Below are 243,793 nucleotides of genomic sequence, written 5' to 3' on the forward strand. Positions count from 1 at the left end.
AAGTTGGGATTACAAATCGGAAACTCGGGCAAGATCCGTGTAGATAGAGTCAGTCGAATTGACGGCAAAGCAATATTGCTGCGCACAAGGTGAATGGTATGCAGAATCATTTGTCAATTTATACTTTTATGTAGTGTTTGTGTTGTGAAACATGTTATCATGAGTAGTGGCATTTCCGTTTCCATTCAGTTTATTCATGTTTGATAGAAGTCTTTGCAAGCTTGTAGTAGCCTACTGTAAGATTTAAAAATTGCCAAAAGGTTTTCTATGGGAGGTGGTGTGTCTGGTGCTGTGGTAGCTTATGTAGGTCTTCAGTACATGCTTTTGACTTTCCGAGGCTAGCCAAAGAAACATGAGTTTCCTGCAGGCATTCATGTTTTCCTGAGCACATGCACTGGAACGCATTTAGATGGGAAGTTGGAAAAACACAGAATTATTGACTTTCAACTTGCAGTGGAAGGTAGCATCAGGTTGGACTGTCACTTTATCAAAGAGTATTTCCTCCACCACCATCCCTCCTGCTCCTGACCCTCTCATTATGTATGCATTAAAAGGGGATTAGTCTCTCATTGTTGCATGGATTATTTGAGGCTTCCCTCAAAAAGAAGAGTCTACTTTGCCAGCATTTGCTTTAAACGGTCAAGGACAACAAAATAAGACATCACAATTCTGCCTAAAACTGTTTGACTGACAAGTGAAGTGCAGAAACAAACTTTGTTGAACTACAAAAAAGTAACTGCTTTTGATACACGTCTGTTAATGACATCTGTAATTGAGCTGTGTCCTCTTCTTTCATCGCCGCTTGGAATCGGATGAAACAGATGAAACAGGTCGGAACGGTAAGTTTGGATTTTTTTTTTCTAACCCAAATGTGTTTCCAGCCCTTTCAACTTGTAGCTGAAAGTGCAATGCCAGCATGTGTTTTGAACTTGTCACAGTGAATCGCTGCAGCTCAGAGAGGAGGAGGTGGAGGGGGGCTGAAGTCAGCCCTGAATACCTGCCCACCATCAGCGCATGGTGAGCATCTGTGAGCTGTTAAGACCACTTCATCTTAACCACATCCACAGGAGCTGGGCTGGTGGTGTTAAGATGTAAAGAAGGGAAAAATATGTCTATTTGTGTTTTTAAAAGAATGTGAATATCCAGTGTAAAAAGAGAAATTACATGATTGTGTTTTTTCTCAGAATTTGTGAAGAAAAAAAAGACATGAGAGGCTCAGGGGATGATATATTATGGTATGTGTGGCATGCTGGGACTAATTGCTTGTTTCCACTCACAAAATTTAGCGTTTTACGATGGACCGTTTAAGCCTGTGAGATAGTCATTTTCTATCCCTAAATCACCTTAAAAGCCATCAGCGGAGGACTTCATGATGAAAATGTTATAATGTTCAAACAGATACTTTTACAGTTCAAATAGGCAGCTGCCTCTGTTTGGTCAAAATGTTTTGGCTGCCCTTTGACCTGCAGAGGTTTAAGAGAGAGGTGTCAAAAACCAAAGATCAACATGTTTACTGGATCTAAAGCAAACTGACTGAAACTTCAAGAAATCTTAATTCATCTTAATTACAAACTCCCATTTAATGTCATGTTGTTAATCTTCTACACCTTACAAACATGTTTGGATTGAAAGGATTTGTTTGAAGTTCTGCGTCTTTATTTATCGTCAATCTGGATGCTGTTTTATACATATTTTGGTCCTGAATTAGATTTGGTTTGCTCCAAGACATTTCAAAAATTATTGCAATTTGGGGGCTTTTTGTGCCTTTTTGGGACAGCACAACTGAAGGAAACATGGGAGGGAGAGGGGGGAAGATGTGCAGCAAAAGGCTGTGGGTTTGAATGAAACCGGCAACACTGTTAAAGACTGCCCAAATTCAGGGCAAATTTTACCTACCTACCTTATTGTGCTGTACAAATTTGATGTTTTTTCTCAAACTTTTCAAAATTTTCATGTCCAGTGAAATCGCATTCATGTACATTGATGGATGATTTATTTATTTTTTCATTTTCATCTTTGCTGAATATATTTCTATTGTGCTTCCATTTCAACATTATTTCAATCTTATTTCAAGCTTAATGTTTATGGGTTGTCCATCCATCCATCCATGCGATTGCGATATCTTTTAAGTTTGGCCCAAAACTTTGGAGTCTTGGAAACTTGGACTTATTGAGGAACAGATTAGATTTTGGTGGTCAAAGGTCAAGGTCACTGTGACCTCATGTATCTCATTCTTGTGAGTGCAGTATCTCAAGAGGAGGGAATTTCTTCAAACTTCCACAAACCTTCATTTGGCCTTAACAATGAACTGCCTAGATTTTGGTGGTAGAAGGTGAAAAGTCAAGGTCACTGTGATCTCACAAAACATGTATGTGTATAAATGTATAAATGAAGAAATTGTGAGCTAAATATGACAAAATTTCACACTAACTGATGAAATGCTGACATGTTACATCTAAAAGGTCAACTTCACAGTGACATTTTAATGACACTCGTGCAGATCGTGTAGATCTTCTGTGTGCTGGAGGCAGAGATGTGTGTGAAGCATCCATGTTTACACTGACATGGATGTAAACTATGAGTGCGACTTGACTTTTTTGCAGATGCATTCAACTGAGAGGAGTGTGTTTCTCCCATTTTTCAGCTTTATTATTTCAGGTTTTGTAAATGCTCATTAAAACAGGTTGATGGAAACACACTTTCTGTCTTAGACCATAAAAACCTAAGTGCAGTACTAAGATACTGACCAGGCACAATAATTATTTTTCTTTTCATAATTAAACAAACAGTGTGTTAATTAGCAAGCTTTAGAGGTGCTGCGAGGTAGACTTTGTCACAGATTTATTCCACTTGGCCTTAGCTTGTCACACAGAGCAAACTACAGTCTTTGATTCGGTGACACTAATGGAGTGGAAAATGTTGGATTCAGCTTTGTGAGGTGATCCCTGCGATACAGACAGACAGAGAGACTGTCTTTTAACTGAACCACAGCACTGCAGTCTGGAAATTTCAAAAACAGATTTGGCATCCTCTGTTTGACCATATGACAGGGATGATATATTGTGGTATTATGGAGTATATTTTCACATGGATTTTGACCTCTGTGTAAACTCTTTTCCCTTCATCTGCCTGTTTACTGAACAATCAGTTTCTGTTGTTTGTCTACTTTTGGTTTTGTTTGTCTAACATTTCTGTTTCTTTTTCCATTATTTCTGTAATTCTAATTTAGATTTCCTTAATTTAGCATTTAATTAATTAAGTACACAGAGTGGACATATTTATCATATTATCTTCAAGCATTTTATTATTTAATGAATTAATGATTGAATCTTTATAAACAAACACAAAAAAACCAAATTCAAGCAAACAAGCCTTATGGCGAAGTGCAATGACCCAAAAAACAAAAAGACAAAACAAGGCTTATACATTAATCCCAATAAACAAATACTCAAGCCACTTAAACTTAAATAGCACATGTTTGAAAAGGAGTAAAAAGAAGTACACACTTATTTATTCCTCCCCTTATAGTATATACATTCACATTGTATGTTTGCAACTTCCTAAATTTTATATAAAACCGGCAACAATTTTATACGCTTCTTGAATGTTTCGATCTTTTTTTGTTGGTATCTGTGCTTTCTTTGTTTATTGTTCATTAATACAAACTGAATTTTCCATGCTGATTATAAACTGAACTGAAAAAAACAAAGGAAGTGACATTTGCTGATTCCTTAAACTAACACACTCTTGCTGTATTGTGTATTTGTATAAGGTATTTTTACAGGTTATCACTTGCTGTAATGCACACCATTCTTATCGGAGTTAACAGTGTGTAAGATGATGATGTATGTTTTGTCAACCCTCTGCTATTTGACAGCTTTCGAGGCTTAACCCATTACTGAGGTAACGACAGACGTGTTTTTGACAAGCGGGATCAGGCGCTGGCTTCAGATGCATCAGCCTTCATCTTTTCACTCCAGACTCAGCACTCACTTTAAGAGGACAATACGAGAGATAAGTATTTAGTTGTTGAATTCAAGCCTGTGGTATTTCACCTGGCACTGCAGACCTTAAGCCCATTGACAGTGAAGGCAGCCGCCCTGCGCTGCAATTAATATGTGATTCCACTGCTCACAAAGAGCTTGTCAAAGTGCCCCACCTCTCTCCTCTCAGGCCTTTCACAATACAAATCCCCCCGCCATTCTCCGGGCTGAAACTTAAAGGCCTCCGCTGCACATTCAAAAGACATTTTCCCTCCTCTCTGTCGGAGCAGATGTGTATGTAACTTTTTCACCCTGGACAGGAATCCTGTGATGACTTGTTGTCGCTCACAAACAGATTGACCTGTCATATTTGTCAAACTGGGGTTTTGTTATAGCATTAGGCAGCGAGCACGTTCACAGGAGTCAGTGACGCTCAGGGATTGGTTCACGTCTGCTCCTCTGTAACTCGTCCAAGTGTGAGCTGTTACATTTAGCTTTGATTGTCACGAGACGCTATCTCTGTTAGTATCTGTGTTATCGTTGACTTTTCATTTTCATTTAAGGGAATGTGGGGAAATAGGTAGCAGGGAAAGTACATTTATTCACTTGTGCTTTACTTGAGTATTTTTCATTTTATGCCACTTTGTACTTCTACATTGTGGAAGCCAGTGTTGTAATTTTTACTCCATGTCATATATTTGATAACTGTACTCGTTACTTTTGCAGATTTAGATAATTATTACAACATATAAGTCGACTCATAAAAGATGATGTATGTTATTATTATTATTATGGATTAAGTCAGTGGTTCCAGAGAGTATTTAACCCTTTGAACCCTGAGCAACTTGGTATCATTTCCTTCAAAAACATGAGGGAAAAGCCAATGACCAACTTGGTAATACATGATTCACAAATTGCAAGAAATTAGTGGATGTAAATTATCGTTATTATTCTAAACTTGGGGAAAATGTCAGGGGAAAAACAAACAAAAAAAACAGGCGAAAAATATACTTATAATGATTAGAACTGCAATTAAAATTATGTTGCAAAAATAATTTTTCTTGTAATTTTTACTAATTTTCTAGCTAATTTGAGGGTAGTTTCTTCTTTTATTGTTAGTTGCCTTCTTCCCATGTTTTTTAAAGAAATCAAGCCAACTCACTAAGGTTTCAAAGGGTTAATACATTTGAAAGAAATTAAGTAGAAAGAAGGTACAGTGTTTGACATTAATTTTAACTACCCACAGCAGTCAAGCAATGGCTTGTGCTGGAAAATGGCAACAACAGTTGGACAAACCACATGCAGTACTGTGGCACCTGGTAATAATCACGATTTGTTATAAATACTCAAGTAAAGTACAAATACGTCAAAACTGTCATGTGTAACCACCGCTAATTGCAGGGGATGTAACAGAGTAAATCATATCGGACAGATCGCTCACATTTTCCTGATATTAGCTGCCACACTTACTCAGGATCCTTTTCTCAGTGAGTGATATATATATATAATTTTAATGGCATGGCACTAACGATGTGATTTTCATTTGTCCAGATCTTTGTCTGCGTCCTGCGATGCCAGAAGGTTAAACATTGTCCACCAGACATGCGCAGACAAGTTTTGACCGCTCTATAACTATATATCCAGAGAGCCACGACATCAGAAAACCTTCAAAAGCAGAACCGTCTGCTCCGTCTTATGGAAAAGTTATTTATGACGGTGTCATTTGTAATACATTCAAAGCCTGTATTACCCTGCTATTCATCTCCTGACAGGTTTCCGCTGAACTCAGTGTTACTGGTTTGAAAAGAAAAAGGCTCACACATGAGCTGAATCCCATCTTTGAGAGGTGTGCTGACATAAGTCGGTTCGATTCTATTTTTATTTCTGACTCAAATAACACAAGTTACAGGAAGGAACATCTCCGAAAATCCATCTGAAAAGCCAAACATGCCTGAAATTGTCACAGTGATGCATTTTCCAGAGGCTGAGCCGTACAGCTGGGATAAGTTTGTTCAGGCAAATTGCTGTGCGAGTCCATCAGTGAAATGTAGACAGGGCTGGCTCCAAGCCAGAGCATAGCAGGCCCACTGCAGTCATCAAGAGGAATTCACTTTTACAGTCAGAGCAGTGAGGGGGGAATAATTATGCGACCAGTAGAAACCTGTTGGTGACAGAAAGCGAAGTGTGTGAACACACAGTGAGCTACTGGCAGTTTAACACATAGAGTTTTATTCATTAATGTCTAAAAATGTGTCAGCTCAACAGATTTTTTAACATTTGTCTTAGTCCTCGGGATGCTGACACTCGAGGAAGAAATGGGAACTGTTCCAGTGTCTCTCTGAGGGGTTTCTTACTAGAGATGGATTTTGACCCAAACTGGCTAAACTCTGTTGATTTAAATGAAGTTTGGTGGGTGTGGTGATAGCAATTTTTAGGCTGTTTTTGGTTAAACAAAAATTATCTTACTCTTCAACAAAAACTCTTTGATGGGATCCTTTTAAGTTTTAAGACACTTAGAATAGCAATCTGATCCTGTTCCTGGCAAAAACAAGTTCTTAGCATTTTGGTACATTTGACATTTGTCAAGTGTCAGTTTACTGAGAATTGACATTGTTTTCTTTTAAACCACATTTTACCCAAGCAGCTATAGAATTAGTGAGACTTTACAGTTAATTGATTTTAAAGAGCAGATTATGTGACAATAAGTGAATTTAAAATAACAAACTGCAGCATTTTCTAATGCTACGAGATACACAAAGTGCTCCAAAGAGAGCTCCAAAAGGTAAAATTTTCTGTTTGGTGAAAATCAAAATGATTCAATACGTTTTGACAACAAAACCCCCAAAAAAGAGGAGCCATGCTCAGCTTAAACCAAAGGACAGATAGTTTTCAGTTTGAAGTGATTTAAAAAAGATTTAAAGCAGGTTTGCAGCAGAATTTCACAACTCGTGAGAATCAAAAGTCCATTTTATTAAGTGTTAACTACATTTATAACAATGTCAGACTGGTTTTGACTTGTTGTGTCCAGATGTCAAGTTTCAGCTTAATAGAATTGTGTTCCTTCCAACACAAATAGATAAAAATTATTTGGCATCATGCAGCAAAAGTTACATTCAAGTGAATTTAATCATGCAAAACGAAAATATGATTCCAGTTTCTGGAACATGAGCTGAGCAGGGTGGACTTGTTGCCATATTTTTTATTCTTTGGAGTTCATATCAGGAAAGAAGAAAGTGTCAGATTATTCCTGCTGCTTATCAGATGCTTTTGGTAGAAGACAAACACTCATTTTATGTTATTTTGATTGTGTGGATGTGTGTAATATACACAATCATGCTAACACAAGCTGCAGAGTAGGGAAGTGCTCACCAGATGCTCAATACAGCTCTAAGTGAGCGTGAATATGATGTTTTTAGTTTTCATATTTCCTCCTTTCAGCTGCGTTGAAAGGTTTTCACTTGACTGCAACAACGTGTACTACCGAAGCCCCTCATTTCAGAAACACAGTCAAAACTCTGCAAATGTTTTCATGAAGCTGCTGTCTGTTATCATCAGATCTTCACATGCATGATTAAAAAAAGCTACAAATGTGGTGAAACTTGCAATTACATGACATATATTTTCAATCCTGTCAGTGGATTTGGCCTTAAATAGCATTTATAATGTTATCTCATTTTAATGAAACCTTTAAGCCAAAACGACTGGAGAGGCGACCTCGCTGACAGCTATGATTTTGCATTTCTTCATGTTAGTTCTAAAATATTCAGAGTTAACAGCAACATGATGTGACTTAACGGGGAACAGGTGGACCTCCTTAAGCTGTAAGAAAATAGCAAAAGCATAACAAGGCCCCTGTGGTTTCCTAAGTGTGCCCTCATTTACCATATATACCCGCATATATCAGGGTTATAATCATTAACAACCAGTTCAGCGGGAGTTCAGTGTGCACCGTGAAGCCTGTGGAAGCCTGTTCTGAATGGGATATTTTGGTTTCCCCTGAAACCACACGAGAGAGACTGACCAAATGTTATGGTTTACTTGTTTCACAGAGCTCAATGGGAACTATTTCCTTTCACTGCAGAGAGAAATCAAACGGGATTGAGTTGCAAATAATGGCTTATTTCTCAGCGGCTCCTCTTGTGGGTAAAGCCCCGGTGCTGAAAATTTCCCCACTCGATTGCAAAACGATTTAACATGCATGACACATATTTGAGTTTTAACAAAAATCTGATGGTGCTCCTGCAGGCGCCATTGTCCTGCTTTGCCCCAAAATAACGATTAAGGCTTCTATCAAGTATCAGTGGGGGATCTTAAGTGGCTCCTCGGTGTCGTGTTGTCTTCTGCGCACCGCACCTCAGTGCAGAAATGTGATCACGCCACGCCAAGGGAGGGAAAAAAAGCATTAATTGAGTACTTTTGGAAGGTAACCATTAGACTTTTTAAAACATACAGTTACCTTTCCATGAGGCGCTTCTCTGATATCCCTCTTTTGTGCTCTTGAGACCTCAAAGGGCCACAAACTCGGGAATTTTACAGCCGGCCAATCCCAAAGAATGACACCACTTTTTAAAAGAAATTACACCTAAACACACTCTTAAAAAGTTGAGTGCACTCAACTTCAGACAGCCTAAGGAGTTGAGCCCCCCCCCCACCCCACCCCACCCCTCCTACTGTGCAACAATTACCCCTTTTAGGACTGGCTAATCCTGAAATATGGGCCTGTGACTAATGGCGGAATTTAGCAAGAAATCAGCTCCAGTTTCAGCGAGCTTTATTGACTCTAATGCATGATGCAGATACCTTCAGCTATGATGAATGAGCGTGGGGATACTGTCAGCTTCACCCCCCACCTCCTTCTCCTCCTCCTCGTCTTTCACTGTTGCTTTTGTGCAGGTGATAATGAAAAGTGTCAGAGAAGCATGTAACAGGCCCTTTTCACTCGCACTTGCCAAAAAGAATAAGCTGCCATGTCAACAATGATGTTGAATGAGTGCACTTGAGCTGTTTTATTTCTTGTTGTTTTATCGGGCGAGGTGCCTCGGAGAATTTTTCCTCATTTTATATCTCTGTCTTTAATAAACTGCAATATTGTATCTTATTCTTGAGCATGTGCCAGCCTGCTCTGATGTTTTGCTACAGGGGGGATTGCACACAAAGCCACAAGAGCGGGCATTAGTGTACTTTACTGCACAAACAAGGCATCAATCAGGCTCTAAATGTGGATTGCAACCATGTTGTGGATATTTGAAACGCTTTTATTTGACAGTGACAGTTATTGTGCTGATGAATTAGTGCAGATTGCTCAATAAATCAACCAACTTTCTGTACTCATGGAGTTTTACTTTGAAGCACCGATGTCAATATTTGCATGGTTGCACCTGCAGAGTGATAATTACAGACATAAAACTAAATCTTCAGGGAGTTTGTAAATCCTGAATTGAAATGTCATCAAGCACCTTCAGATTTGATTTCAGTGAACCACAAAAGCAAAATAAACAATACAAAGTAGCAAGTAATTTAGCGTGCATTTGTATTGACATCCAGAAACACACACACTTCATGTATAAATGTGGTTAGAAAATGTTGGCATTGTACATTTCTGCAAACCACATTACATTTATACATTTCACATGTAACATATCATCATTTCTGAAGTCTTGTAGTTCAGACTATATATATGAGCTCAGTTTTTCATCAGGAGGAGCAGGGGATGGTGGTTTGCGTGAGACGTGTGCAAAACTGCTGCCAAACAGCAGACCCGTTGGAGGACAGTGACATTTCCAGCCGTGTTTGTAGCAACTAAACTGGGTATTTTAAGCCAAAACAAGATGTTCTCCTATCCCCAGCCAAATGGGATTTGTGCCTAAACATAACCACAAGTTAACCACAGGCATAAAGGCATACAATTTACAAATTTTACATATGAAATGTACAATGACAACATTTATTCTGGTGATTTGGAAGTTTCTCAAACACCATGGGCTGCAACTTGTGTACATTGTCAGTGATGAATCCAGGCTCATGGGGCCTTTCAGGGCTTTGATCTTCAGACAGCCTCACCTGGGCAACCCAGCCTGTGGAGATCAGTCCCCAACTTGTGCACAAGTATTGCGCTACACCATGGATCAACCCTCTTGATCCACAGCCACATTGATGCTTCTTCATCTGAATAAGTGGTGCTGTTCTTTAGCACCAAATTCTGGGCCCAATAAACAGTCTCTGTGAGCCCCCATGCTCTTCCTCTCTTGATCCATGTCCCTCCTTTTGATTTGTTTTTTAATGAAGTAAATTTGCTTTCTTTCCCCCTCTGTTTTCTTTCTTTTATTTATCAGAACCCTGGTTTCTCTTTATGGAGGAAAAGATTTAGGCAAACTAAACCATTTTGCATCTCTAAGGGGTGAGAGGGGTCTCAGAGAGCTTTCACTTTTTTTGTATGATGTCTAGTCTTTCAGCAGATTTATTCAGTCAATGCCAGTTGAGTTATAGCACTTATTACTTAAAAAAAAACATTCAAACGAAAACAAACTTTTCATTTCAGGTTTTTCAAGGCCCCTCAGAACCCAGAACAGTCTTTTTCAAAATAAACATTTATGTTTTCTTTGTGCAACACATGCACATGATTAGGTTTAGACAATATATCCTTTTGATAGTTTTGATACCGAAAAATACAGAAAGCTTTTCTGTATTAAGCTTTTCACTGAAAATGCTGTATTATTGAGGATGATAGAGTTTCTGTAAATGTTGTAGAAGTATATTGTTTTTGTCTACGTGAAAAAAAATCCCATTGAATAAATGTTAAGAAAAAAAAATCTAATTAACTGCAAAGCAGTGTTTCAATGCTGCGATCACTGAGCTCTAATCTTTCAGGAAATGTTACTCAATGATTAGCAGCCGCTGCCACAGCAGCAGAGAGCCCATCACACACACATATTCCTGAAAAGCTTGAATACATATTTACATAACACACAAGCGGCGTTTGACCGCAACAGCCACCTCTGCCATTTGTTTGATGCCAAATAGGAATTTATGATGAAAGAAACGGTACCCTTTATACAAAAAAAGCTGTTGTATAAATACAAGTAAAACCTGCGCTCCGGGGATTTTATTTTATGAATAAACAAGTGTATATATAATTTAAACAAAACAGACGAAGAAAAAGTACAGGGAATATTGATGCAACAATAAGCCAGGAAACTCCTGCCAAGAATATTAAGTAATTGACTGCAGATAGACTTTATCTATCATACAATTTACTTTTGATGCAGGATTTATTAAACCAGACTCCAGTCAAATTTTGCTCAATTTCTGTAGCCCTGCCAAACACTCTGAGTTGTCTACTGAATATTTTTTTGTACTTCATGCAGAGAGGAAAGAGATTACATCTTGGCAGTTGCAAAACTGACTGATGGGACATATAACAACACCCAGAGACAACGCCGATAGGTCACGCTCATGAACCCAGGGCAAATATGATCAGGTGTAATTTGTAATAGTGATGCAAATCAAGTTAAAGTGACACATGCTAAAAGGCTGACCCTGTTTTTTGATAAGCAGAAATCTCCCTCTCCTACTGCCTATCTTCATGTTTTCACGTGTTAATCTTCCATAAACTTAGGTCTAAAATCTGATTGTGCATGACGGGTGTGTATGTGCCAGAATGTGCGCTGTATCCTGAATTAACCCCCTCTGATTCGGGTCCGTCAGCAGCCTCCTCTGCTCAGAAACAGTTTAGGAATCAGCAGTGCCGTTTAATGACACTGGATCCCCCTTTATTGGTAATGTTAAGTACCAATATGAAGTCAGGAGCCCGGTAATGACCCCCTGGGGAAGGAGGCACTTTGGCTGAATGGAGAAGATCATAAACTCCCGAGTATTAAAGTGCTCTAGCAGCTGCAGAGCTCTCCTGACAAATGCTCCTCATGATGGACTGTTGTGTTTTAAAATTACAGTTTTAAAAAAGTTATTTTTCTTTGTAATAACATGCATAAAACTTTACATCAATTTACATTTTTGGAAAGCCTTGATTTTTGTGATCGTGTCAGCATTAATATAAAATAAGGAGATTTCCCAACTTGTCTAATAAGGCAGCTTGGTCAGTTGCCCTTTGCTTCAAACTATGATGCTAAAGTTTTAAGTTTTTGACATTTAGTTTCTGTGGTAATTTCCACTTGTTACACTCTACAGTGTATTTCCATATAACCTCTGTCTTAGCAGGAGACATCGTTATTCCACCAAAACTACTTCAGATTTAGGCAAAACTACTTTGTTTACCTTCATGGTTTGGGTTAAAATAATATTTGCATTACAATAAATTCATGAGTATGTCATGTGACATTACTATGTTATGTTATGTAATGTTGACTTTTGGATTCACACGGGACACAAACACCCATCTGGTGGGTGAAAGATTGGTGTGTTTGACCGGCCTACACAGACATCACCTCTCCTATCAGCCTGTTCTCATTCTGAACTCGTGAAATACCGTAACTTAATCAGACACAAACACCAAAAGCCACCTTTTGCTGGATTAGGATACACTGCACTACTACTTAACAGCACTACTACTACTACACACTTCTGGCTACACAAAACCAAAGTGACAACATTTGCATTGTCACACTTGAGGCTTCAAAACCACAGCCCAGAACCCGATTGGTGACGTCACGGTGATTATGTACATTATTTTACACAGTCTATAGCTGGACTTTCTTCTGCAAAGGAACCTGATTGGAGAAGTTGCGCCACCTACGGCTTATCACGTTGAACCAACTTTAAATATCGGCATAACAGTAGTGGGTGGAAAAGTGCTTAATTTTGCATTTTGTTGTGACACTTTTCTGAAAATTAAAAATATATGTATGACTTTTCTAAAATTCCTTTTAATTTTTCAGTTTCAAACCTTGATGTATTAGTTGAACGCATCTCATTCACAAATTGCTCACAACTCTCCCACAAATGTTATATTTTCTCAACATGGCCTGTGTCCCTCCTTGTGTTTTCCCACAGTTTTGTTGGTCATTTATTTTGCAGGCAGACCTTGCAGGCAGTCTATCAGCGCTGGTGTTGATAGACAGCCAGTGGAGCGTAGCCAAACAACATGGACGCAGGTGTTGGTGGTGTACATCTGAGATCTGAGGAGCCATCTTGCTGAGGTCGTGATCAAAGCGAAGACCCTTACCAGGAGGGGAATTTTCCCATCTGCAAATCAACCAGCCAGTTTATCGTTCATGCTAAAATTGATAGGATGATGGCATTTGGATAGTTTTGCAAGTCAGATAAAGATCTCTATCGTCCATCAAAATGTTAACACTGTTCTCCTCACATAAGCGTGGAAAATAAAGCATTGTATCCCACCCAAAAAATGGCTGAATCTCAGTTATCTCCTCTATCAGAGCTGAGCCTTTTGTTTGGGGTCGTTATCGGCGCTGGTCACAGTCGACCATTCTTCTTGTCACCTCAGTCATATCTGCCCTGGTGGTGGTTTTTAACTATTGTTTATCATATGTAATCCAAATACCTGCATGCCCGTAGTGGAGAGTACAGTAGCACAAAGAGGACTTAAGTTCTGATTTCTGTCGCTGGTTCAGCAGGTTCACAGAGAAAAAGACGATCTGTGGATGAAACTTTTTCTGGCATGAAACACCAAACAAAGATGTCATCTTTAAACAACGATTGGAGAAATAAAAGATAGTGAAAGGCAAGATTTGTCCACTTTGTTTCTCGAAACATTTTGCATGTTTTATGGCAATATACAACTAATCTGTGATATCAGATAAACTGGGAATCTACACCTATATATATATATATATATATATTTATCTGTATTGTCAGTGTAAAAATATCTCATCTTCCTTTGTGCCATAGAGCACTATTTAAAACACATCAGTGAGCCACACTTTTGGGTGTTGGATTGGTGTTCCTTCATTTCCATGAGGACACACACTGCAGTTTATTTTGACTAAGTCCCTCATACACCATCCTGCTGCCACAAATAGTGGCTGCGCTTCATTTCTATGGCGTACACCCGGAGTGTGCCAAGTTGGCAAAATCTGCACTCCATTTGATGGGTATCATAGCTGACAGAAACGCTGAATCCGCAGTTTAATTTGAGTGTCACCATGACCACATGTCCAATACAAAAACAAACAAATAAAAGGAGATTGATAAAATATTGAATTGTTGAATGTTGTTCAAGCATAAATAGAATCATATTGTGAACATGACTGGCCATGCAGGGAATTATTGGTGAAACTAGTAAAGCTACCGCAGCTTTTGTCCTTGAGACAAACATTGTTATTTGTTTTGTCAGCTGACAATTATGTAGTTGCTGCTGCTGGCTGACAGATTACACTTTATTAAAAAAGCTCTCTGGCCCTCCCTGATATGTGTTGAGTGGTGCAGCAGCGCAATGAAATGGAGTGCAGCCACAACAACCCGGTCTAACTCCCTGCTCATCAAACACCAACGCATGGTTGGTGGCCTCCAGCATCAGATACCAAAGTAAGCAACATATTCTTATTTTAAACCCAACCACATGCTTTTGTTGCTTAAACCAAAGAAAGTAAATTAATGGTCTTTGGGTGAGAGCCACAGATTAGCAATTGGGGACATATTGAGAAATATGTTAGATTTTTTTGTAACTTTTCATTTGGATTATGGTTTAGTGATCTACAATTTAAAAGATGCCAATGTGTAGTTTAAAACCAAGCAAAATTGGCTGAAACATCAGTGTTATATTTTGGAAGGATGTGGAAGTGTGGTGTAGTTAAGAAGCCTCAGATATCATTCATTCATTTTCACAGTTTTCTAGCTCATGATTACCAGCCAGCAACTTCAAATCTCTTATTTTTTTGTGCTTTCATCATACAATATGCATTATAATAAAAACATAGGAAACTGAAATATCATCGTCTTCCTCGCAGCATGAAAACTTTTGTAAAGAGTCTGGATTCGAACAAAGCAGGAGGATCTCCTGGACATGATATCAAATTCACTTCATGGAGATGAAGATGATGATGAATATTAAGTTTATTATGATTTATTTATTTATTTATTTGCAGAAGCTACAAAAATGGTCTAAAAGTCCAATATGTTGCATAGACTGCAGCCTTATGAAATGGGTTTATGACTACGATGCCACCACAGAGGCCAGTTTGTTTCAGCCTACCACCCAGATTTTCCTAGAAAAAAAACTTTCACTTTTTGTCCAATTTATCCACGGTTTTTACTCTTTGTTTGACCTACAAATCACTAAATCATTACTCCCTGTGCTGGCCCAAGTCAGAACAGCAGCTGAGTTTAAAAAAGAAGACTTTGAAGGATAAAATACAAAGGAGTCTGTTAAATATGATTTATAGTCTGCACAAACAGCACTTCCAATCACGGGTGTGAATGAGAGAAAGGTGGCTCACATTTTGAACACACATGTTCGGAGAGGATGTGTAGGAGAAGTCGGCAGGCTCGGCCCCTCGCTGCCTGCTGTGTGACTGATAGTTTGGTATTTCTACATGTGAAGGACGTGCGTTTTACTGATGTGCCGAGCCTGTTTCGCTCTACCCTGGTGGTGGGAGACTGAGCCATGTGTAGATATGATCACGCCTCGTGCTCCATATGGCCACCCAAATGGATTTAATGTTTTTAGACGTGTACTTTTTGCATATGTCCTATTGAAATACTGTAAAAAAAAAAAAACATTTTCTGAGAAGGTTTTCTTCAGTCATTTTATTTTTGTGTGGTGGTTTTTGTGCCCACCATATATCACTGACATATAGGTAAGACCTACACTATGAACTAGACAAATTCAGACATTTATTATGGTACAGCTTTGGTACTGCATTCTTATTCACAAATGAACCAACAGAGAATGCTCAGAAATTCTCACAAACATTTTTTTCTACAGTATAAAGCACATTTTTCCATGTCTTTCTTTTTGGCCGAACTGGTTTTGATCTCTTGTTTGCAGACTTTTCAATCTCAGAAACGCCAGATAATCGTCTCCTCTGCATACTTGTCTTTTTCCCTTTGATACAAGCTTGCAAGTAGCAACACAAAGCTGTATCTTTCATAAATGAATATAAAAGGACTGATTGTTGACTGAAAGTTTGTGCAAATGAGTTTGACACAGATGCTCCAGACATTTATAATTATGTAAGTAATTTTGATCAACTGTGAATGGGTGTTTTCTTTTTTTTTTTTACACAGCACAGATAATCAGTTAAAGTTGTGGGTGTTTTTTAATGGGATCCTTGCTAACTGTTTTGAAAAAGGGTGAGAAAAATGAGTGAAACCAATGAAAAAATGTCAACATTTTTACAAAAAAAAGATGCTGATCGTGTTTTAGCTGTTTTAGCCATTGAGAAAAAAAACTGTAATACTTCCTCATTTAAGTAAGATTTTAAAATGGATGACTTTTACAAGTACTTGAGCACTCCCAAATCATGATGTTGGTACTTTTGCTTAAGTAAAGATTTTGAGTACTTCTTCCACCTGACAAAAACGGCACAAACTGAGACTTTCATATAACAAACTGCTATCAGCAGCTGTTCAGATAAATGGTGCTTTGTTTTTACAGAAGGGCCTCACTGTACTTTTTTGAACAATCCTTAATTTGCATGCAGAGGTGTGATTAGTGTGTGTGTGTTTGTGTGTGTGTGTGTGTGTGTGTGTGTGTGTGTGTGTGTGTGTGTGTGTGTGTGTGTGTGCGCGTGTGTGTGTGTGTGTTAGGATAACTGACTGAGGGCAAAGGTCTGGCAAAGGGTCACTTAGAAGAAGCCTGAGGGCAATTTCCATTGTTTACTTGCTTTTGCTTTTGCATAAAGCATCACTGCAGGACAAAATAAGCACTGCTATTTTCCCTGACTGGCAACTATTTGCATAAATGCTTTTATCACCTTTCACTGTTGTCACTGAAAGGTGATGACACATAAACGATTACAACTTCTTCTTTTTGTTTTTTGTTACTGGAAATGATGAAGTGAACCGGTGTTTTCCGAGGACCGTTTCTGTGTTTGAAGTAAAACTTCAGATAGCTTATCAGGAAAGGACTTTTCATTCATAGAAGTCACTTATTAGAATATTACTTCAGTAAAAGTCTTTAAAAATCTGATATTTACTGCACTTAAAGTATTCAGGCAGAATTTTAAAAACTATGAGGTTTATTTCCTCTGAACATGTGCACCACCTTAAAAACAGCTTGATGAAAACCTTAGATCTTCACAAATCAAAGGATTTAAGAACAAAATCCATTTTTTCCATCCCTTCCTTATCATAGTTTGTCTCTCTGTCCCCTCCCTCCATATGAGAAGGATGCCAATGATGTTATCAGAGTCCTAATTGTCTTCTCCAGAGAAGAGAGAAAACATCTGAGTACAATAAAGCTCCTGATTGCTCCAGGACGTCCCCTCACAGCGTGGTCACCCGCTGGTGTTAAACTCTGTCGTGTTTCACTGGTGTGAAAGGTTGAGCAGGAGGAACGTGAGGCTCTCACACCTGAGTGTATAAAGAGTTATTCCTCTGGTTTAAATGCTGGTGGTTCATCCTCTAGTGTGTGCATATGTGTCTATCTTGGGGCCTCATTGAGTTACATGACCTGGTGATGAGGGGAGGAGAGGAGGGAAAACACCTGCCTCACCCCTCTGTCCAACAAAGAGGTTATGTTCCAGTGAGAAGCCACCATAAACCTGGACACGGGCACGCAAGCCCTAATCGACCTGATCCCGAGGTGTCCAGTCTTCTCTGAAGTTGCTGCCAAAAACCTCCTCCTCCCCTCCAGACCCCCCTCCATATTCCCGCTCCCCCACTGAGCTCAGGCTTGCTGGTGTCCCAGCCCATCATCTTCAAGGTCCAAAAAAGTATTAAGTGCACAAAGAGACACACGTTCCTGTGTTTGTGCTCGTGGATGTACGCAGCAGTGGTGAAACAAAGTATTTAGATCCTTTAGTTAAGTAAAAGTGCTGATACAACACTGTAAAAGTACTCTGTTAGCCCTGTATTCAAAACCAAAGTAGAAGTACTCATTGTGCAATAAAATGTTCTGTTTACATGGTGGTATTTAGCACTTTTGCTTTTGCTTTTATGATACCCCTTTCCTTTGACTTGGTTGGTTTTTAGTGCTCCCCTTGTTGTTGCAATGGAGCCACGTGCCTCAGTTTGATGCCTCTGCCTTGTGATCGTTTGTGTGGATTCTGTCTGTGTATTTGTTTGCATGCTGTGTGTCTTTTTCTTTTCTTTTTTTTTTGTGGCAGACCAGTTTCAGCTTTGGGGATTAATGTCTACAGCTTTGTGTTGATGCATTCTCCAGCTCATCAAAGAGGGTTTTTACAAAGTTGATGTGGCTGAAGAAAGATCTTTTTCTCAACACATAAAGGGACATGTCATCCTGCAGTTCACATCTAGGGATACATTGTTTTCACTGCACAGGAGGGAGATGAAAAATCTGAAAAGTAACTTAGGTTTTTTGATGTATGTTGTGGAGGAAAAAAGTCTGATATTTGAGAGTTAGTGAAGTAGAAGTAATGTAGGATAAATGGAAACACTCAAGATAAGTGCAGGTTCCTAAAATTGTCATGAGTTTTAGAGCAGGTGGACACAAATGCAGGAGGTGGCAGACAACTGATAAGGTTCAAACAGACTGAAGTGAAAACCAGGACTTAAATACAAACTAAAAAACGAGGCTGATGCAGGACAGGTGTGTATCTGGCTGTGAGACACAGATGAGCAGGAGAGGACTAATGAGGCTGATGCAGGACAGGTGTGCAGAGGATAAATGAGAGAAAGGCAGCACAGGAACACAGGAGGGGAAAAACACAGTAAACTGAAATCCCAAAACCCAAGAAAACACAATCGTCTTACAATCCAACCAAGTGAAAACAAAGACAGACTAACTAATGGAAGCATCTAATCATGTCACCATGTTCCAGTGGAAACCCCAAACTCAAGTGTAAACCTGAAAATGTGTATATTATGGGACTTTTAAGTAAAAAGTTGTAGCATTAAAATGCATCTAAAGTACCAAAAGTTAAAGTTCTCATTTGTCCAGTTATAGACTCGTATTTATTATATTATTCTATTGTGTTTCTTTATGTAAAGCCAAGTGGCTTAATTCATAAAAAGATATCATAATTTAATAGTGATTTTGTATTTTGTACTGAATCTACAAAAGCTGTAAAACAAATGTAATGTAAGTAATTCACTCTGCAATGCAGTGGAGTAGCCTAAAATAGAAATGGAAGTAAAAATGCCTCAAAACTGTACTCTAAAGTATTCGAATAAACGCACTTAGTTACAGTCCACCACTGATAATATAAGATTTCCGTGGATGTCTCTTCTTACCAGAGATATCTTTGAAAGTAAAATGACGTGATGGGCGGCCGCAGCACCAGCAGGCGTCTCTGCTGGTGGAAAAAAAAAAAAGGTTTGTAGCTTCTCGGATGGAAAGAAGAGCAACAGTCTCAGGGGAGCGATCCGTCTTGTACTGGAGCTCTTGTGAAGTGCTTTTTAGTATCAGGTGCATCATCTTGAGAACACATCTGACATTCCTGGCTGAATTAGTCTGAAATTCCCACATAAAAAAAAGAAAACGCAGCAGAGCCAGGTGGCTGAGCGTCATGTGTGCATGCTGTGTAGAACTAAAACGTTTTGCATGTCTCTGTAGGAGGAATGTTTGGGTAATTTTAAAACGAGGTCATTTTTTAACTCTCTGCCACAGATACTTTTAACTGGAGCTGTCAGCAGAGGGGCAATTCTTCACCGAGCCGCTCGCTGTCACACAAAACTGATTCTTCATCTTCATAAGCAACATGAGAACCTTTTTTTCTGTATAAGTTTTTGAGACAGAGCAGCATTGAAGATAAGGTCACTTTTAACAGTTTAAAGTTAGTTACCAGGTGAAATCCTGCCTGTACAATTAATTACACTGGATTTTGACCAGTTTGGCTTTGTTCAGATCGTTCTAAGTAACAAAATATAAGACCAAAGTGTATGGAAATAAATTAAGCATTATAACCAGATATAGTTAACACCCACATTTGATGCATCTCCCTAGTTATCTAATAAAACTGCTATTAAATTTCACCAACACACAGAAATGTACTCATTAATTATTCTAATATCGACTTGAGAGAAGCTTCAACTGACACTTTCTGCATCTTTTCTTCCTGAAATAAATAAACTAGATAAACTAAGTATTTTGATTCATTTTGAAAGCCTGAGCTTAAAGAGTTTTCAGTTCTGTTTTTCTACAATGTGTTTGCATATTTGTACAGAAGTTTTGCATGAATTTTCATTTAATGACAGTTTCTTTACAGGTATCGTGTGTGTAGAAATTGATAATGCCCACATAACATGAAACTCAATGTCATTAGATATTTACAATATCTGAATCCATTTTTTTCCAACCAAAATTTAACATCTCTCCAAAGTAAGCATCCAACATCTTCCTGATGTCATATTGACAACTATTGACGACTGTTGGCATTTTGTATTTATTGACAGAGCTTTAGAAAAAATGAGTAGGCAACCAAACATTTTGACTGATAATGACTCCCCTGTCCTGATTCTGGCTGGCTCAAACAAAACAAAATGTCAATTTACAAATACATTTTTTTAAAAAAAAGAAGATATATTTACAGGAAATTTACTCATTAGGAGGTAATTACTAAAATATTAATGTTATGATGTGTATAAATAAGGCTGCAAAACATATGATATTAACAATGTTTTCTCTGGCTAAAGATGACAGTCATAGTGGGTAAGAAATTACAAAGTCATGATATGCAGCAAAACTTTGCTAAAATCTGTTGAACTCTATTTTACATTCTCTAATCTCATACACTAAATGATTCATCAAAAGACATCAATGAAGACTTGGAGCAAACTCATTCAAAGTATGACAATGATAAACATTCTGGAATAAAATAATTTTATCATCAAACTGAAGGTGAATAAAATGTTAACATTTTAGATTTTGGATTAAAGGTTATATTAGAGACCATGCTCCTGTCCCCAGAGGATGTTTCCACTTTTCCCAATAAAGTAAAACACTGCTATCTCTCTGTTAGCTGCCTGTCTGGTTTTTGTTTTCCACCTCCAGGATGGTGATTGTCCACATGTTGTTGTTCTCGGAGGTATTTCAACATGACTTATGGCTCGATCCTGAGATGGGACGCCTCCGTTGGGCCGTGCACCCTCTGCTATACCCCCCCTCTCCAGCCCTTCCTCTGTCCATATGGTTTGACTTGGTTACAGCGTGAGTGTGGTAAGATACTTGTTAAAATGTGGTATGTGACGGCTGCTGCTGCACTTGCTGAGACTCTTCTTGAGCCGTCTGATGTTTTGTTCTTTACTTCGGGGGGATACGATACCCTCCGCGTGCAGGGTTTCGCTACAATAAGGTCGTAACATTTTGAAAAATGAGCATCAAGCCAGAAAATTATCTAATGTGAAGACAAATTATGTGGAATTTCCATTCCGCAATATATATTAAGTTACAATACAAGGGATTGAGCACAGCGTTGTCACCTGTTAGCCAACAAGTGATTACACAAGAAAGAGAAAAACTTTAAGGTGAAGCAAATACAAAATTGTAAATTATAAATTACATTCCCTCAGAGAGAAAGTTATTGGAATGAGTGCTCTCCAAAATATCCAAGTGAGGTGCTTAACACAACAAATACACAATAATTTGAGTCAAAACTCCATGACATGTAATAACAAAAAGTAAAAAAATATGGAATTATTAATTTCTTATTATTGTTCACAAAAATGTGCTGGCAAGAAATGCAGGACTGTCAGCAGCCAGTTTGATGTTTTCAAGTTTTTGATCTTGTTAGTTTTTGATGTTTTATTTTGAATTTCTTTGGTTAAGGTCAAGAATGAGTTCCCATCATTTATAATATGTTACCATAATTATGCAGACGACACACACATATATGTGAAAATATCACAGGGAGACTAGGGTCCAATACAAGCTCTGCTGAAGTGCATTGAACAAATCACAAATTTGATTTGCCATAGTTTTCTGCAAATGAACAAAGACAAAAAAAAGGTAATTGTTTTTGGAGCCAAGGAGGAACGATTAAAAGTCCGCGCTAAGCCTCAGTTGGTTATGTTTAAAATGCCCAGAGATCTTAATGTAATCACTGACTGAGACCTGAATTTCAAAAGCCACTTTAAGACAATTGGAGTCAGCCTGCTATCGTTTTAAGAACTTTTTAATGGTAAAAGGACAGGAGAATTTAATTTTAGCAACTAAATGCAAATATATTGCGTTTTGCTTCACACTTACACACTGATGCACCTCTTTAAAATGTTAAATTTTCCGTAAATTTGTGCATTTTATACGTTCTATTTTTAGCTTACTTTTATTAAAATTATATCAATGGGTTTTAATTTCCATCTTACATTTTTGCATTCTGCGCACTCTACTTTTATCCTTATTTTTATCTTACTTTTATGAGTATTATCAAGTAGATTTTATCCATGTGAAGATGCATTCTATATATTTTATTCTGATCTTATCTTATTTTATGTCTTTTATATCTTTTTATGTGAATCACATGGTGCATGTAATTTATTTGTCATAAATCATATTGGGCTGCATTTCTTGTAGGAAAGGTGCTGTAAATTAAAGTTTATTATTATTATTATATAAAATTGTCATGGAGTTGAATATTTATGCTGTTGTTTTGCAGTTTCTCTCTCATGACTAACTAGTTCTTGTGGTGAATCATCTAATGAGTTTCCTGTTGGAGACCATTAGATATCAGGAGGACATGAGGGACTTTTATAGAGTTAAGAGCACTTCCCAGACAGAGACGTGTACGCATTTGAACTCCATCCACGAATGAGTCAATCTGATTTGACATTTGGTTTGAGAGAAGCATCTGAGTTTCTCATTTCTGCAGGACCTTGGCATGATGCAGCCTGCTGGTCTGCAGGGACTAATTGTTTTTCTGTCCTCCTTCTTCTCACTTTTAACATCATCTGGAGCATAAACAGCCTGAGGAAACCCGACTGGTTCTGCTCGCCACGATCACTTCAGACGGGCTGACACCCAGATCGAATCGCATCGTTCCATAAAAAATGTAATTTATGATCCATTACCAATGTTTTCTTTTTTCTCTCCTCTCTCTCTCTTTTGACTTCACATCGGCTCATAATATCCTGACAAAGTCATTCTTTTGATGCCGGCGTTTCTCATGACTCCTGTAAAGTGGCTCCGCGGCGAGGAAGGGAAAGAAAGCGTGAAGACGGAAACTGAAGAACTCATCAAGCTCATTCATCTTCTCGGATGTGAAGTCCGGGAAAGATTTCACACTCACTCATCTTTCTCAGCACACTCTATGAATCATATCAGATAACAGGTTGCATTCTGGAGCCACTGAGGACGATAATTACAATTCCTCTTATTTTAACTCTTTAAGGTTTGTTTAGGCCTCATTATGAGATCCAGCACCAGTTCCCCTCCTCTTGGCCGCCTTTGGCCGCCTATCAAACAGGTAGTTCAGGAGATTTATGTCTCTTAGTCGCCCCTCGCTGTTCTGCAAATGGGACTGGAGAGGAAAAAGAGTGAAAGCTGATACTTCACTCAAGACATTATCTTTGCAGAAAACTGGACCAAACATGCCAACATGTCGGGATGCCCGAAGAAGTCAGACAGGCGAGTGTCCCAAACTGCTTCTGCTGTACAGTAAGAGGCTCCAGGCAGCAGAAATGCGTTCACGACGACCGACAGGAGATGGATGACGTTGGGATATGCTGGAAATGAGACAGTGTGTGTTGATTTAACTGGTAATAAAGTAACATTTTTTTAATCATTTCCACGCAGACAAGAAATTTGTTGTGTTTTTGCCTGTTGCACTTTTCAGAAAACAATTGTCAATCAAACTGTGTCGGCAGGAGGGAGGTGGAGTACTGTGCTGTGCTCAAGTGTCTGTAATGTCATTTGGTTTTATAGATTATTTGCTTTTATAGAAAGCACTTTTTGTTGCATTTTGAATAAGCGTTGCTTCAGAAAAGAGTTCCTTATTATTTATTTTCTATTGCCTTTTTTGATTGATGTTTCCAGCTCAACACTTCTGTGTCATTTAAATGGATTTATTGTTATTAATCCAATCTTTATCTTTTGTCATTATGAATAAAATAATAAATGAATGAATGAATAAATTATTTTATTTTTATATCTGATAATTACAAACAAACTTCTGCTCTCTGTTTAATTATTTCATCTGTCCAGATAATATTATCTATTCATCAGTTTAATTTTTTTTTTATTGATTTTGAAGAGTGGAATAGAAAACAAACACACCAACATCAAATACACAAGAGAAAAAACAACAACAGCAAAAGGAGAAAAAACGGGGGGGAAAAGGAAAAGACACACGATCATTGGTTATTGACCAATGATTAGAAGTCCAAATACTTTGGAAAGATAACATGGCCACATTATATTTTTCCCCAAATTGACACTTTTACGAGAGCATCTGAATGCTCCATTAAACAACAGCAGCAGCTCAGTGGGATATCGAGTGCTGCAAAAATGTTTTGTTTCCTCGAAATCTTGGCAGGGAAATATTAAGTTTACTGCGCTCTTAGAGTGGAACAGGTGCTGTTGACTCCCTAAAATGTTATGTTTACAGGCAAAGTCAACATATGTGGCAGAAATAAACATTTAAGTTTCATATCTAAAGAGAAAAGAATCCTGAAATACAAGAAACAACACTGAGAACAGGAGGAATAATCTCCTCCTATTAGCCTGAATAAAAATAAATAAATAAGTTGCAGTGTGTGTTCAATAGAGACAGGCTTTGTTGATTTGTTGGCATGTTTGAAATGCATATTTCAAAAGTTTAAAGTGACGATTTGGGATGCAATGTTGCAAGTTGTAAACACATTTATGACGTAGTTTTAGGAGATACATGCTGTGCATTAAATTCTGCTTGGGTGAAAGCACTGGCGGGGGTGGGGGGGCCCTTTGCCTGTGTCTAATGGACCATTCAGTAATCCATGCATTGGTAAAAGTACAAAATGTAACTATTTTATCTGCATTTTCATCTTAATTTTCAATAATCATCAAAATTAATTTGTTGGTCATATTTTGTATTATTAATCTGAATCTGCAGTGTTATTTCAGCTATCAGATACATGTATTAATATACAAATACAATATTTGCCTGTACCATGTGGTGCAATAGAAGTATAAAATGGAAATACTAAAGTACATCACTTGAGTAAATCTACTTAGTTACTTTCCACCCCTATCCGTTGGGTATTGCAGGGAAATTTCACTGAATTAAGGAGCCAAGATGTTCTGCAGGATACAAGATAGAGTGGTCTAAATGCAACACAGGTGGTTCGGGGTCTTTCTCCACGTTTGTGTGCTGTGGTCCTCTACCCCGTTATCTCCTGGGGCTCGTAGTAGCAGTCCATCTCTTTCATGGAGAAGCAAATCAATCCGCTGCTGTCATTTTGAGGATTCCACAGCAGAAGGGCTCGGCGGTGTGAAACGACACCTTGAGCTGAGGGGGGAAAAACACTGTAACTCGCCCTCTGATGTGTTTCACCTCCCTCTCGGCAGTTGTTCGGACATTTCAACACACACACACATACACACAGGCCCTGCTGTCCCCCCTCCCATGACCACATCATGACCTCATTCCAGTCACCTGCTGCTGAGACCGTGGCTAACCTGCCCTCCTAACCGGAAAATCAGCCGCCTTTTTTACAAACGCTCACAGGTCAACGTGCTACTTGGACGGATACATACCTTAACTCTTCTGACATGTTTGTGCACCAAAACAGCGGGTGGAAATTGTTTTTCTTTTCCTTTTTTTTCCCACTTTGTTGCATGCAAATTGTCGCTGAGGCTGTTAAAAAGAGAGAGAGAGAGAGCTGTTGGTTTTCTTGGAGCTTGAGATTGAATGAAAACCAGCTTGCAAAGTTACATCCTGTACGAGGAACAAAGAGCGATACCGAACGAGCCCCGTGGGATTCCCTGGCCACTCTTAAACATTTGGAACATTTATGCTGCTTTAAATTTCCTTTTTTTCTAACATCTTCCCCTTGATATTTGGTCCGTGGAATGACTTTTGTTTGCCAGAACAATTCAGCTCTCTGTTGTGAATACCTTTTAAGTACATATGGGGATTTTGTGGTTTGCAGTATTATGTTTCGAGATGCAATTTATTACAGACTCAAAGAGGACGCATGAAATAGGTCACTTAAGCGTCAGGATGACTTGTGCTCACACTGTTTTTTAAAAGGAGTGCAGCGTAAATGTTATGTTTCCATGTGCTGAGAAGTTACGGCCTCAGTGTGATGATGAAAACTTAAAATCCCAGCGCTCCTTTGAGCCACAAACACCGCAGCATGAAGGGGAGTTTGTCAGAGCAGTGTTTCAAAATTATCTTTGTGTAACCATAAGAGGAAACAGGCTAAATCTCCGAGTGCTCGCTGGCTATTTTAACTGCTAATAGCAGCGTCAGGCAGCTCGGGCCATAGTGGCAATTCCCATGAAATCTCCCGATATTTCTTTCATTTGTTCTCCGTCCACAATTAGTCGTGGTCAGGCTGATCAAAGGCAGCGGTCGGGCGGTTGCATGTGAACCAGCGTCCACTTGCAATGACATCCACAAACCAGAATGAAATATGAAATATCAAGTTTCCACGGATGTATGGACTTGTAAAAGAGAATCTGAGGAATAGGAGGGTTTTCACACTGGGTAATGTGAAACATTTGGTGCGGATTGTAGGCCTCGGTAGAGGGAAGACGAGAGCCAAAATCTGTCTGGCAGTAAAAAACCAGAAGCAGGCAGGAGTTAAAACAACTGCAGTCGCTGAGGCCTGTTGATTTAGACGTCATTATGTTGCTTCATGCACAACATAATCTGCCCGCTGTAGACGAACACACTCAAATACAAAATGCATTAATGAGCTCCTTGTGTAACATATCAGGAATGAGAAAAATATATGATTGCAGTTTTTTTTGTCTGAAAACCAACAAATATTTTGTCTTTCACTCATAGAATATTTTTCTTGTGCATATTTGCAGATTATTTCTCCTGTGTCCAATGTGTATTTTGGAAATTATGACCTTAATCCTGAGACTACAAACTTTCTCTGTCGTGTTACAAGGTGCATTAAAGAGTGGAAACAACAGTTTTTCCTCATGTTTTTGAAGTGTTTACATGTTTAAGTCTCTGCCCCAATATACGCCCAACACATACAAAGAACAAACAACAAAACACCTTTCTGGCATTTTGTCTGACTAATAAGCTCATTGTGTCATATTTGAATAATTATTACAGGATTTTTTGTTACTTATCGTTGTCACAAATCTCAAAACCAACAATTCATTAGTCTTTTACTCATCTTTTTTAAAATCCAGATGTACAGATTATTTTTTCCACTTTCCAGTATGATTGTTATTTCCTGAGCCTGTCATGTTTCAAGGTACAGAAAAAAAGTTAAATCACAAGTCTTTTTGTAATGTTTTTGCAATGTTTCAACGCACCTTTCTTGTCACAAATCTCAAAACTGACAATTATTTAGTCTTTTCCTCATATGATCCTTTTTTGTGTGCAAATCGAAAAAAGTGAAAAAATTAATCTAGCTTTCTCTGTCTTGTGTCATTAAGAACTGAAGTACAGTGAACATAAACTGGAACAGTTAGAGTTATCTAACCCCACTTTTTTATCAAAAAGGAAAAAGTGAATGTTGAATAAGAGGCTTTAAAAGTGTCCGTCAAATAAAGACACAAAAACACATCATAAAACAAGCATCACAAATCATCTGGTATGTCAGGTTATGAATATATCACCTGTTGTTTAGAAAACCCCACCAAAGTGGTGAAATGTTTGCAGTTATCCGTCTTTAACTCATTATTGAATTGTTGTTAAGGTTATGATGATCATGATCATGAGAATATCTCATAAAGCCATTGTTTTGATCATTTCAAAGAGGTGCTGTAGACTGCGCTTGTTCAAATATTCTAATATCTACAATATTTCAGCATCAGATGTTGGTTTAGGGGCAGCTGTGTCTGAAATTTTCAATAACTTTCCAAAATCAACAATCTTTCATTCACTCCCACAGCAGTTATGAACACTTTTGAATTTAAAGGTGAACTGTAGGTTACTGTTTTCTACGACATCTATTGCACGTCTGTCTGTCACTTAAGAGGGATCCCTCAGTCGCTCTTGCTGAGGTTTCTACCATTTTTTCCCTGTTATAGGGTTTTTTTGGGGAGTTTTTCCTTAGTCGATGTAAGGATCTAAGAGCAGAGGGATATCGTTTGCTGTAAAGATCTCTGAGGCAAATTGTGATTTGTGCTAACGGGCTTTAAAAATAAAAATGACTTGACGTGAAATTACTTAATTAAACGGCACATCTTACGAACAAGTGCTGATTGAGCATAACCAGATTTATCTTTAACTATTAAGTTGTTGTTACCCTGCCAAAAAAAGTGACAAAACTTAAATAAACATACATAAGATCTGCTTTTTGGATAATTACAGGTGGTCTTTGCTGATGAACACTTTAATATGTGTCACTATGAGAGGAGGACGATGTCCCGCTGACTGCTGGACATGATGGATCTGCATGCCCACAGAACAAAGCCTTCCTTGGACAAATAGTGTATCTGAACCAAATGGGCCACTTCATCATTCCACAGCAATTGGTGGTAAATGTGGTGTCGGGTTACCGTGAGTCAACCCTCCTCATCTCACCATAAATACTGCACGAAAGCAGACAGGTTGTGTGAATGCAGAAGAAGTAAAATAATTGAACAAAGCAGTAACAGACTTTGTTCCAATCAGTGTTGACTGAGACAGGTGTTGGTTATTGACCTTTAGGGGCTGAATCTTTTGGAAAGCTGTGTAAGCAAACAAATAGCCGTCCGTTAAAGAGAGTGAGTGGGTGGGTGAGGAGGGGGTCTCTGTGTAACAGAAGCTGAAGAAAGAGAATCTGTTTAGCAGGCGTCCTCCTGCTCCCGAAGTGTTGGGGCGAGAAGTGTCTTTGCGACGGACGACCTTAAAGTTTTTAATTGCTTCCTATGTTTTTTCCATCTGCAGGGGGGAACTCTCTCTTTCTTTTACATCTGTCAAAAGGTTCACGGTCACAGAGTGATGAGGTTTTTTCTGCACCTGTCAATCACACAAAGTGGTGGAGTTTGTTTTCGAGATATGTTGTTCTTAAATGACAGACTAGACAAACTTATGATGAACTTGCATATTATGATGCATCGCTGTAGACTGAGCTACCTAACAGTATATAAAGAATTAAACAGTCGCTCAGTCTCAAAATGTAGGACTTTCACCTGTGAGTTTGCTGTCTTTTTCCCATGTGAAACAAAACGTCACAGGACTAATTTTATTAACAACATAGTGTCACATCCCCATAATCGAAAAGTGACAGAAAAATTGCTTCCACAATTTTCTTTTCGCAATTTTCTCTCTACAAGATAAAGGAAAACGGGTCTTGTTTCTGTGGAAAACACCAAGCTCCATTCTTAATTTTCTTGTAAGTGCATCAATATGTGTTTTGAAGGTGAATTTGCCATCAATCCAGATGTCTAAGTATTTATATTGTGGGAGTCTTTCAATAATCGTACCATTTAAAGTGCAGTTTTGGAAAGGTTGATGTTTTTGGGTACTGGAGAACAGCATACATTTGTTTTATTTGCATTTCAAGTCTGAGATTTAACAGTGAAGCTTGCAAAGCAGTGAAGGAAAGCTGCAGTTTTCTGCTGCTCATATTATAGTGAGCTCAGCAGTATAATATAGTGTCATCTGCATAACGATGGACATTACAGTGTGCATAGTATTTTTTTCCCGCTAAACTTCACCACGTGCTTTTGTTGTCTACACCTAAGAAGTAAATTACAAAAAAAGCTTTATACCTCTGACACAAGTTAAAGTAAATTTCCTTAAAAATCAGAAGTTTATTTCGAAAAGGCACAATGCATGAAAGAGCATAAATTAACGTACTTTCAACGCTGTGGATTTTGTGATAAAATAGGAAGAAGCTCATTTATCTCCCTATGTAACAACTCGCCCCTGCATATTAAAGGATGCAAAAACAAAGACTTTCAAAAAACCTTTAAAACAAAAATGAAGGAGGAGTTGTGGAAAGGGCTGATGAGGAAGGTAATTTGAATCATGGGTGTGGGGTTAAGAGGTGGCTGAGTAAGTTTATAATGTAATTTGTTAGTTTGCTATAACTTGTGTATATGTTTTAGTTTTTAGTCTAAATGCTGTCCTCTGGGATTTTTATGTTTTTTATGTTATGATATTCCTTTGGGTCATGCTTTTAAAAATTTTAATAAAAATCAAATCATCTGACTGTCCATGAATGTCCCAAACCAACGCTGTCTAGAGCGTCACAGTTTAACATCTAGAGCTGTCCATATTCGACGAGTTGGGAGTGACAATGTGTTGTAACAAACCTCACTTGGTAAGAATAGAAAAAGATCTTGTTTTGGCTTAAAATACCCAGTCTTGGGGGCACAATCCCAAAAGGAAAAGCAGTGATGTCTCAATTAAAAAAGAACTGCTTTTCAGGGCATTTACTCCAATGGAAATACACAGACAGGCTGCAACACGTTTGGCAGCTAAAAAGCCAATTGATACAAAGCAATGATCTGATAAAACACAACCAGTTTTGTCGTTTGTTGGTACAGTAAAGTTAGCTCACATACCACGTCACTTTGACAACATTGGTATCATTATCTTGAAACATGAAAAATGGAAAAATGAATGAAAACGATAACAGACACCACATCCATCTCCTTTTCAATCAAAATCCCTTAAAGGGCATTTCAGCATTATTAACAGCATGTTCAGAGAAACAGTTTGCAAACCATGTGGTGCCTGTTAGAAATAAAGGATATACAGCACATTGAATCCCCTCTTGCGTAATGGTTATATGAAGCCCTAAAAACACCACCATGGTAACATTTTACAGCCTTGTGAAGCTTATAAAAATCGATCCAGTTGACTGTTAAGAGCCTATATCTTTAGTGGTAATGCTGTTTTAACAACCATCTTTATAAATAACGAACCTCTTTGGAACCACTCAGGGATTCTTTACATGCTACGACTCTGGATAAAAAGATTTGTGCAAATCTCATGTTTTATCCTCCAATGTAAAAGACTTTGCCAATTTGCAGGACTAGTTTCTGCAAAATGACATCAATGGTCATAAAAGGTGTCTTCATATTGAGTTAATCAGTTTCTATGGTTTCACCACTTAGGAAGTCATTAAATGCTATTGGCTTATAAAAATGTAATATTGTATTTTTGAGGCAATTTGCCGATCTTTACCAATCTAAACATTTACTGGGCATTTGGTAATTCAGAGAGCAGCTTTTTTAGATCAAAAAGAGCTTGAGGTTTTCATTAAAGTGGATCTGGGGAGCAAAGTTTCATAGCTGCCTTTAGAGACTCAACTCCATCTCCAGAATCATTACTCAGTCTACAGGAACACATTCACTGTGAGAGTTTAGAGTTTTGACAATTAAAATTGTAAAAAACCAAGAGAGAATCAGACATTTAAAACCTGGGACGGAGGGAGTCAAGTGTTTTTATGCAGTTATGACTTTTGTCAGATCCTGATGGGAAATGTGCTCACTGCCTGTTTTGGAGTTTGACGTTTCTTCTTGGGTTACTATAAAGACATCTGACATGGATGAACACATCCAGCTTAGTTTTTTTCACCAGTCTGTAATAATAAAAATGCAACACTATATGTTATATCATGTGTTACATAGAACTGATGTAAAATCTCCTCATACTTTATACTTCAAAACTAACAGGTTAACTCTGTCAACTGACTGAAACCTCTGTCTTCAGTTGTGGATGTTTCCATCCATCATGTTACTAAATCTGCGGAACCCGCATATTTTTTTAAAAAACTGCCTGTTCCCGCTTGATTTGGGTTGGGATCCCAATCCTTATGCAATCCTATTGTACGGACTCTGTTACCAAAGTGTATGCACCAAAATGCACTCAGTCCAAAAACAAATATTTTACGATGCCCAGGTATGTGAGTGAATGTAGCCTGTTCTCACTCCGAACTCATCAAATATGTCTGCTCTGTCAGTGCTTTTGGTGCATGAGTGTTACACCAAAGGCCACCGACCACGTCTAACCAGAACACAGCTGGAAGGCATCAGATGATGCGCTCGGACCTCGGTTGTTGGGTGCATCCACATGCAAAGTGCATGGGCGGCATCACAGACATAACAAGAAACACTGACAGACAGTGTCAGTTAATAACGGCGGTAACCACCTAATATAAGGAGCATGAATGCACTTATAGGGAGGGCGGGAGGGGAGGAGGATAGATCCCACAGACTGCTGTGCAGGAGTGCAGAGTTTGCTTCCCATGTGGATGTGAGGTTTTTTCATGTGCCTCTTTTTCCTTATTTAAACAATCCATGACTTTGTTGCTTAATCCCAACCATCATGATTGGTTGCCGTCTGATGTTTTGTAAGGACTGTGCTGCGTCATCCCACCATGACGTCATCTGACCATGTGCATTTGTTGACATCACGGTAGCAGCATCCCTGAGTGTAAACAGCTGAGGCATAAGGATACTTAAAATCTAGACGCAAAAGGTCTCTGACAGAGCAGCACCATGTGAGGAGTCGGGGTGAGACTGTATCGGTGAAGGTAGTGCATCGAGGTCTGTAATCCAGCCTTGGACAGTGTGCACAGTGTGATCATCACAAGATAGCACTGCCTCTGTCCAAAAAAATTTGCATGCCGTCACATCAACATCCCATTCTCTATTGTTGATAGTGAGCTAACTAGCCTGGTACACATGCAAATTAACAAAGTTCAATCAGTTCCTTCAACTTTTGCTTGTATTTTTGGTTTTGATTTAAAAAAAAAGACATTACTCTCCAAACTCTTCAAAAGCTATGGGTCATACTTTAACCCCATATACATCTCTGTGATGGGAGGATGGATTTCTTTACTACTTCCACCATGACTGACTGATGCACTGTAACTTTACACTGAACGATTATTAAGAGGTTCTTGTTGATTCCCGTCCAAACAGAGAAATGGTTTTATTCGGAGATTCAGTTCACTTGTTTTCAGTTTTAACAACACCATTAACTGTGCTCTTTCAGGTCCATCTCTGCCTGGGAAAACCATGTGAAAACATGAAGTCAGGATTCAAAGAGGCACATTTCCAATGGTGACTTCATCCGTTTCATGAGTTCAAGTATCAGATGAAACAATAGTGTCAGCTGATGCCTCACTGAGCGGCCGGGTCATTGTGATTTACTGTATTCTCACAGGGTCAGTAGATAGTGATAATTAAAAACATTCATTTTAAAATAATGACCTGTACATAATCCCTTATGTAAAATAGTCAGGGGGACATTTTTATTATTTTAAGTAGATTTTTCCTGATTATTTTTACACACTTTAGTAATATTTCAATACAGTTCTTAGACTTGTAACAGAATATTTTTACAGTGTAATATTAGTACTTTGCTTGAGTGAAGGATCCGAATACGTCCTCCGCCACTGCCAAACTTATATAAAAATAAAATGTAATAAAAAAAGAGGACTTTTGCAGGTTACGTCTTGAAGCTGCTGCATGTGAAACACATTTTGCTGCTCTCAGACTCGGAGCTGCTTGGTGTTTCCAGCTGGTCGCTGCTGCTGCCGCGGGACACTTATCGACCCTGACACCACTTTTGAAAAGAGTACGCACACACACACTCCCCCAGTTATTGCTTATTTCCTCACATCATTTAACGCCTCTGTTGCACCTGGGGTTACCAGACAAGGCCTTCTCAGTTACACTTGACCAGGTTGGGTCACTCCTCTCCACCGAATGCTCTCAAACCGCAGAGCGGTTTTATTTCCTCCTGCCCAGGATTAAGTTATATGAGGACTGTCAGCGTCTCTTTGATTCAGCTCTGGAAGTCAACACGAATGATTTCAGCATGTGTTGAAGCGTCCAATCATTTAGTGCAAGCAAAGTGGATTGCCACTTAGTGATGCTTGAATCAGCATTTCTGAGTCTGAACTTTGGTTCAGTTAAAGGGCTGTCAAAAGCTGGATTTATATTTCTGCTTTAGGGGTCAAAATGTAGAAATGAAGCCTGTTTAGCAACAGCTGGCATACTTTTCCTCATAAATGTAAGTACACAGTAAGAGGACCGCATATGTTTTCTCCTACAAGATTCAGATATTGGTGAAAATTTGTTTAGTAAAAACAAAATCAAGGAATTTAGGAAATCTTAGAGACATACAAGTTTTACCCCTGTGTTCTCATGCTAATTGTTCACATATTCTCTCATGTGCTTAATGTCATTCTTGAGTATTTTTGCATCTTATTATATTAAAATTTAAAAAAAAAACTAAATTCTTGGGTCTTGCCCCTTTGACCAGGACAATAATGCTATTGTGGATACGATATAAAGTGCATGGTATAAAGTAGTGATTTATAAAATTGGTAATGCTCATTCAGTTTTATTCAATTATATTAAATAAATACTTTTTTAATTTTTATTTTATCATTAGGTTTTATATATAATAATTTTCAAAGCTCTTAATGTTTTTCAGAGCTTTATGTTGTTCACAAATTAATAAATCCAATGTGTCTTTCATCTGTTTCACAATTGTTTGCATGGTGTTTTCTTTTATTACCAATTTTTATAATTTTTTTAAGCTCCAAAACATTTATCTAAGATTAAATTAAAGCTTACTGTGTGTTTCTCTTTTGTTAATTTTCCTACATCTGGTGTTTTGTGTTTTTTTTTATTCAAAATGCTCTATGTTTAAAGTGTTTATAGGTGCAAATAAAGCATTTTTTGGAAACTGAATTCTTTTCTAGCTCTCTAGATAAAAGGTGCTTTGGAAAAAAACTATGCCATTAAGCATCCTGCTCTCATGCAACCAGCCCCACACTCAGCATCTAATATGACACATGCTTGTTTGAAATACCAACACACAGTTTGTCAATTTTTCCACCATAACAAGAAATGCTTGTCTCATGGAAACAAGTCTGAAAGTAGCCAAATTCATGGAAAGTCCCCACACATGTCCGGCTGGTCGGCCTGCACACATCCACCATCGCTGTCTGTTTTCCCCCAAAACACGAAGGATGTCGGCAGCAAAACAAAAAGTGCATGAAGGCGACAAGTGACTTTGCTCTCGCGAGAGGAATCCAGATCACTTCATCTCAATAAAGTCAGAGCTGAAGTGCTCCCCTGGGAGCAGCACGCTGACGTTTTAACCAATCACAGCGAAACTTCACTCCCTGCACAGTCAACCAGGACAGAAAAGAGGTCTGTTGGGGTCAGAAACATGAGACGCACTTGGCTTTTGTCTTCTGAGCGTTGAGTAATACAAGCCGCTGGGAGAGTACAGAAGTATTTGCGTGTGAAGTATTAAAATTAATATGCGTTTCCTGCTTCCATTAGCACTCCATATTTACCAGAGACGAGTGTGTGACCTTTTTTTCTTTCTTCTTTGATTCTGTCTTTGCCTCCTGTGGTGCTGTTATCTTCCTATTCTGACTCATCTGTCAAACCATCAGATCGCTACGTGCCAATGCGTCAACAGAAGTGCCTCTAGTTTTTCTGCTCAAATTTTAAGTTAAAATACCAACTCGTTAATCTGGATTTTCTTTATTATTCATTTTTACATTAAAATTGAAAGTGACATTCTGCTGTAGCTTAATGTCTTTAATAACCGTTTCAAACAATCAACAAAGCTGTGCATGCACTCGCCACTTTGTTTTGAATTACAAACAATAAAATGCTACTGCTTGTTTCTTTATTTCTTGACTGAGAAACAGTGAGTGACAAGTCAGCCTGTCCGCCTGTTTCTTTAGAGGTGAACCAAAAAACACAGCTTGGGCCCTCGGTCTCAGATACAGGTGCAAATTGCACCCGTGTCTGTATGACACCAGGCTTTCAAACAACCGCTGTTAACCCATCTGTGTCATCATTCAACATTCAGATCAACAGACGTAAGAACAAGTGGGTAATGGGAGGAAGAGTCGAACAACAAGCACAGGACCCCCTTTACACCCTGAATTGAAAAGCATTTTGGGTGATTGGATTGCAATCAGATAGTGCTTGACGACATGAAAGTACATATGTAAATGCACCCAAAATGCACTTAGGCTGAGTTGTGATCCAATCAGCCAAACAACCTCCAGAGGTCTTCAATGATGCATTATGCAACATATTCTCACCCGCAACTCGTCAAATACAGACTCTTGGTCAGTGGCCCTACATTTCAAACCATTACGCTCTAGGTACACCTTCAGTGTCAGTTTTGGACACTTGGATGGATGTTAGTTTACACTTTTTGTGTCTTTCTGGAAATGTACAGTTTCTGCTGGTTAAAGGCCACCAGGAAGTGCACCAGGCTTTAAGGTCAATTTTTGTTGTTGCCAAACAGTAACCAGACTTACAAGAGGAAAGAGATGTCTGTAAATCAGTGGATACAATATTTTGAGCATTGAAACCCCCTTGAAATGACTTGATTCACTATCAGGATTTGATCTATTTGGTCTGAAAACATTTCATCTGGAAGTCTGGAGGACATGCACGATTTAAAGATTTCATCCCCATTCAAGTTAACTGAGCGCTAAATCAGGAGTTAGCCACTCAGTCAAGCTCGCTCTAATTCTTGCGTGCTTGCTCTGCGGGCTACACAGAGTGGAAATACTGAAAATTATCCCCAGATCATCCACTGCATTTTAAATGCGGCCGTGGAACCATTCTGGCTTCATGCACTGAGCAACTTTCATAGCAATGAAAGGGGCCCCTTGTTCAACGCTGTATGCAGTTCTCTTAATACATCCATGGATTAAATGTATATAGTCTCTTTTCAGAATAAAGTCAGAACAGGTAAATAAAACTTCATTTTCTGGTTTACTTCCTCAGGTTTAGTCAACAAAGGTATATGGTTAGAAAAAAAACAACCTTGTTTGGTTTAAAGTAATTGTGTTACATCTCATTAAGCACAAGTGTAAATGTAACTGTATTTTCAAGTCACATACAACAAAACAAGAACTCAACCCACAGTTTGAGAATATTGTTGTTGCTGAAACGTAGCATGATCTGAGAAGGTAAGAATCACTTTTGCAATCTCTGACCTCGTGTTTACAGCCTATTGCAACTAGTGATTATGAGAACTTGTGTACTGATTACACACAGAAAGTACTTGTAGGTTTAACAAACCTGCTCTTAAAGAGAAGATCACTGAGTCACATCTAAAGCATCTAGCCAACGTGTTGACTGACTTTTCCACTTTGCTGACATTGCTTGGAAAGCTGGCGCTTCCAGAGAAACAGATCAGACAATGATTTGAATAACTGGTCATGATAACACAACATCTGCTTATTGTTTGAACTGTTGCACCTGTAGTTTAATCCAGCAGTTTCCAAACTGCAAGAGAAGTCAGAGCATTTCGGTTTCTTGTGAAATTCTGCAGTTTTTTTTCTATCTAAAGCCCCTTAAAATTATGCAAATTAAGCCATCTGAGAAAGAAAAATAACTTCTTTTTTTTTTAACCTTTTTACTGATTTTTATACATATTTTTCTTCAATTTATTGGTGTGATTGTTATACTTTTTCATTTTCTTTTTCATGTGCATTCGTCTCAAATTTTTTTTACTGTTTTTTGTCTTATCAGCTTGTCAGTCATCTGTAAAGAACGTTTAAGTGAATTAACCTGTATAAAAGTTGCTTCAACAATCATTTTTAAGAGGCCAAAAGCATAAAAACTGTGGAACTGCTGTTATGGTTTTTATAGGCCCTGATTTTTATGTTTCTTTAACCTGTACTGTTATTGTTGGGTTCCCATTTGGTCCCTAAAGCTGTTTTTAAATTCCTTTATTCAACATTAGTTCAGGCTTGAAATGAAACCTGTTTTCCACCCGGCAGAATGTAACTTACTTAAATTTTTTTGTGAAGAGCATTAAAGATTCATAGAGCAGTGAGAGATCTCTTTATGTAGACGAGATGTTGGAAGCAAAAAGCATATTTATCTGTCAGGGCTGGCAGAGAGTCAGACTGACCCCTCAGGTTTCCACTGAGCTTCTGAGATCAGGCCAAACTCTCGTCCAGCTCCCTTTGAGCTCTGTGATTTACTGACAGAAAAGATTAATCTTTACACCGATTTCTTCACTTGGATCCTCGTCGGGCCGCCATGGCAAAAGGTGAGATGACTTCCTCTGCCATTTTTTTACTTGAAAAATTATGCGCCTTTTCTTTTTTTTATCTTTTACAATCTGGATCTTATTTTTTGTCGTTTTGGACATTTTCCTTATCAGTTATGATGGCCAAAATATATCCGTTACATTTTGCAGAGAGACTTCTTGGCTCAGATTTGACCTTCTGTACTTACTGTAGTTTTAAAGTGCAATGGAAAATCATAACTGACATTTCTGGTCACACCTCCGAACAAGTGGTTTAGATCATATAGTCAAACTGTGGGTTTATTTTTGCTGGTGTTTGTTGCCCTCATGAAGCCACCTTACATAACCGTATCTCCGCAGCTAACTGGTTATCTTGGTTTTTGTGTTATCAAAACAGATCTGAAACTAAAATGCATGACCCAGTTAATTACAAAACACAGCTTTCATTAAGCCCCAGAGGTTGACTGAAACAATCAAATAGTGGTTTGAATTATTTCCAAGCATTTTTTAAAAATACCTTATACTATCTGCTGCTATTGTTTTAAAGGAGTTTCTTTTTGCTCTGTTTTTGGTCTCTACCAACTCCTGAGGGATACATTTGTTTCTTTAACTTCCAAATACTCCATGTCTCCTGTAGCTAGCTGCAGTTGTTTGGTGCAGAGCAGGTAGTGTACAGTGGCTTTTAATTGTTTTTTTGTTGTTTTCTTTTTTTACTGGAAACAAAACTATGACAGCTGTGATATAGTGACCCAAACAAGTAAAGCTGTAGCTGTACAGCTAAATCAGCTAAAACTCACTGTAGACCAAATCACCAATCACACGTTTATTTATCATAACATCCCATTATATACCCCCATCATCACGTACATTAAACAAAACAGCGGGACTGTTCACACATATCTGAACCCACTATCTAAAACTGACAAAAACAAACAAACAATAATTTTACTCTGCAGAACACTGGAGTTGCTGCTCTACTGCTGCCTCTACTGGTTAGTGTGCAAGGTAAAATGGAGAAAAAAATACAGTATGCACTAACTCGTTTTTTTTCAGAATGTAAATATGATTTGCTGCAGCCTTGTCCACGGCAGCATATTGCTTAGCTTCTGTGCCAAGATTTGGTTTATCACGAATGCAAGCAAGTGACACAGCACAAAAATAGGAAAGTTGAACAAACGTGTTTAACTATATATCTTGCAATTCTACATATTTCTGTTGTCTACCTGGAAGTGATGTTATTGTTTGTGCAATGACACAGTGATTTTGTCTAAAAACCTCATTAAAGTGACGGGGAGGTAGGTACTTGTTGCATTAAACATTTTTTTTCCCATGGGGAGTCAGGGGATCAAGTCCTGCTAAGGGTCCTAGAAACATTGTGTTGCACATTTATTAATTTCTCAAACAGTAGTGTCTGATGAGTGATCTATTTTCTTCATTTAACATTAGCCAGCTGAAGCTACTGAAGTTCACTGTCTCTCTCTTATCGTGTTTATCTGTGATAGTAACACATGGCAATAAGATGTTCACTTGTTTGAAGTCTTTTTTTTCTCTCCCTCTCCGTGTCTTTAACTTAGATTACAGCTTCTGGAGCTGGAAGCCGGCAGCACATCTGTAAGCCAGCGGAAATACCAAAATCTTGCATGCCTCTTTGATTGTTACATTCAAGATATCATGTGCGCTACCAGCTCTGCTGCTGCAAACCATTAGGCTCAGTAACTGGTGGCTTGTAAAATACGTTTGGAAATCCTGGAGACAAGGCAAAGGGGATGAGATGGGGATTCCACATGGTTATCCAAGGAGATGATAAACAAAGGGAGAAGGTGATACAGTCGAAGTGATATATTGGGCACATGTGGGATCTTGGAATAAAAACAGAGGATGGAGGGGAAAAAGGAGTTGGGCGGGGGGGGCTTTTCTGATTTATTCAAAGCTTCAGGGCTTGTGTATCCGTGAACAAGATTAGTTCAGTAGATCACATCACCCTACATCCTTTATAGACTTTCATCCTGCCTCACCTCTGCCCCGACTCTTCCAGGACTGAAAGTAACTAAGTACAGTTACTCAATCGTGGTTTTAAGCACAGGTTTTTTCAGAGTTTTTCATTTTCAGCTACTTTACATTTCTACGTCACGACAATTCAGAGGTAAATATTGTGCCTTTTGCTCCCCTTTCAAAGTTATAGTTACTTTTTAAATTCAAATTTGACATTAAACACACATGATAAGCTAAAAGAATACACTGCTTTGTTAAAGTTAGGCAATTCCCAACATTTTTGGCTTGTGACAGCAGTGTCTAGTTTGGGCTCCTTGTCACATTACCGGTATCTATGGTCTAGTTTCCGTCCAACATTGGAGCAAATTTAAACCAAATCCCCACAAAACTGGCAAAAGACAAAGCAAATGTATGCACACATCCACCCACTACTGTTCTGTGAGTGTTAGGATTTGGTGCATTGTGAACAACTGGTGGTGCCAATTTTCCCGTCAGGTGCCACAAAACCTTCCAGGTTGTTCTCATGTACTGTTTGCACACCTTTGAAATGAATACATCCAGAAATCGCATATAACATGTGTAATAATGAGTCAAAAGTTAGTATGTAACCCAGATAATTGTAAAGGCTGTGATCACTGACCAACATGCTGATGGGAGCAAAGAAAGAAGTAGTATAAAGAGCCAAAGGTCACATAAAAAAGCAGGTTGTGGTGAAGGAAGGGTCAAACAATCGCAGGACTTTCCCCGGGAGGCAAAGAGAAAAAGCTGATAAGATCAGATGAACAGACAGTCATTTAGTGTCCAGTCAGATCTCTTGTCACATTTCAGATATTGAAGAGTTGTTTGCACTTTCACTATTTCCTCACATGGTTTCATGTAAAGAACAGGTCAAGTTATTTAATAATTCACAAAGTAATGATAATAATACTTTTGTTGCCTAGCTTTTTTTCTTCTGTCCTCTCCAATTAAACATCTCATGACCCCTCACATTTGTGATGCTTTGAAGGTGTCAAATCCTTAGATTAGAAGCAACTAAACTAGCTAACTGTAAATAAAGTTATTAAAACTAGCTCCACCTCGACCTGCTACAACGGTAAAATACTGCTTACACACAGATGCATAGATATGTATAATAATGTACATTAATACACCAATCAAGGGCCATTGTTCTACAGAACAAGTACATTTACTTGAAAAATATATTTTGCCGATGAAACTTTTGTACATTTACTTTGGTGATTTGTATACAGGACTTTTCCTTGAATTTTATTATTTATATTGCTGCCTTAGTACTTTTACGAACATAAAGGATCTTATATACTTCTTCCACCCTTTTATGTGATATATAATAATATACAAGCCAAAGGCCTTTTTTTCTGCAGAACAGGTAATTTTACTTTTGATACCAAGATTTTAAACACTATTGTTTTTGCATTATTGCGTTGATGTTTTTTACTTGGGGAGCTTGAGTACTTCTTCCACCACTCCTCACATTTATCCAAACAGCCAATGAGAGGCGTTGAGGGGTCGAGGCGGCTCGTTAAACCTCGAGTTGCACAGATGCAGAGGTCATCGCCGGCCGTCACTCTCTCCGAGCACAAAAGGAAAACCTCCAGCAGAGATTAATGCACTGCTTTATATGTTCCAATCTAGATTCCAGATCCCGTTTTCTCTTTTACGGCATTCCTGTTCCTATTGTAACCTGCCTGCACGGAAATAGCTGCGTCATACTTGCCGAGGCTGATGATTTGAAGTAGCCCTCTAGGAGCAGCTGGCCTCTGCCAAGAGGAGCAGATCTGCGCAGGTCATCAGCGAGCCCACATCAAGGAGCTGAAGCACTTCAAATCCTCTGTGTTAACTTTTATGGCAAGTGTTTATGCAAGGTCATGCACATTGACTTACACCTTTCTTTTATGTAGGGTTGAAGGGACACATGTGTCAGATGGAAATGTATCTTGTTTGGTCACGTCCGGGCCTGTTTTCCCTGCTGCTTCGCTCTTGGCACGATTCATTTTGAGTAGTTTAACAATCACTGTTTTATTTTTTATTATTTTTAGGATGGTTTTGCAGCTTTTATTCAGTGGTCAGTGAATGCAGGGCTGTTTTAATGCTGCAGCCAGACTTCTTTGGGCTGAAAATATTAGCTCTGTTGTTATCCCACAGACTTCAGATGTGGCACTGAGTCCTAGAAATTACGTTTGTAAGTTACAAAACTGCTTTCTAAAATACAGTGTGACAATGTTATTGCTGCTTGGATCATGTTGAAAAACAACAGTTCCTCTGAGTAACAAAACATTAAATTGTACCACAGAGGCTGTGTAAAGAGGTGGTTGGGGAGGATGGAGTGCGTACAAAGTGCAGGACTTTGGCACCAAAACTTCAGGTTAAAGTCCAGACTCCTTTCTAAAGTTTAGGCAACAGAAGCACTTTGGTTAAAGAAGTATTTCACTGATATAAAGTCAGTCTTCACATAAAACAGCCTGTTTTCATTCTATAATCGTCAAATAGCGCTGATCTGTCAGTGTTTTTGGGTGTCAGATAAGAACCCAGCCAGACAGAACTGGGCACAGTGTTATTTCACACTGGCAGATGGCTGGACGGCACCTGCCGCATCCACCTGATGCACGGACAGGCAGCATCACTTGAGAAAGTGGCAAGATGGATCCTGTGGCATGCACATGAAACGCGTAAGGAGGGCGTCACGTTATAATGCTGCTGGTAATGACAACATATAAGAAGTGCAAGGATGCTTATGATGTGAGTGTGAGGGGAGGTGGATGGGTCCCACAAACCCAGACTTTGATGCAAGAGTCCTGCTTCACATTTTTTTTTTCAACACCTTACCATGTGCCTCCTTAGCCTAAACCTAAGCATCTGACTGTTGTTACCCAAACATAACCACATGCCACGCCATCCCACCATATGCATTTGTTGACATCATGGTAACAGCATCACAGCTGCAGCATCCTGGAGCATAAACAACAGACGCAGATAGCAACTCTAATACCTAATAAAAAAGAAAAGCAGAAGTCCACTGGTGAGTTGGGATGAGAATGTAATGTATAAAACTTAGCTGTCTATTCAGTAGAATAGACCTGAAAAAGACAGAGAAAAAGGATGCTTTTGCTCAAGAGGTAGAAAACCTTCAGCTGCCACAATGCACTTTTTATTGTTCTTCATTCTTTTTATTGTATTTTTTTAAATGGTATTATTTTTGCACATTTCTTCTTAGTGTTTTCTTTAGAAGGAAGTAAAGCCCTGACTGTCTGCAGTCATCATGTGGTCAGTTTCCCAGCAGGCTGCTGCAGCTTGTGAGTGATTCACTGACCTGCCAGGACTGAGTGCGTCTGGTCAGCCGTGTTTACACAGCAGCTGGTGGACACAGCTTGAAGTTGAAGCTGTAGAGTAACAGATCAGCGGGAAGGTTTCTAACACACACACACACACACACACACACACACACACACACACACACACACACACACACACAAATGGGCTCAGAGGGTGAGCGATACACAACACCAGTGAAGCAGAGGATGGTAGGTAAAAGAAAACTGCCAGGCCAAAGGGGTTACACAGGGACAAAGTTACTTAAATCTCACAGTTTCAGACATTTTTTAATCTTTTTTTATGTCCAATTTACATTTTTAGTTTTAGTCAGTTTCAACTGCCATTTATGTCATTTTGCTTGAATTCTATTTCATTCTGATTTCAATCATCAAAAAATTAACATTCGGCATAAATGTATTTGGGCTCTCTTTGAGATATGACGATATCATAACCAGTGATGCACGATAATGATTATTTCAACCGATACCAATAAACTGATCATTTCCAGCTTCCCATGGCCGATATGACACTGATAACCGATTATTTGGTTTGTTTTTCATTACCTGGGGTATGAAAGGCTGAGATGTGGTAAGAACAGATGAATTTAATTTCCATAAAAAATTAATTTCCATTTCCATAAAAAAAAGTCAGACAAAAAGCTGGAAATTTTTCAATATTAATAATTTTCAATAGCAAAATCATTTTCATTTTTATATTTTTTCCCCCTCTTATCTTCTTATGTAAACTTGAATTTTACAAAAATAATGCTGAAAATAATATTCACTTTGAGGTCTAGTGTAACTATCGAGTGGAACATTCCCCAAAATGTCATGAAGCAGCACAGCTACAGAAGAGTCCCTAAGTCACGGCTTTGTTGCGATCTCTGCAGATTTACATGTTGTTCTGCTTGTTGTTGGAAGGAATCAAACATCAGATATCAGTTTATTCTTTCAGCAGAACCGAGCTGGAAACTCACTACACCTGAACTCAAACCGCATCCAGCGTGTCCTCTCTTCATGTCCCAGCGGAGAATGAAAGCAGAGTTGACACCGGCGGAGCATGAGAGTGGAGCAGATATGCGGAGACACATGCGGAGACACATGCAGCGAATGAGACCGAGCAGACATACAGGGACATCGGCTGAGACACCAGCTCAGACATTGGTGGAGACAACGGCAGAGAATGAGAGCGGAGCGGACATTCGGAGACAAGGGCGGAAAATGAGAGTGACATCACGTCCAAGCCAAGCAGCAACCTCTGGAGCCAAAAAATTGCAGTTCTCCTAAAGTCCACTTCAGGTTGGCTCCAAACACCTCCATGTTAAAATGTCCAACTTTACAGCAGAAATAAACGTGGCTAATTTCAACATTCATGATAACTGTGCGGGTAATTAATTAGAGTAACCATAATTAAAGGCTTTTATATAATATGATCACTTCTAGCTCCAAAACACCAGAATGATTACTGAAATGCCCAGCTCAAGGCTTCAAAATGAGAGTCCAAAAACCAGTGTGTGCTGGGATGCTAGCTACGTTCATTATTTCTACAGTCTATTATAGGAGCTCATATCTTCCTTCACATCTCTGATACTACTGTATAAAGTATCACACAGCAGAGGTTTGATAATCCCTACAGTTTAGACAGACTTTTAGGAAGTCTTTCTGCACGTTCATGTTTGTGTCGGCCGGTGAGCTTTTGAGACGAGAGGAGGCCTTTTCTCTCTCTCTCATGTCGTCTCCTGGTGGATTACCACGCTCAGCCAAGGCAGACTTAACAAACCAGTAAAGTGCTTGAGGAGGTTTAGGGATGTCGGCGCTCAGCGGACGACCTCAGGTTTCAAATGTGGAACAATATCCCGTGGGACAGTTGTCTCTGCAGGTCAACAAACGAGAGGTAAGAAAGCTGAATTTTTCCTGCTTATAAATCTAGTTTTTGCCTGAAAATTATCAAACTTTACTGAGAAATTAACCTCTTTTGTCCAAAATTTGAAACGTCATAAATGATATAACAAAAACACTTTTGGAACTACATTTCGTTGTTTGAAAATTGCCCCAATCAAAAGTGTGTTAAAAAAGTGTTAGTGTTAAAAAATATTTTATATTAGTATTATTTTCTACTTTCATTGAGTTTATTTTTTTAAACTAACATCAGTCCTAATCATAAATATCAAATTTCCATTAATTTTCAGAATTATAACCCTTTGAATGACAGGTTTTTATTATTTTATATGAGCTGCAAATTCTAAGATTAAACAAAAACCACACAACCTTGCCAAAATGTATGCCAAATGCCTGAACACACGCCAAATTTATCAAAAAATAAAGAATGAAAAGCACGTAAAATGCACCAAACTACGGGTTAATCTCAACCGAAAGAGCAAAGAAGAAGAAAGCACATCATTTGACAGGTGAAGTCTGTGCTACAGAAACAGATCGACCGAACCGAGTGTCAAAGTAAGATGGAGGAGAAAGAACGTTACCTCTCTAAGAGCCGTGAATGTAGAGAGAGATGAAGGAAGATGGATGATTGGATTGAGACAGAAAAGACTGAAGGATGAGCAGGACTGACAGATGTGATACAGAGAGAGAAGAAGGGAGAGAGACTGAGGTCTGGTTACCATTAAACCATACTGGTCAAATGTGTGGACCCATGCTGGGCACCTCAGGGAGTCACACTGGAAAGTATGTGAGCCTAAAGGAGGAGGAGGAGGAGGAGGAGAGAGTATCTGAGGGCTGTGGTTTTCATATCACAGCTGCAGGGACACACGGAGTTAGATTTAAATTAGTCTGATGTCCAACTTCACTACATTTACCCAATTATTCACCTTGCAAACAGTAAAATACTCAAAACCAGTGAAACTCTGAATTAGACATCAGTATGCTGTAAAATTCAGGAAAACAAGCTTTTAGAATTCATTCATTTCATCCTTCCCCTGTTTCTCATCATCATTCTCCTTTCTCTCAATGTCAAATTAGATTTTTTACCACCTCACAACATCTTGCGAATACCTACAAAAAAATCCTGAAATTACACAGCTTTGGAGGCCCAAAATATGTCGGAGCAAAAACAAATTAACTTCACAAGACTGTAAACGTAAAACTGTAACTTAACAAAATGAAATTCTGAATTGAGGCAACACATGAAGGTGCAGAATTAAACCTCTGCTCCTCTTGTTAAACTTTACTGTTTTCAACTGCAGTAAACTTTCTGCGAAAAACATTTTTAATCCCAAGTCATCACACATCGCTGCTTTGTCAGTGGACATCCACATCCGTATATTGAGTTCTAGGTATCTTCAGCCCATTCTCACTCTGAATTTGTCAAATAGCGCCTCCCTGCAGAGGGTGGCTTTTATTATACAAGCATAACACAAACAGCCCCCCGCTACATCCAACCAGAACGCGGCTGGACGGTGTCAAATGAGAACACACCGGCAGAACGGTTGGTGTTGTTATCTGATGGTGCTGACAGTAATCAAACTGACGCCGTCCCATGGTTTATGATACCTCCATATAAGGTGGCTTTTGACGTCGCTATCTTGTGCCGAAATCACTGTCTTCACAATGACAAAGCGGCGGTTTTTGACAACTTCAGAGTGAGAACAAGCTGCATTCACACTGCTAAAAAAACGTTTCCACATGCAGCTCAAACCACCTCTGAATGTGGTCTGAGCAATCACGTCTCAAGAAGACTCAGGGCACATACCTGTGCTACGAACTGTCCACCTGTGATCCAATCACCCAGAACAAACGTTATACCGCAGTCCAGACAACTTGAAAGTCGAGCTGTAAAAGTACAATGAAACGCCCCTCAAAGTCGGAGTTCCTACTTGGCAAATCCACGTACCCCAACTTTAGCAGTCTGATTTCACACAACAATGGCAGCATCCATGGAGGTAGTCACAGTATACTGAAGTACTAAAATACATTAGCCAGGCTATAAGCACATAGGCTAGTAAATGACATGTTTTGATACGTTTCCAAGTATAAAAATGCCGTAAAATAAAATGTATAACGGCGTCTGTTACCTTATCCATAGTTTTTCCTCTGTTTCACTCATACGTACAAGGAGGCGGGCCATGTCCATCGATTTGCCACAGAAACACCAGTTCGTCACTATCTGTCATGTTTTTTCTTTACGTTTGGTGTTGTGCACCTGAAACACTTGGAAGTCAGAAGTTGGAAATTTCAACTAGGAAATTCCAACCTCCGACTTTGAGTGAACGCAGACAACTAGCTGCTAAAGTTGTTTGAAGTATTCGCTGTGTCCCCTCTTCTGTGTGGTGCTTTCTTAACACTTACATACTGTAAATTAGAAGCGCTGTCACATTAAATCTTTTCAAAGGTGCAAATTACAAATTATTATGATTGCAGAAGTCTCAGAAGTTGCCAAGCATTGTGAAAAAGTTCCAAAGTAATCAATCACGTGTGAGCACCTGAGTGAATCTGTATGAATCTGTGAATCTGTATAGATATATAGATAGATATATATTCACTCTCTGGACTTTCCATGGAGGTAAAGGTTAACACGGTGAGTGTTTGGGAGCTCCAGCTGGGTGGGTCATCAAGCTGAAAGAGAGCCGGGCCCCACGAGACCCAGAGAGGGTGGCGTACAGATGGGGAGGTCCTCGTCTTTACAAGGACTCAAGTCCTCCAGAGACCACCCTCAAGTCATCTCACTAACACACTTTACAGGGAGGTGAAGCTCATCGTCTGCCTTATTTAACTGTTACATCCCTGTGGGAACGAGGGGAGGGGGAAACGAGGAGCGGCACGGGGAAGACAGAGGCTGAAAGCGAGTGTGGACGAATCTTTATTTCTGTATACTTAAGCACGATGTCATCAGACCGCACACTCTCTCATAGTTATGTGAATAGAGATTTTGTACAGCATTGAGAAAACAACATCCTGCAGAGACAAGAGATGACAACCACTATTTGTAATCCAATAAAAAAACAGACTGTTATTTTCAGACCGCTGTAAAACTGTCATCTGCTCAGAATACAAATGGAAAATATATCTGATAGAAAAAGGCCAACATATTTCCAACTCATCACATGGTGCCGCTCTGTCAGTGACCTTCTGCATCTACTTATGACATTTTAGGTATCCTTATGCGTCAGCTGTTGACGCTTCAGGAATCTGTTACTCTGATGTCAACAAATGCACATAATCCTTGTCTTTATCTTTATGAATTTTTACTTCCAGCATGCTAAAACACATAAACAAAAGCAAGTTACCTAACTCTAGCCATCTGTGGCAGCATGTGCGTTTGTTGAAGTCCCAGCTTTAGATGCCATGTGCTTTGTTGCCTAAACATAACAACCTGCAGCATCATCCCACCATGTGCATTTGTTGGCATCACAGTAGCGGCATCCCGGAACAGATGCAGAGAGATACCTAGAGTGTGATATGTAGACACAGAAGTCCTATGCAAGGCAAATATATGAGTAGACTTGGGAAGAGGGCATGTTGGCCGTCGGCTTCTGTCTTGCGAGTCTGCAATTTGTTCATGTGCAACTTTTTGGCCGAGGAAAAAGGTCACGCCTGCACACTTACGTTCACTGAAGACGTCTTCAATGAAAGTTGTTTTTTGATAGCCTTCGTGATGTGGGTATAACTATCTTTTTTCAACTTTTTGGCTGAAACACAGGCAACGTGAGGCAATGCAGCAGTCGGCTATTATCACTATTAGTTCTTTGATGACTGTTTGGTGTGTCTGGGCCTTAAGCCAGCTGGCTCATTTTCATCTGAGATGTTTTGAAACCAGTGAAGTGAGGTGATGGTTTAAAATTAAAAACATGAATCTCACAGTTTTAGGGATCTAGCCTGTGACACTTTGGGATGTCACAACCAGAGCTACATGGGTGAGTGTTTTACACATTGCAGAGGAGGACTGTGCGAGCCCTCTGAAACTGAAGCACATTTAAGGGGTCGTCTGAACTCCAAAACCTCCCTTTCATCTGAGAGTTTTACACAGCCTGTGACATTTTCTCAACAAGGAACAATAAACTGAAGCGCTAAACGTTATTAGGTCGTTACTGGACGAACTTTGTGGATCTTGATGAAAGCGGTGAAGACCAGGATGAAGAGCGAACGGGAGCCACTGGCGTCACCAATACCTCTGGAGAGAGTCTCTCCCTTTTTTTTGTTACAAGCTTTCCCAGTGAAGCGTGACGGGACTAGAAACCGTCGTCTTTAAACATATGGGGCCTTTCAGGAGTTTTGCTTTTCTCATCATCAGCTGGGTCAATTTGTAGGAAGTGACTGGCTTTGTCGTTCTCCCCGGCCCTGTATTATTCTTTTTCCCCCAAAACAATACCACAACATATCCTGATGTAATGTAAAAAATGGCTCAAATTGGGCTGTTAAACTCCAAACTCTAACCTCAGCTCTGTCGCCGAAGGTAAAACTCGAGGCGGATACTTAGCAGTAATGTTGAAAGAATGTGGATAGGCCCACTTTAAATGGAGCCATCAGCATGGCACGGCAAGACGGGGAAAAGGAAAAAGGGCTTTTATGATTTCCTTTGAAAAATTGATTCCAATTTATAAGGGGTCCTGCAAGGGTGTCGTATACAGTTCCCCCCTCTTAATACTAAATCTTTCAGGCAGAAGCTTTTAAAACTTCAAATGCAGCTAGATCTGCTTACACATGTCATGCTATAGCCTATATACTGTAGCCCCCTTTCCTGTTCAGGCCGTGCAGCTAGAAACGTGTGTTTCATGGACGTGAGTTTTTTTCCAGCGAGAAAGCAGAAGAGCAGCTCACAGTAAACCACCGCACATGCTGTCTGGCTTTCCCATCAATCTTTGTGGACAGTCCCGGCACACGGCTCAGGTGGCTCAACACAGCATCACTACAGTCACTCTAAAGACTATGTGTGTGATATTCAGAGCATTAATGTAGCAGTAAACCACTAATTTGCTGTGCAAGGATACAGCGGAGTAATGACATCCTGAGCAGAGAATGAAGTTATGCTTCCTCTGTTTGTTTTGTAATCGAAGCTTCTTTGTGGTTGGTTTTGGTAAGCCATGTGTTTGCTCTCTCTTTCACAATGGTGGTGCATGGAGAAAAAGCTTTTTGGGCCAAAAGGGATTCTTTTTTTGCTGTAATGGCCACTGAGAAATTTTTTTACAAGGCTGAGTGGCTTTCCTTGGGTCCTGATGGCAACCTCTGGGGCTCAAAAATGAAGCCAACATGAAAAAGCCAAAAGCTGCAGTTCCTCAAATTGTGCACTTGAGGTTGGCTCCAAACCCATAGGCATGTTAAAATATCCAGTTTTACAGTAGTTTACAGTCTGATTTCTATAGCTAATTTCAACATCCATGACAACTGTACAGAGGATGAATTTAAAATTCACCGATTTCCATTTTATTAAGACTTTAAGTTTTGCACCATTAAGCGTGGGGCCACTTTCAGTGACAGACTGTCCGCGAGGCGTCCCACCTCTCGCTCCTCAACAGTGCCAACCTCTCCTCCAAATATAGTAACTTATGTCTCAAAAAAACAAGATGTGATGGCCAAAATGCCAAACTGTAGGCTTCAAAAGTCCACAGAGCAATGGGTGGCTACGTCAAATATTTATACAGTCTATGGTTAAGAACTGTATTCAGACAACTCATACGCTCTGAATTTTGCATAATGGTTCCCCTTTGAGACAGACGTGGAAAAACTACGCAAAGTCAAAGTAGCAACACCACAGTGTAGAAAAACTCTACTTACAAGTTAAAATCCTGCATTCTACACATAATAATCCTTGCCTCTGAAAACACATGGCTGAGACAACGCAGCATGTGCTACTGTGGACTAATATTAATACCATTACAGCTCGTTCCTAATCCAGATAAATCTGTATGGTTCCACGTTGTGCGTCTTTACTGCACTGATGGGGATTTTGCTGATGGCAGTCAAGATCCGATTATGCCGTTTTTCATATCAAGTGTTCGTATATGAACCCTGCAGCTGTTGTGAGTGTGCAGCATGAGGCAGGACACGGCTCAGCTCACCTGCGCTTCAGCAGGGGAAAGTGGCCAATAAGGTAATGCTTATAGAGGAGTGGAAATCAGAGCTCCTCAGCCTCTCAGCGTCAGACTGGTCCAATGGAGCCATGTTGCTTAATTATATTAAACATTTCCAGTCTCATGTGGCATGGAAACACGGACAGTTTTAATAAATGCGACAGGTGCATCTGGACAAAGATAAGAAATCAGTTCAGGCTGAAACAATAACTTAAGGATCTCGAGTAATTCGAGCAGCAAAAATCTTTCCAATTCTCTGCCTCAAAGCCTTGTTTCATTATGGACCTGATAAGTGCACACACAGTAACCACTTCTGCAACAGGAGCTGACTCTGTCATGGACGCATTAATATAAAATGATTATTTATATAATATCAATATCAGTGGCCTACCGCAGTACTGCAAAATGTTGGTGATGAGTGCTGTATTTAAGTATCTAAATTTCTATATTTTGAAAAAGGAGAGTGAGAGAGAGCATTCAAAAACAATACAAATAGGCTCAAGTAGTAAACACAAGTAGAGAGAGAAAAAAAGTAATATCAGGACAAACTGCACTGCTGACAGAGCTAGTTAAAAGTATAGCTTGAAGGAACACCTAACCCACAAAATGACCATCTGTGTATCAATAAGTCACAGCATGTTACACTGAACTTGTAAAGAAAACTTTTCTTGCATGCTTCCACAGTGAAAATAGAATTTTAAAAAAGGCATGAATCATAGTAAACAAGTTTACCTCAAAACGTCCATTTACAACCTGCCACATAAATCAAGAAGTATAATCCAAGTCTCATTTATCCAGTTGTATGCTTCGTGTTTCCCAAACACATGCGTTGTCACTAAAACCTTATAGGTACAGTCACACATGGGCAAAATTAACACCCTCAAATATTTCTTTTTCGGTGGTGAAGCATATTTGCATCTTCGCATTGCATGGAGCTCACTTTGAAAAACAATGAAAACAATGAATCCAGGAGGATGTAAGTGGCACCTCAGCAGTCTAATAACTGAATGTAAAACAGCAAAAGTTAAAATGATCACAAAAGGCTAGAGGTGTCATTTTTATTCCAGACCTTTCTAAACCAATCTAAAAGACGATGAGTTATTCAGCGTATCAACACACGGTCACCTAATAGCATATTTTAAGCATACATATTTTAGCTTGGGGGCCTACGGGGCGTTTTATACGTCTTTTACTCGAGAAATAAAAGCACTGAGAGCGTCTGTTCACATGCGGACCTCAGCTGTCGACACTTTGCTCTCAGGCCCAAAGGAAGTGGATATTTTTTCTGCCTCTTGGTTTTGTTCTTTACATATTACTTATGATGGAGGACAAGCAGAGCAGAGATCTGTTCCACCACAGCAGCAGGTTTCTGCTACCTGAGAGGTTTAGGACTTTGGGAAGTTGTTCCACATGCAAACCACAAGAGTCATTAGTATCACAGATATATACTGTTACATCATCCCTTGAATCCGAGCAATAATCACCCCGTAGGAAATGTGGTTTGGAGGGTTTTTTCTTTTTCAGGCCGAGCAGGGGCGTAAATCTTGCCTTCCATTATTGTAGCGTGTGCAGGTTTTCCTCTAAAAGGCGAGCAGCTGAGTTGCACATGTTAAAAGACCTCCTGCCGTCCTCCAAAGACCGTCATGATAAATTTCCTACAGGTGGAGCAGTTTACTCAAACGTACACTATGTGGTATTTTAGAGAGCCAACAAAAACTGGTAATGTTCGACTCTGGTGTATTTGTGGTAAAATAATGCTTCTTTTTTATTTTATTTTGCCTTGTTTGCTTGTTTCTTTCGTCTCAGTACGCCCGTCGCTCATTCTCACAGGAGTAATTATATGCACTCAAATAGGAAAAAAGTTTCGAAAATGACTCTGCGTCTAAGTTGTCACAAGGTGAGAATATTTTAAGCCTCATTTGTTCTTAATAATGAGTTCTGCAGTGTAAATCCTATCGGAGGCCACATCAAACCTCTTGTTAAACGCCGCGCTGGACAGGAAACTGAAGATCCTGTTTCAGTGTTAATATTCTGCACTGTGGAGACTGTTTAATGCAGCAGTGAGATGATGTGTCAGAGACATGTCAGAAAGAGGCAGCAGAGGCTTTGCTGGATGTTTAGTTCGAATGAAATGTAGGGCTGTCAAATGATTAATTTCTTAAAATCACGATTATCATTGAATTTCAAGAGTTAATCATAATTAACCCTTTGAAAGTGAGCAAATGCGCTTGCTGTCTTTCAAAAATATGGGGAAAAGGCCAAGAGCAAGAAAGAAAGGACTCAATAATTTGCAAGAGCTACGAAAAAGAAAGAAAACTACCTGAAAATTAGTTTAAAAAATAAAAAAATACTTAAAGATTATAATAACTCTTAAACATAATGTTAAATATGACATTTTGACAATTATAAATGTTTATTTTCTTCTTATATTTATTTTTTTATATTTTTTTTTCTTACCTTCCTAAAATATATGTCATCATGATGGCGTAATCGCCAAAGACTTCACATTTCTCATGTTTATGTCATGTATATCAATAATAAATAAAGGCAGGCCTTTCTATCAAGCAAATCCGTAACGGCCGCCAATTGTAAAAGTTGCGCACTCTGAAAGTAACAGTAACATTTTTCCACATTTTGCTCTAAAACATAAATAAAAAGAGGTGTGACTTTTTCAAAGTCACCCTTTGATCACATTTAAAGCAACATTTGCAAACTTTGAATTTAAATTCAAATGCTCAATATTAAATCTAAATGTTAAATATTATATCTAAACATTAAATGTTAAGTCTGTGTGTTAAAAGTTGAATCTAAATGTTAAATCTAAACGTGATGTTTTTGTTAGTTTGGTTTTAGTCTTGTCCGTCACTAATTGTGCTTTATTGTATATTGAAATTTATTGGAACTTGATTTTATCATTTATTCACTTAATCTATTTTAAGTGTGTGTGAAGGGCTTTGTGACTGTGTGTTTTAGAAACTGCTATATAAATAAATCTTTACTTACTTACAAATATCTCCTGATTGAAAAAGGATTACATTGTTCCACACTGAGAAATATGCAGTGCATGTGCAAAATGTGCAGCAGTTTCAGTAAAGTGCCTAAAAAAGCAATAATACTAATAACTTTTTGTTTTGTTGGAAACTGAGGAACACGAGGTAAACAAAAGATAAACTGATGAATCAATCATCGTACTCTGGCTTGCTCCATGAAACTAACTAAAAAAAATCCCTCACCCTCATCCGAAACTCTATAATGATGTATTGTGTTTGCGTACAGTGAGGCCGTACTGTGGCTAACATGTGACACATATGATTTGTGCTGTACAGTACGACAGTGCAGAATAACCCCGTGATCCCTCACTGAAACTAAAGGCACAGACAACTCTGCATCGCCCTGATCAAAGGCAGGTCGGCTGTCTTTCCCAAAGATAGACTTACAGGTGATGTATTGGATGAGTCGAGTGCCCAAAATCTACTTCAGAGGTGGTATCCTCCCTGTGTCACGCAGGTTCCCCATAAAACACTTTCATGTAGCTGCGTTTAAAAAAGAAAGAGAGAAAGAAAAGTCCTGTAAAAATGTAAAGGTGGAGTCAAATAGGGGAGGGTTTTGGATTTCATTTTTGACCTCAAGCCTGACTCGTTCAGTTTTTCCTGCTGGGACTAACTTTAGGACAGGTATCACTGACAAGAATTTCTTACATACACGATGCAATAATTCACTTCCACACACAGTAACACGCAGTATCTTCAGCCTGGATGTATCACATTGCAATTTTTTTTGATTATTTAAACAGCATTTTTAACAGTTGGATGTAAGTGGAGGAGCAGGTGTACAGAGCAACAAGTCCTGCTTAAAGCTAACTAATGAAGAGAAATCAAAGTCCGCACATTACACTGATGACGAGCAGGAAGCTCAAAGCGTCACCTCGGTGGAAATTATATCAAATATTTGTGGAAGCATAATCTAGTGTGCAGACTTTCTTCTCTTATCCAGCACCTCGTTTTTTTTGTCATGCATGCTTTTGTGACTAATCACTCATCTTCTCTCTAAACCATGAATCTCATGACTACAATGTGAGAAGTTTTGTGGTTTCAGACACAAACTCTAAATGACTTTTTTGCCTCTTTTAGCTCGTTGTTTTGGTTTTGCAGCTACTTGAATATTTGGTTAACTCTCACTACTCTCATTGTTATTTCCAGTGTTGCTAGCCAGCCTGGTCTCAATATTCAATTTGGGCAGTGTGGGTAGTAAAGGAGGTGGCTCAAAATAAGACCTGACTTTTACCTAAGGGACCAGTTTTCAAGGCCAAAAAACATCAGTTGCAGCGTTTGTGCCACTTAAAGCCTGGTGTTATTTTGTTTTGCGGCACAATGCTGCCTGTCCAGCCTCATTTGTACCATCCAGTTTTTATTCTATTTTATTTTTTCTGACATCTGCGATCTTCCTTTCTATTTTCTCTATTTTTTTCTAGATTATTTTTTTGTACTTTGGCTTTAATACAGTAGAGCTGAAGAATAACAGGAAAGGGGGCGAGAGAATGGGGATGACACGCAGCTAATGGCTGCAGGCTGGAATCGAACCCGGGCCACTGCAAAGGACTCTGTCCATATGGGGTGCACGCTCTACCAATCTTTTCTTAACCACAACCAAAAGTTTTGTTGCCTAAACTACTGACCCCTTCTTTCTGTTGCATTTGTCTTGTTTATCTTTTGCTGAGCATAACCAAGCCATGTTGTTGCTTAAACCAAACTGCTAACCCCTTCTGCATCAATGTGCAGCGCAAAATCTTGCCCCTGGCGTCATTTTAGTGTCACAGGGCTTCTGCTCAGGTGACCAAATATAACGAGTAGGAATGAGATAATTTTTTGCAAGCTACATTGTCTGAGAAATTTAGCTTTAGCCTATTTTAGCTGTTCAGTGTGCATATTAAGGATGCTTTTACAGGGTTCTCATTTTTAACCGGCAGTATTTTTAACTAACTTAGTGAGCAACCATCAGCTTAAAGAGAGCTGCTCATTTCCATTTTGGTCAACAAAACTGACCCTTTAAAAACTGGTACTTTTACTTACTTCATCCACCACTACAGAAAGGTCATGTTTAGTTATTAGATCACAGATCATAAAAAAAATATATTCAGGTGTCAGATAAGCAAAAGCAAAAAAGCAACATGACTAATAGATTCATCAGATAAAAAACCTTCCAGCAACACAAAAAGACGCCTGTCTGAACATTTGTGTGACATAAAAATCCAACCAGCGACAGCGTAAACAGCCTCTTCAAACTGTGGGGGTGAGATAAGAAATGGAAACCAGTTTCTTCACACTGTATTGTACAGGAAACAAAATGTGTTGATGTGAAAACAGAGAGAATAGCACAGGTCGTGTTGACTAAACAGGGCCAAAGTGTCACAGTGGCAACAGGTTTTGTCAGACCAACTCCAAGGTTAAAGCCTCACCCTGAAACCCTCAGGGGTCAGCAGTTCTCCACTGACATGCAATGTTAGTTAGGTAAAATTCACAGGAGAAATCTGCTGAAACTGGGTTTAATCTAAGTGAACAGTATTATTACATATAAAGACAGAAAAACCCATATGAAGGGGAGAGAGAATCCTGGATTACATTCAATAACTACGTATTTAAATGCCCGGAGCCTGTGTTTTTTTCATTTGTTTGTTCCTAGAAATGCAACTACGTGATCCTGCTCTCTCACACAGGTGTTTTTACTTACTGTGGCTGAGCAAACTTTTCAGGCTAAAATTGGTACGAGCTGCTGGAAGCTGGAGGTTCAAGTCACCAAACTCGATGCAACAATAGGAGCAATAAAAAGTGCAAGTTTTCACGCCTCAACAGGTGCAACAGATGAGCCAAGGACGTGAAAGTCAAGCACGGATTGTGTGTGCACCTTCCAATCAGGCTCAATAAGTAGAAACACCTGTGTGAGAGCACCGAGAGTGTGTGGTGTTTAGGCAGAAATTTGAGGCACTTACACTCAATATATGCTGCCTTCACATGCTACTTTGAAATATCGTATTTACCTGAGTTGCAGAGTTGTGACGTTTGCGTGACGTTTCAGGGCAGCAGAAATGGCAGAAAGCATGGAAACAGTGTCAACGACAGTAAAAAGTTATATATTTCGTTATTTTGTTCCTAATAGCTATCATTTACTTTTAGTAGTTGTGCATTTTATTAAATGTATCTATAAACTGTAGTAAGCAAGCAAACGTTTTATTATAAAACATTCCGGGCGAGCATACTAACATTGATAATAATGTTATTTTTTAACACAAGTTGTAGTCATAAATGCATAAACATGGTGAGCAAAAGTCAGTTTGGCCTGTGGTAAGAAACTTTTTTATAATTCATTGATTAAATATACATTTTTGATCATATGTAAGTTGTAATGTGGTATTAATGGTAACTGCTGTCCACGTATAGTGACCTAAATTTAATGTAAAAACATAATAAAAAACATATAAGAACATCACATATTAAATATATTTTAAAAAATACATTAAAATATAAATATACTGGAAACAGCTATCAACTTCTGGTTTAATGCTCTTACCATCAAAATGCAACCCATCTTTTTATTTTCGTTTGTGTTGTTTTTAGTTGATTACAACAATCAAAAGACTGTTGACAAAAAGCAACATACATCGTTTGTCTGAATCCGGACATGAACCTTGGTTACCAGCATCAGAGCCCCAAACCCTTATTTTATGCCACACTGCATAAACAGTACACTTAATCCAGTGACTCTGAACACTGGATGTAAAATATCACTCCGTATATCTCGCTCACTGAAGATGCACACTACAGTGTTAATGGTAGCTCTATAACCTGCTGGTGTCATCCCTCCATTCACACATGAGCACCATCAGCTCTTCCAGATGGACCAGTAAAAGTGTCGCACTCTGCCCATGCAGACACAGGAAGTTCCAGTCTGGAGTTTGACTGCTGGTTTGAGGACAGATTATTAAATCCATCTTTCACTGTGGAAACACATACTGTCCTGCAGAGACAGCTGGCTGCATGACACGATGAGACAAGGTGAAGTCAGCAGAACTGAGAGGATGCTACAAATAAACCGTCTGACATCCTTTAACAGGAAACAGAGTCATGACGAAAGTTTGGTGATGATGAAGACGCTGATATATAGCCTACTGCACAATAAAACTATCACTTTACTGTCACATCAGTGGAAACTCAGCAGCAGCACAGCGCATAAATACATAAATGTGTAAAATATGTGGATTGAAACATGTCTTTTTGCACAGTGGTGGAGTACTAGCATAAAGTAGCATAACATAGATAAAAGGATATTTTGTCAACTTCACCCCACTTTGTATCAAATTTGTGGTTAACTTCCCTCAATGTAACCAGAATCTCCAACTGATGACACAAATTGGTACAAAACACATCATCTAGCAGTGTTTCGCTGGCTCTTAGGGCTGTTGCTCAAACTACAGACTGTTCTTCCAACACATTCTCATCCCAAGTCGTCACATTTGGCCACTTTGTCAGTGGATTAATGCATTTAAATATTACACTCATGGTATCCTCCAGCGTCTGCTGTGGATGGATGCCACAACCAACACTGGCATGCCGACACAAGCAATAGTTAGGTTTCAGAAAAAACATCATGGTTTGGCTCTACGTTCATACAGGAAGCAAACACTGGACTCCCAGGTGAAAGTATGGGGTTTGTTGGACCAATCAAAATGCCTTGTGTCAAGAACTGATGGGATTCTGTCAGCAGAGACATCGTCAGAGGACTTTTATTTTGAAACAGGAGCAAGAAAGTTTGAGTAAAACAGATATATTTGTATTCCCTCATCTCTGTGACAGCTAAAGACATTGAAACTGTAATAAAAGATGTCATGGGGTCAGTATAATTACCAAAATATGTGCCATGGCTGATAAGCAACCGAGACGCACCTGACCAGCGCTGCTCACACAGGCAGTGTGTTCCAGGTGTTACATTGTTACCGGTAGCATTTCGTATTGTACAGCCCTGACAGGTGCCACCTGGTTGACCAGTGGCATATCATAACACCATGAAAGGTTCCTTCTAGCTACATTACAAACAAAAGGTGACTTTTGAAAAAGGGGCAATATTTGACGACTTCTGAATAAAAACAGATTGCACTTTATTGCTTCCCATGCTGCCACCACGGACACAAAAAGTATAAAAGCAGACCCGCTTCTCTCACAGTTTCCCAAACTCGAACTAAAATCCAGTCAAACGGTAAAACTCGGCAGTCCCAATCAAATATAAATCAAGATTATGTTACTGCGCTGCCTATTTCTCACCTAAAATGTTTTCAGAAACATATTTCAGTGCCGTGTTTAGCTGTAATAGCATTTGTGAACAGGACGTGGGCGCCATACTGCTTCATACTCAGCGAAAACAGAGGCAGAAAAAACGAAAATCAAATGGAAAATGAAGCAGCTCTGATCAAAAATAAACTGAGGTTCTGTTACTGCGTTGCATATTTCTCCTCTAAAATGTTTTTATAAACATGTTTTAGCGTACTGCTTAACTGTACTAAGACATAGTTCGTTACCAGCGAGCCACTATTGTTTCAAATGTACCAGTTTGCATTACATCACCCACCAGTGGGAGCGTTCATTGGTCAGGTGCAGTGCATTGAATTCTGGTACTTGTAGGTTTTCAATATGTTAAAAAAAAATCCTAATACCTATTAGTGTTTGTGCAGTTTTGTACAAAGATTTTGCATCTTTTCTATAATTGCAGTAAAAATAAAACCTTACACTAGATAATTCAAAATAATGAGTAATGGATGTATGAAAATATCTGTTATCTTTTATTTTTACAAAGCAGTAAACGACAACAAAATAGATGCTTCACTCTAAACATGGACGTTTTGTTTGCCTGAGGGGAGGCCATATACTATACATTTGAATATACTCATGTAGGCCTATGCAAATCAGAGCTTTTAAGTGTTAACCTAGCAATCGTGGTGTTTACTCTAGTTAGCGTCAGCCAGGTGCAGTGGTCATTTATCACTGTAGAATTACTGCGTCCCCACCTGCACCAACCTCTACATGCAGTGGTGTTAGTGCTGCAACAGCCACAACTGATCTTTTTTTTCCACTCGCACTGTAGCTACAAAGTGCCATGAATAAACTCAAAGACCTACTGCAAAAACAACAACCCTGACAGAAATAACATTTGTAATGAGTGTGCACAGTCGATGTGTGACAGTACACTGCAGAGGATCATGATATTTTCTTTGGGTGACAATGCAACACAAAATGTTTTTCCATAGCATTTACATGAATGTTTAGACTGGCAAATTCCCTGCAGGAGCTAAGCAGGTGGAGAAGATGCCAATGTTTGTTTAAGTGGCAAAATAAAGACATTTTTCTTGACTAAAAATTGGATAAATCAAGAACATCTCAAAAGGAGCGGTCATCAAATGTTATAATCTGTTGATCCAAATAGACACCAAATTGAATAAACTGTGACTGTTTTTGTCTTATTTTTCTTGCAAAGTTCACCTTCTCAAACTCAGGCTGCTCAGATATTTACAATTATTTGCATTAACTTGCAAATGTGGCTATCATCTGGATTCGAAGTGGCTGAATTTGCCTTTCTCCTTGATCCTTGCGTCAATGTTTCAAAATGACTCCAGAGAAGACGAGACGCACCTTCAAGTATCTTCAACTTGCAAATTAAGGTAGACTCCTCTCTGCTAGTCTCTGCAGAATGACACAAAGCACAATACAGCACACAGAGGTGATAAAACCTCTGCTGTTGTCGGTACATTTCCTCAGGGCATGCTGAGGGGGGCTAATTGTTTTATGGGCCTGAGCTTTGCTGTTTACTTAGCACCACAAACACACTGTTCACTTGTCTTCTTTAGTGCTCCAAATGTCATTTTGTGTTGCAAAAACATCTTTGGTCCCCCATCTGTGAGCAGAAGTGTGAGGTGATGCTGGAGGCTACTGCAACAACAAAAACAACAGCACAGGTGCCAGTGGTAGAAATAAACGGGACGCTGTACAATGGACAGATTGTGTCAGCGTTGGCCTGTAGCAACTGTTTGTGTAAACGCAGCAGATTGGAGGTTTAGATATGAAACATCTGACGGTAAAGCTGCTTTGTCGACGGGAATAATTTCAGTTTTAAAACTTATCTTGCCTTATTAACCTGCAATTAATATTATTTCCACATCAGTCCGATGTACAAACAGTGGTGGTCTGTCTTAATGGCAAGGGTGACAAAAAATATACTTTTTGAAACCACGATCTGCATGTGAGGACACCAGCATGCAGAACATTAACTTTCATGTATAGTAGCCATTTTAAAAGGCATCCAAGAGGACACTGCATGATGTTTTCTCCACTTGAAGGGCACCCCAAAGAGCTTTAGACTGTGTTTTCACCAATAAAAGGGCATCCTAGAGGCATTGCATCATGTTTCTCAATTTTAAATGCATCACATCATGTTTTCTCCAGTTTAAGCACACCCCAGAGGGCACTGTAGCACATTTTTTCCATTGAAAGGGAAGTCTAGAGGGCCCTGCGTTATGTATTCTGCATTTTTAGGGCATGCCATCATGTCATCACAAACTAGAGGCCACTGCTTCGTGTTTTCTTCATTTTAAGGGCATTTCATTACATTTTCTCCACTAGAGGGGCACCCTAGGGGGCACTGCATTGCATTTTCTCCATTTTACTATAATTATTTTATCCGCGATATCTCACCAGTGTGTGGAATAAACTCAACAGATTTCAGGGAGTCCAAACATCAGTTAAATACTTCATGACCTTGCTGTTATCTCCGTAATTCCATTGTTAGTCAACATTATATAACAATCTATAATATAACAAACCAAGAAATACTCAAACAACTAGTCATCTACTTTTGTGTGACTATGTTTTCAGAATATTCCCAGACTCCTTCAGCCATGAACCACCAGCCTTATCGCCCCTATCGGCCCCCAGCCCTGTCAGCCCTGACAACATGGTAATTAAGTGGGAGCTACATGTCAAAAAGCTGCAGTGCTACACATTTCTTATTGGATTACAAGGTGCTGGGAGAGAATGCATGAACCGGCTGGAGCTCCTGTCCCCGCTGCTGCTGGTAGAGACAAATGAATAGAGATCCTACCCTTTCCTTCACGCCCGCTGATCGCCAATGCAAAATACAGCATGTGCCATTTATTTCTAGAGTCAAAATAAACCCACCGTGTGATTTTTTTGCAGTGGGTGTGTGTGTTTGTGGTGCTTAATAGATTCTTAATGTGCAGAGGATTGTAGCGTATCAGATGGGCTGGGAGTTAGTGGCGTGACAATGGCAACAGTGGAACGGATGGCTTGCTTCAACACCTGGAGAAGGGTTCATAGGTGTGTGTGTGAGTGTGTGTGTGGGTGTGTGTATGCGTGTGTGTGTGTGTGTGTCAAGGGTTGAGATGAATCGGTGGTGATAAAGCAATAAACCAACCACACAGTCACTGTTAGGGCAGCCAAATGTTATATGGGCAGAAGAATGGAGCTGTTGTATTGTATCAGGGGAAGTCCTTACTCACTTGTTGCACCACTTTTCGAGACTTATGTGTCAACAGATCAATACATATGAATTACAACTGAACTATTCTCAAAGCTGATGAGTTTCTGCATTCACTGATTAACAGTACTAAGGCTACGTATAGACAAGAAGAGCCCTGCTAAAAACTGAAAAGTCTTTTTGGTTCGTTTTAATCCGTGTTCATATAATAACATTGTGAGAAAGGTCCTCGGGTACACCGATCCGCAAAAACAACCAACATCAACCAAAAATGGTGTAGTATGCATGTCAGGCCAGTAGTTGGCGGTGTTACTTTGTAATGACACACCCTAAAAGCACACAACACACATGCGGGAGGTGTGGCCGTGAGGTTACCACTTTTACAGGATCTGCACATTGCCAGATTACAACTGATGGGGTTTTCAAAAGATTACACTCTGAGCAGGCCCCCACAATGCCGTTGTCAGGCCAAACTGCAACAAAAACGGTTCATGCAAGAAGTGTTGCCGTGGAAACAGCCTATAAAAGACAACAGACATGCTGGCAGCTCTACGACGCTGTACTTAAAGCACCCCTTTGCCTGGAACTACTAATACTAATGTCTGCATGCAATCATGCTAATGTTTGACGAGTATAATTTTTAATTCGTTTAGCCCTTTACCATGCTAACATTTGTGAATAATCCATAAAAAAACTGCCACAGACCAAACGTAGCCTACACAAATATTTGTGGACAAAGATGTCCACATACTTTTGGTCATATAATGCACATCAAGAGCATGAAATATACATGTTATTTGGGTGACTGCTGTAGTTCAGACTTTTTTTTTAGATTTTTTTTTACTTTTAAAGTATTTTTATGGATTGCAGTCAGAGATGACAGCAAACTGAGATAATTTATTGTACAGTGTAATTTGTTTATATGATATATATAATATTAAGCCCCTTTTCTGCTGCACAAAAACCCACTAACACTTGCTAATATCTGGCTTTCTAATGTAATTTGAATGCTATCAATCAACATCCACACCACATTTAACGACTCTGCAGTATTCACATGATTTAATCGTCTCTGACTCCAATCAGCTTCAATGGGAACACAACACCTGGCTGTACGTGTTAATTTTAGCTCGTTTACCAGAGAGATATAATTACAGACCATCAAAAATTACCACCTATCACCAGGCAAACAGCGCACAAACATTGTTCCAAATTTAGTTTGCACCAAGTTGGAAAGAGAGACTGAAAACGTAAAAGCAATTAAAAGGAAATAACCGCCATAACATTTTCACTGGCCTCCATGCTGTTTTAAACTGTTGACCAATCTGTTTTCAGGCCTGTCTGTGACGTCAAACATGAAACACCGAAAACAAAACACACACAGTAAGGCACTACTACAGAGCTGTGTACACAGCTCTGGTCTACTGGGAAAGGATTATTGCCTATTTTTAGCAGTTTTTTCTGTGCTTAAAAAAATACATACACATGCTAATTGTGGTGGAAAAGGGTATTACATTTCAACTATTATTATTTATTTAATAAAGGTTAAATTTGGCTAAACACCAGTGCTGCAGCAGCAAAAAGGGAAATATTTGGGAAAGAGAGTGAAAAAATAAAAAAGTTAGCAGCAGCAGTTATTGTATATGTACAGCATATACAATATACACAACAGCATTCCCCAGAATAATGTATAATATTATTATTGCCTGAGTTCATATAGAAATATAATATGGTATGATGTGATAAAAAAAAGTATAACATAATATTATATAGTCTGAGATATGTGATATAAGATTATATAAGAATAGTATAAATAAATACAACAGCGTTGGATATACAGTACAGAATTACTGTGGATGCAGCCATATATTATAATTAGTCCGTACTCATTGCCCTCTTGTTGTTTCTCTGAGCCTTGAAACAAGAGACACGAAAGACAAAATTCTCAGCCCGTGTGTGTGTGTGTGTGTGTGTGTGTGTGTGTGTGTGTTTTTCTTTCCCAACCTCACAGCATGAAGGACAGTCATTGACTGAAGTCTCTAAATGGCAAATGACACCTGTGTACCCCAAACAAAATGCTACTGTGTGAACTACAACTGTTGATAAGAGATTTGCAGAGGAGGGGGGGCGGAGCGTGAGTAAACAACCCAGTTCACTCTGCTGACATGTTAAATCTCACACTTGGGGAATTAGACCTGGATAAGGACTTCAGCAGATACTTATCAGTGGCGGTTAGTGCAGACAAACAATGTCACCTTCTGCTCAGCAGCCAACTGCTGTCTCACACACACACACACACACACACACACACACAGTCTTCATTGTGCTCTTTGTCATATCTCAAGATTTGATACTTCAGGGCTATAAATGTTAAATACAGGCCAGGAGAGAGGAATTATCATTTCCATCTCACCAATAATAAGGTGTGTGCCTCATTTATAATCCCTTCAAATTTACTTTCCACTTTAAATACTTTGAAGGAAGGAAAAATGATTCAGTCTAAGCTGTCTGACACTTCTGTGTGTGTTTTGATTTTCAAATCTTCCTAAGTGATATATGATGTTTACACCCAAGACGTTATGATTTACAGCTGCAATTTAGATATCTTTTGCATCATTTTATAAACATTCCCCAAAATTCAGCATGACATAGACCTTTTTTAAAACCTGGGTCAGCATCACTTTTCTTGTGCTGTGTTCAGACGCCTTTCATGAACATTTAAACCTCTGAAAAATTATATGATTATTATTATTGCCAAAAAAAAAATCAATGGTGACAAGAAAATTACCTGAAGATGAGTTAAAAATTTAGGGTTCATTATTAGATATCATCAAGAAAACTAGAGACAAATGTCCAGAAAACTATATTTTTAATATTTTTACAGATTTTTTATTTATTTATTTATTTATTTTACATTTTTAGCACTTTAAGGTCTTTTTTTTCCCAGATGATTTTCTAGATAATTTTTGGGCCATTTTTGTTCAGTTGCTCCGTGTTTGAAAGAAATCAAGCCATTTTGCTCATGTTTCAAAGGGTTAATATATGAGTGAGATGTGTTTTTAAAGGAAACCTTAACATTTTGGTAAATACACTTTCTTGCTAAGACTATCGCTGCTTCTAAACAAGCCTAAAATTCCTGTTCACAGACCCCATATGACAGACTGGCTGTTTGTGGTGGTACTCACTGTCGGGTGATCCAGGGAGCGTCAGGTGTTGATTGATTAGCAGGATTTCAGGAGAGTTTGTGACTGATGAGTCAAAATGAAATCAAAAAACCCTAGATAAACTTTCCTGCAAAAAAAGACCTTTATGAAAAAAATAAGATATTTCAAAAACAATAAACTAAGATTGAACTAAGCAGACTCTGGTTAAAAACTGTATCCTGTTGGTGTCTTCTCTGCTCCACTAATTAAGCACACCTGCCTTTAATGAGAGGATGCCAGGTCAGGTGGTGCATTCAAATGACTCAAAAAAATGAGAAATAAGGGCTTACTATATTGCTCTAACAAGAAGATTCCTGAAACACTGGACTATTCTTTTAAAAATACAATTTTTAATACACTTTTCTCTATATTTGCAGGGAAATTGATATAAACCAGTTCAGTTGAAAAGTTAAAGATTGCTTATATTTAATGGAAATATGTATTTTCTTTTTTTTTAGTCTGATGTCAAAACAAACACAACTGTACTGTCTGTGTCTCTCGCACACACTGTAAAACAGCCTAAATGTCACCAGCAGCTTCCTAAGATGATGTTAGCTCTCCCCGGTGACACAAAATGTCATCATCTGCCCAAATCCAATTACAGCAGCAACAACAGGACTCTCTTTGAACCGATCACACATCCACAATCTCCTCCTGACATGAGATTTCTCAGTGGGCTCAACAGCAGAGGGAAAAAAATAGAAAAGTGACGAGAAAATAGAGCGTTAAAGTGGTTTGGCTTCAGACTCACGCCGATGAAATGTGAACATTTCTGCCGGAGAGAAGAGATTAGTGACTTTTTCTTTAACCTCTCGTCTTGTTCATTATTGCACGGATCAGTGTTCTGCAGCTCATGTGAAACCCGTGTTTGAAGATGTCTGTCAGCATGGACACACATACACACACACACACACACTGAGAGTCCGTAACTGGAAAGGAATGAGTGCAGAAATGCATCTTGAACGGATGAGATGATGTTGCTCGCAGATTTATGGACTGATCTCATGTTTCAAACCCTCTGCAGAACACAGTTAGTCCACGTCCACACTTCATTTATGAGTTTTGTTTGGGTGATTTGTGTTTATGCAAATATAAAAATCATAAAAACAATAATCCTTCAGTGACTCTCTCAGAGAGACTGAGTTCACAGCTTTACATTTTTTTGTTGTGGATATTTGCAGTCAGATTTAAATAAACACTTTTGTGTTCCAATGTCTAGTTACTATCAAGAAATTTTAACTAAATTATAATAATATAAAATAATAATCTGAAATAAAATTAAAGTCTGTACAGTTTGTTTAATACAACTTTAGTGCTCTTATTTTTGTTTTTGTTAATTTTAGTGCTCTAGTTTATCTATTATCTTTTTTTTTTACAAAAAATTCCACTTTATTTCATATGATAATTCAGATTTTGACATATAGTTACAGTTATATAAAAAAAATGGTATTTGTAACTGCATATAACTATTCAGCAACAAACATTTGTAACCTATTTTTTAAGTACATATATTCATTGATTGTTGTAAAGTTACTCAGAATTTCCCGATGACCAGCAGGAGTAATGTGTGTGTTGTTGTAGTGTTGAAGTTGGTAATAACTGGCACTTTTCCAACAACACACACGTAATCTGAATATATGCACTTGTTTTGAGGATTTTGCTACTCAGAAAAATGTGTTTTAATTCAAGATTTCAAAATAAGATGTAAAAAAGTTGATTTTACAAAATGTACAGACAATTTAATCTCTCTCCCTCTGTTTGTATTTGTATGTGTGACATAAATATATATATATATATATATATATATATATATATATATATATATATATATATATATATATATATTTTTTTTTTTTCATAAATCGCACTTTATCTCTCGTTTGTGTGTGAACAGTCATGAATGTAAAAACCATCGTGATGTATTAGTGGCTGCAGACTAACTTCTGACCTAAACAAAAACCTGTCCACAGTTAAACATGTCATAACTCGAGCATAAAATGAAATACAAGACTTTTTATAGAAAAAAGTTCAGCCTTTTAAAGTTTATTGACATGAGGAAAACATTGGGATAATGTTTAAATACTCTACACAATAACGTTATTAAAACATGCAAATGGAAAATATAATATACTGTACATAAATATTACATCAGGAAAAACAAATCGGTTCTAGCTGGTCTAGTTTCTAACGCAGTGCCTGTGTGTTTAAGATTTAGTTTGACCCCAAAACCACAACTTGGGATGCCCTCTAACTGAGACAAACCTGACGCCTATAGTGCAAGAATAGTGGAAATTAATGGAATGCTCGACTCATGGCGGGTGTGGGTCTCTTCAGTATGGCCTCCACAGAGAAGGACAAAGACTCACCGGACGCCATCTTGGTCCCCACAGGCTTGGACAGAAAGTCTTTGGCGTACCTGTCTGTGATTTTGACAGCCTGAATGTCTTTGGCAGAGCCCTCTCTGAACTTCCGGGCAGCCTCCTCTAGGAGCTCTTTGCAGTACGGAGCCCCGAGCTCCAGCCCGGCCCCGCCGCTGGATTTCTCACTCAGCGAGTGCTGGATGAGGGAGTGAAAGGAGTTGAGTTTCATGGAAAGCTTAGCGCTGTCTTTGCTCAGCTTGTTCAGGACTTGGCTGGAGTTTTGGGAATGAGAGTTGTTGGGGAACGATTGTCCGAAGCTCCTCTTGGGCGGAGAGAAGGCTGAGCATTCCCTCTGCCCCCCTTGGGCAACACCGGGAGGTTTGGGATCAGCCCGCTGAGGGTCTGATGAGTCCTGCAGGGCAGCTGCTCGGGATCCTTCCAGTTTGGCAGCGAGAGCAGCCTCCTGCTCTGGCGGCTGGCTCTCGGCAGGCATCGCTTTGGGCTCCCACACGGCCCCTGGCTTCCTGTTCTGCACCGCCGTGGCGTTGAACAGACACTGCTGGTAGAGCAAGGCGTCCCCCAAGTTGGCTGCACTGCGGGGCCACATCATGAAGCCGCCTCGTGATGGCTGCAGCGGGTAGTGGCGGTAGGTGGTGGCCACGCTGACGTTGGAGGAGATGAGCTCGACGTTGGCGGAGCCGGCGGGATACTGCATGGACAGATCCAGGCAGTTAGGGCCCAGGAAGTTGCACAGCTCTTTAGGCTGCGGCTCGGCCTGCGCCGCAGGCGAGTAGGCCGTCTTGTAGTTGTACTCTGCGGCGTGGTGGGCCATGCTGTTGGGGAAGATGAGCGAGGCCGCCTGGCTGTTCTCCAGCAGCTCTCGTTCTTTGTACTCCCGCTCCAGCATGATTGTTTCCAGCTCCTTGTCGGCGAAGGCCCGTCTCTTTCTCATGCGATCGCTCAGTGGCGGAGGGAGAGACGGGTTGGCCGCCAGGAAGGGATCAGACTGCACCGGACGGTATCCTGTCATCAAAAGAAGCCTGTTTAATTCAAGGTTTATGACTCCATGTGTTTTAAATTGAAGCTGATGTCAAGCATGCGGCAGAAATGTTCACACTCACAAACATACAAACTGCAACACAGAAGACTTTCAGTCTGGTTTGAACGAAACTTAAATCATGCTTAGTAATTAAATCACATTTGCATGTTGTGACGTGCAGAGGATGTTAATTAGTGAATTTATTGCATGTCAGATGTGTTTTTTGGGTCACTGCTTAGAGATGTTAACAAGTCCTCATTACTGTTTTGTTGTTGTTAGTGAAAAAAAGACAGAAATCCAAGAAAAGCTACAGGAGAAACAGAGTTAAACAAGGACAGAGCAGTCAGAGAAACAAGGAAAAGATCAGAAATATCTAATGCCAAGAAAGAAATAAAACATGTTTCTATTTGTCAGATTTGCTGCCTTGTTACCTTCGAGGATGCTTTTGGCGAGCATGGTGGACGGTCGAATGTGTCGCTGATATATCGTCCTCCTCTCTGCTGGAATTTGTTTCCCAGATATTCCTTTCTTATCCTGAGAAACAGAGAAAATAAAAAAAAAATGACTTAAGACGTGCTGTCAGAATGTTTTTCTTGATCCCTTAAAAATGCCTGATTTGTCACAGCGGAAGTCACATGTGTTCGGATAATGTAATCCAACTTCTTAATAATAAAACACTTCAAATGCGGGTCATAAATCTGTTTTTCTTACATTACAAAAACCGTTGTTATGGAAGTAAAAGTAGGATCATCGTGTTTAAAAACTGAACATGACACGCAGGCCCACTACGTTAAAGATAAACATTATGTTAAATACATAACTTTGCTATTGTAAAAGACACATTAATGAAAGAAACGACAGTAAATGTTCAACAGTTTTACAACAAATCCTAATTGCACTACCTCACATTGCAATTATGGATTGCCTAATAAAAGTTATGCATTCAGCCTTCACACACACACACACACACACACACACACACACACAAACTCCCATCTGGTATCATCTTTAAAATACCACAGCTGACGTGGTTCATTATTTCACCGCAGACATTCTCAAATATTTGAATGTCACCGCAGTCATAACACTCACACACACACACACACACACACACACACACACACACACTAGGTCTTTGCGGAAATCATAAAGGGAGATTTGTGTTTGTATAAAGATGGAAGTGTTTAACTGTTCGGGAGGGACAATGTGAGAACATTTATTTTACATTCTCTGATTAAAGTGTGTAAATAAGCTTTTATTTATGTTAAATTATAATTGCTTATTTGCTGGGACAACATGGAGAGCCCCTCAGGGATCCTGAGACACCACTTTGAGAAACACTGATTGACACTGATGCTCATTCAGTCAAACTACAACATGTTGTGGCACACATTAAATAACTTCATGAACTGCCAAATCCTGAATATTAATCCGCCGTTCAAACTTAAATCAAAACTAAACCTGCAGCTAAAACTGGAAGTTTAAGTTGCGATGGAAAAACAAAACTGTATTTGTTTAAGCTGCTAATGTTTGACTCACACTAAAGACAGTGATTCGAACAAAGAGAAATTACATTGTGCCGGTTGTTTACGTTTGAAGCCGTGCAACATGTCCCGTAGAGAAATTCAGCTTCTCACTGGTGTTTTTTGTTTGACAATTCATGTTCACTCAACTCAAAAATATCTTGGGTTTGTTTGAGAGTGCTGCTTTATGTCTTTACAAATATTGTTTATAACTAAATACACCAGTTTTAGAAACCAGATTAGTATTACAAGCATCGAAAAACTTTACTTTTTCATGCCTCTTACAGTCAGAAACCGTACTTGTCGCACTGCAGCTCAAATCAATAAAAAGAGAAAATAAAGACAACTTAAACTGGAACATGAAGACTGACGGCTTAGTTATGAAGATCGTTGTATTCTCTTTGAAACTTAAAGTTTTCAGTAATTTAAAGGTCAAAGGTCATTGTTCAGCAGAGTAATCAGAGCAAAGGACTCACCGAGTGCTGCTGAAAAATGTCAAAATTATGAGCTGGCCAAATATAAATAGTAATAAGTGAATTCTGGGAAAATCAGAGGGTGGATGGCATGCAATCTTTAACTTTTAATAGCAATTTATTGGTCCTACATTTAATGGTGATTAAGTGTATTTAACTCCTAACTGATTTACTGTAGTATTTGAGCTATGTTTGCATGTTTAACCTGGATTTTCCCCTCTAGCAGCAGAGGAGGAGTCGGGTATTTTGATGCAGTGTGTATGGACAGCAGCGACTGAGCCACCGGATTCACAAAGTAAATAAAGCAGTGGTGAAAAAAATGCTCCTGACTTTAAGTTCAACATCTCCTGGAAATCCTTAGAGAGGTCTCTGGGAATAAACTTAGGGGGCTTCTTATAATGCACTCATTAAAAAAATGGTTTTACTGTTGATCGTACCAGTTGTTATCGCATGAAATCAGTATTGGTGATTGTCCACGTGAAATAAAATTAAGTAACTTTTATTATGGGAGTCTAATTTATTAACTAGCTGTCGCTGAATAAACGCACTCGAACACATCACAACTTTTAAATTATGTTTTCAGTCTCTAAAGTTTCTGAGCAGCATTTAACAGAATCCATGCACACACGCGCACACACACACACACACACACACACACACACACACACACACACACACACACACACACACCGGGCCTACCTCCGTGGCTTGCTGTCTCCTCAGGGCCACCTGCGCCGCCATCACGCGCTGCCTCTCCACCACCAGCAGGCAGTTGGCGCACTGGCAGTCCCTCCAGCGGCAGAAGCGCTTGTGTCCCTTCAGGCAGGACACCACGCCGTGATTTCGGCAGCGTGCGCACTTCGGGGTCCGGCTCAGCTTCCTCTGGTCCCCCGGACACATGCCGCCGCTGGGGCCCGGCTTGTCGTCGCTTTTGCCGCCGTCTCCGTCATCCTCGGAGGCGGCGTGGCCGAGCGGAGCTGAGCCGGGGCGGCTGGAGGGCTCCGGCAGGTCGTCGCTCTCCGTCTCCAGAGTCTCCACGTCGATCTCAAACTCGCAACCGGCGCTGTCCGACATGTCTGCCCGAGTCCTCCGCCGGCTGTCTGTGTACACCCAGTTTATGTCTGGAGACAAAAATAAATATAGGCAATTATTATTTTAATGCAAGTTTATAATAGCCTGATCATCTCCTGTGGAAAATCAAAGTACCCACTTATAACCGATTTAATAGGCTATTATTCCAAAAACCCCAAATTACCAAGTTTTAATTATTTTAATAATGGTATAAACAATTTCTAAGCTTTGGGCAGCACTTTTCAATAATAATTAAATAATAAAAAATAAAAAATTAAAATTATTATTATTATAATTATTTATTACTTCTGAGCATAACAACATTTCTCAAAATCAATGCACAAACAAAATTAAAAGAGATTTTATGAAGGGACTAATTTTCATTTATTAATCTGCAAAAACATATTGGTAAAATAATCCTTAAAGTCCAGACAGTGCAAGGCATAAAGACGTCAACAAATCAACAATATCGATAGGGACCTATAGCAATATGATTGCTGCAATTATTTTAGATTATGTTGAAGAGAGCCTGTAAAATCAAAAGATCTTTTACATAAGGGACTCGTTTTCATTTATAAACCTGCAAAAACATATTGGGAAAATAATCCCTAAAATCCAGACGGTGCACAGCAGAAAAACATTAACAAATCAACAGTCAAGTCTGTGATTGTCGATTATTTTAAAGACAGGCTGTAAAAGTAGAGAGACGTGTATTTAATTTTGTAGCCTACAAATGTAGAAAAAGCAAAGGGAGAAAATAAATGAAGGCTAAACAAATCTATTATTGGAAGCTTAAAATAAATCACATCATTATAATGATTTGATAGACCGCTTTCGTTTTGGCTTTCCATGCGCCCAACAGAGTGGTATACAGTCAGCTTAAGCTTTTAGCATTTAATTTGTTATTTCGTGCAGGGATTTGGTCAAAACGTGTGTATTTCGATGTAACTTAACATAGAAACATTAGAAAACAATCCAGTTTACCTCCAGAAGTTGCTCCCGCGGTGTGGTTCAGGGTCTTTGCAGCAGTGTGGGACGTCGTGGTGAATCACACAAAGACAAAACACACAGTCCAGACTCCACAACAGGCTTGTAATTAGCTGTTAATTGAGTGGATGAATGAGTGTCAGTCTCCGGACAGATCCAAGTTTCCTCTGCTGCAAACACTCAGAGCGCCACTGCTAAAGAACACCTCCTGTCCGCGCTTTCTCTCCTGTGATTGGCTGCTCCCAAACACGCGCCGACCAATAGGATTGCGAGCAGTTAGTCGGGGCGGGAGGTGGGGTAAGGGGGGGATCTTAGTAACGGTTAACATAATGTGGATCTGTCTCCGGATTTGAACATTTTTTTAATAAAAAAAAAGGAAAATATCCCAAATAAATAAAATGCAAATAATGCTTACAAGGTTTATCTTTTTGTTACAGTAATTTAATATTGATACATATATATATAAAAAATATTTTCCCATGTAGAACACAATACTGGTTGTTTTGTATCGCCAGAGCTAATAATCAAAAAAGTTTAACTGTCTTTATTATTTTTATGAGGTTTTATTAATTTTTTTTTAAAATCTATTTGATTCAGTTGCTTTGTTTTGTGCCTGCGGCTTCGACCTTGTACTTTGTGCTTCCACCTGGAATGAAATATGCTATATAAATAAAGTTTTGCTTGCTTACTTGTGCTGCTCCAATTTTTTACAAAGAAGTTGGAGGTTCCAGAAAAGAGAAGAAAGAAAAGAAAGCAAGGGAAATAAAGTCAATAAAATAAAATAAAAAGGTGCATGAGAAAGACTTGGATTAAGACAGGAAGATGGGGGGCCCCACTGAGACTGCTTTTGTACTGGGCCCAGGATTTGATGCTCTACACCCCTGATCATGAGACTGTCAGCTCTATATTGACAAAGTTAAGAGATTAAAAGAAAAAAAATAAAGTAGCTGATATGAGTCTTACTCATGTAAAAACAATGCATTTATGCCCTAAAATAGCACTGCTTTCTAATTAAGCCTATACATGTAAATCAATTTAAAGGTAAATAAGGCCTCAACTAATCTTTCATTTGAGGAAAAAAAAAACATACAGTGTCCTTTTCAGACCAGTTTTAATGTGTTTCACAATCAAACATATTTATTCAAGATTTGTATTTCCATGAAACTGTTTTAAAAAATCCAGATTAAATATTGCAGTAGTTTGCAGTGGGATACTGAGCATCCAATGCAGTGAATTTCTCTTGAAACAAAGCTTATTAGTAACAGTGAGAAAACACTAAGAATCTGAGAGGGCCTTGATGTAACTCCCTATAGGTTAAATAGCCTATTACAGTGATGATATTATGCACATTGTGTCTGATCTGTGTCATATTTACACAGATGACAGATTAAGAGCCCTGCGGCCACAGGCAGATGGACAGGTGATAAATGTGTCCTGCAGGTTGTTACAGTCTGTCCTCCTGCCAGATGAAACTAAGGATGATTACAGTGTTTTCACAACAATCACACCTGAGAAAAAACACAAAGTCAGCATGTAGAGTCCTATACACAACAACAAAAAACCCCTAACCTAAAAAAACACCCACAGCCTCAACCTTTAATCTTCCCTTTCTTCTTTTAACCCTTAAACGTCCAAAACAGGCCTTAAAAACCCTTTTTCAAACAGTGAGCCTAAAGCTTTAATTTTTCAAAGAAAGCTTAGACCATAAATTAAAATATGTTGTCCCTAAATGCTTAAAACACTAAATCCTATGTTTAACTTTCCAACATAAAGCCAACAGAGAACTTGAAAAAACAGATCCTTTTCAGAAAAAAAAAATCCCCTTTTAAAACTTGTATTTATTTATTATTTTACAATAACTTTGTCTGCAAAACATTTACGAAATGATGCATTTCCCACATAGTTTTTATTAAACTATTTATGCATTGGGCTTTCGGAATAATTTACATTAAATGGTTAAAAATGTATATATTAAATTCGGTATGGTGATATTGTACTCATAGTTCACGCCCTTTTTTGCGTCTCCGGGTGTGTGACTGATGACTTCCAATTTCAAACAGGAATGTGAACAACTTTCTATGTTTGGCTCTTTGTTTGCAGCTTGTTGACTGAAAGACTCAAAAACAAAAAAGAGACATCGCAGCATTTGCACAGTGCCAACTGACTTCCATGGGAACTGACAATAGGACAATACATCCACACAGGCTACTGTAGGGTGAAAAAAAACATGTTGACTTTAACTCTTTTTCCGGTTACCTGTAATGTAAAATTAACGAACAAAGCGACGTTAAAAAAAACAACAATGTATACTTCAAAATAAGAGCAGGGTATCCGATTTTGCTCTACTTCAAACCAGCTTGAAAAATGTTTTCGGAGCTTTTAACATTAAATTAAATTAAAAATGAGGAAATATAAAAATAAAAAACAGCAAAAGGCCAAATTTAGTGCTCTAGGCCTTTTAAAAAACTATTATTATACAATGTATAGCCTAACTTTTATTTTCTTCATTTCAGTTCTTATACTTATTTTTTTTTAGCCTATAAAACATCTTCTATCTTTTATATAAGCTATTAATATATTTAACCACGCTTTATACTGTATAGTATATACATACTGTAAACTTTGTTTTTATGGTCTCTCTATAGCCTAATGGGATTTTATTGCCCAGTTTTAACATTATTGTGTCTTCTTAACAGGATTCAAGTATTTAGGGACTTAATCCTCATTTTATAAGCATAACGAAATTTCAAGTGTGTCATCCTCAGTGGTGAATACTTTAAAATAATAAAAACCTACGGACTCAAAGGCTCCGATGTGCTCAACAGTGTGTTCATTTTTATTATATGGATTATTTTAGCGTCAAGAAGGTTTATATTAATATTATATTGTATATATTCCTCAGTAAAACTATATTTTAGCCTGGAAGCTCTTAGCTTTTTATCTCCAGTCGCATCACTAATCCAAATGTATTCTAAATTTATTAGCCTGCCATAAATTGACGCTCTAAAATCGCATATTTCCATTGTTAAATTAAATGGAGAAACACATTACTTTTGTCTTTTAAAAATCGTTGTCTCTGTAATTATTTCTCCAGATGAGGTCAGTGCCTCTTAACGGTCGCTCCATGTGTTGGAGGTGAAGACGTCAGGCCTGCAGGTGCAGCTTTATTTGCCACTTCGTCTTAATTTATTGCGGAGGTTACGGGCGGCCACCCCGGGCTGCCGCTTCCCCCGCAGGAATGCTTTGATGCGGACGGTCGGACAGGAGGATCCGCGGAGCTGCTGGACCCTCCAGGTGAAACATGTTGTCTGTGTCCACCGGCTCATTATGGCCCAGCAGCGAGGGGCCTCCAGAGGTCCTTGAATGAGTTTCCAGGAATCTTTTAGGATCTTGCAGGGTCCCTTGAAGGAATCCCATGCATGCTTTTAAGACTTCCAGGGAGCATGTCAGAGGTAATCCAGAAGAGGCACCCGGGGACTATAAGAGGTTATTTGAGTATTTCAGGAGGTTCCAAGGGTCTTCAGTATTACCTGGAATCCATGCAAGGAACCCCAAATGGGCACCTTCAAAGACTCCCAAAATGTCAGAAATAATTCCTGGAAATAATTCAAGGATCCCTGCAAAAAGATCTGCCTAAACCTGCAAAGAGAACTCTTTCAAGGATACCTGGAATACCTTCATGGATTCCCATATCTTAAGGCCTTAAAATCCAGTATTGCCTGGAATCTCTTAAAGGACCCCTCCAAGTGTTTTCTGAAACTTCTTCAAGTGACCCCCCAAAACTTCTAAAATATCAAAAGAACCATACAAAGACTACCACAGTTCCTTTTTAAAATGCCTGGAATCCCTTTAAGGATTCCTAGACCCCTCAAAGACTTCTTCAAACCCTCATAAAGGACCCTGAAAACTCCCACAAGATCATCAGCCCCTGGAAAAAGCCATGACGTTCTTAAAAATTCCCTTAAAGGAGTCAATTTATTCCTAAAATATTTCAGAGCTGCACGTGGGGGTCTTGAAATCTTTGCCAAATCCAAAAAGAGGTCTCGTTGATCCTTAAATTGATCCCAGGCATTATGGAATAAGTCTTTACAGTAGTCTAGAAGTCCCACGGGTGTTTTCAGGGACCCTTGAAGTGGTTCCAGATGTTATTGAAGGTGTTTCAGTGATCTTTTACAATTTTTCAGGGTCCTTGAAGATGTTTCAGAATCCTTGGGAGATTTGCGAGTCCTTAAAGGGATTCCAGGCATTACTGAGGGAGTTTCAAGGGTCTCTGAGGGGGCCCAGAAATTCTCAGTGGATTTCCATGGGTTTCTGAATGGAAGACAGGCAGTATTGGCAGGTTTGGGGTATTGGGATCCCTGAGAAACTTCAAGGAATCCCTGAAGGAGCTCCAGGATTCAAAGTTCCATAATTTCAGGAGTTTTCAGGGTCCTTAAGAGAATTTCAGTAATCCACGAGGGAGTTCAAGCCCCAGATAAGGATCCTTAAAGGGATTCCAGAAATTTTATAGTTCCAGAGAACCTTGAGAAGTTATCAGGGAATCTGTAAGGTGTTCCAGGCATTACCGAATGAATTTCAGGACACTTTGAAAAGGTTTGGGAATCATTGGAGCATTTTATGATCCCTTGAATAGATTAATTTGTCAGTAAAGCAGTTTCAAGGGCCTTTGCAAGGTCCTTTGACTCCTTGAATGTGTTCAGGGTGCTACTGAAGGGATTTAAGGCGGTAATCCAGGGATACTCAAGTGAATTCGAGGGATCCATGAGGAGTTTTCATGAAATCTTCAAGGTATCTCAGGTCTTACTAAGAGAGTTTCAGGAAACTCTGAAGAGGTTTGGGGATCCTTGGAGTGTTTTATGGACCCTTGAATAGATTCAGTTGTTAGTAAAACAGTTTCAAGGGCCTTTGCATGGATTTTTGACTTCTTGATTCTAGGTGCTTTTCAAATAATTTCTGGCTTTTTTTCTGTAGTGATACCTGAGTGGTTTCCAGGGTCCCTTCAAGGGGTTCTAGGCATTATTAGAGGAATTTCAAGGGTCCTTGTAAAGTCAGAGTTTGCACAGATTCTTGCAGGAACCCCAGAAATAAAAAAAATTCCCTTTTCTGAAAAAATCTTGGAAACCCTGATCTAAAATCAGTTTTTGTCATTCAATAAATGTCAAAATCATTTGAGAATTTATAGTAATATTTTTTGCATTTGTTGTATCCTTAAAAAGCCACTATTGTGACTTTTTAAATAAACAGCATGTTGTTTGTCTTGCAGGCCTTGTTCCACCGTTTGTATTTCTGAAACAAGGCTGTATCTGTCTAAGACGCAGCAGCTCTTATGTTCATGTTTACTCACGGCGTCCTCTCTGGACTCAGTACACACACTCTAACTGGTGTTTTAATGGGCTCAACCTGGAGAGAGACACAGACACATAATGACACTTTCTCACACGCTGTCCAGTTTACTTTTGGGGCTGATTGAAACAACAGCATCTTGTTGGAAGTGTCCCGCTGTGCGGGCCGTAAAGTGTAACCAGAGCTGTGTAGAGACAGAAGAGCAGACTGGGATCACTGGGATCACTGGGGATCCTGTTATGTTAATTAGCCTCTGATGGAGCGACAACACATGCAGCTGAATACAAAACCAGGCGGGACGACATTTGTCTCTGTCTGACACCTCGACCTCTGCTGGATACTGTGCAACAAACAGGAGGACGTGTCCTTCAGCTGCGGAGGAAGTATTCAGAGTATTATGTCCTGCTGTGGAAATGTTATTTAAGTAAAAGTATGTGAGAACAATCAGGAAAAGTGTACTCTAAGAGTTGACAGTAAAAATACTCAAACAGAAAATGACCCATGTGAGTGTTTTACAATTATGTAGAATTTAATGAGATTATTATCATTATAAATGTGTTGATGTAAAAGCAGGATTCCACTATTGAAGTTGGTTAAGGTGGAACTTTTAATTCTTTTTTGGATTGGAATTATTATTTTCATCATGGATGAATCTGCTGATCATTTTCTTGATTAACTGATCTGACTGATTGTCTTGTTTGTAAAAAAAAATAAATAAATAAATAAAATTAAAAATAAAATCAAAATAAAATTAAAATAAAGACAAAGTGACATTTTCTGCCACTTATGTGTTTGTAAACCTCAAAACCAATAACAATATATTTAAAAAATAATTCAAGGAAGAGCAGTAAATCCTCTATATAAACTGCTGCAAACATAATCACATGTTTTGCATGCAAAAATCTTAATTTGTAAGATAATAGTATGAAGTAAAAAGTATGTAAATATTTCCCTCTAAAATTTAATGGAGTAGAATTTTGCTGTGAAAAGAAAGTACTCAATGAAAGTACAAATAAGTCAAATTTGTTCTTTTATATTCCATTTAAACTGTGTAAAATAAGAATGTATGTCATAATCAGGGACATCTTATTTTAGGGCAGTTTGAGGGATAAATAAATGTTCTTTTAGGAAAACACTGCTCCAGGTTTTGTCCTAAAAACAGAATAAATGAAGCTATATTGGATCATTTACCCCAGTGGCATTGTGTACTAATACTGTAGACTCAACATGATGTAGTAAAAATACCCATTCTGTCCACTGGGTAGCAGACTGGAGCCGATTTCAGTGATGAAAAAAGGCTCATAACAGCAAAAAAAGATTAGAAATTGGACTCAGGTGAGTTAGAAAGACATAATGTGTTTTCTCCAACTGCTTTGGGAAAACTGTTGAGACAGTGATGAAATAAATATTTTCCTCATCCTCAGTTTTCCTCATCCTTTGCAATTTAGCAAAGATTAGGATTTAAACTATGTTGACAATGAGAGAAATTAATAATAAAAAAATTACTCTCCCTTCCTCAGTCAGTAAAATATTATAAGGATATTTTTCAAAATGTCTTAAATTGGTATTTTTCTTTATTTCCATTAGCTTTTTGAAGCGTTGAAGAACTTAATTTAATGTGATATTTGTTTAGAATGGAAAAAATAAAGATTATACATCTGAAGACACATCATTTTATTTTCAGTGTATTTATATCTATATATATTTTCAATTCTAAATCCCTCATCTTTCTGCTAATTTATGAGATTTGGCCTTTGACATAAACAGGATGTGGATGATTTCGACCATTAGATGGCAGCATTTGAAAGCTTTAAGCCAAAATAGATAACAAGGACAGAAATGGAAATATCTCAGTTTCTTCCCCCTCCCTATTTCCAAAATTAAGATTTATTTTGTTTTAAGTTGTAAAATATTTTGTTGCATATGAGCACAATTATTAGTTCGTCTCTCAAATGAACAGGAAACTAATAACCGTGAAACAAATGAAAGAATTGTGGATTTCAGCAGTAATGGAAAGTAAATAAGTACATTTACTGTCACTTAATACTTTTACTCCACTACATGTCAAAGGCAAATATTCTTACTTGTTACTCCACTACATTTATTTGATAACATAAGTTACTTTGCATATTCAGATAAACTAAGATCAGCTAATATTATATTCTGAAATGGACCATTCTGCATAATATTCACTTTTACTTCTGGGACTTAAAATATAATTGATGCTGATGCTTTTTTGTACTTTAACTCATTTAAAATTCTGCTGAAATTTAACTCGTAAAAGAGATTTCCTAAACTGTTATTGCTACTTTTGCTTAAGCAAAAGGCCTTTAAAGCAGTCACCCTCTGCTCATTTACAAGTAAAAGTCAGTATCTTGTTTTTACTTGTGTCCTCATATATGTGTCAGGAGTGAACATTTGATTATCTCTTGGCCGACTGTCCAAACAGTGACTCTCAACACTGCTGATATCTTATTATCAAACGTCTGTGAGCAACAGCAGGAACATTTCCAGACAGATCTGATAGAAGATGCTCGGCCTGTCAGCTCGTCTTACACAGGTGCTGATTTTATAACATTAAAATGACCTCGAACAATGCCTGGTTTTACTGTGTTTAATTTAACATTTCACATTTTGATGCATAATCTTGCATTAACAGGTAACTTCAAACTCTGAACACTATGGTAGTATTGATACAGCACACTCAAAGGAGCACAAATTCACTCAAATATTGTGCAGATTCAATTTTCATTTTATGCAACTTTATACTACAATTTGAAGGCAAATACTGCACTCCATTTGTCTGAGTTTTTCACCTCCCTCTATAGAAAATGATTCACATTTGTTGACTGTTTGTGTAAAACTGAAGGATGGAGCGTTCCTTTATGTGTTGAGAAAATAAACTCTTAAAAACCGTCTTCGGATGGAAAAATGTCGTCACAAAGCTGTTTTTTCCTGAGGTGTATACACCTTTACTCAATTAACGTTTTGTATGCAGGACTTTAAGTTGTAATGGAGTATTTTTACAGTGTGGGATTGGTATTTTTACTTGAATATTTCGTCCACCACTGCTGAACACTGATGTCTGTACACATATTTATAGATCATAAGTTTTGAAATATAGGCCTCTGTCTACATTTCTTTGGCTTTAACCAGATAATAATAATCTGTGAGGTTTAATTTGATGTTTCATGGTGATTTTGGAGCTTCATGTTCAGACCTGCAGAGCTGCACTTTGTTAGATACTCAGTGTGTCAAACACATGTGATATTATTATCATGCAATTAGTCACTTAAAAAAGACACTGATTCTTATGATCATTTCATAATCAGATATTTCATCTCTCTCATCTCCAGTGTGAGAAGCACTCAGATCACTTACTTACTTTAGTAAAAGTACTGATACCATATGTATTGAAACCATATATTACAAGTATTCAAAATATAGGCTGTACAAAAGTATTAGCATCAAAAGTAAAAATCTTCATTATACAGAGCAATCCATTCCCAAATTATATTTATTATATTTTTGATTGTAATTATTGATGCATTAATGTTTTCAGTGATTTAATATTGCAGCTGTTACATGCTCATTTAAATTGTTTGATATACTGATGGGCATCTGTATTATGTCCTATTCTATTTGTTAATTACATTTAATGTTAATCTGAATCTGCAAAATAACGTTTATGTCAGACAAATGTAGTGGAGCAATAATATTAATAAAGTTTATTTATATAGCGAGTATAGAACAATAATTCACTCTGAGTTATAGTTTAGTGGAGTAAAAGTATTCAGTAGCATAGAATGGCAGAAAAATGCATATAATAGCATAAAATGAAAATACTGAAGTACAAATACCTCAGAATTGTACTAAAGCAAATGTACTTTTTACTCATAATTAATGCTTGTCTGTCCTTCTGAAGATTATTAAACGATAGTATAATATATTGCGTGAGATTAAAATAATGAAATACTAAAACCAGACTTAATAATAGCACATGGCGCGTTTCTTTGTTAAATAACCGATACTGTAAATTCACCCATAACTCACCATAAATAATTAAAACATCAATAATATTCAGTAAGACTGAAGACAACAATCTGGTCCTTTTGGAAAACTCGGATTTATTTGGCATACTCTTCACATGCATTGATGATCCTTAACATCGAAAGTTTTCACAGTACTAAACATGCTTGCAGGAAATAGATGACGAGATTTTCAAAACGATGTTCAACATTCGTCCGTTTTTGGTCGTGTCCACGTGACATCTTTGAAAGCGTGAGCCGGTGATGTTGGAGGATTAACGTCACCTTATCAAATGGTGATTGCTCGACACAGTTCAGTTCAAACAAGACAGAAAAACACATACACACACGCGCGCGCGCGCGCACACACACACACACACACACACCGGATGTCCATTCACAATAATACATTTTTGGTGTCCCCTGCTGTAAAAGTCCATCAGCAGCGTCTTCAGGTGGAGGAGTTCAGGATGCGGGAGTCTGCGGAGTCGGAGCGCTCTTCGTACTCCTCCTCTGGGGAGTAGAGGCCTGGTTTGGGCCCCAGCGTGCAGCTCTCCTCCTGGATGCGCTGCTCCTCGGAGGCTCTGGAGGGGAGGAGGGGGGAGCTGCGGAACACGGTGCCACCGGGGCCGGTTGGAGCCGCGGGGGAGAAAGGGGACACGTACTGGGCCGCGGATCGGAGCTGGTACTGCTGCTGCAGGGCCATGGTATTCCACAGAGTCACATCGTTGTGCACGAAGGGGCTGGCCTGGCTGCGCGTCAGGGAGTTGCGCAGCATGAGAGGGTAGCGCGTGGGCTGCGGAAAGGACGGGTGCTGCAGGGGGACACCTAGAGGGCCGGTGGACACCACGCCCGAGGTGGAGTCGGATGTGAAGCGGAGGGACTCGGGGACCCGGAAAGCGGAGCCCACAGACCACTTTGCGGAGGAGGACACCGGGTGGTACGAGCCCAGCGTGTGCTCGAACAGGTGTCCGTTTGAGGGCAGCAACAGGGCGTCCTGGTGCGGGTCTTGGTGCGTGTGCGCGCTCCCGTCAGGACTCCGGCTGGACAGCAGCACCTCGATGGCCCCCACCAGGTCCCCACCACAGCCCCTGAGGATGAGCTCAAGCACAGGAGGCTTGTGAGCCGGGAAGATCTTCTTGAGGACCTCCAGCGGGGGCCGGTTGGCTCTCAGGCTGAAGGGCAGGTTGATGGAACCGGCGAGGCCCTCGATCAGCACGCTCTGCTCCCCGGGGCTGACGGGATACTTCTGAGGACTCTCCGTTTTGGACTCCTTCTCTGTGCCGGGTTTCGGGAGGTTGTAGCGGCTCTCTTCCGGGTGGGAGGGGGTCTCTGGAGGCTCCGGGGTGTAGCAGGAGTTTGGTTTGGAGCCCTCAGGGGAGCTGACCGGGTCCTGCTCCTTCTCACTGGAGCTCTCCCCGTTTTCAGCCCCGGACCCCTCATCGGGACCCTCCTCTGTCGGTTCTGCAACACAAGGGACTGGAGTCAGGGAACACGTTTGAGCAGAAAACACACTTTTAAGCAGTGCGTGTATACGTACAGCTGTACTTGAGTAAAAGTACACATTTCTTGCCATGAAATGACTTTGGTCAAAGTTAAGGTGTGAGAACATTACTGAGTTAAAGTTTAAAAGTTTACTCTTCTTAACGCTTTGAAACCTAATGCAAGTGCAACAAAGTGAGCAATGAGCACCTTAACAAGAAATAATCCAAAGATCAGCAAGAAATAAGTAAAAAAGAAAAAAAAATCACCTGAAATAAAAAAAGAAAATGTCAAAAACAGGGATTGTTTTTTAAAAAAAAAAAAAAAAAAAACTAATATACATATAAACAATATTAATAGATATGTTAAATTATTTTTGAAACCTGATTTTAAATGTATAATTTTAATATTTATAAACTTAATTTGGTAATTATTTTCTAATGAGAAGTACAAGTAAATGCTGATAATTTAAAAAGCAGTCAAGAATGTATTTTTTTGTAAAATGTACACCATTAATATAGAGCGTTCATTGAAATATCACAACTTTAAACATTTAAAAAACAAAATACAGTTTTTCCTTCCCTCCCATTCCTGCATTTATCTGTCCATTCCTTCCTTATTTTGTATTAAATAATTACAATACTCAGGGTACTGGAGTAAAAGTAAAAAATGACCGAAATATATAAACTCAAGTAAAATTTAGATACCCCAAAAATACTTGAGCACTCTAAGGGAGTATTACTGCCTAGTTACATTACAGCACTGCATCTTCAGCTCGCAGAAAAGGCTTGCACAAAGTATTAAATGAATTAAATCTGATTTAAAACATTTATTTTCTGCACTTTTCTTAATGCAAACTCCAATCTGCTCTAATCTCTCATCAGGAGGAAACGAAACACACAATTAATCGCTGGTGTCTCCAACACAAAGACTGATGCTGGTTTCCTTCCCTTTCTCCTCTGCAGAGCTGTTAACGCAAAGTGCTGACTGTGTGTCAGTGAGGAATCTACCGTCGATGCCTTTTGACCACATTTTGTAAACAGATCGCTTGTGGCTCGGTAACATTTCATCTGAAGTTGACCTCCTGCGAGAAATATGGCGATTACATTCGATCTGCGCTGTCCGCCGCTGATTACTGTAATCTTTTCAACCACTCAGCTCCGCGCGTCACGCGGGAGATGGAGCTGATGTGGAGTCAGCTGAGCGCTGCTTGTGTCCAAAATGTTTTAGTCTCAGAAAACAAATGGAGTCAAAAACAGAAGAAGCAACCATTAGGCCTTTATGCACTATTCTTGCATATGAAATAGCTTAGTATTTCGGTAGTATCATGCCGGATGGCACTATAAAACACGAGTGAGTTATAAATAATAACAAAGGCATTCGTAAAATAAATAAATCAACCCCAGTTTGATTGATAATTGATAAAAAATATTTTGAGATATCTTATCGAAAACAAAAACATCATTTTGACTGATATTGCACACAAAATAAACATGATTTAGGAAAATAAATAAAACCGAAAATATATGTAGATCTGTAAATGAAACCTTCTCATACCTAATAATGACTTGAAACATTTTAAAATAATTTAATATTTTGTAAAAACGTCACAAAAATAAAAAAATATTTTGGTTAAGCGTTAGAAAAACGCACTTGATGTTTTTGCTTTGCAATAATTTCCTGTCCTGTGATCGGGTCTTTATCAATGATTTTATGTTTTCTTACTTCTAAGCCTCTTGTGCTGCTGTAAAATGTGAATTTTCCTCCCTAAAGAATAGATTAGGTTAATCTTTCCTCTCTCCTTTTCTTTACAAAAAACAGTGAAAATGAAAAAAAAAGTGAAAAAGGTTTCATGCATAAAAAAGACACATTTAGAGTAAAATGGGTTTGAGTTGCTTTAGTGTACTGAAATATAACTTCAAATGTACACAAATAACAGCCCCTTAAGGTACTTTCCCGTAAATACCATCTAAACGGTTTGTATAAGATTGAATCAACATCTTGATCCAAATAGTCGTGTTTTTGTTTGTTTGTTTGTTTTTGCATGCATTTATTTAGGGATGTATTGAGTTTTCATATTTAAATAAAAAAAAATACTTATCTGAAATAATTTTCCTGCGGGATTTTGTGAAACAATAAAACTATGTATATAATAAATTGCTAAAGTAATCCTGTAATAATCGGATTTTTTTCTCATTTACATCTGTGAAATAATGCAGTAGATTAAACTGGTTTGTGCCATTATTTGTTTCTTTTTCTGATAATACGTGTCATTTTTCATTATTTCCTTTCCATCAAATAAAAGTAATAATTTACATAATTTAAGCATTTTAAAGTCAAAGTTTCTGCTGCAGCTCCTCTTGTCTTTATCCTCCCACCTGTGCATGTCTGCGCTCCGGCCTGCACCGGCTCCGAGCTGCTCCACCTCAGCTCCAGCTCCTCAGTCCTCGGCGGGGCCCCCTGGTTTCCCTCGCCGGCTCCGGGCATGCCGATGCCGGGCAGCACTCTGAGAGACTCCGGGATGAGGCTTTCCAGACTCTCGTTGGCCTGCTGCCTGCGGAGCGCCACCTGCGCCGCCATGACGCGCTGCCGCTCGATGATGAGGATGCACTTCTCGCAGGTGCAGTCCTTGAAGCGGCAGTAGCGCTTGTGACCTTTTAGCCAAGACAGCACGCCGTGGTTCCGGCACCGCGCGCACTTGGGGGTCCTCTGCAGCGGTGCCCGGGGCTGAGACACCGGAGCCCCCATGTACAGGTAGGGGGACCCGTAGCCATTCATTGTGTCAGCGTGTTTTCCAGGACGCGCAAGTGCATCTGCGGAGAGGCGCGGCGAGACGCGAGTGTTGTTGTCAGCAGCAGTCCGAGAGATGGAGCTGGATGGAGCTGCACACGCATGACAGGATGAGGATAAGAGGTGTTGGCTTGTTGCAGAGGATCCACCTTTCCTCCGGCTGACAGCACAGATATGCATCAGGGCTGACACGCACTTAAGGAGATGAGTAACCAAACGCTGTCAAAGCACGCTGCAAAAAATGTCCCCGTGGGGCTGAAAAAAAAAAAACTGCCAGAGAGGATCAGATAATGTTTCTCTGTGAGGTTCACACGTTTGTAGAGTTTCCTTTTTCTGCAAGATTCAAGAGGACAGAAAAACTCTTGTCTGCAGTGGAAACACATTTTCTCCCCATGTATGGAGAAATTTTAAGACTTAATCCTGCAGCTGAAATAAAAAGTTGAGATTCTTTAACCCACTGAAACCCAGGACAACATCGCCTCTGTTGCCCTGCATTCAGATCCCTTTCACAAACAACTCTCCTTCTAATTTTTAGCACATTGGTTTGATGTCTTTTGAAAATAGGGCCAAAAAGGCAATTGGCAACTTGGCAGAAGGCTCACAAATTGCAAGAAATTAGGAAAAGGTGATAAAAAAACACATGAAAATTTGTTTTAAAAGACAGATTGAGAAATTATTAAAAGGTAATAACAATAAAAATACAGAAAATGCCATGAAAACTATACTTATATTATTATTGTGCATATTTTATCTATCTATCTATCTATCTATCTATCTATCTATCTATCTCTCTCTCTCTCTATATATATATATATATATATATATATATATATATATTTTTTTCTATTTTTTTAGGCCCCTTTGACCTTTCTCACCTTCATTTTTTCTTATTTGGATAAATTTCAGGTAATTTTCTTGTAACTCATAACTTGACATATTACATTTGACATTTAAGCTGTGACATGCAAGAAACAAACAACCCATTAAACATTTCTGTCACTTTAAAAGACTAAATGCAGAAATCTGCACCTTTTCTATTGGCTCAAATTTTTAGATTTCAACAATATGATGCATAAAATTCATATTTTTACAATTTAACATAAAAAGGTATAACATTTTAACCAAACCAGCGTCAGAAATACTTCAGAAGCATGAATCTTTAGTCCAAAAAAAACTCAAATGTTTTACTCAGCTGTGAAAACTGTGACCTCCCAGCTGCCAAAACTCAGATCTCTTTAGATATATATCACCCCAAATGTTTATTTTAGAAGATCACACCAGGATAATGCATTCAAAAATCTCATATTATATAATTTATATGTTAAAAGTCAGCATATTTGTGTACATTATCCCTGCAGGCCCACAGGCTATAAGACTTAATTCGCAGCTTCTCGCACCTTTTACACAATCGTACATAACTTAGATGATTAGGTCTCTACATGTATAAAAGCCCTTTGGGAACTATGTCGAGGATGCTGATATGTCCCTTCTGCTGGACTAATAGAGGGCATTGAAACATAACACCGGACAAAGCCGGGGCCCATTTCTGACCGTAAAAAAGGTTTATTCAAGCAAATAATGGGATCCGAGCCTCGCGCAGCTTACAGAGAATAAGAGCATGGTAAACTTCCCCACATGAAGCCCGTCTCCAGGGCTATTAAGCTTTTAATTGGAAAATAGCAGAGGAAATTTCAAGGTGACTAGAGTGGCTTTGCAGTTTGTGCCGGCCGAGTAGATTTGTGGGAGTGGGAGGCGGCGGGTTAACGCCTACACCACAACGCATAATAAATTTATTCATGTTGTTCGTTGATAAAAGACTAAAACACAAACCGGAATAAAAGTTTATACTGCAGGATGCATTGTAATTGCCATAAGGCCTGATTTCTTTTTATTTTATTTTGATGCAAGATTAAGATGCAGAAAGACTCATGTAAATATCTTCTGCTGGATGTGCATTTAATATTAAAAAAAAAAAGATTTTAATCAACAAAAAAATGCATGTTCTTTATAAGATGTTAAGGACATCTATTAGGTTACATAATTAACACATAATTAAGACCATAAGAGGGAAAGGGGTGCTTTCTATGAACTAGATAGAACAGAAATATGATGAGTAAAATATACCGTAATAATAATAATAATAATAATAACAATAATAAAATGAAATCAAATAATATACTTTAATATATTGCCCAGCTTTTCCTCCCAACTTTTTGATTGACTCAATGATGCATTATGTTTGTAGTCAAAGCATCAAAATCTTCATCTGCTGTAGTTAGTCAGCGATCTAACTGTTTGCTCAATCATAATGTTTATGTTCCCCTGAAATTTTATTCAGTAAAAAGTTACTGAATAGGGAAAATTTAACATTTAAAGCTAACAATCTTGCCAACAGTCAGTTAGCAAACTCCCTGGCATGTTAGCTTAAATAATGGGACAAAAAGTCCACATAATTCGTTCAGCGGATGCATTTATATTGCACTTCCTGACACATAACTTAATTTGTGAGGTCTTTTTAATGTAATCGCCAGAAAGGTGTTTTTGCAGAACATTTATGATGTCACAGTAAAGTTGACCTTTGACCTTTTGGGTATAAAATTTCAGCACTTCATCCTTTTATCTAATAAGACAAATGTGTAAAATCTTGTCATAATTACAGCATGAGTTCATGAGTTATGTCTTGTGAGGTCACAGTGACCTTGACCTATGAACATCAAACTCTAGTCAGTTAATTCTTCAGTCCAAAAGGATGTTTGTGCCAAATTTGAGGAAAGATGTTTTTGAGGTATGGGATGGATGCACACTCAAACCTCATGCAGAGAGTCAGGGGATCACCAAAGTGATCAGGATTCATCCTCTGGGGATCATGAATGTCAGCAGAAAATTTCATGGTAATCCAGCCAGTCGAATTAAAAACATTTTTGGGCCAAAGTAGTGGACTGACAAAAAACAAAGTGCCATGTTGCTAACATGGTTTGAAAAGAAAAATAAAGTTGTAAAAAGAGAAAACAATAATTGCATGCATGAAGTTGTTTCCTTTTTATATCCCTTTAGGAGTCTGGGCCCGCATGTAGGGAACCAATTTCCCTTCTAAAGTGAACGTTTAGGATAGCGCTCCCAAACTGGGTAACTTGAGCAAAAACATTGTCTTTTTGTGGCTAAACCTAACCATATATTCAGCATTTATTGATTTAAAAAAGGTATTTGACACTATTGAATATAGATAAGGTATGAGAGGAGTAGCATTATCATGAGTTGGCTGATATACATCTGTATGTGCAAATATACAATTATAAATTTGACATGCAGAGGGTCACATATGGAGTTCCACAGGGTTCAGTGCTGGGTCCCAAGGTATTTTTATTGCACATTAATGATATTTGCAGAGGTGTCCAAATTAACAAAGTTGTTTGCATATGATTCAGTTTCTAGTACAACCTAGTACAAATTATGTTATATAGTGTTGAAATAGAACAAGTTCATGAGAAATATGTTTTTAGGGAGTTTTAACAGACCATAACTGTTATAAATAATAACTGAAATGCTGGAAGCCCAAAAGTCATCATGTGGAGACACAAATGTAAAAGTCTATTGCAATATTGCACAAAACATGAGATATCTTCAATCTAAGTTCACTACATATATTGTGTCATTTTTTAATAGTATAGTTTCAACATGTCCGATACATACCAATGTACAAATGGATCACATCCTGGATTACAGAAACGTACAAGGCCAATATTTATTCTGGTGATTGTGTTGTCACAAGGGATTGTGAAATGATTATTGGAGTTGAAAATATAAAAAAGATAAATCTCTGCTTTGCAAAATTTTATTTTTGTCTTTTTCTTGTCACTCTTGGCCCTCAGGTTTATATTAGCAGAGGAAACTCCTCCAGCAGGGCCCCTCTTCAGCAGGAGGAGGAGGAGGAGGAGCTGACCTCTGCTGAGTGGGGTTATTATTAGGTACTGATTGGGGGCGTTGCTGCCACTCACAAGTCCTGTCACAGAAACGCTGATTTAAGTCTCCCCGGGGAGGCGGGACACTGAACGCCTACAGAGGAATTAAGCGCACGTCTGAATTAGTGAGAACATCATTCAGCGACCATCAGTCTCCAGGGAAGAAAGGAGAACTCTGTGGTTTTTTAGGCTCCTACAAAATAAGTTTTACTTGAGAACTGATATAAAATATTAAAAATAAGTTGAAGCAACAATATGAGCACTATTTCAAATGGGCAGTTATACAATGACAAAGCAGCCGTTTTTGATGACTTTAGACTATGATAATATTATGATACTTGCTGCATATATGCATCCATCTCTTAAATGCATCATCATTTTTCTAAAATTATACTGTGTATTTTTGATCTGCAGTTGCAAAGTACATTAAGTTTTTCCAATAAATATAGTGATGTAAAAAGTACAGTATTTTCCTCTGAAATGCATGGAGTACTTAAGTAAAGTGCAAGTACCTTAAAATTGTACTAAGTATAGTATTTCAGTAAATGTGGATTTCCATGTAGATCATGCATGGATATCTAGATTTTTTTTAGTCAGTTTCCACTATACTGACAAAAGATCCCTGAAGTGTAAGTAGACAGATTGAATTTCAATCTTCAGGTTTCATCTCTTGCTGTGAAAATGTCCACAAGAATTTAATGTTGCTTAAAAAAATGTAGCATCTTAATTTTCAAGATGCTCCTTTTTGTGATAAAACTGCAAAACTGCAGTATGACCTGGCAAAGTGTTTTATATCCCTGCTCCATTTGCTTTATTTAATTTTGTATCACAGTGTGCAACATCTCCATATGCTGGCATGACAAAATTTACTTGTCATGACGATTCAATTTAATGGTATTAACTTTTTTTTTAAAATAACTTTTTGTTGTTTTCATGTGTCTCTTGTGTAGAGACACTCTGCACGCCCTCACAGGTGTTCTCACTTGCTGTGGCTGATTAGATTTGGCTCAGGTTGAAGGTGGGTGGAGTTATGATGGAAGTTGCATGATGCCACCAAATTCATCATACCAGTAAAAAAGAACATTGTATTTATTTGTTAGATGCAATTTGTTTTTCTTTGGGTGCCATAAATGACCAGACTTTGCTGTTCCAACATTTGTTTTTTCACTCCCAATTAATTGATGTCTGTGTCTTTATATAAACCCCCTTAGATTCTTTAACAGTTTGTGTTTTTTTCTGATTTCATTTTGTGATGAGCAGCTCCAGTTTTTGCTTTTTTACAACTCAAAGTGATGTGAGGATTTTCACTTTAGGACATACAGATGTTCACGTTCACAAATATCATCTGAACTCTAAAGTCTCGCTGGAAATATTTCTAAATTCACTCCAACATGCAAAGTGAGAAGGTGAAATTCAAGGTGAGAGCTGTGGAGATGCAGATATTTCCCCTAATTTCTCTTCAGTGCTCGAGCTGCAGAGACACTCCTGCTTTTATAAGCTCCTGATGAGAAACTGCAGGCACCTGGTTCAATCAGGCTGGCTGACACAGGTGCTGACAATAGTTAGTCACATTTTAATTTCACCCTCCAAACATTTTAGAAACCCAGATCTTACTCCTTTTTTTGTCTTTTTTCATCATAAATCAAATGTTTTAAACTCCTTGAACCTCTCAGATCCATCAACACAAACTCTTTTGTAGAAAATCTTTGTGTGTTTCAACCTACAATGTTTATTCACCAAAGACCCCGAATATGTCTGAATATGACTTAAATGATGTTTTTGATATATAGGAAATAAAATCACTCTGTAGAAATATGAGGTCACAAATGTTTTGGGAAAAATTATCATTGAAGATACTTTAAAGGGTTTCAGGTGTAAAACAAGAAGAGTAGTTTTTTTTTATTATGATACCAAGAACTAAAATCCTCAATACTTTGAGCAGATTGAACTTAATACCAACATATCAAATCAAATGCAAAAAACAAATTAATATAACTCTTTAGAGAATTTATTTTATCTCATAATGTTTCAGTTTGAACAGGGCTCGGCAGGAAGTTCAGTATGACAGCAGCATTAAAGCACGCTCACTGTGCCAATGACCGATCGTGCATCTACATTGACACTACATATCAATAAAAGTCAGAGACCGCATCGTATTAAATTCGCCACTTCTTCACCTTAAATGCAGTTTTTCTCTCCCTCTGTGCTGCTGCCTGCATGTCCGCATCTGCAAACAGTAGCATTAAAGTCAAAAGCACTCTGCAACAAAATCTGTGGACCAGAATGTCCCCAGAAGTATTCTGCTCGACTTGAAGCAATCTCAGTCGAATGAGGGTCTCTGACTGATGATTCGAGCCTCCGACTTTCAGGGTAAAGCCCTACAAATTAGCCATAGAGACCAAAACTGTTTCTGTACCAGGCTGTAAACATGTTTACTTCTGCTGTAGAGTTTGACATTTCCACATTGAGATTTATGGGGATTTACCAGACAGCAACCACTGAGGCTGAAAAATTAAACCGGTGCAGAGGTGCCAAAAACTGCCGTTCCTCTGTTTTGGAGTCAGCCTCAAGTGGCCATTAAAAGAACTGCATTTTCTGGCATTTTTGCATTCTCTTCATTTTTCTGTCTTGGAGTTTGCTGCTTGGACAAGCTTGCTAAAAACTATAGTTCCTTGAGTGTAAAACAACCAGATTTTCTTTACATCTTAAACAGGTGAGCTGAAAATCCAGTCTTAAAGTAGATATACCGCCACACGCACCAGTGAAGTTTACATCTATGTCTGTAAAAACACAAACGCTTCACACGCAGAAGACTGGCTCTCAATGACATCACTATCTTAAGATGGCAACGCCCATATCTCTGACATTTTAACCTCACTTAAGCATAGCCGGGGTAAGTGGGGGCGTGCTGTCCATCTTTATATACAGTCTATGTGCCGGACATACAGACGGATAACCCAAAATCATAATCCCTCCAGCCTCGGCTATCGTCTGGGCTAAGGGTGGTGCCCTCAGATTTGAATATATAATCTAAGTTTCTCTCTCCACCTCTGAGCTCACTGCGTCCTCCTCCAACACTGTCTGTATCGAGCGGCCATCACTCCACCCGGAGGTGTCACGGTGGGATCCGAGCAGGTTTTATCTATTATGGGGAGGGCATGATTCATGGAGGCAGAGGCAGCTCAAGGAAAACCAATCCTGTGACACTTTCTCCCCTGCGCTGTACAGCGGGGCAGCAGCAGCAGCTACAGAAGGACAAGGCAAGCGGCAGCCGCTCGCCCCTGACAACTGTGATAAAATGGCCTTCCTTAACTAAACTCGTAAAGCACGGGGCAATAAAGCTCAATCTTCTGTAAAATCCAATTAAGTCATTATCTGACTGATTGTATCTTTAATTGAAAACAGAAGTGACAGTAAATTTCTGTGATATATCAGGATCAATCGATACTGCTGTACAATCTGGTCTCAAGAGGTGATTTATAATGTCAAAGCCTTATAGGTAACTCCACATTCTTCTCTCTAAAACCACTGGTGGATGAAATTAAGAGTAAGTGCGTTTCATAAAAAAACAAGATGGTCACGTTATTGATTACAACAGATGGGGCAGAATCCAATGAATGTTCCCACAGCGCAGCAGAAAGAAAATACAAGTAATTTTCTTTGTCTGTTTTATATTGTTGTTTCCAGCATCACATTTACACTCCATCACTTCACAGCGTTTTTATTCCCCTAAAACTTGTAGCGACATAAACTCCAGGACTCCAAATTACTTTTGTTGCTGTCTTATTCAAACACAAACACAAATAAACACTTTCAAAGCATGCAGTTGGAAATGAATCTCCATAAAACACAAAACACATCAACAATATGCAGTACAGTAGTGCACTAGTCAGCTTCACAAAGGCAGAAAAGTTGGCAAAATCTCATCTGAGTTGTTCTTTTTAATTAACAAAAACAATACAACTCAAAAAAAAAAGGCCAACAAAGATTTACTTTCATTAGTTCATTTCATGGCCAAAAGCAAAAAAGCAAGGGGTGAATGCTTACTTTAACAGATTGTACAAAATGGCCACCTGATATTGTCTCACATCGATCACAGGAATCAAATTGAATCGAAATCATATCATGGCAGACTTTATAACATCAGCCAATATCGTATCGTTGTCCAAAGAATCAATATAATATTGCATTGTGATGAAACTGGTGACTAAAACCCCTATGAATTATTTATTTTGTCTACAAAACATCAGAAAACAATGAAAAACTTCCCAGATATCAAGGCGACATGCCAACAGTCCAAAAACCCAACAATGTTCAATTTACTTTACATCAAGATAAATCAGCAAATACTAACATTTGAGGAGCTAAAAGTATAAAAATATTCCCCGAATTGGCTTTCAAAATGGTTGCATTTTACTGAAATCACTTAATCAACTAATTGTCTCAGCTCAACACATCACAGCTACAAATCCAGCAGCTCAGTCTCTGCCGCATCTACAAGGCCGTACTAAAGTGTGTAAACAGTGACCCGCGTGCACAGCGAACAAACCTCCTGGCCTGAAGGGGTTAAATATACAATAGACATGCAAATTTTGTGGAATAAACGACGCCACTGGATCGGTGCCATAAATAAGCAGCCGGTGCTCATCACACGCCAACGCAACGGAGGGAAACATGATTCATGTCTAACCTGCCTGTTTTCTCTCCGCTAACCCTCCAGTCGCTCGTTGTTCTGCTGGAGGAGAAACTCAGAGATGTTTTCTCCTCTAAACTTCAATTCAGTGATGCACTTAGATATACTAAAAGAAATAACTTCATGCTATTTTAGCATCTTTTCTAAAAGTTTCTGGTTGTCGTTCATGTCGTATGTTCAAGTGTTGCAGGTCAAAAGATGTCTATAAATTTGGACACAATTTCTATTTAGAGTTTTATTGGGCTCAGCTTTGTCAATACGTTTACTGAACCAAAAAACAAACTATTGAAACTAATAATTACAAAGTGTGCTACAAGTATTACTGCATGTCAACCAGGGGGAAACTAAAAGAAACTAGTGCCGGCACTCGGCCTATTTTTCCTGTGACATTTACTAAATAAATGCTTGAGATGAAGAAACAGTGATTCCAGCTCAAAAAATATATCTTAGCAAACACTAAGTCCATTTTCTGATTGTTGAAAGATTGTCCACAAATATCTAAATAATCATTCTGTGTGAAAACTGCACTGGTCAATTTGACTGTAAGCTAGACAGGATTTTAATATCATTATTTTGCATGTTGCCTCACTTATTTTTTTTGCTTTGCATTAGAAGTTGCCGTCAGAAGAGGAAAACAAGTGCACGTTTTTACAAATAGACATTAACTCCTGTCTTGTTTGAATAATTTGGTCTAATCCTGATTACCCATATCAAGAGACTTACTTTTTGTATGTTTAGTCACCTTTATCTTCTGGAGAGTGCTTCTCAAGTCAAGTATTTGCATGTTGTTATTTGTGATTTTTTCTTCCAGTTACATTTTTTTTAAAACTTTGCAAGCACCTTCTATGCTGGTGAACTGGCTCAAATAAAAGTTAACAGCTTAAAAAATAGCAAAAATAGGTAAACAACTTGTATTCTTAATTATAGTATGGAAAATACTTTGTGTTGTACGGCTAAAAAAGAGCTAAAATACGTAAACGACTTGTATTTTCAACTATAGTACAGAAAATACCTTGTATTGTACGCCTCCTGGATAGGAACAGAAGAAATCTGCAGTAACAGCGTTTGCTATGTTGTTGTGTTGAGTTCTCCTTAGCTTTTTTTATTTGGAGGTGTAGCCCTCGATGATGGAGTTGACAGTGAAGTTTGGTGTCACGCTGCCGGCCGCGCATTCAGCGCTGACATCCGAGTTAACCAGGGAGCTGATGGACCTGCAGGTCAGGGTGGAGTCGTGACCCGCAGTCATGCTGCTGGGTGAGAAGGCTGCAAAAACGAGACAGACGAGAGAGTCCTGATCAGAGATCCACTGAGGACGCTAGGGGACACACAACCCAACAGTCACACAATGATTGTACATTTGTGTGTGTGTGTGTGTGTGTGTGTAGGTGTAAAAGAAGGCTGGTAACAACTTCTGTAACTTTTCAATAACATGAAAGACTGTCTGGAGTGTACCTATCCCGTTTGTAGGGTTCATTGCATCTTGATTTTCTCAGTCGATAGTTTTACATTCGAATACAAATTTTCACCAAATTTACAAAAAAATCAGCAAAATAAAATCAAATTTAATGAATGTTTCCGTCCACTATTGTTATGCAAATATTACAAGTCAAATGCACTGATTAAAAAACAGCTGGTGGTGCTAATTCTCATGTCGTGTGCCATTATAGTGATGCAGAAGAGAGTGCAACGAGATGACGTCAACAAATCAAACCTTAAACGTTGGAAAACAACGTAGACTTCCTTGCTAGGTCTGTTGAAGTTTGCCACATTTTGTTTTTACCAATACAACAACTTTTCCACCTCAATCAAGCATAAAACTTTTTGCAATGTTTTGACTTTTTTTTGTTCTCCCGAATTTTTTTTTCATTTAGCTGTTTTTATCCGCAAATTGAAAATGTGCATTAAAAAACCCCTTTAAGGTGGTAGGCTTTTCTCTCCACCTTTAAGAGTGGTTGTTTTTAACAGGTGTTAAATAATGACTGTATATTAAGATAGACAACACTTCTCCACTTCTTCCCACTGTACAAAAACGAAGCCATTAGCATCATTTAAAGCCAGAATCTGCTTGGTATAGCGACCAAAAAATGGAGCCGCAATTCCAAGTTTCTTCCCATACGCTCGCAAGAACAGCGACCGACACGCACAGCTGTCAATCATGTCATCAAGCACCCTTTTTTATTAGAGATACACCAATCAATCTATTGAGCTGAATTGGTAGATTTTCTAATATGACCTCTCTCAGAGCTCGTAGGTTGTCGCCTTCGATTCAGTAGGTGATATCACATACATCAAACGTGATGTTGTGCCCAAGTTTATTCAGATCCATGTCGCAAAGGGTCGCTTACACTTAACTTGTGAGGTTTCAAAAATCTCACACTCGACAGGAGGCTTTATTCCGGGAGGTATGGCTCATTCAAAACACAAATAAGTGTGGTCTACACTGGCCTGCTAGTTAGTCTAGTTAACTTTTTAACCAATTATGGTCAATTTGATAGATTTGGAATTTATTCTGTGGCAGCAAAACGTTTTAACGATAGTGACTAAAAGCGAAATATAAAAGTAATATTACATGAGCTGACAGGGAGCTGTCATCTGATCACACCCCCACAATCTTGAGAAATGGTTTGAGCAGCCAAATAAGCTGTTTTTAAACTATTTATGAATTTATTTATTTTTAATCAAATTTTTGTGGATGCTTACCGAGACACTCATCTTTGATGTCAGACATGTATTTTTACTATTTCAAGTCAAGTTTCCAGTGGATTTAAAGAAAAGTTTTTTTGTTTATGCTGTCAAAGATAGTTCTTAGAAAGAAAATCAGCATTGGCCACAAATGGTATTGGCAGGTCAGACTGTTAAAGAAATCATAATCTGACAAGAAAATTGCAATTGGTGCATCTCTACTTCACTTTCGTAACTAATTGAAAATAAACTTATCAGGAAAAACACTTTAACATACATCAGCATGACAGGAACTACCTAAAATGACAGAAATCTTCTTTGGCAAAAAATAATCTGACGTACTTTGATCTCTGAGTTTTCTATCTAGTCCCCAGTGGGATCTCAAAATCCTCCCCTCTACAAACCAGGACATTACAAAATGTGTTGAAGTGGTAAAATACCATTTCTGGGATATTATTTACTTATCAGAATTATGGGCAAAAAGCATTAAAAAGCACTATTGTAAAGTATGTTTATGTATTCAAAAAGTAAATAAGCCTCACATCGCTCACTTCTCTTTGCGGTATTGAGCTACAAATCTTTTTTCTTGGATACTCCTCAAAGTCATTAATATGATAAATGTGTATTGCCTTGTGTAGGTAGAAGACATAAAATAAAAGATGTCGTACTTTGTACTGTAAGGCAAGTAAATAAAAAGGAGAAGAGAAATACTATAGTGAGACAGAGAAAAGTCGTATCATCAGCGCTGCACAATAAATGGTCGTCTCTGTGTTGTTCACCTGATATAAATATGACTGCACAGTAAAATGATTCTTCGGGATTTATAGCAAATTGCATCAGTCAGCAAAAAAAAGGGAAGACACTGAACACAAAAGATCTTTTACAGTTTACATGAGAGCTACTGTAAGTGCACCCACCCATTTTAACACTCATCTACCGCTGCAGCACACACACTAACAACACTGAGAGGGCAGCAGACATCAGGCTGGTTAACACTGTGTTTGTACAGATATTCAGATGATACAAATTTTTGGCTTTGGTCGATTAAATAGGTTAGCAGGAGGCACCACAGAGGCAGACAGAGGAGAAGATGGAAAAGTTTGTAATGTTGGTGTCTTGAGTGCCTGAAGTCGTAGCACTAACAACTTGTAAGGACAACAAGAAAAAGAACTTGGATCATGGATAACATTTCCTTCTTGACTGGTAAATTGTCCAAATCTCTGGTTATTTTGGTGATTTCCATTATTTTGCTACAGTATGCAGCTATAAGCTTGCACTTCTGCCATGTTCACTGAACCACCCCCCTTGTTATGGAGCATAGAGTCAACAGCTAGTTTTTGAAAACAAGGTACAAGGTAACTTTTTGTCATTTTTCTTAAATGTTTTGCTTTTTGGGGAAACGCTCTTGTAAGGAGGCGGTTGCACGTTGGTGTGAAAGCACCTGTAGGCTAGGCTTGGGCAGTATCATAGAATACCAGGATATTTAGAAATCCCAACGATATGTTTTGCCATCTTAAGTACAGCACTACTCTTTTTGTAGTATAGTATAGTATCTATATGTAGTGCACAGCATACACCACCAGGGCGCAGACTCAGGCAGTTGAGCTGAGAGACACCTAGTGGTGGAGGGATAAGTCACAGGACTGCTAACACCCGGCAGCCAGCAACAACAGAGGGAGACCATGAGGAATATTGGCATATTTGTCTGCCTTGCACCGTCAATAGCTGAAGCTGGAGGTATTATATTTGTACATCTATCTTAGGAGCACCTCAAGGGAATTTCCTAAAACTTGATACAAACATTCACTTGGACACAACAATGAGCTAATTATATTTTGGTGGTCATAGGTCAAAGGTTAAAGTCCCTGTGACCTTGTCTGTGTCATTTTTGTGAACACAATATCTCAAGATCTTGAGGGAATTTTTTTCAAATTTGGCACAAACTGTTGTCCGGTGTTTCCCAGAATCTACTGACTTCTTCATTTGCCTCCCTTATGCTTCCTCATCCCTCACCCACCACCAACTCTCCCTCTCTCTCTCCTCCTCAGCAGTGGTGGGAGGGGAGAAGAGGAGTAATTTTTCTCCTCATTAACTTCCTGATTGGTTTCGGACTCCAATTTTTGCCCGTCTGCAGTTTGTCACCAATTCCAAACTGGCAGCCCAATCGTTAATACTAATGTTTGTGTAGCTAAGTGCACCTTGCTCTCAGCGGTCTACTTGTACAGCAATAACAGCATGTGGGTGGAGGAGAGCAGCTGCTGTGAATTAGCCCCTGTTCACTGTTAATTCTCTGCCTGTTCATCAGCAGGAAATCTATGATGTGTAATTAAAGGCTGAAAGCAACTGGACGTGTTAACTTCACTGCAGATGTTAAATCACGACACGCTGCTTGTACACATGTTCTCTGCTGCATCCGACTGTCCCCTGCTCTCCTGTTTAATACAGATTAATGTTGCTGAAACACCAGAAAGCACCTGTTAATGACACTACAACTGCAGCTAATAAGACAATTAACACATAATCTTCACTGTCAGTTACATTTTCTATTGTTTGTTGGATTTATTGTTTCATCTAAAAAAAAGACAAGTGAATTTTCAGATCTTTTTGCTTCTTTGGTCTGCCAAACAGTCCAGAAATATTCAATGTACAATTATTAAAAAATGAATGAAAACAGAGACATATTCACTGACACTTTGCACGAAAAAAATCTTAATAAAGTACTTATTTTTTGTTAATTTTCTGTTGATACACAAATTATTAATTGACAAGTCAAGCTATCACTTCTTTACAAGTCGTGAACACAACACTGAGATATCATCAACTTCTCAGTGGATATATCAAATCGGTTAGCAAACACTTAATTATTTGTACATCCAGCAGTCATAGAGCAAGGTTATCATTTATAGTCCTGTTCCTGTCCACCTGATGAATAGAAAATTAAAATGTATAAATATTTTGTGTTCGCGTGCTTGTGTGTGGTCGTCTCTTCCACTGTCTGTTTAGACACAATTGACAAATATGTGGAATAAGTGACATTAGGCTGTTTTTAAATAGTTTCGGCTCAATAGGAAGCAGACAGAGGTCCATGGCCAGCTCTCCAGCTTTGGGGCACTTTGCTTCACTTCTGTCTTTTGTCTGAACCAAATTTTGCACCAATTGATTTCATGGGAATCAATATCTGGCAGTACTGACATCATTCAATCGGTGCCCTACAGCTAAGGCTGTAAGTCTTTGGAGTTGTATTTGAGTTCTAGTATGGATGAGAATATTTCATAAAACAAAGATTTTGTGGTAAGATTTAAAAAAAAAAGGTATACATGTAGACCCGGCCTAAATAAAACTATGTGAACTCATTATATAAAATTCAACAATCCATAGATATCTTAGACACAACAATGGGGCCAAATAAGACCAGGCACTGGTTTAATCCAGGACTAATTTGTGTTTTCTAAGCTGATTATATGTTTGTTTGTTTCTTTTTTTTTTATGAAATCTTAATTTGAAAAGTAATCCATAACTATAGCTATGAAATAAATAAAGTGGGCTAAAAAGTACAACAATTCTCTCTGAAATGTCATAACGTTGAAGTATAAAGTTCCATAAAATGAAAATCATGAGGTTAAGTAGAAATACCTAAATAAAAGTATGTAGTTTCCACCACTGCCAATTACACATACAACCATAGTAAAGCTATGGGAAACAAAACAGTTAGAAGACAAGTCACTAATAGTATGAAGTTATTGAGTTCATGGCACCAACATCACAAAAATCTAGATTTTTTTTTTTAAGACACCAACCTGCCAAAATCATTCCCAAATTCGGATCATGAGACTTTGATTTTTTTTTTGCAGTTCTAGCACCGTTCTGCTGATATTGTATATTTAAGCTGTAAGTGGTGATAACTGCACATGCAAAACTCTTGTGTAAAACATGAGTCTAACTGAGGTTCAAGGCTGCGTACAAAAAAGCAGCTTGTAACAGGACAAACATCACCTGCTGGTGATGTTGAAAGAGAGTTTATTCTGATGAATGAACTTTTGCCCTATTCCCAGTCACTCAGCACTCTATATAAGATTTCCAAACTATTAAACAGTCTTTGTGTGGAATAACAAAAGGAAGCTTTTTTAACCTCCCACTTGTCCTGTTAAGAGAAGGAGGGAGGGAGTGAATGAAGGCGCAATCATTTCTGCTGCTGCCAAAGACAGGAACAAAAGCCCAGATGTGAGAGGAGATGGTAATTCAGTCTGATGCAAAGGGGATAAGCTCTCTCTCTCTCTGTGGGTTTCATACTCTACACTCATCCACCGTACACAAGGGTCATAGGGGTAGATAACACTTAAATAAACACTCACACACACAGGCGTGCACACACACAATACTGCATTAAACTGTTGGTGATGAGAGTTACTGAACAATCTGGAGGAGCAACTGCAAATATAGCTTAGTTTCAAATAATATTAAAAAGTAATCAAGATAAAAATTTGCAGTGATAATCATTTTTCTACTAGTTGCTCATAACTCTCATTACTTTAATGGCCTGTAAGCGTACTCTTAATCCAGAATGTAACAAAAACATACATCTAGAAAAAGAAAAAAGATAAACCTTTGGCTACATAGTGCGTGAAACATTGTTTTTTCTTAATTAGTGACTTACAAAGAATAAGTTTAATAATACTATGTTAATGGGATTAACACGTTTATTACGTTTACACTTGCTATACAGCGAGTTGCACATTTTTGTAGTTAAACTACATTAAATAGAGACATTGAACACAATGTGATATCAGGTTTCAAAGTTTGACAAAATAATCTTAACTCAAGTTCCATTTACGAGCTTTCAACTGCGTCTTACAGCCTAAAATCTGCTCAGTGTGATGAAATCAATGCACAACCTGCAAGTTACTAAAAACACAACACCACCCAAAAAAAAAAAAAACCAAAACAATCACCTGTGTGAATTTATCAGTGCTGTCCAGGGACAAGAGCACTTAGTGAAGGCTATCATCGCAGGAACAAAAAATTCAATCTTCAGAATGAAGAGTTGCCTGTCACATGACAAGGTTGGCCTGGGATTAAATGGCTCCCATTAAAATGATACGAGGTGTGTCTAAAAAAAATATAATAACAAATCGTCCCTGGCCAGTTTGAAAGGGCCCCACGGGTGTCCAACTGAGGACGAGCCATGTAGAGATGGACGCTCTCCTCTCTGGAAATGATATGGGTGTCTGGCCTCATCATCAGACCAGCAGCAGGACTTAATGGCCCAGAAAACTCAGTCAAAGAGCAGACAGGCAGGCTTTAAATACTGAGCAGTGAACAGTGGAGGCTCATGCCACTCAGCTGATGTTCACACCGCAGACCTTCACCCTCAGTTTCAAGTCACTGCTCATATCCGAGCTTTTTCCTTTAAATGACTCCTAATTCTGCAAGTCTTATATGATGTAACCAGTGTCTGATAACATGAAGTCAAAGCATGATGAAAGGATCAGTTGTTTCAAACACATTTCTCCTCTCATAGGTTAATTAAATTAACTAAGACATCTACCAGAAAGAAATATTTTCAAGCATCACCCTGTCTTCTCCATTTCAAATGGTTTTACCAAAAACCCGTGAGATACCGATGTTTGGTCAGTGACCCTCGGATACAGACACAAACATAAAGAGGCAACCTTTATCACAATGCGATGGCTCAAATTAACTCCAGACACACCTGGGAGCTCACTGTTAGTTTCCCGAATTAAACCATAAGTCAAGATAGCTGTTTTAAAACACAGTGTGCTAGAATGTGTAGCATACTATGCTAGTGACGCATGACAAGTTATGATACATTGCGTTACAAAGGTACTTATTTTAACCAAACCACGATGCTTTTTTCTAAAGTTAACCACTTGCTTTTGTTACCTAAACTTTATGAAGTAAACCTGAAAACAAAAGTTATTTATCTACATTCTACGGTTATTTTGAGAAGAGACTGTATGCATTTATACATTAGAAAAACAACAAAGTGTCGCTAAAATTAAAACACACACTTTTGGGCGCTGAAAGGCCGCTGGAAACACAGCAATGACTCACTAAAAACAACATTTTTTAAGTTTAAGAAAGTTTAAACAAAACACTACATAACTGAAGTGTTGACTTAATGATGGTGCTAGATGCTCAGTCGGGGAGTCACCACAGACCATTAATGTCAACACCAAAATCCAGTCATCTGTTCAACTTAGTTGTGTAAAGTAACATTTCTTCAGACAAAAACCTCCCTCAGTATGATCCACTGAGGTTTCACTAAAACCAAACAAATTTGTTTTTCTTTTACGAGTTAAGGGTTCTGAAATATTGCTGCTGCCATTGAAGCTAATGCCACAAATGCCAACACTGAACTGTGACCACTGCTCTTACAGTAAGCCCGGTAGTGAAGCCTGAGCTACGACTAATTTCAAGCCACATCAAACACCTTAATCAGAGAACTAAATAAAGAGTCAAATAATAGCTTTTGCATCGTCATGAATAAAGACTGCTCATTTTCATTGTGTGTGAAAGTTAAATCTTCTACATATTTCTCAGTCTTTCATTTCACAAATGAGAAGCTGTTGAGACAGTTGTTTAAAGAGATGCAGTCTGTTATGCAGCCATTACCGGAGTCAGAAAACACTTAAAGGCTCATTATTAGTTTGCTATGGAGCTGAGGAGAGCGGAGGGCCGACGCAGACTGACAGAAGGCATCAGTGTCGGGGTCAAAGGCTAATTAAGCAGAGAGGAACCTTTGCTCCTGCATTGTTAACCAATCTGTCCCAGATGAAGATGACTGCCGGAGAGGCGTGACACAACCCTCGTCCCTATGCTAAATCTCCATTTCGGCTACTGTGCCCCATCAACTCACAAAATGGCCTGTCAGTCTATCTTTGACGTGATCCGTCGAAAAGTTATGGATATGCAATAATGAGTCAAGGTGGCCCGATCAATATTTGCGGGACTTTTCTATCATTACGTTTTAAAAAAGAGATTCATTGTGAGTCGACAGGGTAGGAAAAATGCCAAAGTAAAGGACACAGGAAGAGTGAAATATATTGCTATGGAAAGAAGGACGCCTCCCGCGGGTGCTAAAGCTGCCATATGTGTTTATCCAAGTCGTTCAGCTGTTTCAGAGAGCTGCCATGGCAACACCATTTGTCAATCCACGCTGAGTCGCCGCCGCCGCTCAAAACAACAACGCAAGGAAAGCGACTACAAGAGCATGATTAGGTAGGAAAGCACCGTAACTAACCAAGTTTGTTTTGTTCAGCGTTCAAACAGCGTCCATTTTATGTGTAGATTGAAATATTTTATATTCAAATTATATTTAGATACACACCCTATTAAGTAAATTTGTGCTGATACTGTTATCAAATTTTAGAAATAGAACAGTTACATTGATTTTGACAGATATTTGTCTAAATCTGCACACAAAACACATATTACTGTATAATCCCATAATAGCAATTACGAATTAGAAATGTTGTGTGTTATTTGCTGGATCATTAGTGCACACTGCATCTTTATTAGAAAGAGCACTGGCCTTTTCTTTAACATTAATCTTTTTAAGATTAGATAAATGCATATTGTCATCTGTAAATCACAATATATGTTAAATGCTATATTGTGATAGTAAAGTAACATTTAAGGGCAACCTAAATTTTAACATTTTAATCAATTTTTCTTACTCACAGCTGGATTATAGCGTCTGAAGAGTAAAGTGTGATTTATACTTTTAGACTAATTTATACGTTTGCAGCCTGACATGCATCTCCTTAGAAATGTAACTACACATTGATGCAATGCAAGTCTACTGTTTATTTTTGTAAGCTGAAAATAATTTTATTGAACTAATCAAGACACACCAAGATTTTATTTTTCTAAATTTCTTTTTACCTTTTATTGTGAAGAAGAAAGCAAGACAAAAAAGACACACCAAGGTCACACCAAGATTTGTTATGATTATGATTTTATAACTAGTTTTTACAATTGTGGTTATGGTGTCAAGTTATCTTATACACTTATTACTGTAAACTACTGAATTGTTGAATTATTGAATTATGATCTATGGATGCATTGCTGCTTGTTTTTTTTTCTATCTTGTAAGGTGTCATTGAGTGCTTTGAGGGTTAAAATGCATTATTATTATTATTGTTATTATTATTTAATTTTATGGGGAATCAAGCCCCCACAGAACAGCATTTTAAATGTTGTGTGCGATTTATTCTAGCATGATATTCGTAGAGGAATGTCCGCTAGCCACTAGGCTAATTTATGCAACCTATAATGTCATAGGCTTATGCTACCAACTTTAGCAAATTGGTGTATGTGGGTAAAACGTATGAATTATAAGACAACTGATTTGTCAGTTAAGTCTGTTAATTATAATGCTGAGCTGAATTATAAAATGTTACATCTGTTAAATGTTTTCCATGTTTCTGGCTCTGTATGAGTGGAGGAAAACTCAGCTAGCTGCGAGGCTAATTTATGCAATGTAAAATGTCATAAGCTTATGCTAACCTTGTTAGCATATTGTATTTAAGAGGAACGTGTCAAGCAAATAAATTCTGTTAATCTTTGGAATTATAGTGGAGCTAAATTTTGTATTTGGGTTAAATACTGTTACTATAAAGACATGTTTTGTGCATTTTAGGTTTGTTTTGAATCAATCAGCCCTTTGCAGAAACCTGACACAGTAGTATAGAAACCACACCGCCATCTAGCATTATAGGGGTGTAGCTGCAGAGCGACACAGACTCACGACTACACAAGTATAAAAGCTCACAACTATAAATCAGCCTGAAGAAGTAAGATAAGCTAGTACAATTGAAAATATACATTTTTAAAGTAAAGCTCTCAAAATATAAGATGACTTAAGAAATAATCACTATGTACTCATACCAACATTTGCATACACAGGCTGAAATAACTCACATTAACCTTTGATCAGTGTATATTGCTGCACAAAAACAGCACATGATTTAAAAAAAGAGTCAGGAGAATCACGCTTCATTTCCAATCAAGTACCTCAAAGCTGGACAGTGTGAGAGTGTGTGTAAGTGAGAGAGAGAAATAGAGAGTGAGGGGACGAGGACATAAACTACACAGCCCTGGCCATTTAATGTCTCTACAGCCCCAGGCCCGTGTTAATGGTTGTGTTGTACAACACATTACAACAGTGCTTGTGCCCTGAGCAGACAATTACACTGGTATTTAGCCCATCCACAGGCCCCGGAGGCTATCAGGGCACTTAGCAGCACAGCAGGGTGGGGAAGACAATCTGACAGGCCACACAGGACTTTTCCACTCTAACCCAGAGAGGGACATTCAATCTGCTGCACATTGGATGAGGCCCTATGGAGCCTGACGGGTTCCCAGCAGGGACACGCTCTCTGCTGCTGGCGCTTACTCACAGATTGAATCTAGTCATTACCTCAAGTTATTGTCTGAAAAACTGCATTGCATTACATTGGAATATTTTCTGAGGTTTATAAGCCAAACAGAAAAATCTCTAAGGGGCCGTTTACACGGCAACGGTTCTTGCATGAAATGTTAAGTTGTTAACTTGTTAACTTTTGTTGTGGTTTGCGTTTTGGGTTCCTGAAAACACACTTTTGAAACCAGGTTCCAGACAAATTTTTTGACAACGCCACCCCTTCTGTCACTGTGTAAACTGGCAATGTGCAGACCCTGTGAGAAAAGTAACGTCACAGCCGCACTTCACGCATTACGTTTCAATAGCCTTGCTTGAGTAGGAGGACAGCACACCAATGGCGGACTACTGAGTGGCTTTATAATCCAGCGTCACTCTAAGTAACAGTTCCGCTTAATCGTCCATCCAGACAAAACTGTCGGTTCTCATGCGTGCATTCGCCATCGTCTTCTCATAGAAGAAGAAGAACGCCTTTATGCGCAGGTGTGTGGTGTTCTTCTATGTTGTGTCATTACAAAGTTACACTAACAACTACTGGCCTGGCATGAATACTACACGGCTTTCAGTTGTTTTTGTGGATGCGAGTAAAAGATCATTTTCACAATGTTATCATATTAATGCACTTTTTTTTTTTTTAAGACACAAAGGAAAGACTTTTTTTGTTTTTAGAAGGGCTATTCTCATATATGTAGCCTGAGAGTTTGAAAGGAAGCAACATCATTCCTTTAAAACTACAACAGCAGCATTTTTAATTTGATATAAGATAAGGTGATATGAAGTACTAAAAGCTAAAACTGTGTCATCTGTTTATCCACAGTTTTAAATCTAAATATAATATGAATAATTTTATAAACCTCATATTTAAAGGGGGATTTTCTATGCTTTAGGGCACAAAAGCATTTCCCATGCGCATTTTCTTTGTGCATTTTCTATTTCCTGTCAAACATCAACACTAAGCAAAAACATTTACAACTGAAGCAATTCCTTGAGAAACTATGCAGTGGAATAACTGAAAGCCATCGTTTTGTTTAATCCATATAACTATATAAAGTGCACTGAGTTATGCAAGGACAATTATTACTGTCCCACAATCCACTTACACCGTTGACAGGTGGCGTGATTTGATGGCACAGAATCATAAAATGGAGGAAGAGAGAGAAAATAGCAAAAAAAAGCGAAGGTAAGAGGAAAACCATAGACTGTATATGTAATGGCATTTGCTACCGTGACATCACCCATTTTTTGGTGGACTGAGTTCAGCATTTTAGTAGTTGCCATGTTGGTTTTTTAGAGCCAGAAGTGACCATATTTTGACCAGAGAGTGGAGCTGAGGATTAATGAGGGTTGGATTTGACTTACAGACTGTTGCAACATCTTGCAAACAGCATGTCACTCAAGCAGCCTCACCTATGTGCAACTTTAAGCCTTATTAAAATGTAAACAGGTGAGTCATAAAAAATTCACCCCCTGTACAGCTCTCATGGATGTTGAAATTAGCCATACAGGCCATGACTGTTTCCTGTGTCAGGCTGTAAACATGTTTATTTCTGCTGCAAAGTTGGGCATTTTACCATGGGGGTCTATGGGGACTGACTCTGTTTTGGAACCAGCCTCAAGTGGCCATTCGATGAAGTGCAGTTTTTGGCACTTGCATATTGTCGTAATTTTTCAGCCTCAGAGGAGTGTTCAGGGACAACGACAAGGATTTTTTTTCTTCCAGTTTTCAGGATTTCTTTTTTGGGGGGCGGGGTGGGGTCATGTTCTTCTTTGTTTTATTTTTTACTTTTTTTTTGCTTTGTTTTAGGTAATTTCTATGTAACTTTTAAATAATTTCTGACTAATTTTTGGGCCATGTGTTGTTAAGTTGCTCATTTTCTTCTCCCCATGTCTTTGAAAGAAATCAAACCACTTTGCTCAAGTTTCAAAGGGTTAAACATCTGCTGACAAACCAAGATTTAATGGGATACTTGAAGTACTACAACTAAAAAACTTGATAGTGTTGTTTATCAAAAAAGCCATTACAAACTAACAGTCTTTTTCTATATTTTGCTCTCCTCAGGTAGTGAAACAACACAGAGTACGTGCGCTGAGGTGAGTGATGTTCTCAGCATGTCAGTGACCAAAGCAAATGAACTCTTGCTGCTACATGACATGAAACAGCACTTCCTTTGAAAAGGTCACCTCTTGGGTTAGAAGTACCGATTTGTTTCGGGTTTAATAAATCCAAAAGAGTGAGAGGCCTTTTTGACATCTACAGAATGAGTGTGGCCTCGACTGTGTGTGTGTGTGTGTGTGTGTGTGTTTCTGAAGCGACTTTCTTAACTGCTTATGTGTGTGTGAAAGAGTGTGTGGGTGAGAAGTAATCTGATCTGAAAGCAGGTAAATCCCATTTTACACACGAAACAAAGAAACTTACTGAGGCCAATCTCTCTGTCGTTTTTTTTTACCACTTTTTTTTTCAGAGGAGGCGGAGAACCTGAAACGACAGACTTTATACGCAGTAACTCACTTTGGTGTACAGTACAGTATAGATTGAAGCAAGAAAAATCAATAGAATATCATCTAGAAAGATAGTAATGGATTTCTAACTTAATGGGCTCACACAGGTCTATCGATTAGCAGGATTAACATCTGCAATACCTCAACAATCTGATTTGCATTTAAATGACTGTACGCTCCATGCTGACACCAATATAACAAAACAGACAAACGTATAGCCAGCACAGCAGCGCTCGATTTTGAGGTCTGACATTAGTATAAATCTTGTTTTCTACAAAAAGTAAGGAAAGTTGCTGTGCTGACAAACTTTGAGTAGTTTTGAATTTTGAAAAAAAAAAAAAAAAGTCTAGACAAGGACAAAAAAAGAACATAAACACCGACAGACTCGGCTTGAAGCTGTCTCCTGTAGGACTGAAACAGCCATAACTCTATTGGGGCAGCTCATCTGAGGCTCCTTGTGTGGAAGCGGGGCGGGTGTTTATGGAGAAACAGTGTGTGTGTCTCTGTGTGTGTATATATGGACGGGAGAGGAGAGGAGGAAGAGGAGGAGGAGGGTTGCAGTGTGAGGTGAGATGTTGGGAGGGCAGCGAGGTGGGGTGGGAGTTTGATGGACTGCGCTGTCACCTCCCGCTCTGCGATTTACGGCGGCGGGGCTGCTGACGAGCGCGGGGCAGTAAACAGGCCGGCCGGGGGCGTATTTCACAGAGAGCTGGCTTTTATGAAGAACACCAGGACGGCTCTACCCACAGCTCCGCCCGGCCCGCCGTGACGGATGGAGAAAGACGCATGACAAGCTTCATCATTGTTTGTAAATCTTAACTGTTCCCGCTCACTAACTCCAGAAGGCAATTTTGCGGAGACAGCGGGGCCTGCGGAGGGGGAGGGCGGAGAGGGCGGGGGGAAGAGGAGGAGGCGGAGGCGAGGAGGGGAAAGGACAGCGTGGCACTCCTGAAGGTTATTTGGATCTCTGTATTTGGCCAACTGATTAGCCCTATCCTGGGAGGGAGATAAATCTGACGGGGTGCTGTTTGGCAGCCAGGTAGAAGGGGAGGGCAGGTAGGCTCACAGCTCACAACTATTTCCTCCTCATGGACGATCTGAAGGTTCACAACATGTTCGGTCAAAGCGAAACAATTCAAGGATTATAAGGAGATGTGGCTGAATTTTGATGCACTAAGGCAAGTTAAATCAACAACCAGGCCAATACTCTGTATATTAGTTGAACTTACTTAAGCTGTTTTTGGTGATTTATTCTGCAACTTTTCTGGTGTACGTGAAGGGAGAGACAAAAGCCGGTGAGAAAATGAAGAAACAAGCGTGATGATAAACAAAACGTTACACACTGATGCTTATTAAAGCCATGTTTTGTTTGATAGCTACAGAAAAAATACCATGAAGTTAAGTCACTTAGAAAGTTATCCACAAAAGAAACAATGGCATGACACAACAAAATTCAATGATTATTCCAAAACCTTCAATGACTAAAACCTTCAATGTCTAAAAAATCTGATTGGAAAATCCCATGACTCTAATGACTGTGGCAACCCCGCATATATTAATTTTTTTGTCAACTTCAATGAAAATCACCCCAACGGTCCACTAGCTGTCCATTCTGTGTGTGTGCAGTGAAAAAAAAATCCAATGTCCATACACAGACCTGTGTGACTCGGACTGGTGTGCTTGTGTACAGGACGGGAAAAGGCCATGGATGTATAAAGATGAAGAAGAAGGGAGCGAGATGGACAATAAATGTTGTAATAGTAGGGGTGTATTTGTTTAGGACTTGTTTACACTCCACCTCAAAATAAAGCTCCATGTCACTCCAGATAAGAGCAGCTAAAAATATCATGAAATACAGTAATTCAGACTGTAATATCTAAGATAGATAAGATACTAAAATAGAAAAGCTACTGTACCTTTTTCCAGCCACATTATGTGAGATAAAAAGTTCAATATCAAATGCTTACAAGAACAAGATGCTTATAACCCTGCAGAGTGATTTAAACTCAGCTGATAAGATATGAATCAGCCCTGGAACAATATCAAGGACATTGGTCAGAATATGCACACAAACAACTGCACAGACAAGTGAAAGGAGCAGCCTCAAAAATCCTTCACACACAACAACTTGGGCACCAAATGTTTTGAATCTTTGACAACACAAGGCTCCAACACACCTCCTTTAAGTCAAAATTGTTTTATGGAATGGCACCCTGAAGCTAACCCATATTTCGACTGCAAAAATGTTTCTACTTTTCTCTACCGTAGTTGAAAGTTTAATCTTTTTCTTATCTAGAATGAATCTGCTCATTTTTTAACATCTTTGGTTAAAAAAAACCTATAAAATCGTCTTCTTCTTTGTGCATCAAGCAATGTGACTGGCTGTTAAACACTATGATGTCACTGCTAAAGTAAGAAATTACTCTCTCTGCCGCAGCTACACATATAAATAAAACCAACACGGTAAAAATGGAATCAATGTTCCATCTTCACAAAGGACACAGAAGTGGCCCAAAAATCAGTGATGATGCCGGCAGATGCCACAGCACAGGATGTGTGTGTGCTCATGTGTCTCACTCTCTGTTAGACACGACTGACAAATACGTGGAACAAGTATGCATGGGATGCATGTTTTATCATTTTCAAGAATCAGATCTTCTGTATCATATTGTATATAATGCTATTTGTATCATTTATAATAGAAGATTAGTTTTTTGCCAAATTCACTCATGGGACACAGAAAAATAGTCAAGATGCCAAAACTATTGCTAAAGATCATTTGTTGGCTGCGGCGCTCAGTGCTGCTGCACGTCGAGCGTGAGCAGTTTAGCTGTTTAACATGAAAGTGGGCAGTGCTAGACTGAAAATCGGTGTGCTTTGCCTCACTTCTGCAACAAGTGTATATCTGGTATTACATCTCAATTTCCTATAAGTATAAGTATGGTTGTCGGGATAAGCCAGAATCCATACGTTGAAAACAAGCAAGATTAAATTTGATACAGTACAAACTGAATCCATACTTAAGTTGCTTTACTCACAATGTTTCCCTCAGTGTATCAATTCTGTATAAACGCAAATTCAAAAGGAGAAACTTTTATGTGTCAAATGTGAGATTTATTTTGGTCTAAAATTTTGATGTGATCTAGAAGGAGACAACATCTTCAAAATGAGACAGTTTATTTTAGATGCTCAAAAGACTCTTACTGCCCTGTTATGTAATATATGCATCAGCTTTGATTATGGGAACAATACTAGCCGAAAACTGAAGATGGTAACACTTGGAAAAACCTGAATAACATTAAGTGTTGGTCACTCACTAGTGTTGTTATGAAGACCTGGTTTTGTTCATCACAATACAGGCAGCATCTTTGATTTTACTTTGATTAAAAAATACAGAAAATTATACAACCTGTGATGAGGTGTTGCAAGTAGATATTATTTGCGAGCAAGGAGTCACAAGCAAGAAAAAATGGTTGCAAAAACCACCAATTCAGATGGTTTATTTCTCTGGTGTTAAGAGTCAACACCAAATGTGGGACCACCCGGTGAGAGTGTTGTTCTTTCGTAATGGAGCATGGAGATTCACTGCAGGAGGCTGACGTGGGACCCTCACAGGAAACGGACAGGTGAAAGTCATAAACAAATACAGGTACAAAGGGGAGATGGGGGGGTCTTTAGGATGATGCTGGTGGTGTCAGCAGTCTATTTAACTGTAAGAAGGATGTTGATGTTGTGCTAATGACGCTCTTCCCCCATGTCCTTTATAAATGAGTAATAATATACAATACCACTGGTGTTTAAAAAATCAACAAATTACCTTTTTGTTCTAGTCAAGCGTTATTCTGGGAGGTAAGATTTCAAATAAAAACTTTTTTTTCTAATTCTAAGTTTTCCCACCATCATTAAAGATGATGATTAGTTTTACTAAACCATTTAGGTTTATTTACTCCCATTCCATTCTTGACATTAGAGAAAATAAAGAGACATTTTATATGTAATAACCAACAGGACTTGTCATCTATCAATCACAGTCCTGTCAAGACAAACCAGGGTAACAGAGAGTTGGTTAATTACAAGAAAATGTAAAGCTTGATGTTGCACAATTAAGACTTCTCATAACTGCAAAATACTGTGTGTGAAAGGGTAATACACCAAAGAGAGAAAAAAGCAGTATACTGTCTTGGTTGGTGCTAATATATTCATCTACAGCATTTCAATCTAAATGACCTTCAAGTTCATGAACAAGAGTCACAACAGTGCGTTGGATATGCAAGGGCACTCTGTAAATTAGCCACTCAAAAAAATTACAACAATCGCAGAATGTCTTACAGTTTTCTTAAAATATCTAGAAACATCACACCGTCAAAGTGGAAAATGCAGAAAGGGCAAACTGTAATCTTAAAATTTAATCACACATAAATAGTGCACCAGAGCAACATCAGTATAACAACCCCAGACTGTCCAAAAGTCAAAGAAATAGGCCTTAATGTTGGTTCATTTACGCTGGAATAAACAAAGTGAGGGCAGTTAATGCGAGCATAAACTTTCGTCACAACTTTCGTTCAGACAATCAACATCTCACTAACTGTTTGACTCACTTATCAAAGCAAATTCCAAACAGGACAAGACTGTTTGCAATCTGTGCTCGCAAAATACTCTAGGCCTCTAAATGCAACAAAGATTGAGAGAAAAAGTGTCTCACAGAACTGCCTCTTAAAGCCTTTTTATCCATCCTGACATGCATGAAACAAAAGGTTTGCAATACCCAGTAATGTTCATGAACAGACTTGTCAATCAGCCCAGTATGAGTATCTGCATTATCTCACTCTCATCGTGCACTTTCATGCATTCCTTACAAAGTTCCACAAATACTTTTAAGCAATTCGCATGATCTGATTTACCCACATTCACAGGTACTGAGAAAGGCAGAAAATCCAGGCAGCCATGCTCAGCTGAGATTCCCATCTGACACTGGTGGCGTATAGAGTGCCAGAAATCAGAGATCAGATCTACTTCATCGTTAAACACGACGAAAAGAAACAGAGCTGCACCGTCAAGTCTTTGACAGTTTTGTTTAAAAGTTGATTCCTGTGACGGCTGCAAATTATTGACAAAAGGCGTGTTTTTAATTTTCAGGAAAAACTATAAATGAAAATTGGGTAACACTGAATAGCTCAGCATAAATTTGATGTCTGTAATCATTTTAACAGGAAAGATAATATAGACAGCTAACTTTGTAAATTTTTAGCCTTTTCATGAAAACTCAGTTTGAAATTTGATGCAACAAATGAATTTGAGTCAGATCGCATCACATACACAGTTGTGTATTTGAAGTAAAGTAAAAAGTAAGTATAATAAAAGTAAAAAAGCTTCACTTTAAACTAATTTCATCTTATAAAGTTTATGGCACTCTTGACTTTAGTGCGATCCTCCCTCGAATGTACTTAACCACACTGTTGATAAAGTCAGGGTAAAACTTTATGGGGCCTGAGAAGTGTAAGTGTGAGTTTGTTCGTGTGTGTGTGTGTGTGTCACTCACAGGCTGCCATGGTCTCAGAGCAGTTGTTGTTGTCATCCAGGCTGAAGAGGGGCGGCACACAGGCGCTGGTGCCCAGGCCCTGAGTCAGGTAGGTGGCTGCTGGGTAGTAGGAATGCACGCGGTACTGAGAGGGCACGTTGTGGTTAGACAGGCGACCATCATGAGGCATCTGCTTCAATCAAGACAACAACAACAAAAAAAACAGACGAATTAATACAAACAGGAGAGGTCTTAATATGCCGTATTTCATATTATCACTTTCCTGGAAATCGCACATCCAAAAGATGCCAGGACCAAGACGTTCTTAAATACACCACAGATTTTTTGGTAATTCTATATTTGGGTATTCTGAAACTGAAACTTAAATAGGGCTGCAATAACTACATTTATTTTCTTCTTTTCGTCAATCAATTTAGGGTTCTAACTTTTTTCACGACCAGCCCAAAATACAATATGAACCGTAAATGCGGGGCTACCCAATTATAAAACGACTGTTTTTATACAACACATTTATTTGCACAATCAAGAGTGGTGGATAGCATGAGTAAAACACCATGGAAATGATTAAATTATGAATTAACTCACACAACTTCATCAGAAATTACTGTTGTGGTTTAATTCCAGTTGTATTTTTTAGGCTAGGTCTAAGTTCCATCCCCTTATCACCCCAATTTTTTTTTTAATTGTCTATTTTTTCCATAACCAGTGGGACACCCTAAAGTCAGAGCCATGTAATTTCTAAGAATATCAAATCTCAAGAAAAGATGAAAATGCCTATCATGATTTCCTGAAGCCTAAAGTAACATCGTCGTGACCAACCATACAGACACAACAGCGTACATAACTACAAAAACTACCTAACTGAACACACAACTTAGCTTAAGACAAAAAATAAAGAAGAATATTAACAAAAATAAATAACGACAAAGAGTAACTTTTGCTGGCTGCCACTGGTAGAGCGCCAGAACCGCAAAAGTAATCCAAAATATATTAAATTCAGTATTAACACGACATAGAAAATAAGAAAATATTTGCATCTGTGAAACTGAAAGTAGAGAATGTTTGTTTAAAAATAACCTTCATTTGATTATAGAGATAGCTGACTGTTTGTATTTACTATTTGTAAATCATCTAATTGTTTCAGCTCCAAAATATAATTATATAATATAATCCTTGTCCGAGTTCATGCCAAATTCTCTCCATCTGCTCAAAATGCTGATGGAAAGTTGCTGTTTAATCATTTGCTGGTGGTCTGTGTAATTTGGTGTCACATGAGGTGATGTTCGTGATCACATAGAGGCATAAAAATCATCACAGCAGAGGAAAGTAAAAAAACAAAAATAAAATCAGCTGGTTTGGCAACACTTCTCTAATATCTGTGGTGGCTTGGGGATGTTATTTTTGCTTTGATGGAATTTCAAGGAGAACAGCTGATCAAGATGAGTGACTAATGCTAGAGTAAAAATGTTGCACATAGAGGCTTAAAAATGTCTTTGCTTCCAGTCATTCACTGTTTGTTAAAGAGGCTACATTTTATCACCAATGAAACGATACAAGTTACAACTCCTGCGCTGGATTTCTGACTGTATATGTTACTATGTCCTTGAAACTATTTTTTTCAGCAGCAAATCAGGACTTGAGTGAAATACTGTTTAATTCTTCCTAATTTCTTTCATAAACAAACCACATGAAAACCCCCATAGAGGTACTTAAACCTTTTTTTTACATTATCTGTATGATATTATCCCATATATTCTAGTCTCAACAACCCCAGTTTATTTATAATCTCTGATTGTTTTTCCTTTTCTACATTTGTTTTTTTTTTCACATACAATATAAAAACCATTGTTCTATGACCCAATTCACATGTTTGTCTGTAAAATCCTCCAAATCAGCCATCAGATATTCACAGGCAACACCTTAACAACATAATGTGCCAGGTTGAAATATGGTGATAAAATAATATATAGGGAGAAGAATTGGTGGTGTTTGAATTCACACGTCCGTGGCTTGTTCTAAAAATGGGCTGCAACACGAAGCGCTGGCTTTCTCCAGTCCTCTGAAAACTTTAAAACGAGCTGTCTACTCAGCAGCAAGGCCGCCTCACGAAGGGTTTTCAATTTCACTTTTATGGAATTTGATTTCTGTCAGCCTGTAATATGTCACCCGTATTGTCCACACCATCAATTCTCCGACAGCTTTATAAACTGTTATTTAAGCTACACTCAGCTCTTGTATTAGGCCGTGAAAAATACAATAGAGATTGGATTGGAGTCTGAAAGTGCACTAAGCTTACGGTTTGCAGGACACATACAGCACCAAACAAAACTGTTTTAGTGAAAGTTGCTTACAGAAAAAGGCAAGTTTCGTTGTGCGTTGCTTACAGAAAAGGTCTACAACCAGCGGTCACAGGCAGATCCACAAAGAGTGACCTGCTTAAACTGTCAGTGTGAAGCTACAATACAATACAATACAAACAATTTATTTCCTTTGATCCATGTAAACTAGCGGTGGTGAATGTTATTTTTTAACTCCAGTTTGTGGATTTAAACTAAACGAAATTTACATTTAACTTATTTTACCAGTAATTCCATGTTAAGGTTACGACAGGTGTGCTTTGCTGTAATGCCGGGTTCAACAACATAATATTTTTGTCTGTTACAACTGTCACTGTGCGCAAGCAGCCGATTACAGACTCACAAATTCATGACATGACAGACTACCCGTTGATCTCCCCCGACCATTCATAGCCTGAAATTTGAAATGAAAACTATCTCCATACACACAAGCATTGAAGCACAGTTTCATAAATAATCTTTGTCCATAGGGACTGATATTTACAAAAGAAAGAAAAGGTATTTGCAGGCTGTGATTGGTTGTTTATCATCACATCACATGACATGCAGTGCGTGCTGCTGAGTTCCAGAAGTTGATGCACATCGCAACGCCGTCGGCGTGTTTTATGAGTGCGCCTGCTGCGTGTCTCAATCGGAAACAATAGAAAGGAGTGCAAAAAAAACTCGGAACGCAAGTCTATTGCTAAGACTTTACCTTGTGTATTCAAGCAGCCAAAGGTCGATCCGATAATTGGTACCCTGGGAGTGTTCATCTCTTCAAAGATACAATACTCAGTGAGATTAAGAGAATATGGGATTCAAACATTACATCGTTTCAGTGCTTGAACTCCACAGTAATGTTAGTTTGTGTGTGCACATAGACATATTGCCTTTTGTTTTCTTTTAGATTACTTCTCGACCATAAACAGCTGATTGAGTGCCACCACAAGTCACTGTTTAGTGGGTTTCAAAAATAAATGAAAAGGGAATTCAGTTTTATGTTTCCCTCACTGTACCAAAATCATATTGAATAGTGACCCCACAACCAAGGTGAACCATAAATTTTGTTCTAGTGTTACACAGAGAGTCAACAGCGTAAGAGGGTAAAGCAGACACAGCGAATCTGAAAGCATATCAGCATATTTAGGAATTTAGTTCTAGTTTCTCCACTGAGATAAACTCAGTGAGGCGTTCTTCACAAGTAACGCTCCCTGTCAGAATCACAAATGACCTGAAATCCTCAGAACTTGCTTCTTAATGCATTTTCATGGCAGAGAGAATAAACAATTTGATAGATATGTACTGCAACTGGCTTGCCACACATCCTCAGTCCTTTCTCCAAACTCACTGGCTAACTTGCAAACTCCTGGGAGGGCCTCCTTACCTCCCTGAGAGGGCCTGTCTTCTTATCTGGCACCATCTCCTGTCTGGAAGCTCTACACCACCCTTATATTATCATCATCTACCTGCATGACAGCCAAGCACCACTGAGTGCACAGGAGAGGAGGAAGATGGCCTGACACTGATAAAGACCACAGTGTTTCCCTTGTGGGGTTTGATTTAGCAGTGGGAAGTGCTCAAAATCTACAGATCACTATATTATGATAACCTTTACTGTTAAGATAAGCTTAATTGGTGATGATTTAAAGGAAGACTGTATTTTAATTCAATGACATTTACACATTTCAAAAATGTTGGTAGAGGAAAATAAATTACCTAACTGAATCTTCTGCAAACCATGTAATTGCAAAATATCAAATAACTGGTAAAAAAAAAAAAAGTCAGTTTAGTGTTGTACTGCGTGTGGAATATTATTTGGATCAAATATGTTTTTAATTCAATCACGTAATGTTTTCATTATCAGGATTTGATCCATCTGGTCCGATAACGTTTTGAAAGTCGAGATGAGTCATTTTATCACCATGCAAGTTATCAGAGCGCTAAAACGAAAGTTTAGCCGTTCGGCCAGTGAGAATTAGCCGCTCTGCTTCACTCAGTCGCTCTTGTGCACTTGTTCTATGGACTCAATAATGCAGACTATCCAGGTAATTTCATACAACGGAAATATAGCATTTTTGGCTCCATGCACCACTGAGCAACTTTGGATTGAGTCGGGACCATCCAAAAATGCTGTATCCAGGTCTCTTAATACATCCATGAGTAAAATGGGTAACTATAGCTGTAATATATTTACATAAATAGACATCTATTATGACACTTGTCTATAAGCTGTGTATCAGAGACAGCACTTGAATGAAACAGGCATGAGGCTCTTCTAGAGCAACACAACTAAAATCTCTGAAAATTAAATGATTAAAATAGTTACAATTATATAATTCTTAAAAAGATGTTAAGTACACTTTCACCAGATGTTATGATGGAGAGAATAAACTTCACCTTCATAAACTGACTCCATGCACAGAAAGTCTATGAGAAAAAATGTCACAGCTCTCTGCATAGTGCAGAAAGGCTGCAGCGATAAGTGCTTCAACAGCAAATATGGAGACAAAATCTAAAACTGAGTAACTCAAGGATAATCACTTCCACTGCTAAAATACGAGTATAGCCCATTAAATTGTAGAGGTTTAGGACAGGTAAAGGAGACAGGAGACACAAGAGGAGAGCTTTTGATAAATAGCAATTCTTATTCAGGTAACAAAAAACTAGAAATAACTGCTTTTGTTTTATTTTTAAAGAAATATTTCATCATTCTTGAGTTACCAATTGTGCAACTGTGTGCTTGTGGCACCACTGAATCTTCAAATAATCAGTTCTTCATGCAAATATTTAAAAAACAAGTAGTCCCTGAATTTGAATAACCGTAGCACGTAGCCCTCTCAACCTGACAACTTCACTAAAAATATCATAAATCACAAAGGAAGATGGCTAAATTATGCTAAAGAGTGCTAACTGATTAGCATTAATGTGCTCACTTTCTCCTTCGAGCGCTGAGGCATAGCGGTTTGTTCCTCTGCCGACAGACAATACCATTAACCTTTGCAATTCAGGCTCTGCTGTGCGCTGCCAGGTTAGCGGAGGCAGTGACCCCAAAACTAGATGTTGCTATTGGGGGAACGGGAGGCGGGTGGAGAGGGGGGTGCAATGGTGGACAAATGTTGTTCATAAAAAACAAAACCACCTCATCTGAGATCACTGGAGAGTTATAGATCTAATTTGCTTCACGCACAAGCTCATCTCATTTGACACAATAGAGATACATTTAAGCATAAATCAGTGTGAATATACAGATGGGTGAATGTGTGTGTGTGTGTGTGTGTGTGTGTGTGTGTGCATGTGTGTGCGTGGGATGTTAGGTGCTATCACCCCAATGTGTCCTACGTTATACCATAAGTGCCGGCATTAAAGCAGACACTGTCATCCATCTCTAAGGAAAACAAAGAAATAAAAAGTTCATATAAATCACTTGCAGGTGCAAAGAAAAATAACTTCTAATGTCCACAAGGTTATCTACACATGCACAAGTTACATCATCATCATAACAATTCATCTATTTTTTAAAATAAATTTGCTTTCTTTTTGTACTCTGTTATTTCCTTTATCAGGACATTTGACTTTCATACTATTAATTCTGACAGGAAAATGAATCTATTTTGATCATTTTTATTTTTTATCAAGCAGAAATGCTAAATGTTTGATTTATGTTACCGATAATCTCTGTTTAATTAATATTTCAAGGATTTTTTGGGGGGTGGGGGGTGTGATGCGTATTTTCCCATTTTTTGGTGGGATACACTTGTGTTTTTGGGGTTAAAAAGCTGCTGTGAAACACCACATTGTGTCAGTAAACAACACCCAGATACCTCGGCTCATATTCTGCTGAGAAACACAAACACTGATGGAAACACAGCAAAGGACTCCTAAAAGACAACTGGTGTTGCTGTCTGTTGGTCTCAGACAGTGGTCTGCAGCTTGACAGGCGTCTTGCCTAAGTGTCACACCATCCACTATCCCCTCCACCTCCTGCTAACAAAGACGGCTCATATACTACCTCACTTCAGAAAAGCTGATATGATACGTGTGAAACATGCAAATGTAACACATTGTTGGTATGCTGAATTGCAAATAGTTTCTTTTGGCAACTAGGCTGTATTTACACAATATCTACAATCCTTTACTGTATGGAGGTGAGCGCCTTGCTCGTGGACACCTTAGCTATCATTTCTGAAGCAGATGAGGCCCACATGTTTAACACAAGTACATGTTATTGCGCTCTTCAGGTAACATGTTTGTTTATCTAGCGCGAAAGAAAAAAATTTGACCCCTATTTTTCAAGGCAGATGACTTGCCCAAAAGATTTCCTGACTGACTGACGTGAGTTGCATATTACTGTGACAAGTTCTGTGGTGAAGGTAACAATAGTAAGTCTTGTTCATGCTGAGGAGATTCATAGCTAAGCAGCTTATCTCCTGTTTCTGAGGCATAAAGCAGCTTAAATGTGAAGTTTCCCCTCCAACACACACACACACACACACACACACACACACACACACACACACACACACACACACACACACACACACACACGCACACACACACACACACACACACACACAACACCAGTCCATCACTTACTGTATGACCAGTCCATCTCTTTAAACACAGAGCAGAGGCTCCACTCTGAGACAGGACAGATGTTACTAAATTAACCCGTTTTACTTAGAATTCTTTATACTGCAAAGATTCACAGAATATTGACTGATTTAAGACATTTTATATTATTAACTTCAATGCCTTTTAAGACTTTTTAAAGGATCCACAGGAACTTTTGAACCAAGATTATGAACTGCAATTAAGGCACATAGAAATACACACACACACACACACACACACACACACACGTCCACTACTGTGCTTACCTAGTGGTTTAAAGCAGTGGCATGAAAACACACTCATCAGGAAGGTTAAACACACATCGCAGGCAACCAACACGCAGGCCCAGCATGTGAAATACCTAAAATGATCCCTTAAAAAGGCTTCAAATAGTCTGACTGTTACCAATGATCAACACAGTGTTTCGTGTTAGTCACCTGGTATTGCTGGTAGTTGTAAAGGTTGCCGTAGTAGGCGGGGTAGCGGGAGGGCTGGTAGAAGTTGTAATAGGAAGTTTCCAGCAGCAGATCAGACGGGCCATCAGTATGAGCCCGGGCACCGGCTGACGGGCTGGGGGACAGTGCCGAGCGACTCCCTGTACAAACACACAGACAACAAAAAAGACAAAGATCAGCTCTGAGGCTAAAGTATGATGAATTTTCAGATCATTATTACATTTGAAAGAGGGATCTGAGGATTACATTTATGCATTTTTGCCAAGTTTTTGTTGACTTTGTAAGAAAATAATCATCTTTTATTTACAGGATTCCAACATTTTTTAAATTCTTTTTAAAATTTTTTTTTAAAGGTACCATTTATTTCAAGATTTTACAATGCAACATCAAAAAAAATCATAAAATCCTCCCTCCCATTTCTCAGCATTTTTAAAACTTTTGAAAGATTGATTTAAGACATTTTAATACCAATTAAGGCCTAATTTTTATATGAATAAATTTAGTATCTTTTAAGGCTTTTTAAGGATCCATGGGAACCCTGCTTTAAATTATACCTTTTAAAAATTTCTCAGTTGAGTCTTTGCTGATGCTGAAAAACAACAAATTAACAATGAAAACAACCTTAAAGGATGACATCTACTCTAGTCGTGCAGATCTAGGATTGTAGTAGATCTCTTGATGGACCATTTAATCAGAACAGACGACATATTACTTGAACTTCACCAGATGTTTCCAATCATTCCACCCCGAGCTCAAATTACTAACAACAGCACCATCTGCAGGTGACACTTGTTTTTGACGCCTGATTAGCAGACCCAGCCCAACACAACATCACAATACAGGAATGTGTGTGTAGGTGCCAGATAATCTTTCTAATTGTATTATTATAAATGTTATTTCATCATGTCAGGCGACTGGGTCATGTGGTGTTAGATATCACAGATATCACCGCTGTCAGTTTTGTAAATGAATGGAGGAAAGGGTGTAACAGAAGAAGCCATCATTTTTTGCTGACCTCATTTCGCTTTGTTATATTTTGTCACTTTCTTTGATCGCTGTTTTGTTATGTTTGAACACCTGTGCGGCCGTGGAACCTGCTTTGAAATGTTTGATGCAACTCTTTTCTACAATAAATTTAAAAAACACAGCCATTGGAGTCATCCCTCTCATTCAGTGACAACCAGTACGTCCGGCAGGTTAGTGCTCCTCTGCTCGGCCTCTCGGCAGCTAACTTTTGAAAGCCTGATAGTCGCCAATAGTGGGTTTCCCAATCTGTACAAACATGACCATCATCATCACCATCACCATCATCATTACTCATTATCTGTTGTTCTTTCGTTATCAACAAGGCCACATTCTTCTCAGGCAGACACTTATCTTTCGTTCTCACACAATGAAAACAATGTGCACCACTGACGCCAAAGATAATGACATTTGTGGTCCCTGATCTGATTCTTGTCATCAGTGAAACACAGAGTGCTCGACTCCTTTTTCCACCTCAGTCTTTGCTCTCTGTTGCCAAGCCAGAGCACCAAAGTTCACTCTCACACAAACGCAAAGCAGAAGACGCGAGCAGCCTTGACCTCAGTCATATTCCAACTCCTAAAGTTTGCTATCAGGTTGACAGGGAACATGATAATCTTTGTCTGCCTCTGCTCCACTGCCTAGAAAGACGTCAATAATCCCCTTTCATGCTGCTACCACTAAAATCTACTTTAAGTTTTACTCCTTTCTCCCCCTGAAAATATCTCTTTTGGGTGTATTTAACTATAAAAAAAAAACTTCTTGTCGTGTTGACTTTTTCAGTCATGACTCAATTCAGTCTTTTTCACCCTGAAATGGAAATGAATCTTTAAAAGACGAGTTAATCTGCGTTCTTTTCTGTGTTTTTCAAATGGAAACTCCCACTCAGTCGTCAGCAAAAAGCAGTGACGTAGGTTACAGCGCTGATGCCCTCCTCTCTCTCTCTACCCTCACACATGCCTTCACAGAGTGTAAACATGGAGAGTGAGGAAAGCGTAAACTTGGAAGATTTGAGTTTGGAAGTGGGAGATGTAGCTACTGTATACTTATTAAATGTATTTAATTAAGTGAAGACACATTGAGATTCAATAAAATATTGCATTTGCACTGTAAACACAGTACAGACTAAGGATGCAATATTGGATTTTTGCTGATATCCATATGGATGTCTTTTTTGTGCTGTATACAAATGTGAATGTAACCAAAAAAATTTTGCATACGTACCAGTGCTGTTGTTTGGAAAAAAAGACCTGTAATAACTACATTAGTCATGTGACACATGAGCGGCAGGACATTAAGTGAAAACACTTATTTACACTTTACCTGTGGCAGCAAGAGAAGCAGTGGAGGTACTGGTGGGTGTCGGGGATCGTCTCTCCACAGAGAACAAGCAGTCGGCTCCAGCTTCATTCTTCACCATCACCTCAGGGCCGGTCAGAGCCACCGGACTACAAATCCCAAGCTCCACTTCCTGAGCCTGCTGCCGTCTAAGGGCGACCTAGAGGGGAGGAAAGGAAATGAAAACGAAACATTACCCTTATCTACTCATGACTTTCCAGGAACAGACTCAATATCTGCTGATAATGCAAATATAATGCTACAAACTAATAATCAGTAAGTGACTACTTTTCACTTTTCAAAATTTTTACTTGGTTTTCTTGTCCACTATGCTGACTTTGTGTTAAAATTCCTTATGTTTTTTTATTCTAATCTACTTACAAAACAAAGTAGTAAACTGATAAAACTGAAGCCATGTACCTGTCATGTTGTTGCTGTCTAACAAATACAATACTGCAACTAAAAAACTGTTAGTTACAGATGTAAAAAATAGATATATATTATGTGTTAGATAAGTAACAGAATACTAACAGATCAATAAAAAAGTTCTCATTTATGCAGCACAGATTGTAAAGCCCTTTGAGGCAAATTTATATTATAAAATAACACTACTTAATTTAATATACCTACACTACAAAAGCAGAGATAATACCCGGTGCTTGTATGTAGCTACTTACAACAAAAGTCACATAATGTAGAGCAAAAATATTAATCACCTCAACTGAAAATGTATCAGCAAATATTTTTACTATTTATGGTCACCTTTAAGCCCCAAAAAGGAGGATTATCTCTTTTTAATCTCTTTTATATCATTGTAAATTAAATCATTTTGAGTTTGGGTCACTTCATTTGAAAAAACAAGACGTGAACATGTAAAACTGTGCTCTGGGAATATTTTCAGGAACAGCTAACAAATAATATTTTAAGGAGAATATGTTCATAACAGGAAAATCTTTGTTTCAGTTATCAGTGTTTTATTTTTTTAGATTACTATTTCTTTGTTTTGCAATTGAGTTGCAGTAAATTTACACTGGTAAATATATTTAAATATACATAAATATATAATTAGTGGTATTTACTTAATCTTTTACCATGGTCATCAATTAGCCTACTCAAAAATGATTTTAAAATAAAATGTTACTTCAAGCTACAAACTACAAAGCTACATTACCACAAAATATAGATAATGTTGCAGGTTTAACTCTGTTTAATGTAGCCTAACTGTTCATTTTTTAAACTTATTTGTAAACTGTTGGCTTTGTGCAATAAATGTAACAACACATTCATGAAACATCCCTAAAAACACAAACATTTTCCTAAGATCTGTAAACTAGCTTTGCGAAAACTAAGCTAACGAGCTAGCTAGCTTGGTTTACATTTTAGGTTGCTTTGATGTGTTACAACAAAAGTAAACTAAACCACAGCAGTTAAAAAGCATACAAACACAAATACAAATAGTTTTCTAAACAGTTACATGTTATCTTTCCTGTTTCACACCGCAAAAACACTTTATTTTCGTCAAATTGTCCTGTTTGTTAATTTCCTCTGGGCTCCAGCTAACGTTAGCCGCGCTGCTAATTGGTAAAAAAAACAATAATTAACGGTTGACTTACCTGGGCCGCCATGACTCTCTGTCTCTCAGCTATCAGTTTACATTTGGGACACTGGCAGTCCCTCCAGTTGCAAAAACGCTTGTGCCCCTTCAGAGGAGACACATAGCCGTGGTTTCTACAGCGGGAGCACTTGGGCATCCTCGGGACTTTCTGGCCTTTGGACGGGGACAGAAGTCCGGGACACTCCGCCACCTGCTTGCTCTGCTTGTCGTTGCTCATGGCTGCTGAAAATTTGAAAAGAAATCTGGTGTTAAATGCTAAATCTGCACAGGATCGAGTGCAGTCCGGTTTTAAGCACTATGTTGAGTTAGTTTCAGTAGGCTCGGCTGGTTTAAATCCCGGACTGGTGGAGGGCTGGAGGCTATAAGGTCACCGTCCCTCCCCACCCCGCTGCTGTGACTCGTGGGAGGAAACGAGCTGGAAGCGGGGGAGAAAGCTGGCAGGACAGTGGCATCACTCCTGCTGCTCTCTACCTCATTTGTTCTTCACATTTCACTTTTTTTTAAAAAAAAATATGATTAATAAAAAGCCCATTGTTCCATGTCAACTTCTCCCTGTTTAACCCAACTCAACTCCAGAGATGGAAAAGTACTAAGTAATAAGTGTTGAAATTGCCTGTAAGCCAAGAAGTAAAAGTCTTGCATTCAAATGTTTACTTAAGAAAAAATACAAAAATAATAGCATCAATATATGCTCAGTTGTTTTTTTCCAATTGGTGAGGCTCATTTCTCAAATATGAATTAATATTCTCAAAACAACAGGTGCAAACCCCCAGACCACACTTGTTCAAAACAGATTTGAATTTCTTATTTCTTCCAGTAAATTAATAAAAGTACAGTTGTCAACAGTTTGCACAATTACCAACTGACAGTATCTTGCTGATCAAAACTGATTACATTACTTCTCAGTCAAATAGTTGTACCATTCAACTGTCAAATGTGTTACGCATGGCATATAAAGCTATAGATATATAGCAATAGATATAGATATAGATATAGATCTGTTGTCCCTTTTTTGTGTGGTCTGAGGTGATGTGTGTTCAGATATTCATGATGTACTAAATCTATAAAGATCCTGTTAGATCTCACAGGGCCTCCCATGAGAGTTTATGGCTGGGTAACATTTCACTGTATCCCTTTAACTGAATTACACTGGTTAGTTCCCCTAAACTGAATATAATTCTACCTACAGGAGCTTATCTACTCATTTTATACGTAATAATCATTCCCCCCTGGGCTTGTAGTTATGCTGTAATATCTGAGTAGCATCCAGTATTTAGTGTAGCTCTTTTTGTCATGATATGCTACGTGGTGAATTAATACTCTCTTATTAATTTCCTAAGCTTGACTGAGCTGAAAGTGAATTAACCTCCACACTGGTCAGTCATTCAGCCATGTGGATTTATGGGCAGGGAGTGAAGTGAGGTGAAACACAAAGGCACCCAATTAAAATCCCTGCAGCCAAATGGAGAGGGGATGAAAAGTTACCAATTAAAAAGCAGGCGTTTACACAGCGCTGAATAAATAACTGCTACACTTCATTGGCCGAGTTGCTGAGTTTAATTGCCTCTGAGGTAATAATGATAGATTATAACACAGTGATGAATATGTGATTTAACACACTTAACCTTTCTATTAGTATAACAGGCTGCAGAGCGAAACAGCAGCGAGGTCAGTGTACCAAATGAAAAGAAGATTCATTTAATGACATAAAGGAAAAATTTGGAAACAAAAAAAAAAAATAGCATTTTCTTCCCCTGCATGCACAGAGTACTGTATCATGCAGCCAGGCCATTTATTCTATGCAATACTGGCTCACACCACTTCAGGGAGCCACTGAGTTGAAAATTATCTGATGGGTGGAGGTGGCCAGAGGTCACACCAATAGGTCAATGGATCAGTTTCATAATATATAATAATAAATAAACTCTGTTAGTCTAATGAGTCTAATGATGAAGATGTATGAAATAATGAGAAATTACTATTACCAGTAACAGTTGAAAGGCTCGGAAGAGATAGTTTTGTTGCCTATTTTTAGGGAAAAAAATAGCAGAGATTTAGTATCTTTAAATCTCATTTGAATGTTTTTAATAGAAACGATGAAGAAATCAATTATCCTTCACACCTTTAAACTGTAGCCTATGAAACATTAGGTTGTTTGTGTGTGTTTTTTGGTGCATAATTCTGTATAAGATATTATCAATTTAATATGGTTTTGTTGTAATTATTTTATCTTGTTTTGTGGCTCATGTTTTGGATTTTATTTACTTTGTCAATCACTTATTTTATTGCAGTGCATTTTTTACCTTAAAAAGGTGCTGTACAAAAAAAGCTTTTATTATAATCATTATCATCATAATAATAATTATTATTATTATCTATTGTCAGCATTTAATTTGTTTTTAAATCAAACCAAATTAAATGAAAGTGGATTTTAATTTAGCCTGTTTTTTTTTAAATGTTTGTGCTCGGTGATGGCTTTAAGTTCAAGAAAAAAAATCGGATATCGCACAATCAAATTTATCAGACCATGCTAATCACTGAATATATCAATCAAACATTAAATTAAACTACATAACTGTAACAAATGTATTCGTAAGTCTGTTTTTGTTAAGAATCCGGTCCAAGTCTGGATGTACGATCTGCATTATCACATTTTTATCCTCTTGCAACTCAAACATCCTTGCGAAGCAGTAAACTTTCCGAAGAGTCCCTGAACGCCTCGTTGCCTGGTAACGGCGCGGTTCGTTTCCTCACTTCAGTCAACTTTCTCTGAAACAATGCCCAAAAAGAAGGACAAGAAAAGCGGCGAAAAACAAGATGAAGCCAAAAAAACACAGAAAAAGGAAAGTCCAGCTGCTCCTGCAGATAAAACCGGGTCTGGCGATAAAGAGAAGGATTTATATTTGACTCAAATACGATTTCTGAACGAGCAGGTGGAGAGGTGAGGCTGTTTCACACCACAAAAAGTGCTTTAGCTGTTCCCAAAATAAGTCAGTTTAAGTTCATTTAACGTTAATTTCATATAATTTTAGTGGGAATGTGTTCGTGTTTGTAAATGCTTTGTCTTTCATATAACTTTGTTCACGCTTGTTCTTCAAACTTGGATTAAAAGAAAATCACTTCAAAGCATTTTAGCTGAGTGTTGTAATGTAGCCTAAAGTTATGCTGTGTTAGCCTGTCATTTGTTAGCTTGTAATGACTTTGAAAATAACTTATTTAAAAGTGTAAATACACTGATCTAGCCAAAAAACACACTCAAATGACATTATATTACCAGTCGTGAAAAGTAACTAAGTACATTTAAATACAGTTTTGAGGAACTTGTGCTTTACTAAGTATTTCCATTTTATGTTGTGTTGCTTTAGACTAACAAAATTTACCTTTCAAATGCAAATATTGTTCCTTTTTCTCCACTTTATTTATTCAAAACCTTATTGGTTATTTTTCAGATTAGGATTTAAAAAAAAAAACGCCATCACTATTTCAGTAAAATTAGTAAAGAGTAATACCACAGAAATATAAATACTGTGCTACAAGTAAAAGTCCTGAATATATATATATATATATATATATATATATATATATATATGTACATAGGTAGAACAAATTAAATGTGAAGAACAAATGGGGTAGAAGTAGCCACTTGTGTGACTACGGCGCTATTTCCCCTTCTGGTATACAAACAAACAAACAAAAATCACATAAAAAAAATAGCAGTGTAAAAATAAATACCGTATTTTCCTCTGAACTGTCGTGAAGTAGAAATAGAAAGTGTCAGCAATAATACCCAAGTAAAAGTACCTCAAAATTGTACTTAAGCTCAGTAACTGAATAGATGTATTTAGTTGTTTCCAACACTGCAAGAATCATTTATGATTATGTTCTTAACATTTAGGCCTGCATGACCCTCTTCCTCCTCCAGATATCAGCTGAAATGTGACCAACTGGAGAGGCAGAGGAAGGATTTAAACTCTCAGTACAGTTCACTGGAGAAGGAGAAGAAGGACATTGTTGATTATCTGAAACGCTCCCTGCTGGAAAGGGAGGATGAGGTGAACGAGCTAACGGAGGAGCTGGAGAGTCATCGGCAGGCTGCTGATAAGGACAGAGACGCTCTGCAGCTGCAGCACAGTCAGCTGAGACAAGAGCTTCAAGACCGGATCGAAGAAGTCAACGCAGAAAACACAACACTTGGTGAGACTGAAAATCTCTGTAGGTTAAAACAGGGATGAGTTCATCTCTTACTGTTTATGGTCCTGCAAACATATAGTTTTGAAATGGTCCTGTGGTTTCACTTTTTTTCACAGTAAATGTTATACTTAATCATTTCACTGAGAAAATACTGGTATTTCAGGAAAAATATTCCACCCTGGTGTCTGGCTGAACAGTTCAGCAGCCTCGGCACTGCAGTCAACACAATTCAGATGCAGAGACAAACTTACTGGTCTGGTTGGAGCTCAGTGAGTGTCACCGTTTCAGGTTTAATTTTTCACTCTCTCCACCTTTAAGCGGCCAGGCTGGCTGGTCTGGAGGAGTTTCAGAAGCAGAAGGAGCAGCTGATGTCCGACAAGGAGTCGCTGAGGAAACAGCTGGCCAGTCAGGAGGAGGAACACAAAGCTGCCCTCCACAGCCTGGAGATGAAAGCACTGCTGGAGAAGAAGAGGTGGAGAACACTGATTTACTGACGCTATCACATGTGCCATTACAGCCTACCATTATAGCATATCATAGCTATGAAAAAATACACAAGTGTTTAACAGTTTTCACAAACCTTTAATATAATTTTATATACTATGGCTACATATTTTAAGATCCTTTTATTAGTTTTTAAAGCTCCTAATGGTTTTGGTCCCAGTTATTTGTTATGTGTGTTTGTGCACTTTGTGTAACAGTTTTCCTCATATGAAAAGTGCTATACAATTAAAGTCTGATTGATTCATTAATTGGCTGATTGATTTTTACCTCAAAGGTTGGAAAAGGAGATGGAGAGCCACGTGGCGGCCATGGCAGCAGAGGTGCAGCACCTGGTGGACCAGAAGGTCCCAGAGACGACCAGGTCGGCCCTCCAGGAAAACATAGAGGTTAAGACCCAGATCAGCCAGCTGGCGGAGCAGACTCAGGTCCTGATGGAGGAGAACTCTGCGCTGCGGAGCCGCAAGAGTCGGCTCAGTGTGGATGTGGACATCCTGGAGCAAATGCTCAGCGAGACGTCCCGCAAGAGCTGCGTCCGCAAGAAGGTAAGAGGAACAGAAATTACTGTTGGGGCTCAAAGTAGGATCAGATCCTCTGGGTGTTGCAGTTTTAGAATACAAATGAAGTTTACATACCTGATATCTTCTGTCCATCAGGTGGTGGAACAGCTCACAGAAAAGTGTCAGCAGCTGCATGCGGAGCTGAAAGACTGCAGGCAAGAACTGGAACAGCTTCAGACCAAACACACAGCAGTCCTGGCCGAGATGGAGGCACACAGGTCAAAGTTCATCTCCTCTGTCCAAATACCTAACTGACTCTGATGCTTTCTCAAAGGTCAAAACTAAAGACAGGGTTCACGATGCTCACAAATGTCCAAAATATAAATTTCTGGACAAATCAAAACAAAACTCAGTTGTACACACAAAGAAAAGATGAGAACATACAGAATCACTCTTAAAAGGACTAATTGGTCTTTAATGGATGCAGCTGACTGAAGCTCCGCCCACTGAAACACAAGCAGGTGGCACTGAAACATCTTAACCAAAGACAGTAATTTAGTTTAAGTTTTGGTCTTTTTAACAGTAAGCATGGACAAAGAAATGCAAACTTCAATAGTAATTAAAGGTGATGGTTAGATAATATTTAAAAGGATCTTTGGTTAAAGATTATACTGTTTTCAGGTTGAACCTTATATATGGGTCTCTACTAGAATACATTTACACACGTTCACAAAAAACTACTGGAACATATTCACCTTTTGTATGAAATGCTCTGTTTAGTGGACGTCTTTTTAAGCCCAGTCTGCTGTGATTGGTCTGTGTTTCCAGGCCTCCCACACACGTCTTTTCTGGATTTTAACTCATGCATTGTGAGTACAGCCTCACTGTCGGTGTTGCGTCTTTATAGACAGGACCGGGTCTCGCTGTCTGAGCAGTGCAGTAATAACAGAGCTGAGCTGAGCCGGTTGGAAGCGGAGCTGCAGGAGGAGAGGAGGAGGAGGAGCAAGATGAAGAGCATCATGCAGGAGGCAGCTGTCACTCTCAGAGAAGCCCTGATGGTAAAACAAACAAAAAAAAATTGTAGTTTAAAACATGAGGACACAAATATGTTCAAGCCAACTGAGGCCTAATTTGCTAAATTTTCTTTTTCTTTTTTTTTGCTTCCTGCAGGACGCATCGACAGATCAGGACTCAGAGGTGGACTCTGTGGTCCAGTGGAAGAGGCTGATGGAGAAGCTGCTGGTGGTCTTGGACCGGCCCCAACTCACCAAGTCCACTGCTGAGAAGGACCGGCTGGATGAGCCGCAGACCTCTGACCCTGCAGCAGACGGGTAACTGGATATTATCTGTCAGTGTTTGTACTGACCACAATATTTTAGCTTTTTTTTGCTCTTTAATGTGCATCATGCCCCACATTGGGAGACTATAGCATCCATCAGCTACATACAGAAAAACTCTGTGACTTTAATGTGCTTGATGGCATGTTTAAGTGTACATTTTTGGCAGAAGTTTTGATAATCCAATCACAACAAAGAACTGATTGAAAGAAAAGATTCAGCAGAGTGAAACCAAACTCCTATTTTTGTGTCTTTACAGAGAATTAATCCTGAATCCAAGTTTGAGTTTCCAGTTTGAGTTGGCTCGTTACAGACCCGGCGATCTCGGCTTTGTCCCTCGTCCCTCAGTGAAACACAAACGCACGCTCTCAGGGAGGACGGGAGCAGCTGGGACCAGCAGCACTAATCTGTCTCTGCACAGGTTTGTATGGACATCAGAATCACTGTACATGGTCTAAAGTGGACAGTTGTGAGAGTGGAAGTCCTGTTTTAGTTTCCTTTATCAGCGCAGTTGACTTAAAAGCAAAATTGTCTTGTTTTTCAGGTGGAAAAACAACAACTCTTATATTAAATTTAGGATTCCTTTCACAAATAATTTATTTTAGGCAAAAATTACTTAAAACTCACTTATCTTATTTTAAATTTATTGAAGTTGCCATATTGATATTTAAGAAATTCCATTAGTTTTTTTTTTTTAAACTGAGTTTTCACACATTTTGAAAGGAGAGATGTCACTTAAATTTAAGATTATTATATTAGTTTTGTTGGAAATTATCTTTTTAGTATAACTAAATTTGTTCAGTACACTTATTTACTGTTGTTCTTTCCATCCTCTCAGGAAGCCGTCCAGTCAGAAAACAGCCAGCTTTATTAACCGATCTGATTCGGCTGTTGGACTTTTGACCTCCAGAAACTTATTCCCTAAACCGAGATAGAAGCAGCAAAACTAATTTCATATTCATGTTAGAGAAAACACTTCATATCTCCAAATTAGAGAGTCTACTCCGTGGATATTTTGACCTTCGAGTGCCCAAAATGTATGTTTTTTGTATTATAAATGTCTTTGTTGAAGGGCTAAAAGTTTCAAATAATCATGAATGCTTGAATTTAATGCAGCAGTCGACCAAGAGGAGAAAATTTCAAGAATCAATTTGGCAAACAACAAAATTATACAGCATGCACCATTACAGTAAAATCATGACTATTTTCACTGAAACTGTGATTGTGATAAAACTCACAGTTATAGTGGGAATGGTAATCTTTACATCTTATTCTCACTGAAAAAAAAGATGATATTTTTGCTGCCGTCTGTACCAACAAGCATGTTCCCTTACAGCTGGAAAATGATTTGTAGGCTGAGGCGTCTCTGTAATACCACAATGCTTCAGTTATAATGGTATGTTGTCACACATAGTAGATTAATAAAAAAATGCAGCTCCTGTGATTTGGATTTTGCACTTGGCCATACAGCAATTTCTATAAAATATGCTTTTCTTTTCACCATCCATTAAGTGTAATTGTTTTTTTTTTTTGCAACACTTTTGTACAGTTATGGTTACAGACTCTCTCCTCCTCCCATCACTATTTGAGTGTATTTTGATTGTAATATGTTTGCCAAAAATAGAGTCAAAACACACAATAAACAAAGTTAAAGGTGAATATGACAATAATATCATAATAATGATATAATTATTGGCATGATAATGATATCATGCCAAATAATGATATCATGCCAAATAATTAATAAAGATTTGTGGGTCATCAATGAAAATGAGACACAGACCCATAATCTTTAATCGATGTTTATTGTTATATGGCGAAGTCTCAGGCACTTCAATTCTCACGGGAGGATGAAAGTCAGTACCTGGATGACCACTAGAGGAGGACAGACAGCTTTATATTACACATGAGAGACAGACAGAAAGACAAAAAAAGGAGAACTAAACTCTAAAGACCACCGTATGTACAATGAAATACATATATCTGCATTAAAAACTATACTTTGATAAATATATAACTTCATGGGTCGTAGTAAGCAGTTATAGGAAATATTCAAAATACTGTGATTCTTCTTTTTAAATAGATACAAAGGATTTGTATAAAAGTACAATTTTTCTCCAGTCTAGGTCTATTCGTTGATGCGTTCATCCACGTGAGTTGTACATGTACTGCGGAGAGCTAGGCGCACATGTGTGAGGCCGGGATGTCGAGGCGAGCAATATATACAGGAAATACTTCCTCTAACATGCGGGTGGATTATTCTCCATCTGTCTGCTCAAAAAAAAAAAAAAAAATTCACAAATGTTTTGGTGCTCTTGAATGATCAACATTGAGCTTTAGAAATAAAAAAAGTCAAATTAAAACAAAAAGAAGAGAAAAACAAAACAACAGAGAAAGGAGGGGAATAAAATGGCATTTAGTAGCTGAATTTGTGTCCGTGTTGGTTTGCTGATTATTTCAGCCAGGATCTGACGGGACTCGAGGCACCAGCTGGTTACATTCATATTCAAAGGGCACTTTGGGCTCGTCACTGTGCACATAAATAAAAATATTTCCAGAAATCTCATTGGTTGGTTGGTGATTAAGTCCCTCATCCAGCTGTGGGTAAGGCATCGTTCAGCGTGAACCAATAGCAGCGCAGGGTTTGTAGGGAGAGGCGGGGCCTTTAATCAAACATGCCCCTCCGAGTGGGACTTGGTGACGTCTTTCTGCCGAGTCGAGGAGTCCCCTACAATATAAATGTGTGAATGGTTAATGTGACAGTCGACACGTAAACAGACCTGAAATTAAAAACAGTGGGGAGTGACAAGGACGTACAGGTGACTGAGCTTTGGAGAAGTTTACGTGTGCGTAAAGCAACACGGCGATGTCCTTGTGTCCTGCTTCCAGAGCGATGGACAGGGCGTTACTCTCATCCTGAGGAGAAGACGACAAAGATGAAAAATACAAGAAGAAGAAATGCAGAATAACAGAACAGTTTGAGAAGCTGGGAAAAAAATCAGCTACCTGATGAGATTAACTTGAAAAATGAAAACCCAGTTTTGCTGTCTAACATGAAATACGGTTGATTAAACAAGTCATAATAAAAGTTAAGAGGTTTGAGGGCACTTAAAGGCAGATTAATTAAAACAGACACAATTTGGACAGTTAATAAAATAGTAAAGGGCGATTACATAGATTACAGACAGATTACATCAACAGACTAATTAAATATTAAAACTAATAATCATAACAATGACTGAATATAAGACTTTAAGAGGAAAACAGGAAAAATATGTCTAGCTGCTGTTCAGGCAAAGTAACAACTACAATAAAAAATTCAACAAGAATCCACATAAACGTCCACAAATGTTCAAACAATAGCATAAACTTCAAAATTATTAAAATAATTAAGTGAAAAGCTGCAAAACTTCAGATTTGAAAAGCTGCAACTGTTAAATGTTTTTGCATAACAAAATAAGAAATGATTAGCAAAATAGTTGCCTGTTCATTTTATGTCAGTCAAGTAACTGATGAACAGACTAATCACTTTGGCTGTACTTGTATGAACTGTTGAGTAGTGTAATCAAACATATTTATGGCCTCTTTGTATTATTCTAAACAAAATCTTAATTTGTTAAGTTACTAAAAGATGTTCAATTATTGTAGTGGAATAAAAGTACAATTTTCCCTCTGAAATGTGGTGGAATAGAAGTATTAAAATCAAAATGCTCAAGTACAAGTACCTCAAATTTGTACTTAAGTAGTTGAGTAAATGTATTTGGTTACTCACGCTGTCGCTCAGCGTGGCGTCGCAGCCGGGTTGAGCCAGCAGCAGTTTGACGATCTCCACGTGTCCGTGTTCGCTGGCGCACATCAGCGCCGTGGAGCCCTCGTCGTCCTGGATGTTGACGTCGGCCCCATGAGCCAGCAGGGCCCGAACCATGTCCATCCTGCCGTGACTGACCGCCAGCATCAGCCCCGTCTGACCCGCCTGAAACAGGAACAACAGCATTCAAATCATCAATGAAAACAATTACAATCTCTAAATCTTCATGAAATATCTTAAAATATCTTTGTTTGATCTTCTTCTTTTTGCACATCTGAAGATCAGAATCAGTCACCTCCTTTTAGAAAGATTTTTGCATATGCTACTTCACTACTGTATTTCCAACATTTTTTTATCTGTTTTATATTGTTACCATGGTAATTTTAAATTACTGTTTGATATTTTATTCTATTTCATTTTTTATTATTAATATTATTATTATTATTATTATTATTATTATTATTATTATTATTATTTGTCTAATTCAGTTGCCTCACTGTAGAATTATATATACAGTAACTGTGTGACTGTATTAGCGCTGGGCGATATGACTTAAAAAAAAATACTTCTAGGCTATATCACAATACATGATATATATCTTGATGTTTTGAAATTTCTTGTGAACTACTGTAGACTAATAACATATAAAATATGCAATATGTAATATTATGTAATAAAGCAAATTTAATAAATTAAATTAAATTCTGCAGACAGAACTTAAATACAAACAAAAGGTGTGTTCAGTTGTACATCTCATGATGTCTGCGAAACTGTTCAAATTTCAAATAATTACCTCCTTTTACCACTTGGTGTCACCAAAGTGCAATTTTTACCCACATCAGGTTACACATCCCCATCAGAACTTAAACTTTCTCCTAAAATCTTTTGCAGTTAAGGCTTTAAAATGAGGCTCATGCACATTATCTGTTTTGTGTTTCGGATTTATTTAACATCTTTAATAAAGCCGGGACATCAGCTGATTCCTGCGTCTCCTTGGCTTTAAGCAGCTTAATTTGGATGCTCGATTTGTCCTTCATTTCTATGCTCACTGAAACCTGAACTGTGTGTTTTAGCCCTGCCGCTGACCTCTGACCTCTCAGTCACTGACCTGGCTGGCTCGAGCGTTGACGTCGCCCTTGCTGAAAAGCTCCTCCACAATTCGCATGTCCTTAGGCGTCTCCACTGCGGCCAGCGCTGCCAGCATGATGGGTGTGTATCCTGCCTTGTTCTGCTGGTTCACATTACACACATCTGAAAAACACACACACACACACACACACACACACACATAGACAGAGACACACACACACACACACACACACACACGTTAAAGCACTCTGCAGCAGCTGAAGGGACACTTGTTCAGTGCGGGTGGTCCCAAAGTGTGCTGCGACTCTGTCTGTGATTGACTCGTCTCTGCCCGTCACTCAACAACACAGTAATGTACGAGGACGTGCGTCAGGCTGGTGACTTCTCGTGGGACCATGATGCTTTGTGTGGACCCTAAAGAACTCGTCCTTGGAAAAAGAGACGGGACATTCGATGGGAGGTGAGGCGGGTCTGAGGGAGGCTGTCCTGCCCACTGAGGGGAGGAGAGGTCTGAGGAACTGGCAGGACAAAGACTACAATGGGGACAGGGGGGTGGACTCGCTGTTATAGAGCACAAGGACACAAAAGGCAGCGGAGACAAAAGGCTTTTAGAGCAGCGAGTGGCCGGGACCTCATCACACTCTATTGAGCCTCAGAGGGGTCGCTGCGAGGCAGTGGAGGAGGAAGTACTCAGTTCTTTCCCTTAAGTACTAATACCACCTGTAACAACACTGATACAAGAAAAAGTGCAATAAAAATGTTACTTAAGTAAAAAAAATCTTCTTAAAAGGAATACTAAATGATATTTGTGTATCAACAGAACTTTTTACACACAGATTGTGTGATAGTGCTCCTACTACGTCCCTTCTTTATGCATCCTTTGCATTTTTACACAGAACCAATCAATGGTAGCATCATGTTTCTCCAGTGTGTGATTTTAGACAGCATGCTGGCATTGCAGAGTCAAAAGAAGCATGACATTTAACACAACAGCGCCGGCCTCTACTGTAGCAAACAACATATACATCATCAGCGCTTTCTAAACGATAACAACAGCACCAGAGGCTCAAAATGATTGTATTTTGAGAAAAAATATTGTACGTCAGTCACAATTACGAGAACTAACAGGTTAAATTTATAACTTTAGTAAACAAGTATTTTTAACAACTGTGTCAGTTTTTTTTCCAGTGTGCTGACGTAGTGTATGAGTGGATCGATGAATTACAAGACAGCCAACTAAAAGCCTTTTGATACTTTAAATTAAAATCTTTAAGGGCATAGCTCTAGCTAATTAAATAAATAAATAACATTAAATAACATCACTTATTGTAAGTGTCACAATGGCCAAATTATTGTATAGTATTGCAATTGTGGAATTAATATTTGTACATCCTCCAGAAGGCAAAATTATCATAAAAATACAATTAATATCGTACATATGGCAACACTGAATGGCACAACATGGCAAAAACAAGTTTACTGTCTCTGTTTTATGGTCGCTGATCAGTTCATCGACTCAGAGGGTAAGGAGCTCCCACTATTTTCACCAATTTGAGGACATTTTGGGACACTTCTTCTTTTTAAATTTGCTGCTGACGCAGAAAAAAACTGAAAATTCTTGATGAGTTGACTAGAAGAGGACCACATTTAATAACAGCAAAACTATATCAAAACATCCATTTACAGACTCTCGCACAAGTTGTGCAGTATATTGCAAGTCTCATTTATCCAGTCGTATCCTCAGCACTTCCCAAAAAGACTTATCTTTGCTCTCTTCAAGGCCAGAGTCCACTGACAAAAAATGTAATTTTACCTCACTGAACACAGGAGCTGATCTACTGCTGCATCGATCGACATTTGATTTTGATTTCTGTATTTTAAAGTCTTAGTATGGACTGACCGAATGTCATACAGTAACACAAAAAACCATACCAAAAATATGCTACAATTAAGCTGTGAACTCAACACAAGCAAACTGTTTTACAATCTGCCATCATGCTAACGTGCTGCTCAGCTTATCTCAGTTTTACAGCATCATCCAGCTGCTCTCACCTGCATCCAGCAGCTTCTTCACCACCTGGAAGTTGGAGTGCGACACGCTGTAGTGCAGCGCCGTGTTACCGTTGCCATCAGCCATGTTGACGATGTGGCGCAGCACTGCCGGCGAGATGCCCCCGAACGCCCCGAGGTAGTCCTCCACCATGGCCGCCACCGCCGCCTTCTGGCTGGACACACGAAACCATTCGTGCTGCACCGTGTTCAGACAGGCTCTCTGAGGAGGCGAAGGGGGACTCGTTAGTGATTAAACACAGTGTGTGTGCCGTGTTGTATAACGATGTGGGAAAAAACTCCATGTTCATACATGCTGAGACCCAAATTTATCTATAAAATTAACCTTTAAAGCCACAGTGTGAAGAATTACTGACTTCTGTTAAACAGAAACAGTGGTGCACGCACTGCAAGCTGCTAAAAATGGTGTATTTGGATTAAAAGTTAAACCAAGTCTGAGTGTTAAAACAGTGTTATAACACCAGCAGTTTACCCTTCTCTTGATAGTTATGTGCTTTATAATTAATTTTATGGCATTTTAGGGTAAAAAAGGAAACAAGTGAAAGCATTTTGCATAACACAGCATATAATTTATTATGAAATCTAGAGAATCAAGAAAATTTAAAGTTCCAGCACAAACCCGGATGCTCAGGTTCACCCTTATTTATAGTTACAAAAGAGGAAGAGAATCATGCATTTCACATATCACTTCATCAGATTTGCCCTGTGTTTAACCAGCATCAGCTGTTCCATTAAAATCATCATGTGCTCACCAGCAGAGGATGAGAGAGGTGTGTGCGCGTTAGATTAAAACACTGGTATTAAGAGTGCACCATGTGAGAATCAACATTTCAAATTGCATTGATCTTTTTTTGTTGAATATTGTTAACTGTAATCCCGCAGCTTCAAATAATATAAAACACAACAGATTACTATATCAAGTACATCTGAGTATGACAACAAAAAAATCAACAAAAAAAACTCACCAAATCTTTACTGCTCACAGCTTTTGGGTCACTGAGGTGAGTTTTGAGAACATTGCTCGCAGCCAGCATCTTCTCACTCAGCTCGTACCTTTGGGGACAATCACACATTATTGCTTTAACATTCATATAATTGTTCCATAGTACAAAACATAACTACATTCATATAGTCGCAGCTGTTTTATATGATTGTGTCGCATTATTTGCATTTTTTTAGATGTTGATTGTATAAATGATCAAATATTTATCATTATTATTATTCAGCGAGTTACGTGCTGTGTCTGAGGTGAGACTGGAGAGACATCTCCAGCTTTATTGGATAATACAGGTTTGACTCTTTTCTACTAATGATCTTAGCTTCAGCTCATCATAAATGTTATGAAATTAAGTTATTTTTATCTATTTGTTTTATTATTATTATTATTTCCTATGTATACAGTGTATCGCTTATTTTGGTGTCACTGCTGCTTTCAAATCTTTCTGTGATTGCTGTAGTTGATTGATTTCCGTTATTGCATTTATATGTATTTCAGTCTCTTTTGGGGGGGTCAATACTTGTCTTTAACCCACCTCTCTCTCATCTCCTGCTTCTCTGAACTTTCCTCTTCGTCCTTCTTCTTCACGTCCTCGGCTCCCTCGGGCTGAAACTCCTCCCTGGTGCTCTTTCCCTCCACGTTCTTAAATTCCTCCTCCTTTCCTCCGAACTCCTTCTCCTCCTCCTCCTCTTCGTCCGACCCTGAAGAGCTGCTGTCCTCTGAGCTGGAGTCGTCGCTCGATGTCGTCTCATAGCTGCTTCGCCACAAGGGGGCGACAGAAGCACAGGATGTAAGGACTCAGGTGAGCACAAAAACCCCTCAGTTATCATGATGGTATTAAGCCTTTGAAACCTGGACAGAATAGTTTGATTTCTTTCAAAAGCATGGGAAGAAGGCAATGAGCACACTAGGAAAAAATACGCTATCTGGACATCTTTTACTAGCTCAAAAAAAAATTAAAAAAGAAAAAAATCTACTAATTTCTTGCAATTTGTGTTTCTCATTGCCATTTTTTCCATGTTTTTTGGAAGAAATCAAATCAAATTTGCTCAGGGTTCGAAGTCCTAACACCGATCCAGGTTTTAAAGGGTTAACAGCACCATGTGGATGTTAACAAGTCAAAGTTTAAGAGGAAAAAACATCGGCACAAAGACCTTATAAATGTAAAACGACAGCACCTTTAACCTCTTTGGAGACTTAAAAACACAAAATCACCATGTTAAAAACATCTAACAGGCCTGTTAAAATGCTCAGTGAAAGATAATCTACTCAAAAATTTATGACAGCGAGTAAGTCATATATTTTTTTGACTCACCCTCCGTTCACCCCGACAAACTGCAGGTTTTTCTTGGTGCCGTTGGAGTCGGGTCGGCCATCTTTCTTCTTCATGATGGATTTCAGGGCGCTCGGGCTGCACGGCTGACCTGAAGAGGAGAAAAGTGAACACAGCAGGATGATATTTAGACAAGCAGATCACACTGTAGTCGATCACAAAGTGCACACAACTTAGTGAAAGAGACACGACACGGCCTTCCTTGGCTTCCATATCTTTCCTGCAGTTTTATCCTTCTAAAATCTCCTTTCCTGCAACTTCAAAAGTCTCCTGCAGTTAACAACAGCACTACATAACTAACAAGTCCGGTCAGTTCATTTACAAGCAGCCCGATAACGCCTGAGTGAGCCACTAAAGGTTCTCTGACATGATCGAGAGCTTTGGCAGAGAGCAAAGTAGCCATTAAGTGTCCGTCTCACGCTCTTTCCAAAGCACTCCGTCAGCGTGGAGCTGCAAGTTGCCCCGAAGCCTGAAAGTATCTCAGTCATTTTAAACACAGGCCTCCGAAAACCAAAATACCAGCACAGAGCCAGAAACACTCAGCACATCTGCCAAGACTTGCCCGGATTCGAGGGGCCTCTTTCACTGCTCCGGGGGACAGCCGAGTGTGTGCGTGGGAGAGTGTGCGTTCGTGTATCAACACGCATGCAGTTGCATATGTCTACAGTGGCGTGTGCACGCTCAGTAGCAACGGAGTCATTCGGCACGTTTCCCATGTTTTGACAGGTGGGAGCGTGACGAGGGATCCAGGCTGATGATGTTTGCAGCCATGTTTTTACCTGTTGCCTGGTTTACGGCGGTAGAACGTAACAAGTACATTTACTCAAGTACTGCACCTAAGTACAGTTTTGAGGTCCTTGTATTTTACTTGAGTACTTCCACTTTACTTTCTACATCTTGGAAACAAATATTGTCTACATTATGCACTACATTTATTTGATAACTTTGTTTTCTTGCAGATTTTGATTATTTATACAAAATATAAAACGACCAATAACTTAAAATGTATGATTACAGACTGCAGAATTTTTTAGGTGGTACCTTGGTACTTCTCAGTATTTGTTTTTTATCTTGTGTGTGTGTGTGTGTGTGTGTGTGTGTGTGTGTGTATTTCCCTTTTTAAAATAATTCTGTTTCCCCTCTCTAAATTTGGATGCTTTTGCAGCTCTGTTAACACAGCGCAGGTGGAGCTCGTCATGAGTCCTTTTTCCCCCTCAGCAGCCGTTGGGGTGGATAATTGACCTGTCAATCTGGTCAGAGCTGATCAGATCAGATCGATGGAAGAGAGGAGCAGCTGCTGCAGAAACGAACATTTTGACCCAGTGCAATTAATGGTTAAATTTCAATTTCACTGTGCTTGGTGTACTGCTGCTCCATCTGTGCCCAGAGTACGCTCTATGCACCAAGAGTGAGGCAAAATCAATAAACGAATGGTATTTATATTCCAACAGCCCTCCTCCATGAACTTTCTAGCTCCACAAACATAAAATCAATACGTGGCAGCAGATGTTTTAGTTGTGGCAAGCCGCCACAAATAAATCAACGTGTGGGAAACCCTGGATTGCACTTTATTTTTAGTTTTTTTGATAAAAAATAGCTCCACCTTTACCAGCTGCAGCATTATTGATAAGCACATTAATGCATAAGTTTAATAACATAATATATATCATTCTGAAATGGACCACTCTGCATAACGAGTTCTTTCACCTTTACTACTTTAATATATTTTAATGCTAATTATAAAGAGTTCACAGTAATTTCATACTTTTACTTAAGATTTTGAACCCAAGACTTTTATTTGTTAAAGAGTATTTCAAAATGGATCTGCATTTGTATAGTGCTTTTCTAGTTTTTCAACCACTCAAAGCTCTTTCACACTACGAGTCACATTCACCGAGTCACACACACACACTCACACACTGGTGACTGAGGCTACTGTACAAGGTGCCGCACACTGATGAAACAGCCATCAGGAGCAATTTGTGGTTCAGGACCTTACCTAAGCACACTTCGACATGTTGACTGGAGAAACTGAATTAAACCGCCATCCTGCCCATTAAAGAACGACTGGACGCTGTACTATTGCTACTTTTACTTAAATCAAAGACCTGAATACTTCTTCAATCACTGCTGGTTTGTACACAAAGTATGTCTCAAACCAATAAGGACATTTTTCTTCACCAGACGTATTTTAGGCCTTTTTAGATATAAATAACCAGGAAAATATGCAGCTATTTCTAAACCAACTGTAATATTATCAAACTCACCACCAAGCCCATTTTTCTGTTTAAAGAATGCATTTTTAGCGAGCTAACCAAAACCTCACAATCTGGTCAGATAACTATCACTGTCCTTCTTGAAAAATACGCCGCACACTAATAACAACCTCCACAGCTCTGCTTTTCATTTGTACAGCGACACACTGGATTTCAAAATAAAACAATTACCAGTTTTTGCAATAACGCCGCAGTATCTTAAACACACCGACAAAACTAACAGAGGATTCCCATCTGGTCAAAAAGTCGTACCATGTAGTGCTGTGGACATCTGCAGGTCCATACGGCTCTTCTGCTCAGCTGCACTGATCTGCTGCTGCTGCTGCTGCTGCTGCGCAGGTGTGTTGGCAGGTTTATCTGCAGCCGTCAGGCCCGCAGAGGTCTTCTCAATGTGTGACCGAAGCTGCTGACTGCTCTCTGAGAAAGAAAAGAGACCAAAGTCAGTATTCAAATGCAGCAGCAGAACAGGACTGAAAGTCTAATGTCATTAAAAAAGGTTCTCTGAGGAGTTTCAGTTGCTGCATAGAAATGGTATTATAAGCAGGACCCTGCATTGTGTGAAACTTTTATGAGGAAATATATAAGAAGTGTAACGAATATAAATATGTTTGTCAAGTCTTAATGACAGTTTGCTTGAAACGTCACTTTGGTGCATTCAATTAGTGATAACTGGAGCCATGTAGTGTGCACCTGTAGTGTACGAGCCATTTTTTGCCTTTTTACTTTTCACTCATGTTTGGTTCAGCAACTGCTTCAAGTTTGGACTCCTAAACTTTTGCTTCTTATATACAGACGCACGCACGCACGCACGCACGCACGCACGCACGCAAACACACACGCACATGCAATTAGGAGCAACTATTTCCACTTTTCCTTTAACTTTCTTATGACATAAAACTCCTCAAAAAATACAAACAAAAAAGTATTAAAAAAGTATCTTAAGGTATCTTACCAGATATATTCTAATGATAAGGTGGTTGCTGTAAGTTTAATTCTGTTTTATCCAAATAATGCTCAATAAAGTGACAATAAAATTCAACTACAACCAGCTGAATGCTTAAAAAAAGAAAAAATTTCACATTTGCTCTTACACAGAAATACAACTCCAACCATCAGCGTCTTCAGTGGTGGAAGTATTCAGACCCCTTAATTAACCCTCTGACACCTGGAGCAACATCTCTTTTCTGTGCTGCTTTCAGATGCCTTTCACAGGTATTTCACCCTTTGAACCTGAGCAAAAAACATTTGGAAAAAAAGGCAATGAGGAAAAAAAGTTCCATCAATTGCAAGAAATTGGTAGATTTAAAATTAAAAACTTAAAAATTACGTTTTTAAAGCTACAAAAAAAGGTAGGGAAAATTATTTATAGTTAGAATAAATACATATTTAAAATTATGTAACAGAATTATAATATTTTAAAGCATTTGTAATTTTCTTTTCTTTAAAAAAAACAACATTATTCTCAGGTAATTTTCGTGTACTTTTTAAAATTTCTTACAAATTTGGAATCATTTCTCCTTCGTTGCTCATTGTCTTCTTCCATTATTTTTTTAAGAGAAATAAAGTAAATTTTCTCAGGTTTAAAGGGGTTAAGTAAAAGTACTAATACCACATTGTGAAAATACTCTGCTGCAAGTAAAAGTCCTGCATTCAAAACTTTAGGTAAAAGTATGTATCTACTAAGTTTGCTTAAAGTACGAAAAGTAAAAGTACTCATTATGCAGCAAAATGTTCTGTATTTGATACTTTTGGATTAAAATTACAGCTGCACAAGTGTGTTTGTTACATTTTACTGCTGAAGATGTTTCAGGTGGTGCTTTATAAACTGTAAAGTAGTTTGATCTACAATACTGCATCATATTTTACTACAGAGGAGCACTTGAACAAATGTACTGAGCTGAATTCCACCACTGACCTCCAACCACATTTTTAACATAATCTTCTTGTGTTCAGCGCTGTGATGAAACCGACATCATTTACTAGAGCAGGAACTGCGTCTGGTTTGTAAGTCCACATTCCAGCAGAGGCCAGAAACTGAGCAGAAACGAGCTCGCACACAACACAAGACAATCGGCCAGCGTTCATGTGCCAGCCGGCATGAATGCATGTTATGTAACTCAGAAGGAGCCATGAATCAGCATCAACAGCGAGGTGTTAGTGAAGGCAGCAGCGGCCCCGCAAAAACAACAAGAGGCCGATTGGTGCGACGTTAACTGGTTCCCAAAAAGAAATGAGCTCATTGTTGGTTCATGTCCAAAGCCCCCCGCCGCATTTTTCAGGGTCAGAGATAACTTTGGCCTGTCCGATCCAATCAGAGTTCTCTGTAGACGGTGTGTGAACACTCTAACCACCAACCCCCCCCCCACACACACACACACACACACACACACAATCCTCTACAGCAAAGCTAAGACTGTCCTAAACTACATCTTATTTTGTCACTGCTGCACATCATCTCTACAGTTGTTTTATTCCCCTTTAACCCTTCGAAACCAAAGAAATTAGTTTCATTTCTTTAAAAAACATAGGGAGAAGGCAACAAGCAATAAACAAGACATGGCCCAACAATTTGCAAAAAAAAAAAAGGGAAAAGTGTTAAATTTTTTTTACCAAAAATATGCACACAAAAAGTCAAAAATTAACCATAAAAATAGCTGAAATTTATTTTAAAAAATATATATACACATTTATTTTATATATTTTATTATATTTATCTCTTTAACATAACTTTAAATATAAAATCATAATTACAAATATTATTTTTCTCTATTTTTTTGAATAATTCTATAATAACCCTCACCCCTTAGTTTTCCTGTTTACCTTGTACTCATGTCTGGCAGTTTGTGGGACGTTTCTTGACAAGTTGGTCGTTGCCTTTTTTTCCCCATGTTTTTGAAACCTGAGAAACCTGCTCAGGTTTCAAAGATTCAAATAGCTTGTAAAAGACATCTGAACGCAGCACACTTGTACTTTTTAAAACTAATTTCTTGCTAATTTCAGGGTCATTTCTTTATAAATATCTCACTGCCTTTTGCCATGTTTTTCAAAGAAATTAAGCCTATTTACCCAAATTCCAGGGCGTTAAAAGAGGTACTTGCGAGTGTATCTGGGGTGTTTTACTTTAGGAGTAATTACTCTGGCACCAAAGACAGCATGCACTGAGAATATGAACTCCAAAAGCATTTTATTTGTAATCTTTAAGTGTCCCTGCTCACTGTTTACCTTAAAGAAATAACAATTAAAAGAGACAGACATAAGGAACTAATTTAATCTGTTGTGCAATAAACTGTGAAAGAAAATTAATCAAATCCTCTCTTCAGCACTCCCTCAGGCACCAAATATATGACTGCCTGCTTGACAGCTATTTTGCAAGATACTGTGTGTGTGTTTCTGTGTGTACAGTTTCTATTGTCTGCCCTTGAAACTATGCTCTAATTGCCTGGCATGACTTTCAGCCAATTATCCCATGAACCATTTGTGTTTATGCAACACTTATGAGCACGAGGAACCATCGGCATCCTCAGCGCTGCATGTGGAAGACCTCTTACCTTCGTTTGACTGCAGCTTCAGGATGTCCTCGGCGCTCCCGTACTTCATGACCGAGTTGATGGACGAGAGTGTGCTGACCAGCTGACTGTTGATGGATCCAAACTGGGACTGGGGCTGTCCAAAAGCGTCCGCCAGCTCGCTGTAGTTCTCCGCTAACAGCATTTGTTGCTCCTGCAGCAGTTTCTGCACCCTCTCGATGTAATGGTCCAGTCCAACGCCCCCCTGGGCCTGAGCCTGCGGCGGTGCAGCCTCAACCTCTACGGTCTCTTTGACAGATTCAGCCGGCTGGGAGGGGCCGCATGCAATGTTCCTGGTTTTTAATCCGACCAAGAAGTTCTCGTGGATGCTTACTGGTCCCACCCCACATTCTTTGGTTTTACTCGATTTGCAAAGGAATGACTCCACGTCTGTGGTGGTTCCAACAGCAATCGAACGCATCTTCGCTGTTGCGTGTGCATCTTTGATAAGTCCGTCCCCGGCAGCGACCGTCCTTGTTTCTATCACAGCCGTGTTGGTGTGCTTGTCACACGTAATCAACCCCGTATCAGTGAAAGAGTCAGTCAGGACAACTGTTTTTGTGTTGGTGGATTTGCTCGCAACTTCGGTCTCAGTATTGGTCTGCTGAGTTGCGGACTCAGGAGCAGCCATGACACCGGAGTCCACTTTTTTGACGTAATCTGGGTCCGTTCCTTGTGACACCAGCGTCTTGATGGGACTAACGATCACATCCACTGAACAATCTCCGCAGCCGACTGATCTCGACTCTTTGCTCAACTCCTTCATGGGTTTGCAGAGAGCCAAACTGTCCACTGATTCCTCCGTGTTAACTCCCACCTCGCAAACACTCAGCTCTACGCCGACCTGCTGGTGGCACGTCTCCACCCGTCTCCCTACACACTGGTCTTTGACCTCCACGCGCTCGTGCACCACCCACCGGTCCATCGGGATCTCTGGGCCTGTGCCAACACTCTGCACACTGGGATGACAGGACACTCCTATAGTTTGTAGAGATTTAGCGTGGCTGAATTCCAGATGGTCACCCACGCCAAGGCTGCGCATCTGGACTTTGGCCTCCACGCAGGCGTTGTACATCTCTGGTCTCACCATCAAACCTTTGTCTGCTTTCTTCTTGTTTGACCCACCAGCTGCTTGGAGCTCCAGTTTTAGCTTCCCCATCTCTATCTGGTGAGTGCTCTCTTTCAGCTGCACCTCCAGGCGGTAGATCTTCTCCTTCAGCGACTCGATGGTCTGCTGCTGGAGCTCGATCTCCTTCTCCGCTTCAGTGGTCATGCCCAGCATGGCCTCGGTCACGCCAACCGCAGCGCTGCGCATTTCCTGCCGCTCCGTCGAAACTCCGACATCCTGGAAACAATGTCCATTTGTCCTCTGAGTGGCAGGAAGGTTGTTCATGTTTTCATCAGTAACGATGCCGATGGACTTTTGTTGGATTTGGTTTTGCGTGAGCTTATGAGGCTGAGTTTCCGTCACATTATTGTCCTGGGATGTCCTCTCCAGAGCTTGGACCTCAGCTGCCAGACGTCTGAACTCTTCCAGCCGCTGAGCGCTCTGCTCCTGGGCTTCAGGCTCCATGATGTGCAGCTCTGTTTCCTTCTGGATGGGGCCTGGGTTCTCCATTTGGTCAGCGCTGCCTACACTGTAGGAGCGCTTGCGGAAGCCACCGAGACCTTGATTTTTGGACTGAGCGGCCAATTGTCTTTTCTCTTCCTGCAGAACAGCAATCTTAACCTGTAAGATAGGAATGGTTTTCACCTGCTCCTCCAACTCTTTCAGCTTCTTCAGCGCCACGACCATCTGCTCCCGGATCTGTTGAAGGTGTAGCGGGCTGACGTTTGTCACAGGCGTGGCCATGCCGGAGCTCATGGGGCTGTGGCGGATGGAGCTGCCCATGGATGGTGGGTAGTAGGTGTTGTACTCTCCGTTGGGGAGGTGGCCGTTGATGGGGAGAGGGTGATGGGCGCTGGGGGAGATCTGGCTCGGGGCCATGGAGCCTGAGTAAGAGGACAGCGAGCTGCTGGAGCCCATGCCGCCGAAGCTGGCGAGACGGCGGCGCGGCATGGGCGGCTCGCTGTGCTGCTGCATGAGCAGACGCTCCTGTTCGAGGCGAAGACGCGTCTCCATGAGGGTCTTCTCCACCTGGGGGTTGTGACGAGGGGCAAACCTTGGCGAGGGAGGCGGCAGGAGCAGTTTCTGCTCTGTGATGTTCAGGTACGGTTGTTGTTGGGGGACTTCACAGGCTGCTCTGGAGAGGGTGGGCGTCAGCGGTGCAGCGACCTGCGGCCTGGAGCTGAAGAAGACTGGGGACTGCTTGTCGTCGCTGTTGGAGGAGGACAGGGAGTCTGTGGAGGTCCATTCAGCCTGAGTGCTGCCCCCGCCAGTGCTGCCCCGGGGCACCGCCAAGGGTTTGGACACTTTAGGCTTCCTCTGGATGCTCAGCTTCTTAATGGTGTTGCCCCTCTCGATGTCGTCGACATATTTGAGGAAATCCAGGTCTAGCTGATAACCGTAGGGAGTTTCAACATAGTAGGGGGCCACAGAGTCCTTGTCGTCCTCTGTGCTTGGGCATCTTTGTCCTCTTTCTGAAAGAGACACCACAAGAACATAATGTCAAGTTAACTCTTTAACACCTGGATCAACATCAGTTGTCCTCAACAGTATTTACACCCTTGAAATCAGAGAAAACTGGTTTGATTTCTCTCAAAAAGAAAGCAAAAAAGATAATGAGCAACTTGGCAAGAAATGTCCCATCAACAGCAAAACATAAATAAAAGACGACAAGGAAAATATCTGAAAATTATCCAGAGGTGACTATTAGTTATTATCAAAAAACATGGGAAAAATGTCCAGGAAACTATATTTTCAATTCTTTTAATTATATATTTAAAATTATTTCACAGACAAATACAAAAAATAGAAATCCCCCAAAATATCTTGATGCAGTTATTTGGTCATATCGCCCAGAACTACTGTCAACTACCCCTGGTAAAAAAAATGGCGGACTCCGTGGTTGAGAACCCATTTCCTATGTGGATAGAAAGCCTCATTTAAGGTAACAAAAACACAATAATTCTTTTTATAATGATTCTAGTTCTAATTTTTCAGGTAAAAATATACTAAAGAAAACATAATTATTATAATATATACCATTTCTGGCAATATATCCCCTTAAATCCTGCACACTGAACCTTTAAGAGTTCCGATTTTTGGAAAGACTGCTGCAGGTCAACATGAAGGTAACCTGCAGAGAAACATTTCAAGAATTTAACATGCTGCATTTGTTCCCTGAAACAGCCTAAACGTCAGGTAAAGCGTTAAGTCGTCATAATTTGACAGTGCAAGTCCAAACCCGTCTCAGGTTTCTCACATCTCTGCAGGAAAAACGTGAGTGATAATCATTTTGGCAAGAGGTGGTTTAAGTCAGCCCAAAACTATGTGAGCCAACAAACACCAGATAGCAAGAGGCATGTAAACTGCAAAATAAAAACAAATGCTGCTTGTGCATGTACGATTCAGCCCTGGTGGGGCTTGTGGCGAGCTTGTGAGAAACAAACCGGCTGTTGTTGACAAAGCTAGGACAAGAGATGAGCCACAGGGGTCAGAAAGACAAACAATGTCAATAAGTCCAAAATCCATCCGTTATGTCAACATTTTGACTTTTCAGAGACACAAATGAGTCCCATTTTGAGCCCACAATTTAAAGACAGAAATTAAAACAAAAAAAAAGTGAGTTTCCAAAGTTCACACACTTTGTACAAATCAGTCAAAGCTGCTTAAAGTCCAAACTCCCCTCCCGGTCAGAGTCTATAGAGCCAGTCAGCTTTCCGGGCCATTAGGAGCCTCCACTACGCTCCCACTGTGTTGGCTAAATGCAGCGTCTTGTTCTTGGTATGCCTGGAACTCTGAGCGACTAAAGCAAACAAGGCTGGAAATAAACAGCTCTTCCTCTCCGGTCCACCCCACCGGCTCTGGCTACTTCTTCTCCCTGTCAATCCTTTCCATTCAGCTACAACACAGGGAGGGAATTACAAGGCTTAAAAAAACTGCTGCTAAAACCTCAAAGCCTCATTGTTCACTCACCTCAGAGCAACAGCAGCTCTCTCTCCATTTCTACTCTCCTTCTTCTTCACTCCTTCTCTCTGCTGGACAGGATTTAACTGAGATCTGAGCTGTTTCTTCTCACTCTGTGCACTCTCTTTCTCAATCCTCTCTCCATAAGGGGGAGAGAAAAAAAAAGTTCCACTATTGGTGTAGCACGGCTATGGCGCACTATTGGACAGCTGCCTCCTCCAATCCTGTGAGGCTCTGAGCCCAGAGCTTCCCTTCCCAAATAAGAGTCCTGTTATTCCGTTGGAGGGGAGGTGAACTCATGACAATAACAGCCTGTTAAGACGAATCACTCAGCTACTGTGCATGTCAAACTTTCATACTCTGGTTTATACTTTGCAGAGAAGAAACTGAGTGTTATTTACATGCAGACTCCAACTTTAAGGCCAGGTCGTAAATAAAAAAAAACAAAAAAACAAAAAAACTTTAATCTCCAGAGGTAATGTTAAATTTTATATCAGGTGAGGGTAAAAGTATTCTAGGTAAGTCGTTTTTTTCATTTTGTCACTTTTTATCATTTTTTTCCTAATTATTTTAGTCCGTAAAATGACAAATTAGGTGAGAGGTGCTCATGAAAAAAAGAACTATATTCGATTTAATTAAATCGTCATTAAAATAAACCAGAAAAAGGCAGCACTCAAACGAAAAAAAATAATTTGAAGACGTCACTGAGTTTTGGGAAATTGTGGCCTTTGTCGTCTGCAGAGCAGAAACTGAGGCCAGGTCACATGTAAATAAACTCTGGATACAGCTGACCTTTATTTTTTCAATCTTAAATTTTAATATCAAGTGAGGGTGCAGGTAGCTTTTCTTTCATTTTATCAATGGCTTTGTTTTTTTCACAATTGTTTAGTCAATGAAATGCCAAAATACAATAAAAATGCTCATGAAAAAAAGAAGGATATTCGATTAAATTAAATCTACAGCTTCTTAAATGTGCTGCTTTTCTTTAAAATATGATAGCATAGGGTTTGTAATGGACATTTTTAACTATTCTCTTATATTTTAGAGAAAAAAAAAACTATTGACTAAGAAACTAATCTGCAGAAAATGATCATTTGTTGTTGCAGAACTGATATATTTAAAAACCATTTAACCATTTAAAAAGCTAACATTTCATGACAGTTTGATGGTAAAATAAGAGCTTTTCCTTTATTTTTAGGGACATTTTTTACAAATTTCAATCCCACTTCTCAAGACAAAGCCCGGGTTAAGTTTTCCTCTGCACGGACATGAAATAAGCACATCCTGTTTTTTTTATTGCGTCTGGTATAAATAATCTATGAGGCAGCACAGTCATGGTCTTGCGCTGTCTGGTTTGGAGAACTCTGCTGACCAGCCATGTCTCACACACACATGCACACACACACACACACACACACACACACACACTGAGGAGTGACAGGCGGCCCTCTGGTACCGCAGAGACCCTGAACAGCTGAGTGATGACCTCATGAACGTGGAACTACTGAGGGGGTCACGCTCCAGCGACGGGGACGAGAGCCCGATAGTCTGCTCCAGTTATCAGCAGCTGTTACATTGTCGATTTGACAGGGATTACACAGCAGTTAGACAGCCAGCAGTGACGGGCAGCTCTCTGTCCTGCACTCCATTAAACAGCTAGGAAGTTATTTGTTGTGATATCTTAAAAAAAAGTTCCTCCTTCCTCAACAATCCTCCCCGCCTAAAAATCTGTTTGCATAACCAGCGAATGACACATTTTTTGTCGATGAAGTACCCTTTTTCAAAAACTGAGCTCCACCAACATGACTATACGCTGATAGTATTTAAGGAATCCTAAAAAGGACCTCCACCTAGATTAAACTCTTTCCTTAGCTCTGACTTAGTTTGTTTTTAATGGTCCAGTATAGTAACAAACATAAATAAGTCATTCTGTATGGTGAGTTTCGTGTAGCATTAATTACTCTAATATTGATAATATACAATGATATTATTAATTATTCTAATACTTCAACTTAAGTAAGAGTTTGAATGACAGACTTTGTGATCTTTTACACTGTGGTATTGGTACTTTTACTCAAGTCAATGGTAGGAGTACTTTGTCTGGCTCTGATTTTGGCCATTTCTAACCAAACTAAGAAAAGAAATTTTAGGGTTGAAATGTAAATTAGCGTAAAATTAATTCAATAATCATCATCTATCAAGACACAATACCAAACATCTGCTGGTTCCAGATTCTGCAATGTGAAAATTAAGTTTTATATTAAGCCTTTTTCTGAAGAGATCGCGCTACAGAGCCACCATGAGGTCCTTTTTTTATGCCACCTTTGGATTTTTACACAGAAGCAAAACACGGCTAAATCATGGCGCTCCAGAGTGTGATTTTAGATAGCATGCCAGAATCGCAGAGGCACAATGGGCATGATGTTTAACACAACAGCGTCAGACTCATGTGACCTAAAACACACGCATCAGCAGTGCTTTAAATCGCATCACGTGGCATTAACAATCACGTCCTGTCTTTGTCTTCTGCTTGGAGGGTAAGAAGCTCCCAAAACACAATGTTTTCCCAATTTGAGAGCAATCCCTGCTGTTCTTCTTTGAATAAGCCGCTAACTGTTATCGGCTGCTTCTTAAATCTCCCATGATGCATCGCACGCATCACAAGCCATCAAAACATCACACCTGTGCCTCCCATAATCCCGTACTGCTGGCTGTGTCTCTTAAATAAACACTATTTTGGTGCTACCTCTATCGCCAGCTCAAAGGCTAAATAACTCTGTCACCTCATTCTGCAATCATACTTAAAACAGAACAGCGAGGAGGCATAACAGTGCAATATTCCCACCAACAGGTAGAGGATAAATCAAATATCCCAATGTTGTTCAGAAAAAAGCAATTTAAAGATGTGACTACTATGTTTCACTATTTTTTTTTAACAATTTAGAGACTTAAGCTATCAATTAAATAGGAAACAAATCGACAGATTAATTGGTAATGAATAAAATATACTTAACCACTCCCCCGGATAGTTTGTTTCATCCCAGCGCTCATAAAAACACGAGTTTCTCCAACAGAGCTGAGGAACTAAGCCAACTGGAAATATTTTTTAATTTAAACATTGTGTAAGTCAACAACTTAAAAATAGCCTTAAGAGTTTGGCACAGCGTCCCAGCCCTGCGCCGCTTCTCTCAGCTGGGATATTAAAATATTTCAGCCTAATTATCTAACATTAACTGTACACTCGTTCTGTATAAGCTTTAAAGTGGTCCAAAGAAAATGTGACCGTTTTTCTTTTTTCTACGTCTTGTTCGTCTCTCGCAGATGATTTCCAGGCCGCAGGCTCCAACAGAAACCATGTGCTGACTGAAGAGTTACTATTTAAATTAAACTCAAATACGTTCATATACTAAAGAAGCCACCGTCTAATTATTCACACTTTGTAGTCAAATTCCCAGAAGGAGCGCACGTTTTAGCCTCATGTACTCTGAGTAAAATCCATTTAAATACAACCAAACTTTGGAGCTTCTTATGACTCCTTTGTACTTGAGCAATAAAGATGTTTTGCTTTCTTTTTCTAGATTTTTGCAGCACAATGCAACACCAACTGAAACTTTTCTGAAACTCCTCTTTTAGTAACTTCAGGCCCGTGAACTCTCTCTCCCTGTGTTTGCTCTTAAAACAGTGCGCTGAAGGCCAGCTTTGTGCCTTGATGTTAAAATCTGTGAGGGAAAATATACAACCAAGGCTTTGGCTTATTTTGCACTGGGTCTGTAAAAGTCTAAATTTAGAGCTGACAAAAGTCTTTTAGCATCCACAGTGCCCTCAGAGACAGCACAAATTAAGCTACCGGTCTAAATCTGCCTGCCAGTTGTTTGTTAACCAAACGGTGCACGGAAATCACTGTTTATTCTCTCTTTTTCTAGGTGATATAACACAATTATTGGGTTGTAGAAGTTTAGTTCTCCACATAAACCACATTTCATTTGAGTTATTCTTATTGTCTGCATGAGATATGAATATTGGGGGAGAAACAACATGTTTTATACTCCACTTCTTCATGTTTGCCTAAGAAGAGTGAGCAGTCAGTAATATAAAACAGCAACAAATGTAAATCATGGCAACCATCAGAGGTCCTTGAGCACACAGTCGTTAAAGTGCACACAACATATTAGGCTGCTTGGTGCAGTAGTTTGTGAGATGCAAACTTACACAAACCTGGTGTGAATAATAACTGAGTGGAAAACCAACACACGTGCAGATACTTCATACTTCCATACAAGGCACAAGGGTTAACTGGATGGATTAATGAGTATAAAAATCATATGCGATGACCTTCACAGTCACAGTTAAACACCTACATGTATGGGAGGTTTTGGATTATCAGGATAAAACTATAGTCGAAACACAAATTGAGTTAATATCCAGTGTTCCCGCATATTTTCATAGACAAAGTTTCAAAAGTGGATGACTTTTCAAAGATCCCTAATAAATTTTGTTTTTCTTGCCCTACTTGCCCTGCGTTTTTCGAACAAATCAGATTAAAACCCTTTTCAAACCCAATTCCAGCTAGCAGGCACACATGGGGGTAGACATGAAATGTGGGGGAGAATGAGGAAGTGAAAGTAATGGTAAAGAAAACATTGTTACACATCGTCACATATTAGAAACAGTTTTGAAAAATAAATTTGCGGTCAAGCAAATTTAAGGTGTAAGGTTACCTGCAGAAGATTACTGTAACAAATTCTACTATATACAAAACTTAGTGACTTTTTTCAAAATTTTCAACTATTTTTTTTTTATTAATTCCATGACTTTTCCAAGCCTGGAAAATGTGAAAATATTTTAGAGAGGAGCTGAAGCTCTTTTGGAGGCTTATGTTGGCCAAACACATAACTGAGACACTTCATGTTGATATATCCCTTATTTTTCCTTTTTATTTTGACATAAAACTGACTGTAACAACAGTAAATAGTGAAAAACTGCACCTCTGAGCAGACATCCACAGATATTTCCTCACAAATGCACAAACCCATCGGACAGAAAGATTATTCAGTGCGCTGGTCTCATACACACAGCTGCACAGTGGAATAATACAGTACAGTGCTCACACACACTACATGCACTGAGAGCAAAGTATGATGCAAGTGCCTGGGTGGAGGACGGACACACACAAAACACACACACAAACACACACACACACACACACACACACACACACACACACACACACACACACACACACACACACACACACACACACACACACTGTCCTTTCTCATACAAGCGGCCTGGTATTTCCTGGCTCTGCCTATGAGCTCTATACGCCTAATTACTCACAAGTAAAAGTAGAGCCAACATGTGATCAACACCTCGTACTGCAGCAGCTCAACATCAGGAACAGTGACACACATCCGTCCGTATATATTAAAAAAAAACCCAAAAAACAGGAAACAAAACAAAAAAGACAATAAAGCTGCACATTCCTGCCCTTTTCTAACCAAACACAGGCAGGACGGACGGAGACCGTGATCTATGAACGTCTTCTAGAAACTCACAGGGCCGTGCCAGGCTGTGCTGCCAAATTCAACAACTTAACTCTGTACATGATGATGCAGACTGCAGGAAATGTTTGGGCTTCCTCTGCAAACATTGAGGCAGCTTGAAAAACGTTGCCCACATCGCTCTTTTCTCATAGATGGTCAAGCAAAACAAGTCAAGCCGAGTGTGCAGGCTGTTTTTTTTAACAAACCTGCAACATGGGAAGAAATGAACCAAAACAGCCATTAAGAAACAGTAGGTGTTCCACATTATATTTAGTGTCCTAAATCATGCTTTTATAGGAAGTTTTGGTTGTTTTAGGTGGTTTTGATCAACAGTAAGCTGATATGTAGCTATAAATTGATGTTTGCAACAGGTTTCATTGACGCCTGCACTGTTTTTAATGCATTGTGGTCTCCAAACATCAAACTTGATTCTGTTCAAGTGAAAACAGCTCATGAAGTTAAGTATGATCAGACGGGAATAACAAAACACTTTGTGCATGAAAGCACAAAATGCTGCAAATTATAACTTTTTTTTAAGGATGAAAACTTTCAATAAACTTAACTCATTTTTACAAACCACCACAAACAGAAGTGCTACATGCTTCTGCATATATAGTGGATCGCTCTCATCATCTGCAAAAACTTCTAATTCAATGCAATATTTAAATACATTAATATGATGTCTATTAATAAACACGTTAGATCTTATTTGTTTAATCTGTACAAAAAACAAAAGTGGGAAAAAAAACAGCACAGAAATCTTTGTATCATTTTCACACTTTGGCATCTGTATTGATTAAACAACCAGACATTTGTTGTTAATCTGTGAGATTTAGAGGTGCTAGTAGGTGGATTATTCTAGTTTAAGACAGAGCCGGGCTTGCCGTTTCTCCATGTTTACAGTTTTTACGCCAAGTTCTGCTAAACAGCTGTTTCATGCATAAATCTACTCAAGATGCTGGACTGTTTCTTTAAATGCTGCAAGGCAAATAAATCAGTCCCCTCTGAGAATGATTGAGCATGCAATATCACATATATTGTGCATGCAATATCAGCAATAAAACAATGAAATAGTTCATGTAGAGCACAATGGACTCAGTACATTGCATCTCTAACAGTGTGACCACTGTATTGTGAAGCAAACTGGCTTCAGAAGGCAACGAACAATGAAGCGATTAGTGCTCACTAAAATTACAGTCACACTTATACAAACCGGTTCTACATCTATTCATCAAACCCTGTTGTGTAAAGACACTAAGAGTGAATCAAACAATCCATTATCCTGTTTGGTTTACAAAGACACAGCGCTGTGGCCCTTTGGCACACATTATTATAAGCGAACAGCACTTACACAAACACACAATAGGAAAGTGACTGATGGGGCGCAGTAAGAAAACAGTACCACGGGGGTATTTGAAGCGGCAGCTGGGTAACTGTCCCCGCTGCAGAAAACAAAACCACTTCAGTGGGTTTGAATGAGCTGCGGGGGGTCGACCCCGTCGGCACGACTCTGACCGCTGCTCTCTGGGTTTTCTGTCCGCAACACAGACTGGCGGCATTCAAGTCGCGCCAAAAGCCCTGATGGTCTGCTGTGAGCCGTGACTCAGCCGCTGCAGGGTTTTTATTTTAGACAACCACGACTTCAGTGCATGAGGGGGGACAGGGTTTCCTATTTTTATTGATTTGGCAGCAAACAAAAATCTCTTTTCAGCGTAATTTGTTACCATCTTGTAAAAATATCGACCCTGTGAGGGATATGAGTATAATGATCACTGATGGAGTCAGTATTCAGACTATAACTGCGATAACCAAAAAAAAACGCACACACAGTAAATATTTGTGAAAGAGTGTGTTAAGACATCAGTTCTGAATGCAGTGAATATTACTCATGTTAATTTAGGATCAGCTGAGGTTTTATTTGAAATATGTGACACTGAGGTATCAGTTAAGACTTGCTGCAAAAACCTGGTTTCAAACTAAAAAAGTTAACAGTATTATCTTGTGTGGAGGCTCAAAACCACCTCGCCTGAGTCCAGAACTTTCAATTTGCTCGCTCCATTAAGGTCCATTAACAGCTAGATGGGCAGCTAGCTGTTATAGTTGCATGTAGCAGTGTTTGTGGAGCCATAATGCCTCATATTTTGGAGGTAGGTTAGCCAGTGTCACATTCATTGTTTTTTCATGTTTGTTTTTTTTCACACAAGTCGTTTACATTTGAATCAGGCACTGCTTTATCAAAATTAAGTTCAAAGAATGAAGAACCTCAACCAGTTCATGCACAAATAACTTGTATAATCCATACTGCTATCCAGATTTTGACACTGCATTGTTTTTCTTAATAGAGATGTCTAAACCTGCTCCAGGCTCGGCGACATGTGGCTTGTTTGAAAAAAAAAAACTTGCCCTCGCTCTATTTTTGCGACGCTCTGTGCACCTCCATGATGCTATTTTAGAGCAACAGTAGGACTTTTTGCTTGCTCAGGGCTTAATTAGCTCCGTGAATGCTCTTGCCATTTATATTACATGTAGACAATTGTTTGCACTCCATCTGCCAGATTTTTCACTCGTTTAACTTTATAGATTTGCAATCTTTGCATCTGCACTATTCCCACGTTGTATTGCAAGCAGTTTCTCCTCGGGGTGAACAAAGTTTTGTTTTTTGCATTTATAATAGGACAGTTAGATTGCAGAAAAGGTGGGAGAGAGAGAGGAGGGATGACATGCAGCAAAGGAATTGATGCCGGCTGCTGCTCAGGCCTCAGCATACTTATATATTTATATATTTCTTATATATTTCCATATTTCTCTTTGCTGTTGAGAGTTTTACTCATTTAGGGATCCATGCGGTATGAACTTCGTTGTTTAATTTACACCGTACAGGTAGACAAGTTATCAAGACTACAAAACACAAAACAAAACAAAAAAACTTGCACGTTGTAGCAGTGTAGCCTACCCCCTAAAAAACACTGGATACTAAACTTCCCATAATGCAACACTACCACTTCATGACACCTGTGTAGTAAATGCTTGCATCTTTCAAACTCCACACGTTTACTTTGTTTGCATTTCCATTGAAAACAAATTTAAAAGTCCAAAGACAAAGCTCAGGGAACAGACTTAAAGCTCCTCCAGAGAAGACATTATATCAATGTTTTACAGGCTGAGTAGAATAAAGTAAACTAAATTCATGTGTCAAATCAGTGAAGAAGAAATAGATGCCGCAAACAAAACAGAAACAAAACACAGACAGAGAAATTAAAGCCAGATCTTTCAGATTTTCCAAGACCACCTGATCACTACGGTGAGTCTATGTTGCCCCTCACACACTACACAGGAGCATCTCGGCGTGAAAAGGTTACGCTGTCTTGATGAAATTCTTTGGGTGCAGCAGGTGACCACGTTGGCATGTTAACTGCCAACACTGCAGAGAAGCTATTTTTACAGTTTACAGGGGGGGAGGAGGTTAGCAGCGTTAGCGTAGCATTCCTCAGCAATTTTCACATTTTGTTAAAAGCAGAATAAAATAACACTTTGTTGGGTTTGTAGCCTTTGAAGTGAGTCCACACGTTTTTTTTAAATGATCTATAACATACGTATCCCTCACAGTCGGATACATGGAGGTGGCAGACCGTCCTGGCAGCATCTGTCCTGCATGCTGAGCATTCCTGGAGGGATTTTGGAAGTAGGAAGCTTCACTCTCTCCTGTTAGTCTGGACAGGAATGTGAGCAGTCTGCAGGTGTGTGTGTGTGTGTTTGTGTTCAGAGCTGACAGTGTTTATTTCACACTGAAGAGTCGAAATCTTCCCTACATGATGCACCGTGAGAATGCACACAATCCCAGCGTGTTTCAGAACCACGAGACGTGCAGAAATAACTTACAGAGGAGCGAGTAACTTCATTTTTTTCTATCTGATGACCCAAACTTTAACTAAAAATTCTTAACTGTTCACATCACATGACTGCTTCTGGCTTCCTGTGCATCTCTCCTTTGTTAAATGTTGACTGTAGATGTAACTGTAGATATTATTGATCTGTTGCTCATTTATTCTCACAATAATTGTTATTAATATGCTTAGAAAGATGTTACAAAGCTAGAAATATTAAATGCTACATATGCATGACTTTATCATGACTTTCACTGGTGTAAACTCATACAGTATTTCAGTGCCTGAAAAAGTCATTTCTAAAGACATTTCTAAATAGTTGACACAAGAATGAATAGCGTTCACTTCTGTGTGGTGTTGAGACGGAGGCAGATGTGACGCAGGCGCTCGCCAGTTAAATATACATGTCTGACATAAGCCTGAAACTGGACACCTCCATCTACATTTAGCTCCATTGTGTCCTCATCCAGCTGAGTTTATTTAAGTAAGCATGAGCACATGTTGTTCTTAAGGCAGCCAGGAATCATTTGACATGTATACGTATATAATTAACCAACAGTATGCTGGAGGGAAACAACTTTTCGACCTACAACATGAACATAATGATTCAGTCTGATACACAAGATGCTTGTGCAAAACTAAGTGTGGCAGATAAAAAAGAACCAATACATGCACAATCAGAAACCCTCACATGATAAAAATAACATAACAAAAGGGCTGGTTTACCTGGGCCATTGCCATTCACGTGCATGGTTTGAGCCATGGCTGCAGCTGCGTGCTCTCAGTCCCACAACAAGACCTACTGCGGTCATGCAACTGCCATGCATCAAGTCCAGATTACCATGCAACCTGCAGACTGAGACAAAACAAAAGGAAACATATCAAGTTAGTGATTAAAACTCACATGCAGACAGCAGCAAACGCTCTATATATCAGCTCGTGGATGTCATCACTACATTAAATAATATTATATCAACTAACAATTTGAGACACTGCAAAAAGTTTCAAACATCTAAGGATAATAACTTTTTTGAATCCCATCAATCAAACTGCTGATTTGGGCATAAAATCTTCTCTTTGCTTCTGATGTTTTTCTCTTTGTCTTTGCATGGCTTAATTTAGGACTTCCCAAACATTCATTTATTTGTGGCAGCCCAACACGATTAAAACATCTGCTGCTACATGATAATTTTTTTTACTTTTTGGAACTATTTGGATTGAAATATATATACCGTTCAGAGTGTACTCTGAGCACAGACAGAGTAGCAAACCGTCATGCAAAGGAGGTTTCTTGTTTTTTTTTTGTTTTTTGTTTTAATATCACAGCCTGGGATATGTCAATGATTAATGGTAACATTGATTGTGACAGTGCACCTTGTGGAAATGACATGTATTTTCTTCCATATGTCAAATATGGTAAACAATGATGTAATCAGGTGGAAAATGGTAAAAAAAAATTACATTAATGTACTATTTACATCAATTATTACATTTCAAGGCAAGACCCCAGAATGACACCAGGAAATAATACAGTGCATGATTTTATGCTTTGATGGCTGTGGGATCAAGAACTGCAGTTTGAATGGGTTTCAATGGTGCATTTTTCTTTTCTTTTTTTTTGCACCTAAAAGTATGAATGTAACAATTCTGTTCATGCAGTGTAATTCAGATTTATTGTAGGAGCTGAGCTGGAAACTCCAAGACAAACAAAAATACACAATCTTGCCAAAATGAATGATGCACGAACACAAAACAGTCCCCAGGGTTAAGTAACCAACAACTAAAAAGCACAATATTTATAATGGAATATGAACGTATGAAGTAGAATAAAATGGAAATACCCAATTAAAAGTCCCTTAAAAGTGTTCTTGAAACAATACTGTGAGGTCAGCACATATTTTATGTGGTAACACAAAACCCTTTTTTCTTTGTGAAATCTGAAGCCCACTTTAAGTGATGCTGACCTCTGCTTTTTCACAGGTGTGTTTGCCCGCGACATTTATGAACATAGAGGTCCTGTGTGCACTGGCCCGCTCATCATCAATGGATACTTTATGAGCAGAACAAAAGAGCTATTCTCTTCTTATAAAAAAAAAGGAGCCAACATGAGGGGAAAAGTCGACTTCATGGGCCACAGAGAGGCCTGGTTTGTTAAACGAGCATCTGGAGGAGTAAAGACGGAGACAAGGTTGGCTCAGATGGCTCCTTTTTAGACTCTCGGTGACCTCAGACTCTATTTACCAGCAAGACGACAGACCCAAAATCCTCTGCACTGTTAATCGCTGGCTCTCAGAGTGGATCCAGGCCCCCTAGTGGGCTTAAGAAGGGTCCTTGGCAAAATAAGACTACAATTCAGGCTGAAGTTTCACCATTTGTGAGATATGTGTTATGTGCCGGACAGTACTCACTGTGCACCCTGTCCTAAAAACTCAGACAGAAATTGGGAAAAGAGCATTTGGGGTACTCTGCTCCCTCAACCTGGAATTTGTTGCAGAGTTACTTGAAACTTAAGGAGCTGGTTTCGTTAAACATTTTAAAATGTAAAATGAAAGATCTGGAAGCAGATGCTATAACCTGGTGAAAATCAGCACCTCTTTTCACTCTATTTTTATGTTTACTGCATTACTCGAAGTATTTTATGAGCTTATCTGTGTCCTGAGATAAACAAATGTCTCATCTTGAAAAATATCGTGCCAAATGAAACCCTGAAACTTGTTGAGAATGTTGTTTTGTTGGCGATTATTATGTGAAGCAATACAAACTCAGTTTCAAAGGTCAAAGGGAAGATTTATTGCAGAGTTGTTGTAATAGACTTTATTAGTTTGAGCCAGGTGCATCTAATGAGCAAGCAACTTGGTCTGTATCGGAATATTTCTGTCAATTTGATGTGGAGACTCTTTATAGATGGATAATTCAGTATAAAAATCGATGTTGATGCACAAAACATCATGCAGCAGTCCTGCTCACTGATTTATGCCGAGTTCGGACTTAGTATCAGCCTGATCCAGAAGACTTCCTCGTAAAGTCAATAAAGCCAACAAGGTGTGATTGATCGGGGACAGGCATGTCGTCAGTCACTGCAGACACATGTGACTATATTGGCAAAATCTGACAAAGTACAATCACAACAAAATAAAAGAGAATATCAGACAGTCTGAACACAGCATGATTTTGCCCACAATTGTACATTAAAACAGGGTTATTAACCCTTCAAAGCCTGAATTGACTGTTTTCTTTTGCTGTGTTTAGACACCTTTTACAAGCTATTTAACCCTTTAAAACCTGAGCAAAGTGGTATGATTTATTATAAATAAATTATGGAAAAAATGGCAATGACCAACTTGTCAAGAAATGTCCCAGAAATTTAGAGAAATTAGTAAAAGGTGATAAGAAAATTACCCCCAAATTATTCTGAAAAATAGTATTTTTAAAAAAGGAAAAATGACCAGAACACAATATTTAAAATTACTAGAGTTTAAGTTTCAAAATTATGTTAAACTAAATATTACACATGTATTTTTAAAGTAAATATCATCATTCTTGGGGGGGCGTTTTCTTAATTGTTTTTGTTTTTTGCCTTGCTCTTTTGCTTATTTTCAAGTAATTTTCTTGCAACTTTTTTAAAATGTATTTGTAAATGTCTGGTTAAGTGACTTATTGCCTTCTCTCTCTGTTTTCAAAAGAAATCAAACCCATTTGCTCAGGTTTTACAGAGTTGAGAGGGAAAGCTTCCTGAGTAGAAACTGTGCAGCAACATTTTCACCTTTGCATGTGTATACATTTCAAATCTGAGAGGAACAATCGATCACAAACACTCTTCTGATCCTTTTGATGGGACCCGTGGCCTCATGATGAAGGTCTGAATAGTCGCTCTGTCAGTACTTTCACTCCTATGCAGCAAATCCTTGTTTACATCCAAATAAAGCTGCGCAGCAACGTCATAGGCCGATGTTTCTAAATTCAAACTGTCCGTCATCCCGAGGACCAATTATAGACCCGATAACGAGGAACGAGATACGAACCAAACCGTACAGAGCACACACGACTGTTCCAACACCCAAATAGACCAAAATCTATTTAGTCTACACTCCCTCCTCCTCTGAGCTGACCTCCCTCACAGTTAAAATGATCTACAGCATGTGAAGTAACAAGTTAGCCTCGAGGAGCTTCTGAACTGCATTTGACACTGAGTTATTGGGTTATTTGAAGAAGATCAACTGCCCTGGGGAGCAAAACAGGAAGAAGATGTTGCTCCTGAGCAAAAGTACCAAAAACATTTAAAAGGATTTGTTTACGACAGGTAGGATCAGTGACTAAAGACAGACCAAAATAAATGATGTTTTTTATAATGCACCAACATAAATTTTTAGTTATTTACAGAGAAGGAGACTTAAACTTAGAGCTTTGTGCACCATTCCCTTTCATCTAATGTCGCTCACCAGCACTGACACTGGCACAGTTTGATTTCATGTGACAGGCTGACAGACACACTGGCAAGATGCTGAAAAGGTCAAGCTTCTATAATAGTTTCAAAATTGTCAAAAGTGCCAGATACACTAAAGGAAATTAATCCGTCACAATTCTACAAAAAACTTGGAAAAACACCTAAAAACTATACCTGACAGCTTAGCCATGTCTAGCTATTATAGCAAATGTTACTGAGGCCTGCCTGCCACCAAAGAGGCTCATTGAAATTAAATTGTTGACTGATATTTCTCATTGAAGCTGCAATGTCTAAAAATTTCTATCCAAGGCAGCCCGGCTACGACTAACTAAATATTTCAGGAAGCAGCTTGACAGACTCAAGATGGTGTTATTGGGTTTGACAGCATCTTTATGTTGCATCAAAAGACTCAGAGCCAAACTCGAATAAATGACACCTATCACAACACAAGTGTACAGAAACAAAGATGGACCTGATACGACTTGCATGCTTCTCAATTCAGCTGCTGTCAGGAGTTGAGTTTGCAACAGAGACGAAAACGAGTGCAAACACATTACAAACGCGTTTAAAAGCAGCATGTTTACCCACGAGATTTCATGCTTTCCGTGTGCTGATGCACATGTGTAGCAGTATGCACAGAAAGCAAGCACTTTAACTCAAAATTTCAGCTCTTCTTGCCAACTTCATGCAAGAACAAAAACAAAAAAACAACATTAGACTGACCAAACATCTCCCAAACGTCCAGTTCCATGGGCTGCAAGAAAGCAAACCTGAAGGAAGGAGCAAGAAATCCTCAGATATTTGATGCAGCAAGAAAAACAGAGAAAGTTCATCCTCCTCATAAACAGCATCACTTATTGAGCAAAGATGCGACAGCTGAAAATTTGATTAAATCTCACTAAAGCTCACTAAACAAATGGAAACTGAAAAAACAACTATCCCACCAAGTTTTTAAATAACTAGTTTGCAGTGAGTCTTGCACAGAAACATGACATTCAGTTAATGATCCACATATTGAGGAACTCACATTTCTACTCATAATCTTCCATGCGGACGTGCCGGCATTTCAGCGTTTCTCTGCATACTCTCAGGAGCACACCGGCTTTCAGCCTGTTGCATAATAACTCGGTGAAACCGGGCGGACTCACATGAAAGTAATGGTTTTATAAAAAGACTTCAATGATACATGCAGGGGTTTAAAACAGGCCATGAGGCTTATCACATAATATTTCTGGAGCTTTTATCCGGCAGATGTTTGAGGTCAAGAGTGAAAACCAGGTGATATTGTGACATGTTGAACACGGTAACGCTGCAGGTCAAATCCTGCAGGATGCACAGTCTAACTTATGTTAACATTTAAAGGTTTGAAATCTCCCACAACAAAAGCTTGATTGGGAGCAGTCAGATGGCTGAGAGGAATTTGATAAATATTTAAATGCTCTTTCATGCTTTTAGGTAGAAAGTCCTCTTTGAACAGATGTTATTTGGTATGAAGGGTTTGTTTTAAACATGGAGAACAAAACACTGTACAATGGTTTAATCAGACCAACAACTGAAAGAGTACAACGAGACAAAGATCCCTCAGAGCAACAGTCACATAAAAATATGAGAAATCACCAGACTTTCTAGAAGAAACTGGAAGCTTAGCGTCAAAATTTGGGCTGTGCATCTTCACTGGCCTCATGATTCGATTCCAATTATTATGTCTGCTTTCGATTTGATTCCACGATGCAGCAGAATGCATTGCATCCTCAGTTTTCTATATTAATGCACATGGCTGCTATTTCATCAGTAAATACAACCTGCCAGCTCCTTTCTCCCAAAGTACAATGCAACCTGCTGCTATATGGTGCTAGTCGCTACCAGGAAGTTCTCTTGAACGGTAGAACTTTATTGTGCAGCTGCAGCCAGAAAATCGACAAGCAATGTTATGCAGCTATAATCGATTATGCATCATCACTGCATCCATGCAGAGTTGTCCACGTCCACATCTCAAAGCACCTTAGAAATGACACATTTCAATAAGTCATAAACTGCTGCTGAGGAAAAAAAACAAACAAAAACGAAATCATGAGGAGCCCCCTCTGTGTTGCATTCAAGGACCTACAAAAAAACAAAATGACAAACACGCATTTAAAAGAAAGTAAAGTTTGTTAATTTGGCTCCTGGTAAAAACCTCTGAAATAATTCCCACAAGTTTCAGATGGATGCAATCCACAATCCTCACCACTAGATGCCACTAAATCCCGCTATATCTCGCAAACTGGACCTTAAAATGGCAACATGTTGCTTTAGCATTCTGTAAACTTTACAATATAAACGGAAAGTTAGTCTAAGGTTAGCACTGCTGGAATATCAGCTGAACATAGTATGAACTGATAACCACAGTTTAAACTAATTATCTTTTTTTCACTTTAAATCTCTTCACTTTGTCTTGTTTCTGCTCCTGCAACCATGAAATAATGAAAAAGATCCATTTGCTGCTATCTATCTGCATTTAATCAATAAAAAAATTAAAAAAACAAAACTAAACAAATATGACTGAATGGAAGTGTCTTTGTGTGTCTTTCTATGTTATTAAACCTGATGACCTAACAGACCACAAAGGGCCCAAAGAAAAACTGCTTACCAAAATATTTAGTGCCCAATTGCTCTGTTGTTTGTTCATAATTGAAGGTGAGTCACGCTTTTTTGGACACAAATTCAGAATCAAAGGTCCAACAGTATTTTCTCCTGTCACGCAACGCTTTGAGGACATCTACCAAATCAAAATTTAAAAAATTCAAACTCTTGCTGCAAAACTAGTTGTGTTTGAATGATATTCCTAGCTGTACAAAAGGCGATTCCAAACTTCTGAATGGTTGTATAAACCTGCAGCTTTAGAGGTCACATACTTCTTTTGTTTCTAACATCAGCACTGACGTCTCCTATAATAACAATCATGCAGCTTACCTGTAACTCTCACTCTAACCTCCTCCCACAGCTCGCAGGTAGCAAACACTGACTGAGTCCACGAGAGCCCCCGACAACGAGCCTATACCCAGCAGCCCTCTGAGCGAGGGGGGATAAGTTTCACGGCTAAGATTAGACGACTTCCTCAGATGACAGCCAAACGATCTGTGTCCTATAAGAGGAAACAGGACTTTGGGCTGTTTTTACGTAGAAGCGACCCCTACGCTGGGCCTCCAGGTGAAGCGCATGGCGAGCTAATCTGGTTAACAACCTGCGGTCAGTCTTTCGGCCTGCGCTGACCTTCAGCTCATAGCTGAGAAACAGATAATGAGGCGGACAACAGAGCGTAAATGGAAAGCCTTTTTATGAGCGGTTACATATTAACCAGCAAAGTTTCCTTTCACCCCTCAGCAGGTGAAGCTGAAGACAGAGAGGAAAGAAAAAAGAAAAAAAACACCAAATCTTGACCAAGCTGAGCCGAGGAGGTGACTTTTCAAAATAAAAAACATGTAAAGTAAGTCACTTAGTAAGCAATATTATGTTATATTTAGCTGAATTACAATGAAAACTTATTGCTACTTATGTTACCGTAAATTTTTAATATACATTAGGATATTAGGTAATAGATTAATCATACTGATAAGCAATCAGTAGTGTAAGAAGTAGTCAAATCATTTACTTCAATGAAAGTAGTGACAAAACACTGCAGAAATACTACATTAGAAAAAAAGTCCACCATTCAAAACGTCACTTAAGTTTAAAAGGTATTACCTGCAAAAAGTATTCAAGTATTACAATGACAATTAGTCAATTGAATTAATCGTTTCATTCATTTAAATCATCCAAAAATCCCAAATATTCCCAGTTTAGCCTTTTACATGTCAAAACGATATGCTTTTATGCTGTGAGTTAATATTTTTGGATTTTGGATCGCTTATTGCCCATTACAACAATTTAGACACATCATTTTAGGTCCACAGAAACAACGATATTCACTTTTTTGGTACAGGTTTGACTAAAATGATTTTATTAATGTGAAGAAAAATATTTGACAGATTAACTGATAATGAAAATAATGATTAGTTGAAGCCTTACAATAAATCTTAATGGTATATGTAATCATTTGTGGGCAGTAACAACTATTACAATTATTATTTTCAATATTGATTAAACTGTTGATTTTTTATGATTAAATAAGCTGATTAAATCTGTTAAATGCCAGAAACTTGAGAGAAAGGGTCCCTTAGTGAGTCTGTAAATGCACAAATGTTATTTTTCCTTCAATCAAAGGTTATGTTGTAACGTAAGAAGAACTAAACTACCGATGTCTACCAATCACCAATGTCTCAACACTGACTTTGCCAACTTGTGTGGAAGTTAGTGGACTTGGTGACATGAAAAAAACAGAATTTATGTAACTCGTGAAAAAACTAATTAAATTCATGGTTAGGAGGAGCTGGCAGATATGGCAGTTTGTACAGTTTACTCACTGAAGCTGAAAACATTCAAACAGTCATCTAAATCACAGTCGTCCTTAACTGGCTGACAAACTTTTGAGAGAAGCCAAATCACTGAAGATGTCAAAGTTAAAAGTAAAATAATATTACTCAGTCGCGCTGCTTATTTGCTGAAGTAATAAATATAGTGACAAAGATCTCCACACAAACATCAGCTAGAAACTTTCCAAACATTCACAAGAGAGATCAAACTATTAGTCAATCCCTAAGAACTTTTAGAGTAACGCAATCTTTATAACTTCATCTTGCCATTTGGTTTGTACGAAGATGAAATTATTTTTTTTAAAAAAACAACAACGTCCAACTCACCGTAATTCACTCACAGAACAAACAGCTTTATCTTGATATGATCCAAACAGAACTCACGAGTGTAAGATGGCAAAAACACGGCAACGACGTCAACAGACACAAACCAGAGGAACTCGTTTTGTTCCTCCTCGGCTGTTACGTAAACATGACATGAGCTGCAGGTGAACGTCAACTGATCCACGGACAGACGCAGCTCAGGCTGCTCTTCACAGGGAGGTGTGCGTTTTAAGGAAGACAGCTGAATAATTCACTGCGACACGAGAGTCGACACGCAAAACAAACAAAAACTGATGCAAACTAACAAGCAATCTAACAGACTCAAATATCACCTTTTTTTCTTTTTACGGAAAAGCTGTAAAAATCACAGTCGAGTGAATTATAGGGGAGAAAATGTCTCATCTGTTCCCTGGATTAACTGGTTAGTCAACAGTTGCAAATTACTTGGCAATTAAGTGATTTCTAAAGCTAAAAATGTCAAGCATTCCAGATTTACTTCAAGATTGACTAACGTAGGTTTCTTATTAAATATATTTTGGTTTTGAACTATCTGTTGGACAAAAAAAGGAAACATCAAAAAATCATCTTTATGCTGTAAAACATTGTGATTAGTATTTAATAAGGATTCTTTGACATTTTAAAGTTTTAACAAGGAACAATATAATGATGGAAATAATCACAGGATCAGGGCTGTGCAATATGACGAAATATTTCATCTGACGATAAACAAAATGTCTATAGTTTCATATCATGATATATTATTCATTTGGTTTACATCATCTGATAACGCTTTGTGCTGTGATTTATTCAATTATAACAACACATTTAATTTGACTAGCATAGTACTTCATATGATTGAACATTATAACAGTATTTAACTAAACTGTTTTAACAGCAGTTTATGTAACTTTACTTTATGGTAGCAGCTATTTTATTTGTAACTGTGGGTCATTTAATAGTTTTGTATTTCAGTAGTTTACAGTACTTTAGAAGAGATTGCAAAATATCAATAATTATCATGTATCGCAATATAACCAAAAAATATTGTGATCATATTTTAAGGCCATATCGCCCATCCTTACATGGGATTAATCAATCAAAATATATATATCAACAAGTTCCTGCTAATTTTGAATTAGTAAACAGAAATTCTGAGAGTTCAAATTACTCATCTGAGGGATTAAATTATATTTAATAAAAAAAAATCCCTAATACCTGCTGGACCTGTGGCTTAAGTTGTTACATCAAGTGTTTTTAGTGCACAGTGACATCTATCACAACATCTGAAGTGCACTTAGTCGTCACATGACCACAACAAAGTGAAAATGGAGTTGAAGTTAAATAAAGAAACATATTTCTCATATAGAGTTTCCAAAATAATGCAGCAAAGTTAATGAGTAACAGCATTGAATTACAACACATTAAATGAATTCTCTTCTCATGAGTCAGAAGTCATTAAACTTCAGCTTCAAACAACAGAAAAGCAAATTTGCATCGATACAAGTTTAAGGCTGCACTGAAATTAAGTGAGACAACTTGTTTGGAAAATTCTGCATCATAAAAAGAAAATGTTGAATTTCGGAAATAGTAAAAAATCATTAATGTTCCCTAAAAATCATGACAATAAAAAAGCAAAATAAAATAGGCCTAAAAGCCATGCAGTGTGTCTAGACTCATTTGTTTGCCACATAAAGTGACCGACTTCAGTCTTGACAGGATGTGGTGCGACAGTTGGCATTTTCCACCGTGAAAACAAAAAACACGAAGCTCGGGGTTTTCGTAACTTGTGTGTCAACAGTAAACAGCCTGAAAAGTTAAGAGAAGGCTGTAAAGGCTGTAAACCTGCTGCGCTGAATATTCAACAGGCTTGTTTTTCCCCTAATAAAAAGCTGAGGCTACGGATTTAATGGAGGGAAAAAGCCTCGAGAGAAACTGGGATGTTTTTGTTCAGAAACATCCGAAAAGAGCATGAAAACACGAACTGCGTGCAGCAGAGAGCAGCTTTTACTCTCACGGGGAATAATCCAATATGATTGTGCACAGGTGTGTGTTTGTCAGGAGAATCTCTGTATCCGTTATGATTTTTAAACGCAAACTCAAGACCTATCTTTTTAAGTTTGCTTTTTAATTAAACCTTGCTGTTTACTATTCATATATTGTAGTCTGTTTCAGTTTTTGCTAACATTTAAACATTTTTTGACAAATAATATACATAACATATTTTTTATTATTTTACTTTGTGCTGTTATCTTTTCATTTCAATCTTACTTTGAGTTTTTTATTTATTTATCTATTGATTTATTTGTATTATTGCTATTATAATTTTATTTATTTATCTATTTATTTAATTCATTACCATATCATTATCATTATTTATTTTTAATTTATATATTTTTTGTTATTATTTATCTTTATCTTTCTATTTATAGGTTTTATCTTGCCTCTTTTTTTTTAACCAGTTTCTGGTTGTAATGAGATTTTTTTTAGATTTTTGTATTTTTATTCACATGCTTGTGCTTGTGTGTGTGTGTGTGTGTGTGTGTGTGTGTGTGTGTGTGTGTGTGTGTGTGTGTGTGTATGAAAAATGCCATGAATAAAGTCTGATTGATTGAGTGATTAATCTGCACAGAGTACTGTACAGACAAGTGTTAATGTGTACGTGTGTGTGTCGGCTTAATTGCACAAACAGCAGTGGCTACTTGTCGTCTCAGCTCTGCATCTGGCCCTCATTAGGAAATGCCTTTGAAGCTTTGCAGAAGAAGCCGCTGTGTCGACTATGGCCGGACGCCTCATCGCTGACGTTCACCACCGTTTGGCAGCGTTGTGGCCGTGGCGCTGACCCCCAGCTCGAGCTGTCCGCCGGTTTGTTTCCCTTTGATGTGCCGTGTGAGCCTGCTGAGTTCAGCCGGCCCTCAAAACCTTTCAATTATCCCGGCAAAGAGGGAGGAACTTACAGGAATGACAAAGTCAGCTGGAGGGATTTCTGTCCTCTTTACTTTACGGGTCTACTGTCAGGCAGGTGGCACGTCACGAGGTCAGAGGAGGGAAAGAAAACACTTCCAGCTACATTCAAGTGGCTCAGAGTAAAGACTTCCCATCTTCAGCAGGGATGAGGAAGCTTTTCTTCAAGCAAAGAAAGAGCTTAAAATAAATCTTGATTTCAAAGAAGTTAGAGGCAATGCATGAAAGAGTGGATTATTTCTGGACATTATACGACCAAACAAGACGCAGACACGCTCACAATCACAATTCCGACATGTTGATGTTTAGCAGGTATCATTTTTACCATCTTACTGTGTTGGCATTTGCAGTTTAACAAAAAGTGCAGCTGAGGCTGATGGGAGCGCCATTTGTTTTGCAGGTATTTGTTTATAAACAAAAGCACAAAAATAAAATTTTCACCTGATGATGGGACTACAGATTTGATTCTCTGTCCCAGTTTGGCCCGACCTTGATCAAAGCTCTAGACGGCACTAGAGGAAAAGTAAAGCTACCACCGAAGTTTAAACATTGGTCTTGAGGGAATTTTCACGATAATCCATCAAACCACAAACTTGACAATGGTGCTACAGAAAAGGTCACCAAAGTCAGAGGGACTAAAGCTCTTGGAGCCATAAACATCGGTATCAAATATCTGTTGTCATATTTCTATTTTTCACTCTGCAGGCTTATCCGTAGAGCTACGCTGCAAGCACGGCTAAAATGGTGAATTAATAGATAAAAATGAGATATTAGGACATAATTTAAGAGGAATTTGCAATTATATGAAATTGTTTACATGCTGTTTGGAGCACGGAAAGTTAAAGGTCGGTTACATTATCTCCCTACTGAGGTTAGTTACCATTCAGCTCGCACACTTAGTGTGTTACATTAGTTGCTGTTTCCCTAAACATCCTCCTGGTCATGCCACGGCCATTATCTGAGGTAACTACTCTTTTTCTCCTCTTGCACATCAAAATATCATATTGCGGTTCAAAATGTCGAAAACAAGCACTGTACCTTCACAGACGGGTTCACAGAGCCAGCGTCAGTCAAAAATAAACAACTGACTAATAAATCAACAGCTCTCCAGAAGTGAAATCACGAGAACCAGCAGCACAGTAGTCCGTAAAGTGAGCGGATGAGTCAACCTCCAGTCAGTCCTGCCGCTGTATAATCACACACATCAAGTTATTTTTGGTGCTATCACTTTCAACCTCCTGCTATTCTTCATCTGGTGCAGCCGCAGCCGTTGTGCATGAGGATAAACATAGCATCCGGGAACGACAAGCTCAATTATGGAAATCAAAGAAAATTATATATACACCCCCCGTCATTATGTTCATTCCTCCGTCTGACCATTTCTGACCTCATTGTATCGCTTTTACAGAACGTGCACAGCGCCGTTTCCTTTAAAACAGATCATTGTTGTGTTAAGACAGGAACAAACTTCAGGATTAGAGCATCAGATCAGAGAGTAAAATGAATTTTAAATTACAGAGCTACAGTTTGGACATCTGTGAGACACATGCACAGCTGCGTCTCACATCCACAACCAGCTGAATCTACAACCTTCACATTCAACAGCAGTTCAGATGGTCTGCAAAAATCTTAATTTTAGAGTTGGCAAAAAGACAAAAGCCAGTGTCCATGGTCAGGGCAAACAGACAGCGTAACAGACCACAACACTGGTGGCACTAAAGTACTGCGGTCACCAAACACACCCTCAGATAACAACATGCTTACACACAGAGAAAGATGTGTTCAGAAAAGAGAACAGGTGAAACTTTTCAGGATTGATTTTAAGATTTTGCTGATTGCTTTTAAAGCTCGTTTGGGTCTGGCCCCAAGTTACATATCAGAAATGTTGACTCCTTATGAGCCAGCTCGCAGCCTTAGATCCTCAGACGGGGCTCTTCTGGCGTTCAAAAGTCGAGGTTTAAAACTAAAGGTGACCGTGCCTTTGCCATCAGGGACAGGGCCAGCAGAATCAGTGAATTCTTTAAATCACTCACACATTTTTATACACTTGCTTTTATGTGATCTATTTAAGTTTGTTTTTTTATCTTATTGTTTTATTTTTTTATTTTTTATTCTGCCCCGGCCATGTTTAATTCTGTTATTAGTAATATTATTTCTGTGCTGACTGCAAATATACAGCATTTATTCATATTGGGATGGGTTGCTGTTGTTATTTTTGTGATTGTTGCTCTCTTTTGTCTAAATTAAGTTTTTTATTATTATTATTATTGTTATTATTATTATTGTTATTATTATTATTATTGTTATTATTATTATTATTGTTATTGTTATTATTGTTATTATTATCATTATTAATATTATTATTATTATTTGTATTATCATTATTATTTGTATTATTATTATTATTATTTGTATTTTTATTTTCATTACTAGAGCTGCACTGAAAAATCTAGCGCCTCCTACAACAGTCAACACACACAGCACATACTGGAACATAATACAGCCAGTTTTAGGAACAACCACAGTCCTTTGTTTGCAGCAATTTCAAATTTTCATTTTAGTTTTAGTCTCCTCAATAATCCGTTGAGTTTTACTGATGGATTTACATATCTCCTTTAGATTTTAACAACTAAGACTTCAAAGGCTGCAATAAATAAAATGGAAATAAAAACAATCATTTAAAAAAAGTGTTGGATTCCTGCGTATGTGCGAGCGTATTCTTTGAAGATGTGGTTATGATTACCCTGGCATGATTTATTCTGCTGGAGGACAGCTCGTGGAATAAAAATCTGGCACGCCAGCACTGTGCTCCACCTACGATTTATTACTCCGAGATTCATTTCTGCCTGCAAGCAAAAAGAGCCAATCAGATGCTTCTGTGTAACTTTTTCTGACATGCTTCACTGAAGTTCCAGCCAAGTTCCAATCAGTTTTTCTCATCGTTTATTGGCTCTATTATGACTTCGCCTTCAGCTCTTTTGAGCTAATAACACTTAATCTGTTTCCAGAGATCAAAACAGGTGCAATTTATGTGCTGTAACCGTTTTTGGAGGGTGATAAAGATCAATTTCAGCAAAAACTTCCCTAAAAAGTATAATTTTACCACAAGATTGCACGCTGCTCTGTCATTGAGGTAATAATCAACCCTCAGACATCCAAGGATTGTTTTTACGCACTGTTCCTCAAATACCTGACTATAAAAAGAGAAAGAACAACTTCACCCTTTACTCCAAAGTCTGTGTGGTATAATATTAATCAGATATTCAGCTCACTGCAGCATGACGTCTCCCTGAGCGGCTCTTTAGGACTTCATCCTCTCAGTTTTAGACAAGTTTCCTTCTTTTCACAACACCGCCCCCTAGAGGACCAACATGGCTCAGAGCCAGAGACCATGTGGGTCTGTTCTGGCACTTCCAACAACTGCAATAGTGGAAAAAATGGGTAAAATAATATGCTTAAATTGCATATTTAGATCATCATCGCTTTAAGTTGAAAATATTATTTGATGTTGACGTAATAATGTTGATAATTGGGTCGACTTCATACTGTGTGCAGTTTGAATACAAATTTCTGCGTTACCCGATTTAAAAACAGCATTCAAGTTGTCGTAACTTGATCAAATTGGCTGAATAATTAAACTTTTCTCCCCCTTGACTTCAGGATTTCAAGTCCCCTGACCCGACCACTTAATATGCTCGGAAAAACTCAGACAGTTAAGACTGTTTGTTAGGGACTTGTGAGCAAAAAATTAACAGATTTTCAAGGTATCATTTCATAAAAACTTAAAAATCAACTTGTGTTTATGTTATCAGTGAAAATACCTCTGACTGTAGAAGAAAAATTTCCCAAACTCAATATATAATGTTCCCTGTATGTGAATTAATTTGAAGTTGTCATAACTTAAACAAGATTAATGTAAACTGTTGCATTCATTTCTTTTTTTGTTAAGCTGTAGCATTTGCTTAAAGAGTGCAACATCAATCTCTTTCCCCTCCCCCGACACATATGACCTCCTCTGTCCGCTCTGCACTTGACCAAGGACAGGCTGGAGCCTCGTATTTGTTTAGCTCTTGAGTGGAGTCACTAAGGCGGAGGAGGACAGCTATGGGCTGGTGAACACCGCCCACCGCCCCCATGCAGGGGACCCTCCTCAACGCGGGACCACAAGACTCAGTGTCTCTGAAAGTTCAGCACTTGTCCTCCTGCACACAAGCATATGTGCGTATCTTAATGTGCATGGCCAAAGGTATTCATATACGTACATATGTATCAGCACACACACAGTGGCAACTTTATCAACCAACTTATACAACTGTTCTGCTATAATTGTTGATCAAATGAGATGAAATCGTACTGGCCCCTCATGTTTGTCATATTACAGAGGACAAAAATTTCACGTAGTGCCGTGCAACACCACTTTTAACTATGAACTCAGAAAATTAAAAAATATTACATTTAAATTGTGAAAATGTCAAGGAAAAAAGTAGAATTAATGCCAGAGCTGGTAAAACTCATCACAACACATGTACAAGTGTGCATAATAAAGTGGCTACTGTGTGTATTTATGTTGTGCAGGCCTCGGCTGTAATTCAGTATCCTTATTTGTGTAGTGAGAAAGGCACAAAACTATTAGGATCAAGACATACAAATAAATTATATTATCGGATGATACTAATGGATAAATGTGTTCATCACTTTAATTTTACAGCTAGTAAATGTAAAGTAAGCCTCAACTATATATATGCTTCATAGCTCAAGCTCTAATAATATATCATAAAAGGTTTGTTTATAACATTTTGCATGAATAATCTACAAAGTAACAAAAGCGCTAAAAAAGATGTGACACCAAATGTACAATAGCTCCCTCTGAGTTGTAGTGGAGTACAAGTATAACATTGCAGACAAACAGAAATACTTGTTAAGTTAAAGTACAAGTGTCTCAAATTTTACTGTCTTCACTGACTCTAAAATAAAAGCAAAACTGAAAAAAAAGCCTTAAATATTCAAAAATAATTACATATAGTCAATTTTGAGTGAACAAAACTTAAAAAAGGAAATAATTTTTGCTGAGCCACTAAGAAAAAAAGGAAATGTTTACGACTCTTCTTACATTTATTGTTGCTGCACAAAAAAAGCCCAAAGACTCCAGATGAAGTCTGCAGCTCCGCTGAGACACTGTCCCTCCACAAAGCTTTCGCTCCTGCTGTCAGCTCCCTCAAAGAGGCATTGTGGGAGAAATTCCCCCATTTTAAAGTGCTCCCGTGTTTGCTTTTGTGCCAAGTGAGCCCACTCTGCTGACCTTTTGGAGACGGACCAATGAGATCCACCGCTGCGTCCTCCGCTGCCCTTCGGCTCCGACAGCAGCCAGACAAAGAACAACAAGCTAATTACAGTGATGACAGCAGGAAGGAGGGAGAGGACGCTCTCTCACCAAACTTTAAAGACAGACACCAAACCCAGCCTAGAAAGCCCCAAAAAACACAAAGAAACTACTGGTTCATGAAGCAAAAAAGGATTCTCTATTTCTATATTTTCACTTTTTAAATGTGGTATTTAACCCTTTAACACTCACACTAAGAAATGCCTTTGCAAAATAATACAGCATCATAGACTTTAGAATACGTTTTTTTAATTTCAGAAAAGGGACTTCACGTAATCAATAATGAAAAAAAATATATATATAGATAGATAGATAGATACAAAAAAAGAATCGAGTAAAAAATATGAATAAAATATATGGTAGAAAAAAGAAATTATGAAAAATTAAAAGGACCTTTTATAAATAAAAAAATAAATAGATATAAAAAATAAACAAAAATTAACAATGAATCTAGTAACAAAATCTGATTCAATTTTTTTTTTAAATAGTCAATTTAATATGATAATATAACATAATCAAAAAACTAAAATGCATTGTTTAAAAATGTCTATAAAATGAAACTGGGTTTTGCAGAATCTTTAGTAAAGAAGTTCACAAAAAATGTCCACTATGCAGTTGCATTGTCTGTTAAAGGGTTAAGACAGCTGTGATTGACAGCTACACGTCAGTAACACCAGCAGCCTGCTGGTTGAAATATTTCAGGAATGTTTTTCTGTGCCACAACAAACCTCGTCTGTCTTGATTAGACAGGTTTTTTTTGTTGTTTTTTTGTTCGGCGTGCCATAAGCACTTGAGCTGCTGGACCAATTATGGTGTTAATGAGTCACGGGCCACGCCGCGCTGGATCACCGCCAGAGGAAGCTGGTGGTGGGACGGTTACACTAATGTATAGAGATGCTGCTCTGGGACCCGTAATGATCGAGAGCTGCGGAGACGTGATGGGAGGGGGAGGACATTTGAATGGGGGAGACACGTTCTTTTGTAGTGAGTAGTCACGCAAACATGCGACCTGATATCCTGCCACTAATAATGCGACGGTACTTAATCAGGTGTGGGGTTACTCCAACTTTGGTGACCTTAATTTAAAGTGTTTATGATAAAACAAACATGTAATCCTTCTGTTCATGTGTTAGGAAACCTCTCCTATATGTCAGGGTGAATTAATTTTTTAAAAACTCTCTCGGATCAGCTGGAAAATGCATCGTCACAAGGCTGAAAACGGGGCTGAAGCTGGGTTCCCCGCTCATAATCCAGAAGCATGTGGCCGGATCAGGTGCCTCTCAGCTTAAGAAAAGAGACTTTCCAAGGAAAAGTTTTTCTGAGCTCGTGAAAGGTCGAATTTAGAGATGTGTGGTTCTCGCAGGACAGTCAAACACATGACGACCTTTGAGAATATAAATGATGTCGATTCACTTTCCAAACAGTATATAAATGAGTTAAAATCATAGACTATATAAATAATGGATGTAGCTGCCTTGACATCAGCCATTAGTTTCGAAGTCCCGTTTTGAAGCAGCGAGTTTGGTGTTGCCATGAAAGAGGCCAAACTAAAAACTGAAACGTCTTGCCTTTGAGTTTTTTTTTTTAAATTCTGCGTTCACATGATAACATTGTGAAAACGATCCTTGAAACTGCAAAAACAACTGAAAACGCTGTAGTATGCATACCAGGCCAGTAGTTGGCGGTGTAACTTTGTGATGACACACCACAGAAGAACACCACGCGCCAACAGAGCGGTGAGTATGAACAAGAAGACGATGGACACTAGATTAAAAAATCTGCCATTGTTTATTGTTATATTTGTCTAATGCAAGTGTAAAGTGCGGCTGTGACGTCACCGTTCTTACCGGATCGGCACATTGCCAGTTTACACGGCGTTCCCAAAAAAATTACACTCTGGAACACCAGTTTCAAAAGTTTGCGTTTCCAGACCTCCAGAACGCCGTTGTCGGGTGAATTTGACGCCAAACTGCAACAAAAGTTTAACATTTCATGCATGAACCGCTGCCGTGTAAACGGGCCCTTCGTTTTTTGGAGCCAGGAGTGACCATATTTGGATGGGAGGGTGGAACTGTGGAGGAGCGAGGGGGGGTCTGACCAGAAGCCGAGGACACAACGGCCTTGATTATGTCACTTTAAGCCCTAATAAAACTTTAACAGGTGAGTTACATAAAAAAGAAGGCAGTTTCTTCACTCTCTGGTGTAACTGGGCCTTTATCCTCTAATTATCACGTCATTACTTTATTTGAAACGGTTCCTGTTACTGTAGGTCACTGTGTAAACCTCGGGAGAAAAACATTACATTTAAATGTGATGTAAAATATATTCACGTCCATCTGTTGAGCACCTCGTCCCCAGCTGGCCCCGACGCCGGCTGCCTTTTGTGATCCTCTCCGTAAGCTCTCGGCTGGCCTCATTGTTTATCGATGCTAAGGTCAGGACTGGACTGCTTAATGGTGACATCAGTGGGTTAGGCCTGATTAACTGGCCTCAATGTCGTTTATCAGCAGGGATATCAAGCATGCTAATCTCAGGGGGTGACTCGCCGTTATCCCCGCTCAGTCGCTGGGACGCCTCGTGATGATAAAGCAACCAAAAACGCAGCATTTATGTGGCCTTGAGTGCAAAAACGAGATGTTATCCATATGATCACAGCAACAGAAACAAACCCAGCAAACATTTAAAGGCCAAACGAGGTGACCGAGGCTCTAAAATCCTCCATTTACTCCTCATTAATTCACAGTTTTCCCTCTCTAAAAAGCTTTTCAATGAGATGAACCACTTCCAGAGGCCCAAAAGAGCCCAACTGAAGGATGGACTCCAGCATGTGAAAAGAAAAGAAGACGAGAGAGGAAGGAAGGGAGGGAGGGAGGTATGGAGCGAGGACTAATCCCATTAGGGTGGCAGCTAAATGATTTGTTCCACTGAACGAAGAGGAGATAAAAAGGTGTGTATGGTGAGGAGTGACAGTAGCGATGAAGCTCCTCTAAAATGGAAACCGCTCGTCTTTTTTTTTTTTCTTTCTCTGTTAGCGTCCCATTGACAGCACTCAAAGCTGTCCACATGCCACTTTATTCCCGAATCTGAAAGTCTAATTTATTCCCACGGGGCGACAGCAACGAGGAAACGTTACAACAATGAGAGACGACGCGAGCTGGTGACGCACGAAAAAAATCAATACAACTTTTTTAAACAAGAAAGCCTCATTATCTCACAGTTTCTACAGATAAAGACAAGCGGGATCTTTTTTTCTTTTTTTAATGCTACTTGTAATACAGTTTAAAACCAGTTTCACAGAAACCAATATTGCAGGAAAAAAATGCATTGATCAACATTAATTACGTAAGGTTAGGTGGAATTTTATTTATTTATTTATCTATTTTTTGATAAATTATTATTATCATTTTTAGGTTGAGCATTATTTTAAAGCTTAAAGACTTTAAAGGCTTTTGAAAGATTGATTTAAGACTTTTTAATGCCGGCTAAAGCCTCATTTTTAGATAACTTTTGGTGCAAAAATGTTTCAATAAAAATTTTAAGATTACATCTTACCCATATCTTATCATAATCAGCAGCAATCTGATAGCATGTACAAAAGGAATAAAAATCTTCTGATACAACTACTGTCAAAATTGGGAAAAAAATCAATACACCATGACATCACAAAATGTTTGCCTGACAATATATTACTGTTACACAGACATTAAGTACATATTTTTTTCTTGTATTAATTAATCATTTTACAAAAGCCAATTTAATTTTTGGTAACCTGGAATATTAAAATCAGTTGTCTTTTCAGTCCATTAGCGACAATTTGCTACGATAAAAAAAAACTTAATCTCATTATATATAACAAAGTTTTCCTTTGGGAACATAATTTGCAGAGGAAAAAGGGTAATAAATGTAATATATCATCGTCATGTGTTATCTCAACACTCAACATATGGAAACATGTTTAAAATCACAATAATATTGCATTTCCACTTTAATATCGTGATAATATCGTATCGTTACAGTTAACACACAAGCAGTCAAATTAAAAAGTCTGAAATTGACTAAAATATAACTTAAATCTTGTTAAAGTATACAAATCTGATCAGATATCTTCCAGCTTTTGTTACGTGACAGTTTTAGATATTTTATTCTGCCGGCACATTTCAGTCTATACAAAAAAAGGTATAAAAACCCAGCCCTATATACAGCGCACATGGAAAAACACTGCATCAGCTCACACTCAAACAGTCTCTGAGAGGTGTGAAAGCCTGACAGACACTCGCAGTTTCCATTCTTCAAGAATGACAACAAAGAAAATCCCTCGACTTCACACGACAAACGGCTTCAGGAAGTTGTTAAAACAGACAAATGGGTGTTTGGCTCTGAGAGTGGCCGGACCGCTCTCAGGTGACGACGGATAATAGAAAGTTGGCTTAAAAGATGTTTTCATTTCACATTTTGAGACATTGTTTCCCAGCAGAGACAAAAGGTTTAACCCTTTGAGACCTGAGCAAACTGGCGTGATTTCTTTCAAAGATATGAAAAGACAGCGATAAGCAGCTTGACAAGAACTGGCCCCAAAATTTGTTATAAATTAGTAAACAGATTCAAGAAAATGACCTTAAAATAATCAAAACAAACAAGTAATAGAGGGGAAAAAAACTATCGTAAAAATATATTTTTTATTATTATATATATTTTTTATAATTATAAATCTAGTTTTCAAATAAAATTTGAAAAAACTAAGTAATTTTCTTGTCACCTTTAACTTGCCTTTTTTTAAAAATTTCTCATGTGTCAGAGGTTTAAATGCTTGCGAAAGGCATTTGAACGCAGCGCAACAAAACTGTCTATCCAGGGTCTAAAGGGTTAAACTGAATAAAATTCAATTCAAGGCTCCACTTCTGCTGACGTCACACAAAACAGCAGAAGCGCGTATTCACACAACGAAAGCCATGTTTGTAAAAATGAATGCGAGTATTGTCAGAGCCGTCATCTGCTAAATAGCACCTGAGTCAGGTGACCTGAGTCAGGTGACGTGAGTCAGGAGTCGCTCACGACTTCAGCTCAACAGCATCCGTTCAGGGAGACGCTCCGAAGTTCACCAGCCGATAAACTGAGACTTCTTTCGTATATGTTGTTGAAGCTCCTCAAACTCCCACTTTTGTGCAGGAGAAGTGCTTATTTTAACTGAACATTCAGATAGTTAATAAATATCAATTCTTAGTTTTACAAGTTTGTGTCAATAAAGTTCCAAAATTCAGATTGATTTCAGATCCTTATTACTGTGATTTCTTCTTCAGTCCACAATGTAAATGAGCAATTCTCTATTTTAAATCACTGTTTATAGAATATATTTAGGTTATTTTAACTGTTGGTGGGACATAACAACATGAAATCTGAAGGCGTCACCATGGAGTTCGGAGAGATTTGTGATGTGACGCTTTAAAGATTAGACGCCTACGTCAACTAACTAAAACTAACCGAGCAGGCGGCTTAATCAATTAAAAAAGAACAATTAGAGCAACATAGATTCGATAATTCATCGTTTCAGTCGGTCATCTTATGGCTCTCGCTTCTTAAATATAATTTTTTTTCTTTAATCAGTTGAAAATCTTTTATCTTCATCATCATCATCATCTTTCATTCAGCTTTTTGCTGGATAAAATAAGCATATTAAAGAGATCAATTTAGGCTCTAAAAATCTATGAAGGCTAACCGACTAAACGACAACAGAAAATAATCGTTAGATTAATTGATAGTAAAATTAATCCTTAATCAACAATAGATATTAAAGCTTTCATCACTTTAGTGTAAGTTTTGTTTCTAGTCTTACACCAAGAGGGATTAAAGAGTAAGTATATGGATATTTTTTTTAATATAAAAGCATTGTATCAGAGATTTTCACTTTAGATGCAACGACAGTAAAAATATCATTTTATCGACATATCTATTATGAATATCTGAAACGTGTTTAATACCCATCTTCTGCAGTATCAAACACTTTCTCACTCACTTGTTGTTCACTCTGCTACTAACCAACGAAAGAAAAGCTGCTGTTATGTTTTATACATAATCAAACTTTTCAAAAGAAATAATTATATTCAAACTTCATTTTGAACTCAAACTTGACCTCACGTGGCACAGTAAATAATCTATTATATAAAAATGCCTCAGAAGCTCAAGTGTGTGGGGAAAAAGTGGCATCTAATGGTGAAGGTGCATATTGCAACCCTTGTTATGTTTATTTTTTTAATTTAAAAAAATGTAATGCTCTCAATATAAAAAAATCCTGTGGTATTGACAATCCCACTTAATATAATAATAATAATATTATTATATTAATAATATAATATTAATATTGACATCTTCTTAGGTATTTTGTCAAATTTTCTATAAAAGAGAAAACAGTATCAGGACAACACAAAGTTGCAACAACAATGCAGGTTTGTACACAAAACATGGAAAGTTTTGTTTCAGTATCTTTAGTCTGAGTTGTTTGTAAAAATGAAATTCCCAGCCGGAGGAAGCTGTGGGACTAACTAATGACTTCCGTGTCATCCTTTTCATTATCCTGGTCTCAGCTCGCGGTCACAGGGTCAGAGGCTACGAAAACAGTAGCATGCCTTCATACGTATAATGCGACACATTGTATTGTGCCGGCAGTGTGTGTGTGTGTGTGTGTGTGTGTGTGTGTGTGTGTGTGTGTGTGTGTGTGTGTGTGTGTGTGTGTGTGTGTGTGTGTGTGTGTGTGTGTGTGTGGGTGGGGGGCGGTCTTCCCAGTGGGAGTCATCCTGGTCGACAATGGCAGTAACATTCCTCTGGAAACACTGTGGCATCATGGCTGCAGGGAGGATCCCCACTTCCACCAAAACTACGGGATTAGCCTCCCGGGGAATTCTGGGAATTTTCACTGTCACCTTTGGGAATGATTCAGGGGGGTGACATTTCTTTCAGTGCCGTCAAAATGATTCAGCATCACTTTTATGGCTCATAAAAACTTTTGGGAGCATGTTTTTACAAGTTTGTACTGACAACTGAAAACAGCGAGCAAATAATCCGAGAGACAGATTTTTAACGTGCTGCCTCTGCTGCAGTATAAGAACATGCGTACATAACTGTTAGTATTTAAAAGTGACATATTTATTTAATCTTATTTTTGACGTTCTGAGCGCCTCACTTAGTTTGGCTTCATTTATCAAGTTTTCTCTTTTCTTGTCGGTCACACAGCTGTCTCTCTCTGCACAGCGCGATGTTCACGAATATCCTGACAATGTTAATTCACCTCAATCTGTGTATTGTGGGTATTTTTTATCACCATACACAATAAAATTGTTTATCGTCTGAGGGTCGACTGATACCAATTATTTTTAATTAATGAGGCCGATAACGGACATTTGGAAAAGATATGCATTTAAAATAAAAATCTTTATGTGAATATTTAGAATTTGGAATAAAACAAACTCCAACACTAAACTGTGTTTAAATGCCTTCAGCAAATGTTTAATCACAAGTGAAATGTTCAACATCATACACATGATAAAGTCGGCAGCAACTTTTTTTTGTAAAGTCAAGTAAAAATTTAAATTAAAAAATAAATACAAATAGCTCCCTGAGGTTTTACAAAGTAAGAGTTCCTCCCATGCTGACACTTTTTAATTAATTAATCTTATCAGTGATCATTATATTAAAACACTGAATAAAATAACACAATAAAACGGCTCTGTTAGAGTTTGGTGCTTATTTTGTAAAATGAAAAGAACATTTCTGTGGCCACCTTTCAACGTAACACTTGGCAGTAAAGGAAATTTTACTTTATTCGCAGAATGTTTCCAACTGATGGGCCAAAAGAGGGTCGCGGGTCCTTTCTGAATGGACCACAAGCGACTTTTAATGCGTCAAATTTGTAAAAAAAAAACCCACACTTTTTTGAAGTACAGACCTGCAGATTTTGTTGAGGGCCTCAATTATCATGCCAACCTTTTTTTTCAAAAAATTGTGCCTTTGCAGCGTCGCTGGTCATGAAGCAATAATATGCACTTTTTCGGTTGCAGTGCTTTTTATTGGCTAATTTTTAAGTAATTTCACTTTATTCTTGCATTTTACTCTATTTCAGTGTCTAAGCCCACGTGTTGTTTACATTTTGTGAAATAAAATTGAATTTGTGGTATTTCATCTTGGAAGTGGACCTCGAGCTAATGAGGTCCATAAATGTGGACCCCGTGGCCAAAGCAGTTGGGATCCACTGTTCTTGTGGTATTCAGGCGTGATGTCAGGCCTTGTACTCACTAATACTGCTTTTCATTTGAGGACCAAAAACTCAGTTTAAGTTCAAACACAATATTTTGTAAAACTTGGATAATCCTGATGAGTTTTCACCTCCATTATGAATTCTAACATCACTATCCGTCTCCAATAAACACAAACGGCCCAGAAGGCGCTTTCCATGAGCAAATATTGACTCGAGTGGTGACCCGTGCTCTGCTATTATTTCAGCGATGCTGGAGGGCAGGAACAATCAGCGTTTGCTGGTGGAAACGTTTGGTGGCAGATGTCACTGAATATGTAAAACAGCTCCACAGAGGAGGAAGGGAGGGTAGCTGTATCAACAATGAACAGCAGATAAAAAAATGATACAGTCAAAGATCTTTTTTTTACGTCTGGAAACGTTATACAGCCGTGCCCGCTGTTGTTTAAAATGTCCAAATATGGGCTCATTGGAAAAGTGAGCCTCATCACTCTGAAACTCCAAAATATTGAATCAATAAATAAATGATGCAGGGTTTCATTTTCAGACCAGCCATCCGGAGACACCACGACACACGAACCAAACTGTGACTGCAAGATAAAGTCCACTTTATATTGCTATAAATATAAAAACATCTCTGGATCAACATGGTGGAGCATTAACTCTGGTTTACAACATTTATATCATCTATTAACTGTTAAAAAATCATTTCATTTCTGCAGGTGAAATTAATCTTTGTCTCAGTTTATATTTAAAAATCCTGGATTTTCAAAAGTGGGGCGGCAACCCCTGAGAGGTTCTTTAAGTTATTCGGGGGAGCTGCCAAATTATTTTTCTGAAAAATCAAAATCAAAATATGACTACAAATGCACATCAACATGAATCCAAGATATTTTTTGCAAAGGTAAAATATAAACATACATACATACAAACATAAATAATAAGCAATCTGTTACCATGAATCCTAATGTAATCATAATAATAGTAATAATGATAATAATAATAATAATATTTTTTCTCACAATAACATCAAATTATTACAGTTGACTTTGTATTTTTATTTAATCATAAATGTTTTAAAAAGACTGGTTAGCAAGGTTACACAATTTTACTAGTTCAGCTAAATTACTAACAAAAGAAGCTACTTATTTGATTATTTCTGTATTTATTTACAACTAATTTCCAATAATCTGCTTTGGCAGTGTTTTTACACTACATCTGTATTTCTATATTTCACAATATGGTTAGGGTATTTATTTTACTAAATCTTGTCTTAATTCATATAATAAATGTTATTTTGAGGGTCATATTTTCCACCTGTTGCTGTATCTCAGCTCATTCTGCTTCCTCGTGTCGGAGTTATTAAAAGAGAAAGCACCATCTCAAATTTGACTAAACAAAACAGGCTGACTTTACGCGGCCTGTTAAACCGGTGCGACATGATTAAACATGTGCTCATGACTGCCGCGATAATTACACACACACACACACACACACACACACACACACGTTTCTACCGTCACATTATTAAACAGTCAATATTAAAGATGTTTCAGTACATAAAGGCTACTTCTCTAAATAAAGCTAATCAAGAATGACATTATCAAACAACGATAAGAGAGCTGTAACATAAAATCAATCAGGTCCAATAATGTCACCGCTTTGAGGAAAGATTCACAACCTTTTTATGTCAGCAGAGTATCCTGATGAGTAATCTCTGCTCGCCGTGAGGCAGAGTATTTCTGTTTGAAGCATCACCTCACATGTTCGAATTGCAATAAAACACCACATCGGATTAAAGCCACGATTAATCGATTTGTTGTTTGGTAAAAAATGTCCATTAGTGTTTCTCAAAGTCCAAGAAAACATCCTCAAATGTCTCTTTGTCCGCAACCGGTGCTCCCTTCTAGAAGTTAGAAACTAATTTAAACAAAGCAAATATGTTTTTTGGGGGAAATATAACGCCAAGCGAAGCACATTCCCCGTTACCATGGAAATGCTCCAATTACATACCTGTTAAGTCATGAAAATGCTGATGCTGAAGAAGAAAATTGTTTACTGAAAGCATATTTCATTTGTTTTCTGTCAAAAAAGGAAATCTTTCAGTACACTATCCACTTGTATTATCTTATTAACATTTAACCGAAATCAGGATCTTTCTCTAATCTTAATCACAGAGCTTTTGATTTATAAAACACAGACGAGAATCTGGACACAAACCTGGGACAGTCCACAGTCCACCCCGACCACCTCTGAAAATCCATTACAAAAGTTTCATTAACTCAAAGTAACGTAAAAAAGACAACGATATCGTTGTCTCCATAACAGAACCATGAATGCAATTTAGTTACATGAAAATGATCATTTTTGGGATGTAAGGATGCAGTTTACAGTCACAGAGAAGCAAAGAAATCAGAAAATATTCACATTTAAGAAGCTGGTATCATAGAATTTCAACATATTACTCTAAAAAATAACATTTGCTGGCTTTTTTTTTTAGATTTCTTTTTCTTGAATCTTTGCATTTATTATGGGGTAAAGAGAGGAATAACATGCAGCAAAGGGCCAAAAGTTGGAGTCGGACCCACAGTTGCTGAGGACACAGCCTCTGTACATGGGGCGCCCGCTCTACCACGTCAACTTACAAGTGCAGATAGCTGACGACTAATCGATTAATCAATTTATTGTTGCAGCTCTACATGAGACTAAAGTGGATGACATTCGTCGAGTGCAGTTATGACTGAGAGAATGAACACAGCTCTTTAGTCTCAGATAGGAAAAAACAAAAAATTGAGCTTAAAAAAAAAGCAAAACTGTTTTACCCAAAAACTTATTCTTGAGACCTTGTCTTGAGTCAAAGCCACATTAAACGCTCATCCTTTAATCACGAGCGCCTGAGAAACCTTGTGCCCTTCTCTCCTCAGAGGGGGAACATGGGATAGGTCGGTGAACCTGTGGACGGCGTTGCCATGGGGACCTGCCCCTCACTTTGTGGAAACTGAAACCTGAGAGAGCGTGCAGGGCCATTGTGGCGCCGCCTTCACCACAGCACCCTGACGAGGACTGAAAAGTCAAACAGCCAGACGCTGTGGACACCGTTCACTAACCAACAACAGCACATTTTAGTCCAGAACTAGAAACACATAAAAAGGATCAACAAAAACTTTCATCACCATAATACAGCCAAGCTTTACACCTTCTCCCAAATACTTACATGGTAATTACAGAAGTATTTTCTCACTATAATTAACATGTTGAAATGTAGCCGTCTGTAAACGCAGCCTCATATTAAAAAACGCTGCTGACAGCAGGCCTTCATGTGCACAGAAGCTTGAACTGCAGCAGATAAGATCAGTGGTGTCACCAGGGAGCCAATCTCCACTGTAAACAAAGCCCCGCTGACCGCAGGAGGAAATAATTTACTGCTGCACTTTAACAGTTTACTGAGAAACGCCCGACCTCCTTCTTTCGGGAAGACGTTTATACGCCGAATCAAAGGCATGTGGCCGCAGACGGGTTTTATGAAAGACCTTTAACTGGGAGAAACAGCTCTGCTTCTGGTTTAAGGGTCTCTTAAAAAGTGTTATTGTTTTCATCTGACTGTAGAGTTTGTCACAAGACCTGTGGAGATCAGATTTTCAGTTTAATTACAGGAAAATAATTCATAGCTCAGCAGTTGTGAAATGGGACTCTTTATCATGATGCGTTTTCCTCCTAAAGAATGAAAGAAAGCAGGATCGTCGTGACCGCCACCTGCGCTGAAACTGCCACAAAAAAATCCAGCTAATGACTTCCACAAGTTGGCAGCTTGCAATTACAGGGAATCTGATACAACATGACCAGTGCGCACCCAGAGGCCTTTCAGCGGGCGCATGTGTGGCCGACCTGTCGTTTCTGCCGTGTGTCCGTCACCACTGGACCTTTTTTTTTCGACCACAAAAAAGCGACCACAAGCTGTCAACACCAGTGCAAAGAAAAACTTCAACGCCAGTCGCAATTTGATTTAAATACATATTTTCGGGGGAGTGCGTTGAACATAAAGACGAGAAATTAGATGCATGACAATTTGCTTCTATGTGCTGTGAAGTGCTGCCTCTCGGGACCGCTAGCATGAGTGTAGACAGAAAAACACAGATTACTGATCAAGTTTTCTTCCTAACGTGCAAGTGCAGAGCCTGTGGGCATGTTCATGATCAGACAGACGACTGCTATGCGTTAAGAATGCAACATTTAACAGAGGATGATGATATTTATCTGCACTAGCTGACAAACAGGTAGCGATGCACGATGCACAAAAAAAAAATATCAGATATTTGCATTGCAATATGAGTTGCAATTTTAGTGGAAATTGTATTCTTTGCATTTCATTTTCAGTGGTGTGTCTGTGCCAAACAAGCTTGTACTTCTACATCTGCAATATGATTTTTTTGGCCAAGGCATCTCTGTGGCACCACAATGCTTCTTTTATAATGCTACTGTGACAAGTTTTCACCCTTATCAAAAATGACAGCTCCTGCAATTAGCACATTGCACTTGATCAAACTGATTTTGTTCCACCACAAAAAACAGGTCAGACACCCCGAAAACAAGTTATATCAGCCAGTGTGCTGTTAAAAAGGCCACAACATATTCATTTTTGCACAGCCTAGATGGTTAAGCCTTGCGATCACAGTGACCGGATCTTCACTGGGAATATTTTGAGCAGCAGCTGCAGACACAGCAGACACCCCTCACCCCCAAAACTCAAATTGTGCAGCTCTGGTTCATCAAAATTGTCCCCAACATACTGGACAAGCAGAGCAACACCAGCAGCAAGCTTAGTGTTATTCCATTAATAAAGCTAGCATGAGAAAAGGTTCACAAATGCATAAAAAGCAACTTTCACTGTCATTTATACGCAATAAATACATTTTTTCTGAGTTCTCTTGAAGATGTTATTACTTGCATTGGGATAAGACTTTAATGCTGCATTCAGTGGCAGCACAAAGCATGCAAATCATGAATGAAACAAAAAACGATATACATATAACTGCTGGCGCCGGCAAATATACAGCTACCAAATATCTACAGAAAACAATGCAACAGTTAAAATAGCCACTTTTGACTTAAAAAAAAAAAAAACATTTTACGCTTACCTTCCTCACATCTTAAAAGTCTCAAAGTTTTAGTGCGAATGCATTTCCCGTCAGCTGCAACTCACTCACACTCCCAGTACAACCAGAGGGAAAACATCCCAGAGAGAAATGAGGGATTAACATGGAGACGTCACCCGACGCTGCCTCACATGGCAGAGCACCAGCCAATCACAACACGGCCGCTCAGACACCAAACACACACACAGACACACACACACACACACACACACACACACACACACACACACACACACACACACACACACACACACACACACACACAGACACACACAGACACACACACACAGACACACACACACACAGACACACACTGTAACCTGACAATGCCAGCCAGTGAGGGAGACTGTAACACGAGCGCGGGCCGAGGCTCTGGGGTTCTCTCAGCCGTAAACAGTGGCATCCCCGGCAGGAGACAAATTCAACAGCTCTGTCTGTCTGTCTGTGCAGACGATCGTGGACATGAGGAGGAATTAGGGGGCGTTTCCACACGCCTTTGGGTGAAAAAGGGCCGCACATTGCAAGATCTTGTAAAAGTACCTCTCATTACCCCATCCAAAATCTATCATTTCAGACTGAAACATGACACCGTCACAGGTTTGATTTACAGTGGATTGATGGAGCTTCAGTGGTGGCAGGAGAAGAGCATCAGAACTAGGACTGAGACAAAAAAACATTTTCATTATCAGTTCTTCTGCTGAGTATTTTCTCCACAAATTATTTGGTTTACAAGAAATTCCAATCAAATGCTCCAAAAGCACTAAAATGACTCAATTATCAAACTTGATGCCGACAAATGAGCCAGTTCACAGCACCACATTGGCTAACGTTATCTACAAGTTGTAATAATGTTTTAATGAAAACATTTTAATCTAATGTTCAAAGAACATTTTGAGGATGTTTATCGTGTTAGATAATGTCCCTGCAAGGTTAAATGCTGAATAAGACATAATGTTTTAACTGCAACACTCTGAGGATGTTGTGGCGATGTTGAGAGGAGACAGATCATTGAATGTTTTGGTTTTTTTTATAAAACGTTCCCACAATGTTACATGAGAACAAAGGAAGAACATTTTCAAAGCAACATCCAGAGTATGTTATTGAGGACTGAGATAAAAGACCATTTTTATGACAATGTAATGTAATGTGTTTACAAAAAGAAACATTTTTAACTTTTTAACGTTTATGGTGAATGTTTCCCAAACATGCTGCACATTTTTCTCGGAAAATAAATCTTTTCATTTCTTTTCTATAAATGATAACTGAATTCCTAAACAATCAATGCACCCTTGTTTAATTCAACACACCTCTGCCACAGCCCTGTTTGGTCTGCTATGACTAGCAGCTTTTGGTAGATATTGTTATGTAACTAACATCATTGCCAGTTAGCTAACTTTATTTCTGTCTTAATCTATGTTGGCATCTGTTAAAACAGTGAAATCGTTCTGCAATTGTCACTTGTTGCCACAGCTGTTCAGAAATAAGTGACAAAGACTCACTTTAAGCTGCTAAGTGTTCTCAGTCTGTTGCTACTGCACTGTGAGGTTTAAACTACAAAAGAAAGTCAAAAATGTTAAGTAAATGTATGCCTTGTGGAGAAAAAACACTCCAAAACAGAATCTGATATTTTTGGTTCAAACACGCAGCTTAGCGCTCCTGATAAAGACTGAGTTTTGGCTAAACTGAGCCAGACTTTCTTGGTGTGGAATGCTTCAGCCTGACAGACAAAGTCTGTGCATGCCTGCATAGCTGAGGGATTATCACTGTATCAGTTGAGCCTCTATTTGCACCTGCCTTGTCCTGCTTAATGTACACGAAACGGGCAGGATTTTTCACTCCTCCCTTTTAGAGACGACTTGCCTTTCATTCACAAGCAGCTCTGACGGGATAATGACAGGCTGCGGGTGAGCTGCCTCTAACTGACACTTTCTTCTGACAAAGGGAGTTTTGTAAATACAAGTCGAGTTTCTCTCTAATTTCTGCAGCACTTCAGATCCACTGAGGTCGTTCTACAGAAAAACGGAGATCGCTGCAAGCGTGGAGCAGTAACAACAGGACTGCTGGTTCTATGTCTGCTCTGTGTGACAGACTAATGGATGCTAATCTATATCTTCAGCAAGACAGCAACTCCCATCATCAGATGCAGCTGGTCCACGATTCTCACTTTGTGCAAATGCAGCAGAATGCTGCACGATGGACAATTTCTGCAGCACAGAAATTCACTCAAACACATCAAAAACGTATAAAAACAGACGAAAAAGAGAATATTTTAATGCAAGAGAATAGGTTTTTGCCACGACCTCCTAAAAAAAATAGAATTGAGGGATCATTTCCATAGTTTTTTGTTTTGTAGTATTCAAAACAATATTTTTTTAACATATTTTTTCGTGATTTTTTGCCTTTAATTGATGGGACAGCACAAGTGCAAAAGGGAGAGAGAGAGAGAGAGAGGACGACTGTAGCATAGGGTCGAGGCCGGAGTCGAACCCTCGGCCGCTGCGGCGAGGACACAGCCCCCACACATGGGGCGCCCGCTCCAACCACTGAGCCACCAGGCGCCCCCAAAAATAATATCCACTGTGATCTTAAAACAAGTGCTGCTAAAGTTTTGACTCTATGAATCTGCTTTCTTTTTTTTGCACCTTGCAAGTCCGTCAACCCCAAATCTTCTCCTGCCTAAAAACAACAGATCAGCCAATCAGCAGAGCCATCTTTGGTTTAGCTACTTTCAGCGGTGAAGAGAAATGAAAATCGTCTGCATTTTTCTCGAAGCGTGGGTACGGCAGCGAAAGATAATTGAGTGGTTTGAGGTTCCTCGCCTCTCCACACTCCCGCTTCTTTCTGCCGCTCCTCCCACCGCAGTCGAATATCAAAACATTCATTTACAGCAAGCCTCGTCAAGCAGAGCACCTCTTCTCCTCGGGACTTCTTCTCAGTGTGTAATTAGTTTGATTCACAGGATTAACCCATTAGCTCTTACAGAGATCACGTAGACTAAACCACTAAGTCACGTCCACCGCAAACAAACATTGAAGCTTCTCTATGAAAAAAATCTGTACAACTCTGAAAATATTTACATCAAGATGAAGATATGAAAAGTACTTTGTGTTAAAATGAAAGATGACATTGGCTGTCAAGCTGCAGACTGCTAAAGACTACTGTTTAAAACCAACAAACAACAGAACTGCTCTTTTTAAACCCCAAAATGGGAGTTTTCTAGTGATCATATCGTGGGGATAATTCACAAAAAGTACTTGTTTTTTGCCAAGATACCGCTGCCTTTCCTGCAGGGGTTGTGCCCTCAAAATCAGATATTTTAAGCCAAAACATGATCTTTTTTGTGCCTGAACCACACGTTAACCACAGCATAGCTGAAACAAAATCTGCTAAATATCAACATGCAAAAGTAATGCATCTGTGGTCTGCAGAAACCAACAATGCCAAAAACTTTTTTTCTAGCAGTAAAGTTAAGAAATCAACAGAAATTCAGCTACGACTGAGAAAAAAAAGGTCTCATTTAAACTGAATTAATTTGAAAATGGCAAACAGCAATGATCCCCACTGATCGTCTCTGATATAAAGAGCACATGATGACTGAGAGGAGGCATGAATGAAAGAAAAGGGATTAACATACCAGCAAACAAAACATCTTTGTGAAACACACTTCAAGGTTTAGTCCGGGTTAATCCCAGCTACACGGAGAAATACCTTCTCTCATTCATGTTCGCCGCGACAGTTTTCCTCCCGACACAAATCTCACACACAAACACAAGTTGAAGCACGCAGGACTGAATCATCTAATTCTCCAATAGGTCAAACAACATGATCCTCACAGAGACGGAGTCCTGGAGGGGACAGTTTACGAGTGCAGACTTTTGCTTACGTGTCCGTTTGTGCCTTAATGAAGGTAAGTGGTGCACCAGCTAAAATGCACGTTTGCAAGAATTTCAATTAACTCGGCCCCTAACCGTCAGCAGATGCCACAGATGGGACATCAGCTCCACAGGCCTTAAGGCAAAAGAGGTTATCAAGTCTAGCATCAGCAAGGAAACAGCTTCCTCTCATCAAGCTATTTTTGGACGCATTAGAGCACCAGTCATTTAAAGAGCCAGAATGAAAGTTGGCTTCTTTCTTTGACAGTATTACACCATATTATACTTACAGTATATTTCAGGATCATACTTTAAGTCTATAAACACATCAGCCGCCATGTGAGTCAACGAAAAACCCTGATTTTTAGATTCTTACTACTAGTGGGTCAAAAAAAAATCAACAATACTGTCGGGATGACTATTGCTACTTTGAAAAAATGTTAATAAAATTCCCTCTTTTGATCAAAAATCATTAATGTAGCTATAATGACTAACTGGGTAAACTGGGCGAGTATTAAAACAAGTTAAACTGTCTGATAAGTTGAGAAAAGTGCATCATTTTACTGTGACACAACCATTAAAATCAGGAAAAAACACCATTTATTCCATATCATGATATAATATGATATAATATCCGATAATCTTATATGTCGATACAAGTTAATATCTTTATATTGCCAATCACTGATATTTTCATTTGATGTAATATTTGTGATAAACTTGTGTCGAAAAACCCAAACACAGCCAAAACAAATGTCCCCTAATCCACCTCTGACTCCGTTAAGCTTCTAAGTCCAGCGAGCACCGATTTAAAAAGATTTTCAGGCTGTTCTGCCAGAGCTTTGATCGCTCCAATAATGACTTCCTTGCAAATTTGCAAACAATGTGAGGTTGTGGCCTGGCGGCTGCCCCGAGGCCGCTGGAAATCTTTTAGGGGGATTCTCTGAAGCTCGGCTTTTCTTTTTTGTTTTTATCAGACCTCTACCTAAAATCTGCTGCGCCGGCCGTGTTGTTTTAGATTTTACAGGTTCATGTTGAGAGGCTACTTATGTGATATCTAATCCGACGTCTCAGCGGAACAGATTTAGCTTTTATCAATTATGACCTTTTTTTTCTCAGTGAGGTTTGGTTTTTGCAAGGAAGCGCTACTTGTTTCATTTTTGTGGATCTCCTACTCAAAGTGGGTTTGATCCTGTAATAACAGGGCAGTCCCTGAGGCTCATGTAGGTCTTCATCCCACACTTTAAGATCCCAACAGCTGTAACAACTCCCTGCACCTCCACAGTCAAACACTGACACCAGTAAAAGTGGTTTCTTCACCAGCAAAGCTCCCACAGAAGAAAACATGATACGAGTACAAACGGGTGCAAGAAAAAAAAAACGTCTTTTCAAGTTAAAGCAGCCAAAAAACAGTATTTTAAGCACTAAAACATGCAAGGGAAGCACAAGTGGGACAGAAGCATGCACAGATGTTTGACCAAAAACTAAACTTAAAACTAAGCACCCACCCCCCCACATAAAATTACAGAGAAAACACCCCGGGAAGGCTTCCACAAAAACTGTTACAGCAGGGCCGGATTTGACGTGCACCCCGCTCAGACGGGGCAGTGGAGTGGAAGTCATTTTCTCTAAACAAACAGTGGAGGGACGGGAGTCATAATCACAGGGAGGTGGAGGATGGCGAAGGGTGGGGGGGGGGGCACATCTGAGCGGAGGAGACCAAGCTTTGATCATGTGGACAGAGGGGTCGTCTCACTGAGGTGTTAATTGAGAGACCTCTGCCATATGTCCACACAGGCTGACTTGAGTGAAGATGTGGACTCAGAGCGCCGCTAAGCCTGATGTACCAACCGACGCCTGGCTGTGCGCTTCCACCAGATCTGCTTATGTGTTAACGGGAAAGCAGTGAGAGGCTGTGTAACGCTCTGGGTGCTGCTGGAAGACGTGCACAATGCACAGATTTAATGCTAAGCCTGTTACAGTCACGAACGAGCTCGAACGCGTCAGGTGAAATAAACACGACGCACGTGAGCGGCACTAAAATATGTGATGCATTTATGCTAATACAGAAATGTCAGTGCACTGAAACAGAGCGTCACTTTGAAATTTTCATGAACATCCCTTCTTTAAGTTGTAGTAAGAAACATTTTAATCATCATAACAGTCATTTTACATAAAAAATTGATTAGAAAACTTAAAAAACATATACAGTAGGCCACTTGAAGGGCAGTTTTATTTTGCCCAAATGTGATATAAAACATGAAAATGTTTTTATACATCAAATGTTAAGTTAAAAAAGAATATAACACATGGAGGACAATGAATATACTAAATTATCATAAAAGTATCTTTTTGGTTTACCAACATAAATATCTGGCACTTCTGTCCAGTTTTCTTGGCGATTTTGTGTTTTTCACTCTGCATGTGAGATTCAACTGCTTGAATTCTCATCATGATGAGTTTAAGAAAAAGGACTTATTAAATAATTTAACAAAAAAAAATCTGTTACCAATTACTGAGATTGTACAAAGCAATGTCAGAAAAAAAGAGATTCCTAAAATCCTACTTCCCATGTCTGAGCATTTTTAAGACTTGTGAAAGACTAAATTAAGTCATTTTAATACCAATAAGGCTGCACTTTTAGGTTAATAAATGCAATGCATTTTCAGGCTTTTGAGGGATCCATGGGAACCCTATTTATGTGAAGAATACGTCATTTTTTTCAAAACTATCAGGAAAACTCATCTGTGATGCAGCGTGCACAGGACACAAACTGCTTAAAATCGATCTAAATTGCTGGTTTTACACAAACTTCCGGCAGATATTGCAGTCACTATTTGGGTTAACTGTTTCACTTGTCTTATGCTGTTCTTGTTATGCACTGAATGTAACATGCAATATCCATAAAATATGTCACTTAGTCAGAGATTGTCAGTTTACTCAATAGGTCCCTTAAGAAAAAGGTTGCGAACGACTTTTTTTATTTTTTAATTTTTAGACATAGCCAACAATTTCATGTCAAACACTTCCCAAATCATTTTGATTGCAAAAATGGTTAAAATAAAACGTGCTTGAAAAGTGGAACTTGCAATAGCCACAACTTCTAGTTGAAATTTCAGCCTCCTCTGGGGAATAATGTGGCGGCCAAAGGCAGGAGAAATATCTGTGCATCGATCAAACTGACCAACAGAGCCAACTACAGCGCTGCTGGTCTCAGCCGAAAAAACAGTTTCTATGTTTTCAAGTTACTGAGGGTGCAGACAGGTGGACAGACAGACAACACCTGGGGGACATAATGTCCTATATACAGTGCAGCATGGTGGCAGCACAAAACAAGACCGAGCTGCTGGTCCAAGTGTTCAAAACAAACTTTTTGACTCTACTGCAGAGGACAGCTGAAGAGACAAGTGCAGCCAAGATTTATATCCACCACTTACTGAGGGCAAATATGACTCCGATTCCAGTTTACTAAGTCCACTTAGCTAAAAGTACTGCAGTCTAATCAAACAGTCCTGCTCAAAATCACATGTTCATGAAGATTTAATCTTCACTTCTTACCGAAACGGTTCTATTTATGGTCATTTTGGAGGTCCAAGTTTGTGCAATCTCTGAAATGCAAAAATCTGTCATTCAACATGTTTTTAATGCCATTTTGTGTAAAGAATGAGACGTTGTTTAAACTTGCCCACATGACATACCAAGGTCGGGACAATGGATCTTTATATCTCATATTATTTTTGCAATCAGCATTAGTTTTCATTAGATAAAGAAATTACACTATTGGCATAAATTAAAGTTATACAAGAAAACAGCCAAATTGTCTTAATAAACAACATTGACGATAATGAAACTGGACACCTGTAAACATCATGATAAGAAAAAGTAATTTATAGAAAATAATGATATGTTCCCAAAGCGACTGCACAAAAGATCACCAGGTTCACCAAAGCACACAGCAGGTTGGTACTTTTCTGTCTGAAGGGATGCTTTGTTTGGTCTCCTTTAGTGAAAGCACCGTTTGTAATCTCCATTCTTATTATACACAAGTGTAGAAAAATGGATTCAGGGATATGCCAAAAAGTGCCACACTGGAAGCCGAAGAATTTCATTAAACCAAAGTCACAGCTCTCATATTCTTCCTCTTGACGTATCAATTCAGTGCTTTATCTGAAAAGAAAAGTGGAAAAACGCCTGAGCCCGGCAGAAGATGAAGAGCCCTCTATTTGACCCCAGCTCTTCACCAGCACAATAGGGACCACCATCCTGCAGGTCTACATCCCCGCTATTCTGACCCTAAAATTCTTAAGCACCCCACCTCCAGCTTTTTACAGAGCCTGCATACAACTGCTGCAACCTCTGACAGTAAGAAAAGAGGCAGTGGCATGCCAAATCAGAGAAGGAGAGGAAGAAATGCCTCTGCTGTACAGACCAACAACACTTTAATTCAAAGCTGACAAATGAAACAAACAAATGAAAATAAGAGTGGTGAAAGAAAGAAATTATTCTTTTAGAGCAGTCATATTCAACTTAGGGCCCGTGAGCAAAATCTGGCCCCAAATAGGGTGCTGGTTGGCCCCCAACAATCTTCTTATTGACAAAAAAATGAAGTGATTCACACTGGGAATTGTTTTTGTACTTTTAGTATACATAAGGTGCCAGAGTTCACAAAACAGCATAGGAATAGAGCTTCTTTATCAAAAAATGTAGAGGCCAGTGGAGGATCCCCCACACCTCTAAGAGAGGTCTTAGCTAAGAAACAACCTAAAGTCCTGTAATATCCTAAAATTTTAAAATCCTCGAAAAGTCCTGAAATCCTAGAAACATCCTATCCAAGAAATGTCCTAAAATCCTAAAAACGTCCTTAAACCTGAGAAACATCCTAAAATCTGAGAAACATCCTAAAATCCGAGAAAAATCATAAAATCCTAGAACTGTCTTAAAATCATAGAAAAGTCTGACAATCCTAGAAATGTCCCAAAGTCCAAGAAATGTCCTGAATTCTTAGAAATGTCCTAAAATCCTCGAAACATCCTAAAATCACAGAAATATTCCAAAGTCCTAGAAATGTCTTAAAATCATATGAAAGTCTTTAAAAAAAACTAAACATCCTAAAGTCCTTCAATCATACCACTGCCCTAAAATCCTCCTTTAATCCTATGGGGCCGCTGTGAATGGGCCCTCGCCTCCTGTCACTTTGCAAAAGTGGCCCCCCAAAACAAGAGGAGAATCTGTGTTTGGGAGGCTTGAGGTGAGGGTGTTTCTGCAGATCTGCGGTGAAACCTGCTTTAAGCTGTTAAATGCATGGTCACAGTGAGTCAGTATGGCTCATATAATGATGTGGGATCACTAAAAATCACACAATAGAGATGATTCAGCTTCTAAAAGTCGTTTTTAAAGCACAATCCTTCCAAAAAAATGAGCCACGACGATGAGACTCACGTGTTAAATCTTAATGAAAAACACTTTTCCGCACTTGGAGCTTAAAGTTCAACCCCTCACGCGCACCGTGCCGCACTTCCACGACACCTGTCCGGCGGGAACAAGCTTCGTTTGTGTGGTCGTGGAAAAACGCACCAGACTGCCACAACGAGCAGGTACAACAAACACCGTATGACTTTAAGCATAATCCTGCTTAACCAGCAGCGCTTCATGGGATTGTCTGGTCCGGTCGCTGCAGGACCACCTGACCCAGATCATGCATCGAAGACACATTTAACGTATCTAAAGCATAAAAACAAAAGGCTACTTTTATATGCAAGGAAATATAACGAGAAGCTCCAGTACTTTAAGGAAGACAGGGTTAATGTATCAGAAGCTGTGCGGCTGCAAAGCGTTCAACTTACCCACGCCAAGTGTCTCCTCGAGCTGTTTTTGGACCTGAATGAAACGCCTCCTCTGTTAATTCAACTGATTGTCCTTAGAGTCAACTTCTTGGAGAGTAAATCGTCCGGTTGAGGTAGTAACTTACGTTTTTAACTCTTTATGGTTATACTTTCGGCCCGCGGCACACACACGTCCCGCCTGCACCAGCACCAGCAGCCTCTTTGTACTTGTCCGCCTCAGCAGCGAGCTGCTCCCCGCGGTCATGCGCAGTCGCGGCCCCGCAGATGAGCGCGTCAGGCCGCTCTCTGCTGCTCCTGTGACGGTCAGCGGGGCTACAGGTGTGGCTCACCTGCTGCACGGCTGGCCTACTTTTTACTGTCCGAGTTCAGAGGCCAAACTGCCGCAATGTTTACTCTGGTGTGGAGCCTGACGTGTGAAAGTTACTTCCAGCTTCTAGCATAGGTTTTTTTATTTAAAAGAAAAAAACTAATTTAACGAGTATTTATTGTCATTCAACAATTTATCTAGGCATTTAGCAAAATTTTAGAGGATTAATCGTTTTTAATTCACTGAAAATGGTATGTTGTCAAATAAAATGGAACTACACGTTTAGCTCGTAACGCAAAATGTTAAATAACTTTACTAACAGTGAAAGTTAACACGCCTGTGTATCCTCCGCCAAACAATATAGTTCTTGGACTGTCTAATGGTTAGCGCATTCACATGTTATTTATTTTTGTTTGTTTGTTTATTATTTAAAATGTTTTATTTATTTATTTTTATTATTAAATTAAATTTTATTTTATTTTATTTGAATGTTTGCTTAATTTTCTGTGTCACAGAAGTGCAGGGTGTAATGTAAATTTATTTATTTATTTAGTTATTTATAATAATAGATAGATAGATAGATATACTTTATTGATCTCAAAACTGAGAAATTGGGGAGATATTGTTTTTTAAATTATTTAATTTATTTCATTTTATTTTAATGCTTCTTGTGTAGGTTTGTTTTGTAGTTTGTTGACATGCTGCTCTAAACTAATTGTCTCTAGTGGGATTAATAAAATAGTTTGAATTTGAATTTGAATCTTTATTGTTATATGTCACAGACGTGCAGGGTGTTTTTAATGGCTCATTGTAACAGTTTCTGAGATTGTTCGGCCTGTTTAATATTAATATAATATTTTTTTGTATTTTTAATTTTATTGTGCATTATTTTTATTTATTTATTTATTATTTATTTTATTTTGTTTGAATGTTTCTTGATTGTTCTCTATCATAGGTACAGAGGGTTTTTCTAATGGCTTATTTTAACGGTTTCTGATATTGTTCGCTTTTTTGATACCCTGAAAATGTTCGATAGGCCTACAACCTAAATGTAAAGTTAAATATAGACTATTTAAAAGATTGATGATAATTCTAGACTACTAAAACACACCTAATATAGTATTTGGGACAGAGCAAAGAGTCAACGTCCCAAACCAGGTTAACTGGACTAGACCGCCACCATGTGGCGTTTTGATTTAACAGCAAGTTCAACACAAGAAGTTGATAGGCGTAATTATAAAGTATGAAAGATTTATAGCATGTTTGTGGTTTAACTTCACCATAAGCAGTGGCTGAAAGCACATTAAGCCGAGTAAAGTACTTCACTTAAATATAATTTTTCAAGTACGTGTTCTTTCAGTATTCAAATTTTATGCAAGGGGAGACTGAGGACGGTTACAACATCAAACATTGCAACAAGTCTCCTTTCAGAAACATGCCAGTGATGATACTCATACTGCACATGCTCTGTTAGATATTATTGTAATAGTCCATTAGTGAATTATAAGCCATCATTATTTGTCATACACTGAATAAATCATTTAAAAGTAGAAATTTGATTCTGTTTGTTTTTCAGCATGCCAAAAGTGTGGAAGAGGGTTACTAACAAAAGATTCAGCAAGCAATCAAATAACAGTTTAAAAGAGACAGAATCATACAAAACAACAAACAATAATAGCAATGTAAAAAGCTGAAAAATACAATAAAAAGAAAAAATAGAAATACAGGATAACAAACATGGTAAGGTGTAGAATTATTTTAAAAAATACTTAAATAATTAAAAAAATATTTTCCTACCATTTGTCATCAAATTTATAGTTTCAGAAATGTAATTAGATTTAAACCTCAGTTTTATCTAATAAATTAAAACATACATATTTGCAAAATGATGATTAATTTGGGACTGTATTTAATGTGATTTATTTTAATTTTAAAATGGAAATTTTACAGTTAGGACATGTTAATTCACAGTCTATTTATTTAATTTAATTTAATTTATATTTTCAGGGTTTTTAAAATATAGCTTAAAAAACGATTTGCACAAAAAATTCAGTAAAATTACTCTTTTTTTTTACAGTTTAGGCAAAGAAAAACATTACAATTACTCTTAACATCAATCATCAATAAAAAAAAACAATACATTGCAGCTAAAATCTGCTAAGAATCAAATAGATTTATAAGCTTAACAGTTTTATCTGTTAAATTAAAAAAAAGTAAAATTATGATAAATGTACAACTGTATTTATTTGTAAAAAATAACAGAAAATACAAAAAAAATTACCATCTTCCTGTTATTTTACATCAGACATGTAAATTTAGTCGAATCATTTATTTGATATTTTCATGTATTTCAAAAATACAGGAAAAAAATTGTAAAATTAGCCTACTTTTTTTCGGTGCAGGTAACGAAAAGCACTACATTGTCACTTATAATCAATATGTAATAAAACCAGAGTAAAATCAATTAGGACAGCATGAAATAAGACTAAAATGTAAATGGAATGGGCCAGAAATACATTTATAATACAGCAATAAAGCCCAAATGAAGTGCAGGAGAACCCAAAGATAGAAAGACTGAACAAAAAAATGAAAAGCTGAGAAGTTCATCTGTCCAACAGCAAGAATGTGAATACATATTATCAGAAATAAAAAAAAAAAAGTTATGAAATTGTTATTCACACTATCAAACCTGCAGAAAAGTACATGACCCGTCTTGCACAACTGCAGCTTGATTTCAGCCATGCACTGCATCTATTATTCTGGTCACATCCTTCTTTTGGTAACTTTATCATTTCATCACCAGTCGGTTCAGTTTGTACAAAGCGTGTAGTGTTTCCAGCGGGGCCCCTCCTCTGCTGCAGCTCCGGATTGGCCCTTCGTGTCTTCACCACCTCCACTCCAGTTCCGCGTTACAGAGCATAAAAAGTCCCGCAGCACTTCCTCCTGCTTTTACTCTCAGGCTGCGGGAGACCATCTGCCACCATGTCCGACCAAGGAGTCTTCGATACCAACGTGGTCACCGTGACCCGGTTCGTCATGGAGCAGGGCCGGAAGGCGAAAGGCACCGGGGAGCTGACGACGCTGCTGAGCTCGCTGTGCACGGCGGTGAAGGCCATCTCCAGCGCCGTGCGTAAAGCTGGGATCGCGCATCTGTGAGTAAACAAAACTGAATAGTAAATAGCATTATGATGCAAAAAGTACCAGATATTTCAATGCTTTAAATTTTCAATGAAGTCCCAGTCGCGTGCATCCACGTTGGCACAAACTGACCAGGGTATCCAGGTGTTCTGTGCGCCTATCAGAAGAAACCATCACGCCCACTTTTATATGTTATAAGCACACATGCAAACACGTTTCCTCCAGATGCTGAGTGCAGCCTTGTTGTTAGGATCCATTAGAAAAGCACGTGCACGTGTTTCTTTTTGTTGCTCCACTGTTTAAAACTGGAGTGTTTTCATATTTTGTGTTTTTGCATATTACATCGTCATTATGTGCTATGTTGGTCCAGTTAAAGTCTGGTTGATGCAATACAATGTTTTTTATTTGAATTTTTATTTCCTTGTAGCTATAATAACAAAAAATATAGGCCTCTACTAAACGGTTGAGTTGTCACTTCATAGTGTTTATAAAACAGTCACAAATAAAATAAAATAAATAAAAAGCCACATACTGCTGTAATGCTTGTAATATGTTAGTATACCAACATATGTCAATTTGTGACCATGAAATTAGCATTATTAGACTTTTATTTTTTGTATAAAGTTACATAAATCTGGTCAGTAAGACCTCCGAAACTAACATGTCAGGAAAAATATGTGCACCTTTAAAAATCCCAGAGCGTCTTTTGTGTTTTTGGTATTATTTTCCTGTGGAAGGCGAACTGAAAAAGCAGACTATTTAAAGACACAGCTACATTGATTTTTTTTAGCATAATATGTCTAAACTGCATGGCAGAGATGACTCCATCAGGTTTAGTTCAACACATTTTTCATTAAAATATAGTGACTAAAAATGTGCTCTACCAAACAGTTTTACGGGAAAGTTTGCTTTACAAAAACAAATATATTCTTCAAATATTTACACGAACTGTCATTTGTTATACATTTGTATTTGTTACATTGTTTTCATGTCAACTATAAGACTAGAAATCTCTGTATGTTTTGGCTGATGATTCTGATTCAGACTTCACATCAGTGCAGTAATCACCGACTAACCTCTGCAGTTTTAAAAATGCAGAGTCATGCGTCACTCGCAGGTTTTTATTCTTCCTTCCTCTTAACGGAGACTGCAGCTATTGAGATTTTAAACTGATGTCGATGCAGAACTGTGGATCTGATATGATAACATTTAGGCCGTTAACATAGAGCAGATAATAAATTACAAACTACCAAAGAGCTGAATCTCGGAGATGTGTCTGGTGACAGTTTTAACCTTGAAATTGCTCTAATGCGAGTTCAAATTTGAGTTTTTTCTCACCGTTTTTCTCCTTTTATGTCTTCATCAGTTACGGCATCGCTGGCAGCACCAATGTGACAGGTGACCAGGTGAAGAAGCTGGACATCCTGTCCAATGATCTGGTCATCAACATGATCAAGTCGTCTTTTACCTCCTGTGTGCTGGTGTCTGAGGAGAACGAGAAAGCCATTATTATAGAGCCAGAAATTAGGGTAAGTGTTTGAATTTAACGTTAAAACAAAAATTGTTGCTGCTCCTGAAGCTGTGTGAGCTGAGCTTGGGAAACCTGATTTCAGTATTTGGGAACTTAGACTAAAACAGGACGATCCTGTTTTTTTTGGTTTACCGTAAATGTTTCTTTATCTTTTCCTTCTGGGATCTTATCTCATGTAACTGGTTCAGTTAAAAAAGAAAGGCTTGGGTTTCAGTTCCTGTCAAAATAATTGTTATAGGAAAAGACTTTATTTATTTTTACAGTGGCTCTTTGCACAACAGTGATCAGACTCATAATTGTTTTAATTGTTAAGTTTTACACCTCTAGCAGCCATTTAAAAAAAAAAAAAAAAAAAAGCCTTAAAAGGCATTGAATTCATTATCTGAAAATAAGGCTTTAATTGTTATTAACATGTCTTAAATAAATCTTTCAAAAATCCTGATTTTTTGGGGGGACAGGAGAAGATGGACTTTGTGTTTTTCTTCTGATGTTGCATTTAAAATTTCAAAAGTGCCAACATTTATTTTTTGTAAAATATTTCCCCAAATTCTTCTTTTTAAACTCATCATGATAGAAATCCAGGCAGTGGGATGTAGAGTGAAAAACACAAAATCGCCAAGAAAACCAGCCAGAAAATGCCATGTATTCCCACTTTCCTTGGAAAACCAAATAGAAATTATGATAATATAATATACTCATTGTCTTCCATGTCTTCTACTCTAAAAAGTATTTTTTTTCTCACACTTGGTATAGATAATCTAATGTTTTCACAGGACAATGTTACAATAAACATTTGGGCAAAATTGTCCTTGGTTATTATAAAATTTCACTGCGAATGGTAGTAAAAAAGGCTTAAATCTAGCTTGCCTAAAGCTGTAGGAACCCTGCTGGAAGCACAATGGAGCATTTTTTCTAAGAGTGGGTCAAAAATTTGTTTAGCTCATGCACGCCCACGAGGAAGCACTTGTACGCAGGTGACGTGACACACATTCCTGCCAGTGTTGTCACACTTTTCTAGTAATCTACAGGTGGCAACAACACGCCAAGAAATGCAACACGGCACCAACAAAAGACAGGGAAGAAGCCAGCAGTAAAATATGAATGAATTTAGATCACAATCTTAGATTTAATATACTTTTAAAAAAATCTGCTTTGCAAATGTTTTTTCTGCTGAATGAAATGCACTCAGCAGGTTTGTTTGACTTCAAGGATACACACACAATGGTTTCTGCTCAGCAGCACTGTATGTAAATATACTTTTTGTTGGTTTAAAAGGAAAAAAAACCTCAATGTTTCCTTCTTTTTCAGGGCAAGTACATCGTGTGCTTCGATCCTTTGGATGGTTCCTCCAACATCGACTGTCTCGTCTCCATCGGAACAATCTTTTCCATCTACAAAAAGGTACAAACACAGGTTAAAATTTCACAATAAAGTGTCGATGATTTACACTTAGTGCCAAGCAATGGCAGAATGATATGACTTTGCTCTGTTTTTTCATACATTTTTGAACGCCAAGACTGAACACCGTTGTGGCTGATATTAACCCTTTGAAACCTGGAGCAGCATCACTTTTTTCTGCTTTCAGATGCCTTTTAGAAGCGTTTAAACCTTTGACTGAGCAAATTGGTGTAGCTTCTTTTAAAAACATGAGAAAAAGGCAATGAACAACTTGGTAAGATGTAGAAAATTATTTTAAAGAAGCTAGGGGAGAACTGTCTAGGGTAAAAAGAAAAAAGCTAGAAAAAACTATTTTTATAATTATCATAATTTCATATTTGAATTTATGTTACAGAAATATTATAATTTTTAAGCACTTTGTTTATTTTCCTTTTTCCTTTTTTTTCTTTTTTGTGCAGTAAAGACAGCACTCCAATTATAACTTTTTATAGTCAATTATAATTCTTTTATTTATTGCATGTAGATTTTGCTATATTACAAAGGCAGCCCACAGGTGGAGTTAATGAAACGTTATCACATCCAAACATAAACAGTGTCCGCTCTCATTCTCTGCCGGTGTCTCTCTCAATTTACACTCAAACCCAGACTATTCTTTTTTAGCTTTCAGAGTCAAAGTTTTCATTTTTAGTGGCAGTTAAAATGTAAGATGTTTGTGATGCAATTTTACCAAAATGGTAAGTAATTGATTAAATATGACAAAAAATTTAAAAAAAAAAACTGCACGGAAGTAAAAAAAAAAAATGCTTCAACTGTCTTTAACGTTTATCACATTTTTTTTTAGCTTTTTGGTCAAAGAATCACATTTTATTCCATTATTATAGTAAATTAAATACTGTACACTACTGAACATATAAATGAGTGACATAAGTTTAAATTGTTTACCTCAGGTGACAGATGATGAGCCCTGTGAAAAGGACGCTCTGCAGCCCGGCACGGCCCTTGTTGCGGCGGGCTACGCCCTCTACGGCAGCGCCACCATGATGGTGATCTCCACCGGTCAGGGAGTCAACGGCTTCATGCTCGACCCGGTTAGTTCTCTTTGAACAGCTCTGTGTGTCACACAAACAAACAATAATGCATATTATTTTTTACTGACATTGTTGATAACGTTTCCCTTTTCTCTCATCAGGCCCTCGGCGAGTTCATCCTGGTCGATCGGGACATAAAGATCAAAGAGCGAGGCAAGATTTACAGCCTGAATGAAGGTTATGCAAAGTACTTTGACCCCGCAGTCACAGAATACCTGCAGAAGAAGAAGTTTCCTCAGGTAACACTGATGTCAGGACATATTTGGGGAAAGCTTCAGGCAGAGCAGTGTTTTTTTAAATGTATTTATTAATAACATTATTCAACATAAATTAAAATGTAAATATGCTAGTGTTAAATTACAAAATTATAAAATTTTAATCTGTAGTCTTGGATGAGGCATTTTTTATTTCCAGCGCAGGTTTAAGGAGCTTACTAATGCAAGATTTTAAATGACTTTATAGGACGGCACTGAGCCTTACAACGCCCGTTATATTGGCTCCATGGTGGCAGACGTCCACCGAACGCTGATGTACGGAGGCATCTTTTTATACCCAGGAAACGCGAAGAACCCACAAGGAAAGGTAAAAACTCATCACTGATTTCTCCACTCCCACACACGTCAAACTATCAAGAGAATTACATATTTTCAAAGATCTTACATCAAAAATTCACTTTAAAACCTGAGCAAAATGTCTTAATTTCTAAAAAAAAAAATATATTATAAAAAGGTAATAATGTAAGTAAGAAACATATCAAGACATGGCTCAAAAGTTAGCAAAAGACAATAGTAAAAAAGTTACAAGAAAATAAGCTGACCTTTTTGAAAGAAATCAAGCACATTTGCTCAGATTTCAAATGGTTAATTTTCAGAAAATGCTAAAAACATTCCTAAAACTGTATTTTTTAGCAAATGTTACTCAAACGAGGAGTATATTTAATGTTGTCATAAAAAGAACTGACCCATGGACTATTTCAGCCCCAGATTTGGTGACGTAAGTACGTATGTAAATAAGTATTGCAGCTTCTAAATAAGACATCATGGTAGAAAAAACAACGGCAGATCTGACCTGAACTCACTGTTTGATGATCCAGGGCGCTTCAGGTGTCGACTGATTTGCAGGATGTTTGAGAGTTGCTGGGTGAGGCTAAACTGATGTCAGACTGTTGCATCAAAATGAAACCTCCAAACAAGCATTTCTAAAACAAACAGGCCTTTAGGAAAACAAAGTTTAAATCAGTGGGGTTATAATACAAATTTATCAAACACTAAAACTAAGATTTAACACACAGCGGTTGAAGACTGTATCCTCTTTGTGTCTTCCTGTTTGACTAATTTAGCACAGCTGCCTTTGATGAGAGGATCCTGACATGCCAGGTCATGTGATGCATTCAAGTGACTTTAAAAAATGGGAATTATAAGGGCTTGATGCTAGAAATGGCTCTAACAGTAAGTACTTAAAGTGGCAGTGCAGAGTATGAGGATGCATCACAAAATAAATTACAGTGTCCATGTTCGTCATATTTAAGAGCATCTTTAGCTTCAGTACTATGACATATTTCCCTCTGAAACTGAATATTTGACAGGGTTTCTGTGGATCCTTAAAAAGTTTGAAAAGGCACTGAATTCATTTATTAAAAAATAAAGCCATAATTTGTATTAAATTGACTTAAATTACTCTTTCAAAAAAGTTACTGGTGTCAAAAATACTCTGATACTGACTTTTTGACACATCTTGTCATTAAAAAAAGATATAAATGATCAGTTGACACATTGACACAGGATTAAAACTGGGAAGTTATATTTTTAATTTGGCTGGGTCTGTAAAGAAACATGACACACAGTGTGACGATACGTGTTTTTAATCCTTTATGGACAACAACAGATCTACAGCACACGGTAATACAGAGAAGATATGTCTTTAGATACACAGACATTACTTTAGTAGCATAATTGTGTGGTTTGTTTTGGTCTTTTTCATGGTATTTCCATCAAAAAATAGTTTGTTCAGTGTAATTTAAAACTAAGATTCGAACTGAAGAAAGTGTTGTAATATTGTTTCTTCACTCCCCACATCCTTCCAGTGTTTGCAAGAATGAGCCAAACATGATGTTGACACATTTTAACAAAAGGTTATATGTTTAACAGCTAGATTTTTTTTTTATTTTGTCCATGAAAATGTGAGGAAACACTGGGTAATGAAGAGCATAAAAATATTAAAAATATAGTGTACACTTAAATGGATATAATATAATTTGGTGGCTTGGTGGCATTACTTATCTTTTGTGGCGGTACATCTTTTATAATAATAATAATAACTTTATTTATATAGCACCTTTAAAAACACAGTTTACAAAGTGCTTTGACAAACAAGGCAAAGCCGAGGCTGTAAAGAGTTAATAAAACAATTAAGTCAATAATGCCGACGAAGGGCAGACAAGAGTAAAGGCAGAATAAAGTAAGGAATTTGGAGCAGAGATATATTTGATTAATACAGTAACAAAAAGGCAGTAGACACAGAACACTGATAATAATAACAATAATAATAAGCAAGTAAAAGGATAAATTAGCGGCTAAAATTAAAAGACAAAATAAAAATTAAAATGAAAAAATAAAATTAAAAGATGAGTTAAAAGACATTGAAAAACAGCTGTAAAGACGAATTGTTGTATGTTACACGCCTGACTATTGAAAAGCACCTCATACAACCCCACGTCAAAAAAATCCAAACTAGAGAGATTAAACTCTCCTTCCCTCCTCAAAGCTGCGGCTGCTGTACGAAGGAAACCCCATGGCCTTCATCATGGAGCAGGCGGGCGGCATGGCCTCCACCGGCTACCAGCGCATTCTGGACATCCAGCCCAAGAGCATCCACGAGCGGTCTCCCGTGGCCATGGGCTCCACAGAGGACGTCAAGGAGTACATCGCCATCTGCCAGAAACATGCCAGCAAGAAGAAGTGAGACTACACGACTCAGTCACAACCAACACTGTGCGGAGAAAAACCTCGAACCTCCAAACTGGAAGTCTGTCGTGTTTTGGGCTGAATGGAAATGAATATTGTGGAGTTTGAAAATGGGGTTTAAGCCCAAATATAAAAGGGGATTTTAAATAAGGGAGGTACAAGGTTTTAAATGCCAAACAAGCAATGTTCATGTTCTATTTATAGAAAGCTGACAGATAATCAAAAGGAGGTGGTTCAGTGGAAACCATATAAGCTCAGTTACAAACGCACACATTCCACAAAAAACTACCAAAGACCAGAAAATGTGCCAAAAAAATTGCACTTGAATCGACTCCTGTTTACCTCCAGCTGTGCCTTATTAATCAGAGTGAATATTTATTCTAGACGTGTGAAGGACCAAATGTAAACCTCTATGCAGGAAAAGCTGATGCCTTTTTTATGATGTGAACTGTTTGGAACAATGAAGTCTCAATAAATCCAAATGAGTCTTAAGAAGACTGAATGAGCGTTTTCATCATTTTTTAAATATTTGTTTATATTTATGTCACTTGTTGTGCTCCTTGTTCAGGCTCAGGGGAATGAGAGGAGCAACAAAAAAATGAAACCGGGGAAAAAGGAAAATGCCAAGCAGAAATGGGATTATAAACAAATGTGATTTGTTTACAAAAAATGCAAGGCAATAAAAGTGTACAAAAAGGGTCTTCAAATATGAAAAAAAGAAAAAAACTGCTTTCCTTAAGGGCAAAAGAAAGTGATGCTCAAATAATTAAATGCCAATCAATAAATACACAAAAGTTCACTAACCTCCCTCCAAAATGGGAGTAACTATCACCAATTCTGGTGCACTACAACAGTTTCTTCAGTCTGCTATCTAACACACAGCTGCCACACTGATCCACAAGCTCCAACTAAATTATTTGCGTCTTCAGTCTTAATATACTGCATGCTCCTAATGTGCAGATTGAGTACAGGTATGCTCACTCACTTTCTGCACAGTGAGGAGGGGAGGATGACACCTGGAGAAACAAAAAAAGAAAGAGGAAACAGGCACGAAAAAGGGCACAGCCACCTCTTCATCCATAACACCACTGGCTGATGAAGTGAATAACATTGATCATTTTGTTGTAATGCAATGTTCTGCTGCAAAAACTTTGGGTAATGACAATTGTATGGACACGCTCACCCAAACACAGTTGCAGACTGGGTACACCCCCTTATGGCAACGGCGCTGCACAATGGCGACACCCACCAGCAGGACAATGCGCCACACCACCAAAACTGCTCACTAATGGCCCAAAAGACATAACGAAGAACTTAAGGTGTCCACTTGGCCTCCAAAATCCCCTCAGATCCCAACCTGATCGAGCATTTGTGGGATGTGCTGGTACTCCACCTCACAACCAAAAAGACTTTAAGGATCTGCTGCTAACACCCTGGTGCAGGACATCACTGGACACCTCCAAAAACCAAAGACAAGTCCAATCCAAGGGAGCCCCACCCTTGATTGGGAGTACCTCTTGGGGTCTGCGACATCCCACAAATGCTCAATCTGATTGGGATCTGGGGAATTTATGCTGCGTTCCATTCAAAGTCAGAGTTCAGGATTTCCCAGCTGAAATTTCAGACTTCTCAGCGCTCCAGGTGCACAACACCAAATGCAACGTGAAAAAAAATAAAACAGACAGTGACAATGTGGTCTTTCTGAGGCCATTTTACTTGGTATTTTAATTTTTTTACTGCTTTCCAGGTCAACTTTTCTACAGAGAAGATCGGATTCAAAGACTGTTTACCGTAACCAGCTATATAATAGTAGATGCATTATTTTAATTAAATACATGCAATTATACTTTACGCTACCTTTTAGTTGATTTCTTACCAATTACCAGTGGCATCCATGGATGCTGCCATTGTGTGACGTCAGACCGCTGAATTCGTGGTTACATGGATTTGCCCCGAGTTCACAAGTAGGAACTTCGACGCTGAGTGGCGTTCCATTGTACTTTTCTAGTAAGAGGTAGTAATATCTAAACTCCGAATTTGTCTGGAAGGCAGCATTAGAGACCAGGTGGAGGCTTTGGGCTCTTGCAATGTTTCTTGGGCCATTCCTGAACTGCAGTGGGATTTGGTGCATTGTCCGGCTGGGGGCTGGCTGCAGCGAGATGTCACTGCTACCCTCTTGGAGACAGTTGGGCATGCACTTAGAGCTATTCTGGAGAAGGTCCATCTTTGGTGCAGTTTGGCATGGCACGGCACATCTAAACTGATCAAGGAAATGCAAATCGGCGCTGCCAAGAGTGGTAATGGAAAAACAGTACTGGTGCACTGACATGTCCCACAAATGTTTGGCTACATTGAAATACGGGGAATTTAAAGGCCATGTCGATGCCTTAAGCTCTTTTTAATGTTCATCTGGCCATTCTTAAGTAGTTTCTGCAGAGTGGCGTGGTGCATTGTCCTGCAGCTACTTGAGAGTGCAATTGCCATGAGGGGGGAGTTACTGAGACAGTGTTTGGGTGGGTGAAGCATGTTTCAAACACATGATTAAAAGTGCCCAAAGATTCCCAGCAGAACATTGTATTGCATTATAACAATATGATCAAGGTTATTCACTTCACCTGTCAGTGGTTTCAGTGTTTTGGCTGATCGGTACAGTTGAGCAATCATAGCAATTTTGCAGAAAAATGTCCCAAAAATATGCAGCCCTGCACATATGTAGATAAATTAAGCAAACGAGAAACTAAATGCAAAAAAGATTGCATTTGTAGAAATTGAAAAGTTGGAAGATATACTGTCTATAAAAGTTCAGAGATACTTTATCCAGAGGAGTCGACCTTTAAGCTAAAGGTCAGTGGGAGCTCACAGAGCCCTAATGACATTTAAAGATCACTTGAGCTGCTGTTTTGATAACACCGAGCAACCGCTTTCTACTCTCATGATATTAAACTCTCATCTCTTTATTTCTCAGTCTTTAATCAAAGTGTCTTGTAGCTCAGAAACATGAAAACTCCCTTTCCCTTTACTCCCTTTATGCTAAGAGTTAGTTGAAATAAAGCATGTTACAGGATTAAATGTGCATGCCTTTAGCTCTGTAATACATATTTCCTGCTGGATGTTTTAACCTAAAAACAGCTCAAATCAAGCTTCATTGTTTGTAACATGAACTTCGATATAGAAAGTTGTTCCTCTTTTGTCACAGCAGCAGACTTTTTTCAGGTTCATGTGCAAACAAATGCTGTCAAAATACTGAGAATTTACCTCAGAGCTCTGATGTTACCCAAGTTTAGAGTTACTCTCTAACATGCTGCAATCTTCTTCTTTTTTTTAAACTAAATGAATAACAGGGCTTGTCTTGTGCAGGATTAAACTGCCTGTCTCTACAGCGGACACCTGACACCCCCTCACCAACCAAACACACACACACACACACACACTCATGCACACACACTTCCACACGACTGCACACACAAATAGCTCCCTTGGCCTGCACTCATGGCTCTGGGTATGAAAAGGACGTGGCTGGTAATGAGGTCGCTCAGTTGCTGCCTGTCCTCCGTCCGATCTTCTGCTACTGCTGCCCACCAGGAGGGACAGAAGGACCAGAGACAAGCATGTCGGACCAGTCTGCGTTTGACACGGACGTATGGACCCTGACCCGGTTCGTCATAGAGACCGGGCGTCAGGCCAAGGGGGCAACCGGTGAGCTGACCCAGCTCATCAACGCCATCCTGACCGCCATCAAGGCCATTTCCTCTGCTGTGCGGAAGGCAGGCCTGGCCCACCTGTAAGTACCGAGGTACTGGACTGGGTTTACTGGGAACCATTCATAAACATGCACAGTTACATCAGTGACTGATATAAAGGGACAGGAATGTTGTTTGACATTTTGCATCACTCCCACAGCAGATTTAGGAGCCAAGAGTGACTCAAGAGTGGAGGTTGTGTCCCTTTAGGATTTAAAAGTCTGATTTCAACACTCAACCAAAGACGCAGCAGAGTGGCCGAGCCAGAGAGCGCTGATATGATTGTTTTATAGGCTGTAGAAGTCACGCTGACGTTCTGTAAGCAGAGCCAGTAATATTTGTACGACTTTAGGTGTATTTCAACACTCTAATCCGCAGGTGATAAAAGAAATGTGCAGCTTTTTCAGTGTGTTTTTTGGCAAGATACCCAGTTCTTTGTCAGGGGATTGACATTAGAGAGAAGCTTTGGAGATTTATGTAATTTCCAGAGCTGGGGAATAACTATGTAGCTCACTGTACTGTAACTAGTTACAGTAATGAAATTAAAAAATAAATGGAATTGTAATCAGTTACAGTTACTGAGAAAAAATGTTCTTAACACTTTAAATTCCCTTTAAATAATGTGAACAAATAAACCATAATTATGAACATGTTGATTCCTCATAAAATTATATTGTGGCTACAAACAAATACATTATCACTACAGCTACATTATAGTGTGTTCTACACTATTAAATGTTGATACTTGGCCGATAAAGGTTAAACGGGGGACTTGAGGTAAAGAGTTTGCTGAATTTGCTCCATATGGAGGAGAATTGCTGAAACTGTGCCAGCTCATAAAAAATGACTCATTATTTCACACACTTTGAAATTATGTAACCAAAAACAAATCAGCATTGTCTGAAGCTAAACGAAGATAATTGATGTTCACATGCCGACTAAATGCAAATGAACAGCTAGCCTCGAGCTTCTCTTTTTCTGTCAACAGTTGCTAACAAGTTGTCTTTCAACAGCAGCGGAAGAAGTATTCAGGTCCTTTTAAAAGTACTAGTACCACACTGTGAAGATACTTTACTACAATTAAAAGTACTGAATTAGGCTGTTTAAAGGAATAGTTCACCCCCAAATTAAAAATACATATTTTTCCTCTCACCTGTGGTGCAATTTATCAATGTAGATCGTTTTGGTGTGAGTTGCTGAGTGTTGGAGATTTCAGCTGTAGAGATGTCAGCCCTCTCTTCAGTATAATGAAACTAGATGGCAATTGGCTTGCTGTGCTCAAAGCACCAAAAAATACATTTCAAACTACACCTGCCAACCATGTCACGGTGCAGAAGGAAGCGTGCGTCTCTAAAAAGTTAATTATTTACGGTGTCAGAATAATAGCCTTGTTTTCATCTTTGTGAGATTGCATTTGCCAGCTGATCCAAGAGTTGTTTTTAAAGAGTTAATTTAACTTAAGAAGCAGGAAAGTCTCCTCAACACATAAAGGAATATGTCTTCTTTAAAATCATCAAATTTGGAGAAAATATAGCAGAGTATAAATATAATATTGTCCTCTGCTGAAGTGAATTTGTTCTTGGGTAAATGTACTTAGTTACACTCCACCACTGTGGGAGACTAAAGCTTGGCTGCTGATTGGTTGGTGTACACAGGCAGGGCTTGGCGGGCACAGTGAACGTGACGGGGGACGATGTGAAGAAGCTGGACGTGCTGTCCAACGAGATGGTCATCAACATGCTGCAGGCCTCCTACAGCACCTGCTGCATGGTGTCTGAGGAGAACAAGGAGCTCATCATCACTCCCAAAGACAAGAGAGTGAGTGTCTGTCTGCTGAGGACAACAAGACGCTATAATCACAGATATACTGGCTACTTTTTAATGTTTCTAGCTGCATTCAGTGGAAACTTTGTGTTTGAAAAAACCTGCCTTAAAAAAAAAACAGTAATAAATCATACAGTTAATAAGGTGAGCCTTTGCTGATTAGTGTTTTCAGGGGTAAATTTAGGTGCTGAGGCAGGACAAGCACAGAAATAAGTGCAGATAAAACAAGAAAGTAAAAAAGATATATAATTGGTTGCGTGTAAGATAAAAAATAAGAATATAAAATCTAAACTATACAAGAGCAACTAGACTCCAAATTATAAGACATGCGGTATATACACAGAACTGACGACCAGTGTTGTGTTTATAATCATTCAGTATTAATTATACAATATATAATTATCAGTAGTTGTAAGGTATTGTCATAAGTGATAGAGGTGTGATTAAGAGCGGCAAACTATATCATATTTATATGTATATAAGAGTATTATGTCACCATCAGTGTACAGTAGAATAAAACACAATATATTTAAGTAATGATACTTAATGTTGTCTATATTAATATAGAAATATGATTGAAAAATAACAATATAAAATGTAAGAAAACAGCAACAAAGTACAAAAAGGTACAGTATAATATGTTATAAACAGGACTGTTTGTTATAAATCTCAATATTAATATTTTTCTTTGTCACAGGGAAAGTACGTGGTCTGTTTTGACCCTCTGGACGGCTCCAGTAACATCGACTGCTTGGCTTCTATCGGCACCATATTTGCCATTTACAAACGGGTGAGTCTGACTTCAAACCGTGCAGGCACTGAAGACAATACTCTAAAATAAATTCACTCAGTGTTCATATTTTCTGCTGCTGAAGTTGAAAAGCATCCAAGTGCAGTTGGAAGTGTAATAAAACTCTGCAGACACGAGAGGGCACTGCTCTCCAGCCGATCTGAGATCCACTTCTCTAAACTGCTCACAAACTGAGACACTGAATCATTTACAGGGACTGAAGTCTGTTTTATTGAACTATTTAGTGGATTTAGTCTCTAAATACAGCCTCATTTACCACCCTAACTGTTGCTGCTGACTGAGTCAGTTTTTGCTGTTGATGTTTGCCTGCAGTCGTTTAAACAAACACTTAAATCTTCTCAGTATCTTAGGGAAGTGAGGTCTGCAGGATAACATTATGTTGTCCATTTGTTGGTATATTTCAGGTATCAGAGGGAGAGCCCACAGAGAAAGACGCCCTGCAGCAGGGTAACAACATCGTGTGCGCAGGATACACGCTGTACGGCAGCGCCACCCTGGTGGCCCTCAGCACCGGCGCCGGCCTCAACTTCTTCATGTTGGACCCTGTGAGTACTTCACAGTCACTGCTATTAAAGGGGACCCTTTAAGCTTTTTGAGTTTTTCCCTTTTCTTGACTGTTTTGAAAAGCATGTTTTTGCTTAGCTGGGGTTTACACCGGCTGCATTCAGGTCACTGTGGCAGCTAACGGGGGTGAGGTGATGTGTAGCGGCGAGGAGTGAGGACACACTGTAATTTGAGGCTCTAAACAAATTGTTAGACCTTCTTTTAGACTCTCCGTCTGATAAGTCCTTTGCAGTGTAGACAGTTGTTCCCAAAGCTGGAATATCACATTTCTCTGCAGGATTCTCCGTCATTAGATCAGGCTTTCACCGAAACAGCGTGCACACACATCTACATTTGGAAAACAGCCGACAGGGACGGCCCCTCTCTGAAATGGTCTCTGATTAGACCAAAGTCTCCTGTCACAGCCAAAAGGAGCCGCAGAAGTCTAGTTTTCTCTGTGTCATTTGAGAATTTGTTCAAAGTTTTTTTATGGGATTTTTGGCCGGTTACGCCAAAATAAAACTGCCTACCTCATCTTTAAATGTCTCCAGGTTTCCTCAGAGCTCTGACATCCACTGCTGTCTGCTCCCGCCAATATTCATCTCTACCCAACGTCATTATCTCTCAACTGCTGTCACTTTTTACTGCTGTATGCTTTTATTGCCCAATAGTTGCTTTTATTTGAGAAAACATTATCCTGTCAGTCATTCCTCCAGGCTGCACGCCTCCACAGTGCAATCAGGGATGGAAGGGGACTGTAAACACTCACGAATCACCTTTTATTTGGCACGAAAAGCATGCGCCATCCTAACTATCCTTGTTTAAGTCTTTCGAGAATAAATCATACAATGCTGGGCAAAAAAAAGTGCACAAATCTAAGATTGGTGTAATTGTTTCAGCCTCTTTTTGTATGTATTGCAGATTACTACCTTTCAATATCCCTGACTGGAGGTCATAGCATAGTTGTTTTTATTTTTATTATTATTTTAACTCATTAAAAGCATTTTATTACTTTCACACCCCCACAAGATCTACATATATCATTTCATATTCTGCATCTTATTCCAGATTCAGACTTTTTTTTGGCTCAGAGGCAACAACCGATCACTGGGCGTTTGGAAAAGCAGCTTTGGTTATTAGAGGATAAAAAAGGGTTCAGTGTGTGTTTGTAAGTAATCTTGTTGTTGTTATGAATCCAGAAACCTAAGAAAACCAGAGTGTTCAAGAACGCAATTCACAAACCACAAGAGATCATCACGCAGGCCTGAAGAAGTAATGATGTCCACACACTCTTGACCTTGTCAAATAATGTCTTCAAATGTAACATTGTGTTAAAATACATGACATGTTTTTACAGACTTCTCTCTTGCATTTTTAATGAACTCTATTCCCCATAAGTATAAAGAGGTAGTTTTAAAATATCTCGACACTTATGAACAAAATGTCCAGTTAATGATTTTTGCTCAAAAACAGAATGAGTGTGATTCATCTGTTGGCTGCGTCACTGAATTATCAATTTGAAGGATATCGCACCTTTTTAAAGTGTTTTTTAAACCTCTGTATCATGCAGATTTCTCTTAAAACAAATCCAACTGTCATGAATTTAATTAAAATTATTTGCTTTATGGAATAAACAGAGTTGTGTCAATAACTAACATGTAGATGATCCCATCAAGGTGTAAAATGTGTAAAATGTGTATGTAGTGTATTGTATTTTTGCAATATTTTATGTATTTTTTTATATAATATTTTTCCTTTTATACTTAAGTAATTTTTTATTTTATTTTATTTTATTTTATTTTATTTTATTTTTATTTTATTTTATTTTATTTTATTTTATTCTATTCTATTCTATTCTATTCTACTTTTTGCAATTTTCTCTGCTTCTGACTTTTGGAGCTGCTCTAATGTGTGAATTTCCCCAGCATGGGATTAATGAAGCCATATCTATCTACCTAACATTACTTTTATGCTCCTCAGGCCATCGGCGAGTTCATCCTGACTGAGAGGAACGTGAAGATCAAGCCCAAAGGGAAGATCTACAGTCTGAACGAGGGCTACGCCAAGTACTTCCACCCCTCCATCAACGAGTACCTCAAGCACAAGAAGTACCCAGAGGTGAGAGCGTACTGCAAAACTACTTAGCACATCACAAACATAATTTGAGCCAAAGTTTTGACATTGATCAGTTTTACTTTTTATTTATGGTTTTGAATCTGATGCCTTTTAACCAAAGCGATACAATTAGCGTCTATTTTTGCTGACACACACACGGTTAAACTTGTGCTCCGTCCTGAGGCAGAATTTCAGCCAGCGTCGTCTCACACTCATCATGTGAATCCTGACGAAGCGTTTGCTCTGGTAGACTTCACACAAGGCCTCTGTTGGCTGCACACACTCAAAAAACATATTCCTTAAAAAGGTTATCATCAGATAGGAGTTCTTTAAATGTTTCAGAAGCAGAAATAATTCAAATTTATGGTAAATCTCAAGAGGAAAAGTTACTTCTTAGTGGTGGAAAAAGTAAAAAATAAAAAAAAAATACTCTGTTAAAAGTTAAAGTCAAGCATTTAAAATTTTACCTCAGTAAACTTACAAAAGTATAAACATCCAAATATACTTAAAAGAAATAATAAGTTACTTTTTGTTGAGATGTATGTATACATTATTCAAATGTTCCAGCTTTACTCAGCAAAACCTGTAATTTTATACATTCATGTCACGTGGTTTCCGTCACCTGTCAAACACATCATGTCCCTCTTGTACGTGCGTCAGGGTTTTGGTTTCCAGACGCTGTCATAAAATGACTTTTTATCCAGTTTTAAGCCACATTTTTACAATACACTTTTTAGATCTTAGTCATTTTTAAGTAAAAAAGGTTAACCAGATTTTAGTCATCAGATGTCTAAATCTTAACATAATAATATATTAATTGATCATATTTTACATTAATAAACTGAATCCACAACGAAGCATAATTGGAAAGTATCTTCTTTTCAGCTAAAATAAGAAATTTGCATTTCACCTTTGTTTAAATGATTTTGAAATAAAAAATTATGCAAAATAATTTGCCTTTTGAACAGGTTAGAATTTGGCTGATGATGAAGACTGAGCAACAGTGAGACCAGTAACTAATTATTGTAACTTCAGAGTATTTTTAGTGGTAATATTACACTTTACAATTAGACTTTCAAATAAAATAGCAGAAAGTCATGAAAGCAATTTCAGTTGCATCAGTTTAAGGAAATTAGTTGAAAATCTTGGATTGTAAAGGTTAAAGTAGAGGTGCTTCATGCAGGCAGGTACCACATGCAGAGAGGGCAAAGAGTTCACATCCTGACCCACGAACATGTGGCGGATCAGCCGTGAGTGACGGTTCAGGTCAGACAGGACGGAGTTTGGTCAGCTGAGCTGCAGAATGGCGACACAGCGCTCTGCAGGAAACATCGTGTTCCTCAGGAAACACCAGCTGCTCATCTGGAAACTGATCTCCACATGAGCGCACTCAGCATTTCTGCGGCCACACGGTCACGAACATGACCGCAAAGTTCATTTGGTCATCAGTGATGGCTTCAGCCTTGTAACGCACTTTTATGAAATAAGTTTCAGCTTGAATCATCATCTCTGAATTTTCCTCTTAACCATAGTTTCACAAAATCGGACCGAAAGAAATCTGTAATTTTTTTCTTCTTGTTTTATAATGTTTAAAGCAAAAAACAATCTGTTGTACAGGGATGCTTCACTTAAATCCTGTATTTTATTTATCTAACACAGAATGTAGGCTTGAAAAGTTTGTTGTTTGCTCCTTTGGAGGACAACAGTTGTAGTTATTTTGAATTGACATAAATGAGAATGGACTCCAACGTTAACTCAGGGCAAGAAAAAAGATAGTTTCAAACCTTTTTTGAAACAATAATCCACTAAGTGCAGTTTAGTCAGTGTGTTTGAAACACTTCCACTACGATAGATGAAACGCTGTTTCTATTTTTGTCACTTGCAGCTTTGTTTCTTTACATCGGGCACAAAGTGTTCTTTTGGAGAAGCAGCATTTGGTTTTTATGCACCACAAACCCAAGAAAACTTTCTCTCAGATCTTTTAAATCAGGTTTTTTAATACTTTTTTAGCCTACCATTGACCTTTATCAAATTAAATTTGGGACTATTCATTCAGGGATTCCAAACGGCAGACCATAAACCAATGAGTGACATCATAGTAACGTCCATTATTTATATGTTAAGATAACACACAAACAGCATCATTTACACTAAAATATTCATACACGAGACGCAGATCAAAGTGTATTAAAATTATAAATTGTTTTTCACTTTTTAATGTCTGAACTTTCTGTCTAACTTCTCAAAGATTCAGTATTTAATTCTGGAAAAAGATGAACGTGTGAATGAGACTGAGTGAGAATGAGTTTAAGGATTGTTTCAGAATTTTTAAACTTTGAATTTTGCAGAAACTGAAATAGACAAAGTCAGTTGTATCTTCCACTTATATCTTCTAGCAGCTAAAAATCTTTTTGAACACTCATCATCATGTTACACTTCACATCATGATGCAGCACAATTCAGCAGTAAACCACACTGTTACTCAGTGTGTGTCGAAATAGCAAAAACTCATCACACAAAGCTGAACTGGAATGCAAAAGTTGCTGAGAAAACACACTAGGAAGTTTACATGTGGTATTTTTTTCCTTCTTAAATATCTTATAATGATACTAATAGCTTTAGTATTAATCCTCTCTGCTCGTTTGTAAAGCAGTCTCAATCTTTCTGAACTTTTTTTGGAACAAAACTCTCACCATCATGATTTTGCAAATGCAGAATGACTTTCAAATCTGGAAAATCAGAAAAGTCAAACATTCAAATATCAAATATTATAATCACAATTTGCTCAAGAAATCTTTTTATAATGTCCTAAACCATCTGCCAGAGAAACACTATCACTGTCAATTTTTTTTAAATCAAAAAAAGTAAAAAATGTTTAGTTTGGAGACGAAAGATTTCATGGCTGTATAACAGTGGCACACTTTTAGAAATATTAGGTTGCAAACTCCTCCTTTCTGCCAACTCTAATAAACCTTTAGGACACATGTAATATTCTTAAAAGATCATTTTCATACACAACTTTCCCACACTCCCTTCCATTTACTCTCTTTTCCAGTTTCTCTTCCTTCATTGTGGGAAGTTTTGTGCCGTTTTAACTGTTGCCAGCTGGATGTGTGTTTTCTCAGAGTGTTGTGTCGCGTGGGAGGGTCTGTTTTTGGGAAATACTATGCATACACACACACCACACCCTCATGATGACTGGGAAGTGACTCAGCAAGCACATGACTGCATCACGCTGTGCTGGTCTGAACATGAAGCTCACTTCAGGGCAACTCAGATTAAGACACGAGTGCTGTTGCGTTTTCAGAGTGGAGTTTGGGAGGTTGAGAATTAAAGTGTGAAATCAGTTAATGAAACATGCACCAGCTCTTTAAATGATACTCATCGCACAAATAAAACTTTTTTTGTCATTACAAAAGTCTGTTTGTAGAAGCAAACTGTGATCTAAAAGCAGCCTGTTTTTGTGTGTTTGTGCACCTCGTGAGTCTCCTCCTCTGGCAGGATTAATGTATGTTGCAGACGCACTTTGACCCGTCTGTTGTTTGCTGTTTGGCTTTTCTTCATCAGCAGGTCAGAGCGGCCCATGATCTCTGATTAAAGCACATGTGCTGTATGTGCAACTTCCAAACCAGCTGACCTGTTTATATATATCACCCATTGTTAATAACGCTGTATTATAACTATGTGGGAAATCAACGTGCGTGAAAACTCGCCGTGTCAGTCATTCTTAACCCTTTGAAACCTGTATGGACATCACTTTTCTTGTGCTGTATTCAGGCGCCTTTCACAAGTATTTAAACCTTTGGACCCTGTGCAAACTGTTTTGATTTCTTTAAAAGCACATGGGGAAAACTGCAGTGAGCAACTTGACAAGAAATGTCCCACAAATTTCAAGAATTTAGAAGATTTAGAAAAAAAATTCTTAAAAACTAGGGAAAAAATATACTTCAAAGTGTATAAAAGTATCATGATGGAATATATTTTAAATAATTTTTCAAGAATCATTACAATTTTATGCTTTTTTGTCAAGTCATTTGCTTTTTCCTCATTTTGATTTTCTTGTACTTTTAAGAAATTACTTTTCTATTGTTATTTTTCAATCTTTTCTTACAAAGTTTTCTTTCAAAGACAACAGCCGTATGTCCTATATTTTAAAACAAATATAAAGTAGGAGTCGGTTGCACAAAACACTTTAAAAAATTACACAGTGAATGATTCTCAGTCTCTTTTATGTACATTTCTAAGAGTCCTTGGTGTTGGCTGCTTTTATTGGAATTGCAAAGTCAACTGAAGAGCGAATGTTGTTACAACATGAAGCATTATGTAACGTCCATTTTTGGAGGTGACTGTCTGCTGACTCTGTTAGCCCAAAGTCATTTTTTTCTCTAGATTATAGAAAAGTCACCTCAGATAATAAATGTTTCAGCCCTTTAATTCATCGATCATCTCACCGGTTTGACAAGAAAAGACTGAATTTACAAAAAGGCTTTGACTTGATCAGGATTATCCTGTAAAAATTTTAATTTCCACCACGAAAACTTGTGCACGTTGGAAGCCGTCGTGACATAAATGCAAGCTACAATCAAGGGATTCAAAAACATTTATTACTTTATGCACTAATATTTGGAATATACTATATCTTCACTTCCTGCAGGATGGCAGCGCCCCGTACGGAGCTCGTTATGTTGGCTCTATGGTCTCAGATATTCACCGCACCATCGCCTACGGAGGGATCTTCATGTACCCCGCCAATGAGAAAAGCCCCAAAGGAAAGGTAACCACTGACCTCCACCAAGACGTGCATTTTATGAACCTCCACAGCTCAGGCCTCTGGTTCTTGGCCCGTCACAGATGTGGGCCTTAAACTGACACTCACAGCCACAATATCAAGCTGTACAGTGAATGTTGCAGTGGTGTAATCTGAGGTCGGAGGTGTTTTTCTCGTCCTGTGATAAAAATAAAAAAAAGCTCAGAGACAGTCGAGGCTGCTCGTAAAGATAAACCACAACCTCTCACCTCTTTTCTTTCAGGCAGCTTGACTCTGTGACCCATTTATCCCAAACATACTTTACTTTTTTACATCTTTAACAGTGTTTTACGATCAGTGAGCTCAAATTACCACAGAAACATTCAAATAGGACTCTGATTTTGACTTTGATAATAGCAGCACGTGGTTAAGTGGTGAAGCTGTGGTTTCTTTGACCTTAAAAACAGATTCTCTCACAATGACCCAGATCCTAAAAATATCCCCTTTAACTATATGTGTTACAGACTGGACCTATCTACTCATACAGCACACTGTAAACAGATCTTTTGTTTCCTTGTTTTCCTGAGTAACCCGGCACAAATATTGATAAATAAATACTTAAAAAAATAGGGCTGTCAAACAATTAATTTTCAAAATCATGATTAATTGCTGAATTTCAATAGCTAATTGCTATTAATCAGTGCAATATAATAGTTAATCGCAATTTATTATTTTTGATCACATTTAAATTTACATTATTTTCCTTTTGAAAACAGTTTGCAAGTGAATGCAAAGAAAAGTATCTTGACTTTTACTTATACTTTCCATTTGATGCTACCTTCCACTACAGACATCTGAGGCAAATATTTTTTACTCCACTACATTTCATTTGATACATTTGGTTACTTTCTGAATCTGCAAAGTTACTTTTCAGATTCTGATTATGAATACAAAATATAAACAAATAAATTGTGATGTATTACTATAGGTTAACCTTCCAGGCAACATAAAGTGATTAAAATTAGCTCCACCTTTACCAAATGCAACATAAAACTGATAGACACAATAATGCATCAGTGGTATAATATAGATGATTTGTTAATAGACAATTTTGCATTATGACTACTTTTACTTTTGGAACTTAAATATATTTACACATTGATACGTTTGTAGTTTTACTTAAGAACGAGTATGAATACTAACTTAGAATATTTTTACCGAATGGTAACGTCTGAGGCTGAAAAAAGAAGCCAAAAACTGCAGTTTCTCTAATGGCCACTAGAGGCTGTCTCCAAAACTGAGTAAACCCTCACAGCACTCCATGTTAAAATGTCCAACTCACATCAATACATTAATTCATGTTTCTTTCTGTGTTTTTCTTTATTTGTTTTCCTCCCAAAGTTGCGGTTGTTGTACGAGTGCAATCCCATCGCCTTCCTCATCGAGCAGGCGGGAGGCCTTGCAACCACCGGCACTCAGAGGATCCTGGACGTTCAGCCTGAGGCGCTGCACCAGCGGGTTCCCTTCGTGGTCGGCTCCCCCGATGACGTCAACGAGTACCTGGATTTTGTCAAGAAGTACCAGTGATTTACGATAACAAAGTTTTTATGAAAGGCCAGAATTTTGTTTTATCATGCCAATAAATCTCTATGTAACATGTGTGAGATCAGAAGATAATTTTTTTTCAATTATTATTCAAGAGTGAGATGTTAAATCTCCCAGAAATCTTAGGACATTACTTGAATATTATAATATGAAATATGACATCAAAACCAGAATATTTCTCTGTAATGGAAGAATAATTGTGCTACTCATACATGAAATATTGTAACATAATAACATATTTTAATTTATCATCAGAAGTGTGTCCTGTATGGGTTTCTATACATGCAGCTTATCCTTTTGAAAGACATTAAATGCAGCATTTTTCAAAATAAATGATTTCTGTTTTATTTCGCCACATGTTTTTGGAAGTTATGGCATGAGGACATGCTGAGGACAAGTCTAAAAAAACTGCTCAACATTTCTCAGTTTGTGCAGCATGTCCTATATATACATTATTCCCCATGAGAAGAAAGAGGAAGAATCCAGTTTCTTATTCACTAATGATGTATTTTTGAAACTTAATTTACGTATGTAAGAACTGCACTGAGATTCTCACTTTAAAAAACAAAAAGTAAAGTTGAGTTGTTGATAAAAGAAGGTTGCCACGATATCAGGCTGCACCATCAGGGGTTAGTGTGTTCCTGTAATTAGGTGAACTGACCCTTTAATCACTCTCTCGCTCTTGTCCTTTTATTTTTGTCGTTGCACAATAAATTCCTGCAGCTGCTCTCATTGTTTGTTCTGCATATCAGCCTGGACTGAACTGGAGGTGAAGTAAATATGTTACAGAAACAGGAACACATGCGCACACACAGTCCTGCACTTCTGTACTTGTGAGGACCCTCCTGACATCACACATTCCCGGGACTCTTAGCCAGACCTGAACCTGATTCTGAGTCCTCATTTAGACCTCTGTTTGAAGGTGAGGGCCGACCAAAGTGTCCCCCCTTTTCAAAAAGTTTCCTCACTCATGTACAAGTACACACACACACACACACACACACACACGCACACACACCTTTACCCTGACCGGCTTTACTGTTAATGCGGTGATTTGGGTCAGTCAGCAGGTCACATCTGACCTAAATTTTGCCATTATAGAGGTGGAGGAAATACTAAGATATATATTTTATAAAGTGAGAGAGTTCACTTTATAAAATCATCCATGAGTTGTTTTTTTTTGGGTTTTTTTTTTTTTTGGACTAAATCTAATCGGCCCGTCATGGTCCTTATTTCAGCCAAAAATAGCCTCATTGTTGAAAGTCAGCCTAATTTGGTGATGCAATTTGTTTGTTTGCAATTATGTGTGTGAATGTTTTTATGTAGTTTGGCTTTTCCACCAAGGACCACTTTGGAAATATTTACTCTTTAAATCATTACTTTTTTTGTCATGAAACGTGAGTTGTTGTGCTGTAAAATCAAGTCAAATCAAAATTTGGTTTAAATTCAGCCGATACGGATGCGTGTTTCCCACCACATAAAGCCCTAAAACAGCCTTGAAAATAAGACCACGTGTGCAGCAACCGAGCAAACACTGAGATGCTGGTATGCAGAATGACACGTTTCACTTTCATGTTTTTGTTACATCATTTGATCATAAGTTTTGATGCATTAATGTCTTTGCGGTACTAATTCAGAGATTTCGGCTGACAGGGAAGAAGCCTGAGAACCAGTTCCCAACCACATAATATAATGAATATAAAAAATTATTTACTTAGAGAATCAAATCTCACAAGTGCCTCCAGAATGCATCCTATTAATAATGATGAATTAATGACTCTGATAATAACGGGCATGTGCGTATGAAGGAGGTTTCAGTGGAAATAAACAGTATAAGGCCCGCAGGTGTTATCATTAGGGCGAGAAATAACTCTTGCATGAAGGGCACTAAGACCTGCCCTCAGGTAATGCAAGGAAAGGTGTTCATTGTTCCCTCCACCGAGGTTTCAACATGCTCAAAATCCCCCTCAATTAAGCCAAAGAAGTCTGAAAAAGGTGTAAAGAGCAGAGTTTCTGGCTGACAATATCTGTGAACACGATGTGCATTATGTCTGCGTCCTGAGAGCGCATTTCTCTTAAACCTGAGCACCAAGCTGCTCTCAATCCTTAATTAGGAATCAGCTGCCACAAAAAGTGTGACAGGTGATTCGAATAACTCTAATCAACTCAGAGGAACTGTGACATTCAGAACAAAACAAACTGGGAAAAGGAAAATGACAAAAAATGCCAAATAATTAAGTTCTGTTAAAAGATATTCATCACCCGAATGCTGGAGCTGGTAAAGGTGGAGCTAATTCTAATAACTTTACATTTATTTTGTTTTACCAAGAAGTCCCATTGAGATCACAAAGCTCTTTTTATACAGAAAAACAAGGCCAATGTGACAGTGTTGCAAAATCCCAGCATACTAAAATAAAACATATTCAGTGTGATCACATAAAACAGAACAGACATTTAACACAGTGACCTCTCAGGAGCAGCAACCACATCAGCTCACTCTTAATGATGCTATTAAAGGTCCAGTGTTTAGCCTTTCAGTGGACATTTTGGCAGAAATGGGACATGATACAATAAGTATGTTGTATTTAGTGTCACATGAAAATATGAATTGTTGTGTTTTTGTCGCCTTAGAATGACTCATTTATATCTACATGGGGAGCTGGTCTTCTACAGAGATTGCAATATTGTGCCATTATGTTTCTACAGTAGCCCAGAATGGACAAACCAAACACTTGCTCTATATAGGGACATTTGTGTTTTCAAAATATCTTTACTTTCTTGATTATTGGTCCGAAAAGTAAAAAAATGTGTCATTTTCTTAAGTTTTATAAGCTTTTACCAGCATGATCTTTAAATATATTAGTTTAAATTAACCTAAACTAACAAAAAAATCAAAGCTATCGTTAACCGCGGCCCTCGTTCACACCTAATACCTTTAAGACTCGTGTAAGGCGAACCTCCCCTCGCAGTAAAGGGGCGACTGTTTCCGAAGAATCAGCCTCATTGTTAAAGAATGAATAATCCTGTGAGATCTCAGTACCAGACATCAGGGAGCACAGCTGCTTTACATGAAATCATGTGCCTCCAGCCTCTGCTCTGCTCGGTGAACTGAAGCCTCGTTTAGTGCTCTGAATAACACAATTAAATATTATATTTAGTGTTATATAATGTTGCTCAGACTGAAGCCTGCATCTATAATTACAGCTGAAGATATTATGTTGTGACACTGATCTCTAAATTTGTCAATGAGGTTTGAGAAATAAGATTAATCCTTAAAAATCAATCACACTGAATCAATGGTACTCTATTATTAAGGTATAATAGGTTACTCCATGCACAATTTTAAGTACTTTAAACAAAAATACAAAACAGTTTATAAATGCTTTTCCATATATGTGGAAGGTTTATTACTTTAAAAAAAAAAGAAAATCTAATTTCAATATATTTTGGGCATTTGAAAAAATGAGAAAAATGGAAATAAAATAGTCTAAAATAGGTAAGTACTGTAAGTAGATTGTTGCTGTTCAGTAAAACGCAACAATCTCCAAATTTCTTTTTTTGTTTTTAATTTTTTCCACATATTTTGAATTATTGCTTTATGCACTAAGGAAATACTCCTGTTAAAAAAAAAACAACTGGATTTCCTGAAAAACATAGTCAAAGAGGTAAATGCACAGCTGTCTCTCAAATAAAACTTTCAAAAAGGGATCAAAAATACTTTAAAAAAATCCAAAGACCAAACTAGTGTTTCACAACTTTAATTGATCACAGAAAAAGTAGAAAAAAAAAATCATTTACAATGACTGAAGCAAGTGTCAACGTATCACTTACCGAGTAGCATACACATATTTACAAAGAATAAAACACTCGACTAAAATCTTTCGGACAAAATAAAGTGGCATAAAACCAGCCAAAAAGAAAATGGCGCCATTTCCCTAAAAACAACAGTGTTTCTGCTCATAAAAACATCTCCGAATCTCCCGTCGATGTCGTCGCTCGGACTGAAGCCTCGTCCGCCGCCTTCAGCCAAACTATTGCAATAATAAAAAACACTATGTGGCTACAAAGTGGAGCCGTGCAAACGTTAGACGAGAGGATAACTGGCCGCCGTCGCAATACCACAGTGGTTCTTTCTGTCTTTCGCCATGTAGATGTAGCCTTTGTCTCCCCACTTTTCACTCCAGCTGCAAGACAAACAAAAAGTCAGGAGATGAGCTTCAGATTTGTTTGTGTTTGTGCAACAAAAGGAAGCAAATCTGAAGCTGCGGACAAACTTAGTCCCAAAACTATTGCTACGTTTGGAGCGCGTTATGCAACATTTGTTAAATTACCTCTTTTAGAGCAATACTTATCTGTACTATTCCCTTTAAACTAAACTGTCAGGACAAAGTTGTAAATTTAAGGTGATAAAAGACTATTTTCATCACCGAAATTTAAGATGTAATAATAAAACTTTCAAAATATAAAGCAGGTTGTCAAAGCTCTCGGACCAATTAGGATCTTCAAATCATGTTTGGTTACATCCTGCAGATATGACTTTTATCAAGTGGATTAAAGACATTTAATCACAAAAGCCTCTCCAGAAGTGGACAGTCCCTTAAAAAACATAAAAAAACCCAAACGTGAAAATACTCATGTGTACTGTATTGTCGCAAGCTGGCACGCTTTCTCTTTGTTGTGATTTTTTTTCAGATATTATTTAAACAAAGACGGCGATACTCTGCACACAGATTTCCACTGACCTGTTCTTCACGATCCAGAATTTCTTGCCGTCCACATCCTCTCCCTCGAAGCCATAACCCACCACCAGCACGCCGTGGTCGAGCTCCTCGCTGCTGCATTCCTTCTCATAGTAGATTCCTAAAATACAAAATTCACCCAATCAGTTACGTGTAAACTTTTGAAAGCAGGTGGCAAATGCTAGGAAAATAAAAAGTTAACTGACCTGATTGGTAAAACTGGAAAGACTCGTGACCGGCGTCGATGGCGACTGAAACGGGTCCCACGGCGGCCACGGCCTTCATCAGAGCGCGCTCCTTACCGCTGGGGATGTCGACGTAGCCGGTGTCGTTGGCAGAGTTGTAAGACGGGTCGTAGTGGCAGGGCTGGTCGTCCTGGAGGAAGAGAAGAAGAGGAGGAGGAGAGTGACGTTATGGCTCCAACACAAACATCCTGAATCCAAATATTTTCATTAGGGAGCGACCAGATCAATAACTGTGATCATCCAGCTGTGTTACAGATGTTTTAAGCTCCGTTTTTATCATTCGAACACTGCCTGAAAGAAAAGCTACGATGACTAAAGAGAAAAAAAAAGCTTTTTTCATAATCCCCTGATCAATAATATTTGCACTTTTCTCTCATTTTAAAAACTGATATACTGCACGTTTGTTTACATTATTTTTTAAATATTTTTATTAATTTTTTTCTTCCATAGTTATGTTTCTTGACTTTAGTGATTCCTTGCGTTTGTTCCCTCTGCATTTATTGTCTTGCACCAACCACCAAATTTTGTATGTTTTTTTTCAAGCACAAACACAAACATTTTACTTCAGTAAAAGAAAGATTTTAAAAAATGTCGCTCTATGCTGTATATTTTCATGCTTTTGGCTTTTGGAAAGGGGGAACCTGTGACTACAAAACAATTTTAACTTTGATTTAAGATTGAAAAAATAATAATGAAGAAGCATCTTTAACTGCATCCAAAACCATTTAAGACCTCTAAATTTGACTTTCTAAACATTTAAATATGCGTCCACGCAGCCCCCCCTCCTCCCGTCAGATACATACCGTTCCCAGGTAAGGATAAGCGTCCTCAGAGTCCAGGCCCTGGTTGTCCTCGATGTACTGGAAGGCCTGGTCCATCAGACCTCCGTTGCAGCCCTCGTTGCCCTCGGGTCTGGAGCAGTCCACCAGGTTCTGCTCGCTCAGCGACACCAGTTTGCCGGTCTTCCTGAAGTGCTGCCCCTCCAGAGCTCCGGTGGTGCTGAAGGCCCAGCAGGAGCCACACTGACCCTGAGAGGAGCAGAGGGAGGACGGAGGACTGAGTTAATACTGCACAGTGATGACAAAGGAATAAAAACTGATAACTTTAGTTCAGAATCAGTAAATTGAAAAAAAAAAATCGATACATAACATCACATAAACTTTCTTTTTTTCTTCCTCCAGCCTATTAAATGTTAATATTTGCTAATATCCTTCTTATGGCGCTCCGTATCTTGTTATTGCACTTTGCTGTACATATGTACAGAAATAAAATCAGATTGGAAGTTGCACTCTGGCACTTTGACCTGACATATATAACAGTATTGCTCCACCATGGCGTTGTTTACAGTGAGCTGGCTGAAGTGGTTTCAGCTTTCGGGGTGTTAACGTATGCAGAGGGGTGGAGAGAACACACTGTACGCTCGGCGAGGAGGAGGAGGAGGAGGAGGAGGAGGAGGAGGAGGAGGAGGAGTGTGTGTGAAGCACACAGATAACAAAAACAACCTGCAAGTGGCCTGCAAGTGGCCATCTTATCTTTCTGTTCAAGCAAAACATTCTCTTCAGTGGACAGCACGCCCTCGTCGTTTCACATGCGCAAATCTCGAACAGTGCAACAGGTCGAAGTTGGACATGACGCGATCGTATTTCCCACAACAGCTGACATTCGGATGTGCTTTTGTATCTCCTGTCGTGCCAAGACAGCGATTAAAATAAGAGCTTGTTTACGACAACTGACAATGTTAGTGTTTTACTTTTATTAATGTCCATTTTTGTAAAGATAGCTTTTGAATATTTAATTTCAGAGTAGTTCTCATGATTCCTCAAATTTGTCCTAAATTGACATTTATGAAATGATACTCATGGATCATCACCTTTAAATAATGCTGCTACCTTTTGCACTACTGCCACTTGCACTTTAAACTCGGTTTCTGCTGCTGTGTTGTACATAACACATTACCTCACATGAAAAACCTGCCCTTTTTCTTTTTGCACCCACCAACTGCACCATACTGTACACAAGTGAGTATGTCTACATGTCCAAAACATATGTACATATATATTTTAAGGTTTTTCTTTCTCTTTGTTTTTCTGTCTTCTTTTGTCCTTTTACTGTTTGCACTGTGGGCCTGGAGAGAAACGCTATTTAAATTCCTGTATGTCTAACAAACATGTCAGTTAACAATAAAGATGACTTTGACTTTGGATGTTCCTGGTGAATTTTTGTGCAGAATACAGAGAGTTTCCCGCCAGATTAAACTAACAAAACTTAACTGAAGTTGTTTTTCACAAAGAAAACAATAAAAAAGTCCAGAATATCATGAAAAATTAGCTGTTTCTACATCTCCCTTCACTGTAAACAGCAAAATCATTTAACCGCAGGACTCCTGCCAAGACTCAAAACAAATTTAAACACGCCTTGACAAGTCACCAGGTGACCACACGAGACATTAAACCTTTAGTACCTGGTCCTTGACGGGAGTGACGTAGCCGTTATCCCTCCAGTCCACAGATCGTGGGGCCTCCAGGTAGTTGGGCTCCATGAACAGGGACCCCTTGGTTTTCCTCTGTGCTTTGGCCTTGTAGCCGTTCATGATCTGCCTGAACTCCTCGTGAGTCTGTGGAAAGAAAAAAGGGAGTAAATTACACAATGTGGATTTGACTATTATATAAATGTTTTCACCCAGACACCAACAAGAAGACTTCAGAAGAAAAAGAAAAGCAGCTCCGGTATTTGGCTGTAAAAGAGGTAATTGGGTGTGTTTTTAGCTGCAGATTTATCTAAATATTTTAATTATTTAAATTTTTTGGCCATTATTTAGTATTTTTATTCTTGTCAGTCTCCAGTTCTATTTCTAGCTTGTTCAATCTTTTTATTTCATTTTTTGCCTTCATATAGCTATGTCACACACCAAATGCCATCTGTTTTTTGTTGTGTTTTTTTCCTGTTTTTGTATATTGTTTAGCATATAAAATGGTTTATGACAGAATAAAGCTGATTTACTGCTTCATCTATAGTCTGTTATTGTCTGCTACATCACTTTTCTTGTACTGCTTCCCTTTGAACCCTGAACAAATCTGTGCGATAACAAAAACATGGGAAAACCCCAACGGGCAACTTGGCAATAAATGTTTCACATAGTGCAAAAATTTTGTAGATTTGGTGTTTTTTAAAAGTTGGGAAAAAATGTCTAGGTAAAATAAAACATATTTACATTATCATAATCTCAAATATATAATTATGTTAAAAATGTTCTTATTAAGTCTTTTTAAAACTAGTTTTTAGGGTAATTTTCTTGGATTTTTTTTAATTTCTTGCACACTTTTGGGTCATTTCTTCTTGCATTGCATGCTTCTGGTGTTTTTGAAAGTAATCAGGTTTGCGCAGGTTTTAAAGGGTTAAACTGAGGGCACACATTGTGGCTTAACTCGTTATCAAATCAGTTTTCCTTTATTTGCTTTCTAGACCTCCCCAGGAAACCCTGCATGTCTTTCCCAGTGAGAAATGAATCTGTGGGTCAAAGCTGCGCTCTCACCATGTCTCCAAAGTGGTTCATGCCCAGGCGGTAAGAGTGTGTGCCCATTGAGTGCTCCAGGTTGTGCAGTTCAATCTTCTTCAGGTTCTTCTCCCATATCATTCTCCTCCAGCCCTCCTCTTTCTGCAACGAAAAAAAAAAGATCAATATTTACACCTTTTTTCACAGTAACTGGCAGACTGGAGCAGCTTACTGCAAAACCTGACAAGCTGTTCTTAAAATAATAAAATTATCTTTGAAACCAATTACCTTTTAGAGGTAAAGTAAATAAAACTATTAACCTTAATTTATGGTTACTTTAGTTATGTTTACATTAAATTTAGCTGTTTTGTGGCAACTTAAAAATGACGTGGATTTATCTTGTTCTTTTAAAATTGTTAGCAACTTGAGTAAACCAAATTATTCTGAATTAACCTGATCATCAAAAGGAGGATTTTGCCAGCGATGAAGAGCTGCAGGTTCTTATTAACATGGTTAAGAAAATATAAATATGACTGACTCATTTGCAACCTGCAGGCTACAGATATATAACACAGTAAACTTCTTATACAAACCATTTCAATGTTTGCACTATCCATTCATTGTGCAAAATAAGAAAAATACTTAAACTTAGGGTTGATTTTTTTGTACATGTTCAAAAATATATATCAGTTTGTGATATCTGCAGATATCAGCATGTTGACCAATTCCTATATTTCATTTCAAAGCTGATAATATAATCCCTAATATAGAGTGAGCATTAATTAAGACTATTCATTAGTTATTTTTGCTTACATTTTTCAAGGCGATCCGTTTATTTCAAGTACAATCAACATGTCAGATGTTACATTGTGTGAGGAAAATAATACATTACCTCATGATATTTCCTACTGTGCCAGCTCTTCCACAGATCCCAGTGCTCGTCCAGCTGTGGGTCCAGACTGGGGGCCGACAGGGCTGCACTGAGGCACGCGGCCATTATAGCTAGAGGCAGCATTGTTGCTTCCTACTGCAAAACAAACAAGTCAGGAGTCAGTTTCCAGAGAAGCCAGTTAATCATGGATGCAGGAAATACACCACATTACAAAAGACACGATTCCTCCAGGAAAAGCGTTGAGTCATGCAAGTTTACCATCGAAATGCATGTTTTTTCACAGTGATACTTGTCATGCACTCTGTGGTACAGCTTGTTCTCGCCCATGACTCCGCATTTAAGCTGCAATACACATTCCCGACTGTACACTCCTTTCCCGTTAGCCGGGCCCCAAACATCGAGACTAATTAGGCCAAATGAGCAATAAAAAACGTTTGATCGTGATGATTATGTAATGACTGTGAGCAGGAATAATTTGCCCGTTTGGGGCTGTTTTCCTGCAAGCTGTGGAGCGGAAACTTCGCCGGATCCCGACAATAAAGCGAGCCTGTTTTTGTTTTCAGGGGGAGTCACGGGATCTGCAGCGGCGGCGCAGAGCCAAGACACTGGCGGCCTGGACATCGAAACTACCACCGGGAAAACGAAAAGAAAACCAAAACTTTTCCAGGTAGCTGTCAGGCGGCGGGTTTTTCAACCAAATCCTCCGCCGATGGATGTTAAATTAAACAGTTTGGGATAAACTAGCAATGGCTGCTTTAGGCTCCACTGGAGGTAGACGAAGACAAAGGCAGCCGAATGAAACAAGATGGCAAATGTCGACGGATAACAAGAAAAAAATCACATATTTTCCCCTGAAAATACACTTAAACGAGATATAAGCTCAAATACACATTTTTTAAAACGGGCACTGGGGTGTTGTTTATTCTAGGCTCAAACGACGAGAAAAAAATCCCAAAGAAACACGAATATCCCTCACTATTTTTTCCTTTAAATGCTAAATTACACACCAAGTTTAGGTATTTTTGCATCAGAAAGCGATTAAAACGAATAAATATAAACTTACTGTCTAATTTAGGCTGTTGCAGACGACGAAGAAAGATAGAAAACACAGCTCAGATAGAGGTACACAAAGTTTATAAAGGCCTGACTGGCAGCTGAATAACGTCCCACCGAGCTCTCTGATTGGTCAGCTCCTTGTTTATGACTACTGAGGCCCGCCCCTTTGTCTGACGTCATCTTTGGATGCACGTGATTCCCTCTCCCTGGAAACCCGGACAGCCTGTTTTTCCCGGCTTTCCTGCAGGATTGTTGCAGCTCTAAACAGTTTTTAAAAGCATTTTTATTAACTCAGACAGTTTTGTTTGAACTATTTTCATGTCAACAACACTCTTATTGATGTTTCTTGTTATTTACAATGCCTGTGATTACAAAAATCCCAAGCTCAGGGGCACAAAGTGTAAGGCCGCCCCTTCGGCCCTCACCTGCAAATGCACTGCAAAGAGATAGCTACAAAACCAGTGAACTACAGGAAAGTGGCAAAACAACGTCAAAGAGACACAAACAGTCACAGAACGACAAAAAAATTACAAAAATGATCTTAAAGACTTACAAAATTATCTCAAAGAGCCACAAAATAACTGCAAAACCACACAAAATTACTACAAAAAGACACAAAATGACAACAAAGAGACAAGAATGATCAAAAAGGACACTAAATTAAATCAAGGAGAGACAAAACAACCACAAGGAGACATAAAATGACCACACCCAAAATATCAGAGACACAAAACCATGGAGAGATGCATAACGGCTGAATGATATGCGAAACAGCAACACAACCACGTCTGTGTGTACAGCTCATATCTGTGCCCACTGTTTTAGAATTCGTCCATGGCGAACACCCTTTTAAATAACCAAATCAACATTCAGATTAAAGCAAAAATATTTCTAAATCCCTTATGAGGCTATCACAAGATATTATTTGTAATAGGTGTTAACATTTGTTGACACTGGAAATGGGTAAAATGGTTAAATCCCTGATTGCATCTGATTAACTGGTAAGATTTGACACAAATCCAGTTCCTCTTCACCTCAACAGCTCAGTGTTTGCATGCATTTCAGACCCTGGCACAGTGTCGGCTTTCTGCAGTAATGTGGCTTCACAGTGATCCGAGTATGCAAACAAAGAAACCTGATATTCCCAGCATGACTTCTCCAGAAAACTCTAAACTTCTTGGCCATTCAGATGCATCAGCAGGGTTTCTAATTGTCTTTTTACTGGAAAATTACGCAAGACAAAGACAAATCCTTTAGAAGTCTGAATCAGTCTGTTTCCATGGATTCTCAATGTGGATTTCCCTCATAACACCTGGTTTCTTATGTGCATGTAAAAATATGAATAAACTAACTGCAACAGCCTGATGACCACAACATTACACAAAAAATAACAATCACTGGTCAACATCAGTCAGTCTACGGGCTCCTTGTTTTTTTGTTTTTTTTTAATATTAAATATTACACCTGCAAACATACACCATGGTATGCCTGCATTTAGGGAGTTCGATAGTCAGCCTCTCCTAAACTCCAGTGTGAGGTTTCAGCCATCAGCAGCGCAGCAAAGTTCAGGTTATTCACTAAAATACAGAAACACATGAGCTCACACTTCACGACCTCAGCAAACAATTTGTTTGATTTTGCCTCAGATGAAGTTGTGATTTGGAGAAGTCTGTCATGTTCATTATTCAGTAAAGATGTATAAAACTGTCAGTGGTCATTAAAGCTGTGGGAATGAATGGACGTACGACAGCAGGACTTCCAGGAACTTCCTGGCACAAAGTCTGAGCTAATCAGCGTCAATGCTCATGTGATTGATAAGACTTTGAAACTCTGACCAGGTGGAGTTGTTTATGCATTTAGAATGAACCTTTTTGTATTTGGACGTGTTTTATTTGTGATAGTTACAGTCTGACATTAGTGGTGGGAAGTGCATTTACTCAAGTACTATTAACAATTTGAAACTTGAGCAATTTAGTTTGATTTCATTCAAAATCAAGGAAAAAGGTGACAGGCAACTCAACAAGATATTACCCCAAAAATAGCAAGAAGTTAATAAAAAGTTACATGAAAATTACCTGTAAAAATAGCCAAAAAAAGAAATAAAAGAAATTAAAAAAATATAACAAAGAAATGACCTGGAAAAAAAAATAAAAATAATAATAATAATTTATTATTATTATTATTATTATTATTATTATTATTATTATTATTATTATTATTATTATTATTATAGTTTTATGGACATTTCCCCTCTTTTTTAAAATTAATTTTCAAATAATTCTTTCTCCTTCTTTTTTTATTTTCACCTTTTACCAGTTTCTTGCATTTTGCAATACTTTTATTCACATTAATATTTATAATTCAGGCTAATAATTTTCAGTGAAAATGATCTAAAAATAAGAAATATATCTTTATAATGAGTATTTTGACATTTTTCTGATAAACGTTTGCACTTTTATGTATTTCTCTGTGTGTTGTAGCAACGGATGTGAATATTTTCACCTCTGCTGACAACATTTTCTCTTCAGGGAAGTCCAGCATTTAATGTGACTCTACACTGACCAGACATGCATGCTCACACAGGAAGTGCTCAGTCACCCACTGTCATGTGTCGCTCTGCTTGAGCAACGCGATCCAGTCAACATCAGCTGCTGAGGACGGCATCTGCTTTCTGAATTCTGCAAATGCAAGGAAATTATACATTTTTAGCTTACCATAAAACATGAGGCTGTAGAAATTTTGGAACATTGTGCATCCTGTGTGTGTGACAACATAAAGACGTGATGAATTACTCTGACAGATGCAGATGAATCATGTCACATTATATCAATTTTAAGCATTTAACAAGTGGAGGAGGAAATATTCAGATCCTTGATCTGAATCCACTGTACAAATACTCTAATACATGTTAAAGTCATGCATTGAAAATGTTACTTAAAGGACGTGTGTTTAGGATTGAGGGTAATCTTTCGGTAGAAATGGTATATAATATTCATAATTATGCTTAATCACCTGAAAATCGTTGCATTTTTGTTAGGTTAGAATTAACTATTTACAAGATATCTCCACCGGGAACCCGAGTGTTCAGGGTTTTGATGCCAGTGAAACAGTGGAATTACGTCTGCTACTTGAGGCCCTGCGGCACAAAAATATCGTTTCACGTAGATTAATGTGGCGTAAGACACGTCTGTAAATAAGTGGATGAACTTAAGCTGGAACACGTATGCTTCAGCTGCTGCAACCTCACGCTAGACGCCACTAAATCCTACACACTCGACCTTTAAGTAGAAGTACGCAAGTTGGTTGAGATGGTGCAGATTTTTAACAATATTACGACAAGTATTGGATTACAAATAATGATAACTGTCATTGTTTTAGCTTGTTTTCTTGTGCCGCCCCGAGACTCCTTCCAGGAGCATTTAAACCTCTCAAACCATCGAAAACTGGCTTTAGTTCTTTTAAAAACACTGAAAACAAATGTACTGAGCAACTTGTCGAGAACTATTCAACAAACTGCAAGAAAGTGGTGAAAGGTGACACTTTAATGAATCATTATTATTTCCAAACAGGGGGGAAATTATATTTCTAAAAAATATACATTTTTAAAATTATTTTCTTGAGATCTTTGTCTTGTTTTTTGTTTTTCTCCTTTCTTTCTGTTTTTTTTTTTGGCTTATTTATAGGTATGTTTCTTGTATCTTTTTACAAATTTACTGCATTTTTGGCCCATTTCTTGTTAAGCTCTGGTCAAAAACCAAGATGACAACGGTCAAATTTCCAAACTCGAGGCTTCAAAACTGGAGTAAACAAAAACGATGGGTGATGTAACGATGGCTTCATCCGTCACTGCATACAGTATGATTCCACCACCGCATTTAATGTAGTTTATTAGCTATCGGCATGAGAGTTGGACTGATTTAATCAATAGCAACTGTATTTTTTAATCCCGAGAAATTCTGTTTTTTGCAGGTGGGGTGGTTAATATTCTGTGTTTCCAGTCTTTTTGATAAACTAAAAGATCACCAGCAGCTGGCTCCAACTTCTTTGTATAAACATAATCAATCTTCTCCTCTAACTCCGGTGTTGTCCAGCTATTCCTTTACATTTCTTTACATACATATACTGATCACACACAAGGCCACTGTCTCTCTGAATGCCTTTGTTAACATGTTTGTGTAGTCAAATGATTTCCTGTGGT

At 38.5% G+C, this 243,793-nt stretch overlaps 8 protein-coding genes and 2 long non-coding RNA genes across 18 annotated transcripts; 3 read left to right on the forward strand and 7 right to left on the reverse strand.

Annotated features, from left to right (window-relative positions):
• Positions 1 to 24,884: 24,884 nt before the first annotated feature.
• LOC148189684 (uncharacterized) lies at positions 24,885 to 66,426 on the reverse strand. Its single transcript, XR_015776309.1, has 3 exons — positions 66,221 to 66,426; positions 25,747 to 25,846; positions 24,885 to 25,498 (listed from the first exon to the last, which is right to left on the reverse strand). It is a non-coding gene; the product is annotated as an uncharacterized LOC148189684 (long non-coding RNA).
• A 1,823-nt stretch (positions 66,427 to 68,249) lies between these two features.
• On the reverse strand, positions 68,250 to 73,878 carry dmrt2a (doublesex and mab-3 related transcription factor 2a). The gene is made up of 4 exons (XM_042488247.2): positions 73,689 to 73,878; positions 72,333 to 72,754; positions 70,069 to 70,171; positions 68,250 to 69,621 (listed from the first exon to the last, which is right to left on the reverse strand). Exons 2-4 carry the CDS (start codon positions 72,705 to 72,707, stop codon positions 68,531 to 68,533), a joined length of 1,569 nt encoding a protein of 522 aa, XP_042344181.2. The 5' UTR covers positions 72,708 to 72,754; positions 73,689 to 73,878; the 3' UTR covers positions 68,250 to 68,530.
• Positions 73,879 to 83,173: 9,295 nt separating this feature from the next.
• Positions 83,174 to 87,532, reverse strand: dmrt3a (doublesex and mab-3 related transcription factor 3a). Its single transcript, XM_042488671.2, has 2 exons — positions 86,923 to 87,532; positions 83,174 to 84,526 (listed from the first exon to the last, which is right to left on the reverse strand). The coding sequence occupies exons 1-2, from the start codon at positions 87,512 to 87,514 to the stop codon at positions 83,514 to 83,516; spliced, it is 1,605 nt and encodes a 534-aa protein (XP_042344605.2). The 5' UTR covers positions 87,515 to 87,532; the 3' UTR covers positions 83,174 to 83,513.
• A 7,415-nt stretch (positions 87,533 to 94,947) lies between these two features.
• On the reverse strand, positions 94,948 to 132,973 carry dmrt1 (doublesex and mab-3 related transcription factor 1). 4 transcript variants are annotated; one of them, XM_042488674.2, is made up of 8 exons: positions 132,854 to 132,973; positions 132,489 to 132,747; positions 131,969 to 132,175; positions 127,525 to 127,748; positions 125,897 to 126,071; positions 123,533 to 123,690; positions 116,149 to 116,317; positions 94,948 to 97,249 (listed from the first exon to the last, which is right to left on the reverse strand). In XM_042488674.2, the coding sequence occupies exons 4-8, from the start codon at positions 127,741 to 127,743 to the stop codon at positions 97,089 to 97,091; spliced, it is 882 nt and encodes a 293-aa protein (XP_042344608.1). In that variant the 5' UTR covers positions 127,744 to 127,748; positions 131,969 to 132,175; positions 132,489 to 132,747; positions 132,854 to 132,973; the 3' UTR covers positions 94,948 to 97,088. The 4 variants fall into 4 exon arrangements, with proteins under 4 accessions (XP_042344608.1, XP_042344607.1, XP_087932510.1 ...); XM_042488673.2 differs by having other exon boundaries at positions 116,149 to 116,320; XM_088076384.1 differs by lacking the exons at positions 131,969 to 132,175; positions 132,489 to 132,747; positions 132,854 to 132,973 and having other exon boundaries at positions 116,149 to 116,320; positions 127,525 to 127,924.
• Positions 130,278 to 135,830, forward strand: LOC121944775 (cilia- and flagella-associated protein 157-like). The gene is made up of 9 exons (XM_042488670.2): positions 130,278 to 130,467; positions 131,449 to 131,720; positions 132,036 to 132,189; positions 132,496 to 132,763; positions 132,875 to 132,996; positions 133,626 to 133,776; positions 133,889 to 134,049; positions 134,315 to 134,476; positions 134,894 to 135,830. Exons 1-9 carry the CDS (start codon positions 130,304 to 130,306, stop codon positions 134,988 to 134,990), a joined length of 1,551 nt encoding a protein of 516 aa, XP_042344604.2. The 5' UTR covers positions 130,278 to 130,303; the 3' UTR covers positions 134,991 to 135,830.
• An 11-nt stretch (positions 135,831 to 135,841) lies between these two features.
• On the reverse strand, positions 135,842 to 203,587 carry kank1a (KN motif and ankyrin repeat domains 1a). Of its 6 annotated transcripts, none has more exons than XM_042488669.2 (12): positions 203,361 to 203,587; positions 163,417 to 163,546; positions 149,177 to 151,774; positions 145,881 to 146,045; positions 143,335 to 143,443; positions 142,555 to 142,773; positions 141,988 to 142,075; positions 141,005 to 141,224; positions 138,972 to 139,114; positions 137,828 to 138,028; positions 136,873 to 136,971; positions 135,842 to 136,783 (listed from the first exon to the last, which is right to left on the reverse strand). In XM_042488669.2, the coding sequence occupies exons 2-12, from the start codon at positions 163,451 to 163,453 to the stop codon at positions 136,721 to 136,723; spliced, it is 3,942 nt and encodes a 1,313-aa protein (XP_042344603.2). In that variant the 5' UTR covers positions 163,454 to 163,546; positions 203,361 to 203,587; the 3' UTR covers positions 135,842 to 136,720. The 6 variants fall into 6 exon arrangements, with proteins under 6 accessions (XP_042344603.2, XP_042344600.2, XP_042344602.2 ...); XM_042488666.2 differs by having other exon boundaries at positions 142,555 to 142,776; XM_042488668.2 differs by lacking the exon at positions 203,361 to 203,587 and adding an exon at positions 193,628 to 193,730 and having other exon boundaries at positions 142,555 to 142,776.
• Positions 203,588 to 206,522: 2,935 nt separating this feature from the next.
• On the forward strand, positions 206,523 to 214,287 carry fbp1a (fructose-1,6-bisphosphatase 1a). The gene is made up of 7 exons (XM_042488491.2): positions 206,523 to 206,819; positions 208,172 to 208,334; positions 209,645 to 209,737; positions 210,682 to 210,822; positions 210,924 to 211,061; positions 211,285 to 211,404; positions 213,586 to 214,287. The coding sequence occupies exons 1-7, from the start codon at positions 206,650 to 206,652 to the stop codon at positions 213,781 to 213,783; spliced, it is 1,023 nt and encodes a 340-aa protein (XP_042344425.1). The 5' UTR covers positions 206,523 to 206,649; the 3' UTR covers positions 213,784 to 214,287.
• LOC148189685 (uncharacterized) lies at positions 208,153 to 212,192 on the reverse strand. The gene is made up of 4 exons (XR_015776369.1): positions 211,891 to 212,192; positions 210,677 to 210,843; positions 209,622 to 209,727; positions 208,153 to 208,290 (listed from the first exon to the last, which is right to left on the reverse strand). It is a non-coding gene; the product is annotated as an uncharacterized LOC148189685 (long non-coding RNA).
• Positions 214,288 to 217,293: 3,006 nt separating the features above from the next.
• On the forward strand, positions 217,294 to 229,503 carry fbp2 (fructose-1,6-bisphosphatase 2). The gene is made up of 7 exons (XM_042488149.2): positions 217,294 to 217,566; positions 219,181 to 219,343; positions 220,047 to 220,139; positions 220,565 to 220,705; positions 222,684 to 222,821; positions 227,473 to 227,592; positions 228,967 to 229,503. The coding sequence occupies exons 1-7, from the start codon at positions 217,394 to 217,396 to the stop codon at positions 229,150 to 229,152; spliced, it is 1,014 nt and encodes a 337-aa protein (XP_042344083.1). The 5' UTR covers positions 217,294 to 217,393; the 3' UTR covers positions 229,153 to 229,503.
• A 3,409-nt stretch (positions 229,504 to 232,912) lies between these two features.
• On the reverse strand, positions 232,913 to 239,745 carry ctsla (cathepsin La). The gene is made up of 8 exons (XM_042487727.2): positions 239,603 to 239,745; positions 238,540 to 238,674; positions 237,687 to 237,809; positions 236,616 to 236,768; positions 234,958 to 235,182; positions 234,116 to 234,284; positions 233,913 to 234,030; positions 232,913 to 233,354 (listed from the first exon to the last, which is right to left on the reverse strand). Exons 2-8 carry the CDS (start codon positions 238,660 to 238,662, stop codon positions 233,255 to 233,257), a joined length of 1,011 nt encoding a protein of 336 aa, XP_042343661.2. The 5' UTR covers positions 238,663 to 238,674; positions 239,603 to 239,745; the 3' UTR covers positions 232,913 to 233,254.
• Positions 239,746 to 243,793: the final 4,048 nt, after the last annotated feature.

This window comes from Plectropomus leopardus, chromosome 4, assembly GCF_026936395.1.
Source record: "Plectropomus leopardus strain MGB_pleo_1.0 chromosome 4, ASM2693639v1, whole genome shotgun sequence".
Lineage (NCBI taxonomy): Eukaryota > Metazoa > Chordata > Actinopteri > Perciformes > Serranidae > Plectropomus > Plectropomus leopardus.

What these genes read in the sequence shown, in the direction of transcription:
- dmrt2a (XM_042488247.2), bottom strand. Translation starts at nt 72,707, where the DNA reads ATGTCGGACAGCGCCGGTTGCGAGTTTGAGATCGACGTGGAGACTCTG. An exon ending in GGAGACAGCAAGCCACGGAG is followed by an intron (nt 70,172 to 72,332) that starts GTAGGCCCGGTG and finishes TCTGTTTCTCAG; the next exon opens with GATAAGAAAGGAATATCTGG. An exon ending in CGCCAAAAGCATCCTCGAAG is followed by an intron (nt 69,622 to 70,068) that starts GTAACAAGGCAG and finishes TTTTGATGACAG; the next exon opens with GATACCGTCCGGTGCAGTCT.
- dmrt3a (XM_042488671.2), bottom strand. Translation starts at nt 87,514, where the DNA reads ATGCATATCTGTGCTGTCAGCCGGAGGAAAGGTGGATCCTCTGCAACA. An exon ending in CGGAGCGCAGACATGCACAG is followed by an intron (nt 84,527 to 86,922) that starts GTGGGAGGATAA and finishes CTTGTGTTGCAG; the next exon opens with AACCGACAGAGGAGGGTCCC.
- dmrt1 (XM_042488673.2), bottom strand. Translation starts at nt 127,743, where the DNA reads ATGAGCAACGACAAGCAGAGCAAGCAGGTGGCGGAGTGTCCCGGACTT. An exon ending in TGCTTCTCTTGCTGCCACAG is followed by an intron (nt 123,691 to 125,896) that starts GTAAAGTGTAAA and finishes GTGTTTGTACAG; the next exon opens with GGAGTCGCTCGGCACTGTCC. An exon ending in ACAACTACCAGCAATACCAG is followed by an intron (nt 116,321 to 123,532) that starts GTGACTAACACG and finishes TCTTGATTGAAG; the next exon opens with CAGATGCCTCATGATGGTCG.
- LOC121944775 (XM_042488670.2), top strand. Translation starts at nt 130,304, where the DNA reads ATGCCCAAAAAGAAGGACAAGAAAAGCGGCGAAAAACAAGATGAAGCC. An exon ending in CTCTCAGAGAAGCCCTGATG is followed by an intron (nt 133,777 to 133,888) that starts GTAAAACAAACA and finishes TGCTTCCTGCAG; the next exon opens with GACGCATCGACAGATCAGGA. An exon ending in ACTAATCTGTCTCTGCACAG is followed by an intron (nt 134,477 to 134,893) that starts GTTTGTATGGAC and finishes CCATCCTCTCAG; the next exon opens with GAAGCCGTCCAGTCAGAAAA.
- kank1a (XM_042488666.2), bottom strand. Translation starts at nt 163,453, where the DNA reads ATGGCTCAAACCATGCACGTGAATGGCAATGGCCCAG. An exon ending in TTTGTCGGGGTGAACGGAGG is followed by an intron (nt 142,777 to 143,334) that starts GTGAGTCAAAAA and finishes CTTGTGGCGAAG; the next exon opens with CAGCTATGAGACGACATCGA. An exon ending in AAGCAGGAGATGAGAGAGAG is followed by an intron (nt 142,076 to 142,554) that starts GTGGGTTAAAGA and finishes TTGTCCCCAAAG; the next exon opens with GTACGAGCTGAGTGAGAAGA.
- fbp1a (XM_042488491.2), top strand. Translation starts at nt 206,650, where the DNA reads ATGTCCGACCAAGGAGTCTTCGATACCAACGTGGTCACCGTGACCCGG. An exon ending in TTATAGAGCCAGAAATTAGG is followed by an intron (nt 208,335 to 209,644) that starts GTAAGTGTTTGA and finishes CTTCTTTTTCAG; the next exon opens with GGCAAGTACATCGTGTGCTT. An exon ending in AGAAGAAGAAGTTTCCTCAG is followed by an intron (nt 211,062 to 211,284) that starts GTAACACTGATG and finishes ATGACTTTATAG; the next exon opens with GACGGCACTGAGCCTTACAA.
- fbp2 (XM_042488149.2), top strand. Translation starts at nt 217,394, where the DNA reads ATGTCGGACCAGTCTGCGTTTGACACGGACGTATGGACCCTGACCCGG. An exon ending in TCACTCCCAAAGACAAGAGA is followed by an intron (nt 219,344 to 220,046) that starts GTGAGTGTCTGT and finishes TCTTTGTCACAG; the next exon opens with GGAAAGTACGTGGTCTGTTT. An exon ending in ACTTCTTCATGTTGGACCCT is followed by an intron (nt 220,706 to 222,683) that starts GTGAGTACTTCA and finishes TATGCTCCTCAG; the next exon opens with GCCATCGGCGAGTTCATCCT.
- ctsla (XM_042487727.2), bottom strand. Translation starts at nt 238,662, where the DNA reads ATGCTGCCTCTAGCTATAATGGCCGCGTGCCTCAGTGCAGCCCTGTCG. An exon ending in ACAGTAGGAAATATCATGAG is followed by an intron (nt 237,810 to 238,539) that starts GTAATGTATTAT and finishes TTTTCGTTGCAG; the next exon opens with AAAGAGGAGGGCTGGAGGAG. An exon ending in TTCTGGATCGTGAAGAACAG is followed by an intron (nt 233,355 to 233,912) that starts GTCAGTGGAAAT and finishes TTTGTCTTGCAG; the next exon opens with CTGGAGTGAAAAGTGGGGAG.